The 215,309-nt window shown below is 42.5% G+C and overlaps 4 protein-coding genes and 2 long non-coding RNA genes across 13 annotated transcripts; 1 reads left to right on the top strand and 5 right to left on the bottom strand.

Annotated features, from left to right (window-relative positions):
* Window positions 1–22,912: 22,912 nt before the first annotated feature.
* Window positions 22,913–69,639, top strand: LOC122174581 (CD276 antigen homolog). Of its 7 annotated transcripts, XM_065578390.1 has the most exons (9): window positions 22,913–23,048; window positions 49,521–49,662; window positions 53,347–53,439; window positions 57,633–57,719; window positions 58,064–58,116; window positions 58,565–58,716; window positions 60,186–60,530; window positions 61,377–61,412; window positions 65,496–69,639. In XM_065578390.1, exons 6-9 carry the CDS (start codon window positions 58,695–58,697, stop codon window positions 65,597–65,599), a joined length of 507 nt encoding a protein of 168 aa, XP_065434462.1. In that variant the 5' UTR covers window positions 22,913–23,048; window positions 49,521–49,662; window positions 53,347–53,439; window positions 57,633–57,719; window positions 58,064–58,116; window positions 58,565–58,694; the 3' UTR covers window positions 65,600–69,639. The 7 variants fall into 7 exon arrangements, with proteins under 7 accessions (XP_065434462.1, XP_065434446.1, XP_065434441.1 ...); XM_065578374.1 differs by lacking the exon at window positions 58,565–58,716 and having other exon boundaries at window positions 49,521–49,634; XM_065578369.1 differs by lacking the exon at window positions 58,565–58,716.
* On the bottom strand, window positions 45,033–56,079 carry LOC135977431 (uncharacterized). The gene is made up of 3 exons (XR_010594923.1): window positions 55,445–56,079; window positions 47,635–47,718; window positions 45,033–45,394 (listed from the first exon to the last, which is right to left on the bottom strand). It is a non-coding gene; the product is annotated as an uncharacterized LOC135977431 (long non-coding RNA).
* A 4,577-nt stretch (window positions 69,640–74,216) lies between the features above and the next one.
* Window positions 74,217–88,506, bottom strand: GATD3 (glutamine amidotransferase class 1 domain containing 3). Its single transcript, XM_065578361.1, has 6 exons — window positions 88,306–88,506; window positions 83,727–83,779; window positions 82,508–82,621; window positions 82,016–82,135; window positions 78,204–78,296; window positions 74,217–77,805 (listed from the first exon to the last, which is right to left on the bottom strand). The coding sequence occupies exons 1-6, from the start codon at window positions 88,396–88,398 to the stop codon at window positions 77,622–77,624; spliced, it is 657 nt and encodes a 218-aa protein (XP_065434433.1). The 5' UTR covers window positions 88,399–88,506; the 3' UTR covers window positions 74,217–77,621.
* Window positions 88,507–91,866: 3,360 nt separating this feature from the next.
* On the bottom strand, window positions 91,867–119,264 carry PWP2 (PWP2 small subunit processome component). The gene is made up of 21 exons (XM_008176460.4): window positions 119,103–119,264; window positions 118,267–118,379; window positions 116,514–116,608; window positions 116,067–116,166; window positions 115,050–115,193; window positions 114,293–114,428; window positions 113,616–113,842; window positions 112,052–112,195; window positions 109,991–110,061; window positions 108,733–108,869; window positions 107,179–107,327; window positions 105,883–106,030; window positions 104,201–104,351; window positions 102,284–102,464; window positions 100,865–101,012; window positions 99,679–99,787; window positions 98,768–98,833; window positions 97,932–98,150; window positions 95,308–95,458; window positions 93,477–93,551; window positions 91,867–93,313 (listed from the first exon to the last, which is right to left on the bottom strand). The coding sequence occupies exons 1-21, from the start codon at window positions 119,118–119,120 to the stop codon at window positions 93,163–93,165; spliced, it is 2,733 nt and encodes a 910-aa protein (XP_008174682.2). The 5' UTR covers window positions 119,121–119,264; the 3' UTR covers window positions 91,867–93,162.
* A 1,907-nt stretch (window positions 119,265–121,171) lies between these two features.
* TRAPPC10 (trafficking protein particle complex subunit 10) lies at window positions 121,172–213,201 on the bottom strand. 2 transcript variants are annotated; one of them, XM_008176459.4, is made up of 23 exons: window positions 212,950–213,200; window positions 187,569–187,650; window positions 186,737–186,872; window positions 177,512–177,708; window positions 175,112–175,307; window positions 172,913–173,024; window positions 171,449–171,696; window positions 169,786–169,932; window positions 167,709–167,823; window positions 166,262–166,338; window positions 162,729–162,820; window positions 161,217–161,357; window positions 159,962–160,074; window positions 152,919–153,433; window positions 147,647–147,788; window positions 146,389–146,547; window positions 144,233–144,462; window positions 142,923–143,023; window positions 142,310–142,436; window positions 139,347–139,517; window positions 132,625–132,802; window positions 129,274–129,468; window positions 121,172–124,557 (listed from the first exon to the last, which is right to left on the bottom strand). In XM_008176459.4, the coding sequence occupies exons 1-23, from the start codon at window positions 213,047–213,049 to the stop codon at window positions 124,319–124,321; spliced, it is 3,813 nt and encodes a 1,270-aa protein (XP_008174681.3). In that variant the 5' UTR covers window positions 213,050–213,200; the 3' UTR covers window positions 121,172–124,318. The 2 variants fall into 2 exon arrangements, with proteins under 2 accessions (XP_008174681.3, XP_065434408.1); XM_065578336.1 differs by lacking the exon at window positions 139,347–139,517 and having other exon boundaries at window positions 212,950–213,201.
* On the bottom strand, window positions 129,941–131,833 carry LOC135977427 (uncharacterized). Its single transcript, XR_010594913.1, has 2 exons — window positions 131,323–131,833; window positions 129,941–130,391 (listed from the first exon to the last, which is right to left on the bottom strand). It is a non-coding gene; the product is annotated as an uncharacterized LOC135977427 (long non-coding RNA).
* Window positions 213,202–215,309: the final 2,108 nt, after the last annotated feature.

Here is a 215,309-nt window from a genome sequence, read left to right as displayed (position 1 = left end):
ACTTTCTCCCAATTTGTGTAATAAATAACCTATATTGGGAACTTTTTATTCACACCTTCAGTCTCCACACAGGAGAGTTACAGCATAGCACTTTGGTTTGCACTGCGGGGCTGTGTAGACATGCCCCTAGTCTCCTGATTTAGGCCCCAGACCAGCACCTACTTCTGAAGAAGCAGACCCTCGTGTCTGCACAAATCCCAATTGAACTTGTAATGATGCTGGCTTTGGTGGGACCCAACTGAGAGTATCAAGTCAGGACAAATTGCTTAGAGCAGGGCAGTTACAGCCCAAGACTCGGGTTCCATTGCACACCAAGGCAAACCAAACCAGCCAAACAGAGAAGACTTCAGTTTTACCCCACTGGCTAACCATAAGTCGCACAAGCAATTCCCTTGGACACTCCAGTTTCCCAGTATCACCACCAGTGCCACTCGTTATGGGGGTGGATGCAGGGCCGGTGCAAGGAAGTTTCGCGCACTAGGCGAAACTTCCACCTTGCGTCCCCCTCCCAGCCCTGCAGCAGCTCCCCGTTCCCCCTCCCCCGCAGCAGCTCCCCACCCCAGCTCATCTCTGCTCCGCCTCCTCCCCGAGCACGCTGCTCCCGCTCTAATCCTCCTCCCTTTCCAGGCTTGTGCCGCCAAACAGCTGATTGGCACCACAAGCCTGGGAGGCGGGAGAAGTGGAGTGGTGACCGCACGCTCGGGGAGGGGGCGTAGGAATGCTGTAAAAAAAATTGGGGGCACCGCTTTTTGGCACCCCCAAATCTTGGTGCCCTAGGCAACCGCCTAGTTTGCCTTAATGGTAGCACCGTCCCTGGGTGGATGGTCATGAAAACCAATACCCCAGTAAAAGAAAAAAGGTTCTCCCGATCCCAAAGGACCAAGCCCCAGACACAGATCAATATACAAATCAGATCTTACCCACAAATCACGCTGTTGCCAATCCTTTAGAATCTAAAATCTAAAGGTTTATTCATAAAAGGAAGAAGATATAGATGAGAGCTAAAATTGGTTAAATGGAATCAATTACACACAGTAATGGCAAAGTTCTTGGTTCAGGCTTGCAGCAGTGATGGAATAAGCTGCAGGTTCAAATCAAGTCTCTGGAGTACATCCACAGCTGGGATGGGTCACTCAATCCTTTGTTCAGAGCTTCAGTTTGTAGCAAAGTCCCTCCAGAAGAAGCAGGATTGAAGACAAAATGGCGGAGTTTTCAGGACCTTTTATATCCTCTGCCTCTGTGGATCTCTGTGGAAGATCACAGCAGCAAGATGGAGTTTGGAGTCACATGGGCAAGTCACATGTAGGGTTACCATACGTCCGGATTTTCCCGGACATGTCCGGCTTTTTGGACTCCAAATCCCCGTCCGGGGGGAAATCCCAAAAAGCCGGACATGTCCGGGAAAATCGGACATCTGGCCGGGGGCTCGGGGGCCTGGCCGGCGGTGCCGGGCCGGGGGCTCGGCCGGCGGTGCTCGGGGGGGCCCGGGGCCGGGCGGCTCAGCCGGCGGCTCGGGTGCCGGGCCGGGGGCTCGGCCGGCGGTGCTGGGGGGGGGCCCGGGGCGGGCGGCTCGGCCAGCGGCTCGGGTGCCGGGTGCCGGGCCGGGGGCTCGGCCGGCGGTGCTCGGGGGGGGCCCGGGGCCGGGCGGCTCGGCCGGCGGTGCTCGGGGGGGGCCGGGGCCGGCAGCCGGGCCGGGGGCTCGGCCGGTGGTGCTCGGGGGGGGGGCCCGGGGCCGGGCGGCTCGGCCGGCGGTGCTCGGGGGGGGCCGGGGCCGGGCGGCTCGGCCGGCGGCTCGGGTGCCGGGTGCCGGGCCGGGGGCTCGGCCGGCGGTGCTCGGGGGGGGGCCCGGGGCCGGGCGGCTCGGCCGGCGGTGCTCGGGGGGGGCCGGGGCCGGGCGGCTCGGCCGGCGGCTCGGGTGCCGGGTGCCGGGCCGGGGGCTCGGCCGGCGGTGCTCGGGGGGGGGGCCCGGGGCCGGGCGGCTCGGCCGGCGGCTCGGGTGCCGGGTGCCGGGTGCCGGGCCGGGGGCTCGGCCGGCGGTGCTGGGGGGGCCCGGTGCCGGACCGGGCCGGGGGGCTCGGCCGGCGGCTCGTGTGCCGGGTGCCGGGCCGGGTGCCGGCGGTGCTCGGGGGGGCCGGGGGCCGGGCCGGGAGCTCAGCCGGCGGTGCCGGGCGGGGGACGGGCTGGGGACCTGCGGTGCCGGGGGTGGGCCGCGCCTCCCCCCCCCCACACACACACACACCCTTACCTGCTTCAGGCTTCCCGCGACTCAAATGTTCGCGGGAAGCAGGGGAGGGGGCGGAGACTTTGGGGAGGGGGCGGGGTTGGGGCGGGGCTGGGGGCGGGGCTGGGGCCCCTTTAAAGTGTCCTCCTTTTGGAGGCACTAAATATGGTAACCCTAGTCACATGTCCATTCATGACTCAGTTCTTTACAGGCCGATGCCATTGTTTACATGCTAGTTTGAACTAGCTCAGATGTGGATTGGTGTCTCCCAAAATCCATTGTCAGTTAAGTGTTTCTTGATTGGGCACTTATTGAGAATAGTCCTTTCTCAAGAAGCTGACCAAATGCTTCACTGAGGCTTCTTAGAATCAAAACACATTGAGGTACAAGTACACAGCCAATATTCATAACTTTAACTGCAAAAATGATACACACATACAGATAGCATAATCATAACCAGGAAATCATAACCTTTCCATAGACACCTTACTGGACCTCCTTTGTATAAGATTTGGTGCAACTATAGGACCTTGGTTGCAACAATGATTTATATGGTCACAGTTTATGTCAGTAACATCACACCTCCAACGCAAAATAGATGAGGAAGGGATGACACAAACATCGCTGACTGCATCCCAAGAGTTCCTCATCCTTGGTTCTGTCTCACTACAGCTAGTATTGGTGTATAACAGAAATGGTTTATTAAAGTTATGTTCAATAACACGACTGACTCTCTTTATAAACTCAAGGTAAAACTTGGTTAGAACAATATTGGATTGGATCTGCTCTTGCAGCATGGTTCCTGTATGTCTCATGTGATCTTGCCAAGAGCTAAAGAACATAGCTACTTTATCCATACAAGCTCTGGCAAATGTTTGGAATCCAATTAACATTAAGTCAATGTAGATATTAATGTTGTTCATAGTATAGAAATCTTGGCCTTCAGCTGTGAAAGCAATATGGTAGTGTGCCTCAGTTTCCCTTTTCATACAGCACATGAGGTCTGGAATGTCCTTTCCCCTGTGAAAAGTTCCAATACTGTTTACAGGCCTTAACTGTGAAACATCAGCATTAAAAGGCCTTTTAACATAAAGTGTGTTCTTATGTATCAGTTTTAACATATTCAAGGGATTTTCCAAAAGGCTAGGCACATTGTACATTTTTACAGTTCTTGGTAATAGCAACACATTAGTTACAAAAATTACCATCAGCAATAATAACAAATTCATTACAAGTGTACATTTGCAATCATTTTTGTTATGCCACACTTTTGGCTCAATATCATTGGGGTTTGGGCCTTTTAGGGTTAACCTGTGGCTTTCCTTTGCAAAATTAAGTTTTCTTTTTCCTCCTTGTCCTGAAGGACCAAACTCTGATTTCTCTTGCTTAACAAAATTCACTGGCTGATTGGGTGTGCTTTCTTTGCTAACAGCTATTAACAAAAAGAACGAGGAGTACTTGTGGCACCTTAGACACTAACAAATTTATTTAAGCATAAGTTTTCGAGGGCTAAAACCTACTTCATCGGATGCATGCAGTGGAAAATACTACCTTGGCAGTTATCCCCTTATTTGTGTGATGAATTAATAAAGAATGCATGAATGTGAAACAACAATGACTTTATTGCCTCTGCAAGTGGTGATCGAAGGGGGAAGGAGAGGGCAGGATGGTTGGCTTACAGGGAAGTAGAGTGAACCAAGGCGGCGGGGGGAGGGGGCAGGGCCGGCTCTGGCTTTTTGGCCGTCCCAATAAAAAAAAAAACAAAAAAAACCAGGGCGGCCACAATGGCAAAGCAAAAAAAAAAAAAAAAACCAACCTGCGGCGCGGCCGGAGCGCAGGTGCAGGGAGACCGGCTGCGGGGGGGATGGAGCAGGCGGGAGAGAAAGAGAAGGGGGCGGCCAGGGCTACAGCAGGGGCGCTGCCACGCGGCCCCTCCTGCTGTGCCGCCGCCTGCCGCAAGGGCTCCACTCCGGTCAGTGGGGAGGGAAGGAAGAGGACTGCCCTGCAGGGCGCTCTGGTTCTCCACGCCGCCGCCCACTACAGAGCGGCCGGAGCGGAACAAGACCAAAAGAAAAAAAAAAGCCGCCCTAGGATTGGGCAGAATGCCGCCTCCAACAATCTGCCGCCCCAAGCACCAGCTTGCTCAGCTGGTGCCTGGAGCCGGCCCTGGGAGGGGGGGAGTTCATCAAGGAAAAACAAACAGAACTTTCACACTGTAGCCTGGCCAGTCATGAAACTGGTTTTCAAAGCTTCTCTGATGCGCACCGCGCCCTCCTGTACTCTGCTAACCACCCTGGTGTCTGGCTGCACGTAATCAGCGGCCAGGTGATTTGCCTCAACCTCCCACCCCGCCATAAACGTCTTCCCCTTACTCTCACAGATATTGTGGAGCGCACAGCAAGCAGTAATAACAATGGGAATATTGGTTTTGCTGAGGTCTATCCGAGTCAGTAAACTGTGCCAGCGCGCTTTTAAACATCCAAATGCACATTCCACCACCATTCTGCACTTGCTCAGCCTATAGTTGAAGAGCTCCTGACTACTGTCCAGGATGCCTGTGTATGGCTTCATGAGCCATGGCATTAAGGGGTAGGCTGGGTCCCTAAGGATAACTATAGGCATTTCAACATCCCCAATGGTTATTTTCTGGTCTGGGAAGAAAGTCCCTTGCTGCAGCTTTTGAAACAGACCAGAGTTCCTGAAGTTGTGAGCATCATGTACCTTTCCCGGCCATCCCACGTTGATGTTGGTGAAACGTCCCTTGTGATCCACAAGTGCTTGCGGCACCATTGAAAAGTACCTTTTGGTTTATGTACTCGCTGCCTTAGTGCTCCGGTGCCAAGATAGGGATATGGGTTCCGTCTATCGCCCCACCACAGTTAGGGAATCCCATTGCAGCAAAGCCATCCACTATGACCTGCACATTTCCCAGAGTCACTACCCTTGATATCAGCAGCTCTTTGATTGCGTTGGCTACTTGCATCACAGCAGCCCACTCCAAATTGATGCCTGACTGACTGGTAGCTGTCTGGCATTGCAAGCTTCCACAGGGCTACCGCCCCTCGCTTGTGAACTGTGAGCTGCTCTCATCTTGGTATTCTTGTGCTTCAGGGCAGGGAAAGCAAGTCACAAAGTTCCATGAAAGTGCCCTTACACATGTGAAAGTTTCGCAGCCACTGGGAATCGTCCCAGACATGCAACACTGTGCGGTCCCACCAGCCTGTGCTTGTTTCCCCGGCCCAGAATCGGCGTTCCACGGCATGAACCTGCCCCATTAACACCATGATGTCCACATTGCCAGGACCCGAACTTAAGAGAAGTCTGTGTCTATGTCCTTATCACTCTCATCACCACACTGCCATTGCCTCCTTGCCTGGTTTTGCTTTTGCAGGTTCTGGTTCTGCATATACTGCAGGATAATGCACATGGTGTTTACAGTGCTCATAATCGTGGAGGTGATCTGAGCGGGCTCCGTGCTTGCCGTGCTATGGCATCTGCACTGAAAAAAGGCACAAAATGATTGTCTGCTGTTGCTCTGATGGAGGGAAGGGTGAGGTCTGCCAGGAGCACCCATGTCTGCCCAGGCGCCCCTGACCAACCTCACCAAGGTCGGCTAAAAGAGCACCCAGGAGACGACGACGACAGCTACCAGTCGTAATGCACCATCTGCTGCCAAAAGGCAATGAGCTGCTGCTGTGCAGCAATGCAGTGCCACCTCTGCCAGCACCCAGGAGATGTATGGTGACGGTGAGCTGAGCGGGCTCCATGCTTGCCGTGGTATGGCATCTGCACGGGTAACCCAGGAAATAAGACTTGAAACGATTGTCTGCCATTGCTTTCACGGGGGGGGGGGGGGGGCTGACGACATGTACCCAGAACCACCTGCAACAATGGTTTTCACCCATCAGGCATTGGGAGCTCAACCCAGAATTCCAGTGGGCGGCGGAGACTGCGGGAACTGTGGGATAGCTACCACAGTGCAAAACTGCAGAAGTCGACGCTAGCCTCGGTACTGTGGACACACTCTGCCGTGTTAATGGTCTTGAGTGGGGACACACACAATCGACTGTATAAAATCGATTTCTAAAAAATCAACTTCTATAAATTCGACCTAATTTCGTAGTGTAGACATACCCTAAGACACTAACTGGTTGCAACCTAGTTACTGTGCCATTCTTCCTAGCAGACACAAACTTAGGACCATTCCCTTCCTGGGCTTTAGTTGAATCCAGAAGAAACTTTGAGACAACTGCCTTATTCTCAACCATCACAGGCTAAAAGACACTTTCTGTCTGCTTTACAGACAAAGAAGAGCTGGAGAAACCTTTCCCTTTAACAGACACACAGCTTGGGATATCCTTTCCCTTAACCAGCACACCGGGCTGTTCACAGACAACTGCTTGGAGGCTCGGGTAGCTCCCTCCATAGGCAAGTCATTACCCCAACAGACACAGGCACATTTCCTTCATTGTCACAATTCTCCACACAAGTAACAGGTAAGGTATAGGGACACTTATTTTCCACTCTCCTGGTCTTCCCAAACTGCTGATTAGACAAAGCCATCAGCTCACAAGGCTGCCGAGGCTCATCCAAATTTTCCTTACCAGGCACATTGCCACTCCCAACAGATTAAACTGTTGCTCTTCTCACTATACTGAGCTACTTCCAGCAAATCACAGTTACCCCTTTCAGGTTCACTTTTATAAGCTGCACTAGCCAACAATCCATCACCCATCCAAAATCTACCTTTCCTTCCTCAGTTAGGGCTTTAACCTGACCATCCACTTTAATCTGCAAGAAACATTTTCTTGACCAATGAGATCTTTCTGCTCTTGATCTAATTCCAGATTCACTTCTGAGACATTAGACAGACATTCAGAAACTTCATTCACAGACAAACAGCTATTTGCCACCTTTCCCTGGTTAGAGTCACCCGCTTCCTGGCCATAGCAAAACTGGTTAGACACAGAGAACTGCTCAGAGTAATACAACATACCAACATTGTTATAAACTGGACTTTCAAGAGGATACAGTTTCTGCTGTTCTTCCATTGTTTTTTTGACTTGGAGCTGAAGTCTGGCAGTTTCTTGTTGCATTTGGCGAACCCTCTCCTCAGCAGCGAGCAGCTCAATACGCTCCCTACAAGCCCTTCCTCTCTCTCAGCAGCCTCTTTTTCCAATTCAGCCATTCTTTCTTTAGCTTTTCTCTGTCTTTCAGCAGCTTCCTTCTCCAGCTGGGCCAAGGCTTGCTTCTCTCACATTCAAATTTCTGCCAGTTTTTGTTCAGGTCCAAACTGCAGGCTGTCTCTCAGGGCTTGCAGTTTCATTACTTCTGCTGATGCTTTCTGGCTCATGGTCACTAATCTTTAACCATCAAAACCTCTCAATACCAAAATTCAAATTTGGATAGCGTGGGGTTTTGAGCCAAAACTTAAATGACCTGGTTCTGTGGACGACTACGCCACTGTAACGATGCTGCCTTTGGTGGGACCCAACTGAGAGTATCAATTCAGGACAAATTGTTTAGAGCAGGGCAGTTACAGCACAAGGTTGGGGTTACTTTGCACACCATGGCAAACCAAACTAGCCAAACAGAGAGGACTTCGGTCTCACCCCACTGGCTAACCATAAGTCATACAAGCAATTCCCTTGGACACTCCAGTTTCCCAGTATCACCACCAGTGCCACTCATTATGGGGGCAGATGGTTATAAAAACCTATACCCCAGTAAAAGAAAATGAGTTCTCCCAATCCCAAAGGACTAAGCCCCAGACACAGATCAATATACAAATCAGATCTTACCCACAAATCACGCTGTTGCCAATCCTTTAGAATCTAAAATCTAAAGGTTTATTCATAAAAGGAAGAAGATATAGATGAGAGCTAAAATTGGTTAAATGGAATCAATTACACACAGTAATGGCAAAGTTCTTGGTTCAGGCTTGTAGCAGTGATGGAATAAGCTGCAGGTTCAAATCAAGTCTCTGGAGTACATCCACAGCTGGGATGGGTCACTCAATCCTTTGTTCAGAGCTTCAGTTTGTAGCAAAGTCCCTCCAGAAGAAGCAGGATTGAAGACAAAATGGCGGAGTTTTCAGGACCTTTTATATCCTCTGCCTCTGTGGATCTCTGTGGAAGATCACAGCAGCAAGATGGAGTTTGGAGTCACATGGGCAAGTCACATGTCCATGCATGACTCAGTTCTTTACAGGCCGATGCCATTGTTTACATGCTAGTTTGAACTAGCTCAGATGTGGATTGGTGTCTCCCAAAGTCCATTGTCAGTTAAGTGTTTCTTGATTGGGCACTTATTGAGAATAGTCCTTTCTCAAGAAGCTGACCAAATGCTTCACTGAGGCTTCTTAGAATCAAAACACATTGAGGTACAAGTACATAGCCAATATTCACAACTACAATACATTTAACTACAAAAATGATACACACATATAGATAGCATAATCACAACCAGCAAATCATAACCTTTCCATAGACACTTTACTGGACCTCCTTTGTATAAGATTTGCTGCAACTATAAGACCTTGGTTGCAACAGTTTATGTCAGTAACATTACAGAACTCCACTGGTATTTATTAATATAATAATAATAATAATATATAATACATGGAGATATACCTAATCTCATAGAACTGGAAGGTACCCCGAAAGGTCATCTTAAGCTATGGCTACACTACAGAGCTTACAGCAGCACATGTATTTAATCTGCCTGTAAGGTAGGTAAGTGCTTCTACTCCCATTTTAAAGCTGGAAAACTGAGGCACACTGAGATATTTAGGCTCCTAACGTCCACTGATTTCAAATTAGGAGCCTAAATACCTTTGTGGATCTGGGCCAGAGAGACTACATGAGTTGCCCAATGTCACAAAGGAAATCTGTGGTAGAGCAGAGAGTTAAACCCAGGTCTCCAAAGTCAAAAGCTAGTGCCCTAACCACTGGCCCATCCTTCCGCTCCATCTAGATCAGCAAGTCTTCTATTTCCAGTGTTTTCTTCACTCACCAGAAACCACAAGTCAACACAGGATTGCCAAGCTAGCCAATATTTTTTTAAAAAAACATGCGTTTTGTTATAGGCTGCCAACAGAACTATGCTTCCATCTTTGCGTTGTACTAAACATTGTTTGGTAAAAGAAGATTCAGACAGTGGTTTAACCTTAGTGCACGTTTGTTCTCAGTCTTAAAGTCATATTCAGAGTTTAAGGCCAGCAAGGACCATGAGATCATCCAGGCTGACCTCCTGTATATCACCACTTCATGCCATTATCTAGTTACCTCTGTACTGAGCCCAGTCACTTGTGTTTGGCTAAAGCATACCTTCCAGAAAGGCATCTAGTCTGGATCTGAAGACATCCAAACACGGAGAATCCACCATTTCCCTTGATAAGTTTGTTCCAACTGTTGAACACCGTTACACTTAAGAATTTGCGCTTAATTTCTCATTTTAAATTTTTCTGGCTTCAGCTTCCAGACATCGGTTCTTGTTCTGCCTTTGTCTGCTAGATTAAAGAGTCCGTGAGAACTCAGTATTCTCTCCCCATGAAGGCACTTGTAACTGTAATCAAGTTCTTCTTGATCTTTTGGATAAGACAAACACATTAAGCTCTTTATGTCCCTTACTAAAAGGCTTTGTCTCCAGCCCTCAAATCATTTTTGTGACTGTCCAATTTTTCTGCTATCTTTTTAAAATGTAGACACCAGAACTGTATACAATATTTCAGTATTGGCGTCACCAGCGCCATATACAGAGATAAAATCACTTCTCTCCTCGTACTCACAACTCCTCTGTTTATACACCCAAGGATCATATTTGCTTTTTTGCCACGACACTGGGAGCTCATGTTCAGTTGGTTGTCTGCTATGACCCCAAACCCTTTTCAGTCACTGTTTTCCAGGTTGCTGTCCCCTATTCTATGGGTATGACCTGAATTTCTTGTTCCCAGACGTATAACTTTGCATTTGGTTGTGTTATACGTCATTTTGTTTGACTGGGCCCAGCTTACCAAACAATCTGGATTGCTCTGTATGACTGTCTGTCAACATCATTTACCACTCCGCCAATCGTTGTCATCTACAAATTTTATCAGAAGTGATTTTACAGTTACTTCCAGATCATTGATGAAAATTCTTCACTGTGTTGGGCCTAGTACCAATCCCCGCAGAACCCTCCATTCAATGATGACTACCCATTGACAACTATTTTTTGGGATCTGTCAAATAGCCAATTCTTAACCCATTTAATGTATGTTTCACTGATATTGAATAGTGTCAATTCTTTCACTGGAATGTTGTGCAGTACTAAATCAAATAACCTTACAAAAGTCTAAGCATATTCTATCTATGCAGTTATTTTTATCAACCAAACTTGTAATTTCACCAAAGAATGAAATCAGCTTTGCGTGACAAGACCTACTTTCATAAAATCCTGTTGACTGGCATTAGTTATATTCCTATCCTTTAATTGTTTATCACTTGAATCCTCTATCAGCATTTTCATTATTTTGCCCTGGTTCCAAAACATGTCAAAATATGCCACTTCTTAAAAGTATAGTCAAAAAAAGGAAGACATCAGGCCAGGACATCACAGTGTAAATATCTGTATCATTCCAACATCTTTACAATAACTACAAAATGTCAGACCAACCACAAGGCAGCTGGAACCTTCTTATCAGAAATCTCATTGTAAACTGGCTTCTCAGGCTGGTTTGATAAAATGCCAGTGAATTTTAGGTCATTCGGTGGTGAAAGTACACACAACATGTCTTTTAAAATAACTTATTATGTGTTTTTTATTTTTAATGTCTGCAGTAGACAGGAGTTTCCCTATAACTTGTAATCACTGCTCTACAGCCAAAATGCTTCTGAAATAAATGTAGTCAAACGTTACTAATTCTGGGTCACTGAGAACGAAAATGATGCTTAAAATTGTTGATTGGCTCTAGTTTTCAAGATATGCTATTGGGTCAGTATATACGACCCTTGACTTGGGAATGGCGGAGGATAAGTGAGTTATAAAGGGAAGGGATCTCAATTTAAACCAGAAATGACTAAAATACATCTTTGACTGGATCTATGAATAAATCTATGACTGGGTTTGGACAGTACTTGCTTTTTAGGCAAAACAATGAATGATGCAATCTGAAGCTGGTATTGCATCATACATGATATGAATTGCATCATGTTATTCCTAAAAGTCATAGATGATGCAATCATAACGAAGCTTACATCACTCTGCTGAACAAATTGCCCTATATCAGCTTTAGAAATCATACAGTGTCGTGCTCTCTTATTTGTCAGTGTTTGATTTTGCAAAGGGACACATTTCTGTTTAGCCAAAGTGAGCAGAGATGCCTCGTACTTGTGTGAACAGTTCAGATAACTTCTGCTATGTTTGTGGTGAAGTGACTTTTGCATCACAAAAGCGCAGTATAACCACTATGATTAAAAAAGCCTATCACCTTTATTTTGGCTGCAAAATTGGAGATCAGGACAAGAGGTGGGCCCCACACATATGCTGCAACATGCGTGCAACAAATCTTCGCCAGTGGTTGAACAGGAAAAGGAAATCTATGCCTTTTGCAGTGCCAATGGTTTGGAGAGAGCCAACAGATCATACCAGCTATTGTTACTTCTGCATAGTGCCTCCAGTTGGGAAAGGTGTGTCAAAGAAGAAAAAGTGGACTGTGCATTATCCAAACATTCCATCAGCTATACGCCCAGTACCCCACGGAGAAGGACTGCCGGTTCCTGATGCACCAGAATCATTCTCACTTGAGTCAGATGAGGAAGAGGATGAAACTTCTGGTCCTGAACCATCAATGTCACAGGACCCACATTTTCTCCCATCCTCCTCCTCTGAACCACAACTCATAACACAAGGTGAACTGAATGACCTTGTCAGGGAGTTGGAACTACCCAAGAGTAAGGCAGAGCTGTTGGGCTCCAGACTACAGCAGTGGAATCTCCTGGCAGGTGATGTTAGGGTTTCAATGTTCCGTGACCGTCAAAAGGATCTTGTCCCATTCTTCTTCATGGAAGGTGATCTTGTAGCCTGCAACAACGTCGATGGTGTGATGGCAGCCCTCAACATCGTTCACGATCCAGAGAGTGGAGACTGTTCATTGATTCATCGAAGACGAGTCTTAAAGCTGTTTTACTGCATAATGGCAATGTTTTGCCATCAATTCCAGTTGGTCATGCAGTCCATATGAAGGAAACCTATGATAACATGAAACAACTTTTGAGGTGCATAAACTATGACCAACATCAGTGGCAGCTTTGTGGTGATTTGAAGGTTGTTGCTTTCTTGCTTTGTCTGCAGACTGGATACACAAAGTACTGCTGTTTTCTCTGTGAATGGGACAGTCGTGCAAGAGATTTCCACTACATCAAGAAAGATTGGCCACTCCGACCGTCATTGGAGCCTGGGAGGAAAAGTGTTCAGCATCCACCACTTGTTGAATCAAGGAAGATTTTGTTACCACCCTTACACATCAAGCTGGGTCTGATGAAGAACTTTGTCAAGGCCATTGACGAAACACAAGCAGCTTTCAAGTACCTCCGTGGAAAATTTCCAAGATTAAGTGAAGCTAAGATAAAGGAAGGTGTCTTTGTTGGTCCTCAGATTCGTGAACTTCTTTGAGATGATGCATTTGACCATGCACTGCGTGGCAAGGAACAGACGGCATGGAAAGCTTTCCAGTTAGTGGCAATAAATTTTCTCGGAAACAACAAGGCAGACAACTACAGGTTGTTGGTGGAAAATCTCCTCAAGGCATACAAAAGCCTTGGTTGCAACATGTCACTAAAGATACATTTTTTGCACTCTCATCTAGATTTTTTTCCACTGAACTGCGGAGCAGTGAGCGATGAGCATGGCGAGAGATTTCACCAGGACATTGCAACAATGGAGAAACGCTATCAGGGCAAATGGAGCCCATCAATGCTTGCAGACAACACTTAAAGTTGTATGAGCATTTCCATTAGAAACCCCCTATCTATTTTTAATCCTTCTTAACTTTCAAAAACTTTCACCTTTCAGGATGAAATTCTGCATGCTTAACTTTTCCCTGAGGACAATATTTGTTTGTAAAGTTTGGGATTAGCAGCCAAGAATAATGGACATGGGGAGAATAAAAACAAACACTTTTCCCCATTGTGAAAAAGAGGGCTTGCAGAGTTTGTTCTGAACAGCTCTAGCACTGTGTCAGAGTAGCACTCTATCGCTGGGTGTTTGAAAGTGAATTTGGCATGAAAAAAAGGCCTTAGGGAAGAAGAGTACTTTTTTATTTCCCAGTGAATGTCTGTCTTGAATTGGCTGGAGTTACCCATCTTTGAACAGCAAACCTTATTTACGTACAGTAGGATGTGGTGTACACTGCGAGCAGTTTTTACAATTGTTGACAAATTGTACTTAGGCCTCAATGAGACAAGCCCACTCTACAAGTTCCACTTCATGAAAATTGCTCCAAAGCATGTCTGAACTGATTGCTAAATTTTCTCAGAAACTCGAGAAAAGACAAAAGGTATTGTTGTTATTCTCAACAATTCCACAGAATTCAAATTTCACACAATTCAAATCCAGTCTAGGGCATAAGGTCAGAAAGTCCTGAGTTCCAGACTCAACTCTTCCACTGACTGGTCTTCAATCTGGTGTTCTTCTTAGACCTCCAGTTCCTCAAATCCTGGGATCGGGTAGGACTCTCAGTTTTTATTTTAAAACATTTCGAGTCCGTTTCTGCTTGAATGGCAAAACTGCCAGTGACTTCTATGCAAACAATCCTTCCTATTTCATTTACAGACCTTCTATTTTTCTGAAAAAAGCATTTTGTTTGGGTCCCTCCCCCACCATAAAGAACTGGACACATCAACAGAATAGTTTGTAGTTTACTCTCAAGAAAATGCTATTTGCCCTTTTCTTCTGAGATGCCAAGTGTATGCATGTGGGTGGAATACCGGAAACATACACAATGCAGCTGGAGACGGTATTTGGGGTCTGAACGTTTATAGAAGCAAGATTGTGTTTTCTTATGTAAGTAAACTGAAATTGGTCCTTTGGGGTTTTCCAAGCTCAGTTTCTAGTTTCCCAGTGCTGGCCCTGCTTTTGAAGTCCACGCACCCCTTACAAATAAAGCATCATCTTGAATGAGTGCCACCAACTTTTGCAGAATCTAAACTTTCATTTATGGTTGCTAACAAACTCAGACAGAGACTGAGTTTAAACAAGTGCAGTGATGTCCTCCTTGGACTACACAGACAGCGCTTCAGTGCCTCTGCTGATGCTCTGAGCTTTGCCAAGCTATCGCACAGTGAAGGAGTTTGGTCTGCTCTCACTGCTTCAAAGACATGTACCAGAGCTCCTTACTGAAGAGGAAAGGATTCAAAAAATGCAAACAGGGGGGTGGGTGGAGGCGGGAGGATAGAGTAGTAGAGACCTCAATCACAGCAGCCAGGAGGCTGAGGGAGGGATGCAGTACTAAGATCCCCAACACCCATCCTCAGACCAGCCAGGCATCTTTGGAGTAGGAAGAACACAGCGAGACAATGTGACTTCCCCATCCAGAGTCAGAGAAGGTTCTGAGTGGAGGTGTCACAGAGTCACCAGGCGAGGCTCTGGAACTACTCCATACGAAGCCAGTAAGGATTCTGAGGGAACATTCCTCCTCTCTGTGAACATACTGTCTCCAGGGCAAGAAGCTTACACAGCTTCGACCTTCCTGGGCCTGACCTCAGAGCATTCAGCATCCCTTTTTCACACTGTGCGCTTCCCACAGCGAGTCTGCACAGGTGGGGTTCCTGGGGAAGCCAGAGGGCCCTGCACCCCAACTCCACAGTCAGATGGGACTCTCAGCCAGCCAGTAAAACAGAAGGTTTATTAGATGACAGGAACACGGTCTAAAACAGAACTTGTAGGTACAGAGAACAGGACCCCTCAGTCGGGTCCATCGTGGGGGGGGGGTTAGGGAGCCCAGAACCCAGTTCTGGGCCTCCCTCCATTTCCCCAGCCGGCTCTAAACTGAAACTCCCTCCAGCCCCTCCTCTGGCCTTTGTCTATTTCCTGGGCCAGGAGGCCACCTTATCTCTTTGTTCTCCAACACCTTCAGTTGGCACTTTGCAGAGGAGAAGGGGCCCAGGCAGGGCTGGATTACCCAATAGGCAGACTAAGCATGTGCTTAGGGCACCAGCAAAGCAGGGGGCACCAAAAAAAAAAAGAGATTTTTTTTTTTGAAAAAATTTGATATAATTGATACACTTGAAGCTCATATGAAGAGGAGAGGTGAAGTGTATAAAGTATCAAGTAGATTTTCTTTTCTAAATGATATGGACTTATCTGATGAACAATATTCATAAGGTTCCCAAAAGCTAGTTGACTCATACCCTGTTGACTTGAACATGAATCTCCGTGGAGAAGTATGGCAGTTCCACTGTTATATGCGTGCAAAGTTTAATGAAACAGGAAAAATAAAATTCAGTCACATTGATCTTCATAACACAATATTGAAAGACGGAATACAATGTGTATTTCCAAACGTAGAGATCGCACTACGTATTTTTCTAACATTGATGATTACTAACTGCTCTGCAGAACACTCTTTTTCTCAGCTGAAAAGAATAAAAAACCCTCAGAGAACAACAATGTGTCAGGACAGACTTGATTCACTTTCCCTAATGTGTATGGAAGAGGACATGCTTCGTTGAGTCAGCTTCGATGAACTTGTCCAGAATTTTGCAATCAGAAAATCTAGAAAGAAGCTATTTTAATTTCAGCATATATGTAAGTTTTGTGTCATTTTGAAAAATAAAATTTTATTTTACGATATAGTATTGTTTTTATTTTGAATTACCTATGGGAGGGAACCATAATCTTTTCAGTGCCGAGAGCCTCTAAAGGTCTTAATCTGGCCCTGGGTCCAGGCCATCAGTTGCTAGGAGACAGGGTGTCGGCCATTCTCTGTGCAGAGGGCATCACGCCTGCCCTCTAGGGCTCTGCAACAATCGCGCACCCTTATCCCACCACCTAAATACTTAAGAAAGGCATAGGGGAAACTGGGGCACCCACACAGTATTCAGAGAAAACATTAAGAACATTCCTACTTCATCACGGGGGAAAACAGAGGAGCAAATCCTCAGCTGGTGTAAATTGTCATAATTCCATCCGAGTCTATGGAGCTGTGGCGATTTGCTGCTGAGTCTCTGCCTCGGTATCCAGAAACAGCACCCTGTTAAGAGTACCACCAATCACCTCTGTCCCAAGAGCTAGGGAGGCCAGTGTTCACTTTCCATTTATGAGAAGGGGCAGGTGAGGGAGTGTAGGGAAGAGGTGTGTGTGTGGATGTATGAGGGGACTCAGACAGGAGGGATCGCAAGAGGGATTGCTGAGAGACTTTAGAAAAGAGAAGTACCGTGCTGCGTAATACTGGGGATATAAATGAAAGGAGTGAAAGAAAGCATAGAAGACACACATATAGAGGTAGAGGAAGGCAGAAGATGTGAAAGAAGAGAGGAAAAAGACACTGAAGACACAACCAGGAAGAGATGCACAATGATCTCTATTCAAGAGAAAAGAGAAGGGGTAAATGAAAGCAAAGCCAGGAATGGTGAAAAGTTCTAACACAAACAAGGGAGAAACAACATGAGTAATACATTTTTTTTAAAAAAAAGCATTGGCCATAAAGTTGCTTGCGTGGCTGCACTAAATTATAAAATATTGACAAATGATACGTAGCTGCTCCATTCCTTTCAATTGCAATAGTGTAGTTTGCAGAGGCCATGGCAGCACAGCCAGGTACAACTTCTTTAAGCCCTGGCCTAGGATTTGGCTGGGAACCACACACTATGCCTTTAGAAAAGCAAGACTTTCCTCCCCGCCCTTCTCTGAGCATCCCTGACAGCACCGCATTCTGTCCAGTCAGGCCCATGTTTTCAAAAGTGGTCTCTGATTTTGCATATCCAATTTAAGACATTTGAGGTCCTCATTTATGGGTTACTGGGCACTCACAGGTCCCATCAACTTCCCAGTCGGGCCTGCTCAGCATCTCTGAACACCAGGCCTCTTGGTGTCGAAAGCTGGGCAGCTGAAAGCTGAAGCATCCCAAATTAGGTCCCTTTTGAAAGTTTTGGCCTTATGGAACTAGAATGATCCCTGCTTGTTTTGCCAATTTCTTTCCCATGAAATACTACTCTGGAGTTTTTGCTGCTATTTTCCCTTACATCTTTAGGTCATTAGGCCTTAGCCATGTGGATGGGGGTTCCCTGCCAATCAACTCCCATTGCCAATTTTTAGCAGTAATTTTCTATTGAGGAAAATGTTGCTGTTGACCATTGCCCCCCTATTGTGTTGTGTGAAGAAGCTTGCCCTGACTGCCTATACCTTGACCTGCATAACAATGGACTTTGTTAGTATACAGGTGTGTGGTGGTTGCCATCTTCTTGTTGTTTTACATGCTCTGAACCTTTCCCCCTCCTTATTCTTCTTCTAGCTCAATGGAAAGTGCAACTTGTGCCATCACGGAAGTAGAAGTGAAAGGGGTGAATTGCAACTGGTCATAGTCCCAATATGCTAGAGCTACCTAAGGTTGCGGTGAAAGCTGGGTTCTGATGCAGACAAGTTGGCAGCTATATTAAGCAGAGAAGCGCTCATAGTGTCAACATGCTGAGATAAATAACCTTTCTATCCTTATCCAGACTGAGGCATAACTAGCTTTACCAAAAGCAAACCATTTCAGAGAAGTTAAGTATGGCAAGTCAAGTGGTAGACCTATAGATTTGGTAAGGCCATTCCTTCACACAGCCTTATGAAGTAGGATTGTTTCTTTCCCCATATAAAGAACCGGATTGTTTTGGTTCACCTATCTGTAAGTCTTAAAAGGGAGGGGGAGAAAGAGGTGCAATCTATAATAATTCCATATTCTTTTTGGCAATTTTCACCCTACTCAGAAGTCACAAAGGTACAGTCATATTTCTAGATCTTTATTGGTCATAGTGTGTAATCAAAATTCTAATGAGTCCATCTGGAAAGCTCTGCCCACACGTTTGATAGAGTGGTTTCCCAACATATATGAAAAGCAACACACTGATTCTGAGGTCACTCTGGTCTTTGCACTATATCCTTTAAGGACTGGATCTTCTACCATCCTGTCACTCCCACTAACTCCAAAGGAAGTGTGAGGTGGAAAAGGGGTGCAAAATTCACCCCAGTGCAGAAGGTCCTCACAGATCTAAGCACCACTTCAACCCCACTTACATCCTCAGAATTTAATGAGCTTAGGCTTGTGCTGGCCCTCTGGCTGGGGAAGAATTTCACCTAGAATGCAGGATCTGGCCTCACACATGATTCGCTTTGATGCAGGATCCTGCTGCAATGTCAAAGGGACCCATTATGTCCAGCACAGAACTGATTTTGATGGATTAGGGAGGAGGAGGAGAATACCAGCTGCAGCTAAAGTGCTCTTAAATTCTGTCTGCCTGATAGAAGAGATGTGTCCTTGGTTAGATAATGTCTCGGCATCATTGCTGGGATTCCATGAATAGGGCACAGAGGGGAGGAGAAAGGGCACAATCTTGACGTGTTCCCCTTTCCAGTTAGAAAGTCAGACATACGACTATCGGATATCACTGCTGAAAGTGGGGAAACATACTGGATTTCTATCCACCTTAAGGGTGTGTCTTTACCCTGGAGCTGGCAGCTGTAAATTCCAGCTCAAGGAGACATACCTATGCTAGCTCTCATAGCACTAGTGCGCTAAAAATAGAAGCGTAGCCACAGTGACATGAGGGGCTGCACCAATTTCAACCCCATACGTATGTACTTGGGGAAGCTAGTTCCTCCCGCCACTCATGCTGCTGCAGCGACACTTCTGTTTTTTAGCACACTAGCTAGTGCGGGTATGTCTCCTCGAGCTGGAATTTACAGCTGCCAGCTCCAGTGTAGACAAACCCTTTGAAGCAATATTCAGTCACATCCATTTTTTTAAAATACATTGTTGTAATAATAGAGCAACTTGATTATCTAGATGATCTTCCCACCCTCCCCCGGCCAAAGAGAGGCTTGTGTTATCTTTAGAAAATAGTAAGCTTCCATTATTTGGAGTAGCTTTGTGTGGGTCTCCAAGAGTTTTTTAATTTCTGGAATCAAGGCATTTAAGAAACAGCTGGAGAGATCATAATTTATACTCTTCCAACTTCAGTGTAAACTGGGAAAGAGGCCAATATGAACTTGTAAAGCATATTGGAACTGTAGAAGAAGTAATAAACAGAAGGATTTAAAAGCTGTAAACTATTTTTGGGGACCAAGCCAAGCCTTTGGAGTTCTAACTAAAGAAAGCAACAAAATTATAGCAGAGCCCCTTTCTGGGCAGCCTTGCATGACTTCTCCAAGAACGAGTAACCAGACTGCATGGCCATTTGCAGGAGGATGTAGGCAACCAGCTGAATGTTAGGACTCAGAGTTTCCTAAATACCTTCTACAATGATGTAAGTATCATTTCTTTAAAAGTGTGGCAGGAAGCCAAGCAGAAGGAAAATGAGGGAGATTTTGAGGCAGAAGTCTACAGTGAAGCTCAGAGGCAGAGAAAATTGTAGGGATAATTCTGTTTTATTTAGTCGAATAATAGTTGTGCAGATTTAGAAAAAATCTACTCTGATTCTTTACCCTTGCCACGTGCCATTCCCCTCCAAAAGGAGGATCTCCATCCTCACAGGTTACCTTGATATACAGATGAACTGGCACTGGCCAGGAAATCTGACTACCAAAGAGGATAGAACATTGGTAGGAGACTAAGTGCCTGACGGTGGGAGAAGCATAGTTGCAGACCTATGCTGCAGCTGTGATGGACACTAAATTCTCTTTCCCTGTACTACAAATTCTACACAAATCTAGATGAGTGAAGCTGTTCAGAGTGGCAGGCAACTTGCTGAGTATGGGCTGCTTGCTCAGAAACCAAGGTGACAGTTTCTCACTGAACAGGATGAGCTGCCTCGGGGGTTCTCAGCTTGGGGGTCACAAACAGATGTCAAGGGCAAGAGGTCACAACAGCACTGCCCTTTCCATATTAATAAGTGTGAGGTGGGGGGATAGGGGGAAGAGGCAGGGTCTTGGCTAGATCTCATCTAGATGGGAGGGGAGTCCCAGCGGGGACCCAGTGTGGAAAAGGGGCTCATGATTGAAGCTGGTCAGAAAAAAAGGTATTATTCTCCACATGGAAAATTTCTACCTTTTATAAAAACAAGCGCATGCACACACACTCCCCTACATACCCAGAAGTGGTCAGCCAAAAGCCAATTTTTTTTTTTTTTTTTTTTTTTTGGATTTTTCAACAAAAAGTCAATATTTTTCACTGACCTTCCCCTGCCCTATTTTCCAAGATGCTCTAATTCTGAGCTCTGAAATGGTATTGGTTAATGTGAGCCTGCATTTGCAATACTCATCTGTCAACCCAAGAATTTGCTCACGGATAGGCTGGATATGAAGGAAGTGTTTCTGAGTTTTATGGAGAAGTTGAAATGGATGAAAATGGATTGTCTTTAGTGCTGCTTGTTGTCTACAAGAGCCATGCTTTTTTTAATCATGTTTTTATTGCATAAATATGCCGAGGCTTATGCTATTTCTAAACAATTAATATACAAATACATAGAATAATAAATAATGGATAAATTCACAGCTATAGTTTGTTGTGCAAGAGGAGGGGGGATCAAAGAGAGCAAGGTTAATTTAGGTGAGCTGGGAACGGGTAGCCAGGAAATGAGAGTCTGGAGAAGATTATGGGCAGGGATTGGGACACAGCATCAACTAGGGTCATTCCGCATATAGAGTGAGAGAAGGGCAAATGCTGATCTAATAGATTGAGACACTGAGAGTCCCAGTGTCAAGTAGATGTCAAGAATGCCTGCTACCACTAATGTAAGTGTGCTGGAGGGTATTGGTGGCTCATAGGAAACATGCCATTGATCTGTGGGCAATCACAGACCTCACTGAAGCTGATAGGCATGCTAGTCGCTTTTAAATCAGACTAAATGGAAGGAGCAATTAAAGTCCTTTCTAGTATAAGATAGCTGGAGACAATGGAAGCCACCACCCAAGGCACTGAGCCACATGGGAAGGCTAAGAAAGCTCAAACTCAGGGATAATAAAAGGTTTTTCCCTGGGAATGACTGAAAATGTAGGGGCTGGGGCATTGATTGGTAGAGCTGCATGTGTCAGAAGCAGAAAGGAACCCGAAAGCGAGCAGACAATGAGAGAGAGAGTATGTGAATGTGACTTTGAGAGGAAGCCAAGAGAGCTTCTTTTGGACAGAGTACTGGCCAGAAAGGCAGGCTTGGAAATTATGATAAGGAAATTGCCTCTTATATGTTTTTAATTAAACAAGACATCGTACATGCTATGTAAATAAACAGAATTGCCCTAGAGAAATACCTTCAGCATCAATTTCTCCTCCGAACAGATACCACAGACAAGATCCCATATATTAGCTCAAGTAAAGTAATTCTTTCAGAAATGTTAAAAGTAGTTCATAAATGTTTTCATGCAGTGTTTTCATGGGGAAAAGTGCTTCCTATCAGTCTGATGGTAGATTTAACAAAAAGGAATCTGATTTTATTGTAAGAAAGCATGGGTACAGTAGAACCTCAGAGTTATGAACACCAGAGTTACGAACTGACTGATCAACCACACATCTCATTTGGAACCAGAAGTACACAATTGGGCAGCAGCAGAGACCAAAAATAAAAGGCAAACACAGTACAGTACCGTGTTAAACAAACTACTAAAAATATAAAGGGAACGCTTAAAAAAAAAAGATAAAAAGATTTGACCAGGCAAGGAAATTGTTTCTGTGCTTGTTTCATTTAAATTAAGATGGTCAAAAGCAGCATTTTTCTCTGCATCATAAAGTTGCAAAGCTGTATTAAGCCAATGTTAAGTTGTAAACCTTTGAAAGAACAGCTGTAATGTTTTGTTCAGAGTTACAAACAACCTCCATTCCCGAGGTGTTCGTAACTCTGAGGTTCTACTGCATTCTAATTCTGAAAAGGACTATGATACCTGAACATTACCTGGCAATTGGCAGCTTAGGAAAGTCATTGGGACACATCATTAAATACCCCCAGTAATAGCGTGTCTCAGTCTTATCCTCATCCATTCGCTTTGTTCCACTTCCTCACTCCAACTCCCATATTTAAAAGATAATATGCTAAAAGATCAAGAAAGGCCAGTGCAATAACTAGTCTTTGCAGTTTATAGCTAACCCATGTTTTAAAAATCCTCTAAATATATTCACATAAATCCCTGTAAGATTTTGACATTTACAGCATAATGTTTGGCCAAACAGGGAGGTGATAAAGATGAAAGATCAAATGTTGCTGAGCATTTATTATTAGATGGTACTTCACCACTAACTTCAGTGAAGCAAGCTGTAGTTAGTGTGGTTATTCCTTTCATTCCACTGGTAGTCAAGACCCACTATGCTACATATCAGAGGGGTAGCCGTGTTAGTCTGAATCTGTAAAAAGCAACAGAGGGTCCTGTGGCACCTTTAAGACTAACAGAAGTATTGGGAGCATGAGCTTTTGTGGGTAAGAACCTCACTTCTTCAGATGCATCTGAAGAAGTGAGGTTCTTACCCACAAAAGCTCATGCTCCCAATACTTCTGTTAGTCTTAAAGGTGCCACAGGACCCTCTGTTGCTATGCTACATATGTGAGTCATTCCCTCAAACATCCTGCCTTGTATCAGCACTTCCTCATTTAATGCAGGGAGTTGGTTCCAGTACTGCATTCGATTTTCAGCCTGCTTAAGCAAAGTATCAAGAAAATCCAGACACGTAAGTTGGTTCTTTTCAATATGGGGGGCGGAGGGGAAACTATCGGTGCCGCATCTGAGAAATGAGCTTATATTGATCTTTTTACACCAGCTTCAGGAGTAGTGTGTGTGTAGAAAACAGGGAGTGAGACATGAAAGTTTCTGCTGTACGTGGCAATGTGCTGGGGGAGATTAAAAAGCAACAACATGCCAATCTCCAATTTCTTGTAAATGCCATTTGCTTTAGTTTTGATTTGGGGGCAGGGGGAGTGTGAAAAGTGACTGCTTAAAAACTAATCGTAGAAGAGAAAAACAAATCAAGCCACTAAAAGCATACTGGTGAGAACAAAGGTAGCTCTCACCTGAAGCTAAATGTTTCTACACAATTTGCTCAATTAAGGAAATGGCATGCACTTTGTACTCACTTTCCTTGTTCATTGTATTGAATGAGATTTTGGCATCAACTTTGCTGCAAATGTGAAGCTTAGATTAGTTTGCAGTAAGTGAATGCTGAACTCAAACATAAATACTGTACTTACACTCAACACTTGATGCTGAAAGTTATTTAGCCAGTCTGGGAAGAGAAACTGTAACAAACCAATCTATTAGTCACAACACTAAACACACTTTAAAGTGTCAGATGCAGAGTGTTCCTAATGATCTGTTTGTGACCAATTCACAGAGCAAGAGTCAACTGTTGAAATTATCCAGTAAATATTGAAAACCACATAAATTCAAGAAAATCTCAAGCTGCTGACAGACAACTGACTTACTGAATTATTATTTATTATTGCTATTGCAGTAGCATTTAAGGACCCCAATGAGAGGTTACAGGGTAGCAGCCGTGTTAGTCTGTATCCTCAAAAAGAACAGGAGTACTTGTGGCACCTTAGAGACTAACAAATTTATTAGAGCATAAGCTTTCGTGGGCTACAACCCACTTCTTCGGATGCATATAGAGTGAAACATATATTGAGGAGATATATATACACACATACAGAGAGCATGAACAGGTGGGAGTTGTCTTACCAACTCTGAGAGGCCAATTAAGTACGAGAAAAAAACTTTTGAAGTGATAATCAAGATAGCTCAGTACAGACAGTTTGATAAGAAGCAAGTGTGAGAATACTTACAAGGGGAGATAGATTCAATGTTTGTAATGGCTCAGCCATTCCCAGTCCTTATTTAAATAAGGACTGGGAATGGCTGAGCCATTGCAAACATCGATTATCTTGATTATCACTTCAAAAGTTTTTTTTCTCTTACTTAATTGGCCTCTCAGAAGAAGTGGGTTGTAGCCCACGAAAGCTTATGCTCTAATAAATTTGTTAGTCTCTAAGGTGCCACAAGTACTCCTGTTCTTAATGAGAGGTTAGGGTCCCATTATACTAAGCAAGTAACAAGGATGGCCTGTGCCCAAAATAGCTCAGGTGCAGTTGCATAAACTGTGTAAGTCACAGAGATCGAAGTAGTCACAGGTGTTTGTCATCTTAGCTAGTGGGAGTGATTCGTACACATCCAAAGGTAGGCTTTAGGAGGTATGTAAGATGATAAGTTGTTGGCATTGAGAATTTTCATGGGAGTTTGTACAGTAACTCCTCACTTAACATTGTAGTTATGTTCCTGAAAAATGCAACTTTAAGTGAAACGATGTTAAATGAATCCAATTTTCCCATAAGATTTAATGTAAATGCGGGGGGTTAGGTTCCAAGGAAATTTTTTTGGGCAGACAAAAGGCATTATATACTGTACAGTACTGTACTGTGGTTGGGAAGTGCCCCTGGCTTACCCCATACAGGCACAGCCCACTGCAGGCAAGGACACTAGGAAGCACCTTCGCAGCAGCAGTGGCAGCTTCCCCGGAGAAGAACAGGCACCGACTTTGCCCGGGATGCTCCAGGCCTGCCTTTTCCCAGCCCCGCTCCATTCCAGGCCCACCTCTTCCTACCCCGACTCCACCTCCTCTCCGGAGCACACTGCATCCCCTCTCCTTCCTCTCCCTCCCTCCCAGAAAGTCCTAAGCGCTGCCAAACAGCTGTTTGGAGGTGGTGGAAGCACTGGGAGGGAGGGGGAGGAGGCAAAGAAGAGGAACTTGTGCAATGCTCCCTTGTAAAGTCGCTGCTCTCCCACAGAATCTTACAAGCAGGCAGCCAAATGATGTTATAAGGAAGCATTCCACAACTTTAAACGAGCATGTTCCCTAATTGAGCAGCAACGTAACTTTGAAACAACGTTAAGTGGGAGGATGTTAAGTGAGGAGTTACTGTATTCAATACGGTACTTGCTACAAATTACTCATTTAGGCTACATCTACACTACAGGGGGGGTCGATTTAAGATACGCAAATTCAGCTACGCGAATAGCGTAGCTGAATTCGACGTATCGCAGCCGACTTACCCCGCTGTAGGGACGGCGGCAAAATCGACCTCTGCGGCTTCCCGTCGACAGCGCTTACTCCCACCTCCGCTGGTGGAGTAAGAGCGTCGATTCGGGGATCGATTGTCGCATCCCAACGGGACGCGATAGATCGATCCCCGAGAGGTCGATTTCTACCCACCGATTCAGGCGGGTAGTGTAGACCCAGCCTTAGTGCTACTCACAGAGGTGGTATATACCAATTATAGGTAATGGAGAAACCTGAAGCACACATATAAGTGAACTGGCATGACATTAAGAGAGCAGAATGTTTTAAAAATGTAAATATAAATAGTTACCGATCATGTCCAAAACTGTAAATAATGAACCGCCTAATTTTGGCTAAACGGCCCCCACTATTCCTCAGAGGTGAGCTTAAATCATGATCATAATCAGACCAAAGCTAGAGGAAGCTTTTCCACCAAAAAGTTCATTATCCAAAAGCTGGGAGGTTCCTAAGTCCTATTTTCAAATGTGATTGAGGCTCCCAAGTCTCATTGAAACTCTATAGGACTTAGGCTTCTAAGTCGCTTATGAGCTTTTGAAAAATTGACTTGAGATAACTTGAGATAATTTAAATGATGGAGGACTTGAGTTCCTCCATCATTTAAAAACAGTTGTCAATTCTGAAAATACAGTGAAACCACATTTAGGTCCGGTCTACACTTGGGGGGGAAATCGATCTAAGATACACAACTTCAGCTACATGAATAACGTAGCTGAAGTCGATGTATTTAGAACTACTTACCACAGTATCTTCACTGCAGTAAGTGGATGGCTGATGCTCCCCTGTCGACTCCGCCTGCACCTCTCACCCTGGTGGAGTACCGGAGTCGATGGGAGAGCACTCGGCAGTCGATTTATTGCATCTAGACTAGATGCGAAAAATCAACCCCCGCTGGATCGATCGCTACCTGTCGATCCAGCCGGTAATATAGAAAAGCCCTAACATATATCGCAATCAGTCTGAAACCCAAAGGTCTGCTGCAATTTGCAATCTGCCTCTTAGCCCCAGTCTACACTACAAATTTACATTGGTATAACTGTGTCTCTCTGGGGTGCTGGAAAATCCACACCTCTCAGCTACGGGATTAGACTGATTGAATTCCCTGGGAAGACAGTGCTATGTTGATGGGAGGGCTTCTCCCACTGACACAGCTACTGCCTCTTGGGAAGGTAGAGTACCTACATTGATGGGAGAAGCTCTCCCATTGGCGTAGGTAGTGTCTTCACTATGTGCTACAGATGGTGCACCTGCACCACTGCAGCACAGTAAGTGTAGACAAGCTTTTACTAATACAGTGTATGCAACACAAAAATGCAGGGACTGTTGCAGCTGATCCTCCTCAGGAAACCAAAGAATATTTTCAAGAAGTAACAGTTGCCTTTTTCACCTAAATTAGGTCATCGAAACGTTTTCAAAATTCAATCAGTCACCTGCAAAGATTCTCCCACTGGTTAGTGATGTTCTAATAGAACATTTCTCAAGTGGATAGTCCTCATGCAAAGTGCTCCTTCAGTCCTGCGAAAAGTCAAATGCCTACTGCTGAGTTTTCCTCTGATGGCACGAGTGTGCCCGTCTTCAAGAGAAGCCACCTTGAGAAAACTAAGTACAGGCAAGTCTCATCTTACATGGGGGTTCCGTTCCGCGGTTAGTGCGTAAAGCGAAAACGCATATAGTGAAACACTCATTGAGTTCAACGGCGGGCAGAATCGCCCGCACTACAGATGCAGTTTTTGTATTGTTGTTTTTCTTTTCTTTTTTCCCATTTTTGCCGACCGCGCAAAGCTGAATTCGCGCATGTTAAATGCGCCTAAGATGTGACTTGCCTGTAACATTCTATTCTTTAAGAGTAGGCCAGCTGGCTCCCGCTCTCACTGTGCTATGTTCACTTTGTTTATAGTTGATTTTATAGTTGCTTGTTTTTTTCCTCCTTAAATATTTGCTTCCCTCTTTTGCTCCATCACCATCTGCCCCCTCCCTATTTGATTCCCAGCCCCACATTTGCTTTAGTCGCTAAGGCGTTGGCCACACTTGCAAGTTAGAGTGCATTAAATCAGCCCTGGGCGCCCTAACTCCTGAGTTGTCCACATTGGCAAGGAACGTAGAGCACCTGGACTCTGCAGCTGGAGCGCTCCTGGTAATCCACTTCCATGAGAAGCATAGAGCTTGCTGCACCCCGGCTGAAACGCCCAGGTGTCAGTGTGGACAACGTGTTGCATTACAGTGCTGTGATTGGCCTCCGGAAACATCCCATAATCCCCTCAAGTCAAGTCACCACTCTTGGCATTGTTTTGAACTCGGCTGTAGGCATGCGGATATCCCCTTTCAAAGCTCTGTTTCTGACAGCCGGCATGCTTATCTGCTCTGGGACGAAGTAACCATTACTGTGGAATGCTGCTGCTGAGAGTGTGTGCGAGAGAGAGAGGCAGGGGGGAAGGGAGGCTCTGCTGCTGTCTGAACTTACAAGACAGCATGCTGACACGCTCTTTGCCCTCCAAAACACACTGTCTCTCCCCCAACATACACACAACACACTCCCCGTCACATAGGGTTACCATACGTCCGGATTTTCCCGGACATGTCCGGCTTTTTGGTCCTCAAATCCCCATCTGGGAGGAATTTCCAAAAAGCCAAACATGTCCGGGAAAATAGGTAGGCATGGTAAGGGGACCGCCTCCTCCCCGGGCTCCAACTTTCCCGGCTCCCGCCGCTCTCCACTGCACGCCAGGACCGAAGCAACTTCCCCAGCGCAGCAGTAGCTGGAGCCCGGGGAGGAGGTGGCTGTGCACTCAGATGCCACCCGCCGTCTCTGTGCCCCCGCAGATTGGAGGAGTTGTTAGTTTTGCTGCAGCCACTCGCACTCGGGCAAAAGACGCTCGGGGGACCCCGAGTGCGAGTGGAGTGTCTGCAGCAAAACTAACAACTCTCCCGAACTCCAGGGGCACAGAGGTGGCAGGCGGCATCCAAGCATGCAGCCGCCTCCTCCCCAGGCTCCAACTTTCCCGGCTCCCGCCGCTCTCCACCGCAGCGGGGGCCAAAGCAACTTCCCCAGCGCAGCAGCAGCCGGAGGGCGGGAGGGAGGATGTGGGGTGCTCAGGGGAGGAGGCAGAGTTGGAGCAGGGACTTTGGTGAAGGGGTGGAGTTGGGGCGGGGCCGGGGCCCCGTGAAGTGTCCTCTTTTTGCAGTATTGAAATATGGTAACCCTACTGTCACACTCCACCTCCCCCACCCTCATTTGAAAAGCACGCTGCAGCCACTTGCACACTGGGATAGCAACCACAATGCACTGCTCTTTGTGGCGTTGCAAGAGCTGCTAATGTGGCCACGCCAGTGCACTTGCAACTGACAGTGTAAACACACGGCAGCGCTTTCCCTACTGTGGTCTCCGAAGGTTGGTTTAACTCCCAGCGCTCTACATCTGCAAGTGTAGCCAAGCCCTGAGAACCAGAATCTAATACCCTTACTCATGCTAAGTATCAACTTATTGCATGAGTAGTCACAGTTAGGTCTATGGGTCTATTTTTGCTTCCCAGGGTGAGTACGGGTATGAGAATCTGGGCCTCAGGGTTTCATTAGGACTTTAGAAAGAAGCTCTGAAAACATTTTGTTCCTGGTATATAAGATTATTTGGGGGGGGGGGAAATTAACTGGTTTCTCTCCCCCTCTTTTTTTGCTGAACTTATTTCATGACATTAGCTCCCTGTAAATAGGAAATGCCTTCCCTTCCAGTCCAGTGACAGCAATCCGTGCAGGCAGCTTTCACTGTCGTTCATGGGAGTTAAAGAATCATCTTCCTACAAAAGCATGGGGAAAAGAGATCAGACAGTTGGTGACTAACATACAGATGGCAATGGAGCTATTTTGTTTGGTTTGGCAAGTTTTGGAGGACAATAAAATTGCATAAAAGTACTTAGCACTTGATTAGACATTTCATGGACATAGTGCAAGTTCAATGGTAAAGGAGCATAGTGAATTCTGATGTGTATTATTGAATTAAGTGGGAGCGAAGGTCAGCCAGTTATCAATACATCACTCCCTCCAGATTATTTCAAGGCAGATCAAAATCCCTAGAAGCCAATTACTGGTCAGGTTTTTACACTGTACCTATTAATAATGATGACAGTGCCCCTGCGTGCTTGTCCTTTATTCAATTCTGTTTATTAGTGTGTGTAATAGTCGCATAAATGTATATGTACACACACACTATGCACTTATAATATAGACACACACAGTCCTGCTAACATTTACATACAAGTAATTTTACTCATATAGATAATCCCACTGCTGCAATTAATCACATCTTTGCACGTTCTTCATTTAATTAGGCTAAATTCAAACTACAGGATTCTCATTTCTTTGTGTACATACATGTTTGCAGGATCAGGCCCCAGGAAGAGTAAGGAAAAGGAGCTAATGTGATTTATAGATTACTTACATACAGTGAAACAAATGTAAAGTAATTTAAGTCTGACACTTCCAATTTGGGGTTTGATTTTTTTTAAATCATTGTAACCACTGAACACATGACAGCCTGAGAAACAGAGATATCGTTTAGCGAGCTATTTCAATAAAGAAAGGGCAGAGGCAACTTCACTGCATATATTCTAAAAGAAACTATTCACTAGAGAAAACAGTGGGCCAAATTGTTCTCTGGTACATTCATGAAGGACAATTAACTTCAGTGGCCTGGAGCAGAATTTAGTCCACAGCCAGTATGAAGGGTAAAAATGAAAAAAACACTTTTCTAATTGCAAACTCTTAACACAGAGAGAAAAGTTTTCTAGAGAATCCTAGGTAAAGGCTAAACCAGGAATTGCTCCCACTAGCACATCTTCACTCCCTCAAGCCCTTGATATACCATCTCTGTTGCACTGAGGCAGTGAGCTGGGACACACACACACACACACACACACACACACACACAGACACAGCCCTCCAGCCAAAGCCTATGTTGTCACCGATGTTAATGGCAGGTTTGCACAATGATGAAGAGCAAAATACGGCTTGAACATCATGACTAATGGGTAGGATGTTCAGAAGTGCTCAGCACTGACCCAACCCCGTTTTACTATTAACTTTGTTTGGAGGGTGAATTAGGAACCAAGGCCACACATTTTTGAAAATTCCACCCTAAACTAGTTGTATGCAATTTTCAAAACTGCCTCAGGGCCAGATTTTTACAGGCAGTTAGATACCCAACGATGCAGCTAGGGGCTAAGTGGGATTTTTAGATACGGTGTCTAACTCCCATTGATTTTATCTTTAGGTGCGTAAATACCTTTAAAAATCTGGCCATGGGTGATTTAAGCTCCTATGTCATTTTGGTGCACTGGAAAATGTTATCCATTATCACCATTTATTATTTGTTCAATTCAGCATCATTTAGTAGAAACATACTTCTCTTTAGGACCATGGCTAATTCTATTCATTGTTTCTCTTCCTTCCCCATCATTTCATTGAGTCTCCCCTCTGTACTTCCTTTTGCATTTCTTTCTCTGCAGCATCTTCAAAATCCCACCACCATATAGATGGCATTCCCCTCTCCACCCCCGCAGTAAGGTTAATAGGAGGAAGGAAGTTCACATTTCTGAGTCATTCGTTCAGGCTGCCTGCTGATGCAAGATAAAAACACTGCATCAGTTACACTCACTCATATTTGGAACATTATTTTGCGCAACCATGAGGGCTAGAAACTTCCTTTTTTTTAATTAAATCTTAGATACTACAATCTTATAATATGCCTAGCACACTCCAAATATCATCAAGATGTATAGGCCTTTGACACACCCTCTCTATAGATTATTATGCCTGGGAGTGTTTTGGCTTCCTCTAGCCCCAAAAGTTTAAAGGCATACTGGCTAGAAGAGGCAGAGTCATCTACAAACAGCTCCAGACATGAAGGATCGGCTTCTGGTTTCATATCTATTTAACTATGCAAATACTTATAAGGAATGTGAAGATTAGTCATAGATTTGCTAAGAGCCTTCTAGATCAAAATAATTTTAGGTTTCAGAGTAGCAGCCGTGTTAGTCTGTACCCACAAAAAGAACAGGAGTACTTATGGCACCTTAGAGACTAACAAATTTCTTAAAGCATAAGTTTTCATGGGCTACAGCCCACTTCTTCGGATGCATAGAATGGAACATATATTGAGGAGATACATATACACACATACAGAGAGCATGAACAGGTGGGAGTTGTCTTACCAACTCTGAGAGGCCAATTAAGTAAGAGAAAAAAAACTTTTGAAGTGATAATCAAGATAGCCCAGTACAGACAGTTTGATAAGAAGTGTGAGAATACTTACATGGGGAGATAGATTCAATGTTTGTAATGGCTCAGCCATTCCCAGTCCTTATTCAATCCTAAACTGATTGTATCTAGTTTGCATATCAATTCCAGCTCAGCAGTCTCTCGTTGGAGTCTGTTTTTGAAGTTTTTCTGTTGTAAAATAGCCACCCGCAGGTCTGTCATTGAATGACCAGACAGGTTAAAGTGTTCTCCCACTGGTTTTTGAGTATTATGATTCTTGATGTCAGATTTGTGTCCATTAATTCTTTTGCGTAGAGACTGTTCGGTTTGGCCAATGTACATGGCAGAGGGGCATTGCTGGCACATGATGGCATATATCACATTGGTAGACATGCAGGTGAACGAGCCCCTGATGGTATGGCTGATGTGATTAGGTCTTATGATGCTGTCACTTGAATAGATATGTGGACAGATTTGGCATCGGGCTTTGTTACAAGGATAGGTTCCTGGGTCACTGTTTTTGTTCAGTGATGTGTGATGGCTGGTGAGTATTTGCTTTAGGTTGGGGGGTTGTTTGTAAGCGAGGACAGGTCTGTCTCCCAAGATCTGTGAGAGTGAGGGATCATCTTTCAGGATAGGCTGTAGATCTTTGATGATGCGCTGGAGAGGTTTTAGTTGGGGGCTGAAGGTGACAGCTAGTGGTGATGCATCCGAAGAAGTGAGGTTTTTACTCACGAAAGCTTATGCCCAAATAAATCTGTTAGCCTTTAAGGTGCCACCAGACTCCTTGTTGTTTTTGTAGATACAGACTAACACGGCTACCCCCTGATACTTGAGTGGTGTTCTGTTATTTTCTTTGTTGGGTCTGTCTTGTAGGAGGTGACTTCTGGGTACTCGTCTGGCTCTGTCAATCTGTTTTTTCACTTCAGCAGGTGGGTATTGTAGTTTTAAGAATGCTTGATAGAGATCTTGTAGGTGCTTGTCTCTGTCTGAGGGATTGGAGCAAATGCGGTTATATCTTAGAGCTTGGCTGTAGACAATGGAACATGTGGTGTGTCCTGGATGGAAGCTGGAGGCATGTAGGTAAGTGTAGCGGTCAGTAGGTTTCCGGTATAGGGTGGTATTTATGTGACCATCGCTTATTAGCACAGTAGTGTCCAGGAAATGGACCGCTTGTGTGGATTGATCTAGGCTGAGGTTGATGGTGGGATGGAAATTATTGAAATCATGGTGGAATTCCTCAAGGGCTTCTTTTCCATGGGTCCAGATGATGATGATGTCATCAATGTAGCGTAAGTAGAGTAGGGGCGTTAGGGGACGAGAGCTAAGGAAGCGTTGTTCTAATAAATTTGTTAGTCTCTAAGGTACCACAAGTACTCCTGTTCTTTTTGAAAATAATTTTAACCCCTCCCCACCGCAAAAAACATCTTTTACAGTACAGACCCTGTACACACCCCAATTTTTAACTGAGTTTGTAACAAATTAGTGGCATAGTTGGTGCTAAACATAATTTGTGTCCACACAACAAGGCTATAACTTGGTTAGTAACCATAGCAGCTAATAGTGCATCCCTCTTGTCACAGCCATAGGTTGGCACATAAGGTATGTCTACACTGCACACTCCTTTTGGCAACATGTAGAGCACATACACTACACGCCTCCCTAGCATGGGTACAAATAGCAATGTAAATGGTGAGGCATGGCTTGGGTGAGTAGTGTACACACTCCAGAACCTGGTATGTACCCTACATGGTTCTCTACATGTCCAGGTAGTCCCTCCCCCATCAACACTATTATTTTTAGCAGCGTAGTGTCCTGACTCCAGCAGAGGAAGACTCCAGTAGCTCCCCGCTTCTGCTCCTTTGCCTGCTGCCAGAGCTTTTCATTGACAAGTGTAGCTACACACTGCAGTGTGGACACAGCCTGCTTTTCACTGTGGCGTCTAGCTATACACCCTACATTCTGCCACAAATGGCATGCAGTGTAGACATAGCCTCTAGAATGGTCTTACTGTCACTGGTTCAGCATGCTGTTGGTTAAGTAAAGTATACTGTTGGTAGAGGTGGATTTGCCATGCCTCTAACCAATTTAGCTATGTAGTCCTCTGCTTTCCCAGATCTCTGTGCAGCTGGAAATCCCAGAGTGCTTCACCCCACATGCTGCTGGTGTCATTCTACATCTGTGTCCTCTGGACATGCTGCCCCCTGCTGAAGCGCTATGGGCAAGCTGCCCATGTATCATATTCATGTTCAGTGGGAACTGCATTTTGGCAGCATAGTAGATTTGCACACAAGCTTGTGACAGCAGAAAAGCTGCTATTTGGACACAAACTGAACCATGTTACGTGTAGTTGGTTAAGATGACCATGCCTCCAATGAGTTACAGAAATTGTAGTTGCACTTTCAATGTAGACTTATACTGATCCAAAGCAGACATCCACACCACTCAAGAATATGAAAATATGTGCCACCGAGCTGTGTGGAACTCAGTGGTTTCACTTTGCAGGGATTCACTTGGGCATTTTATTCAGTTTCAGTCCATGCGATTTCACACACACAGTTTCACTTTGGATTGAAACTCACAAGTCATGAGCATAACTCAATTGAAGCCACAAACCTATGTCTTTAAACAAGTTCAAAACTGAACTGTAATTTGACCTCCTTTGGTTTGAAACAGTTTGTTTGACTGAAAGGCTCATGAATCTTAGCTAATCTTGTAGTAAGTCTCATGTTCTTATTCAGGTTTGTAATGAAACCTGAAACAAGGTAAGTTGCATGAGCATGTATGTACAGGTCTTTATACCAGCATTGTTAAGTTTGGCTTACTGGGGCCAAAGATCCTCTCTATTGTTTTATTTTCTCTTACAATTCCTCATGACCGGCAGCTGGCAAGCTTCTGGATGGGCTGGAAGAGGAAGGGGAGGGGGGGTCTCAATGCACAAACACAGAAAAAGCAAGAAGTTGTTTATCTGTGGAGTCCAGATCCATTTCCCGGCTAAACATTTCTCAAAGAGGGATTATAATCTTTTGACGTACCCTGTGTGTTCAGGGTGTGGATTCTGCAAAGTCACAAGGTTTCTGCATTTCCCTCTCACTCCACTGCACCATATGATGGGACTTCTGAACCAACGTACTGCTTCTGTAAAAATGAACTTGCTCTTTGGGCACAGTTACTGACTGGATGGAGAAATTCGTTTCTGCTGTTTCTGGGATATTTTTGAGATGTGGCCGAGGAGCTTCTTGCTAGCATGTCTGACAACACTGAGTTGTTTGTCTGCTATTTTGCTTTAGGAGTAGCAGCCAGTTCTCCCACTCCACCCTGATCAACTCTTTCTGGAACCTTTCTTTTTTAGGGGTAGATTTTAGTGATCTGTTTTGTTTTCCCCCCTAGGCTAAAGATGCTCATGCATACTCTCAAATTCAGTATAGCGCTGGCAGTTGGACTATTTTACATTGTAAGAGTTCCACAAGAAAAAAGACAACATAACATTGGTATGCTCCCAAACCACAGATGCTAATCTGAAAATTGTTCTGCTTATGTTGTTCCAGTTGTGCTGAACTTCATCACCCCAAACAGTGTTGCTCTTCCCTCCTCCCCAATGTACACCATCTGAGGTGGGCTACATCCACTTGTAGCTAGGAGGGTGGGCACAGTTCAGCCCTCATCAGAGTAAGAATTAGTTTTGTGATTTTTTTTGTTTTCTAAGAATCAAGGCAGCAGAAGGGCCTTCACTGCACTGCTGTGTAAATTCCTCAGCTTGAGCAACAGTTGGAACTGCTCTCAGGATGTCATTCTAGAATATTCTTTTGCGAGCAGGTATCTGCCACTTAGTGACTTCCAAAGCGTAAAACTAGGATGCAGCATGGTGTGGTGGAGAGGGAGGCAAACTGGGTGGGTTCTATTCCCCCCTCTGCTGCCACTGAGCTGCTATGGGATCTGGGGCAAGTCACATTATCTCTCTGTGCTTCCGTTTTGGTCTTGTTTATTTAAAATGTATGCTCTTTGGGACACAGACTATCTCCACCTAATTGTTTGCGGTAGTCTTGGTCTGGACCACTGTCTAGTCTCAGCGAGGGACTCTACCATACTACAAACACAGAACAAGGAAACACTAATTCTTCAGCAGTGTCTTCATGAGCCATGGAGTCATTCCTAGCAGAAAAGCCCTAAGCAGTATCCAGAGTAGGGGGTGATGATGGGATTATTGTGCTAGAAGCCATGACACCTACCGCTCCAGGTGAAACACTGCTGTGCTTGGTCTCCAATACATTCCCACATGCCTGTTGTATAAATTTCAAAAGAATATATGTGCCAAAAGTGCTAACATCACCCAGTTGTCAGTGTCTAACATTAAACAGTGTTGAACAACGTTTGGCACACAGGGACTCAGCCTGCTTAGCACTATGACAAACACACTATTAATTTTTTTAGCCCTTTATTAAAGATACAGAAAAGAAGGAAAGACAGTTAAAGCATTTGAAATGTAAAAACTGCTAGATAAGGCTTCCATTTTAACAACACCCCTGCCTGATCCCCTTCCCTTTAGCTGGAGAGAAGCTTTAGAAAGAACCCTCCCCCATTTGTTTATCAGGCCTTGGCTACACTGGCAATTCACAGCGCTGCACTTGCTGCGCTCAGGGGTGTGAAAAAACACACACACCCCCGAGCGCAGCGAGTGCAGCGCTGTAAAGCGCCAGTGTAATCAGCGCCTGCAGTGCTGCACGCTCACTCGCAGCACTGCATGCTATTCCCCTGGGAGAGGTGGAGGACTTGCAGCGCTGCGAGAGAGCTCTCGCAGCGCTGGCGGTGCGACTACACTCGCCCTTCACAGCGCTGCCGCGGCAGCGCTGTGAATCCGCGTGTGTAGCCAAGGCCTCAGTCTTTTAGATGGTATAAAAGATGGTAATAACGGTCCTCTTTGGGAAAAAGAGAAGAAGTTAGCCCAAAGCCAGTCCATCTAACTATCATTGTTGCTATCCGATTCCATTGTTGCAAAATATGCAGTCTTGGGCAGCTAAGCTAGACTCGTATTAGAGAGATAGGAAAGAGATATGGTGGGAAAGGATCACATGCCAAATGATGTTTGGTATTTAACTGAAGCCGGTGGAGGTGGTAATGTCATTGGGTCCCTCTCTCTAGCCTGGTCTGGTCAGGACATCTCTCAGGATCAGGGTCGCAGAAGACAGTTGGTGTGGCAGCCATGATAGCGAAGCTCACTCTAGTAGCCTATTTTTCACCCCAAAATCTCTTTAATGACACAAAAAAGGAGCAATAGTGGAAAGTCCATCCCAACATTATTTTGTCCACCAATCAGACCAATTTCTGACACACCATTTTTGGTTCACTGATAGGACCCTACCAAATTCATGGTCTATTTTGGTCAATTTCACGCTCATAGGATTTTAAAAATCATAAATGTCATGATTTCAGCTATTTAAATGAGAAATTTCATCATGTTGTAATTGTAGGGGTCCTGACCCAAAAAGGAGTTGTTTGGGGCAGGGGGGGAGAGGGGGGGGTCGCAAGGTTATTGTAGTGGGGTGGTTGTGGTACTACTATCCTTACTTCTGAACTGGTAGCAGCGCTGCCTTCAGAGCTGGAGAACAGCAGCTACTGGCCAGGAGCCCAACTCTGAAGACAGAGCCACCGCCAGCAGCAGTGCAGAAGTAGGGATGGCACGACATGGCATGGCATAGTATATTGCTACCCTTACTTCTGCGCTGCTGGCTGCAGAGCTGGGCCCTCAGTCAGTAGCCGCCACTCTCCAGCCGTTCAGCTCTGAAGGCAGCATAGAAGTAAGGTTGGCAAGACAGTGAAGCTCCCCCTCCCCCAAAATAACCTTGCAACCACGTCTGCAACTCCCTTTTGGGTTAGGACCCCCAGTTTGAGAAACACTGGTCTCCCCTGTGAAATCTGTACAGTATAGGGTAAAAGCACGTAAGACCAGATTTCATGGTTCATGATGCATTTTTCATGGCTATGAATTTGGTAGGGCCCTATTCATGGATTTCCACTCCCCTTGTTTACCAGTCATAATTTTAACAGTCCTTGAAGTAGATCAATAGGCCTTTTTGGTTTAGCTAATTCAGTCCATTTCCCTTTTGCAACTTTTCCCATCAACATTTATTATGATAAGATATCACAATCTATGAATTGACACTCACTTTTTACAGTTGAGCTCACAATTAGAGTACTTTTGTAGACCCCGTTATCACAACACGCCTCTGCTCATTTTAAGAAAAAATGAATAGCTCACATGAAGAAGAGGGTTTCTGTGGAAAAGCCATTTACAAAATGCTTTGAGAATGTGTTGTGGCAGGATAAAGCAAGCCCAAAGGTCGGAGCCAGCAAACCAACCAAGGCAAGGAATTCTGTCCATACTATACTTCCGACATGAAACTAAAACATTAGGATTACTAACATATGATATGATATTTCTACTAATTCTAACAGGAGAAAATCCAGAACAAATAAGAGGTAACATTTACATTCATTACAGAAGAGATTTTTCATCCTCTCAGGAATTATACACTGGGGTCCAAATTCAGCAAAACATTTAAGACCATCTCTATTCATCAAAGCTTTTAAACCCTTGTTTAACTTTAAACACATGCTTGAGTCACATTAACATCAATGGGACAACATACGCTTAAAGCTAAGTGCAGGCTAAACCGCTTTGCTGAATGGGCACGGACTGCTGCATCAGGGCTCGAATGAGGCTTTCATATTATAAAACAAAAAAATAAAAACAAAGGCGTGTTTTAATAAACACATCGATCAGAAAACTACTGCTAGCAAATTGCAGTTGCTTGAAAGATGTGGATTTAGATCCTCTTTAGTTCAGCCATTTGGCTCCCATTTGTTTCATGTTACCCTGTGGTTAGTTTAAAATCTTTGTGGGTTTTGTGGTGATGACGGCTATGTAAGGGAAAGGAGGTGCTGTTATTCTGCATCCTGCTCCTTTAAACAGAGTCTTTCTGACTCATGAAGGGCAACTGCCCTTTTCTGTGTTTCACTTCAGATGTGGAATGTTAGAGAGAATCCGTGTTCCCTCCCTCACTCGCTCGCATACGCACGGAGGGCCAGACCCTCAGCCAATATAAATCAGTGTAGTTCTCTCCATTGGAAGAGGTCAATGAAGTGTAACCAATGGACACCAGATGAGGACCTGACTTGGATACATTAGATTGTTCTCTCTTTGTCTTAATCTGAAATAGAAGTAATCTAGATTGGGGGTGGCGGGGGGGGGGGGGGGGGACACAAACAACAACATTATTTGTTCCAATTATTCCTGCTCCATGCCTTTTTGGTAACTCACAGCAGGAATAAAGCCAGCTTAACCTGCTACCCAGGAATTCCCCCTGTGGAGGGGCAATCCCTGACTGGTATAAAACCACTTTATCAGCTCCACCCCTCATTTTGTAGCCTGGGATAAAGAAAGCATGTTGGGGAGTGGCTGGCTGAAAAAGGGGGCATGCCTGGAATGTCGTGGAACGCCAACTATTCTTGGCTTTTAGCAGCCAGGTGCAGGTTAGAGCAACCTCGGGGCTGCTCTAGTTTATACCAGTGATCAGTCCAATCCCTGGCTGGCCCCAGAATCTAGGAGGCCTCAGAGATGATACAGAAACATTTGCCCCCCTCCCAAGTTATAGCTCAGAACTGCGGTCCGTATCTTTCAACTCAGGTTCCCACTTCAGCACTATCTTAAACTGCTTATTTTGTCTCATCTTTCATCTGCCTCCGTCATTCTCCCTTGAACTTTCTTTTTTTTTTTTTTTATTTAAACACAGCTTGGAAGAGGTGAAAGAAAGGTCAGTGTACAGTAGTATTAGGTCCAGTCCTTTAAGTTGTCATGTGTCAAGCAAGACCCAAGGCCACTTGTGAAGTTGCCAGAAAGCCTTGTATCCCAGTATAACAATGTAGTAGGGAAGGATCTAAGGACCTCAGCAGCAGCAATCAGGGATGATATTGGGGAGAGGGATCCTAATTTGAACTGTATGTGAGAGCAACACAGTAGTTTTGTTTGTGGAGGAGACTTACACAATGAGGAGGGGAGCTGGTTGCCTAGTTTTGGAAGTGGTTATGTTGAGAGGTCTGTACCAGTCAACTGTTTCCTTCAGAGTCTATAGCTGTATTTTTTCTGACTGTTTTCTATAAATCTTGTTATATTGCACTTCATATCAAAGTGACCTGTCAGCCAGTGCAGGAATCACAGCACAAGTGATTAGCAATCTGCAATGTGTGTAGGCAAAGTATCTTCTGCATTGTTGGCGAATCCTGCTAATTATGTTAATCCTTTGAATTTTGTTATCTTGGGGTGGAAACTGTTTTATTGTGATCCTCAGATCTATATATATTTCCCTCTGATGTCAGTTATTAAATATTTAATCCACGTGAAAACCACCTCCTTTATTACTACACACAGTCACTTGGAATATCTATTAAAATCTTTGTTAGAAAAATGCTACGTGTTCTAACAACTAGACAGACCACTAACTTCACCCAGCAGTGATGCAAGCCTGCACCAAAATGAAAGGTGGCAGCCAGTTAATTCTCATGTAGACTTGTGCTCTGTTGAGGATGGAAAGTGAAGAATCTTATCCAGTTAATACGAGTACTGTGAGATCCTTGTATGGAAGACATTTCATCAGATCAAAGTGCTTTTCAAACTTCCACCTCTGTCAAATAGGTTGGCATAGCCTCATTGTATAGGTAGGGAAACTGAGGGACTGAAAGATTAAGTGACCTATTCATGATCACAAAGAAGATTCCCCCATCTCTTCCGATTCCCCAAATGAAACTACAAAGCAAGTTTTAAGTAGGCAGAATCTAATTACCCTATAAAATTTTCATCAAGGTCCTGGGGCTAGGAGTTCTAACTCTTGTGAAACACAACAGTGCTTTTAACTACTGGAGCAAGTCATAAACCAAGGAAACAATTTCCCAAAAACCATCATGAAGTTTTTTCAGTCATAATTTTTCATTAAAGTTTCTAATTTTGGTAATGTTCAGTCAGCTCTATTAGGCCTTGATTCAGCCAAGCACTTGGCTTAGCCTTAATTACCACAATAGTCAAGACTTCGGCTTTTCACCCTATCCAAAAGAGCTTAGTTTCAGCAGCAGCATACTAACATCCGGTTGTGTAGTTTTGAATCAGAGGTAAATGTGACTCCTAATGCCATCACCACCCTGGGTTCATGTAAGGGGGAAAGGGTGGTTTGTTTCACCACCTCGCCCCTGCCCCCAACCCATGCCCTGTGGAGACCTCGCCAATCACTAACAAGACTTCACTGAAGAGATCTGCCAACTTCGTGGCCTGGGATGGCATGGTCACATTGCTCAATCATCCCTTCTGGTTACAGTGATGCTATTGTCCTGCCAGAAGACCTCTATCCCTAAAAACATAGGGCAAGACAAAAAAAACTGCTGCTGTAGGCATGACTGGATATCACATCTTTTAGTGCTGTAAGAAGTTACACACAACATTTCAGCAGAGGATGCAGAAATACTTCCAGATGTTGCAATAAATTAAATATCTGTCAATCCACCTCTCAAAGCATCCACAGGGTCTAACCTAAGAGGCGCTGAACACCCTCTGCAAGATTCTTGCCACCTTCTACTCCCAGTGCTCAGCATCTTGCAGAAGGCAATCGGCACTTCACGGGATTTGGCCCTCTGTTCCCAATTGAAAGCAAGAGAAAGAGCAAGAAAGGAAGTTAGTCTTTACGCAAAGCAGTACAGTGGATGTAAAAAGTCGTCAGCAGCAGCAGGTACTGAGCCAGGAGGTACTTCAGAGGCAGCCAGTCAAGGAGAGGAAGGAGTTGGGGAGATACAGCCAGAATGAGGATCCCACATAAGGGCTGCTCAGAGTGGGAGGAACGGTGCTGGGGTTGCCACCACAGTCAGTGTCCCATTGACTTCAATGGAACCCTGCTCATTCTTAACGTTACAACACTTACGTAAGCACTTGCACTGGTTATGAAGACCTCAAACCTGCCTTACCTTGCAGCCCTATAAATCCCTGTAAAACTATGCAGGTTTCCCTTTAGACCAATTCAGCTATTTGAAGACTTCACTGCAGTTACCATTCACCTAGTCCAGGGAGAGGGAAAGGGAGGGGGAGAGAGAGAAAAATCAAACCAGAACCCCAGCATAAGGCCACAAAGCTAGCACCAATTAATGATCTTTTCATCCAAGATTAGGACCAGAGACTTAGGGGGAGGATAGCTCAGTGGTTTGAGCATTAGCCTGTTAAATCCAGCGTTGTGAGTTCAATCCTTGAGGGGGCTACTTAGAGGGATCCGGGGCAAAAACAGTACTTGGTCCTGCTAGTGAAGGCAGGGGCCTGGACTTGGTCCCTTCCAGTTCTATGAGATAGGCATATCTCACCAAATGCTTCCTATTCAAAGTGATGCTACACACAGTGTCAGTTGCCAATCTTCTCTGGAATTATTGTTTAATTCTGGGATATTTCGCTTGCCTAACCCTTAGAGTTTGTGCTGGTTGGAAATACAATGCAAAACTGGTGTGAAAAGGAAAATTAAATTCGATTTGGATCTACTTTCAGGGGGGTTTCCTAGAACATATACCTAGGCCAACTTGACATTTCTGTGGTTTTACTTATATTATACCATCAAACAATATCAGGCACTTTTGTGCTTCTCCTATTTCTCTGAGAGAGTCACTGCTCTTTGTCACATTAGATACTGTGGTTTTAAAATTCAATTGAATTGAATTTCTTTGTAATGCTATTTTTAATAAAACTGTCATCCCGATGTGGTCCAGGCATCCCCTGAATACGTCTACTAATGCAAGTTGAGCCTAGTATTATAATGGTGTCTGAGCTTTTCTCAGATAGAGGCTACTAACAGTGCTAAATACTGTAATGATTCTTTCAGATTAATCCTCGGTGAAATAGATTTGGTAAAGCCATTCTTGAAATCCCTACCCCATACCACCTCTTAGTTTATTTGCCTGTTAGTTCACAATGGAGTGAAATCATTAAGTTAGATGCTACTATAGTAGAAGATGGCAAAACAAGCAAACAGGGATAATTTTCATTGACTCAATACAACCTGACCATTTGCAACTATCAGTTATCCAGCTTGATTTTAGTATGTACACTTACATAGCATTTGTCATCTGAAAGTATCCCAAATTGCTTTACAAGATTAAACTAATACACTGTGCAAACTACAGGGTAGTACTGAAATGCAGGTTATGAATGACATACAGGTACTTACTATGAAACCTTCCATATAAAAGGGCAGATAGGGTTTTGCCCACAGAACTTCATAAAAACTGGTTACAGCAATTGCACTTGGACAGTTGTTTCTATGGGTCTTTTGCCTGGATAGACATGTTCAGAGAAGTGAACTCTGGAGGACATTGGTTATGGTTGAACCTCTTAGACAAGGTGGATTTAAAAAAAAAAAAAAGATTTTTAACATAAAAATCAAATTTTAAAAATTTAAATCAGATTTTTTTATTTAAAATTAAACAACCTATGTTAAGGTCTAAATTTATTATAATCTATTAAGATCATTACATTAGAAAAATCATTTAAAACATTACATGTTTGCTGCCAAAGTTTAAAACAAAGTCAAACCATTAAACTGGTGGCAGTCTTGCTAAGCTCCTGGAACCAGAGTTTGTTAAAGTGCTAAATCAGCTTTTGACAGTAGTGCCCTCTTCTGCAGATATACAGAGATTATTTCCTTCATTTCAGTTCAATGACTAGTTAATTCAAAGTTTAAAACTAAATTGGGAGTTGAAAAAGTAGGAGAGAGTTTGCTTTTGACTTCCAATCTCTGAATAAAAGGAACAATCAGTTGCATACATACAAAATGGAAATGACTGCCTAGGAAGGAGTACTGCAGAAAGGGATCTGGGGGTCATAGTGGATCACAAGCTAAATGTGAGTCAACAGTGTAACACTGTTGGGGGGTTGGGAAAAAGCAGACATCTGTCTGGGATGCATTAGCAGGAGTGTTGTAAACAAGACATGAGAAGTAATTCTTCCTCTCTAGCCTTCACTAATTAGGCCTCAACTGGAATATTGTGTCCAGTTCTGGGCACCACATTTCAGGAAAGATGTGGACAAATTGGAGACAGTCCAGAGAAGAGCGACACAAATGTTTAAAGGTCTACAAAACATGACCTATGAGGGAAGATTGAAAAAATTAGGTTTGTTTAGTCTGGAAAAGAGAACACTGAGAGGGCACATGATAACAGTTTTCAAGTACATAAAAGGTTGCTACAAGGAGGAGGGTGAAAAATCGTTCTCTTAACCTCTGAGGATAGGACAAGAAGCAACGGCAGTTTAGATTGGACATTAGGAAAAGCTTCCTAATTGTCAGAGTGGTTAAGCACTGGAATAAATTGCCTAGGGAGGTTGTGGAATCTCTGTCATTGGAGATTCTTAAGAGCAGGTTGGACAAACACCTGTCAGGGATGATTTAGATCAGTGGCTCTCAAAGCCGGTCTGCCAGTTGTTCAGGGAAAGCCCCTGGTGGGCCGGGCCGATTTGTTTGCCTGCCGCGCCCACAGGTTCAGCAGATCATGGCTCCCACTGGCTGCGGTTTGCCGCTCCAGGCCAATGGGGGCTGCAGGAAGCGGTGCGGGCCGAGGGATGTGCTGGCTGCCCTTCCACTGGTGCTGCCCACCTGTAGGCAAAGCAATGGGTCAGAAAGGAAGTGGTTTTCTTACTAGAGGGCTGAATATAGCAGGGTCTTACTAGAGTTTCTTCAAGTTGAATTGCATGTGTACAATTTGGCTATTATTCATTTTCTGTGTCCAGGGTAATAGGACTTTGTGTACATTCTGTAACTAAAATTAGGCTAGGAGAAAAGACATGGGGAATTTGTGTGACTAATTGCTCCTCAAAAAAGAAGCTATCCCACTGCAAAGCCCCCAAATTGGCTACCCACTTGGCAAAAGAAGCAACAATAATTTGTCACTGCTTTGTTTTTGCGGAAGGAAGCCCAGGATTGGAACTTTGTTGCAGTTCAAGGGAGTGAAAATCTCCAGAGGAGCATGGCACACTTCCTCCCAGCCATTATCCATTCAGTTTCATATAAAAAAAAAGCTAACAAAATATTCCATGGCCTAGACTTTGGTCAGCTTGAAAGCAGTGTGTCATGAGTTTCATAAATAAAGTTTCCCTTCCACTTCCTGGGAAATTCCCAGAGAATTTCCCTTTGACCATGTTTTTAAAAAAAAAAAAAAAAGTGTAAGATATGGATTTCAGAGTACAAGGGAGGGGTTTTTTCTCCCCCCCCCCACCCCTCTTTGTGTGTCTGGACTGGTGACATTTGTTGAGGGGATTTTGTAGTCCAGCAGCTAATTTTAGCATCAAGCCTGACTGAAAACTTACATTTGAATGAATTAAATAAACATTATTTACTAATTAACAGAAAATTTAAAGAGCCAGTCTTCAATCACGGCACCTCAAGAAATCTGCAAGCTAATTACAATAATTAGAAGCTGACAATTTGACATTTTTAAAAAGCTGAAGTTGAGTAAAAATGCTCACAATTGGGATTAATTGGTTATACAGGTATTGTGTTTAGAGGCAGCTGTTTCACTTGCTTGGGGGTTGATTCTTCTCTGTCACACTCATGTAACTCTGGAGTAATTCCATTGACTGCAGTGCAGCTACTCCAGACTTACACTGCTGTGACTGTAGATATTTATTCCTAAGTGAATAAAAGGTTTAAAAAGAAACACGATATGGGCACAAAATTTGACTCCTCCAGCTGATTTCTCTACAAGGTTTTGCAGTATCCGTGTAATTAATTCCCTTTGCAGGATGTGGTTACTTCCCCAGAACACCCCCACCCCCCAAAATAGTTCATTTTTCTTCAGTTAATTTCTTTACGCAACACACACTAATATTAGTGTCAATATAACTCAACTTTACAATAGCAAATCATTGTGCACACAAGATAAAGATACACGAGTGAGGAAAATAGTCTAATTCATAAAGTTTTAAGAAGCTGTCATCAAATGTGAGCAAAAGAGAATTTAAAAAAAAATCAGCTGTGTGCTTGTCACCTTCAGACGTACAAAGTACAGCTCTTATTATGTAAGCACTTAATCAGGTGTGTAACTGGACTCATGCAAGTAGTTCTATTCACTTCAATGGGGATATTCAGGTCAGTAAAGTATAAGGTATGTGCTGAAATGTTTATAGAATCTGGGCCTTCAATAATTTAGTGGTACAGCACTTAACTAAACCCAAGATCAAAACGCTCATGAGCTCTGAGATCCAGCTCTGAAACTGACAGCTGGCCTCTTGTTATAGGGAGCTGAGCCAACATATAAGCTTTTTGGAGACCCGACCCTTACTCTCATGCGCCTCCCCCACCTTACATGTGCGACTGAATTAAATTATTGCACACAGGAGCAGCCAACCTAGGTGACAGAAATATCACTAGGACAAACTATAGTTACTGGAAAAAACTGAGTGTCCCAGGAGACATTCAAGATTACAGCTAAGCATGTGACAACAGACAAGGATAGAGCTAAGAACCTCCAGTTCAGGCATCCTGATTCAGTTTTCATCTGTGCCAACTTGAAGAACCAGCTACTGTTAGTCATGTCACTTGTCACATGTTTTAGACAATTAAAAATGGAGCGAAATCTATGAGAGGTGTTTTTGAAATCCCTTTGGACGACCAATCTCTATATGTCTAACACAGAAATGCTAGTGGCAGGTACTGGCGAATGAAAAAGATATCAAGTGGATTTGAATCTGGGCTGGTAACTCCCTCCCTACTCCCATATGGCCTACTGTGGTTACCCCTTCCTTACAGCAGGAAAACTCATGACAGAGAAAAGAAATGCTGCAAGCACACACACTTTAAAAGGAGAAGGCCACGCTTTTCAAATATGCCTAATTTTAGGCATCCAAAAAGATGCCTGATTTTCAGAAGTGTTCGGCTCTCTGTTCCCATTGACACTGATCAGAATTGTGACAGCCCAGCATCTCTTAGAAATCAACCCAATTGTTAACTTTAGTCACCCAAATTTGAAAATCTTGGCCTAAGGGTTAAATCTCTAAGGCCTTGATCCCACAAATATGTATGTATGTGCTTACATATATAAAATTAAGTATTCCTATTGAACTCCATGGGGCTCCCAACATCCATTAAGTTAAGTACATGGATAAGTCCATATTACGTAACTGATATTTTTAAAAGAAATTCCGTACTGATTTAGACAGTGTCTTCCTAAAACAAAAACAACCTATCCAGAACATGAGATAGTCCTTAATTCCACACGACTGCCCCCTACACTGGTTTCTACATCTTGCTGCTAACTCCTAGAGACCAGCAGCTCTTTGCATTGTTTTAGAAAACTTGTTAGAACCCAGTAAATAAATTTGAAGCTGCAGCTGCTTTTGAAACCAGTCAGTCACATCGATACCAGCAATTGGCATTTGTCCCTGCTCAGATTAAGTCCTTAGAGATTTCCGGTTCAGTTTTTTAAGCCATGAGCTTTTCAGATAAAAATCAAAACCCTTTCAACGATCTTTCCTGCTATTCATTTCATTCCTCCAGCACACAAAGAAGTTTGAAAATGACAGGGCAGGGGCCGCAGAAACTTTCAGGGGAAGAAAAGGGAATCAGAAGAAAAAACAAGTTCCTTTCTGGCTGTCAGAGAGAGACCACAATAAGGAACAAAGTCTTCTTCTGACTTCCTTTAAAGTTTCACAAAAGGGCAGGAGACCATCACATGTCACTAGACTCTGGAAATAAGTCTAGTCCTACAGGCACAAAGCAACGCATGGACAGAACATACTTCTTGGGATTCTGTTTGTAGGATGGATTTTCAGGACTCTCCATGTGATATTAAGGACTCTGGGCTTTCAGAAACCCAGAATAATTGACGCCAGGAGAAATACACCAATTGTTGTGTTTAATGACACACTAACCTGTCACACAAAGGTGGTCACCAAGTCACAAGCAGTTTCTCCCTGCAGGTCTGAAGAGAAGGTGGCCCCCTTCTTGTCTTCTTTCTGCAACAGATTGGAGAAACAGGGAGTTATTTACTAAAAAGTGTAACTGCTACCTCTGGTGCACATGTGCTATGAACAGATCCCATTTTTTAAATATGGGATGTAAACATTCTGTAGAATGGAGGGCTTGTGAGAGGCATAGGATTGATTGTCCTGGAGTCTGAAGTCCAGAAGAGGTTCACCACAGGCAGCCACAGTGCAAGCTTCTTCATGTACTCTCATAACAGCGTGCCTCAAACCTTCCCTAGAGGGACCTTCACAGGAGAAGAAAGTAGTTCAGTCTCCATTCCCATTCATGCATTTGTCTCTGACCTGAGATCAGCCACACTGGTGGCGCTTGAAGTGGATTTCATGGCCCACTGAAAACTGAACTCAGACCAACCATTTCATAAAGACCACTAACCAGCCATAAGATTGTAACAGCTTGGCTGGCTTCGAACCATTTTGCGTAGTAGTGAGAAGTAGCATCCTTATTAGTTCCCTAAGCCACCTAGACCCTCTCCATTTTTCAAACCTGGCCAGAGACAATTAATAGGATGAAACCTTATTCAGAAATCAAAGAGCAAGGCCAGGAGAGTCCCTGTGAATTTGTTTCCTCCTCTCCTTTGTCTGGTGCTCCCAGACTGTGTTACTCTGAGGGCAAACTGCAAGGTTCATCTATTTTACCTAGCTTTTTAGGAGCTGTGTGTGGAGAGGTGGAATACAGGTTGTGGGGAGGGGGAAAATTTAATCTGATCGGGGAGGCTTTTTTTTTTTTTTTTTTTTTTGTTGAGGGGGGCAAATGTGAGTTCTGCACAATCCTATCAAAGTCACTCATGTGTGTAGAACAAAGCAGCTAAGGGCTTTGGAACTTCTGCAGAGTTTAACTTGTGGCTAGAATTTGTGATTTCACATCATTCCTATATCCTTTCAAAGTGATCCCTTTGTCAGTTTCAAACAGCACACTGATGTCTGAAATATTCTTCCTTATAGTGACCTTTCAGAGCCAGATTGCAGTCTGTGCTAAGAGGATTTAAAGCTGCTCTAAATGGGCAACTGGGGATTCCTACAGCATGGAGAAATCTCAGCAAGCATAGAGCCAACACCACCAACCCCCTTCCTTCCCAGTATAGGGACACATTAGGGGTGTGCTGAGGAAAGGAGCAAGCATGCCCAGAGTATGCTATATTCTGGGGATACCCAGCTGGCATGACAACCCTCTACAAGGCTATCACAAACCACAGCAATTCTGAACAGCCCTGAGATTGTTGTAGATTATGTCAGAGGCCAAACAGCCTCCAGGATTGAGGGGAGGGCAGAAAGGTGGCATACATCACCTTTACTCCTCCATCCCACAGAGGGCCCAAGCTCTGCTACAGTGTATCTGAAGACTGAGCGCACAGTCTGTGGCTGGCCTTTCACTTTGGGTGACCTAGTCACATTTGACAGCATGCAGCATGAGAAATAGCAGTGCTTCACTTTGGAAGCATCAAAGAAAATACAGCAGATAATCCTACCAGGCTCTCATTTGCGGAGAAGCTGAACTATGCCGTAGATAAAATTAATAAGCAGCAGCTGCCAAAGCCCTGGCCAAAGCCTGGAAATTCCCAGAAATTTACCTTCAGATTAGAGTTAACTTCATATGCTTCTGTGACTTAAAAAAAAAAAAAAACAATCCAAAACCAAAAACCAACAAAGTGATTTAAGATCAGAAAGACTTATACCTTTATGGATTTTGGCCAGTGTCTTTGTCGACTTGAGACACATCTGGGAAAAATCTCATTGAATGAGCCGCAGTGAATGACCTTTCATTCAATTTACAGGTTTCCCATGCTTAAGAGCAGGCTGGGAATATTGCCAAGTTTCAGTATGGAGTGCTGAATCATCAGGGCTCTCTCAGAGAAGCCAGATCTGGAGTTCTATTTGTACGTTCACCGGTGAGTGCCCTGAAAGCCAAGTACTAAGGTAAGAGGATTGTGTTGGTTAAGACAGGTGTAACCCACCTTCTGGTTGTGGTGTTCTGCCCCATCTAGTGGCACCGAGACCACTTAGAGAGAAACATTAACAAGTCTACGCTGCAGCCTTAACTAACAGTCAGTTGGCTTTAGCTCATGCAGTAGAGGCTCATGCACTAAGCTCCAGAAATTACAGGTTCAATACCACTCACCGAGGACCCAGGTCTGTTGGCATTACCCAGGCAAAGGGTGTTTGCCATGAAAAACCATAATTTTTGCAGCTTCTTTTAATGGGATAGTAGAAGTTTGGCATGTCTCTCCTAACTTTAGTGCCATGGTTTACAGGAGTAGGTCACTAAGCAAAAGAGTTTTTTTTAAGTTTGAGCAACAATGATCAGACAATTCTACTTTCTCTTAAAAGCCAAACAACTCAAGAAAATCCTGAAGGGACTAATTAATAACCCACAAATAATTGCACTAAATGATGCCCGGCAATTCCCTTCTTGGTTCTCTTAGTCCAACTACTAGGGTTTCTGGTTAACCCTTTTGAAAGTGTCAGTGTCTTATAGAGTAGAAGTTTGTTCAGTTTCACCACCACACTGCGTGGAAGAATGTCATTGTAAACCAGCATTGCTCGGCGGCGTGGCAGACTGAGGGAGCTGAGAGGAAGAGTTGGCAAAGATATCAGCCCTCTTAAGGGCAGTGTGTGCCCACTGTCCATTACTTGAGTTCAGTTTACTTTAGAGGTTCTATTAGAGCCACAGCTGACTGTAGATCAGGACTTTGTAACCAGGGAGGCACAACACAAAGATGGCTCATGACAGGGCCACCCTTCCCAGGTCCACCCCACCCCAGCATCCTACCAGTATGCAACAAGCCCCACCAACTGAACCCACCCAGTACCCCCAAGCCAACTCTCATTTCTCACCCAGACCCTAACCCCCACCCCCAATCATCTGCAGCCAAAGCATTTGGGTGTATTGCTGCAAAAAGCCACAGCTAGATTTTGGGTTCTGGGTGAAAAACCATTGTTTAAGATGATAAGGTATCAAATGTGACCAAAACTGATACATCATACTAGGAGCACACTATACCAGCTCTCTATGATCTGCTGACCCACCATCCAATGGCTGCTTATTGATTTCTGGGTCAAACATGGCCTGGAACATATCTACCTAAAGAATTATTTTTCTTCCTGTTACTCTGACAGTTCTAATCAGCAAAAGTTCTCAGGGGAGTTCCCCTGGGTTAACTGAAGGGAAGGTTGCTGACGGGCTGTTCTTGTATCCATGTCAGATTAGGAAAATAGATTGTATGTTTTAAAAGAAATTATTTTCCTATTGTCAACATGGGGCATGAAGAGCCCACACAGCTTTGGAATTTGCACACACACCACCCCACCCCCGCCACAGTATGAAATAATCTGAATCTATCGATCTCCAGGCCATGATACAAGGCCCACGTGTTTTTTCAGGCATTTGGGAAAGCTGTGGGTATTTGTTTGCATGTTTAATTGTCAAGCTGTCTGACTCAGTTTTATTGCTGGGTTAGGCTAATTTAATTAGCTTCTAGAATTGCAATTTTTATATGGTGCAATATTTTAATTGCTGTAAAAGTTGCCTAGGGCTGCTGGAAAATACTTTTCCATGTTTTAAATTAAAATAAACAGTTTCCCTTCAGAAGTTTAGGGTTAGTAACAAGACCTGACTGGCCTTTATAACTGTTTTGCAAATTACTCTTCACTGAAAACCCCACCACATTTTGGTAGTTTTTCAAATGCAGGTTAAAAAACAAAACACAACACTTTATAAGACTGAAATGAAGGAAGTGTTGCTCCATCTTACACTGTTAAAAAACATCTATCAAAAAGAAGAGAAGGAGTAAGGGGCTTAATACCATAAGCTAGTTAGTGTCATCTTACAACCCTTAGATGTGACAGAGTAACTGGAAATCATTCATTGTAAATCCTACTTTATTACATATATCCATAGCGCCTAGGAACCCGGGTCATGGACCAGGGCCGCATTGTGCTAGGCATTGTACAAAGAGAGCAAAAAGACAGTCCCTGCCCCTAGAGGTTTACACTCTAACAAGTTCCCTATCTGAAATGCCCTCTTAGGCTTGATTTAAACAAGAACATCGCACTGGTTTAACTAACGGTATTATTTTAATACAATTTAGTGAAGCAGTTGCAAACCCCTGTGTGGACATTTATGTTGGTTTAAGAACGTTTCCACTGTTTTAACTAAATCAGCTTAAAAATCAATCCTACAGTTAAACCAGTGAAACTTTCTCATGTAGACAAAGCGGTCAAGACCTTGCTTCTCTTTACACAAAGCTTGAGCTTCAGAAGAAAACTAACAGGAGCACAGTGAAATTAGACTAGCTATTCAAGTGATGGATGATTTACCCATGCTTAAGATACAGATGGCTTGCATTACCAGGCTCCTTGTTTTCTAGCTTTTTATATTCATATCTATGAGAAAGAAGTCCTATGGGGCTTTTAAGTGGAAGCAAATCAACTAGAGCTGCAACAACTCAGAAGAATAAGCAGGCTTGGTTTAAGTAAAAGCCTCCCCATTTATTGGGTTCTTTAGCCTGCACCTATGTTACTCAAGGAAATGACATTTGAAAGGTCACTAAGGGTCTGTTCTAAAACCCACTGAAGTCAGTGGGGGGGTTTCCATTGACTTCAGCGAGTTTGGGGGAAATCAGGCCCTAAGCAAGATGCTGCACTGAAAAAAGAGCCAGGCCTCAGAACTGTTGCAAGCAGGTGCGGACTGATTGACTTCAGTAGAGTTACATGCCCTTCCAGCAGTTTTAATTTCCCCCAAAGAGCCTATTCTCCTTGCTGCTACAGCCCCTGTACACAGAGGTGGAACACCCAGCCAACAGCAAGTCCCTCCTGTGCAAGTGGAATATTTAGGCGGGGGGACGGGACACTGCAGCAGTTCCTGTGAAAGCATCCTTCTTCCTCTGGTATGAGTAGAGAAAAACGGGCATGGCCATGGTATCTGTACATGGGACTACAGGCAGTCAGGTTTCACTAGGGCTGAACTGGCCCCTGCATGAGGAAGCAGCAAAGGTGACATAAAAGGCACCTTCCCTCTTGGGGTCCTGGGCTAAGCACAGCTCAGCCAGACTTGGGTCACAAGAGTTTTACATTCACAGTTTTTAACCTAGTGCTACCAATGGTCTATACAACCATGTGTCAGACGGAGGGCATCTACTGTAGGGTCTTAGAGGCAACTCACATAAGTCAGAGGCACACTACTTGTGACCAATAGACGGCAGCACTGCTGGACTGCAGAGAGCAGGCTGGTCAGCTGGAACCGGCTTCCAGTTGCTAAGATTCATTTATTGAGAGGAGGGGGGGAAAAAAAAGCCAAGTTTTCGTAATATTTTGTCACACAAGGAAGTGCTGTAGCAATTACTAATGGGAGGGGAGGCAGCCACAAAGACAAACTCATTATTAACATGTGGTGCATACTACTAAGAAGTCTGAGACAAGCCCTGTGCCAAGTAGATAGCTAAAACAACAGGACAGGTGCAGGGAAGGAATTAATTCAGAAAACTCTCAGCCACACCCACGATCCACTTATCCTCCCCATAAGGCAACAAGAAAACACACCATCATCATGGGACAGTGGGCAAGACGAATTTTTTTTTTTTTTTTTTTTTTTTTTTTTTTAAGGCCCAGCTAACCTTCTTTGAAAAGAAGAGTGACAAAACTGCCTCACCCTGTAGAGGTTTTCTGAGATCTCCAGCATGAAGGAAGGGCCCTCAGGTGAGTCTAATCAGGCCATCATCACCCAGCTTTAACTCTTAATAGACTGGTTCCTCTTGAGATATTCTGCAGCAAAGAATGGCCAGTCCCCTGTCATTCAGGATGGTCTGCAGGAGATGCTATGCTAGGAAGCAGCGACAATCTATGACTAGAATAGAAGCAGCTGAGTCAAGGCTCCGGGATGGAGCAAGTCCAACCCTACGGCCTCCAGGCTGAAAACCCCTCTCTTCCCCTGCTGCTGACGCCTGCCTTAGTCAGCTCACTCTGAGAAACAATAGGAGGCTCAGGCTAGGAGCACAGCAGAATTAGCACAAAGGTCAGGGCACCTCTATGCTTAAACTGCCTGCCAGCTGAAGAAAGGAGAGCAGAGACTAGCAACCCCCTCTTTCAGCCTTTGACATACAGTCCTGGTCCTCAACCAGGGGTACATCAACTCATCTAGATAAGTGTTTCTCAACACGGGGGTTGTGACCCCTGGGAGGGTCACAGGACAAGTTTGGGAGTGGGTCACAAGTGCAGGGCTGGCATTAGGGGGTGGCAAGCAGAGCAACTGCCTGGGGCCCCATGCAGCTAAGTTACATGCTTCAACCCCGCCAGCTGGGGCTCTGACTTCAGACAAGGCTCACGAGTGAAAAACAGGCACAAATACTGCACTGAAATACAAGTACAATATTTATATTCCAATCAATGTATTTTATAATGATATGGTAAAAATAAGAAAGTAAGCAATTTGTCAGTACTAGTGTGCTGTGACACTTTTGTATTTTATGTCTGATTTATGTCAAATTAGCCTCCTGAAAGGGGTACAGTAGTCTGGAATGGTTGAGAGCCACTGGTATGGAGGACAGGGGAAGCAGGAAGGGTAACTTTAAAGAAATGAACTGTAGCTGTGGGTGGGACAGAGGAGAAGAGAGATAAGTAAAATAAGTCTACTCCTACAACTCAACATTGAGGTGTAAGTATGAGACCACTAATCCTTCCCCCCCACCCCCATGCTAGTTCTTGAGGGGTTTACTTTAAGGCTTTGTCTAAACTGGTGCAGCGGCAGCAGCGGGGGGGGGGGGGGGGGGGGGGGGGGGGGGGGGGGGGGAGACAATTCACCAGGTGACAGAGGGTAGATAGTAAAAACTCCTGAGTCCTATCATATCACTGACATGGTAGTAAAAGATTCAGAGCCCTGTCTACGCTACCATTTCCACCATTGCTGCCGCCAGTGGAGTTGCATTAGTGAAGAACCACGTGTCTCATTTTTGCCACCACAGATATTCATAAGGGCTTAAGGAGGAAGAGAGAGTATTGTTTTCTTTGTTGGGGTTGTGATAATGTTAAGCAAAAGGAACATATCTAAACTAACCCCTTCCACAAAGACCCAGTAAAAAAGGCTCCTATTCTGGTTTAAGCCTTATTTGTCTGATTGGAACTGGGTGGTTTCTGTGGCTGTGCAGTTAGCTTAGCGCTTGGGAAGACGTGTGGAGCAGTTTTAGGAGCACATGAAATGTACAGCAGCAGCAAATATTCACAGGTGTCACCTTGATCTCTGACCCTAGGTGCGCATCTGCAAGTGGTTCCACTCACCACTGTAGCATCTCTTGGCATTAGGTCATGGTATTGCAGGGATCTACATGGCTAGCACCTCGGGGTGACCACTTCTTAGGCCACACAGTGGCCTCTCTCCCTCTCTATCTATCTTCAGGAGCCTAGCCCTGCAGCCAGGTCACATTTAAGTTCAGTCCTCTTCCCACATAAGGAGAGGCCAACTAACAAACTTAAACAAACAGCAAAACAAATGACCCTCCTGCCCCTCAGGCCATACTGAAGTTCCCTGCTCCCAGGCAGCATTCCACTTTTGCTCTTTTGACTGAGCCCTGCATCCCAGGGCTTTTCCCCAGGGGCCCTTCTTAGCAGCTTTCTTCATTATCTTCCCTCCTTAGGCACGGACAGCTTCTGCCAAGGATCTCCCGGCTTCACACAGCTTTCACCTCAGGATCACCCCCAGGAGCCTCACCTGCTCTCTGCAGTTCTCTCCAGCCTGACTTCACCAGGCCCTATTTCCTCCCCCTGGAGTACTCCTATCTGCTGAGTCATCTTCTCTTGAATGAGCTCTCCTCTCTCTGTAGTGCACCCTGACCCTTCCACAGCCCAGGGCACTAATGTTAATTAAGCCACCCACTGCAGGATCAGCTGGGGACTAACTGCTGGCTCACAGGCAAGGCTGAGTGTGACTGCCCTTAAAGGGCCAGCAAGCCGGTGATAGTGTCTATAATACTAGCCTCACTTGGGACACTAAAAGATCCAAATAGGGTTGCCAGGCACCCAGTTTTCGATCGGAATGCCCGGTCGAAAAGGGACCCTGGCGGCTCCAGTCAGCACCGCTGACCGGGTCGTTAAAAGTCCGGTCGACAGCACAGCAGGGCTAAGGCAGGCTCCCTGCCTGCCCTGGCTTTGTGCAGCTCCCCAGAAGTGGCCGCCAGGTCAGGGAAGTTCCACGCGCTGCCCCAAGCACCGGCTCCGCAGCTCCATTGACCGGGAACCACGGCCAATGGGAACTGCAGGGGCGGTGCCTGCAGGCGGGGACATGCCGGCCGCTCCCGGGAGCCACAGGGAGCCTGCCTTAGCCTCCTGCACCGCCGCCCGAGGTAAACGCTGACCGGCCAGAGCCCGTACCCCAATCCCCCTCCTGCACCTCAAACCCCTGCCCCAGGTCAGAACCCCCTCCGGCACTCAAACTCCCTCCCAGAGCCCGCACCCCTTCCTGCACTCCAACCCCCTGCCCCAGTCCTGAGCCTCCTCCAACACCTGGAACCCCTCATCCCCAGCCCCACCCCAGAGCCCACAACCCCAGCTGCAGCCCTCACCCCTCCCGCACCCAACCCAATGCCCAAGCGCAGTGAAAGTGAGTGAAGGTGGGTGGGGGAGAATGAGTGACGGAGGGAAGGGGGCTGGAGTGAGTGGGGGGCAGGGCCTCAGAAGGGGCGGGGCAAGGGTGTTCGGTTTTGTGCAATTAGAAAGTTGGCAACCCTAGATCCAAGGCTGGTCCTGAAGGGAGTTGTGGAATTTCATCCACCCCACACCCTGCTGAAAATGAAATCCTTCATTTTACATATGTTTAATATTGTGAACTAATGAACAGATAGAATAGATTGAACCACAGCAATAGTGAGTGGATGTAATAGAAAACTTATTCCCTTCATCCTCCTTTGGATAAATTAGGGTTACCATACGTCCTCTTTTTCCCGGACATGTCCGGCTTTTCGGCACTCAAACCCCCGTCTGGGGGGAATTGCCAAAAAGCCGAACATGTCCGGGAAAATGGCAGCTCTGCTCCTCCCCGACTCTTCGGCTCTGTTTAAGAGCTGGGCTGCCCGAGAGCTACCAGCTTCGGGCAGCCCCTATGCCTCCAGACCCTGCGCCCCCAGCCGGGCACTTCCCCGCCCGGGCTCCGGCGGCGCAGGGTCTGGAGGCACGGGGGCTGCCCGAAGCCGGTAGCACTCGGGCAGCCTGGCTCTTAAACAGAGCCAAAGAGGAGCAGAGCCTCCCGGCGCGGTGGCTCTGTGTAACTGACACGGTGTCAGTTACACAGAGCCCAAGAGGAGCAGAACCTCCAGCCGCAGCGGCTCTGCTCCTCTTCGGCTCTGTGTAACTGACACACAGTGTCAGTTACACAGAGCCACCGCGCCGGGAGGCTCTGCTCCTCTTCGGCTCTGTTTAAGAGCCGGGCTGCCCGAGCGCTACCGGCTTTGGGCAGCCCCCGTGCCTCCACACCCTGTGCCGCCGGAGCCCGGGAGGGGAAGTGCCCGGCTGGGGGCGCAGGTCCGGAGGCATAGGGGCTGCCCAAAGCCCGAGCGCTACCGGCTTCACGGTTTGCTGGGCAGCCTCCAGACCTTGCGCCCCCGGCTGGGCGCTTCCCCTCCCGGGCTCCAGCTGCGCTGGGGAAGCGCCGGCTGGGGGCGCAGGGTCTGGGGGCTGCCCAGTAAACCCTGAAGCCGGTAGCACTGGGGCAGCCCTTTCCCCCTGGCTGGGAGTGGAAGGGAGGAGGGGGCGGAGTTAGGGTGGGGAAGGGGCGGAGTTGGGGCGGGGCCAGGGCCCGTGGAGGGTCCTCTTTTTTTATTTTTGAGATATGGTAATCCTAGATAAATTCCCCTGGACAACAGAAATCATTCCCCATTCCCTCTGTGTCTTTGTTCTCTGTACAGGGAAAACCACCCCAGCTAATGGAGTGCATGGTGGCATTAATGGAGTGAAGGGATTCACAGTGACTGGGACACTGCAAAAATGAACAGGTAAACTATGTCTATGTACACAATGGCTAACTTCCTTCAATGAACATACCCCAGAAGGGCCTGAATAGGAACACCAGATCCAAAATCACCTCAAACTGTGGGGAAGTTCAGATCTGAAGCCAAAAGTCACGGCTGACACCCATCACTAAAAGATGATTCCAACTGAGAGTCTAACCTGGGTATCAATTTGAATCTGGATAAAAACATTATGGCCTGGGATGATTTATGGGACATAACAAAAATGTAATGTTTGCTATGCTAACTAAGCAACAATCCTGGAGTATCAGAGCCAAGATTATTCCCATATCAGAATTCTACTTTTCTCTGTTTTTCTTACTATCTAGGGAATATGTCCTCTGGATACTCTCCTACTCACTGCTGTGCTTTTTCCCTGGTGGTAAGTATAATACAGTATGCATCCACTAGTCAGTGAAGAGGCTTGCATGTGTTCATCAAACTGCAGATTAGTGTAAGAATCTAATAATCTATAGATGGAGACTCCTAATGTACATTTCATAATATTAAAAATAATGTTTTCTCACTCTTTATAATCACTCAGTCTACACCTGTTTGCTTATTGAAATTGTTCTCCTTCATTGAACATGCCCTGCCATGTTAGTGTAGGTTGGGTTGGGTTGTTGAGGAGTGCTTGGTATTAAGCTGTTTAGAAAGCCGGCATTACACATGCAAGGGGTCTGACACCAAAGAGGAAATATAGGAAAACTATATATTATGATCAAGGTAAAATAATGAGTCCTGGGAGTTTTCTGTTAAAGACCTTGAGTCCCAAATCTTTGCCCACTTGGGGTCAAGCCTTCTAAAAGTTTGCTCCATTATTTTCAAAGGCACTGTAACAGAAGAGCAGGATAAGACTACAGCGTATGGCTAAATCTTTGGCTCCATTGCAAAAAGCACTATTCTCATTATATTTAGTGGAATTTACATATATGACTCTCCATGTAGCAAGAAGAAAATATGATTCCTGCCATCCAAATGGGTACGAGTTCAATGGAAGAATGTGTTGTCAAACTTGTCAACCTTTAAGACCCTTCCCTGGTTAATGAAATCTTTGGCTCACCTTTCTTTTTAAAATGGGGAAGTACACATTCAATCCTTCTGAATGAGCCACTGGGACAGCTCTGCCACACATCCTCTTTGGTATTTAAGATTAACACGTGTTTGTAGGGAAGTATGAGGTTATTAAGCCACAGCATCACGGTTTTCAGCTTAATCTTTATAAGTGCCCAGATTGATAAGGGAAGAACTTCATTATTGCACTGTTTCTAATAGAGGAGTGGATTTCTGCTTTGCTGCAGGCATATTTGTTTAACAATACCAAGGGTTAGTTATAGACCTATACTATCTCAGAACCTATTGAACCAGAAACGGATAGTCATTTGCTTCACTGTTCTGGAACCTTCTCCCAAGGTGCCTACTACAACATCTCTGCCTGTCTCCTACTAGATTTTTTCCCAAAATGTTGATAAAACCCATATTTTGAGCCTAAATTCCCTGACAGTCTCTCTTTAAAAGCATTGAGATTTGTTTGTTAAGTCTTATTTCTAAAACTTCATTACTTTTTATAAGCTACATTGTAGTATGTTTTCCACTATATTATGAAGTAGTTAAACAAATTAGTAGTAAGTTTGTCAAAATAAATAAAGTACATTTTGGGACAAGTTCTTTGATTATTTTTTAAATGTTTGTTTGCTTACTCGCTAATTTACAAAATTTGTTAATACAGCATGGGTCTCCTAGTTGTTAGAGAGTTAGCAAGGTTCTGCTCAAAGAGGAAATGATATGGGAAATATAGTCAGTCACAAATTACTCCAGTTTACAATGCTGAGAGACATTTTGACAAGTTCTATATAAGTCACAAACACAAAATATACCCAGAGATCAACTTTTGCTATGATTTAGGCACTAGTTTGGGACTTGGGATACCTAGGCCCAACTTACTGCTCCGCCACATATTTCCTATCTGACCTTGAGCAGGTGAGTTGGACCCAGATCTACAACGGTATGTAGGCTCCTAAACTTCAATTGATTTAAATGGAAGTTAGGAGCCTAAATGTCTTTGTGGATCTGGGCCTTAGTCTCTCGATGCCTGACTTTCCATCTAGGAAGTGGGTATAACATTTTCCTAACTCACAGGGGTGTTGTGAGGATAAATGCATTAAAGATTGAGGCTCTCAGATACTGTTGGTAATGTGGATCATATAAGTGCCATAGATTAATAGCTTTACAGAAGATCCAACAATGCTCACGGCTATTAATAGCTGCTGTTTTCAAGATATCAGTAAGGCATAGGTGTTGGTACATTTGTCTCTCCATTACAGTTATTGACAAATTTAGAGCCAAATTCTGAGAGGTGCTGACCAATGGGCGTTGCGGGTGCTCAGCACAATTTATCCCTTGACAATATCAATTTTATCTTTTCACACTCAGCATTTTTTTATTTTACAGCTATTCCCCAAGCAACCTTGTGCCACGCAGTCAGCGGAGACACCGTTATTTTGCCCTGTGCCATTAAGACTTCTGAAAAGCTGAACATTTCCAATTATTCTATATACTGGCAGATAAATACATCAGTGGTAGTGCATTTGTTTTACCATGGGGAGGACTTGTTGAAAGACCAGTCCAGAAGATACCACAACAGAACCAGGCTCTTTTTGGATCAGCTGGAGCGTGGTAACTTTTCTCTAATGCTCTCTGGAGTTCAGCCTGCTGATGAAGATGTGTATACCTGCATCGCTAGAAACAAAGTGACCAAAACTAAGGACACGTATAAAGTTAAACTCAACGTCTCACGTAAGCCCTTTAGAAGTTGATTTCAAAGGGAGGGCGTGCAGGTGGGAGATCCTCCACTGAGTTTATTGTACCTGGTGGAGACTCACATTGCTGACACTAGGCACGATAAATTTAAAAAATGGTAAAGTTCCACTGATTTTCACCACTCCACTTCCTCGTTTAAGTATAACAAGGAGATGGGTGAAGGGGAGGAATGAGAATCTTTGGGAATCTTCAAGACTCGAATATCAGCAGCGGATCCAAGACCCGAGAAGCCAAACCCCTCTGACATTCCCCTCTTTAAATGGAACATATCTTAGGGAGAGTGCCTCACAAGTTTTTAAGCATTTGGTCATTTATGTTTACATATTCTGCTGGGTGCATCCTTTCCCTACACCTACACTAACAGAAGGTGTGGGAGACTCCAGTCCATTACCCCATGCATCAATAGCTTAACCCATACGAGTTCATTCCAAAGCCCAAGGAAGTCAAAGGAAAGACTTTCAGTAATTTTAATGGGCTCAGGAGCAGGCTCTATAACCTTTCAGAGCAAAGACACAAAATTAACCACCTTTGCACCTGTGACTTGTCCTTGAGTGCTGAGATGCAAAGAGAAAATCTGTTGTACAAAGAGCTGAATGAGGTCCGACTTACCTTGTAACTCCTGGGATGCAGAGACTAGAATATGCAATAAAAGTCTCTTTTTTTCCTCCTATGTGAAAATAAGTGATACCATAACAAATGACGGAATAATGGTGACTGCTTAGTCTGCACAAGGTTTTAAACTATCCAATAGTACATGTTTTTTTTCTTTTTAAATATAAATGAATAATTTTTTTATTTTGTTTTTGTTTTTTCCAACTCCAGATAATCCATTAATTGAAAGAAATGTTTCCCCTTTTGGTAAGTGAACAATCCGGAACTTGCCTTGAATTAGGGTAGATCATTAGCAGGGTTAGTTTGTTTTATTCTCTAATTAGTATGACTCGTTATAGCACCGGAAAATAGAAGAAAGTCCTATAGATTTTTGGCTTTTGCTGTCCCTGCAAACTACAGAAGAAAGGAGTATGTACCTCAGTGTCAGAAAGGACTCCCACTTAAATCCTTGATAGGACTGTTTTAGTGGTAGATTTGTTCTTACCTCACAGTAAGAAGAGCTACAATGCCAGCAGTCTCTGGCCCTTAATAGTGGTTAATATTTTACCATATTGGCACCCTGCAAAAAATCATTCAACTTGGAAGCCATAAGTAAGGCTAAGATTTTGTCACAGTTATTTTTAGTAAAAATCAGGGACAGGTCACGGGCAATAAACAAAAATTCATGGAAGCCTGTGACCTGTCCCTGACTTTTACTAAAAATAACTTACAAAATGGGGAGTGGGGGGGGGTCCAGCACCCACTGTTGTTGCAGCTCCAGAGTCCATCCCCCCAGTGGCTGGGAGCTGCGGGGGTCCCCCACCACCTGTGGGGCTGAGAGCTCAGAGCCAGCCGCTGGGAGCTGACTGCCGCCTGCAGCAGCTGAGAGCTGCAAGGTCCCCCATGCCCATCGTGGCTGGGAGCGGCAGGGGACCCCACCATCTGTGGCAGCTGAGAGCTTTGGGGCCCTTGCTGGTTGACAGCTCCAGCCCTGCAGCCCCATTGCTGAAGCAGAAAATGTGAAGGAGGTCTCTGGAAGTCACAGATTCTGTGACATAATCGTAGCATTAGCCATAAGGCTCTTAGGGTTAAGAAGAGTTTCTTCTGTAAGTTCTCTTGGTATAGATGAATAGTCAGATCAAAAGATCTGAGAAGGCACTTGGATAACAGAGTAATAGGTGACCTAGAAATACATAAGGTAGATGGATTTGCATAAACCCTTACAAAGAAGATTCAAATGGCTCTTGCCCCAGTGCAGTTCTGCAAGTAAAATGCAGCTGTTGAATTCTAAACATATTCACATCATATAATTAACCCCACCGAGGTCACTTGTAGAGACTTCTGGGCTCAGTGAATTATGAGCAATGAATGTGAGCTATGCAGAGAAATTGTTATTACAAGAGGATAACGTGTGTGTGTGTGTGTGTGTGTGTGTGTCTCTCTCTCTCTCTCTCTCTCTCTCTCTCTCTCCAAGGACCACTTCCTAAAACCTCAAAGCTAAGGAAGGATCTCAGGCTCTGGAGTTAGGGAGAGGTTGTGGGGTAAATAATATAGTACAATAGATTATTTGGATTCAGATGTGTGACTATTACCTAAATGTCATACCAATCTGATTGATTATTTGCCCCTCATTGGTTAATTCTCTATTTCCAGTCCTGATGATAGCCTAAATTAGCTTTCCAGAGCTCTAATTTGCATTATCAAAGCCCTTACACTTTGTGTATGCTGTACAACATTCTTAATGACTCATTTTACATACTTTAGATCAAAGACACAGTGGATTCCAGAATAATTAACCCTGAACAAATTAACCCCCCACAACGTGACTTTTCTGTAGGGTCTGAAAAAGAGGCAGCACTAAACTCTGTCCAACAACCACAAGGAAAGAAAAATATTTTGTGAATTTAAGTTATGGAGTTTGCAGTAGATGTTTTTACTTTTTAGCAGTAGACGTTCTCAGCATTGTACATTAGTTGTAAGAAAGAGCTTTAGAATTACAAGAAATCTTCCCCACCTACTTTTAAAAGTTCCAAATGGCGCAAAATGCAGCAGCCTGCCTCCTCAGCAACTCCAGCCCGACACACAGGCCTTTCAAAGAACACTGGATTAGTTTCAAAACAGTAGTTTTCATCTTTAAGGCCATTTATGACAATGGATTAAGTCTCCCCCAAAAAAGACCTAAGGCAGCTAAGACTTCTCTTGCCAGTTACATTCCAAAGGAATGATCAAATGATCAGGCATCAACCCTGTGAAAACTGGGGGGGGGGGGGGCAGAGTTTTCATGGCGACAGTAAGGCCTTATCTACACTACAGACTTTTGTCAACACAAGTTATGCTGACATACAGCCCCACTTTAATTAAAACCGCTGTTGCATGTCCACACTAGATTCTTGGGTCAACAGAGTGCATCCATACTAGCAGCTCTTGCATCAGCGCAGAGAGCAGTGCACTGTGGGTAGCTATCCCACTGTTCAACTGGGCGCAGGGTGCTTTGGGAAGGGTTTGCAATGACTCATGTTTCTCAATCCCACCATTCAGTGTAGACACTGTGTTCTACATGGATGCTTTGTCACTCTAACTTTCCCACAAAAAGCTCTATGACTCTCGTCTAGGTGGTTTTATTTTGTTGGCAAAACAGGAGAGTTTTGCCGCCAAAAGTAGCAATACAGTGGGTACATCTCCACTGGTTTGTCAACAAAAGCTACTTTTTGCTGACAAAACCGTATAGAGTAAGTAGACAATGCCTAAGATTACAGAAAATAGGAGAAGGGAGGGAAGAGTTGGCGTTCACCCTCAGTCACCTACATTTGAAGGAGTAATATATATATTACTCAAATTTTCTGACAACTTTTTTTAATTAAAATGGTTTTTCAACTGAACAAATTTTGATTAAAAAATTCAAATTTTGTAAAAATGGTGTAGGTTTTCATAAAATACTCTCACCTTTTGGTTGCAACAAACCTGAAATTTCAAAGAAAAAATAGACAAATGAAAAATATTTGCTTTTGTAAAAAATTTTCATGGGGAAACTATTTCCTCAATGGCTCTAATAGTTATATCTCCAGCAACCACCGAAGGAAGAGGGAGGAACAGTCAATTTATTGGACATTGTTTTCTATTAGTTCTCTCTTTGGAATGCACTCAGATAAGAGCTGAGAGATCGAGCACAAGCTCGGTTAAATGTCTACCTTTTGGTTTAGCTATTAAACCATTTCAGCTGCTATTTGCTGTTTCGTATATAAACAAATACTTTTTTCACTTTTTCTTTTTTAAAACCTCAGAGACTCTCTTTATCCTGGAGGTGGTTGTACTAGCATATTGGGGCTCAAAGGGAGAACTCTTCTGGGCCAACAGCAGTAAACCTCAAGCTGGTCCTGGGACAGAAAACCCTTATATCTTCTTCTACCTCAAGGATTTATTGAGGACCACCAGAGGTTAAAAAGTTGTTTACCTGATAGAACACAATTCTCCTTCTGGGGAGAGGATGAGAGAAAGAACAAACCACATGGTGACAGCTGTTAGTCGTGTTGCTTAATACACTGCTGGAAAGCACCCAGCTATTACAGTGATCAGGGCAGTAGAACCTACACCAAGTACAATCAAATAGAACCTGGTCTTCGCAGAGGAGGACTCTGGCCCAAATAGTGGTTGGGGAAATGTCTCCATAGGCTGAACTGTTTAATAATTACTGCAGTTTAAGGAGTGTAATTAGAAGATCCTGGCCTGGGACCCTAGGAGGTCTCTGGTGTATATTCTTTTGTTATTGTGGTTTTGCCAAGGGTCTAAACAATATCACCACCACAGCAGTAGAGAGTCTCTCATTATTTGTTGTTTGGTGTCCAGTGTGTCTCCTGTGAAGGGAAATACTTCAGATCCGTTACAATCCCCTACACTATCTCTTTACTGGGGTTAACTCAGAAACCTGAAAGAAATGTTTCAAATAATTCAAAATGCAGAAGATAAGAGTGTAAGTGATTTAAAAAGAAATCCTATAATACATTGATATCAAACATAGTTGTACAACTCAATGGAAATTTGAAGTTCATTCACTGCCACGGTTCAACAAAGGTGTTATTAACATTTGTTTACATTTTAGGGGAGAAACTACCCTTCATTTTCAAAAATGACTTGCTCTGTCTAGAATGACTGAAGCCATAACTAGTAGACTGCCAGAAGCTGGGTAGGAATAGGAAAGGGTAGTTGACTTCAGTTCATTTTTGAGGTGATACAGAAATATGAGATACCGAAAACGGAAGGGAAAAGATAGGAAATACCTGTAATGGGCAACATTGGGAAGGTGATGGAGGTAGGTGATTGCTAATTGTTTACAGATGTTTTCTCCTCTTTCAGGTCAAACTCAGGGTGTAACAAATTGTCCTGGGGATGCAAACACCCTGGATATGCTTATTCTCTGTTCTCACTTCCTGATGGTGTTGGTGGTTTGGATCTTGTAACTGTGAAATCAGGGCTTTTGTCTGCAAATTTCTCCTGGCAAGTGACTCTTGCAGCACAACACCCATCTGTAAGGGTTGCACAACTACTATTCCAGAAGCCACAAACAACAAGGCATCACCACTTGAAAACTGGCCTTACATTAAGCACCTATAACCATAGTTTGGTGCTCAAACAAGCAACCTTATTTTTCAGAGGCACTGGCCATCTGCAGGTCCAAGTGGCTTCAGTCAGAGGTAATGAGCCTGATTTTCCATCCATCTTCAAGAGCCTAGCGTTAGGCCTCCACATTTGAAAATTCTAACCCTACAATTTGTGTGGTTTTTTTATGACAATTTTGAATCCAAGTTCCAACTGAGGTTCACAATGTTATTATAATTGTCCTTAATGTGATCTTTCACATGAAAGATTGCATGTGCTTTACAAAAAGGGGAAGTAAAAGAAGGAGAAAGCGTAGCTGTATTATACGTCAGAGAAAAACTGGAAGTTGTGGTGGTGGCTGCCTTTGCGAAAATCAAGGGTGGAAACATTGTGACAGGAAACTCGAGGCTGTGAACTATGCCTGTGCCTCTTTTCATTCTGATGCATCCATTACATCATCAGTACAAAGAAATCCATTCAATCGGCCAAAGGAGAAGTTGTTGTCAGAGGACGTTAAAAAAAGCAAACAATTCCAGAGGAAGAGTGCTGCATACTACAAATAAGCCAAAGACTTTGTTAGTTTCAGTCTTATACTCTTCCCCAAAGAAAGTTAGATGCAGCCAACTGAAAGGTACAGAACTGCTGTGCTACTTGGGTTAGGGTATGAGCGATTCTGCAACCTGTGATGCGGAGTCACTACATTTATATAGGTTGTGTTTATCACTCTGCATTCCATTTTTTGTTTAAAATGTCCATGGTTTAAGGAACTAAAACTATCATCTGTGTCTATCGGGATTGCATTGCCTTACTCCTTAAAATGCAAAATGCAGATATAACTGAAGATGTCTTGCCATTGTTAAAGTTGAAAGTAGCTTCTGACTGATAATATAAAGAAAGTACAGTATTTCTTTGATAGCCCAGTGCCATTGCAACTGCACTATTGTGTAGCTGTGAACAGGCTAAAGAATCTCTCACCCAGATTGGAAGGGAGAGTGTGAAAGTGCCATTCAGGATATGTCTACACAGCAATGTAAGCGTTGGCTCCTGGTTCAAGCCTAACCCCCATTGTGTCCACATACTAATGCTGTTAACCCAGTGCTCAAACCTAGGGTCCCAGAAGTCTGCAGGGCTGGAGGGTCTGAGCCAGTGTTAAGCAGGGACCTAAGGTCGAGCCCTATTGCTTTCCTGTGTGTACGTGACCCCAGCTTGACTTGGGTCCTGGAAGTCCTCTGGATGTATCCCAGAGTTTCTTGGGGCAACTTCCTTAGTCATCTCTATGCCAACAATATGTGGTGCAGTCTATTTCAAACAGATGTCATGCTTCCCTTTGCAAAGGGCAGCAGGTCAGATCAGCGTTAACCTATCATCGTCTGAACACTGGTCTTCAAGCACACTATCAGAGACCCTGCAACATAGGTGCTGACTATGGGAGTGCAGTGGGGCTCAAGCACACGCACACCCCAATATGGGGTGCCCAGCACCCGCAGAGACGGATTAATCTTTTGTGGGCCCTGACACCTGAACCAAGGCTCTGCCCTGAGGCTCCCTCCCCTCAGCCTCTTCCCTTTAAGGTCCCGCCCATACTCCACCCCAAAGCCCCAGAGAGGGCAGGCAGGCAGGGGGTTCGGGAGCAAGGGCCAGAGAGCGGAACAGGCACTAAGCAGCTGTCCTGCATGGAGGGCGAGCGGCAGAGCTCCCAGCTCAGCATGGCCCAGGGAGGGATGACCCCTAACACTCTGGCCGCTCCCCCTCCCTGCTGCACAACCGTTTAGTCCCTGCTCTACTCTGTGGTTCCCGCTGCCCGGACAGCGTGCACTGTCAGGGGGGTGAGTGGAAGCCAGCCCCAAAACCTCCATGCAGAGTCCTGCAGCGGTGGCTTCAGCTCTTCCTCAATGTTGCATAGAGCTTGCCCAGAGCGGGAGCAAAGCTGAGAGGCAGGAGTTGGCACCCAGCTGCCAGGATGTTGGGGGGTCATCCCTCCCCTGGCCGTGCTGAGCCGGGAGCTCTGGTGCTTTCCCACCCTGCAGCGCAGCCCCATGCTACCAGGCCCCTCCTGCCCTCCTTGGAGCTGTGCACTGTGAGGGTGGTGAGTGGGAGCCAGCCTCCAAACCTCCCCACAGGCTCCTGGGCATCTCTTATCCCTGCCACCAAAGGTGCAGCAGGAGCAGGGATAAGGTAGCCTCGGGGCCGGTGCTAGAGCACAATGCACCGCAAGCCCTGGGGATGCACGTCATTGCTCGGCTGCCAGGCTGGGTGTGTGTGTGTGTGTTTTTTTCTTCTGAAACCTACATTTTATGTCAAAATTCAAATACACTCTCACTGAACATGCCAATTTAAAAAATTAAGAATTGCAAAGTTTCATTTCAATAGTTTGACAGCCCTGAGGACTGATGTCCTGATTATCCTCAGAACCGGTGCACATGGGCATTTCCCTGCCATGTGACTCAGCCTAGAAGTGGAGAGCCCCGTTCTCAGATCAATGTATAAAGCCTCCTCACACTGCAGTCATTCTACTGAGACAGCCACAGAGGAGCTACTTTTGCAGTTTCTGTACTCCTGTGCTCTTTATGGGCATCTGAGTCCCATCAATAGCACCCTCACAGTTGGAAACAGGATTGGCAGTTTCCACAGTGCAACACATTCATCGGGCTAGAGTGTCAACATAAGGCAGGAGAGAGGGGAGGGATGCTAGACTCTCTGGGATAGGATTACTTTCAGGGCCGGCTCCAGGCACCAGCGTAGGAAGCAGGTGCTTGGGGCGGCCAATTCAAAAAGGCGGCACTCCGTCTGGTATTGGGGCAGCACATCTGGGTCTTTGGCGGCAGGTCCCTCATTCCCTCTCTTCCTCTTTGAGCTGCCACCGAAGAGGAAGAGAGGGAGGACCCTCCGCTGAACTCCCGCCGAAGAAGCGGCGCGATTTAGCTGCCACCGAAGTGCTGCCGCTCGTCTTTTTTTTTTTTTTTTTTTTTTTTGCCACTTGGGGTGGCAGAAAAGCTGGATCCAGCCCTGATTAGTTTGACTCAGATCTGTGCACTGAAGTGTGGATACCAGAGCCTAGGTTTGAGCACAGGTCAGAAAATCCTTAACCTAAGGTTAAAACGGAGTGTAGATGCTCAAGCCCAGCATTCTCTGATATGGGTCCAATGACTCAAGTCCCACTAACCCTAGGCTTACAGTGCTGTGTAGATATACAGTAACTTTTCAGCATTGCTGAAGTAGGGGGAAGTGGCTTATAAGTGGCAAGATGTTTTAAGTACACCTCTACCTCAATATAATGCTGTCCTCGGGAGCCAAAAAATCTTACCGCGTTATAGGTGAAACCGCGTTATATCAAACTTGCTTTGATCCACCGGAGTGCGCAGCCCCGCCCCCCTGGAGCACTGCTTTACCGCGTTATATCCAAATTCATGTTATATCAGGTCGCATTATATCGAGGTAGAGGTGTATACACAAGTATTTTTTGCTAGAGCTGAAGTCACTCCACTCTCCTTCATAAATAAGGCACCCAACTTGTTGTATTTGCTGGGAAGGAAATGGAATAAAATAGGAAGCCTGGAGCTCAATCCTGCATCCACTGAAAGGAATGAGACCACTGACTTCAGTGAGTGAAAGGTCAGACCCCTGCTGTAGGGAAAAGCAGATGAAACTCCAGGCATTCTGAGTCACTGCTAAGGTTGGGTTGAGCCCGTATTTATACCCAACTGGTTGAAAAGCAGATAGCTATAGCTGACATATGTATTTAACAACAACAAGTATTCATTATATAAGTGTATGTATTTTGATTGTCTGCTTCTATTCCAGTCTTCTTCTTACTTGACATCTAAGATTGTAAACTCTTCAAAACAAAGCCTTGCACATTGTAGGAAAGGCTGAAATACAAATAAACCATCACTCAATCACATGCCGTACTCACACTTCTCTGCTGCCCCCTGTCCCCTTCTGCAGAAGTGAAGCTTTTTGAAGTTTCTGGCTGTGAACAAAAACTTCAAAAAAATGGAACTAACACAGGAATATCTTCACAAGTTTGGTTAGCTACACTAGCCATCGCTCTGAGAGGTGAGCAGCCTCCCTTCATCGCAACGGAATGTTAATTCTTAAATCCCATGACAATTAAAAGACCAAATTTTAAAAGAAGCAGGCCATATATGCAAAAAATATACATTTTTAAGTGCAAGTAGCGTGATTTTACATATACATGAGTTATTTGGGCAAGCAAAGGAGCAGACCAAAATAGCTGTTTACCTATGAAAACTAGCCTGCAATCACAATAGCTTCACAAGCAAAAGCAGGCATAAACTGCAAGAGCATTTTGGATGCTTAAATGGACCCTTTTCTTTATTCAACTTTCCCCCAAATATCAACACTGTTAAATTGCTTATCTAATGGTAATATGCCATTAACAGACAGCTGTTTTGTTGGAGAAGTTTGGGAATATATATAGGTAGAAACTGAGTAGAGCACCATCCTGCCTCATCATCTGGCCCCATGGTGAGCTACTTGTACTCTCAGAACACGTGTAATGACAGTGAACAGGCCATTCTGTGCCTCAAGCCTTCCAAACCTTTGACAAGAACTAAAGAGAGAGAGAGAGAGAGAGCTTTTAAAACTCTAAAATGGACTGAAACAATTTATCCATTTAAAAACTCAGTATCTTAATTTTGCTTACTTGAAGTTCACCAGTGGCACGCACCCCCATCTGATACTGGGAGACCAGGCTCGGATAAATCAACCTGTCAGATTAAGTAAATCTCCAGGCAACCACTGTGAATTTCTCTTATAAGTAGTTGCACCGAGGCAGGAGTGCAGTTTTTATGCTTCCTGCTATTAATTTGAGTTGTAGTAAGATACAAGTAAACAGAGCAGTAGTTTTATTGGAACAAATTGTTCATTTTTTCAGCTTGTGTATTATTAAAATTTAAAGACCCCCCTCTTGTAACTAACTGATTACCATGCTTTCAGACAGTTCATATAGTCTTATCTTGATATGCGAGGAGTGACACTTGCCACCAGCACCAAAGGGATGCCATTATACAGCAATGCGTGAGAATTTCACCAGTATCAGAGATCCAGAGCATAGACAGTGTTCCCCCTTTTTCAGGCACCAGTCAAACCAAGCAAGTTGACAACGACTAAAAATGGACAAAAGATTTTTATAAACAAATTCAAGAAGCAGAGCAATGTGCAGCAAAAGCATATTCTCTAAATCTACCCTCATTCCATTTGCTTTTGTTTGTGGGGTGTCCTAAGGCTGTCTCCATTTCTTCCTACTTCACACCTCCTCCACTCCCTGAGGTTCTTTTAAAAAGAACAGGAGTACTTGTGGCACCTTAGAGACTAACAAATTTATTAGAGCATAAGCTTTCGTGGACTACAGCCCACTTCTTCGGATGCAAGTGGGCTGTAGTCCACGAAAGCTTATGCTCTAATAAATTTGTTAGTCTCTAAGGTGCCACAAGTACTCCTGTTCTTTTTGCGGATACAGACTAACACGGCTGCTACTCTGAAACCAGAGATTCTTTTAACAGACCACACCCTTTTAGAAAAAGAGGACTAAATGTAACTTCCTTAGTTCTTCAGAGAATTGACATTGACCTACAAAAGACAAGACCTTCTCCTCAGTTGCTACAAGCCCGGGAAGAGGGAACGGGAGAGAGGCGAAGAATCAAATGAAAGACCCCGTCCAACCTCATTAAAAACAAAACCCTACAACAGTGATACTCAGAGGCTCGAGTGCTGCAAGTGGCTCTTGAATGTGTCTCCAGCTGCTCTTTACAGCACATGATACTTAAACAATGTGTGATTTAATTATTAACCAAGCTAGGTTATTAACCAATCAGGATGCTTTCGGTATGTTATTAACCAACTGTAGTTGATAAAATAATAATACTTGGTCAGTCAAAAACTAAATATTTCCCATCATACTGTTTAATATGAATATATAGTACTATAGTAAAGGAAACAATGCATTCGCACTACTGTGGCTCTTTTGAGTAACGTGGATTGCTAATTGGCTCCTCGTATCACTGCCCTACAACTAGGCTGCAAATGCATTTTTTAAGGAGGAATCAGGCTTAAATTTGTTTTTTTTTTAACTAAGTGGAAAGCAATGTTTATTATTTTACCTTATTGTTTCAGTGCCCCAAATGTCAATATACAAATAAAAGCATTTTAAGGGAAAGCAACAGCTAGATTACAGCAGCTTTTCAGTTGAAGGAAACCTCTGTCCTGTAAGACTGTTCAGAAGGTGCCCCCTGCTGGCAGCTAACATGTTTGAAGATTGTTTTTATACTTCATAAAAACTAGCGGGAAAGCAATGAGACAAAGCCTCCGTCCTTACCCATAATTTCATTCTTCAAAATAAGCAGTTTACAGCTGTTGAGAGTGAGAAAGGCCAAAGCTTCAAACTGCAGAGAAATTGGTATCACAAGCTCAGACCAGAGTGGATTTTTTTAACGACAGAACATGATAATACATGTTCACATGGAACACTTTGCAACCCAGGCCTTGCTGTACCTGCACAACAGTGAATAATGTAGCACATCCTCCCCCAGCCCACTCTCCCAAAAAATGTAACAGAAGTGTGTGGCAAGAGGATCTGTTAACCATATTCCATATCCACCAAACATATTTAGATATGTGAACTGCTGGAGGAGCAATGCTAACATTGGACTAAACTGTTCATTTCAGTCATATAAATCAGCTCTCAAAACATTTTGGCTGCAGACTGAAAACATTGTCTGTGGACAAATTATTTTGTGTATAAATGTGTGCCTGCCAGAAGAGGAGGGGGGAGACTGGGGAAGACTGAACATATGAACACACCTCTGAGTTCTGACGATAGTCACGTGCTCAATTGTACTTACCATGGACCTTTGATCACCTCAGCTGCACTGTGCCCCCCCTTACAGAAATAAGAAGCTTCTAGGCATCTTCAAACAGCCACCATTTCGCAGAGAGAGGGGAAAAAACCAATCCTGCCAGAGAGGTCTTTCCTTCTTCCTATTAATCCCCCACACACAACACATGGACTTTCCCTCCAAAATTACACTTGGGTAAAAGCCAGGTTGGGTAATATTAAAGTCCTGCAATAGCCTCACCTCACAACAAGAACCAGAAAGGGTTTTGTACTGTACTCATCACTGTGCAATCTGAGTGCCTCACAAGTAAATGAAAGATTCATTCTTTCGTGTTTGGTTCTTTCTCCCTTACCTCTCCTTGGTGCTGAAGGGATGTTTTAAAATGCATTTCTTGCTGAGGGCAAGCACAGTGACAAGTCTTGTCTTTGTGAAGGCAGTGTAGCTCATGTTCCTCCTGATCTCCCCAATTAATGCACTTCCACAACTGTGCGCCAGCCCTGAAAAAAGCTGTGTCCCCAGCACTCGCGATTCCCTCTTTTTGTGGGTGGCTTCCTTATTCATAAGGGGCACAGCTGCCTTAAAAGGTCTTGTTGACTGACAGCTGGGTTCCCAAGTAAGAGTCCCAAGCTCATGAAAACTTAGAAAATTAGGACTGTGACCTTGATCCATTATTAAATGGGCTGCAGTACAGAAACCAGAACTCCAGGGTGATGTGTTCTCTTCCACCGCTGCTGCTTACTAGGTGCACTGTTGCATTCTATGCTAGTTGGAGTTTTAAGGGCTTGTACGTTTATTCCCAAGCATAGGGCATTGCAGCAATCCAACCTGGAGGTCACAAAACCATAGATCACCATGGCCAGGATTGCAAGTGTCCAAAGAGGGCACAGTTGAAAGAAAGTATTTCTGGATGTCACTCTTATTTGGGTAGCTACATTCAGTGAATTAACCAGATTGAAGAGCTGTGCATTGTCTTGATCTGTGACCTAGTTCTGCAACGACTGGTAGTGATATAGGGCTAGCTACTTCTTCAAAATGTCTCCCTTTCTCAAAAAGATCACCTCTGTCTAGCCCAGAGAAAAGGAAACTTTATTCCAACAGAAAGGGAAGATTCCTGAATCTGCACTACAGCTACCTCCAATGGAGCTGCATTCACTGGGAATTGCAGGTATGAAAAATCTTAACATGCAATAGCCTTATTGTGGTAAGATGAAAAGCTAAAGAGAAACCTCCACCCAGACCCTGGGAGATGTAGTGCCATAGAAGAGGTACACACACAGCCCTGTAGAGGATAGAACAACAGCTATCACAGACTGTAGGAGTTCTCACTAATCCTAGGAGTTCACTACCATCGACAGGCAAAGTACTGTACGTTTTGCAGTGCTCTTTATATACTATTCCTTTTTAATTCCTGCACATGTAAGGCAGGCACACATTTAAGAACGGTGCTTAAAAAATTCCTTGTATACAGCCCCTTCTTCTAGAGCTTTCCCACTGACTCAACATTTAAAGATAGTTAGAACATTTCATACCCTCAATAAAGTTCAAACCCTGCCTTCTCCCCACTAAGATAACCCTATATCTGAAAAAATAAGTTGATTAATAAATAAATGTACAAGCGAAACATATGGAAGCAGCCTTTATTTGTAGTCAGCTACATGAAAACAATGTCTTACACTTCTATTCTTGCTCCTCTGATAGCTGACAATTTCTGCACACATAAACCCAGCCTTGTAACAAATCATGAGCAACATGAAGTTTACTAACTTCCACCCAAACAAACTTAATATAATTTGTATGTAGCTCTTGTTTTTAGCTTCCTGAGAATCTCCACAAGAGAGGATACTATTGAAGCTCACAGTTTTGACTATTAAGGTAATCAACGTGAAGTGCATATGCTTGTGGTGCAATTTCAAAACCTCAGCTCACGCTGGACATGTACTAGACAAAAATGTTTCGTATTTTTAAAAAAATGCTCTAATAGAGAAAAAATCTCTTCCATAAGAGTACTTTTCTTTTCACATGAGCATTGATTAAACCATTTTTCAAATGGAACCATCTTTTTTACAACGGAAAAGCATCTTCTTAAATCCCCACTGCTTTCCAGTCAAGGGCATAGATAGTATTTATGATACCTCAATGCGATATCACACAATCAGACCACATCAGAATCTAAATGAAGCTCATTAGTTTAAAATTGACAAGAACCACCTTTAACTGAAACACCCACTATGATATATATATTCCCTGGAACATATCTCATACATGACATTTTTGTTAACTTTATGTACAGTGTTTTACTGTAGTATTAACACCACACACAGAAAATTTCTGTAGCCACATCAAAATTAGTTTAGTTTTCTTAACAGTGACAGCAGGCCTAAAGTCTGGATAATAAAAGCACCAATAAGCAGAACAATGTATATTCATATCATTACATCACAGAGTAAACAAATTAGCAGACTATGTGCTGGCAAAAACATCCTCAAAATCCACGTTGTAACCTTTTAAGATCATCATCATCATAATAGGAACAAAAGAATTGGGACTCTTGAAAAACAACTTCATGTACATGTCTTAAAATTCCTGTTGATTAAAAAACACAGGGCAAATGTATTTGGAACATGGTACTTGTATGTGAAAAGCTGGTGCCCATGGGGCACAAAGCTCTGTTATGTCGACATTATTTTTCTGTGACTAGAGAGAAAGACAGACAACTTGGAGCTGAAAGAGAATACAAGGAACAGAATGCTATGCCGGCCTATAAAGAAAAAAGTTAATGAGGCAGGAAGAGAAATAAAAATAAGTGAATAGACAACATTTAGGAAAGAGATGGAAATGCTGAAGGTTGTTGGACTCTATGAATCACTAAAGGCTCCTTCAAATGCAAATATTCTATGATTAAAAGAGAGATGCAGGGAAAAGGGAAAAGAAAATAACTGGACAACATTTAATTAATTTATACCTCATTCTTCTTACATTTGATTGTATTTCTATGGAAGGAGCGCTGTTAGTCTGGAAAGGGGAAGGTGGTAATAGCACTGGAGTCAGCCTGCTGCCCATTGCTAGGCAAGTAACTATGTTCATGTGGAAGATATCTTTAAAATGTACAAGGCACTGTCGCTGATACGTTTTCCTTGTTTCAAGCCCTCTTTTAGATATAAAAGGCTTATTGTGCAGTTAAATTAGGAGAGATTCTTCAAAATGCTAGGGCATTTACAATAAGGTGTGTCCTGCTGCTGACACACAGATGTATTCATATTTGGATAAAGCACACCTTTTAAAACAGAAAAAAAGCCATGAAAAGAATATGGAAAGGCGGGCCATGCAACACAATGTTTTAATTAATGTTGCGTTAACCATGGGGCATAGAAATGACTGTTTCCATTGGCTACATCAAAGCTGATCCTGACTTTTACCTCATGGACGTAAGAAATGACTGCATACCCAGCAAATCATTGCAGCCTTGCTTGAAACACACAGGTAAGTGTGTCCCTATGGTTCAGTTCTCTTAAATTTCTCTGTCCCCGGATCCCAGCACTCTCTCAATGCCAAAGTTCAGACTGACACACCCAGAGAACTCAATACAATAGCTGTTTCAATGGAAGGCAGCTAGACTAGCCAGGGATGCATTTTAACATAGCTTTCCTCAGAACGAACAGCAGTCAGCAGTAACGTCACTCCCCACCTCTGAATGGCAGTCAGTCCTACAGCAGCTGTATCTACTCCTTGCAACAGCAATGTAACTGGTGCATTTCAACCACACTATGCAGCCTCTGAAACAGAACTGTGAAATCTACAAAGCAATCCAGCCCTATGCTCAGTCCACTGCACCAGGCTGCTGCTCCAGATATTCTGATTCCACAGTATTCATGTCATTCCGTTTTCATGTGTCCCTAGTATTTTTCGAAGGAATGGAGGGTTTTTTTGTTGTTGGAATAGTATGCTGGCTGGTCTCAGAACATTCTCACACAACCCTCACCAACTGTCCAAGTCCAAAAAATTATTAAGGTTACAGGATGCATTACCTTTACTCAAAGAGCCAGTCAGCAGACGCTTTAGTGAGGATGTGCTTGGAAATCAATGCATTTATGTAGCAAACATTTTTGCAATATCTGAACACAGCTGGGAATCAGACTGTCAACTTTGTGTCTGGGTTTATAAAAGTGCTAAAGGGGCAAGCAGGGGAAATACGTTTCCATCGATGCATGATATTTCTGGTATTGTACGCTTAATTTCCTAAAACTTACTATTATTATTACAGATAGCCACTTCATTTGCCTGTTAATTTCAGGACACCCTTTACCATGGCCCCAATACCATCAAAGATGTGATGTAATTCCGTTTCACACATAAATGCTGGGGTAGTAACCATCTTGTTGTTCACGTCTACATGAGCTTCGTGGAAGAGAGTTAAGGAAACCACAGCCAACCTAGTATTTGCAGATGCTGTCTGTAGAATGAAACATCACCACCTACATCTTCAAAAAATATCTTCCCCAGCCCCCAAGTCATGTAAAAGTGGCCATAGTTGTAGCCTCGGAATGGAGATGTTCTACTTATTTTGTCAGAAATACCAGTATTGCATCAATGGGGAAAAGAGCATTAAAGATTACATGAAAAGATAGGAAACTCCTTGCTTAGAAGTTAATGCTTCAGGATAAAGATGTCTTGGTCACTGCTTTAGACTTTTGGAAAAAGGAAGAAATGAATTTCAAACAAAACTGACTAGTTATGGGGTCCTTTCCCATGGATAGTTTGTACTTGTAGGCCATTATGTATAGCACTTTTGACGTAACCGCGGTACTGGTTGTGCCAAAGGAATTTTCAGGCAACAACTGAGCACCACGTGTAAGGATTCAGCCACACAATTAATTTGATAAATCAATGGGAATAATGTTGCCTAATCCACATGTATCATACTACAGTATAATCCTACCAGACTATCAACAGTTAAGCATCGACTCTGTATATTTTTGCAACTGTGCTGACTTATACATTAAGAATAGCAGTGTCCCTCAACACGTGGTCACTGATTATTAATTGGAAAGGATATAGTTACTTCTTTTACACAGTGTTTTCCTCCCAATGCTTTAATGGCTCCTGCAGTTCCGGCATACGGCCATTTCCCACCTTCCTCTTCTTCATGTCCCACAGTAACTTCAGCACCAGAGAGTACTTTTGCAGCCAACACTGGTGAAATGCAGCACAGGCTGCAAGAAAAATAGAAAAGGTTACTCCAATGAGACTACTACTTAAAAGGATTAATTATAATTATGAAGATTCAAATGCATACATGTATTTAAAGATCATAATGTCAAACATGAAAAGGTAATTTCTTTCATCATCATGCTTTTCCTGGGAAGCAAGGTAAACATTTTCTTAGCTGGACTTCTCTTTCTTTGTACCATCTTGAAAGAAGATTATTTTTTTTAATTAACCAGTAATAAATGCAAGGCTGAATACATTTTTTCTAGCTCAAAGACTAACATCCACCAACTTATCTAGAATTTGCTTTATCTCTGCTCTGATATAAATTATCAACTAGACAACAGTACTTTTAATTGCTCCTCTAAATATACCATACCCAATGCACCTAAAATGTACATACCCAATGGGTTTCCCAGCTTTGTGGAACTCCTTCAGGACACGTTCAACCTCTCCATTCACTTTGCAATCCTTCCCATCCACAGCAAAGGTGGAACTGCCACAACAAGACGCTTTCATTAACACCTCAATATAATGCTATGACTTTATACGTGCACGCTCAGAGCAGCTCTCAATGGACATCAAAAATGGAAAGTGGATACAAACTCTTCACCGTGTCAAGTAAAAAATTATAAACCACAAATCTAAGTACTAAGCGTTACCAAATCAGGCTTCTAACATTTTGCAGAAACAGTACAGCAATGCTATCAGATTTTCAGATCATTACCAGAACAGAAAAAATAATTTCTTATGACGACACATCAAGGAACATCCTAGAAGAAGCCATTTCATAGAATCACAGAACCACAGGGTTAGAAGGGACCACAAGGGTCATCTCGTCTAACCCTCTGCCATGATGCAGGATTTGTTACGACTAACCCATCCAAGACAGATGGTTAAAAAAAAAAAAAAAAACACTCAAAATTTCTCAAAAGAATCAAAGAGGTCAAGAAGACTAACTGGTCACAAGACACATGGAGTTTCACTAGGCTAATCCATGAACTTTTTGAAAGGAAATTATTTAGTGATTAGTTTAATACTATCCCAACACTTTCTATATAGACTCAGGCAGAAAGAAATAAGAGCAAGATACTGGAGATGATCTAAAATTAAAAGTTTTATAATCTTCACATCCCTCCAACATGCCCCAAAAATCACCACCACAGAGAAAGGAAAGGGTTTTTTTTTATGTGGTGTGTAAGCACAAGAACTGCTGCCTAGTTTTGGTGGGAAATTTTTCAGTGTGGAATTTGCAGATTACAAAATGCCACTCTAAGAATAATAAGAATCTCGTAGGGAAACCCCCGCCCACCCATCCATGTGCAGCACTGAAAATGTTATCCCATGGGAATCCCCAAACAATTTGAAAGAAGCCTTCCTTAACTCCAAAGGCTCTCAACCTTTCCCAACTACTGTACCTCTTTCAGGAGTCCGATTTGTCTTGCGTACCTTCAAGTTTCTCCTCACTTAAAAACTACTTGCTTACAAAATCAGATATAAAAATACAAAAATGTCGCAGCACACTACTACTGACAAATTGCTTACTTTCTCCTTTTTACCATATAATTATGACTAGGGCTGTCAAGTGATTAAAAAATTAATCGGGATTAAGCGCACTGTTAAATAATAATAGAATACCATGTATTTAAATATTTTTGGATGTTTTCTACATTTCAAATATATTGATTTCAATTACAACACAGAGTACAAAGTGTACAGTGCTCACTTTATATTAGTATTTTTGATGACAAATATTTGCACTGTAAAAACAAAATATAGTATTTTTCAATTCACCTAATACTAGTACTGTAGTGCAATCTCTTTATCATGAAAGTTGAACTTACAAATGTAGAATTATGTACAAAAAAACTGCATTCAAAAATAAAAATGTAAAATTTTAGAGCCTGCAAGTCCACTCAGTCCTACTTGTCATTCAGCCAATCGTTCAGACAAACAAGTTTGTTTACATGTGCAGAAGATAATGTTGCCGGCTTCTTGTTTACAATATCACCTGAAAATGAGAACAGGCGTTCAAATGGCACTGTTGTAGCTGGCATCGCAAGATATTTATGTGCCAGATGCGCTAAAGATTCATATGTTTCTTCGTGCTTCAAATCACCATTCCAGAGGACATGCGTCCATGCGGATCACGATTTCTGCTCGATAACAATCCAAAGCAGTGCGGACCGATGCATGTTCATTTTCATTATCTGAGTCAGATAGCACCAGCAGCAGGTTGATTTTCTTTTTTGGTGGTTTGGGTTCTATAGTTTCCGCATCGGAGTGTTGCTCTTTTAAGACTTCTGAAAGCATGTTCCACACCTCGTCCCTCTCAGATCTTGGAAGGCACTTCAGATTCTTAAACCTTGGGTCAAGTGCTGTAGCTATCTTTAGAAATCTCACATCGGTACCTTCTTTGCGTTTTGTAAAATCTGCATTGAAAGTGTTCTTAAAATGGACAACACGTGCTGGGTCATTATCCGAGACTGCTATAACATGAAATATATGGCAGAACGCAGGTAAAACAGAGCAGGGGACATACAATTTTCCCCCAAGGAGTTCAGTTACAAATTTAATTAACGCATTATTTTTTTAACGAGCTTCATCAGCATGGAAGCATGTCCTCTGGAAAGGTGGCCAGAGCATGAAGGGGTATACGAATGTTTAGCATATCTGTCACGTAAATACCTTGCAATGGCAGCTACAAAAGTGCCATGTAAACGCCTGTTCTCACTTTCTGGTGACACTGTAAATAAGAAGAGGGCAGCATTATCTCCTGCAAATGTAAACAAACTTGTTTGTCTTAGTGTTTGGCTGAACAAGAAGTAGGACTGAGTGGACTTGTAGGCTCTGAAGTTTTACATTGTTTTGTTTTTGAGTGCAGTTATGTAACAAAAGAAAATTTACATTTCTAAATTGCACTTTCACGACAAAGAGATTGCACTACAGTACTTGTACGAGGTGAATTGAAAAATATGATTTCTTTTGTTTATCATTTTCACAGTGCAAATATTTGTAATAAAAATAATATACACTTTGATTTCATTTACAATATAGAATACAATATATATGAAAATGTACTGTGATAGACCCAGACCAGTTGGGAACAGCAGAGTAGCAGAAGGGAGATATACTGGCCACTGGATAAGTAGTTTTCTGTTCCCTGAGTGACCAGAGCAGAGGCTGCTCCAGGCTAATAGACCACCTGACTCCAATTAACCTGCTAAGAGTCAGGTGAGGCAGTTAAGCACCTGACTCTAATTAAGGCCCCTTTGATGCTATAAAAGGGCTCACTCCAGTCAAGCCAGGAGGAGCCAGAGGAGAGGAAGTGTGTGTGAGGAACTGGGAGCAAGAAGCTGAGAGTGAGTAGGCGTACTGCTGGAGGACGGAGAAGTACAAGCGTTATCAGACATCAGGAGGAAAGTCCGGTGGTGAGGACAAAGAAGGTGTTGGGAGGAGGCCAGGGGGAAGTAGCCCAGGGAGTTGTAGGTGTCGTGCAACTGTACCAGGAGGCACTATAGACAGCTGCAGTCCACAGGGCCCTGGGCTGGAACCCGGAGTAGAGGGCGGGCCCGGGTTCCCCCCAAACCTCCCAACTCCTGATCAAACACAGGAGGAATTGACCTGGACTATAGCTTCTACCAGAGGGGAAGGTCTCTGGACTGTTTCCTGACCCACAGGGTGAATCTGTGAAGGGAGCAAATCCACCAATAAGTGCAGGACCCACCAAGATAGAGGAGGAACTTTGTCACAGTACATAAACATCCAAAATATTTAATAAATTTCAATTGTTATTCTATTTAACAGTGTGATTAAAACTGCGATTAATTGTGATTAATTTTGTTAATTGCGATTAATTTTGAGTTAATTGCGTGAGTTATCTGCGATTAATTGACAGCACTAATTATAACACGAATCAATTGGAATATAAATATTGTACTTTCATTTCAGTGTATAGTATATAGAGCAGTATAAATAAGTCATTGTCTGTAGGAAATTTTAGTTTGTACTGACTTCACTAGTGTGTTTTATGTAGTCTGTTGTAAAACTAGGCAAATTTCTAGATTAGTTGATGTACCCCATGGAAGACCTCCGCATACCCCTTGTTGAGAACCCCTGGGGTATACTATGTAAACTAACATATTTTGTAAAAAGGTCACTGTCTGAATTATGAATAAAGGATTTCTGTACCACTTTACTTAGCTTGGCACTCACAGGTTTTTAGCAGCTCCGAATCCACCAGGAAATATCACAGCATCATGGTCCTTTGTACTAAGTTTAGCCAGGTCTGCGATTTTACCACGAGCAATCCTTGCTGATTCCACTAAAACGTTTCTTGAAGAACAAGAAATGAAGCAATAAGAGTAATGAAGCCAGTGCATGCACAAGTGTGGTGAAACTGTGTAAGAGATGGGTGTTATTTTTGAAGAGTCAAAAATAATGACCCTGAATAACTACAGCTACAGCTGCTTCTGAAATAGAACTGTACCCATGAGCAAGGAGTGGGATAAGGTTTTAAGTGGCAGCCACAAGACAAAGAATCTAAGTTTTTCTCACATACAAAATATTAGTAGGCATAAAGTTAAATACTTTGGGAAAATTGCTACTAGTAAATATTTAGCATAGGGCATAACTTCTGCAGCACATCCCTGTGGCACAAGCTCAAGAAGCTGGAGTCATCTTGTGCAAATTAAATGTAGCTCTTACCTTGATTCAGCCTCAGCTGGTTGTCCTTTGCTGTGGTCAATAACATGCATCTGAGGAATATCTGGGGCATACATCTGAACTTCAGCTCCCCCACGACTCAGGTGAACCAAAATGCTACAAAATAGGTAAAAATATGATGAAAGCCTTAGAAGAGAGGGAGTCTTTAAGGAACCAATTAGAGCAGGTTTTTATCTGGCTCTGTGTCCTACCAGAAATATATTACGTGTTTTGGAAAACAGTACTGACAACGTAGCATACAAAATGACCACAAAGTGTCAGTTTTTAGAGAATGTATAGGTTAGTGCTCCCCAAACTATGGGGTGCGCCCCCCCCCCCCCCCAGGGGTGTGTGGAGGAACATTCAGGGGGATGCATGCAGCAGGACCTGGGCCAATGCCCACGGGGAGTGGGAGGGAGCACTATCTAGCCCAGCTCCTCCTCTAGCCACAGCTCCTCCCCCATCTCCCCCTTCAGCACACGTGTTCCTCTGCTGAGCCAACTGTGCAGTAATGGGGGGGAGGCATAGACAGAGTCCATTACTGGTAAGGGGTGGGGCGCGACAGGAAAAGCTTCAGCACCACTCTATAGGGCATTTATTATAGACTGTCAAGGGGGGAAAGTGAGATGGAAGACTAGAGGAGCTGCAGATGTTACTTAAACCCCTTTGATTGCTGTGTTATTTACTCCTGTTACAGAAACCAGTACATTCTTCCTTCAGAACTGTAAGAAGAGTCCAAAAGTCTCACGAAAGGATATTAAGATCAATGTCCCATTATCTGGTGTACAGTGCGAAGGGTCTAACTCAATATGAACATTAACCATCCTGGCACTGGAACTTGGCCCAGGAAGGTGATTAGGAAACAAGTGAAGTCTACGGTCATGCTTCCTGAGCTGGAAATGTTAGAGCAGCAGCTAGCTCTTGGGAGAGGATTGTCTACCAATAGCTTATCGCTCTGGCTTAGCGTGTGGTGGTGATGGAGTCTGCCCACTCCTCCTCAGCCGGAAGCATGCAATATGAGAACTTAAGGAGGACCATAAAGCTGAGACAAAGTGGTGGATTTTCATGGGGTATGGAAAGAACCAACCCTGGGAGAAAACCACACACCATCCAGGGTAGTACCGACAACCCTGGGAAACTGGAAATTAATTAAATAGAATAAAATGCTCTAATCATGTGAAGAATACAGTTCTGGACTCTGCAATAATGCAAAGCTGCTTACGCTGAGGCCTCATGGATTTCCGTACCATCATACACACCACATCCAGACAAGACCTGCAAAGAGAAAATCAACACAACATTTCAGACAAAATATTTATTTTCCAGACTGTCTTTAGGGGTCTTGCACAAGCATTTGGGGATAAAGCAATTGCAGCTGCACCCTTATCAAACAAAACAGATAGTGGCCTCAGTACTGATGGGTTACATAAGAACTGGCATGTCCTATTTATAGTAGCTTGTTCCGATTCAGGCAAATGGCTCAGTAGTTACTACTGATTTGAAAAGCAAAAAGTATTTTGCATTTTTCTCAGACTTGAAAAACTGACACATTGTTTTAAAATGTGATGGCAGTCACAAAAGTGGCTAAAAATAATATTATGAGCTTTCATGCTCCTAAGATATGTAAAGAGGGTGATCTTACATATAATGGAATATATTCAGACCTTGATGCATACATAAACTTTTCATTCAAACAGAAGGGAGTTAAAAAGCACACCTCAAAAGTCAGAATTTATGACACTCTATTTTACCTGTTACATTACTCTTATTCTTAGGATCCATATCAGAGATTACTAGCTAAGTCATTTTTTAAAATCTAAGTACACTAAATAGCTCAACTGAATTTCCCTTTTTAGCCATGGGAACAGTGCTTTCAAATAACCCCAAACTGTTAGCTAAGTGTGTCCTCCCATGTCTGAATCTATCCTGGCTATTACTGAAGAACAGTGGAACTTAAGGAGATTAGAGAAAATAATGTTCCCCAATTTCTGCAGTTTGTTTACTTTGTGCATTTGACACACTGGGCGTATAGTCAGTTTTCCCTGTTTGTGTGGTTCTTCTAGACAGCAACAAAAAAAGAGAGAGAAAGATTTTAAAAATAGGGAAATTGTGACTGTAAAGACACAAAAAATTCCAAGGGCATTTGTACTTCCTGAAACTATTTTAAATTTGTGCTTTAAACAGTGACTAGGTTTCCAATTGGCAGTGTCCCTTTAACAACTCTACTTTCTTAACCCAAGCTCTCCCCTCATTTTTAAGCAGCTTAGTGAGTGCATTATCAGTTATCCATTGCATGCATATTTTATATATATTTAAAACTTCTTGTTATTTAAGATGCTCTGTGCAATTTACCTCTTTAGATTTTATTTTTACAACCTGTCAAGTTTCATCTTTCCCAGTTTCTTTTGTAATTTTAATGCCCTCTGGTTCCCTTTTATGCGGTTCTGTATTTCCCCACACCAGCACACTGCTTTTGGTTGCCCACTTAGCATTTAAGGCATTATTGGAATGCGTATTGCCCATAGCTTTCCCAACTGTACCTCAAATACTTACCACTGGTGATTTTCCCATTTGGGACTGAATTCCAGCCTATTTTAATTCCCAGTTCCTTCGTACTCTGCTTTTCTGATTATTATTTCTGCTACAGACATCATTTCAACCCTCTTAATATTTAGGTAGCTAGCTCCTAGATGTTCTCCAATTTTAACTTTATTTATCATGGCTTCCTTTCAATTATGAAGTACCAAATAGCTTTTGACCTTATTCACTTCATTAGAGTCTTTACCACCTCTACTAATTTATCTTTCCTTAGGCCCTATGAAATTAGACTGCAGGAGTGAATGCAATGTACAGTTTGGTCTGAAGTGTGTGTACATAAAGTCAAACTATGTCATGGACCAGATTAAATAAAATAAAGTTTCAGCTCAGGCAGAGAGTACTGTAAAGTGACATATATATATTAACTAACTGTTGGTATCAGTTTAATAGCCTACACATCCTCTCTCAGGAGACTCTCTTCCGCTTGTCTCTAAACTGCCAAGTCAAGTGCAAAAGTATAATTAGGCAGGCCAGGAAAGGATTTGAAGAACAACTAGCTAAAGACACAAAAACAAACAGCCAAAAAATTGTTATGTACATCAGACACAGGAAGCCTGACAAAAGTCAGTGGGGCCACTGGACAATCGAGGTGCTAAAGGAGCACTCTTGGAACACAAGGCTGTTGCAGAGAAGCTAAATGAATTCTCTGCATCCGTCTTCACTGCAGAAGATGTGAGGGAGATCTCCACACCTATCCATTCTTTTCAGGTGATAAATCTGAGAAAGTTGCCCAAACTGAGATGTCAATACAGGAGATTTTGGAACAAACCGATAAATTAAACAGTAATAAGTCACTGGGACCAGATGGTAGTCAACCAAGAGTTCTGTAGAAACTCAGATATGAAATTGAAGAACTATTAACTGTGGTATGTAATCTATAGCTTCAAGCTGTACAAGATGACTGGAGGGTAGCTAATGTAATGCCCATTTTTAAAAAAGGCTCCAGAGGTAATCCTGGCAATTAGAGGCTGATAAACCTAACTTCAGTACCAAGCAAATTGCTTGAAACTACAATAAAGAACAGAATTATCAGACACATGGATAAACACAATATGTTGGGGAAGTGGCTTTTGTAAAAAGAAGTCATGCATCACCAATCTATTAGAATTTTTTGAGGGTGTCAATAAGCATATGGACAAAGGAGAGCCGATCAATAGGGGGAGTAAACTTTCAGAAAGCCTTTGACAAGGTCATCACCAAAGGCTCTTAAGCAAACTAAGCAGTCATGGGATAAGAGGGAAGGCCCTCTCATGGCAGTAACTGGCTAAAAGATAGAAAACAAAGTGTAGGAATAAATGGTTGGTTTTCACAATGGAGAGAGGGAACTCAAAGGGACCCCCAGAATCTGTACTGTGACCAGTGCAGTTCAATATATTCATAAATGATCTAAGAAAAGGGCAGCGAACAGTGTGGTGGCAAAATGTGGAGATGATACAAAATTAACTATCTTGGCCCAAGATTCTTGGGTAAGTTCAAAGCTGACTGCAAAGATTACAAAGGGATCTGACAAAACTGGGCGACCAGGCAAGAAAATAGCAGATGAAATTCAGTGTTGAAAAGTGCTAAGTAACACATACTGGGAAAAACAATCACAACTATACATACAGAACAATGGGGTCTAAATTAGCTGTTACCACTCAAGAAAGAGATCTTAGGGTACGTCTATACTTACCTCCGGGTCCGGCGGTAAGCAGTCGATCTTCTGGGATCGATTTATTGCGTCTTGTCTAGACGCGATAAATCGATCCCGGAAGTGCTCGCCGTCGACGCCGGTACTCCTGCTCCACGAGAGGAGTACACTGAGTCAACGGGGGAGCCTGCCTGCCGCGTGTGGACCCGCGGTAAGTTCGAACTAAGATAGTTCGACTTCAGCTACGTGAATAACGTATCTTAGTTCGAAGTGGGGGGTTAGTGTGGACCAGTCCCTAGACTCATCATGGCTAGTTCTCTGAAAATTTTCACTCAATGTGCAGCGGCAGTTAAATAAGCTAACAATATTAGATATCACTAGGAAAGGTGTAGACAAAAAAACAGAATATCATATAGCCACTATATAAATCCATGGTATGCTCACACCCTGAATACTGCATGCTATTATGGTAACACAATCTCAAAAAAGATGTATTAGAATTGGAAAAGGTGCAGAGAAGGGCAACAAAGATGACTAGGGGTATGCAACAGCTTCCATATGAGGAGAGATTAAAAAGAGTGGAACTGTTCATCTTAGAAAAGAGATGACTAATGAGGGATATGATAGAGGTCTATAAAATGAATGGTGTGGAAAAAGTGAATAGAAAAGTATTACCTACTCCTTCACTTAACACAAGAACTAGGGACCCAATTAAATTAATAGGAAGCAGTTTAAAAACAAACACAACGAAGTTCTTTTTAACACAACAAACAGTCAACCTGTGCAAATCATTGCCCAGGATGCTGAGAAGGCTAAAAGTATAACTGAATTTAAAAAAGAATTAGATCTACTGTATTCATGGAGGATAGGTCCATCAATGGCTACTAGCCAAGATGGTCAAGGATGCAACCCCATGCTCTTGAGACCCCTAAACGTCCAACTACCAGAAGCTGGGACTGGATGACGGGATGGATCACTTAAAATTGCCCAGCTCTGTTCATTCCCTCTGAAGCACCTGGCATTGGCCTGGGCCAGAAGACAGGATGCTGGGCTAAATGGACCATTGGTCTGCCCCAGTATGGCTGTTATTATACTCTTAAGCATTAAGCCCTGTGTTAATACAGCAGTACCTGGAGTGAGTATCCTAACAGGGGAGCGGCAGAACACTTCAGCTCCAGGACTGTGTTTGGTGGGTGGCCAGTCTCCTTCAACTAGCATTACCCTTTCCACTGTCTTAAAAACCAAATCATCTCTACTAATCTCAAAGATTCCAGCTGGGTCACCAGCTGCAGAGCAAGATCTAAGGAGGCAACTAACCCCGCGCTCAGCACACGCCACAGCCCAGGCCAAGCAGAGGACACAGGTACAGAAGCAGGCAGTGAGAGTGTTTCACTTTGGAGTTATAACCCGCCCAGGGGGGGCTCTGCGCAGTTCCCTGGAGCTCCCCACGTGGAAAACGCCTCCCCCCGCATGGACTGCGGTCCCCAGCCGGCCCCCCGCCTGTTTGCAACTGGCGCTAAGCCCTGCTACGGGGCCCAGCGCTGCCTAAGCCCCCGGGCCGGGCTGTACTCACCACGGCCACGCGGGCCCCGCGCAGGCGGCGGGCGGAGCTGTGGAGGGAGGCGAGCCCGCTCGGGGCCGCCCACAGCAGCCGCGCCGCCAGCATGGCCGGGCTCAGGGGAGCGGGTCGGGGAGGCGCGGGCTGGACTCGCCGCAGGGGCCCGGGCGCCTGGCTGGTGCAGCAGCGAGCCCCGGGACGCGGCAGGCCGGGCCTTGCAGCCGCACAGCGCCGGCTAGAGGCGGGAGGTCCCTGCTGCTCGGCCGGCGCTGGGGCTGCCGGGCTTCGTCCTCTGCCTGCTGCGTGGTGTCTCCGCTAGGGCCCAGCCGGTAGCCTTCCTACCACCTACAGTACTGCTAGCTCAGCCCGGGTAGCAGCAAGTGCTATATGCCCAGTGTTTGCAGGATCAGATCCCGAGATCACTGACCGTCCAGACCTGCCTTTGCAAAAAGTGCTGTGTGAATGTTACTAATTATTCACATTGAAACTTGGTGCTAACTACCCCTCCTTAAAAAGTGCCCACAACCAAGACAGTTTCATGGGGTTTACGATTAAGCTCAAGTTTGTGTTGCCAGGTTTCATAGTTGCTGTTTTCCTGGAAGCTGCAGCTCCTGAAATCATGTACTTCCAGAACCCCAGCTTTTTGTTTTTGTTTTTTTTAACAGAGGTTTCTTGCCCTCTTGGTTGCAGAGAAAAGCTTGAAAACGTTAGCTGAATGTTCCTGCATTGCTCAAAGATTAGAAGACAAAGCAAAATCCAAAGATACATTCTTTTTTAAATCTCACAATTTTTGAACTCAGGGTTTGGTAAAATTGTTAGTTCATTATTACAGCTAAAATAAACCCTGGTATCACAAACTCATCAGCAGGGTAAATGTGGCACAAAATGATATGCAGCAAGAGGCAAAGATCACACAGACCAGAGATGTTGGGCCAAATATGTTCAACACCCTCCTCCTCTCAGCCCTTCATGCAGAGGCTCAGGACCTCCTTCACGGCAGCGCCTCTTATATGAAACATTTTTTCCCCTCAAACCACGAGAATGTCTGTACATTTTGGGGAAAGTCCCTTAAAAATATTCCATGGATATTTTGTTTCTTATGCAGAGAGAGGAAACTCCACAGAGATGCTGCCAAAACCCCTGCAGCTCTTTTTCTCAATTCCTGCTTCTTGAAGTCCAACCTACTGGCTTAAAGATAATACTACTGTACTTATATTTTCCATAACATGTCTCATCATGAGTTTCAAAACACTTTACATACGAGATCAGAAGAGGAAAGTGGGAAGAAAAAACAAACTTGCACCAGTTTAACTAAAGGTATTTTAGACACTTAAATTAGTTTAAACATTTTATTTCAGTTTAAGCATATATGGGTTTAGCTTAAATCTTTTTTTCAGGATTAAGATAAAATATACACTCAGAATTAAATAAGCACGTCTACAAAGAAACGTGCATGGATCGAATTAAATTGGGTTAAAAATACATCTTTAAATTGATGCAAGTGTGCGTAGATAAGGTCTGACCCTGCAAAATGTAGCCAAGTGGGTAGCCACATACGCTAGTCTTCACAGGTTCAAGCCCTAAATCCTTTATAGCAGTGGTTCTCAAACTAGGGCCGCCACTTGTTCAGGGAAAGCCCCTGGCAGGCCGGGCCAGTTTGTTTACCTGTCGCGTCTGCAGGTTCGCCCGATCCTGGCTGTAGTTCACCGCTCCAGGCCAATGCGGGTTGTGGCCAGCACGTCCGTCGGCCCGTGCTGCTTTCCGCAGCCCCAATTGGCCTGGAGCGGCGAACCGCGGCCAGTAGGAGCCGCGATCGGCCAAACCTGCGGACACGGCAGGTAAACAAACCGGCCTGGCCCGCTAGGGGCTTTCCCTGAACAAGCGGCAGCCCTAGTTTGAGAGCCACTGCTTTATAGTTGACTGCCCACATTCAAAATTACATAAACTGGGCTAAACCAGAGGAAATATTAGGCCTAATGTGGGGCTTACCAGATTCATTCTGTTCAGGTTTCAGTATCACTCTCATCACCATGCTATATGAGCACTTCACAAAATGTTACTAGACAACTTGGGCGGGACAAAAGTTTATTTTGATAGCTCTGTCTTAGCTCAATTGAGGAATAAGGGAGTGGATGGCTGCACCAGCCCCTATGCAGGAGTGGTTGGTGCAGGAGCCGGCTTTACGCCCGATAAAAGTACTCCCGGCACTTCCACAGAGAAATCTGATTTCATGGTGCTGCCTGCGCTGTATTGTTGCACAAAAATACTGCATTTATAAGTGTAAATGTTTCTGACATGGGTAATACAAAAGCATAGCTCTGCCTCCGCAGATGTAATCCTTTGATTTACCTTTATGGGCCAAACTTTCAAAACTAGCTTCCAAGAACTGCAGGCACCCAAATTTAGGGGCAAGATCAAGGCTAGCTTAATAACAATGTGGCTAATATTATATATACACATTTATTAGATACTATTGAGATAACCGAGGTGGCCTTCCAGTGCTAAGATCCATTCTAGTAGGTGCTGTGCAAACTCATAGTGAGACAGTGCCTGAAGAGCGCACAATCTAGAGATGAGACACACACAAGAAACCATAAGCAATGGGGCAGCAATTATGGGGTAATGTCAGCCTATGTAACCATATGCTGATACTGCTACCATGTAGAACAGGGGTGGCCAACCTGAGCCTGAGAAGGAGCCAGAATTTACCTATGTACGTTGCCAAAGAGCCACAGTAATCCGTCAGCAGCCCCACATCCGCTCCCAGTGCCTCCCACCCACCAGCAGCCCCACCTACCAGTGCCTCCCTCTCCCTCCCCACACCTCCTGATCAGCTGTTTTGTGGCCTGCAGGAGGCTCAGGGGAAGGGGCGGGGAAGAAGCGAGGGCACAGTAGCTCAGGGGAGGGGGCGGGAATGGGGGCAGGGCCTGTGGCAGAGCCGGGGTTGAGCAGTGAGCACCCCCCTGCACACTGGAAAGTTGGCGCCTGTAGCTCCAGCCCCGAAGTCAGTGCCTATACAAGGAGCCGCATATTAACTTCTGAAAAGCTGCATGTGGCTCCGGAGCCACAGGTTGGTCACCCCGATGTAGAACTTTATTCTCAATTATGTAAGATTTCATGATTTTAACAGTCCCTATCCACCTATAATCCTTTTGGCTCTCCTAACATTTGCTCTTTCCTCGTTTATTTGATTTCTCCCTTCTATGCAGCCTGTTCTCAACACCAGGGGAGAGGCCCGTAAAACCAGTGTTTGCACTTGATAAAATAAGAGGTTTTTTTTAAAAGAAGAAACAATCCAGAGTGCCATCACTGATGTGTGTCCCCAGCTCTTTCACTCTTTTAATACCTTTTATCTTTTTTTGACATCTTGCAATACAGGCAAGACATGGGGACTCCAAAAAAAAAAAAAAAAAGGCAGCAACGGTGAAAAGATTTGCATTTTTTTATGATAAACAATCATGTAGGAAGAATGTAAAACACTACCCACCGTGGCCAGTGAAGTGAATAGAAATGACTTGTGTCCTGGATAACAGTGGAAGGAAGCAGTCATTCGCAAGAATAAGCATGGAAAAACAGTTTTACACTGGTATATTTATTTACTTCGATCACCAGAGTATACAGTAATATTTATTTTATACAGTTGAGTCATACAAACTGATTTTTTTTCTACGTCTAAACATTTTTATGCACATTTTCTCTGTAACAGTTTTCAGTAACCTTTTTGCCAAGTGTTGCCACCAAAACAGAATTCAATAGAAGATCACTTGTGATTGATCCCCATCCGTAATCTGTGAGATATTCTTCACTAATAGAGATCTGTTAATGTATTGCATAAGAGACGTGCATGTTTTTTCCATACCCAGAATCTCAAAAAAGTAATTAACTGGTGCTCATGTTGACTCACATTTAAAGCAACCGAGAGACCCAAACCTGCAGAATCTAACATCCTAATGAACCCTGGTTGTACTGTTAAAAAAACAAAACAAAACAAAAAAACAGCTGTCATGTTAAAACGAAAAAAAGAAAAGAGAAACAAACATTCAGATATTTAATATTCTTCTGATTTGGTTACATAGTGGTATAAGTTGCATTCAACAGGCTGGAAATTTCTGGACATAAATCTTTACTGCAATACCCTTGATCATTAACCAATTAAATTCCTTGCAGATGCTATCCTGCACAGAATCTTTGCTCACATATTTGTTCACACTATAGTATGACATTTATTCCAAATATTTTTCCTTTTTTTGGGTAATATTCAGCTTAAAGTTTGGATAATTTTAGAATTTATAAAATTATTATTTTATTAAATGCAACTAGGATAACATTTCAAAATGGAGTTGAGGTCAATATGCAACCCTCCAAATGTTTAATGAAAAGTGACACACACACAAATGACTAAAAAAAGAGTTTAATTCAGGGGCACAGAAATATTGTGACAGCAAAGACTTTAGAGAGTGACTTGCAATGCCTAAAATGCCTGTATATGTATATACATTTTATCAAAAATAAATGCACCAAACAATAATTTTACTTGCGCTTTTATCTTTTTTGACAGATGAACACAAGTATCTTCTTGTTTGAGTTCAGATACAAATCTAGCTGATCAGCTTCGTCCTCGCTCCCTCAGTTACGGGAAGAGGGAGGACATAAGCCATGTTTTAGGGACTGTATGGACTACACTTTAGCTATCCTAAATCGAACCAGCTTCTGTATCTTTGCAGATTACTCCAAGCCTATATCACAACATATACAAAATAAGCCACTATGAGGGCCACTTAATCTCAGTGAATACCACTGGCGCAAGTGATTGCTTCTGTAGGTCCCCAAAAAACAAAAAGAAATAGGAAAATTAAGGGAAAATAAGTTGTCCTATGAATGCGTGGTTGCTTCTTCCATAAGATAATCGCTGTTAGAATCCTCCAACTCCTCTTCACTCACTGATGTTTCTGCAGGACGTTTCATGCCCCGTTGTTGGGAAATGGCCAAAGCATATTTAATATTATAGCGATTCCACTCACAGCTGTAAAAACAAGTCACCAGAAGAAAAAAAACGTTAAATGTTAGGTTCTGCTTCATCTAAGTACATCACACAAATTTTCCCTCCCAACATTCAATAGCCTTAAGCTTTTGTACAAGACTTATGTTTTAAGTTTGAAAAAGATTTAAAGGACAGCAATACGTACAGTTTAGAAACATCTTCAAAGTGACGCTGGATGCTCTTCTGAAGGAACTGAATCATGGGCAGCAGCTTCCCTGACCTATAAAGGAGAAAGCAAGCAATTAACTGTGTAGCCTGTATTTACACATGGATTTCTAGAATCCCTTTTCAACATTATTCTTCAAAATTAAAAAAAGCCTGTTATATTGTTAGCTTGTTTTTACATATCTATGTTCTAAATCTAAAATATCACTGAATAAAAGCAAGTGACCTTGTAACTTTGTGCTGTGTCCACCAATAAACCTGTGTACAATTTTAGCTCAGTACAACATATGTATGCAATTTATCACTCATGTTGCTTCAGCTGAGCTAGTCAAATGCTTCTCCCTCCCAGCACCAATGTAAAAGTCAGCCCCAGAAACCGTTCCATTCTGAGGTCAAATGGCAACTTTTCCGAGTTGATTCTCTTTGCTATCATGATAATGAAGTTGACTCAAGGTATAAATTCCAGAAAAGCAAAGCAGGAATTTGGACTTCACAAACTATCCACTGCTACTTTGTAACAAAACAAAAGAAAGAATCAGTCTTCCTTGCCATTTTGAATTCATTAAATGATGGCATGATGTGTGAATAACTACTCATTCTTCACCCCACAGCAGCAAGGAAAGGAATACATAATCGCTTCTTCCTCAGGTCTACGGTGACTCCCAAATAGTAGTTGAGAAGAGCTGTCAGATTTTTAATTTGCCCAGTGTCCTCATTCCAATTGCCCAAACACTCTAAAAGAAAGCTGGGCTGAATGTAACACTCATATCTTGTCTAATTGCCTGAAAGGAACTAGGCAGGAATGCAGAATACAGAAATCATTACACTGCTTTCCAAAAAACTAGGGCTGTCAAGTGATTAAAAAAATTAATCTCTATTAAGCATGAGATTAAAAAAATTTAACTCCATTAGTCGACGTTTTAATCGCACAATTAAACAATAATAGAATACCATTTATTTAAAGATTTTTGTAGGTTTTCTATATTTTCAAATATAGGCTAGGGCAGGGGTTCTGAAACTGGGGGTCAGGACCCCTCAGGGGATTCTGAGGTTATTACATGGGGGGTCAGGAGTTGTCAGCCTCCACCCCAAACCCCGCTTTGCCTCCAGCATTTCTAATGGTGTTAAATATATTAAAAAGTGTTTTTAATTTATTAGAGGGGGTCGCACTCAGAGGCTTGCTATGTGAAAGGGGTCACCAGTACAAAAGTTTGAGAACCACTGGACTAGGGGCTCTGGGCTTCAGTCTTCAGCGCCTCTCGGGGTGCAGGGTTCCATCCCGGCTCAGGGCCTCAGGCCCCCAATGCCTCCCTCCCCACCCAGAGGTATGCGAGTAATATGTTAATTTTGTTTTCAGTTAATCGCAGGCGTTAACTGTGATTAATTGACAGAGTACAAAAAACATAAGCAATGTCAGCATGCTTAGGTATGAAACACTGCCCAACTCAATGTCAATCGCATCAAATGTAAATAATTGTTTAAGAACAGTGTTCCCACAAGTCTTCTTACAGCTCTTTATAGCTTTACGCATTTATTAACTAAAGCTAGAAGTTCAAACAAAGTTCTACCTACAATCTAGGAGAGCCTCCTCTACAACTTTACTGCAGGAATCATGTTATGTCTCCCAAATACTCACATTTCAACCTATACTGGGGTCAATGGGAAGTCATAATAATCAAGTATTTGGGTTGTATGTTTCAATACAGAATCTGAAAGATAGTTGCTGGAAGCCTCTTAATTGTCTCACAAATATTTTAAACTTTAGCTTAAAATGTCCAATTTTCTGTGTTTTGATTTTCAAGTCCACTCACCTTGTTTTTAACTTCTGTCCGTGTAGCATCAGTAACCGCTGAGCCCAAGTAAGATAGAATTCCAAGTGATGAGATGTCTCCAAGGCAGAGGCTAGAAACTCCAGCACCTTTTTCACATACAGCTCTGGGAGCGATGAGCAGACAACATCAACTGTTTAAAAAAACAACAACAACCCATCAAGCTGTCAACTGGAATAACGGGGTGGGAGGAAAGGGAAGGAAAATTGAGGAGATGCCCTTTCAGAGACTATCCCAGTTCTACTATTCCGCGTCACCTGACAGGAGGTAACCTGCCAGTATTGTGAACATCACTTGCCAGCCCTTCAGGAAGTAAGTTACTCCTCTCTGAATTTTCCAACCTCCACAGCACTTAAAAGCAAGATATTTCTATCTGCTCTTAAAACAGGGTCTGCCATAACATTTATTTTCTATTAAAACTTCAACTACCTTCACCTTTTCTCCATCATCTTTCACTCCACGCTTTCCCTCTCTCTGCACATCCAGGCTCTGGCAAAATCTTGCTGCTTCTCACTTTATAGGAACTGCCACAGCAGATCAGACCAGTACTTCATCTCATTCAGTGTTTCTGTTCCCAACATTGGCCAGTATAGGATGCTTCAGAGGAAGGCATTAGAATAACCTGCCCACAAAAGAAGCTTTTTCCTAACCTCTGTTTGGTAGTAGATGACAATGCCCTGAAGCATGAGGATTTACAACTAAGGCTATGCTTCTGTCATGGAGGTTACGGCTTCCATGACTTTAAGAGATGTCAGAGTTCTTCGGCTTCAGCCCTGGGCAGCAAGGCTCGGGCTTTGTTACTGGATTACTGTGTCTCCATTTCCGGGATTCATTGTTTATTTCCGGCGTCCTGTCCATGACTTCAATAAAAAGACCCATGCCAAAATCATAGCCTGATTTATAACCCTTCCAAATAAAAGTCCAATCTAATGTAATTCTGAATTTTCTCATCATCCTTGTAAATGGATAATCCCTTTTTTGAATCGCCACAAGCCCTTGAACTCTCTGCAATGAGTTCCATGGCTTAAGTATAACAATTCTAAAATCCTCCCATTCCTTTCTGTCCCTATTGCAGGGGTGGCCAACTTGTGGTTCCGGAGCCACATGTGGCTCTTCAGAAGTTAATATGGGGCTCCTTATATAGGCACCGACTCCGGGGCGGGAGCTACAGGCACCAACTTTCCAATGTGCAGGGGGGTGCTCACTGCTCAACCCCTGGCTCAGCCACAAGCCCTTGCCCCCACTCCACCCCTTCCCCCCCTCCCCTGAGCCTGGCATTCCCTCGCTCCTCCCCCCCCTTCCCGATCCAGAGCCTCCTACACGCCACAAAACAGCTGGTCAGGAGGTGCGGGAAGGGAGCGGGAGGTGCAGATTGGCGGGGCTGCCGGTGGGCGGGAGGCGCTGGGAACGGGGGGAGGTGGCAGCTGATAGGGGGCTGTTGACGTATTACTTTGGCTCTTTGGCAATGTACATTGGTAAATTCTGGCTCCTCCTCAGGCTCAGGTTGGCCACCCCTGCCCTATTGCCAAAACCCTGGTTCACGGCATAGCTCTCCCCAACCTAGATTGGATTCTCTCCAGCCTTCCTGACTCTCCCCTCAATCCAACATAAAACAGCTAAAATAGCCTTCCTCTTCTACCACCACCACATTCCTCCCCTACTACTTGCTTCCCTGAATTCCTTTCCTATCCCACGTATCTTTCTGTCTGAAATTCCAACTCCTCATCCTCAGCCCTTGCCTCCTGCCTCCATTTCTGATCACTACCCATCCCAACCCCACACCCTGCTCACTCTTGTCACTTCCTCCCCTTCTTGCCTTTTTCTATGCTGCTCCCCACACCCCGGAACAGTATCACTTTCCTGGTGTGCCAAGCAGCCTCTCTCCTACACCAACGCAAAAAATCTGCATCTTCTGACCATTGACTTCTGCACTCTATATTCTTCCTTCCTTGCCACATAAAAATATCAGCGCATAAGATTTATCTACTTTATGACATTTTTATTTGAACACGTTCAGTCTCCTGTTCCTATGTTTGTGAAGTTACATTTTAAGCTCTTTGGTTCAGGAAAATTATGTCCCCAAATAAGTGATGATTAATTAGCAGCATGTATGCACTGTAATGTATAATAGTAAAATGTGCCTTTTTTATTATATACAATAAGAACAATGACATCTATAGCCATTTCTATTCAAACATCTGAAAGTACTTTGTGATTCAGGAATTAAGCCACACATGAGCCCTGTGAGGTGAACATTATCCCCATTTTACAGATATAAACCTGAGGAACAGAGGGGAGGTTAAGTGACTTGTGCAAAGTCAAAAAGGAGAGTGGCAGAGAGGAAATAGAAATTAGATTTCTTGACTTTCAGCTGCAAGACTCTCTCCCCCTTCCTCTTTAGACATATCAGTACTGAGGTAGAAAGGACTAGTGTCCTGAATTAACACAACATTCCATAAACATGCAGTAGGCTTGCTGTAATATAAAATGTTTGGTAATAAAAGGAAGTTTAAGGGCTACACTCTGCCCTCAGACTTCAGCTCAAAGGGGGTTACACATCTGGATCTCAAATTAGCTTAATTAAACTTTAGGGAAGCCCTGATTACCTTCATTACACGGTATAGTCTCTATGACCTCCTGAATTAATTTCTTTTCATTCAGTCGGAAGGCCATGACGATGGCCATGGTGTACTCCTTCTGACTCAGCACTTTGCGCACACTGCTAGGTGTGATGTCAATGTCCAACTCAAATGGATCAAAGATTAGTCCGGAGTCTAGTGAGTAGATGAGAAGGCCTTCTGTGGTGGTCGCTGCCCAGCTTCGTCCTAAAAGAGAAATGGCAGTTGATATTTAAACACAACACAGTTGTTTTTTTCTGGGGAGCGGTGATGAACAATGAAGACTGTTTCCCATGCTTGCTTAAAGTGATTTGGGAAGAGGAGGTGTCTCAATACTATAGATGGTTTTATTGATCAAACACTGTCTGTGAAAGGTGCCAGCTTGACAGCACTATGAACTTAAATCTTCTGGTTATCCAGATCATAGGAACAACGCAGGCAACAATATGCCCAATACACACCACTGTAACATGTTCTGGAGGGATCACCGTTATGGACAAGAAATCATCCCCTCTGCAGAGAATGCCAATAAGGGGGCCAATAAGTGACAATATCAGCAACAGTGGTTTCTGCGAGGTGTTTTCTGTGACTGGACTGAGGCCACCAACTCATTTCACATAAGCCTCTGGAGAGCCACCAGAGGCATGAGAGTGTCTTTATATCACCCTAAATCTGGGGTGAATTTGAATTAATGACTCAAAAATTTGCGGCTCACATCTATCAGTTCTCATCCACTGCTCAGTCCTTCTGCATGGGGGTGGGGGGGCGGCCCCCGCGGGAGACTCAACATTACTGATAAACTACATTTACTGTTAAACACCCACCAGTAGGAGAGAAACGGAGGCATGTCACTCTTATCTCTGGTTTAAAGTGCCGAGAACTCAAGTCACCTGAAACAAGAAATGAGAAGCAAGTCATCAACACATCCAACTAAATATTCACACTGTGAATAGGAACCCTCACCCTGGAGTTACTGTCGCTGAATCAGCAGAAACACATCTGACAAAGGAACGCTGAACCATTGTGTGACAGGTTCAGAACTGGTGGTATGGCGAGCATGATAGATATTGGTAAGGTGACAGATACCAACAGATCACTTAAAAAAATCCTGAGGTATCAGATTTCCTTTCGGCTCATAGGTTACTTTGCTATTTTCCTTATCATCCTGTTATTCTGATCTCAAACATGAGCAATACCAATGTGCCATGTACTACTTTGGACACGATGTTCATCAAACACTCAAATGTAATCAGTCATCTTGTATTACAATAGCCTCCAGAGGCCTCAACTGAGAACGGGGTCCCATTGTGCTAGGCGCTCCACGGAGAGAGAGAGAGACAGTCCCTGCCCCGAAGAGCTTCCAGTCACAAGACAGAAAGTGTAGGAGGAGAAACAGAGGGAAGAAAATGACTTGCCCAAAGTCATAAAGCAGGTCACTGGCAGAGCCAGGCACTGAACTCCAGTCTGAGTGCCAGCCTTATGCTCTACTCACTAGGCCACAGTGCATCTGTTTCCTATTACCTCTGTGAGAAAGTATTCAACAACAGGTCACCGATTATTACATCTGCACAATGTTTTCAAACTAGCTTTAACAATTTTGGTGGGGCGGTGGACATGTCTAATAGCATCACCCCTTGTCCATCCCACACTGACCCAGAGTTGAAGGTTTTTTTATCCCATGGAGCCAAGGGCAAAAAGCAGTGTTACTACCAGTGGGATTAAGAACTGAACTTACCTCTCTTTACACCTGGAAGAGCAATGGCAACACCATCCTCATCCCCAGCCCCATCATCAATCAGCGCCATGCTGCCAAATTCAGTCATTTTCCTACGATCCAAGTACTCCTGAAAAATATTCATATTCCATTTGCTACAATACTTCTCTCCAACATAACATGCTTCCCTGTATCTGAAGAATACATGTATAGCAGAGGTCCCCAAACTGTGGGGCGTTCTCCCCTAGGGAGGGCGCAGAGGAATGTTCAGGGGGCACGGCTACGCCCCGCCTCGGGGGGAGGGGAGGGAACATGGGTAAGGAGGGGGAGCGCGATGTAAAAAGTTTGGGAACCTCTGATATATATAGAGAGAGTTCTGAACAGGATTAACTGAGTAATTCACAAACATTTAACGGGCTAGCCCAGTCGCCTAATGGTTATTGCTTTGTACTTTCATCCAAGAGTCTCCTCCAACTCCTGGAAGAAACTGAAGCTTGCAGTACTGTGGGATCAATGCTCAGCCATTGGCGAGGGAGGGAATGCCCCTCAGCTTACCTTACAACAACCTCTACTTGATTTAGGAGTGTTCATTAATGGGTTTCAAAGAAAGCCCAGGTCAGCCCTCCTCAGAGAGTGGCCATGACAATTCAAGGTAAGGAGAATGAGAAGTGGAGATCTAAGAGCTCCTAGCAAGAAGGGAAGAGTGATGGAAGATATTGCAATACTGTAGTTACTTTTAAATTAACTGAAAATGTTTGCATTTGACAATACTGTCAGATTACGTTAATAATTCTAACTTTTGTGCCTGCCCCCCCCGCGCTGAATCCATTCTTTGGCACAAATATGTTGTTCACAAAGAAAATTATTCAGTACAAGATTGTCATTAATTTTAAAATCTCACACTCTTGAAATGCAATGTAATTGCAAATTTACTTTACTATCATTCATTGTCAAGAAAACTGCACTTTCAAGACCAAGCACTTTGGCTGCTTTTGGGTTTCTTGTAGTCCAGTAGTTAAGCTATTTTATTCTCTCTTTTGGTGTTTTCACCTGTGACTGTCTCCTACTCAGTACCAACAAAAAGAACTCCCACTTAAGTAATAAAATATTCCTAAGGCAAACCTCATTTATCAGACACTATACCAAAAACAAACACAGTCTTAAAAACAAAACAAACAAACAAACAAAAACTGAGATAGTCAATTACCTCCATTGCATCTAAGGAAAGATTACATGAGATTTCAAATTTCTTCATAAGAATCTGTTCCTTCACATGATAAATACAGACAAACTTTGATAATCCTCCTGCCAGAATAGATTGGCCATCAGCTGAATAACACAGAGTAGTGAAAGATCTGAAAAAATATACAATGCATAATTTCACCCCTACTTCTGAGCTTTGAGCAAACATCCAACATCAATACAATGGAAAGACAATGAACCAAAGTTGCTATTGAATAAAAGAAAACCTTTCCTAGTTTAATCTTCCACAGTCATTAATTTAATGTGTTTAATGTACAGAATTGTTTTGCCATGACTGAATACTTCTCAAATTCTTTATTGTGAATTATCACAATGCGGAATTCAACAGATTTGTTGGTGTACTTCCCTACCTCACAGGGTGTTGTGAGGATTATTTAATGTTTGTACTACTCCACTTGTAATACAGCCATGTCACGTCAACAGCAAAACAATTCTCCCGGGCTTTTCCATCAAGCACACTTTTCTTTCCTCTCAGACATGCAATTTTGCAATCCCTCTGGGCTTGAACCTCCCTTAGAGGGAAAACAAACCAGCCTCTGCTCAACACCCCATCTGTACCATACACTCCTGCAATTAGGATTATGGGATGGGTTTGCATCAACATAAGTGAGCAGTAAACCATGTATGAGACAAATATCCACTACAAAAGATTTAGTTTCTTCCCCAAGTCTTCATACCTGTCTTATCTGCAATTAAAATGATTCAGAAGAGCCAGAAAAAAAATTACTATTAAATGATTAGCTCTATTTCAAAGACAGCAGCTGACTGGTGTTCACAACTGAAAGTTATATATTTTTCAAAGAGTTATTGCCTCATTTTTTTGGGGTGAGGGGATGAGAGGAAAGATTTCTTATCAAAGGCATTCAAATACCAGGCGTGCTCATTGTTTGTGAGATTTTTTTTAAAGTTGATTGTTATTAATACACTGAAAAAAAATGTATACTGCCTGAATAATAAAACCAGCAGGATATCTCAGATTACATCTTCTGAAATGAATCACCTACATACCAGCTACTCACAAAACTATAACTGTGTATGCCTTTTACTGTCACTTCTAAATGATGCACAGCATGACATGAAAGATTTCATATGATATAAATGAATCAAGTTTAGGAGAAAGAACAGATGCTCAGGATTTGATGTATGAGTGACTCTGACCTATGATGAAGGTACCAGGGGAAAAAAAGGTCTAGAATGAATGGACAGCACACTGAGTCAGAAGATATTTAAGTTATTAAAACTGAATCTCAGAATCAAGATATTCAGATGTCAGCTAAACTCTGAAACCCTCACATAAAGGTAAGAAGCAAGAGTATTGAGCACAGTCAATTTCTTGTCATTGCTACAGGAATATTTTACATACTTTGCCTTAGCAGATTGTTTGGCTGTTATTTTGTCCAACTCTTTTCTTCCCATCTGAAGGTCGTGTCTTCCTTCAATTGATCCGGTCTGCACTGCATTTTCATGATCCCAGAAAGTTATCTGTCCATCCAGGGCAGCAACCGCAAGCTCATTGCCATCAGGGCGGAAAGCAACAACAAGAACTGCAGAGAATTTGGTTGATGAATAAAAATGTACTTCAGTCTTAACACATTTTTTCTGGACTCTACTAAGCGAGATTTAGAATAAGAGGGCACACATTCACATTTTTATAACAAAACACAATGCTACGCTGACTAAAAACCCAGGTAGCTAGCACCAAAGGCTTTTTGAGCTATTGACTGTTTCCAAATAATGTGAAACAGCAGCAATGAAAACTACAGTCTGAGATTGGCAAATAAAATGCTTACTCCTGAGGGAACTCTGCTCCAAATTTTTTTTTTTTTAAATCTGCTCACAATATTTTAAAATGCTGAAAATTTTATTTGTCAATAAATAAATGTGGAGGCTCCAGCGTGGCAGTGGGGAGCGCAGGCCACTGGCTGCACAAAGGTGGGAGATCACCTTGCAGCCTCTCCCCTCTCCCTCCCCAGGACACAGACTCGGCGGTGAGGCTGCACCTGACCCTGACAGAGCGCAAGGGCCAGGCCTGCCCCAGAGGTCTATGTCTGGTGGGGAGGGGTCAGGCTGCAGGGTGATCTTCCACCTTTGTGCAGCCAGTGGCCTATGCTCCACACTGCCAGGCTGGAGTCTCCACATTTATTTGACAAATAAAATTTGCAACATTTTAAAACATTGTGAGCAGAATTTTTAATTTTTTGGTGCAGAATTCCCTCAGGAGTAGCAGGTGAAGCAACTCACCAAGGCTAGCAACCAGGTGTGGGCAGGCAGGCTCAACCCAGCAGAATCCAAGTGTGGAGGGACTTAGTGTAGGGGGGCAATCTGGGTGCAGGGAATCCAGATGCACAGGGGCTCATTGGGGGGTTCTGGGTACAGGGACAATGGGACTCTGCAGGGAGGTCCAGGCGAAATTGGTTGGGGCTCAGCGGGGGGTCTGGGTGCTAGGGGAAAGGAACTTTCAGTACAGCTGGTTGGGGCTCGTAAGGATGGGGGTTCAAGTGCATGGGGAAGTCTGGGTGCAGGGTGGTGGGGCTCGACTGGGGGTGGTCTGGATACAGGGGTGAGGCTCGGTGGAGGGGTCTGGGTATGGGGGTACTGGTGCACGTGGGTTGGGTGGACGTGGGAGCAGCTCCCCATACAGTGACCCCTCCCTACACAGCTGAGGAGCGATGGGGGCAAGAAGCAGGGGGGAGGGTGTGCAGAGCCGGAGGTTTCTCGGGGTGTCTGACCCAGCCGCTCCATGCAAGGGAAGTGTGCACCTCCCCCACCCTAGCCAGGACTAGCAGCTGAGCCCAGCTCAGGGTAGGAGCCATGGGCCAGGTGCCAGGGCTCAACAGGGGGCTCTGGGTGCAGGGGGTGAGGATCAGTGTGGGGGGTCTGGGCCTGGGGGTGTCCAGATGCAGGGGGATTGGACGGATGGGGGGTGGACTGACCTGGCACCCGCTCGGGTGTCCCCACCCCCCGCAGTGATTTACCTCTCTGCTGGCTGCTCCAGGCACCCAAAACAACGCACCCATGCTGCTGGGGAGGGGTGCGTGACCGATCTTGCATCTTCCCTTTGCTTCCCCATCAGAAAGTCATTTTTCTACGGGGAAGCAAAGAAATCTGCACGGGACATGAATTCTGCATGTGCGCAGTGGCACAGAATTTCCCCAGGAATAAATGTTGACTGATTGACCTCACCAACTACAGATATTCTCAATATATTTTTGATGGAATAACACAGATCATACGTAACTGCCTCTATGTGACAGGTTAGATAGAATGAAATGAAATTTACCATCTGAGTTCAGTGTTAGTGTCTCCTTGGTTCTCCAGCTATCAAACATATCCCAGAGTCTGACCGTTTTATCCCAAGAGGCACTACCTAAGATACTCTTCATTGGGTTAAAACACAGACTACTGATGGGACCTTCATGACCTGATAAGACCTAATGGAGTAAGAAAAAAATAATATGGAATAATTAAATGAAACTGAGTTCAACATATAATCATGTGGCAAAAACTGTGATTATGTCTACAGGCTGTGGACACCCTTACTACATATGTTTAGGAGCATATTTTTTTTCAATACAAGGGATGTTATGCAGGTACATTCCTGTGTACAGAGATGGGAAAAGACTTCCTTTGGATCTTAAAGAACAGGAAATAGAAATTAGGTAACAGAATTCCGTAGTACTCGCTATTTTGTTTCCTCTGGTAAGACGATCAACTTAGAATTCAGGAATATAACGGATTTTTTTTTAAATGTATAACTAACTAGCCAGAGGAATTGATAAGTAGATAATTTCTCCAGAGATTAAGGCTGGCCTACTGCTGAAACCATTTCACAATTTGCTGTTTTCCGAATCAAAGTCCCTGTTGCAATTATGATTAAAAGGTAATAATAAAAAAAAAAAAATACTCTACGAGCACATCTGTGGTTTCACATTTACATTCATTCCAATTAGGAAAGGAAATTCATTTCACTTTCTTTTTTTAAACCCCCAACTGCAGAAACAGATGTTTGAAAAAGAGGCAATACTGGAGTACAGGACTTCCACACTTCTCCCCCAACAAAATTCATCTGCTATCCTTACTGACCCCCTGCGCTCAGTCAGCTATTCCGCGGTCAGTCAACCGGGTTTTTTCACCTAGTTTGCTTTCGCATTAGTGTGGATGTCTAAGGCGTGGCCATACCCTTGTCCAGTATGCAAGTGGAAGCCATGGAGGTGGTGAACATGGCCCTTCAGAGTCATGTCTTTCCTTAAGTAACAAACCTCTGAGAAAAATCCAGAATTCTTAAGCCACAGTGCGGAATTGAACCCCAAACTTTTTCATGAAAACCACAAGCTCTTCATTTCTATTGCTCCCAGCCTGCCATGAGCAGAGTATGGTCCAGCTCTGCACTGTAACAAGAACATCCTCAGGCTGTGTTCTAGTCTTAAGATTCTTCCTACAATGTCTACGTCATAATGAAGTGGACAACACAGGCTGAGTTCTTGTCCCAAGAGGTGATAGTGGGCATGGAGAGGAGAGGGTTTCCCAACTGCTAGTGTTGTGTTCAGTCTAACCCTCTGCAAGGTACCACACTTTAATGTAGTCAGTCTATACTCTTTCTGGCTGTATACATCTTCCCTCTTTCCCTTCAATAAGAAGTCATTTATGCACTAGCTGTGTTCACTCAGCAGCCAGAAAGGACCAGTAGACCTTTCCTAGGTTGCTCTTAGTCAGCCACTCAAGAATGCTGAAAACTAACCCGTTCCCCACAGACACAAATGTAGCATAGTCCAGAGATACCAAATTATAGATTGCCGGGGGGGAGGGGGGAGAAGGCGGCTAATGTGAGTTTATACATATAGCTGCATCTCCTCCACAACACATAACCCTCAGACAGGGTTAACTAACCTAAAAGATACTTAACATAAGCACAGTGCTTTCTATGTTAATAGTGAGTGTTCTAGAACAATCTCAGATCCTTACATCTAACAGTCTGCCACTCTGCATTGACCAGACAAATATGTCAAACGAGTCCTGGGAACCAGCTGAAATAATCTCACCACTGGAGTCCACTGCTAAGCAAGAGAACTGGGCTGGTCGTGGAGAAGTGAAGGTACGGAAATTGCGATATCTGTTGTAAACAATATGCAAACATGATTTTAAAAATATATATATGTATATGTCTAAACAATTAAAAAGCATTAAGAATAGATTACAAAAATTAAAGTATTTCACATTTTAATATTTTATATATTTTTAAAAATAGCATTTTAAACCAAGAAGTATAAGAATTTAAATCTGGAGTACACTTTGCAAAGCTACTACATACAGAAATTAAAATAGACATCCAAAAAAAAGACATTTTTGCTCAGCCAGTGGAGTTACGTATGACTTGCTCAATAGGAATGAGTTCAAGACTGACTCAGGGACTCCTGTCCAGCAGAAGCTGGACAATTTGTGAAGATGCTATTTTTTAATCTCCAAAAAATATTCATGTTCATCTTTGAAGATGCTTGTTCTTTTTTTAAATATACTTATGTCTATTATGTGAATGATGGAGTAGCTCACATGTGTCCCTATACACACCCTCTGCTGAATGATCGGCAACAGCTATGCCCATATGTTTTATTAGTTTCCTTTACTGAGTGAGCTAGTGGAGATGTTCCTTTAGACACATGCCTTTATCAGTTAACTGACTTTTGAAGCCAGAGATCATGGCTTCTCTTACTGAACTGTCAGCCTCTAGGTAACAATTGTGGTGGCCAAATCACTGCACCTAGATCCAGTCTCAGACAGAGTCTCCTATGCACAGAAGGCTATTTGAGGCACAAGGATAAAGGAACAACAGCCCATAATTGTGTAGTGTTGACACAGCCTATGGAAATACTTGTTTTCTTTGTATTCAAAGATGCTTGATGATGCAAAAAATACAGACGAATCAAGCTTTAAAAAAACCCACCAGAAATGATACATTCCAGATGCAGAATGAGGATCTAAAACAATTCAATATTTCATCTCTCCATCAACAACCAGGCAAGCTGGCTAGCCAATTCAGACTCCCTACCCTACTGCTTCACAATAACTGTTTTCACTTATTAGCCAAAATCTGATTAACTCACTTTAAACCTATAAAACAGCACTAAGATTTGAAGAGTGAGAAGGTTTTATGACTGCTGGGGACTGTGGTTGGCAGTATTTAGAGACTAGGAATGAAAACACAAGATCCTGATAACCTTTGGACAAAACTGGGTGATGCACTGAGGCTTAAAGAGGATTTACCTGTGAAGATCAAAGGCTCGCACTGTTCCATCCAGGGAAGCACTCAGAATGACATAACCGGTGGAGGTAAAAGTTACAGCAGAGATGCTGCTGGTATGCTCCGTAAAAGTGACAAAGCAGAAGCTGCTACTGGTGTTCCAAACTTTCACCTGCAAAAGAAGTAAGAAAAGCCCTCTAAGAACTCCTGTATCATAAACGAACATCCCAACGCTCCAGCATAGCTTCATTATTTCTTCTAATTGAAAGCACAATTCTGCATGCCTTACTCACTCAGACAGCACTCCCAATTCAGCCAGTGGGTGTTCTGTTTGGGAGCGAGGAATGCAAGATCAGGCCTTTTATTTGTAAAATCTCAGTGAAACACACATGCAAGGTGAAAGTCTGATTAAAGCTGTTTGAGAATTTTCCATTGGAATGATTTTCGGACACAGAATTCATTTTACACAAAAACTAATTTTTCCACAGATTTCAATTTTGCAGGAAAATTTCAAATTTCTGTTGGAAAAATGTTCACAGCTCCATGGCTTCCCTGTTCTCCAACCGGGGGGAGAGTTCCCTGGCCTAGGAGCCTCAGCTCCAGGGTAAGCCCAGGCTGCAGGCAGTGTAAGAAAAGATCAAATCAAATTGTCGTTTTGACTTTTTCTAAACAAAATTTCAGAACTCCCATTCTGTGGGAAATTTGATTTTTCGTTATGTTTCAGAATTAATTTTCTCATTTTTCAAGTTTCGTAATTTCCCATAGTACATGAATTCCCATTTACAGTCAGCTCTAAATTTGATTGGCAGCGGTGGGGCTATTTTTCTTTCCCAGCCCCAAATTTCAGAGTGGGAGAAAATGTATCTATTTCAGATATATAAACTGTTAAGTCTCCAGACCATAATTAGAAAAGACAAATGGCCCATTTCAAAATCCAAAACCTGGCTCTCTCTCTAATCTACAGCTTCAATACAAGTCTCAACTAAGAGACACTTCCATTTTTCTTTTAAACAGAAACTATTTGCAATGGTACATTTGAAAATTTTTTGTTTAGGAATCACATCTAATTATAAAACTCATTTTGGATTTATTCTGAGACTGGTACACCCCGACTGTTAGAATGGCTTAGTGGGTGTTTCAGAATTTTGGATAATTGAGGGTCATCTGTACTGGTACACCATTAATCCACCATCTATGCTTGCGTGTTAATGTGGATAGGTATTAGGGACACTACTGTCAAGCCCACAATTTGGCCACGCTTTTTCTTTATGCTGCATTGTATCTGCAACTGTTCCAAATCAAATTCTTAACTGCTAGAAACTGTAAGTAATACAAGCAGCAGAGCCCACAAGAACATCCCTATAATAACAAACCAGAATGTAGAGGCAGCGGGAAAGAAAATTGCTTCCTAGCTTCCAAAACACACTTATAGGCATTGTGGCCAAAAACATGAATTTTAAAATGATGAAAAAAATGATTTGTCAGTTACAGTAACAATGCTCTCTATAGTGTATTCAGACTTGTACCGCTCACTACACTTTTGCAAGCCAAGAGTTTTAAATAACTGACTGACTTACTTTCCCATCATCCCCGCCAGTAACTAAGTATTGTCCATCTGGAGAATATGCCAATGAGACCATACTGTTGAAATGGCCCTGCTGCTTCAGCACGTAAGACTCACTTTGCCATTCCCACACCAGCAGCTGACCCAGACCTGTAAACATAATGGAGGAGAGGATACATATGTAATTCCGATTCACTGACGTATACAGGCTACATACAATACTTGCATACAACATCCTTCCCATTTATAAAAAATCATGTGCATACAGATAACCTGTGTTATGTATACATCCACCATAATAGAATGCAAGGTGTCTGATTATTTCAAAGTCAAAGCGACAGACTTTCTGTAAACATCAGCAGTTGTTACTTGACTTAGCATTCTTATTGCTATGCCAAGCCAATACTACTGCTGCTGTCATTGGCAGAAGACAGATGTGTCCTGATGAGCAGCCAAAAAAAGATGGAGGAAAACCATTAAAAAAAAATCACTAGAAAGAGAATAAAATAAAATAAAAATAAAACACACACAAGCTTGAAATTGGTCTTTCATGTGAAATATTTTTTTTAATCTTGCCTTTTTAAGTGAATCCAAACTATATCTCAACATTAATGAAACACAGGAGATCTAATGTCTACCAAAAGCAGCCGATCTAATGTTTCTATTGGTCTGGCCAAGGGGTTACTGCATGGAATATCGAATGGCTTTCACTCAATCCCATGGGCTCGAGAAGGGTTCTAAGTGAGATACATCTGTTTAGAGAGGGGAAGGGTTCAGCTTGCATGGCAGTTGGTTATGGACTAGATTTGCAGCTCAGAGTTGGAGGAGGTTGGCTGGTGCATCCATCCAGCCATAACTTATAGCGAAGGAAGAATTTATATCAGTAAAGAGAGATGCACGCAGGAAAAAAGGTAACCCAGAATGAAGGTAAACTATAACCTATGTTCAGGCTCGTGCCATAGTGTACTCCTGTTAGAAGGAGGATGGTCTTATCAGTCAGGAACTGGACTGGGAATCAAGAGATTTAGGTTCTATTCCAAGATCTGCCACAGACTTCATGACTTCAGGCAAACCACTTAATCTACGTACTTCAGTTTTCTCATCTGTGAAATATTATTTCAACTACATCAGAGGGATTTTATAAGGACAAAATCATGGGCCTATAAAACAACAAATAAAACTTTAAAATGTGGGGGTCAGGCAGAACAAAGAACTCACACCTGCAGACTTGCAACATATTGCCTTAGAAAGGCACCCCTTGAACTACAAACCTGAACATCCAAAAGCAATCCAGTCACCAGTGCAGTTGATAGAAACAGTGGCAATCCTCTGGTCTGAAATACTAAGTGAAAAATGCCAAGAAATACGTAAGTTGAGGATACAGAATAAACGAACAATGTAATTTGAGAAACTGTGTTTTGATTTCCTCTATTCAAACAAGTTCTTTGATTTTCACATTCCTATGAAATCAGAAATAATTAACACATCATATCCTCTAATAAAGTAAAGGAAACCAGCAAAAATACACTGCTTAGACAGCACTGGCATAAGTTAGGCCAGCCCAGGGTTTTGGATCAAGAACATATGGAGTCACTTTCACAGCAATGCAAAAGGTGCAATGAGAGTTTCATATTTAATTCTATGTTAAACTGAAAATGCATCACGTATTTGGATCACGAGAGCCAACGTTCCCATTAGCACAAGAGGACAAATTCCATTGTAGTCACTGGAGTTGGGTCTGCGTATACTAGTGGCAAATTTGATCCTAAGAGTCAAGGAAGCAGTTGCTAAAAGTGTTCTCTGACCCCACTCAATATACAGGACACAGCCAACTATGTCCCAATACATGCCCATCACTGTGGTAATTGAGTGTATCAGAGAGCCATAGGTATCGTAGTCCCAGTAATACAAATCCAGGGACTGGGCTAGCAGAAACATACAGTATTTCTTCCTTCCCAATATTTGTGCACATTACTCTCATCTGTCAACTCTTTCCCATTTAATGTCTGCACAACATTCTGAAGATGTAAAATGCTGTACAAGTGTTAAGTATTATTTAAAGCCTAGGAGTGTAAATATATTTTAATACAAAATGACCTGTAATTGAATCAATACACTCTCCCTAACCCCATCCAATTTTATTTTTTTAAACGAGTGTGGATTTGAAGTAATTTGTACAGAAATTTTGTATGTGGTTTTTAAAATGTGTTAAATATATTTCACCACAGACAAAAAACACTGCCACGGTGCTTAAATGCAAATCAGTTTTACAAATTTCCACAATTTCAATTCTAGAAACTTCAATTAATCAAAGGATAGATAGCCCTGAGCTAACTGTGGGAAGCTGTAATTTCTTCAGATACTTTTCAGACTTCTTATGGGATAGAAGGAACAAAAATATAGTCCAGGGTAAAGAGTATAAATTTGTATTTAAAAAAAAAAAAGCAACTATGAACTCCAGCAAGGCGCTACTTAGCGGGACAAGATTAAAATTTGCCATATTCTAGAAAGATCTACTGTGTTGTAAATGGAAATTGTGCATTCATTCTTTACACATCCTCTTTTTAAGTTTAACACACCACGCTACATAGCAACCATCAAAATATAATAATAATATTCATCTGGTATATATCTTTTTTTGTCTTGAAAGCACTTTACAAACGCTATTTATTAATACCCTTGTGGGGTAAGTAATTAAGTAGTATTCTCATTTTCTACAAACAGAAATTGACACAGCAGTTCAGTGGCCTGGTCCCCACTTAGTCCGGACTTCGGACTAAGGTACGCAAATTCGTAGCTTATAACGTAGCTGAATTCGAAGTACCTTAGTCCGAACTTACCGCGGTCCAGACGCGGCCGGAAGTCTCCCCCCGTCGACGCCGTGTACTCCTCTCGGCGAGCTGGAGTACCGGCGCCGACTGTGAGCACTTCCGGGATCGATCCGGGATTGATTTATCATGTCTTAACCAGACGCGATAAATCGATCCCAGAACATCGATGGCGTGCCGCCGGACCAGCCGGTAAGTGAAGACTAGGCCAGTGACTTGCTCAAAACCATAAAGAGGGTCTGCAAGGCTGGGATTAGAACTCAGGAGTTCCTGGTTCAAATCATGCCCCTCTTTAATAAAGCAATGAAGTGGAATTAAATGGTTTTAGTTAATCTGTCTGAGATTAATGCTCCTATTCAAATCAGTGTGGCTTCAGAATTCCAATTCATGACTGAAATGCCAATTACAATACCCAGTGAACTGTTCAAGACTTTCACGCCATGACATTCATCCTTCAGTATTAGACACAATGACCCGCTCTAGGGCTTGTACAATTAAACTAACCTTAAGGAATGGATAAGGTTGAACTCTGGAAGCTCATGTAGGTGAAAAATTCCAGAAGCAAAACCAGTGACCAGAAGGTGCATTTTCTTGTGATAAGCTGCAGATGTCAGGTTATTAAAATCTCCTTCTTTGTTGAAAAAGTACCTATATGCCAAAGAAAATACACCAAAAAAGCAATGTGAAGATGAATGACAGGTGTACTTTCACAATGACAATTCAACATAAGGCAAGTATTTTGATGGTGGTACCACAACAAACTAAAACACAGCAGTTCTCCAAACTGCTTATGATTTACATTTTGCCTTATTCCGCTAGCTGACCCACTCCTCCTACAATGGACACTAATTTACAGCTGTTATACTAACATACATAATTTAACAGAAGTTGCATACGACTATACATAATGAAAGACACTTAAGGTTAAGCTAAGAGGAATTAAACTGTGTATTTTCCTTTGGTCACCTAACGCCAACATCTGTGGTTTCTATAAATTAAGTGGTTATCCCTGTATTCTTTAAGATGATTCTAAATGAGTAATTGAAGCACTGGAATCATAAACTGTGTACTCTTGGTACTGAGGTTTATATTTCTGTAGCTGTAGCTCTTACGGTGTTGTATTTGATGGCATTCTCAGGGTCAAATAAATGTCTGTTTGAATGGTATCCAACAACTGCATATTCCATTTAAAGTTTCTTTATACTCGAAGGTTTGGTCTACACTAAACCCCCAAATCGAACTAAGGTACGCAACTTCAGCTACGTGAATAACGTAGCTGAAGTTCGAAGTACCTTAGTTCGAACTTACCTCGGTCCACACGCGGCAGGCAGGCTCCCCCGTCGACTCCGCGGTATTCCTCTCGCCGAGCTGGAGTACCGCAGTCGACAGCGAGCACTTCCGGGTTCGACTTATCGCGTCCAGACAAGACGCGATAAGTCGAACCCAGAAGTTCGATTGCCAGCCGCCGAACTAGCGGCTGGGTATAGACGTACCCTAGGACTATGTACTCCGGATTGTGTTTCACAAGTCTCATTTGAAAATGTGGCCCTCCTTCAGAAAGGTAACCCAAACTGCTGATGTCATCTTAAAGATACCTATCTTCTACAGAGACTAATGTCACTGAGCCAAAATTCAGTATTTTGATGTCAACCCATCTTTCCCTCACAGAAATATAGCTCCACAGTAGCAGAAACTAAACGGCTATCAGTGCCACTGCAAGATGGCGTACACTGGACCTCATTACATTTCCGATATTTTTAACTTTAAACTATTAATTTTGAAGGTAATCTTTTGTGTCATCATAAAACAAGAACACTGATTTAATCCTTGAAGGAAAATCTTCTATTTACTCACCAATTGCATAAATCACTATTCACATGCTCAGGGTATGATAGAAATGGGTTTTATTGAAGGCAACTATAATAGAGTTTAATGACTGAAAGCTGGGTAGGGATGTCCACTAGCTTCAAGTAACACAGTATATTAATGTAAAGTGAATAGCAATGAATCCCAGCTATGTCTGTTATATCTATCTATATATCCCTGTTATCGTTGGAAGATCACCTACTTTGCAGCACGTGAATATTTCACTTTATCTCTCCTTTCTTTTTCATTTGTAGTGGCTTTTCCATGAATCTCCTCACCCTTGGGCTCTTCAATAAACTCTTCACCCAGGTCTTCTATTGATTCATTCTTATCTTCTGCTCTGTCTTTGGGCGGCCTGGGCTTCAGACCATCCAAGTCTGTATCACATTGCCACACACACAGGGCCCCATCCTGGCTAATTGTGTACAGCTGGAGTATAAACACACATACATATATTATGAACATCATACAGCCCTAGGGTTCCATAATCTGCTGAATTAAACAGCATATCAACCCACCAAAAAACTGGATTAGGGAGTGGCAATACTTACTCGATAATTAAGGTTATAACCATCTTCCACTATCAAGAATTATTTTAGTGACCCTATACATTTGTCTTAGAAAATTCATTTATCATGAAAATTATAAGATTTACTCTGAAGACAGAGAAAAACGTTTTGGAAAAGTCTAAAGACAATTTGGCAAATCATCTTTGAATTACAGGACATTAAATAACAGGTATTTTCCATCGGTGATTTCTATGAATACTTCATTGGAATACCAGTGCAATAGAAATTCGGTATGGTTATCTACAGATGGAAAAATGCTGGGTCAATTTTAATATGAACATTCAAATAAGCAGTGTGCTTTTTTACATACATCTAGACTATTCTCTTCAAAAAAGCAGGCTACGATTGCATCTTTATGCCCTCCCAGAGAGTAATAGATCAGGTTAACCCATCGCTCAGCTCCAAACACCCATGTGGACATATCCTTGCTACCGATTGCAAAACACCTACAAAAGAAAATAAAGGGGAAGTCAGATCAGAGCATGGGTTCACAAACTTTTCCACTCTGTGGACCCCATTTTAACAGAGAGGTACAGACATTCAACATGTGATTCATACTGGACAGATGTTCCCACTACAACTGGTAGTCTTAGCAGGGATGTCAAGGACTGAATAGGCAGAGAGAGTCAACTACACTCACTCCATAAGAGTCATTCCCTCCATGGGGAGATGGAGACACATTTTAAGGGATGGTTGTACCCTACTGCTGCCCAAGATGTACTATATTCTATGGATATGTACTCAGGCAGCTTTTTAAAAAAAAAACCGCACATTAATTGTGCATAAATTTAAGAACAGACTGAGAAATTGAGAAATCAAAGGGAGCTTTCAAAGCCAATGAAAGACTTGAGAATTTGGAGACTGGACTACAGCACACATACACAAATGAAATTTTTATTGGAGCAAATTTTCTGGATCCAACATATACACTATCCTTAATAATAATAATGAACACCAAATTAACAATAAAGTGGGATTTGAAAGAGCATCTTGCAATAAAGAGCAATAAAGTGGGATTTGCAAGGGAGCAAGGAGCACAAGTCCCATGGACTTTTGTAACTACTTACTTGGAATCATCAGTCCAGTCAATGCATGTTGTTTCATCGTATGGACCATAGTAAGTTTTGTCCAGAACAAAGGCATTAAATTCTCGTTTCTTCCCAGGGGCATGGTACATAAGAGCAACATTGTCCTTTGTGATCACGAATTTCCTATCACACAGAAAATGGAGAGCAAAATTATACACAAAACTGCAGGAGCAACCAGTCCTTCCGTGCCAGAAACAAGAATAATACAACAAAACAAAATAATATTAGAAAGGGATATTTCTTGTGTGATGAAAGGCTATATATGTACTATTGCTACGCTGGTAGAGTAAAAACAAAATCCTGGCATGTAAAATACATCACCTGCGTATACAGTACCCTCCACTCCATCAAATGTGTGTATATGTATAAATACCGTTTGTGTGTTACTCCCAGAAAGAAAAGTTTTCATTAAAATCAATTAAGATTTCTCAAGAAAAACAAACTCTTAAAAGCAAGGCAATGTCCATAGTCAAGATATCCTTTTTCAACAAACCTTAACCCCCACCTTTTGACCACTTTCATGGACATGTATAGAGAGAGGCAGAGTAAGTCCCATATACCTCCAACATCACTCAAGATCCTACAATGCAAAACCTTGACTTCAACCTCCGCAGCATCAACATGTGCATCTCTTAGGCACCTGTACACCAATGAACTTGAATTTTCCAATGGGGAAGTGCATTATGAAGTCAGAGTAAAGTTTCTGAAATAGTCCCCTACCACAGGGAATGAATATCCTGGAAAAGGGTAAGGGTGGGAAGCTTGACTACCTCCCTCCCTCGCTCCTCCTTCACCCCAGCCCCCACACTCCAGTCTACAGAAACTGATCCTGTTCAAATATTCATTGATTACTCCCCCCCCCCCCACCCCCCCCCCCCCCCCCCCCCCCCCCGCTTCCAACATCATGGATTAAGAAATTGTATTCCTTGGCTGGTCTGTTTTTAATCAATTCATTACCTACACTTTAAAGTTGTTGTTTTTTAAGTTCCTGTTTACCTGCCATCTGGGGAAAAGCAGACACAGTGCACTGGCTTCTGAAAATGGAACTGATGTATCACAGATTTACCAATCAAACTGACAAGCAAGGCAGCTCCCTCTGGAAGGAAGGAAGGAAAAGGATCACTGAAACAGTTTGACACTCTGAAGAAACTATAGGTACATAGATTTTTTTTTTAAGCCAGACATCTTTTTCGGGGGTGGGGCTTTTCAATGTAACACCATTTTAAAATATTAACATAGTAAATCTGAACAAAATTAAAGAAGCCACATTCTGGTTCAACAACAACTTTGAAAATTCTGAGGAAGAAATATACGTTTTCAGAATTTAGGTTTAGTCAAATGTGGCTAGTTATGGGTAAATATTATCATATTTAATAGAATGGATTGTCTTCTGCAAACTGTAGTTCTCTGACACACCTTTAAGAACAAAAAAACCCCAAATACCTTCATCAACTAATATGGCAAGACTTCCATCTGGAGAGAGCCCCACACATGTGATATTGTGCCGTGTTGCCAATGGTAATGTTTCTGACTTATTACTGGAGGAAAAGAAAACCAATAAAACAACATTAACCACAATGGTGTAAGAGTGGTCTAATGACTTTGTAATATACTAATGCTTTTCATTTTCAGAGGAGTAGGGCTTGATTTCTAGTGCAGGGTCAGCATGGACTGGGAGTGGTGTGGAAACAGGGTGCATAACCCCTGAGATTACTTCATGATGCTCAACATCTGCCCTGTAGATGAATAAGAAGTGGTGCTGAATGGAATACTGCCTAGTAGCCAGCAGCATGATGGCCACAATGCAGACCTTTAAAGATAGGAAGGTTAAAAATAGATCAGGAACACCAAGACTCCCACTTCCCACAGAGTAAAATAAACAAAAAACCACACAACAGAACTGCACGGGGTACCATACCATATCAAATGCATACTGATACTATTGATCTTCTTTACTCAATGTTTTAAAATACTTTCATTTGTACAACTACTCTTCTCATTGATCCATGCATATGAATAGAGCCCTGCAAATATCCGCATCCGGGGACCATGTTTGCAGATGGATGTGGATCCAAATTTTACAATAGAGCCCTGCAAATCTGCAGATATCCACTTTATATCCACAGATCATGTTTGTGGATCGGATGCAGATACAAATTTTGTATCAGTGTAGAGCTTTACACATGAAATATGCATTCTCTGATATCTCCTGTCACCCTATTATATAGGCTTCACTTTTTTTTTTTTTTACTTTTGAAACTACTGTAAGAGAGTGGTAGTGTTTGAGAATGCTAGTCATTTTTTATTCCAGACACCTCTGTATCAGGAAGATTATTCCCGTCTCTCACCTAGATACTTTTTATTTGAGAAGAGTACTATACACACTTTTATTCTGGACGCCTGCAGTGCCTGTACACGAAGCAAAATCTTTTGCCTCCTTCTCAGTGATTAACTTGCCACACACTAATTCTGTTCTATTCAGTTCTCATACTATCATCTATTGAGCTCCTTATATAGCCCTCATCTGTGTGCCTCCCAGTCTTTAATGGATTTTAAAACACCACAAGGAAATAGGGAAAACTCCTATTTTACAGAGGCACAGATTGATTTAGTGAAGGGGTGGGCAACCTTTCAGAAGTGGTGTGCCGACTCTTCATTTATTCACTCTAATTTAAGGTTTCACGTGCCAGTCATACATTTTAACGTTTTTAGAAGGTCTCTTTCTATAAGTCTATAATATATAACTGAACTATTGTTGTGTGTAAAGTAAATAAGGCTTTTAAAATGTTTAAGAAGCTTTATTTAAAATTAAATTAAAATGACCAGTGGCCAGGACCCCAGCAGCGTGAGTGCCACTGAAAATCAGCTTGCACCATACACCTGCCATAGGTTGCCTACCCGACTTAGTGACTTGCTCAAAGCAGCAGATCAGTGGTTGAGCCAAGAATTGAACCTAGGTCCCCCAAATCTTAGTACAGTATCCTACTCTGACCACTAGACTAGAACAGCTTTCCTACCATTTATCCCATTCCCATCACTATGGTCGTATCCAAACACTTCACTATCCAGCATCTCCAGCCCCAGTTAAGTGCCAGCCTTTCAGGAGCTAAAATGAAGATATGTGGTTTATACATAGTCCAACTGGACTATCACACCAGTTAGCAGAAAAGGCACTGTGCAAGCCCAGGTCACTTACTTTTTCAGGTCAAAGACGGTGATTCTGTTCCCGACGGGGCTGATGACGCAATTACCATCTGGAGTGAAATGTAGGTTCCCACGCCGATAAACAGTGCCCAGCAAGTTAGAGAACTTGGGAGAGAAAGGAGAGGTGCTCTTACTGGGGGCTTAACAGGAAGGAGCATCCCAGGGAAGGGATGCTGAAGGGTCAAGGTGGGGTGGTGACAATCCCCTAGGGGGAGCTCAATGTGCTGGAGGGGGCAGGCAGGGGTTCAGAGAGGTAAAGACGGAACAGTTATTAAGTGCTCAGAGCAGCGTGTGTGGGGAGCCTTGGGGCAGTCCAGGCAGAATGTATGGGGGGAGGGGGACACAGTGTAGAGAGATCCATGCAACAAGGGATGGGTTGTTCCCGGGGACTCCAGGGGCGTCGGGGGGGGGGGGGGGGAGGGAAGGGGACTCTGCAGGGGACACTGGGTAGGTGGTGTATGGGGGGGCAATATAGGGAGAATTCATGGGAGGATACCACGGATTCAGGATATTTGAGGGGGCAGTCTTGTGGCTCTGCAGGGAGCACAGGGTGGGATGTGTATGGGGGCCAGTGAATGGGGGGATCCCAGGGACTCAGGGTGTGTGTGTCGGGGCGGTCCTTGGGGCTCTGCAGGGGGCACAGGGTGGGATGCGCAGGGGGAGCAGGGCGGGGGACCCATGGGGGGTTCCCAGGAACTCAGGGCAGGATGTGGGGGGAGGACTCTGGGGCAGGGTCCCAGGCGGCGGGGGGGGGGAGGCGGCACAGAGAAGAACGCCCGGGGGGGCGGGGCGCGGGCTGTGCCGGTGGCACGCGCGCCACCCCCTTACCCTGTAAGCGAACTTCATCCCCGCGACGGGGCTCGCGCTGGCTCCTGCTGATCCGCGTCTCCCTGCACATGGAAAGCGCGTGCGGCCCCGTTGTCTCCTCGCGCCGCGGACTCCCTCACTTCCGGGTCACTCACGGAGGCGGCCAGCCCCACAAGCGCTCCCTGGCGTCCGGGAGGGAAAAGGCACCACAGATCCGGGGAGCAGCCCTACGCATGCGCTTTCGGGCGTGCGCGCAGGGGGGGGCTGGTTTCTGCTCGTTTTAGGGACTGGAAGGCGCCTGCGCGTTTCTTGTTAAGGCGCTGGCAAGGGGGCCGTAGCACTTGCGCGTGCATGGGGGTTGCTCTGTAGGGACCAGGCGCTACTATGCACCCCGCGTTGGGGAGGGGGGGAGGGGTGAGAATAGAGGGAGGGAAGAGACAGACAAAACAGGTTAAAGAAGACTAAGTTAAGTTAAACATAGGCAAGGCAGCAGGGCACGAGGAAATGCATGCTAGGAAAGAGCTGAAGCAATCTCAGACCCCTTAGCAATTATTTTAGAGAACTCATGGGAGGAGAGGGAGGTCTCAGGGTTGGAGAAGGGCATAGTACTTAATTTAAAAAAGGAAAAAAGAGGATCTGGGCAATTAATAGACTAGCCAACTTAACTCTGATAGCTGGAAAAATACTGCAACATATCAGTTTAACACAAAGGTTAACAGGGCTATAAGTAGCCAGCTCTGACAGATCAGGAACATTTTAAATCATACCAACACATCCTAATTTCTTTTAACATGGTCACTGGGCTAGAAGATTTGTATGTGCAGTTATGCTCCATCAGTGGCACAGATCAGTCTACGGTGGGGGACACGTCAATCCCACTCTCTGTTCCATGAGAGGGGTTTGCTCAGCATGCCACAAGGCCATATCTATACTAGGAAAATAAGTCAACTTTAAAAGTATGTTAACACATTGATCATATCTAGACTAGGAAATGTCTTAAAAGACAAAACTAAGGCAGTGCTACCACCTGAGAGTTCAAATTATGCAACAGAAAAGACAATAGACATCAAAGCACCAAGGAAAAGAGTAAGATACTTTCCCTGACAATCTACTCACTATGTTCATGGTAAGGAAACCCAGTGTGGGGATTATCCCTTGACATGAATGACCTTGGCATGGAGATCTTGTTCTCCAAAGCCCATCTGCCCAAATCCATGACAGAACACCAGCACCTTAGTGGAAATGAAGTCACCTCAGCCAACACACTGGCTCTCAGTACTCTTGCATCCCACTTGTGGCACTAATGGCAAGAGACTGCATTCTCCTCCCCCACCCCCCGGGTTTAAAGTGATTTGAAGTAAAAAGTTAACATGTTCAAAATTATGGTAGAGACCTTCACCATACCAAAGGTGAGATCCCTTTCTGTTGACTGACCATGGTACCTCCAGGCAAAACAGAGATGGCCCTATCTCACCATATGAAAAAACTGCTGGCTCAGGAGATCTACCAGTATTCCTAACACAGGATTAAAGCAATATGGAGATTGCCTGATCCCTCCTACATCACTGTGCTCTCTCCTCCGAGTCTGTACCTTATCCACCCCTCCCACAGAGGACAGGTTACCAGGCCACTGGGCAGTTGGGAGAGAGGCTGCATCTTTTAGTCTTCTCCCTTTCCTTAGATGATGGTGAAGTCCCATGGAGCAGATGGCATCAGGCCTGTTCTGCAGTGACTACACACTGCAGTAAAAGGGGCTCTAACGGAGCTACTAGCAGTTGAGTTACCTGAAATAGTGAGGAGCAGCAGCCCAGATTCCAGACTTGGGTTGCCTCCTTGCAAAAGCAATTACTGATTGGAGTCCAATCATGTATGGAGAAGCCTATTCTCCAGTGCTTTGTTTCTGTAACAGTTATGCTTCAAATACCTCCCATTTAAATTTAACTAAGACCTCCTTAAGGGGAAAATATTCATCTATTTTAGCCCAGAGGAAGGAAAGTATACATTTTGAATAGAAATAGTAGTAAATGGATTTATAATTACTTTGCTATTTAAAGTGCAAAAGTGTGAGAAATCACAACAGAGAATCTGGATTTCTTTTTAAAACATGTATATTTTTAGAATTATAATGCTTACATTTTCATTAAACAATCTTAATACAATTTGTGTTTAGTCTAACAATATATATATTACAGAACAATGTGAAAAATGATTTTTAATAGTAAACCAAGAAAATGGAATTAATCATAATACCCGCAGTGTCAAAGTCACTAACTTGTCACCTTTTCCAGTCAAAGAATCCCAGCAGCCATCCATACTAAATGATGCTTTGGGTTTTATCTGGATTAAAATCGTCTAAGTATAAATTCCACAAAGAAAGGGCATTCCTTCACAGAAAGAAGATGGAATAAAGATAAGGGCTTTGTACTAGCACATCTAATTATATTTTAGCAATCTTGGTCTAAGTAAAATATTAGATTAATACAAGATGTTTACTCATTCTCCATTTCTTTTCCATTCCCTTCCAAAGAGGATGGTTTTATTTCTTTACTTACTTTCACATAACCTGAGTTTAAAAACAAAAGAAAAAATGAGGAAGAGTTTATCAGGAGATCCTATCCTCATAATTTCTCTTTTATATGTTTATTTTTATTGACAAATATTTAGTATGGGATATTTTCCTGTGTACAGTGCCTTGACAATGGGACTTTATACAACTGCAGGTAGAAAGTCACAATCTCACGTTAAGTGCAACAATTTCCATATTAACAGGAGAAAACAACAAGGAGAGTTATAATCTTTCCAGTCACACACAAAACTGTGACATTCACAAAAATTATACCTCTTTTTTTTTACGTTTGATAGTATTTACAACGTTTGACAGATAAAGAATTTAGCTATATATACTTATCTTCAGTTACACACACTTTAACTTTGCTTCACAATTATTCTACATCTGCAAATTTTCCTAAATAGAAAACCAACCTACTTCATCCATCCTATATGCAGAAGTCTTGCCTCTAAGTAGTAATAATTAGACTAAGCCTTTGTGGTAGTTTTTGTGATGAAAGTGATTGTTTAGATGTCACATTTATACTGAAACATTTTCCTGTTTTAAAACCAGGGCAGAGAAAATACAAACCACTTAAATGCAAATAAAGTTTTTGTTTTAATCTGGGAACTCAATTAGAAACCAAGTAGTTTACATTATCTGAATGCATTTTTGAACTCCAACAGTCACTCTTGCTTCAGTAGAGGTCAGTGCAGGATGGCAACTCACAACTTAGGTGATTTTGTAGTGTAGGGGAGATTCCAGTGTATACAGATTGTATAACCTATTTTCCCTCAGTGTGAAGCAAAAATTAGCACAGCTGACTGTTCTCGGGTTGTTTTCATTGGTCCCTCCTCTTCCATGTGTTTTTGATTCTTAAATATGCAATAGACTGTAGCTACTCAGAAAACTACAAACGAAGTTCATGATGCTAAAGAAAGGAAAAATCAGCAGAGCAACTACCACTTTAAGGTTGTAGTTCAGGTAGCAAACTGAATGAGTTTATTAATTTAAATTCAGTACATTGTAGATCAAATATTTTTGGAAGATTTATGGAAAACCTTTAAGTTACTTACCTTTTCCTAGCTAAAAAACAAAAAATAATAAACTGATGATTGCATCATTCAAGTCTGAGTGAATTTCAAAGCATAAGAAAAGGAGTCATGAACAAGTAAAAAAACCCTGAACACTGCAAGATAAAAAAAATCAGACTGAAGATAGTTTACCTATTTGGATTTTTCTTTGTTCCATGTTCCTCTATACTTAGAAATATTAAGAACCTACGGAAACAACTGCAGAGGCTTCCTTTAAGATTCGCATTGTACAGGTTTTTCACTAAGAGGCCACGTATCTGCTGGAATCATGTATCAGTTCACACTGATTTTTTTTCCTCCCAAAGACTTTACCAGTGAATTTCGGTGAAATACATATATACAAAAATACAGAGCTTTTGAGAACTGGAAAAGGTTTAAAACACTACACTTATTTACAAGCTGTGACTTTCACACCAATAAAAACACACATTTATTTTCTCCTTGATTTTTGGTGCAACTTATACACAGACATATCAGTTAGTTTGGACTTTTTTTTTTAAATAATCAACCATATATACAATAAAATTTACAACTGAAAAATAATCAGTTGGTATGGTATGACTGCAGTTTGCTGGACCAGAAGAGGTTCAATTCTAGGACCTTAATTCTTCCCCTTAATGAGAATGGAAAGAATAAAGTAATCTTTAAGTGACATTTACTTTTGGAAAACTAGGATTAAGGTGCAAAAATATATATAGCTCCAGAGTCCATAACAGTAAACACTAATTAGGGCCACGGAGTCAGAAGGAACAGACTTTGGTTTTTAAAAAATGAGCTAGTATTTAATAAAAAGTTACCTATCTGATCTGATGCTACTTGCTTCTCATTAATTAAATCTCTCTGGGGGAAAATGATGATCCCATGAACATTTATTCCTAACTTAACCACTTACATGCCATGCTATTGTTCAGATCAAGGGCCATGCCTTTTAAAAGGTCTGACTTAAATGAATGTCTTGGTATGATTCAAAAGGGCTTATATGGGTAAATAATTCATATGTCCCAAGGCACAGAAGAGGTTAAGCAAGTCTTCAGGAAAAAATATATATATAATTTTTAAACCCTTCTAGATGCTGTGGGATTCAGAATCACTCACCCTATTCTTTAGGCATCTGGAAAGCTACCCTGGTCCAGGAAACCAGACAGTCGTGTGACTAGAAAGGCACACATTTGAGTCATTAACAGCCACATTGAAAGGCTTACTGTATGTCAACCTGAAACATTTGTGTGAACAGAAATCTGACTACTTTAAAAGAAAACAGCAGATCTGGAGGGTGCTCCAGTAACACAAACAACAGACCAACTGCAGCAAGCATCTTGACTTTACCAGCAGGATGTGACTGAAGGGAAAAACAGAAAATCATTTTACACAAAACATACTAAAGTAGCAATATAAACTAGTTGACACAACCTCCACTGTACATTTAAATTGATAAAATTGTCTGATGCTTCCATGGCCAGTCAGCGTTGAGTTGCCATAGGTCTGGTTTAAATCAGAATGTTACAATGGAGAATAATCAGGTTATGATCTATTAAAGTGCATTCATATCAAGTCTCTAATGGTTTTTGTTTTCCTTGTTTATTTATATTTAGTTATCATGTGATATTGACTTCCAGAACATGGTCATCCTTGCTGGGAATGACAAGGATTTGCATGCTCGTGCTGGAGTTGAAGACCTGACCAGGTGAAAAGGATTGTAGACGGGGCATTGGCAGACCTTTATGTTCCCCGCTGGCTGCTGAATGTAAACTGCCTCTACTCTTTATGCTACTGTTGTCAGCCTGATCATCCATATTCTTGTCCACAGATAGGTTATCATTTTCAATCCAACTGTCTGTTAAAAAAAAAAAAACACAATCATTCTATGAAATGAATTAATAAAATAGCTTTAAATTAAAACATTGTAGTTTGACTGCACTGCAGCACTGGAGTTACTACTCATTGGTGAGGACAAAACAAAGACTTCACCATCCTAGCAACAATCATGACCATTTGCCACCCTCTCTGGCCATATAGGCTATATACATTTTATTTTAAGTTTTCCACTATTGCCATCACAGGTGCAGATTCACTATTGTGAAAAAAAATGGTGGAAGTGCTAGATTACAGAAGGCCCTGGTGTTTTAACTAGAAAGTTCTACACCTGCTCAGAGCTCGTCTATATGCCAGGGACCACCAGTAACTTGTCTACTCTAATACTTTGCCCACTGGGAGAATTTTTGGAAAAAGGCTAATTCAGATAAGAGAGTGAATGTAAGTAAGTGTTTTCCATGTGCCTGTAGTCTGCTTGCAAGCCAACATCCTAGGATTTCAACATTCAAGTACTATTATAGAATCATAGGACTGGAAGGGACCTCGATAAGTCATCTAGTCCAGTCCCCTGCACTTATGGCAGGATTAAGTATTATCTAGACAAATAATACTCTGACAGGTGTTCATCTAACCTGCTCTTAAAAATCTCCAATGATTGAGATCCAACAACCTCACTAGGCAATTTATTCCAGTGCACTCTGACAGTTACGAAGTTTTCCCTAATGTCCAACCTAAACCGCCCTTGCTGCAATTTAAGGCCATTGCTTCTTGTCATATCCTCAGAGGTTAAGGAGAACAATTTTTCTCCCTCCTCCTTGTAACAACCTTTTATGCACTTGAAAACTTATGTCCTCTCTCAGTCTTCTCTTCTCCAGACTAAAGAAACCTAATTTTCTCCATCTTCCCTCATATGTCATGTTTTCTAGACCTTTAATCGTTTTTGTTGCTCTCCTCTGGACTTTCTTCAATTTATCCACATTTTTCCTGAAATGTGGCGCCCAGAACTGGATACAATACTCCTTTTGAGACCTAATCAGCATGGGTAGAGCGGAAGAATTACTTCTCATGTCTTGCTTACAACACTCCTGCTAATATATCCCAGAATGATATTTGCTTGTTTTGCAATAGTGTTGCACTGTTGACTCATATTTAGCTTGTGATCCACTATGACCCATAGATACCTTTCTGCAGTACTACATCCTAGGGAGTCATTTACCATTTTGTATGTGTGCAACTGATTGTTCCTTCCTAGAGTGGAGTACTTTGCATTTATCCTTATTGAATTTCATCCTATTTACTTCAGACTAGGGCTGTCGATTATTCAGTTAACTTATGCAATTAACTAAAAAAAATGAATCGTGATTTAAAAAATTAATCACAGTTTTAATCACAGTGTTAAACAATAGAATACCAATTGAAATGTATTAAATATTTTGGATGTTTTTCTACATTATCGATTATATTGATTTCAATTACAACACAGAATACAAAGTGTACAGTGCTCACTTTTTTTACAGTGCAAATATTTGTAATAAAAATAAGAAATAATATTTTTCAGTTCACCTCATACAAATACGGAAGTGCAACCTCTTTGTTGTGAAAGTGTAATTTACAAAAGTAGATTTTTTTTGTTACATAACTGCACTCAAAAACAAAACAGTGTAAAGCTTTAAAGCCTATAATAACTTTTGAGACTACAAGTCCACTCAGTCCTACTTCTTGTTCAGCCAATCACTTATTTACAATATCAACTGAAAGTGAACACAGGTATTTGCATGGCACTTTTGTAGCTGGCACTGCAAGATATTTACATGCCAGATATGCTAAACATTCATATGCCCCTTCGGCCACCATTTCAGAGGACATGCATCCCTGCTAACGACGCTCGTTACAAAAAAAAAAAAAAAGCGTTAATTAAATTTGTGACAACTCCTTGGGGGAGAATTGTATGTCTCCTGCTCTGTGATTTTACCCACATTTTGCCATATATTTCATGTTATAGCAGTGTCGGACAATGACCCAGCACATGTTGTTCATTTTAATAACACTTTCACTGAAGATGTGACAAAATGCAAAGAAGGTACCAATGTGAGATTTCTAAAGATAGCTACAGCACTCGACCCAAGGTTTAAGAATCTGAAATGCCTTCCAAAATCTGAGAGGGATAAGGTGTGGAGCATGCTTTCAGAAGTCTTAAAAGAGCAACACTCCGATGCGGAAACTACAGAACCCAAACCACCAAAAAATAAAATCAACCTTCTGCTGGTGGCATCTGACTCGGCTGATGAAAATGAACATGCGTTGGTCCGCACTGCTTTGGATTGTTATCAAGCAGAACTTATCATGGACGCACATCCTCTGGAATGGTGGTTGAAGTATGAAGGGACATATGAATCGTTAGCGCATCTGGAATGTAAATATCTTCTGACACCGGCTAGAACAGTGCCATGACATAAACAAGAAGTGGGCAGCATTATCTCTGGTAAATGTAAACAAACTTGTTTGTCTGAGTGATTGGCTGAACAAGAAGTAGGACTGAGTGGACTTGTAGGCTCTAAAATTTTATATTGTTTTATTTTTGAATGCAGGGTTTTTTTTACATAATTCTATATTTGATAGTTCAACTTTCATGATAAAGAGAAAGTACTTGTATTAGGTGAACTGAAAAAATACCATTTCGTTTTTTACAGTGCAAATACTTGTAATAAAAAATATAAAGTGAGCACTGTACACTTTGTATTCTGTGTTGTAATCTAAATCCTATTTGAAAAATCAAAAAACATCCAAAAATCTTTAAATAAATGGTATTCTATTATTGTTTAACAGCAGGATTAATTGTGATTATTTTCTTTTAATAGCTTGACAGCCCAACTTCTGGACAAACTGGAGAAATGGTCTGATCATTTTGAATTTAATCCTATCCTTCAAAGCACTTGTAACCCCTCCTAGCTTGGTATTGTCCACAAATTTTATAAGCGTACTCTCTATTCCATTATCTAAATCTTTGATGAAGATATTGAACAGAACCGGACCCAGAACTGATCCCTCCAGGCCCAACTCGACATGCCCTTCCAACTTGACTGTCAACCACTGATAACTACTTTCTGGGAACGGTTTTCCAACTAGTTATGCATCCACCTTATAGTAGCTCCATATAGGTTGTATTTCCCTCATTTCTTTATGAGAAGGTCATGTGAGACAGTATCAAAAGCCTTATTAAAGTCAAGATATACCATGTCTACTGCTTCCCCCCCTTTCCACAAGGCTTGTTACCCTGTCAAAAAAAGCTATTAGGTTGGTTTGACACACTTTGTTCTTAACAAATCCATGCTGACTGTTACTTATCACCTTATCTTCTAGGTGTTTGCAAATTGATTGCTTAAAGTTATTTGCTCCATTATTTTCCTGGGGATTGAAGTTACACTGACTGGTCTGTAATTCCCGGGTTGTCCTTATTTCCCCCTTTTATAGATGGGCACTATATTTGTCCTTTTCCAGTCCTCTGGAATCTCTCCTGTCTCATGATTTTTCAAAGATGATTGCTAATGGCTCAGATATCTCCTCAGTCAGCTCCTTGAGTATTCTATGATGCATTTCATCAGGTCCTGGTGACCTGAAGACATCTAACTTATCTAAGTAATTCTTAACTTATTCTTTCCCTATTTTAGGCTCTGATCATTTCACTGGCATTCACTATGTTAGACATAAGAACGGCCATACTGGGTCAGACCAAAGGTCCATTTAGCCCAATACCCTGTCTTCCGAAAGTGGCCAATGTCAGGTGCTTCAGAGGGAATGAACAGGTAATCATCAAGTGATCCATCCCCATTGCCCATTCCCAGCTTCTGGGAAACAGAGACTAGGGACGTCCAATCACTATTAACCTTTTTGGTGAAAACCGAAACAAAAAAGTCATTTAGCACTTCTGCCATTTCCACACGTTCTGTTATTCCCCCACCCTGCATTGAGTAACAGGCCTAGCCTGTCTTTGGTCTTCCTCTTGCTTCTAATGTTTTTGTAGAATTTTTTCTTGTTACCCTTTAGGTCTCTAGCTGGTTTAATCTCATTTTGTGCGTTGGCCTGTCTAATTTTGTCCCTACATACTTGTGTTACTTGTTTATATTCATCCTTTGAAATTTGACCTAGTTTCCACTTTTTGTGGGACTTTCTTTTGAATTTCAGATCATTAAAGATCTCCTGGTTAAGCCAGTGGTTTCTTGCCATACTTCCTATCTTTCCTACGCAGTGGGATAGTTTGCTCTTGTGCCCTTAATAATGTGTCTCTGAAAAACTGCCAACTTTCTTGAGCTGTTTTTCTTCTTAGACTTGCTTCCCATGGGATTTTACCTACTAACTCAGAGTTTGCTAATTTGTAATGATGCATTTTAACTCCATGATTGTTCAATATTTTAGGCATTAACGATCTTAAAGGTTACATCAATTTTTTTTTTTAAAAAGTCTTTTCTGGTTAGTGTTCCTTGTTACAGACTAAAGCTAGACACAGAATTTCAAGTTTAAAATTGAGAGATTTCATTCTCATGAAAGCAGTGCCCTGTTTTGAAAATTACAAACAGCTGTCAATGAAAAGTAACAAAACCAATTAATCTGGAACAGAATTACACCAAGAATGGATTTCATTACTTTGAGCTTTGTTTTTCTTTAAAAACAGGAAAACCAAGAGAGTGCCATTTCTATAAACCAGATTTTCTATGTGGTCACATATTCAAGACAGCCTTACCAGCATCAAGTTGCATGGAGTGAGCAGAATGATGAGGGAGGTATTTAAATAGTTTGACATCAGGAAAGGGGAGGTATCCAGCAAAAAGTGGCATCACTTCCATGTGCACTTTGTGAGTTGCTTGAGCTGCTACAGGCATAGATATTACTCCTGAGCTTTTTCCACAGACTGCCCAGTTACTACTGTTGTCAACAACTGAAAGAGAGTAGAGAAAATGCGATGAAATGAAAAAATTTCTGAAAATAAAAAATAGCTATGCTTCTTCATACATTTAAAGTATTTTTTGTTTTGCAACAGTGCCAAGAGACCCCATGGCCCTATTGTGCCAATGACTATACTGAGTAAGATGGTCCTATCCCACACAGCTTGCAATTTAAATTTAGACCAGACAGACACAGGTAGAGGAAAGGGATCTCTTATAAAAGCAAAGTGATTATTCACCAGAGTCATATTAGTTCTATGATTTTTGCTTTTGTTTCAGGTTCTCTCCTGCCCCTCCCCCCCCCCCCCCCCGCCCCGTCCCTCCCTAAACAGGGTAGAGATTTTCCATGGTTTACTTTATTTTTATTTACATTAAACGTATTATAGATATGGATAAGATTTTGTCATGGTGAAATCAGGCACCATGAACAGTCATGGCAAAAACAAACAAAACTATGGTATGGTCATAACAAAAATGTGTAATATTTAATAATAAAGTATTACAGTGTAACATTTACATGAGAAGCAACATCGATGCAATAGTTTTCACTTGCTTGACAAAAACTCTTGAGATTATATATACATATTGTGAAATCATTTTTCGAAGAACGAAAAACTATAGAACAAAAATAACATTCTTTTTAAAGACCCTATTTCACACTGTTGCAATTTGAATATAAAAAAATAACCATCTGTCTATGTATAACTTGTTATGCAGCGTCTGTTGTCCCCAAGCACATTTTTATACGATGAGACGGCGTGTTGGGGGTCTATGCTGTTGCCCTGTGATGCTTAGCAGTACCAGTCAACTACTGACAGAGCTGGAAATCTGGCCATCGTGCTTCTCCTTAACTGGAAAACGTCCTCATTCCTCAATTCTTGAACTGCTCCACAGTAAGCCCAATATTCTCTCTGTGCTGGAATGTTGTCGTCAAACAATGGTATATTTTCAAATACTGTGGTCTCACAAATGTCAACATGTTGTGTTTGATTTGGCTCAGATATATGGCATATACTGAAGAAAATGGCAGCAGACTGTCAAAAGTTGGAGGTTGAGTCAGTGTCCAATTATGACCTTTTGAGATTTCCAAGAGTGCTGTTTTTTGCTGTTGGTTGTCAGCAAGTTTCAGAACAGCTCTCTGCCCACATCACAAGCTCACACGCGTCATTTGTGACTTGATGAGAATGAACTGTGGGCTCTTCATAGCTGTAAGCCTGTTCATGATTCAGGGTGCAAACTCTTTTACAGCCTGGAGTTCTTCAGTAACTGCTGTGGATAGGCAAAGATCCACAATCTCTTTAACACTTCAACGACTGCTACAACCATTCTCCTCAGTAAAAAATGAAACAATCCTCAGTGTGTTTCATGTGATAAACAGCTGCATTGAACCAGCTGTTCCATCTGTTTATTACCAAGGTTGGTGGGACGGAAGGACTTTTCCCTATTTCCATTAGGCATATATGGAACCAGGCTTTTCTGGCAGGGCAGGCAGTAAAAGCATATTTTATAGCCACAGCTAAATAATTTACTTTCAAAAGTATCTTCCTCCATAGATCACCCACAAGGTTAAGCAAACGTGCCATGCACATAAGGTGTATAGCATTTAAAAACAAAGGCTTCAAACCTTGATCCCAAGCTTCCCCAATTTATGTGGCATTATCTGTTACAAACACAGTGATGCGATCAAATGGTATTGCAAAATTTTCAGTTCCCCATATTGCATTGCTGATGGTTTTAGAATGGACTGCTTCCAAAACTTCAGACGCAGGATATATTTTTCTTAATGTGAAGTGCCTGCATTTTCACTGCTTGTTGGGATGGGGACAGCAAGAATGTTAAATACATACCTGTGTTCAGCATCAGTAGTTTTATCTGCTCAACGACAATTCCTTTACAGGTGTGCAACTTTTCCTTTAATTCTTCAATGTGACAGTCAAACACTTTGGGTAGGTAAAACTTTCTAAGTTGATCTGCACATGGTTTTTAGAGAGCAAAGTAGGTGTTATGCCATCAGTTTTTGATTGTCAAGAGCATGCAGGGGGATATTTGCAGCAGAGAAGTCTTCTGTTAATTTGAAATTTTCATTTCTCCCATAAAGCCACTTCTCATTCTTGGTATTAAAAAGTAGTGTAACAGTTTTCTGTTTTTTAAAAATGTCTGTCTTCATCCATTTTTAATGCCTCATTTGTGCTGACGAGTTGTACTTTCAAGATGCTTATCACAGTTACCGTCTCATAAAATCAACAGGTACACCGCATGATGTACAAAACATCTTTCCTCCATTTTCATGGAAGGTTTTAGGGTTCTGTTCTGCTCAGCACTTACTCTTAATTTTGCCACTTTGCTGCTGTTCTCTTACTTCAAATAAACAAAAAAAAAAAGAACAAAGTGCTGTAACCCCTTTCTTTAGGAGGTGTGTGACTTGTGTCAAATTCCATGTTACTCAGGGCCCTGGTTAGACTCCCTGGGCCAAGCAGAAACTAAGGAGTGGGCTTGCAGTGAAGGCAGATGTGGCAGAGCCATCGCTAGGCAGGAAGGCCTTGAGACTCATTGACCTACATGATGGATAGAGAGCTGCAGGCCCCCCTGTGCTGGCTGAGAGCTGTCCCCATGGCCCCCCCCACAGCAGCTGAGAGCTGCGGGCTCCACTCCCAGCAGTGCCTGAGAGCTGCGGGGGGGGGGGCCCCCATTACCCCAGGGCTGAAGCTGAAGAGAATAATGTCCCAGAGGTCTCTGAAAGTCACAGAATCTGTGATCTCAGTGACAAAAAACTTATCCTTAATTACAGGTCAGGGAAGGAAGGAAAGCAAAAGTGCATGGGGACAGATGGAGTGAGACTGAAGTGACGAGATTGCACTAGGAGAGCTTTAAATATCTATTCCCTGGGTTGTTGCCTACTGAAGGCTCAAGCAAATATCTACCCATACTGAAACAATTTTTGAAAAGTAAATTATGTTCTAACCTGTTTTTATGTTAGTCTTTATTTTAAGACAGACACAATTTTTTAATATCCAACCTTGTCTACAAGACTGCATTATGATCATTAGAAAGTTTGGCAGATATTAGTATCAAGACAGACACAAAACCAATAATGAAAATTGCATTAATTTCTCAAAAATTACAGGAGAAAAAATAGTCATTATCCCTACCTTCATACATAAGTTTCGTCGTGCAGTACCCATCTGATTCTGTTAATGCTTCATCTTTATCCACATCTAAGAGGTCAGAGAGTCGGGTGATTGACACCTCCAAAGAGCAGAGTGAGCCTGTTTTACAATACTCCGCCCCCAATGGTGGAAAAATCTGAGTTTTCACATTATACAATGTCTGGGAAGAGGAAAAAATAATGATCTGTAAGTACTGAATCAATTATACAATTTTTTTTTAATATAGAAATTCGAACTGACCACATGACACTATAGAAGTTACAAGCTCATACTTAACTTCCATGCCATACTACAACCCGTATTACGAGACTGAGGAGTTGTCTTCACATATAACCCTACAGCAGCCGCTGTAGCACTTTAATGAATACACTACTATGGCAACAGGAGACCTTCTGTTGTTGGTGTAGTTAATCCATCTCCTCGGGAGGCGGTAGTTATGTCTGTGGGAGAAGCTCTCCTGTCGACATAGCACTGTCTACACAGGGATGGAAGGGTCCGGGGGAAGGAGGGGGGAGTTTGATCGGTATAACTGTCGCTCGGGGGTGTTCGGCTTCAGGATTTTTCACACCCCTGAGCAACGTAGTTATACCGATATAGGCCCGTATTGTAAACCTGGCCTTAATTACAAGTAGTGTCATTTATTATGCTACTAATTTTAGACACAATCTATAAAGAAAAAAAGGAATTTCACCATTCTTGCTGTCAAGATCTTCTAATAGTCTAAATGTATTCAAAGAGGCAAGTATAAGTTAATTACTACAAAACTAATGGTGCCAAAAAGTTTAATGGAAATATACTGTTATGGTCATTACTAATTTTTAGGGAACAGAAAGTAACAGAGGAGGGTTGGGCTGATCCAAGAGACCAGTCAAGTATAGTTACATCTGAAAGTGAGTAGGCAACACACACTCCCCTAAAGTTTTGCTTAAAGCCAGTTTACAGAAGCAGGTAAAGATCTAATGTAACATTCAGCCAGAGTCAGAAATGCCTACTTCACTGGTTAAAACCCAAGAAAGGTTCAAATGGAGGACTGTGTGTCAGTTTTGCTCACTGGGCAAGGAGAGGCCAACACATGGACTGCTGCCAATACTATTTAATTTCGAGTTATATCCAGTCAAGCTTTCTAATTGATGAAGAAGGCAATGAATTTGTACTGTGAAGAGAAAGATGAAGCATTTAAGATAAAGACCAAAAGAAACCCAAACTATTACATCAGACAAGCTCACAAACTAAGTCACAAGAAAGGTGAGATTTTTCCAACATCTTTCTTTAAACAGCAAGCCAAAAATAATTTTTAACAATGGCATTTTGATTGATGAAGGCCTCATCAAGCTAGCAGGAAGAAAGCTGTTCAGTACCGTCTTCTCAGTCGAATACCCTTGGTGACATGAAGCCATTGCACAGGGCAGGAGGGAAGGAGAAACAAAAAGTCAAATTCTTCAGAAAAGATGTTACTGATAGCTAAATGATCTCATTTTTCATCTTTGTGGCTCATCATCATCTCTAGTCTTCTCGAGCTGTGAAATGGATGCTGACATCATTTGTGCGTCTTTTAAAAAGAAGTAACAGAAAAAATGGTTCCTTACCTGTTCTGTAACTGTTGTCCTTTGATATACGTTGCACACATCCATTCCATTTCAGGTGTGTGCACAACCAGTGCATTAAAGCCAGATATTCTTTCCCCCACAGCACTACCCATTGGGGCAGCACACAGCCCACTGCATGCGTGTGCTGACAGCCAATGGTATAACGGGCAGAGCCACTCTGACCATCCCTCAAGTTCTTTCACACCAGAATCCAGTATGCTTAGACTCCAGTGTAGAGGGGAAGAAGGGTGAGTCGTGGAATGGAAACATGCAACACATCTCAGTTACAGAACAAGTTAGTAACAGTATTTTCTTCAAGTGATTGCATGTGTCCATTCCTTTTCAAGTGACAGAAGCAGTTCAGAATGGAGAAGGATTTTGGAGCCTACCTGAACAAGGATTGCAGCATAACTTTCCCAACTCTATCATGATCTCTTGAGGCTTGGGAGAAAGCATAAAGCTCAGTTAAAGTGTGTACCAATGACCAAGTTGCATCCCTGCACGCGTCACTGATGGGCATCTGACACAGGAATGCAGCTAAGCTAATGCTGCTTGTGCTCTTGGAGCTGAAACTCTCAGGTGGAGAAACCTCGGTAATGTCATAGCAGTATGCAGGATGAGATCCAGAAGATATTCTCTGCATAGAGAAAGGTTGCCCCTTCATTGTATCAGCAAAGGAAATGAACAGCTACAGGGACATTACTACTTTAGTCCTGCCCAGGTAACAGGCGAACACCCTGTGGTGGTCCAAAGCTTTTTCTTCATCCTTATGAGACTGAGGCTTCAGAAAAAACAGTTAAGTGGATAGGAGATGTAAAATATGAACAAGCAGCCCTAGGTTCAAAAGGTGGACCCATTAATGCTGACAAAACTACATTTAGATCTTATGGGGGCATGGGGTCTCATAGGTGGAAAGAGTCTGTCTAATTTCTTTAAAAAAAAATCAGAGTTATTGAGTTGAAAAACACAGATTTAATCCTCTATAGGAGGATGGAATGCCACCAAGAGAACTCTCAGGGAGCTGATGGAAGATCCATTTTTCCTTTAGAGAAAGTATTTCAGAATAAGCTGAGGAGAGGACTTTGTAGGAGTACCACCCTGCTGCTGGGACCACAGAGAGAAACATCTCCATTTCATCATGTAAATGTATCTGGTGGATGGCTTTCTGCTGTTTAGAGAATGTTCTGAACCTCTAGGGAACATGCAGTTTCCTCAAGTGTTAGCTACTGAGCATTCAACTGGTCGTATGAAGACTGCGAAGACTGGGAAGCAGCATCTGGCCGTGGTCCTGTAAAATATTGCTGTCTTGAGGGAGAGTCATGGGATCCTGGCTGTAAAGAATCAGTAGGTTGAGAAACAATGCTGTCAAGGCTGAGGCTATCAGGATCAGAGTATTGTGATCCTGTGTGAGCTTGAATACCACCTTTGGAATCAGAAGAATAGGGAAGACATGTAAACAGCAGCATGTCCTTCCACAACAAAAAGAAAGCAGAGGGCTACATCTACACAACGAGCTAGGGGCGAGAGTCCCCTGCTCAGGTACACATAGCAATGCGAGTTAAACAGTGATGTAGCCATGGTAGCACCGGGAGTGGCAACGGAGGCAAGACTTAGCTGCATTTTCACTGCTATTTATAGTCAAGCTAGCTCAATGAGCACTAGCATGACTGCGTACGCAAGCAGGGGAATCACACCCCTACTTTGTACTGTAGACATAGCTTGAGATAGAGCCTGGGCTGTGACCTGCTCTAGAAGGTAACAGGTAACACTTCCTCTTCAGTTACATAGTGATCAGATCTTTCTCTGACTTTTCCCAAGCTTGAAAAATGGATTTTGCAATGTGTGTTCTGAGGGACCATTTGTAATTCCTGTTAATTGTTCTGTTGAGATGATCTGCCACATGGTTCTGAACACCTTGGAAGTGTGAAGAATTGAGTATGACAACATTTTTGATGCAAAGATCCCAGATATCTACAGCCTCTTGGCAAAGGCAATCTGACTTGGCACCTGTTGCCTATTCAAGCAGAACATAGCAGCAGCAGCATTTTCCATGAGCTTGCACAGTGCATCCTTTGATTTGTAGAAGGAAAACAACAAACCAGGTGAATTGTTTGCATTTCTCACACGTTTATGTGTCGAGAGAATTCCTGATCTGACCAAAGCCCCCGAGTCTGGAAGTCCCCCAAGTGAAGGATAAAGCATCCATGACCATAGTCCTGGAGTGCAGAGTCAGGGGAAAAGAGACCCCTTTGCATACACTGGCAGAGTCCATCCACCTGTATCTGAGTCAATATGTCCAGCAGGGGATGAGACCGATGGTATAGACTTCAAACACGCCCACATGCTTCTGAGCTGAAGGATGGCACGCTGTTGTACAAGGATGGACCTTGAGGTCCTTGCACAGGTCCAGTATTGCCTGAACTCTGGCTTGGTGACTTGGAATCAAGACCTGCTCCTATAAACTTGATCCTCTACACCAGGGGACTACAGCCCACGGGACAGATCCGGACCCTCAGGGTTTTGGATCCGGCCCGCGGGATTGACACCCCCATGGCACCCACTCCGCTCCAGAAAGCAGCTGGTACCACGTCCCTGCGGCCCCTGGGGAAGGGAAGGCAGAGGGCTGAGCGCGCTGCCCTTGCCTGTGGGTACCTCTCCCAAAGCTCCCATTGGCTGGAAACGGGGAACCTTGGCCAATGGGAGCTTTGGGGGAGGTACCCACAGGCAAGGGCAGCGCGCTCAGCCCTCTGCCCCCCTTCCCCCAGGGGCCGCAGGAACATGGTGCCAGCCGCTTCCCGGAGTGGCACAGGGCCAGGGCAGGCAGGCAGCCTGCCCTGGCCCCAGTGTATGCAGCTGCCATCCCAGAGCTGCTCCAGGTAAGTGGCAGCGGGCCGGAGCCCGCACCCCAAATCCCTGCCCTGAGCCTCCTGCCTGCACCCCAACCCTCTGCCACACCCCACCTGCACCCCAACCATACCCCGCACCCCTCCTGCACCCCAACCCCCTGTCCTGAATCCTCTCCCTGCAACACTGCCCTGAGCCCCCTCCCACACTGTGCACCCCCTCCTGCACCCCAATCCCCTTCCCTGAGCCCCCTTGTACACCTGCACCCCTCCTCTGCCCCAACCCCTTGCCCTGAGCCCCTTTCTACACACCGCATCCCCTCCCACACCCCAACCCCTGCCCCAGCCCTACATTCATGGCCCTGCATGCAATTTCCCCACCCAGATGTGGCCCTTGGGCCAAAAAGTTTGCCCACCTCTGGTCTACATGGAGAGCAACACTGACTTGCCTTCGTTGATCAACAGGCCTAAGCAATTAAAGGAGGACTGGATCTTCTCGATGATAACCTCTACCTGTTTGCCTGGATCTTTCCTGAATCAGTCTTCTAGGTATGGAAACACTTGCCACCTGCCCTCCTGAAATGTTTCACCACCACTTCCCTATATGTTGTGAAGACTTGAGAGGCTGAAGACCGACCGAAGGGGACGACAGAATTGATAATGAACTTTTTCCACAACAAACCCTTAAAAACCTCTTGTGGTTATGGTGAATGGCCACATGAAAGTAAGTGTCCTTTAAGGGCTTGTCTATACAAAGGATGAGTTTGCGGTAAGCTGGGATGTGGGCACTAGCCTGCTGCAGACTAATTATGCGGATTCCGCTGACATGCAAACATTAGTGTAAACAAGCCCTAAATCATGGGCAACACATCAATCGTCAGGATCTAGGTATGGGATAATACAGGCTAGTAACCATGCAAAACTTTCATTATTATGTATTTGTTTAGGTTCTGCAAAACTAGATTAGGTCTGTGGCCTCCCTTGGATTTTGGGAGAACGAAGTATTGAGAATAGAATCTCTTCCCTGATGTTGAGGAGGGTGGAACTTCTATGGCCGCTGGCTATAAAAAAATATTACATTTTTTGAACAAGAACAGTCTTGTGCGATTGGTCCCTGAAGAGAGATGAGGGAGGAGGACCAGGAGGTCAGAGAGAAACTGCAGGCATATCCCAGTTCTATGGTGCTTAGCGACCAGTTATCGGTTACCAGTTAGCAACCAAGCAGCTAGGAAGTCAGATAGTCTGCTGCGAAAGGGAGGACAGGAGATATTAGACACTGACAAGGTGGTACTTTGCCTTGACTTTGGAGTCAAATAAGACTGTTTAGATAGCACAGGTTGTCTCAATAAAGCAAAAGGAGGTCATCTTCTTCTTTGGAACTTATGGTGTGTTCATTTGCTCAGGCTGCCTTGTTGGATAGAAAAAGAGGTCTGTGCTGAGTCTGAAATGGTTTCCTCTTAGGATCTGGGATAAAAGTCACCAGAAACCTAAGGGTAGAGCCCTAATGTCTTTTAGGGAACACAGAATTTTGTACATCTTCCCAGAAAACAAGTTACAGTCCTCAAAAGGAAGATCCTCAGTCATCTACTGGACTTCTGTTGATATCCCAGATGACTGCAGCTAGGAAAAGTGATGCACTGTGACGGAATGCCATCACTCGTCACAATCTGCACCAGCCAAGGCCACCTGAAGTGAGGTTCTGGCTACCAAATTCAGTAATCATTGCCTGATCCTGACTAGGCCAAGTAAAAGTAAGTCTGTACACAAAAATTTAGCCATACGGCCCCATACTAGTCAGATTTATTACAGCCAGAGCAGTGCTTAAATCCCAGGGACTTAGGCATGCCCTGGTCCTGAGGCAAAGCAGAAGTCCAAACAGCAATAAAAAAGAAAAAAAACAAGAACCATTAACTATACAAACTATTTACAAAAAGTTTAGAAAAGTTTTTTGCGAGAAAAGGAAAAGTTGTATGATGAGACACACACTGGCTGACCATAGGTAGTGAGAAGGAACTGAGGGAATGGTAGGAGCAGCTCTGCCCTTTATGCCATCAGCTAGTAGTATGTGGAGGTTGCATGCACCTACCAGTGTGGGTAAAAATTCTCCAGCTTCAGTGCACTGGGCACACACACCCCAGAAGTGGAATGGACGTGTGCAATCACTCAAAGAAATTACAGTTAACAGAGACCTATCCCTGGACTTCCCATCACCCAAATAGATTCTTCCTTCCCCCTTTAAGTCTAAGATACACTATATGTAGATAAAAATACTTACAAAATAATTTTCCACTTGGAATTCGTAAGTGTACGGCTTCAAGAAGAATGACTGCTCTTCAGAGGTATCTGGACAAAAGCTAACCGAAAACTGGCACTGCAAAGAGGGGGGAAGTTCTTTTGTCCACTTCAATTCCCACACAAAGAATACTGACTGCTTACTGTATATGTGCTGAAAGAAAATTATTCATCCATAGTATGAACTCGTGTCTTAATACCAGGAGCTTTCTATACTGCTATTCTAATGAAGGGGAATTCTTACCCATAGTCTTGTTATATACATGACCTCCAGAACTTTTATTATATTATTTATACATTCATCAAACCATGAAACTATAACCATTTAACAGTTCTCACAATCTAAAATCCCCAGACATGTACTGGCTCAGATTGTTACAATGAGGAGGGAAAAGTTTCATTGCCAGAATCAGTATTCCAGGCATGATAACTTTTTTCCTGAAGAGTAAATATAAAAAAGTTAAAAATAAATAAATAAAAATTAAGTTTGCTGCTCAGGAAAATACACAAAACATGACTGTCTTAAAACCAGGCACAAAGCAGATTGATACCTATTACAGAGCACTGTTTTGTCATTGCATCTCAATTCTAGTGTGCAGCTCCTGAGCTACTCCACTTTTTAGCCATTCTTGACCACAGAATGGCCAAAACCACCAAACTATGTGGTAGCTTTTTTGCAAGAGGAACAAGAAGGGATTAGGAGACCAACGAGAAGGTTGTTCACCCTGTGCAGTAACTGTGGTTCTTTGAGAACTGAGGTTCTTCGGGTGCTCCACAATAGGTGCGGCAGCACACCATGCGCCTGGGATCGGAGATCTTCATTAGCAGTTTCCATTGGACTGCACACATGCACCTCCCGGTCTCGCACTATGAGCATCATGTATATATAAGTGCTGTGCTATCCAACCACCACCCAGTTCCTTCTCTACCGCAGAACTCATCTTTCAGCTCTGAAGCAGAGGGGTGGAGGGCGGGTAGTAGAGCACCCAAAGGGACACTCATCTCAAAGAATTTCAGTTACTGCACAGGGCGGATTAACCATCTCTTCTTCTTCAAGTGATGTCCCTATGGATGCCTCCACTGTAGGGACTATAAAGTAGTGCCCCTAGTTGGAAGGCTGGGGCTTTGGAGTGGCATTTAATGCGGATGATAGGACAGCGTGTCTTAGTACAGTATCAGATGCTGAGTCATGCATAATAGAAGATGCCGATGTGGCTACTTTGCAAATGTCAGCAATCGGGACACTGTTGAGAAAGGTAATCGAGGTGCAGAGAGGGAGGGTGGAATGTGCTTTACTTCCAGGAGGAAGTCATCAATTGTATAGTTGGTAGGACAGGTGTACACACTGCAAGATCCAGTTGGAAAAGCGTTGCTTAGACATGTCCACACCTTTCCTTTAGTTCTGTCCAGGTCAAAGGCTAATGCTCATCTGATGTCCAAGGGTGTGTAATGCCGCTTCTTGCTGGTTGCTGTGTTTAACATATCGGTGCTGAGGGAGAGGTGCATTCTCTTGAGCAGGCAGCAGAGTTCTTGCTTGGTGCCAAGGGTTTGCTCAAAGCCGAAGGTATAGTCAGTGCCGAGAGCTTGGCTGGTGCCAAAATGGACATCACCAATGCAGATGGTTTAATTGATGTCGTGGTGCCCAAAGTTGATCTGGTCAGGGCAGTGGGCACCATTTTTGATGGTCTCATATCACAGTCTCCAGTGCCGAGACAGTGCCAACGTCTGAAGGTCTGCCCATGTAGGGTCTTTAGACCTCTGTTTAGCTGTGGTACTGGAGGTACTCTGATGGCCCTAAATCTATGTCTCATCCCCGAAGATGTCGAGGCTATTGACCTTGCAGAGGATGGAGGCGGTGGTGTCTCAAAGGGTGATGGAGAAGCCCATTCCTTCCAATCAGCATGAGAAAGGGAAGATTTTCTCTTAGGACATGGAGATTGAGGGTAGGAGAATGACCTAGCGGAGCATGAGACCCGCGCGGGGGAAGTGTCCAGGCCAGGGTCTGATGCTGGACGCAACGATCTCACCATGAGAAGTTGCAGCCAGACGTCCCAGTCTTTTCTGGCCCTGGCAGTCAGGTTATGGCAATGGATAGACTTCTGCAGGACATGTCCCTCTCCCAGGCAGCGGCTGCACTGTAGATAACCATGGTTATTGGAAAGTTGTCCCACAGGTAACTCATCTCTTAAACCAGAGAGATCTGGGCATAAGGGTGAGAGATAGTTTTCCTGCTCCCTGTTCTTCTCGACTGGAAAGCTATGTCCTAAGCTACGAGCTTAACAGGGAGGATAAGAGGAAGGAATTTATCTTTTTACGGGAGAGGACAAGGAAGGAAAGAACTAACTACTAACAGGTAAGGCACTATTTAATAGGTCAAAGGACAGGCAGGCACCTCTGCAGATTCCATTCCAGACCAAAGGTGGCTAAGAAAGAACTCAGGGGTGGCTGGACCGCAAAGTGCTATATATACAGGTCGCTCACGGCATGAGATGGGGCGGGGGGGGGGGGGGGGAGAGGGGGTTGTGTGTGTGTGTGTGTGTGTGTGTGTGTGTGTGTTTCAATACGCACAGCTAATGAGGATCTCCGATCCCAGGTACATACAGTGCAGCATCCATAGAGACATCGTTCAAAGAAAAAACTAATAATTTGACCTGGGTTAGGATTTTATCTTGAGTCTGCAGATGTGAAAGTCTATTGCAGTGAGTGACCTAGCTCCCAAAATACCCTTGAGTGGAAGGTCACCCTGATCTGCTTTTCAGAGATTGCAAAGATCTGAATATTTGCATTTGGGTGTGTCAGTCATGTTATATTATCTCTGACGAAAGCCATTCACTCAGATACTAAGCATTTCAGCAATACAAGTGTCAATTTTTTCATTTGTGCCTTGGTACATTCATCTTATTCTGCATACCTAAAAGGTAATGAACCACCAAGGAGAATCTTTACCTGTTGGGATTCTGGCTTCAGAGGTACCAGCTGTAGATCTATGCAGTTACCAAAATTTTTTAGGTTATTGTCAGACAGCTGGAAACAGAGTTCTGACAAATTCTGTACACAAACCTGTACGTATTTCCTGAAAATTAAGCATATTGAACGTACAATTATATACAATGTATATAACAACAACATTTAATCCTTGCTATAGAGTTTCTCTAATTGTGACACTCAGGCAAGAACAGTAAAAATGACAGGCATATTTCTTTTCCTCTCTGCTTAATTACTAATCTGAAAGTCTGCAGAAGTAGGTCTATAGTACAGTTATTTTTTATATGTAGTTTTGCTTTTACTGAGTTCTAACATGGAAACCAAAAGATGGAGAAAATTAGCCTATCACTATGTGATTAAAATATACCACCAATAATGTATTTGTTGTTCTGCTGGGGGAGTGTGAAAGGGAGAATAATGGGTGAATCCAAGAATGAGCATTTCGTAAGTGGCAAAACTCACCACCCACTTACAAAAAATAAAAGCTTACGTGGAAAGATTACATACAGAACATCAACTTCTACAAACATTTTCTAAGAGGAAAGAGACTATAAATATTTAAAGACTACATTACCGTTTGCCAGCTGACAGTAAGGAATGCTTGGCATTAAAAGGTACACTGAACGTTAATGCAATAATGGTGGAGTAAATTGACCATGGACAATCAATGGTTACCTGGAGAAAAGAAACAGAATTCTTATTCATGGTATACATTTGCATAATGGCTTTATTTTCCAATTCCAAATACTCAAACATTTCCCAGAAACTTGGTCTTGACCAGTTAAACCTAATGCACCCAAAAGGGAGAAAAAAAATTGATTTATCAAACAACTAAACTTGGTAAGGTGGGAAGAGGATTGCATGCATGCGTGTGTGCACACGCACTTACAGCTTGGTGTGTCTGACCTCAACCCCTAAGCTGACTTATCCATGGAATCTGCCTTTTCAGAGTACTTTCTTCAAGGGCTGGCAAATGTCAAGCGAGAACAATCCTGTCGCCAGTGGCATCTTATTGCAATAACCACATAGTAATTTTATTTGAGATTGACAAAATCTAAGGGAACAAACCTATTAACTTCATAACGTAAGGGATGATGGATCTGCATTGTGAACTTCAGCACAGAGCTTCAAAAAAAGTTCCTCCTGAACTGAATGCAGATTTTCCCTTAATGTGTACACACACTAAGTGTACACACACTAAGTGAAATAACTTTTTTCATATATGTTCATATTCTTTATGAACACCAAATGCCCCCCACCACTAGTTTCCAAAACCAACCTGTAGTTTCTTTTAACAAGAGTTAAGCATGTGAGAAGTAAGAGTGCCAGTACATTGTGCAGACAATTTCAAACACAGGGCAATAAAATCAGTAACATGGGATAGAGCTCTCAAATTAAGTCCCAGCAATATAAGGAAGTGGTGTTACTGGTTTAATCCGAACATTCTTTTCTCTTAATACTGAAGCAGTGTACCAGAATGGTGCAGGGATATTATATAGATAGAAATTACATCTTTCTGATGGATCAGAAGAGAGGCTTTGATCACTGGAGTCATTAAAGATCCCATAGTACTTAAAACTAAAGTAAGGGTGATAACTATGGCCTGTTGGCCAAATTCCAACTTGTGTTATTGGCACAGAATCTCAAAACCTCAGAGAAGGCTAGTATTTGGTGAAGGGAGACTCATCCACCTATAAAGCACTGTATATTTTTGTATATACTTTAAATATTCTGTACATGTATATTTGCATCTATTTCATACAGTCTGAAGTGATTTCATATCCTTTAAGCTAGAAGGTGTTCTGTACAAGTAGGTTATTCTCACCCATATTTTGGTCAATTTAAGCACTTGTGGTCAAACATTAACTTTTTTTGTCATCTTACTTTTTGGTCAACTGTAGCCATGCAGTTGTCCATTTTCTGCTTCTCTTTGCTTTTCCTGTGCAGTTCTTTATTTATCAGATTTTCACTTTCCACTGAAGCTGTTGGGGTTGATGGCAAATAGATAACTTCTAGGTCAAATTCAATCACGTGATATGCAGGAGCCACTGGCAGGGTGATGCTTGTGATCTTTTCAGAAGACTGGATCAGTAATGATGATTCTGAGACTTTTTCTACAATTGTGTAGAATATGAAGTAATTTTAGAAATATTCCTCCCTTTCACAACCTCCATTTTTCATCTCTAGTTATCAAGTCACGAGATCATTTACTGAAAGGCTAGAAATGCCTTCTTCCATCAAGAAGGAGCCCTAAAGGCTTGGTACCTATAGTGTCTATAACCCACACCTCCCTGTCAGCGAGGACTGCAGCCATAGGACTCATTGTAGAACTCCAAGAACTCCACACTGGCTTCCTTGATGAAGTCTCTGGCTACAAATACATTATGAAGCTTAGGCTGGCAGAGCCCCGCAATGTAGAGACAACCTTCATTGACAGAACTAGCTTTTCTGTCCATGTAGGAACACCACCTCCCCGAATGATGTTAGCTACATCAACAGAAACATTCTTCCATCAACATGGCTGTGTCTATGCCTGGTGTTTGTCAGCATAGCCATGTTGGTCAGGCATGTGGGTTTTTTCACATCCCTGACCAATGTAGCTATGCCAACATAACCTTCAAGTGTAGATCAAGTCAAAGACCCCACATCATGAATAACCTTCCCCTTCATTATTTCTACTAGTGTTTCCCTAATTCTTCTTGAAGGGCTACTGGCTACCTTCCTTGGTAGTCCATTTCAATATTCAAGAAAATTCTTGACAGAGCAATTTAATGATGAGTCTGAATCTTATCAATGTTCCTTCAGTCCTCACCTGCCCCATTACCCAATCCTTTTTTCACCACTAGTCCTTGCGACTCCTCACATCCTATTACTTCATTCCTTTAATCTTACACAAGCTTCATTACTGATAACACGAGACTATGTACTGATAATGAGGATTTAACCAGCATTAGTGATGTACCTTAAAGAATTTCATACAGGATGCCTACATTTATCCTATTTTTAATCTCTCTTTATTCAACTACTGAGTCTTTGCTTCTTGCTTTTACATATAAACTGAAGGAAAGGGGTGAGATGCACTAGCAGAGCTTTGGGAGAAGCTGGGATATGACCTGCTTAAATGAAACACTGGCTAGAGAAAGGCAAATAATTCTTCACTTTCCTGAGCACTAACCATTGCTTTATAAAAACATCCTAGCTGCTTAATAATTATGACATAATTTTTGCTATGGTACAAAGCCTCTGTACAGGTAAGGTCTCACAATGGCAACACAAAATAGTCTAATTCACTCAAATCCTCTAATAATCCTCAACTATTCCTTCCTCCCTACACTGACCTCTATCCATAAAAAGCAGTATTGCCAGGACTAATCTGGTTGACTGAAAGTTCATACTTCTTTCCTGAGGCAAGTGATTGCCTCAATAATTAGACCAAATGCAATGAGAACTCAACCATGAATTCATGTATGCAGGAGGCCTAAGTAGTCAACTCTGTTTTATACAAAATATGCAAATTCAAAGCTAGACAGGGTGGTACAGCGAACCCTGTAGCTGGATTTCATTCCAGGTCCTAGAAGGTGTTCCCATGATCTCCTTCCCTGCCATAGGTGAAAGTGTTACTAAGGTTTCCTCTGTTGTGTGGTGCCACTTGCAAATATACTACATTTAAAAGTTGCTTAAGAGGCAAGTTAAATTTCCTAGTGAAGGGCCCACAGACAGTAAATTAATCTTTTCCAGAATGTATCTATTCTGTTATTATTGAGATAAGACCTATACCTGAAGTAGCGAAGACTAACTGGTCACATGTACACAGTTTCCAAAACAGTTGTAGAAAAAGGCCAGGACTTCCAGAAGCTTTTGTGCTCTGAAATGCTGAGTTGCCAGTTCCTAATTGATGGTTACTGACAACAATGTTGTCAAATGTTCTAACATCTTATAGACCACTTTGCTGCCATGCAATAATATTTACATCATGCTTATAGGATTTCTGCATTTTCACAGTCTGGTAAGAGATAATTGATTTTGGCTATGCTGCTTACCCTTGGTATTGGAATAGATCAATGCTTTGCTCTCTGGATGGTACAGGAAAGGCATGGCATCGGCGTTACTGAGCTGCAGAGTATCTCCACTCTTCATGGTATAATGGCCAGTAGTCACTGTGAACTTCACCCTCTGAGGAATACCAGCCAAAAGGCTGTCTGAAGAAAAAGAAAGCAAACAGTGCCAGTGTATTCCAGCACTCTAGTTATTAAATGGTTACAATTAGCTGCTAATGTTTGCTAGGAGTTTACAAATAAACATTCACAGCTCATTTTTCACACAAGTACATCTTAACATCAACTGGAAAATTTTACTTTTTGGTGCTCAATTATGGAGTGGGTTTCTAAGAAATTGTCCAAGAAATAGGGAGAGTTTCAGCCACTCAATTTTGGGCAATTTTCACTGTTTCCCTTCACCTGAAGTCAAAGCATTCTCAATCAATGAGGTGCAGCTGTGGAACAAGCTTCCAGAGGCAGTCAGACTAATTCAAAGTGTGACCACCTCTTTGAGACAGCTTTCCCATATTAAACAGAATGATATAGAATATGTGAAGATATAGGAAGAAGGGGGAAAATGTGTGTTAGAGATACAGCCCGAGCAGAGCCTCTTCTACTAAGGAAGGGGGGGGGGAGGGGGGGGAGTAGAAGACTTCATGAAGCCTAGGGGACCTCACTGGTAAAATCTAATTTACCAGGAATGTTCTTAAACATGGTGACGGGTTCTATAGAAAGCTCTTAGATTGAATTCAGTGGAAAGCGAATCACTAAAGGAAAGACTCCTGTTCATTTTAAAGGGAGTTAGATCAAAGCCTCTTTGGTAGGTGAGTGTGCAAGGTAAAGGGATTTCGCTAAATTACCAAAGCCAATACAGTGTCACAAAACTAGTAAGAAATTCACAATGGTGCAGTCAAATCACTATCTATTCTCCCCATCAACATGTCCAGTGATGCAAGATCAAACCCCACTTGATCCTTCAAAAGGATACAGACATATATATGCACTCCAACTAAGCCAGATTCTGAAATTCGCAATCAAATACTAGTTGTCATGTCACCTGACAAGTGGGACTGATAGTGTTCAGACTCACTAAAGCCTAAAGACTCATATGTTCTCAATAGAAGTAGTTTTAAAAGGAAGCTGCAAAAGACAACAGAGCAAAGTAACTTGTTTTAGATGAAATGAGAAGTAAGAAACATGTCATGTAGTGAGAAAGTAACACGAACAATCAACACATTCTTAGTGTTACAAGTTTACCTACCAGTCAATGGCTCCACTTTTAGCTGGGGCTCCTGAGAGTACACATCATACTGCACAACTGGGTAAATGTGAGGAAGGACAAAGTGCACTTTACCCACTGACGTGCACAGCTGCCTGAGAGTATATGTCCCAGGTTCTTTGGCCTTTGAAAAATAAAAAGTGAAACTGAAGAGCGGATTTTCAACCTAGCAATTATTTTTACATTTCTCAAGAAAACCCTTTGTTTTCTCCACTGAACTTCTGACAAATGAAGGACAAATACATGTCTCAGCCCATTTCTAACTTGTATGCTTTTATCTGAACAACTAGGTGAATAAAAAGAACTAAGAAAAAAAAATTCATGAAATTGCTCAAGTGCTCCAAATGCAATTTTAATAACTGCAAAGGACCACACCTAATAATGGGCAGGGGGGTCAGGAATGTTGTCCATTTGAAGAATAAAGTCAAGTGCTGTCAATTGAAATACTCTGTTACCCAAAGTACCTAGCATAGCAACCCACTCTGCTGATTATTTATATCTCATACATATATATATTTGAAGTGAGGGCTACATACATTAAAATATAATGAATATGATCATCTATGATATTATGGACTTTACCAGGTCACAAGCAGCGGAGTGCTTATTTGGCTAGCATTCATAAAACCCCACACTGTGCAAGGCACAGACTTCAATCAGTATAAGCCTATGATGTTTTCACACTTTCTTCCACATTGTGTGGACACCTATTAATGAATATATTTTAATCTCAAACTCTCCACCAACTCTACCTTAAGGTGGCTAGTTATGATAGGATAGCACCATTATAAAAAAATAATAAAATGGTACACCTGTAGGTGTGCTTCCAGAAGATGCATCAGTTCTATCCCTGGTGAAGGATAATGTGTTAGTCACTGCTGATAAACAAGATTTGAGGTTTGGAAGTGGTTTCTCCCCCACCCCTTTGTCACTTCTTACTGCACAGCATTGAAAGTGCTACAAATCTTTGTTAATGTCATAGGCTGCTCTCACAGCAGAATTAGAATTTTTTGGGCACTGGAATGAACTTTAGTTTTAATCAAACTAGCAGTTATAGTCAATTGAACAAAAAACTGAAATGATACAGCTATTTATCCTGTCAAAAGCACTGAGGGCATATGAACACCCAAACAGAAGGAAAATGCTGGCCTCTCAAATCTATAGTATTTTGAATTTTTCACATAGAGCAGGTTTTCTAAAAAATCCTCCTATTTTCTTGAGCATAATGTACAGATTTGTGTTGTGCGCGCCATATCACATCACATCTGATGTGGAATTAACCCATAATACACAAACCTTATGCGGCCTGAAGCAATTGTTTTTTGTCTGACAGTGAACAATCAAATTCAAAATGTTTCAGTTGTAAGTTAGTGGTACTGCACCTGCCCCCAAATTACAATCCTACAAGCCTTACCATCTGAGTGTTTTCTCAAAACTTTTTCCCATCTTGTAAATAGACAAAAGCATTAGTGCATATTATGTGCTAATGTCATGGGAGATTTCATGTAATGTAAACCTAAGCAATTTTTAGGAGTCATAGGAGAGGGGAATACAGACCCAAAGAACCCAGAAAACATCTTCTGACCTGCTATAAAACTTTAGAATGAATACATTTAAAGAGGGTCAGTTTGGAGTATGGCTAAGAGACTGCTGCACATTTAGCATGAAGCAAGTTCTATGCTCGGTCTAAAAACCTACAAACAAAGCAGAGTGCACATACATCCCATATGGAGGGGGGCATTTTCTTTTCCCTTTATTGTTCCCTCAATGCAATTGTTAGGCTGGCCTACACTTAAAATTTTGATCGGCATAGCTATGTTGCTTCCCAACTGACATAACTGGGCTGAACTAAGCACCAGTGTAGACGCAGCTCAGTAGACAGAAGAATGCTTCCATCAACCTAGCTACCACAGCTCAAAGAGATGGATTACCGACAACAATGGAAAGTGCCATAGGAAGTGTCTACACTATGGCACTACAGCAGTACAGCTATGCTTGGCGTAGACATGGCCTTCATCCTACACAAGTGAGAGAAGTTTCTATAATCCCATTTTTTAATCTCTTGACCTGTTAGATAATGTAACAAATATTAAGCCATCATCCTACAGTAGGTGCACTCAATTTTTTTTAAATAAACATACCACCTCTAATATATTTTTAAGAAAAGTATCACCAAGTGATATCTAAGTTACTTGATACTGTCAAAGTTCTAGAAATTAAAACTCTGTTCTTAGCAGAAGAGGATAAATGCTGGATGCAACACTCAGCATGAAGGAATCTAACAACACAATTTCCCCTCTTGCTGTTCCTTCACTACAGGAAGAGATTTGAAAACAGGAGAATTAGGAAGTTAACCCTCCCTCCTTCAGTATTGGCCACCAGAAATGTACATAGTATGAGATATAAAAAATAGTTCAAGTAGTAAATTGTATCTTCATTTATATTCCATCTTTCTGCTTCCAGAGTTTAGTAGATTGCTTCCTCACTCATGAAGCCAAAAACACTGCACACACTAATCCCCTACAGCCTTCTCCCAGTCAGGTTCTTCAGACTTAGATCCAATTTTATATGAAACTGCATCTGCAGCCACGTGGCCCTCTGAAATCTCCAAATCGCATTGCACTGCCTCTATTACTAGATATGGGTTGTCTGAGTGGTATGTAACAGCCACTGACTCACAGGAGGTATTCAAAAACCTAAAAATTAGACCAGTAGGTAGTGCACAGATCACACGGTTGCCAGCTCTCAGTTCAAGCACCTGCTGCACCAATGTGAACTTACATCTCCAGCAGATAAGTGCTACCCATACAGGCTCACAGTGTCAGCCTGCCCCTGTATGAGCACCTCTCTCTTTAGTAAAAAGCAACAGAGGGTCCTGTGGCACCTTTGAGACTAACAGAAGTACTGGGAGCATAAGCTTTCGTGGGTCAGAACCTCATTTCTTCAGATGCAAGAAGAATGCAGCCTCTTGCAAAAAAGCACTCTTTAGTGCTTGCCGTCTTAATACTGCAGACTGAAAAACGAAAGCATAGACTGCACTTAGCCTGTAGGCTAAATAGAAAAGTTAGATGTTGAGATGGTGACAGACAATGAAAGAAGGGGATGGAAAAAAAGATTAATTTGAGTCTCAGGAGAAGTGGGGTAAAACACACAGGTCATTATGAGAACATTGGAAAAAATTCAGTGACCAGCACTGTTAAAACCTCCAATTTTTAAAATAATCTATAGTTCTGCTTTTGTTCAGTTCTGTATAAGGTTGCAAAGTTAACTACTAAAACATTAGGAAATGTCAAAATTAATTCAGTGTATTATGAGGCAGTGTATAATTACAAAATCACATACGGTTTTATTCAAGGACCATTGCCTCACTCAGTATACAGGACAGGCAGAGCTCAGGAAATGAGGCAAAAATTCAATATTTGTTTTTATACTCAATGCATTGCTTTACTTACTGCACACCATCTAGACACTGTATTGAATACAGAATTATTCATTTCCTCGTGGTTTATCTACAGTTTGCTCATCACTGTAGTATCCAAGTTTAATGCACACCCCTCTCTGGAGGTCTGAAGACTTTTTTTTAATATACAGACAGGGAACTGAAGCACATGATTAAGGCAAAAATTTTTTGCAAGAGGCTGCATTCTGAAATACCTATTTTTCAGAATATTTTAAAATGCTATATAGACATACCAAATTATTCCTCACAATACCCTGTCAGGCTAGTCAGTAACTATTATCCCCATTTTACAAGTGGGGACACCAAAAAAGTCAAAGTGATTTGCCTAAAGCCACACAGCAAATGAGTAGCAGAGCCAGGATTAGAACTCAGGATCTCCTAACTCCCAACCCCATACACTCATTCCTCCAGTCCATACTGCCTTACTGCTAGAGGTACGAAGCGTAATAGCTCTCAGGTTGTGTCGGGCTCAGGCTAAGGGGCTGTTTAATTGCAGTGTACATGCAAATAAATAGCCCCACAAGCCCGAGTCAGCTGGCACGGGCCAGCTGCCGTTTTTTAATGGCAGTGTACATACCCTCAGTGATTTCAGCTGCAACTGAGTACTTAGCACTTCTGAAAATCAGGCCCCAGAGATCTCAGGTTGGGCACCCAGAAAATAAAGCACACACAAGTAGTGACCATCTTTAAGAATTTTGGTTTAAAGTTACTTGCCCAGCATCATATATATAAAAAAAAAAAATCTGTGGCAGAGGCAGGAACACAACCAGTTTTCCTGGCAGCATTCAATTGGCTTAATTAGTGCCATCCCTTGGGTAGGGTGAATCGGGGCGACTGCTCTGGGCCCCGTGCTTTGGGGGACCCCATGGGCTGGTGGATTGGCCAGTGCAGTCAGTCCCGAAGAGACGAATCAGTCACTTCTGCCCTGGGCCCCGAACCCCCTTAGGGACGGCCCTGAGCTTAACTGTATATACACATTTCTCTCTTCTTGCAGCTCTCTCCTTCAATCACTACACACCTTCTATCTTCTGCAATGAATGAGACTGAGGTCCTTTGGGGAAGAGTATTGGTAACATAGCTGAAGACTGTCATACTCACAGGGAAGAATTAAAAAGTTACACAAGCAACCTTAATTCTGACATTTCCTAAGAGCAAGTGGTTGACTTTGCAATCTTAATATTCTTATTTTTTTTGTATGCAATGATTACTATAGCTGCTATCACACCATACTCTGGAAATGAGCAACCACCAACATGATTATGTATTGCTACAGCTAAAACTGGCTGATACTGACTCTGGAAAAAAGATTACCTGTAATAGAACGCAATAAGAAAAACACCTCCCCGCCTGGAACCTTTTATGCATTACTTCGAGCAAGTCTGACTATGGAACAAAAGAATCTTACCTTTTCTAGAACACGATGGACAATGAACATCGCAGTTTGTGACAGATGTAATACTCATCTGAATTCTAGTTGTTAGATAAGTTTTATTTTTATTAAAGTGATAACTGGATAAATAAAAATGACTTAATGAGTTTGGTGGGATCATTCTAGTCTCCCATTTCTGCACATCAGAGAACCAACCACACAATTTAGCAGAGTTAGCAGCCTCTCTTCACAATAGGCCAAGGTCTGCAACAAGGGCGAGCCAGGAAGAGGTTAAGCTGCATTGGCAAAGCTGTGGCAGGGGAGCAACACTGGATACCACTTGCCAGCACTACGCCCTTCTCTAATCAGTGCTTTTAGATCTTCTCTTTCATGAGTGCTATGCTCACTCAATTGTAAAAACATACCTGAGTTCTGAATGTTATTGTATTGACCCCTGGTTCCAGTATAAAGTTGCTACATCTTAACATGTGAGCCCCATCCTCTAGAGTCACCCCTGAGGGCATTTCCAGAGAAGAGCTGCTCTCCTGCCTTCGCAGTAGCATGTGCACATTTTTGCAGATTATTCCCGTCGTGTTCAAAGAGTTATCCGAAGGGCTCCTTTCGTACATTTCATATAACTCCAGTGCTGGCAAGTTATTTCTTGAGAAAGGGAAGCCTGCAACCTCATTTGGGAAGCTGATAATACCGTTGGAAGTTTTGTGTTTAGTGAGCCATTCAGCTGTTTTCCGGTAATTACTTTTCTCAATGCTGAAGTGGACATTGACGGCAATCTGATCCACTTCGACTGGGACGGGCATTTGGCTCAGCAAAGTCAGCTCAATAGACAACATTCCACCCACATGGATAACAGCATTTGGAGGGTCAAAATGTAGAGTTTTCAGCTGTGCAAAGGAATGCATAGACAGTATAACCTTTTGACCTGGAAGTACAGACAAGAACAAGGTATTTTACTCCACTCTGCTTTTGGTAATGCAAGGTTAGCCTTTACAGCAATCCATTTTTTAAAAAGTTTAGAAATTTTAAAAACTATGTCCCCGCCCATTCCAAAGTGACAAAAAACATCACCTTCTTCTTAAGCTAAACGGAATAAAAAGTTTAAATTCTAGATGCCTAAAATGAAATATATTTTAAAGTTACAACTTTAGTTCTGCCTCAAATACAATTATTGTAGTGAGAAAATCTGACAAAAGAACTGTTCGTGTCAATAGCTTTTAAGCTACATAGTACACCTACACCGCAAAAAAAAAAACCCCCAAAAAACACACGCCACACTCATGGCAACGAGTACATGTCTCAACTGACTCGGGCTTGCTATACAGGACTAAAAATAGCAGTGTAGACATTCCCACTTGGGCTGGAGCCCAGGCTCTGGAACCCAAAGAGGGGAGCGGATCTCAGAGCACCTTTTTTGCAGGGGCAAGGGGGCAGTGTAGATGTACCCATAGCAAGATCTGTTATTCATTGAACCTCTTCAGAATCACTTACTAGTGTAGCACAGTATCATAAGACTAATGCTGGGCTATTATTCTTTATGCTTCTGTACACCTGAACAGTTAATTTAATATGACAGAAAAAAATATTCCAGAGGACATACCACCGGAGCAAATGCAAACTCATGATAGTTGTGATCAGAGTGGTGCCTGGAACCATTATCTACACCAGGTCAGGTTCCCCTCACTCTTACATCATTGCTAGATGCCAGAAAACAACAGTGACAGACACTTAAAAAAAAATTTCAACTAGGAAGCAGGTCTAGCATGACACATCAATGGTATTTCCAAGGTGTCTTCACTGTTGTAATCTAAGCAGAACATCAAGAAATATGCACATAAAGATGAGCAGTATATCTTCAGAAAAAATTGCGGCGAAGTGTGCTCGGAGTTTAAATCATAGTAAATGCTTCTGAGGACAAAGTATAGGCTGGAGTAGAGGAGAAAATCAAATATTTATCAAGGCAGTCAGAAGAAAAGCCATTAGCCAGAGGGGAGCACAAGGCTGACACTAGAGAAGGCAGGACAACAGTCTGCAGAGCATGATTTCAGAGCTACAGGGAATGGGATCCAGAGGCAGAAAGGTAAATCAGGGAGTGTAAGATGGTCAGAGATGAACTGTGGGCTGCCTTGGTAGAGGCAACAGGGAAGTAGAAAGGTGAGGAAAAACAGAAAAACTAAAGAACCTTTCTGGTACTCAAACTGAACATGTTAATTAGTGCATCATCCACTATTGCCAATAATGCATGAACTAAGAAGGGCTTCCAAAAGTCTCTCTCGGCCTAATACCATTACAAAAAGTGGACAGACCAGAATTTAGATAGAGAGTTATTATGGGTTATAAAATGAAACAGAATTATGCATTATAGTAAAGAATCCACTGCATGACAGTACAACAAACCTGCAAAAGCCTTCAGGAAATTCAGAGTTACAGATCCTATCAGGCCCTATCCTCTACTCACAGAGCTGCACCTAATTCCATAGAAGCAGAAACTGAGGGCTCAAAATTTGGCTCTCTTAAAACAGTTATAAAATCCCAAAGAATTGGGAACCATCTTGTTTATTATAACATTTCTCTATACAAGTAACATCTCCAGTGACTCCAGATCACAAACCCTTTGGGTTTGTCTATACTACAGTTACAACATGGTTCCAATTTGTGGTACAGACAGAACCCCTCTCTGATGGACCGCAACCTTGTCATGGTGGAGAGGCTTGCATGGGCTAAAGACCCTCAGAGCTATGTCATCCGGAGCTTTTATACTCCTGGTAGGGTACCCCTTGGCGAGCAGGTCTGAGATGAGGCTCATGACTAACCATGGTCCAAACTTCAAAAAGACCCCCACAGTGGATCGTGTGCATAGAGAGGACCTTCTAGTACTCTGCAGCTGTGAAGGCGGATGAGGGCTGCATCCCTCAAGGAGAGAGGCCCCTAGTTGTCTTGGATCTCCTTGCCACTGGGTCAGGGTTTTCCTCCTGTCAAGTTTCGTGTGGTTACTGCCTGCACACCAGTTTCCCCACGTTAAAAGATTTCACGCACAGGCCTCTGCCAAAGGGTTCACACCAGCACAAAGTCCTGCAGTGATGGACGAGCGGCAGGGAAGGACAGAGCAGTGATCTCTGGGAGTCTTTAGTCACAAATCTGCATGCAGGCGGCAGCCATGTTATGGTTGTTTTGTCCTTGGTTGAGACAGAAGTGCATTTCGGCAGCAGCGGCTGTTACTGACCAGGCCTTTTCAGGATCCCCTCTGATCACCCCAAATGGGGAGGGGGCTAGAAAAGGTGCCCCAAACATAGGCGGTCTCACACTGTTCCGACTGGATGGCCGTATCCAGTGGGATCACTCAACTCTGCGGCTGAAACAAGAGATACAAAACAATGAATTTTGCCACCTGGAATGTCCACACCCTTATGGGCTCTCAGCGCAGCAAATGCCCAGAAAGAAGAACTGCCATAATTGCCAGAGAACTGGCAAGACTCAACACTGATATTGCAGCTCTGAGAGACCTACCGAGCCGATGAGGGCCAATTAAAAGAGGATGGAGGTGGCTACACCTTCTTTTGGAAAGGAAAGCCACCTGAAAAGACAGACATTCACACGATTGGCTTTGCCATCAAAAATAAGATCGCCAGTCAGCTTTTGGAGCTTCCCGTGGGGATCAATGAGCGTCTCATGGCTCTTTGGCTCAAGCTTAGTAACAACCAATATGCCACAGTCATCAGCACATACGCCCCAACACTCTATGATGAGGAAGACAATAAGAAGCAGTTTTATAGAATTCCCGATGCAGTCCTCAAAACCAACCTAAGGCCAACAAACTCATCCTCCTGGGAGATTTCAATTCCAGAGTCGGACGGGATTCCCAGCTCTAGAGAGGCACAATATGCAAAGAAGGGGTGGGAAATGTAAACCCCAATGGTATTCTCTTTCTCAGCAAATGTGTGGAGCATGACCCGCTCATCACAAATACCATCTTTAGGCAGAGTAACAAATTTAAGACCACCTGGAAACATCCTCAGTCCAAAACACTGGCACCTCCTTGACTAGGTTATAGTCAGACCCTGAGACTATACCAACGTCCGTATAACACGAGCTATGAGAGGTGCCGATCACTGTTGGACAGACCATCGATTAATAAGATCAGTCATGTACCCGCAGCTCGCTCCACCACACCACAAACACCCAAAGACTAAACGAAAGCGGTACAACGTCAAAGCACTTCAAGACCAAGCCAGCCGCGAGACGTTCCAGCAACATCTGAGAAACTCTCTAACCTGCCTGACATCACTGACATTCAAGAGCACTGGGATCAACTTAAAAACACCATTCACAATGCATGTGCTGAAACCATAGAATATTCCACTCATCAGCACCAAGACTGGTTTGATGAAAAAGAGGAAATCCTAGGATTAATTCAACAGAAAAGAAATGCATTTTGTAACTGGCAAAATGATTCCTCTAACAAACGAAAACATGAGGACTATCATCTGCTTAAAGCCAAAGTAGGCTATGTGACATCAAAAACAAGTGGTGGCAAGAGAAGGCCTCTGAGATCCAGGATTTTGTAGACCACGATGACATGAGAAGCTTCTTTCAAGCAAAAGCTATATATGGGCCAAGCTCCAAAGGCCCAACCCCCTTACGTTCTCAGGATGGCTCCACCCTCCTTAAGGACAATGCAGTTATTAAACGACACTGGAAGGAGCACTTTGAGAGCCTACTAATCCACAGGCCAACCGTCTCTGAAGACACCATCAAGTTTATTCCACAATGCCCAGCAATGGAACATCTTCCTGATCCTCTATCTTTTGACAAAGTCTGGGATTCCATCACTCAAACAAACAAAACAAAAACAAAAAAAATCAAGTCACCAGGCCCAGATGGCATCCCAGCTGAGGTTTTTAAAGCTGGTGGAACAATGCTCCAGCACAAACTTTGCCAACTCCTCGACAAAATCTGGACCTGCAAAGAAATTCCACCTGACTAAGAATGCCAATATTGTTACAATATTCCAGAAAGGGGACAAAACTTGGTGTGGGAACTACAAAGGTATTGCTTTCCTCTCCATCACAGGAAAGATTCTTGCCCAGATCCTACTAAACTGTCTCCTCCCCTCTCCCGAGGAACTCCTCCCCGAATCACAGTGTGGCTTCAGGCCATCCCGAGGCATAATTGACATGACCTTCGTGGCACAACAGATTCAGGAGAAGTGCGGAGAGCAACACCAGTTCATGCAGAGAGCAACACCAGCAATGTTCATGGCATTCATCGACCTAACCAAGGTCTTTGACTATCAATCATGATGCCCTATGGAAGGTGCTATGTAGGTCTGGCTGTCCACAGAAATTCATTTCCATCATCAGACTACTCCATGATGGGATGACTGCCACCATTTTGTGCAACGGCTCAGAGACCGAACCATTCACCATTTGCACCGGTGTCAAGCAGGGCTGTGTCATTGCTCCAACACTCTACTCCATTTACCTTGCTGTGATCCCGATTCTCATTCACGGCTGCCGTCCTGATGGAATCAGGATTGAGTATCGTATTGACCAACTCCTCAATCTTCAATGTCGCCAAACAAAAAGATCACGAGAATTGGCATCACTGACCTACCGTATGCAGATTGCATCATTCTTGCACACCCAGAGGCCGACCTGCAAAGCACCCTAAATCTTTCTCCAGATGCTTATCCCAGCCTGGGTCTCTCTCTCTCTCTCAACATCAGGAAAACCAAGGTACTTTATCAGCCCTCACCTGCACAAACTACTCTTCGGACTCCACAAATTACCATCAGCGGAGAACCCCTGGAAAATGTGGACCATTTTCTGTACCTTGGCAGCCACCTCTAACAAACAGCCAGCATTGACACAGAAATTGAATACAGGATCCGTTGTGTCAGCGCAACTTTTGGAAGATTACTCAAACAAGTCTTCAATGATAGGGATCTACAAACAGGTACCAAGATCTTGGTTTAAAGACAGTTGTCATCCCCACACTTCTCTATGGGTGTGAGACCTGTGTAACCTACAGATGTCATCTCAAGCGGATGGAGTGGTTCCAGCAGCGCTGCCTCAGGAGGATTCTCAGGATCAGCTGGTAAGACCGATGCACTAACATCAGCGTTCTCTCTGCAGCCAATGTCAGTAGTATAGAAGCGCAGGTCATGAAACACCAACTCCACTGGGCTGGCCGCTGTGTACGTATGCCTAACACTTGCCTTCTGAAACAAAGTACTCTTCTCTCAGTTAAGTCAGGGAAGAAGGGCTCGCCGAGGGTAGCAGAAGCATTTCAAATACATACTGAAAGTACATCTTAAAAAGGAGGCATCAGCCCAACAAACTGGGAGGACTTAGTGCGTAACAGAACACAGTGACGCCACACCATACAGCAAGCCACAGCTCATTTTGAGGAGAACAGACGTGCTCATGAGACAGAGAAGCGACAAAGGAGGGAAGAAAGGGCACAACCCTCCAGCCAACAGCTATGTCTCCCCCAAGATTACACCTGTCACTTCTGTGGGAAAATCTGCAGGGCAAGAATTGGCTCCTCAGCCACTTAAAAACTCACCAATGAACCCCCTTGGTAGACATCAGCCTCGTATTGAGGGATAGCCAAAGAAGACGACCAACAGAACCTAACTATGTTGCAACCAAACAAAGGCCACTGGGCATTAGCAGAGTTAAAGAACACTTAGGTCACATCTACATGCAACTATTGATTAAAGCAACTGGGACCATGTTGCTACCAGTTTCATGTTGTTTTCTGCCCTTCTGGGGGCAAACTTGTGCAGGAGCACATGTGACTACTGAAACAAGCTGAAACTAAGGGGATGAGAAGGTGAACAAGAAACAACAATATGCAGGAAAAGGATATATCAATAGACCACAAAAGGTAGGAAACATTTGAAAAAACAAAGACCTTACCACATGAGCAAACTTCATAGCTATAATTCAGTACTGGTGGAGCTTCACTAGCTGAAGCAGTGCTGGGAGTTGTAGCGAAGAGGGGGGCAGACAACACTGTGGTAAAAATGCCCGTGCCCTGTCTACATTACATCTTACACCACTAACACCAATGCTCCAGCAGCAAATTATAGATACAAGATATGCTAGTGTAGATGCAGCCATAGGGGAAAAAAAAACAAAAACAAAAACAGGACTACTATAGTAGAACTGGAGGAAAAAAATTCACTCAAAAGAACCCCCCAAAAACACACACACCCCTAAAAACTTGAGGGGCTTTATGTGAGAGAGGTGGAAAAAAGATCCCGATTTGTCAGATAAAAGTGAAATTAAATCAAATAAATAATTGAATACATGTGGGGTTGTGGTCCAGAAGTTAAACACAGAGCAGTGAGCTCTGATCAGAAAGACTTGCTATCTCCCTTTGAAAAGAAAGGTTAAAGATCCGATCAGCTGAAATATTACAGTCAAATATTTAAATCTAGTCTCACCTTTGCCCTCTGTTTGCTGGTTGGCAAAATTTAAAATTTCTTGGCAGAAGTGCTGGCGCTCATCTTTTGTTAAGTGATCATCACTGGCTAAAAGACTGCTTGTTTGAAGATAGCTGACACACCACGTTAAGGAACTGAGGGGAAAGGACTACAATCCATTTCAGAAACACTTTGGTGGGGGGGGGGGGGGGAAGAAATGTGATTCATTTTTGTGTTACTGTTTTTCTATCCTCCAGATACTGGATAAGCTGCTTTAGCATCAACAAAAATTCCCCATTAGAAAATAAAGCAATGGGAGGGTTCACTATCACTAAAGCCCATTACAGAAGCATCTTTTTATTTTACTGCAGATTATCTAATAAAAAGTTATCCAAAATGTAGTGACTGTCTCAAACATATTACTGACTGGAGGAAAATTCACTTGCTCTTTACTAACCACAGATAAATGAATTGCAGGGCCAAAATATTGATGCATTACATTACACTGTGATAAAAATTAAATAAGCTCTAGCATTTGATTAAATTCTAGTTTATTGGTGTACACCATACATTTAGTGCACAGAACTCCACTCTGGGAATCTGCCAAATGTGATAGCAGCACTTACCATAACTAATCGTAAGAAAGGAATTTATATTCTCTTGGAGTACAAGGACTTGCTGCTGTACAGTATTCATTAAGACTACATCATCATTAGCTCAACGGCATTTTTTGTAAGAGCACATTTTGAAACATACAGAATAAAATTTTCAAAAGTGCCCATATGACTTGGGAGCCTAGGGTCCATTATTAGAGGAGACTTAGATTTAGGATCCTAACTGCCTAACTGAAAATCAGTTGGACTTAGCCTCCACTATGTTAACGTGTAGGCAGAATCTCTGTACAGTGTGATTTTTATTGGACCAAAAATAAGTAACATCATACAAACTTTAGGGCCAACATACCCTTTTCTACGGGTGCCAACAGAAAATGTGTACACTAGATTTGTTAGTCTAATATAATGCATCACATGATCTATGCTTTGTCAGCTCTGTCACAAGGACTCAGATGTTGAAATACCAAACAGGCAAACATAAGAACAACCTGTATAAAGAGATCAAAGACATCAAATGGACTGTAGAAAAATCAACAGACTAATCTCATTGGCTACTGACTGGACTCTCTCCAGCCTCACATCCAACATATTTAGGTAAGAAAATATGCATGTCAACGGTATGCCAATCTGAATTTTCCAGGTTTTTTTATTTTAGAAGATACTTTTCAATTTGCCCAAGGTGTTTCTGACATTCTGCTAACTGCTTTCTTGTATGTGTGATAAGCAATGCCCAGCCCTCAGCAAGGTAAGTTTTTAGTGCTCCTTGAAGATAGACCTCTGCCTTCTGTGGACCCTTCTTCCTCCTGGAAAATAAAGAATAAATAATTTGCAACTGATCTAGGTATAACAGAATGCCATGGACACAAAACTTCTCTACATATACCCCAAGCCCCAAAGTTCTAGAAAGTAAACAAAACTGAAAAAGCAGCCACTTTTGAGATATACGCATTGAATATGCACTTGACAAAGTATTGTAATGGATGATCATGCTATTAATTTTGCCAACACTGTATATCGGGGGATTGCTTTTGCATTTCACCCAAAGCCAAAAGTTAATTTTTAGTTAGAAATACTACAGTGACTACACAAAGCATTCAAACACAAATCTGTCTCGGAAAACATAGGAACCAAAGTCAAGGTTCTCCCCCTGCCAGCCCATTGGGGTCATTAGTGTGATGCAGCTGTCTCATTTTTATAATTAAAAACACGCTTATTCAACAAGTTCTAAGTATACTAAAACTGAAAAGAAAAAAAAAAGAGGAGATAGACCATTTAATTACAAAATAGCTCTATACAATCCCCATCTCATGTCCTTCAGGTCAAAACCTGAGTGAATTCATGACCCTCATACTATGGCTGGAAGGTCTGATTAGCTATGATGGATCAGCAAGAGAAAAGTTCCAGTATAACAGGACCCAAACCAAAACACTGCCCTACTCTGAAACTACCTGAAACGTAAAACTGGGAAGCATTAATGAAATCTCTTCAGAAGAGCTTAACTGCACATTGGTTTACCTTCCAGTGTAATTTAATGTTGAGCATATTGCAATTAATAATAAAAACTCATTAACACATACAGTATGTGTTGGAAATCACATTAGAAAACATGCCTGAAAGCTTTTTAGCCTAGAGTACGTGCAAGTATCATCAGTCAGTTAATAAAAACTGAAAGGACGGACGGCTCAGGGCCAAAAATTCACTACTAACTGCTTACTCAGCACATCTGGATAGTTATCTTTATTATTCCCCCACTCCACCCCAAAAAGGGAGGTGGCTGTAAATTGTTGCATCCATTTTCTGTGCAGAGTTCTTAACTGTGGAACTCATTGTCCTCCTGGGCACAGCAGAGCCTAGGGTGATTTTTCCCAGGCTAGTGAGGAGGTGACCAGTTGAAGAATATAGGATGGCTAGCGGTCGGATTGCCTGATTATTATTTTGGGTATCGCAGTTTGGCATGACAGATTATTAGTGTATCTCGTTAATTTTTTGTATTATGTATTTTATTACTGAAAGAAAACCTATTTAGAATACTTGTATTAAGAGTAACTGGACTATTAAAAAAATTCTATTGTTAAATGCACCTTTCAGAATACAGTTAATTTCTCTTACAGACTGTGTCCAAGTTTTTCAACACTATGGTATTTTTAGAAGACATTTTTTAAAAATTCATTTACATATAAAACTCTGCTAAGTCCTTTCCAACAAGTTTAGCCGAGCGAATTCTTCCAATATTTGTGTACATTTCAATGGTGGCATGGGACAGATCCTGTTTAAAAGTAAAGAAACAAGAATGTAACAAGTGCAAAACATGGAACAGAAAAGAATTCACAAACCAAAAAACCCAATGAACAGCTCAAAGTGAACATAATTATATGCTGATTTTTGTATAAGATTTTGTTTAGCAATTGTACACATAAGATACTTCACAAGGGAAATGCCACACAATTATGCTAGTTTATTTGAAGGTACAATCATCATCTTAAAATAAAAATGTCTTGAAACAAGTTATCAATTACTACAACAACTGAAAGAAACTGGAAAAAGATTTTTTGGGGGGAGGAGGGGGCCACGCAGGGGCGCAGATTTTCTACACCTGGTAACACTGCATCTAAGTAGCCATCACTGTTTCCCCTGTATAATCAGTAACCCTCTATGTCAGTATTACACACAGCAATAGAGGAAAGAAAAACATCTTTTGAAATAGGACAATGAGATTTTAATACCACAAAAACTGACAGGGATTAAGGGCAGATGTAGTACTTGAAACTACTTCTAACTCATTTTTAAAGTGACTACATTTCTAGGTGACAGTATTCTGTTACCCTCTAGGCTAGATTTTTGTGCATCCTGTTCACATTTATCAGATCATTAAAAGTTTGTACAAGAGCCTTGTCATTTGGGTTTCTAATCAAACATTATGCAGCACTACTTGGAAATGTGTGCATGTACTGCTGGAGTGAAAGATCATGTAACTGGTCCTATTCTGAAATAAATTTAATCTGAATGTAAGAGGAACCTCAATCAACAGGTACAAATCCCAAACAAAGAACTAAGAGTTAAAGTTGTACATAGATATATTTTAAAACATTTATACAGTTAAATAAATAGTTTGAGGTGCTCTGCTGGAAGACAAGCAACCCAGAGTTAAGGTTCCACAACCAACCTTGAGCCCCATTCCCTACACATCCACAACCTGCTGTTCAGTCTCCTTAACCCCCCCCACCCTTCCCCCAGCTAAATTTCTAATATGGCTACAGACCTCTCTCCCCCGAAAACCACCAAATAGATCACACGTTGGCAACCCCAACTCCTTCAGTCTCCTCATCCACTCTGGGCCACAGATACCAACATTTTGTATCATTCTATCCATATACAGGTTAGAAACACAACCCTCCCTTTCTGCTATGTTCTGCAAGATTTCACCTCCCACATAGCCTAAAGACAGTCTTTCCCATTCAACGTTTCACAATTAAGATCTTCCCTGTCGAGTCTCTATATACAGACTAAAACCCCGTCTTTCTCTCATTAACATCTCATAATGGTTTTAGACCACCCTACAGATGGGGTTCTCAAGTTTCATTCCACGACCCCCTTCTGACAACAAAAATTACTACACAATCTCAGCAGGGAGGTACAATGCCTGAGCCCAACCAAACCCCGCTGCCTTGGGCAGGAGAGGAGTGGGGAGGAGAGGATCTGAAGCCCAGCCTGTAACCCCAGACAGTGGGGCTTGGGCTTTGGCCCTGGGATCCAGCATGTCTAATGCCAGCTCTGGCGACTCCATTAAAACAGTTTGAGACCCGCTGAGATAGATCAAACAAATTCCTACCTTGTCAACTGTAGACATACTGGCTATAGACACCTCAGTTACATACACACAAGATAGGAGCCAACATGTGTGTAGTAGAATTTACACTTGATATGAAAAAGTTTCTAAAATTGTTGTGACTTGTTAATCTTTGTTAATTAGGACACTACAGAATCAGGGAAAGTAGTTCGTGGAGTTGTAGCTCAGCATTTTCTGACTTTCAAAATTAAAAAGCCCTCCAACACTACTTAAAGTGTATATGAATATTTCAAAATTTTTCAACATCCAGAATTCTTAGTTTTAGTTGAAAATTTCTTTACTTTTCTAATTGATTAAATTGATATTATCTTGATATTGTGTTGTCAGTAACTAGAAACGTCTCGTTATAAAAATATGAATGTGCTTTAATTTCCGATTATATTTATTGATGCAACTGAGGTTGGAAGTATATACACTTTTACAGTGTGCACTAATTACTTGTATGCATTAGAAATTCAAATAAGTTCTGTGTAGCCAGAAGCACAAAGGAATTTCACTAATGTAACTTCCAAGCTCTGCAGGCATTTATTTAGCTTACAATTTCTTAAATTCTGCAAGATCTCAGAGATTACTAGAGACCTTTACAAAGCTCTCAGAAGTTCAATTCAAATTTTTGCATTGTCATTCCAAAAATTTACCAGTTTACCAATTTGCATTAGTTCTTACTGAGAAATAATGTAGAACATCAAATTTGAAGTGTTTAGACCGAACCCTTTTTGAGATACTTTCACAAAACTGAAAAAGGGCCCAATTTTCAAAGTCCCATATTTTAAAAGTTACTTGTTCAATTTCCCTTAACCTCTTCCATACCAAATGTCACTGGCCTAACAGTATGTACAAGTTTCAGGCACAAGGAAGCTTTTTCATAAAGAAAAAAATTGGGTGACATGAAAAGTCTGACTTAATACTAAGTAGCTTACAAATATAACTACAGAATTATTACCGTGGCTCCATAAGAGAGAAAAGGAGATACCACATTACAAACAAACAAATTATGATTCTTTAACATACAACTAAGGTCTTGATCATTCAACAAGATATGCTATCTCCAACCCTTACACCTATGCTGAGTGTCATCAGCTTCAATAGGACTAACATTATACTCAGGAAAAAAATCCCATTGAAGAGCAAAGCGTAAGAAAATTTCCCCAAAAGCTGGATGCAAATATCAGCCTGTTTCCTGAACAGATCTAATTTATCCATCATATAATCTAAGCTCAGAATAATATATAGTTTCTGAAAGTATGGGCAATTTTTTTTAGAACAAGTTACAAATCCATTTACATTCCCATAGTAATAGGTATTCAAGTTAAACCAAAAATTTCAAAACCTCGTGCCTAATGTTAGGCTCCCAACTCCATATTGTGACAGTAACTAAAGGATAGTGCGCACATTTGAATGTCAGGGTGTGTCTTCACTACCGGCCGGATTGGCGGGCAGCGATCGATCCAGCGGGGGATCAATTTATCGCATCTAGTCTAGACACAATAAATCGACCCCCCGAGCGCTCTCCTATCAACTCCTGTACTCCAGCTCGGCGAGAGGTGCAAGCAGAATCGACAGGGGAGTGGCAGCAGTCGACTCACCGCGGTGAAGACACCACGGTAAGTAGATCTAAGTACGTCGACTTCAGCTATGTTATTCACATAGCTGAAGTTGCGTAACTTAGATCGATCCTGCCCTCCAGTGTAGACCAGGCCTCAGACTGCATAAATGCTGGAATTCAGATTTGAGACCTTAACATTAGGTACCCAAGGTTTGAAAATGATGGCCTTAACCATTCCATGAATATGCATAATATGTTCACCATTTTCTGTATGTATATTTACTACAGTGTAAATTCTTTTATGCCATACTTACTAAGTAGTGTTTTTCAAAAGCTTCTACAGATGATAAGGCCTCCTTGAGTTTCTTATAAGGACTTTGTGCGGTGTTGGCTTCAAAAGAAAGTGAACAAGATACTGACTTACAAACAGATTTTTGTTTTAACATGCAATAATCAAATGTAGAGAGAGAACATTATTTTTACGTTATGTGCTACAGTTAAAGATAGTCCAAACTATTTAGGTAACTTAATCTTGTTTTTTCAAATTCTAAATTAAAATGTCTAGTTAACAGGATTTATTTTACTGACCACTACATGTGCTGCTACAGTCAAAATTCAAGTGACATTACAGCAGCTAAGAAAACTTCCCTACACTGTTTTAAAAATACTGTTCTATATCACATTCACCAAAATATGTCAGAACATAAAATTATATTTAGATACTCCCCTGTATCTTAACAAGGTTAATACTTCTCATACTTACCCATTTTAGGATTTATAAAAAACAGTATGAGAAGCTTCTGTACTTTATATTAGAGAGACAAAATAGGTGATGTAATGTCTTCTATTGGACCAACTTCTGTTGGTGAAAGAGCCAAGTTTTTGATCTTACAGAGAGCTCTTCTTCAGGTCTGTACTTTATATGGTATTTTAGTCTCTCAAATGACTTTAAACTGTTGCATTCTACTAGAAAAGTCTGCAATACTGGAACTTAAAAAAAGTTGTTTGGTTTAACGTCTTTATGTCACTCCAAACACTTGGTGAGGAAAAAAAACTACCAACTGCAGCAAGTCAAAAATTATAAAAGGGAAAACTCGCTTTTAATGGAATTGCAGTAGACTGCATATTGCTGGATTCCCTTTCACTCATTATCCCACCTGCAAAAGTAGAATTACATCTCAGCATTTGGCAAACAGTACAAATACACTAATTGTACTAGTAGATATTTAACATATGGAATGTTTTTCATTAATTGTTTAGAGATTCAGACTAATACAGAAACAGAAAGCCAACTAAATCTATGTGGTTCTGACTAATACAGTACAATTATGTCACTTTATAGCCCTAGTTACATACAGGGTATACAATATCAGATAAGGATTCTTCTGTTTCATTCTCAAACTGAATTTTAATTGTAAGGCTTGTAGTAGGAGCAGTAATAAAAGTATAATTCAGAACCAAGAGTGATCAGAGATGTCTGCTGTCGCACCTCATAATGTTGATAAATTGAATATATACTGGGAAATCCACACTCCGCATTAAAGGGTTATAATTAAAAAAAATAATGAAATACACACTATACCACTCAAAGAACATATGCTCCCCCTTTTTCCTTCACCCCCACAGTATCACGTGTACATTTATCCACTTACAGAAGTGAACTTAATTCTCCCATCGAAAGATCTAATATAAGAGGGAAGCCACCACATATTTAAACAGATAGCAAGGGATTACATAAAGTATGTACATTTTTGGTAGTACCTGTTTCAGGGCGCTCTGCTCCCAAGCCTGCTAACAGATCAACTGTTCTGTTAAGATCTTCTGAATTAGGTCCCTTTTCTGACACAAGTCCACACAGGTAACCAAGGGATTTTAGCTATGGAAATAAATACAAGCCATAAATAGGTTTCAAAAGTTGCGAATATCCATACAAAAAGCCTTGCTAACAAATGTCTTCCACATCATGACTCCCAACAGATCAGTACAGGATGTTTTGATAATAAATACTATTGTCATATTACTACACTTATAAAACCTTTATTAAAATTGTCTCCTCAAGGGACAGACAGGAGAGCCTTCTAAAAGTGGCTGAGCATTTTACTTGGAAAGCTGAAAGGAATCTTATTTAAGACTACATTATATTTACGAGTCAATAACTTTTGGTATTAAAGACATTAAAAATGTAAACACTCCGTACTTTTTATAAAACATCTGAAATATCGATACTTATTAAACCCAAGGGTTTGGGTTTTTTGTTTGTTTGTTTTTTAATGTATAGAGAACAACTTTGATCTGTCTGGCAGTTACTAACAGACAGGTGCATTTAAAATACCAGGTTTAGAATATTTAATTAGCGTTGTGTTTCAGTAAAAAAAATTAAACTACACAACTGTATGAAGTCCAGAGCCTCCAATGTACGGATTGGATGGATATACAGGTTGAAAACTCGTAACACATATAATTATTTATATAATGCTGTATGTGATGTGAAACATTTCTTCTTGAACAGAGTGCCATTAAAGATGTAGGTGAATAGTTACCAATCATCATGGGACTGAATTGGGGGTAATTTGCTAAATTGTGTGTCAAAGGATACTATCTGACTGAAGGTCAACCCTGGTGATTATTTTCTGATGTGAAGAATTAGATTGTCATTTTAGCATAATAGAGGTTACTGATCAACAAGTTATCCAATCTATTTTATAATAGGGTCTCATTACTTGTCTTGCCCCTCGAAGTAGTAAATTTCACACTGTGTGGACTAATATTTTCTTTTAATGGTTCTAAATGGACTTTTTGTAATCCCACCTCATTTGCTGTTTTGCCATTGGTTCTGGTGCTCTTCACTCCATGCCTCTAACACTGCAATCCTTCTACAGACTAACCTCTCCCTGCCCATTATGTTTCTCAACATTCTCCCTCCTCATTTATCCACTCCACCAATTATCTCCTCAACCCTATTTCAAAGCCAAGGGCATCCCCAGAAGTTTTAATATAATCAGTTATACATTGTAATAATGACTTGTAAGTAGCCTGATGTACCCATCACCTCCTTAACTATTTTGCTTGTATGTTTTTCCATTTTATCCTTTAGCCTTGCCTTTTTAGGATATAAGCTCTTCTGGGTGTGGACTGTCTTCCTATGTTTATACAGCACCTAGAACAATGGATCCCTAATCCTGATGGGGGATTTTAGGAGGTACCATATTATAAACAGAGTAAAAATAGTAATTAATAAAAAGAAAATGTGAGAAAGTTCCCAGCAACTTGGGAGAGTAGCAGATAAGTGGGCTGTTGACGCTAACATTGTCAGTGAGAGTCAATTATTTCTACTGTAATTATACAACAGCCATGATTTCTATATTGTAACCAGATTTCTACAAAATCCATAATATGCTGGAAGTCTGGGGAAAAATCAAAATATAAATAAAAAGTTTGGAGGGGTGGAGGCTCTCATTCAGCGCAGGGTTTGTCCTTTTGCAACATTCACAGCAACCTCCTCCTTTCAACTGACAGACTTCGTAGGTTCATTTCAAAGCTAATTAGCACCACTACTGATTAGCTAGAGCAGTCACTGCTTAGCAACATGAAGCACTTCTTTTCCCCTCCTTACATCAAAGAGCTGAGCATGTGCTTAAGTATTCCCAGCCCTTGCCTCCCAATGAAGAAATAGAAAAAATGTAAACCTGATTATGTCAGGTAGCACGACAGAGTACTACCAGGCTAGTCTACAGATCAGTGTATTAAAGAACTTCTAGATTCACAATAAAACATGTCCCAGTTTGACACAGAGCCAGGGCACATTTCAAGTGATGTCTCCGTAACTGAGCTTGCTTACCTTTTCAGTGGCATAGGTCCATAAGCCAACTGTGTGGGAAACATTGGCATCTACTTGTGCTCGGTCACAGCAGCCTTCTATTCTTTGTAGGACCTCTAAACAGCTCAAAAATACCCAGCAATCCAAAGCTCCAGGAGGAACAGAGACCTGAAGATGAACAGTAAAGGTCATTGAGAAATGAATAATTGCTTGATCATATTAGGACATAGCTTGAGAGACTGGGGGAGAGGTGCACTGCATGGGAAGTAGCTTCCATTTAAGGAGATTTAGAAGACTGAGGGCTAGTGTACACTACCGCTACATCAGCGCCGCTGTAGCATGTCTGAAGACACACTATGCCAATGGAAGAGTGCTCTCCTATCCGCATAATTACCCCACCTCAACTAGAGGTGGAAACTATGTCAGCAAGAGAGCATCTCCTGCCAATATAGCGCTATGCAGACACCGCTTTAAGTTGATGAAACTTACGTCACTCCGAGGGGGTGGGAGTTCACACCGGAGTGACATAAGTTACATCAACTTAAATGGTAGTGTAGACAAGCCCTAGGATTGCTCAATTTGGAAAGGAGTATGAAAAATCTGATAAAAGCATATTAAACAACAAATGGTATAAATACATCGGGAACTCCTACTTACTCTGTGTTGGGATACATGAGCAATGTGACAATCAAATTCTAAGGCACCGAATTTAAGGTAGAGAAGAGGAAGTGTTTTTTAGTGCAACTAATAATTATCTCATGGAGTTTTCACTACCATGGTATCTTAGAAACAATCAGAAGGATTAACTTTGACTAAGAATAGTATCTGCAGTTACAATAGCAAGGATAAGACTAATAAGGAATTAATCACAAGCTTGAGTCAGGAAGACATTTTCCCATAATGACTTAGTACTGTTCCTGAAAACGGATATATGATCAGCATACTAATACTTAACTTTGGTCATCTTGTATACAATGGGGATGATCAAAATTTGTCCCCCCAGCATACCTGATAAAGCCACGGTATAACACTAAGATACAGTAGTAACACACACAGTTCTGAAGTGAGCTGCTGGCCCACATATCAAGAAGATAGCCTTCCTACCCTATTCCCCACACAACTATACATTTGTTACCACATAGAAGTTAATTATTGGCTATAGATCAGACATTGGTAATGAATTCAGGAAAGAAGCATATGAATGACTATCAGCTTCATAGTACATTTATATTAGTTTTTCAGATAAGGCTCAGAACATTTTAACACTACAAGACAATCATAATGCTACCTCCAAAAAAACAAACCTTTATGCAGTCTCCATCCGTATGGCTACACATCAAAGAAAACCCCATGGCTGCCCCATGTCAGCTGACTCGGGCTCGCAGGGCTCAGGCTGCAGGACTGTTTCACTGCTGTGAAAATGTTTGGATTCTGGCTGGAGTCCCTGCTCTGAGACTCTCCCACTGCACAGGTCATGATCCTCACAGGTAAATATTTATTTTAAAACATATAGTAATATATATGTAATATTGTAGCATTATTACAATTAGAAATTTTTACACCATTATGTTGATAGTACACTAGCAGTGCTAAATGTGTCAGCGGCGAGTGACAACTGGACAGAAACCTCTGTTATTAAACAAGAGATGTTATTTACATAATGAATTATATTACACTAACTCACTTCTAGTAGCTTAAGCTCCTGCACGCAGTTGTGAAGAAGCTCTAGTGCTCGCTGGGACACTTCCCACGGTCTCTGTAGGAAGATCAGCAACGTGCACTGGCGAGAAAACAGGTAACTGCGCAAGTCTAATAGAGTGGCTTCTTGATTCTGAATCAGCTCTCGTTTCTCCATATCTATTGGTTTACGGAGAATCAACCCATTCCAGCTCCGCACTGGTTGGCAGAAAAATGTCAACCAATTTGCTCCATCTAAGTAAACAAATATACAGTTAACATCCAAACCCATTATTTTAAAGTAAGGTGTTTTTTTTTTTTACCCCACAAACAACGCAAGGGCCAATACCTATATAAGCAGCCTTATTTTCAAAAGTGGCACCCACACCTCCCATTACTGACTCTAAATACTTAAAATTAGGCACCCAATTTTCAAAATGTTGACCTAAATGTCTTACAGCTTATAGCTGTCAGGTAATTGGTTTACAATGCATTTCTGGATGATTAAAGTAAATCTCAAGTGAAATTACAGAAAGCTGAGCAACTTTATCTGCCTGAGCACCCATTAATTACACCTCACCATGATAGGTGTGTCCCTTATTTTAGTCAGATCTGCCTTTATCCCACTAATTCACTATAAGTTATTTGTCAAGTGTTCCATACATCTTTGTATTTTTACATCTACACTTAGTGGTATCTGAACACCTCATGTTGTATTATGAACTATCATAACATCTTATTTATACAAAATAATTGATTTCACATTACTTGACACATCTCAAAAGGTATGTATCCCATGTTATTGCCAAACTGAAATGAACGCAAGTCTCATACTGCTTGTAGAAAACAATTTATATTAAATATACAAGGAAAGAATTGTATACATATGCATTAACTGGGCATGGCATAACTCTACAGTATCTAGAATTCCTTAATGTATCTAATTTGAAAACCACTTTTTAGCCAATGTCTAAGGTAGCCTGTAATCATGCATGTTGTTTAAAAAAATCGTATTAGATTCAATGGGAAGCCTTCAAAATAGCATACAGGAAGATTTGATTTTTAATGACTCAATAGCAAGCTTTGGGAACAAGCAGCAGCACCAGGGCCAGATCAAGACATAGGTACTTTAGACCCATGGCTAGGACCCCAATTCTTGGACTCACATGAGACCAGAATCTCAGCTTTCATGATGTTTCTAGACCTCACGGATGCAAAGAAGAGCTTGAACACACGACCAGAGTATAACTGTTGCCTGTCAATCTGGAGAGAGCATGAAACAATAGCTCTAAATATCAGGAAGTGTCTCATTCATCTTAATTGAAATCTGCTGCCACCCCAGGAAAGGGTGTGGCAGAACCATACAGGCTGTGCCTAGGGCCCTGTTTTACTCTAATTTGGTCCAGAGCAGAACAGGGAGTGGAACTACTAATCTGCTGCACACATTCACTTGTTGATTTAAAGCACTTACCACCAGCACCAAAGTTAACAACATATTGAGAGAACAAGGCATCAAGTTCATCATACTGCACCAAGGCATCTTCAAACTGCTGCAGCATTTCAAAGACAAAGGCCAGCTCTTCCTTTTAGCACACAGACAAAGAAAGGTACAAGTTATCAAAATGTGTTGCAGTCAATATTGTGGATTTTAAAAGTTAACTGAAAAGGACTCACTAACCCAAAAGGACTTCTCCAAACTTGTCTCTGAGGGTTTGAATACCCAGGACAGTGTAATGTTACAATTAATTATACTGCTATAACTCCCCTGATGGACACCCTAATTCCAGAATAAGAGTGCCTTTTTCCAGGTTAACCTATACTGCTTCCAAAGCTAAATGGGAAAAAAACTACAGTAAGCCTGTCCACATGGAAAAAGTTATAGTGGTATAATTATACTGGTAATTTTTTCCTGTACAGACAAGCCCTTACTCACTATAATAAAATATTTAGAACAAGCCTCAACTCTCAGGAAGCTCATAAAACTCACCTCTTCCAGAAAACACTGTTGATGTACTTATAATTTATTCATTCTATTTGTATTATGGAGACACTAGTTGCAGCTCCACAATCAGGGGTGGCTCTATGTTTTTTGCTGCCCCAAGCACAGCAGTCAGGCGGCCTTCGGCGACGTTTCTGCAGGTGATCTGCCGGTCCCGCACCTTCGGCGTACCCGCCGCCGAATTGCCGCCGAACCCACGGGACCGGCGGACCTCCTGCAGGCATGCCGGCAAAGGCTGCCTGACTGCCGCCCTCATCTCACAGCGACTGGCACGCCGCCCCCCACGGCTAGTCGCCCCAGGCATGCACTTGCTGCGCTGGTGCCTGGAGCCACCCCTGTCCATAATTAAAGTTCAGCTTTACACTTAAAGCAGGGATTCAACATATGTTATGTATGAAAAATTCCACCTATTCTCCCCCAAACAACAGCGTTTACTCCATAGAATAAACTTTTTGGGAATTTACAAGTAAATCTGTTAATGAGTTTAACTAATTTTAACTCCTAAACAGGTCCTTTAAGAAATTTAGCACTTGGTGTCACCTTTCTTTCCATCTTGAATAGGGTTAACAGAATAATGCAAAAGCTTTGAACTTCAGCCTATGCCCCTACATGACTACAAATTAGGTATTTAGTATTTGTGGTTTCAGATAACACTGAATTTTAAGACAGTTGTTTTTCTTCTCTTCCCCACTTCTCATCCCCACTGTCATCATAAGCAGAGTTAAGGCTTAAGCATGTTTATTTATTTATTTTTTTTAAACCTTAACTGATAATTTACTGTGTTCAACACACTTAGGTTTGGGATAATTGCAACATCCACGTAATATGTATTTTATCCTAAATTACTGATCTGTACACACCCTCAACTCCACCTTAATGAGACTTCTGTCCAACCACCTGGTTTTGTGTTATATAATGAGCTGGGGGGGGGGGGGGGCTTGGCGGGGAGGCGAGAAGTCTCAAGAGGTGGTGGGACCGATCTTACATAATGCAAAAACTCAAAACTATATGGCATCACACATGGGAAATACCTTCTAGTCTACATTTTAAGAGAAATATTCTAATCAAATCAATCCCTAATGTTGTAATTTGAATGTGCAGTTTTTTCTGTAAGTGTTTAAATGTTTACAAATCAGATACATTTAGGAGTCATGCAGATCGGGAAATTCAAAACATCTGAAAACAGAATTCTCTCCAGAGAATTACATGATTCCATTTAAAAAAAAAACTTTAAGGTCATTTATACTCTGATAACATTCTAAGCAAAAGAAAGTTTAGTAATATGTAGAGCACATTGGTATAATACTTTAACTAGAAGGGTTCATTTGCACAGCCATAATATATTTTAATTTTTAAAAGACTTACACAAAGGCAATGGAACAACTAATAAAATGTTTATTAAAAAAATATCTGTGCTCACAACTAATCCATAGCCTTTCTGCTACCCAAGGTCCTAAGACACACAGAAGCCTGAACAGATCTTGCAGGTGAACACAGCACCACAAAAACATTGCAGGCAAGAATAGCGACAAGTTTTGCCATAATACTAGCCTCCATCTCTTAAAAAGGAGAGTGATCTTAAAAAAAAAAAAAAAAAAAAAGGCCAAAAAGAATGCTTTCAACAAAACAAAGGACTAAAAACATTTAAAAATTTCTTCTTTAAGTCTGTACCTGGACCATGAAATACTCGCAAAAACTCCACCCTGGCTCAGTCCTCTTCTCCCTCAAAGTTCTCATGTCATCTTCAAACTTGCCTAGATTTTTGGTAAAAGACATGAGAAGCAGCGTCCTGAGTTTTGTCAGGAAGGCGTTCCAGGATTCCTGAGAACGGGAAGAGTCTTTCAAGGGGTCAGACAGTACCACACATCTGTAAAGATATTGATGGAAATTACTTTGTGGGAATAAAAAGTAACATCCAGACAAACTTATAATAGCCCCTGCAATTAACTACTGTAAACAATGTCAAATCGAAACAGCAAGGAAACTCAGATTTCCATTCCACATCAATTCAAGACTTTTATTAGTAAATGGTATGAACTAAGGACAGACAGTCAATGGAGGTAACAAATAATAGCGTTAAAATGATAACGTATATTGAACAGCCTTGTACTGTAGATAGAAAGGAAGCATTCGTTGGTAGGCGGGAGGGTCCTGACACCTGTCAGGAATGGTCTAATTATTGCTTAGTCCTGCCTTGGCAGGGGAGTGCAATAGACGATGTATCGAGGTCTCTTCCAGTCCTACACTTTATGATAGGTTTAGAAAGAAATTTAAATCTGTGTTCCACAAGACAGGAGAGATTACAAAATGAGTATTCTATATTTTCAAAATCAATAAAAATATGTTTTAGAAATCCAAAAAACACAAAAAAAGCTCTGCTGTGTCGGTTCCTGGTGTAAGGCTTTATGAGCCACGGGAGCAAGAGGTAGCTGGTGTTTCCACTATGGGCATTTGCATATTCTCTGGTGGAATGTTCTGGTCTGGAAAGAAAATCCCAGCGTGCAGCTTTCTATACAGTCTAGTGTTCCGAAAGATGCGTGCATCATGCACCTTCCCTGACCACCCTGCACTGATGTCAGTCAAATGGCCCCGGTGATCCACCAGCGCCTGCAAGACCATGGAGAAGTAGCCCTTTTGGGTTGATATACTCTGTCACGAAATGGTCTGTGGCCAAAATTGGGATACGAGTTCTCCCCTGCAATTAGGGAATCTCATTGCCTTGAAGTCATCAATTATTTCTCCTGGACATTACTGAGAGTCACTGTCCTTCAAAGCAGAAGGTGATTAATGGCCCTGCACACTTGCATCACCGCAGCCAACTTTACAATTCCAAACTGGTTTACAACTGACTGGTAGCAGTCTGGAGTTGCCAGCTTCCACACAGCGATCGCCACTCACTTTTCCAGTGAGGGCAATTCTCATTCTGGTGTCTCTGCACTGCAGTGTTGGGACACGTTCCACACACAGTTCCAGCAAGGTGGCTTGGTGCATACAGAAGTTCTGCAGCCACTGCTCGTCATCTCATACATTCATCATGATGCGATCCCACCACGCAGTGCTTGTTTCTCGAGCCCAGTACCAACAGTCCACCATGGCAAGCTGGCCCATGAACGCCTGCAGCAATTTTGAATTATTTGTTTCCATGGCAGACAGCAGGGCAGGCATCACTCTGTCACAGCTCATGAAATACTGCAAGACCAGCCACACTGTGTTCATAATGCTCAGCACCAGACTGATCAGCAGCTCAGGAATTATGCTGTCAGACAGAGGTGGCAGGCATACGGTTTACACGGACTGTTGAAAAACAGCACAAAACGAAGTAGGAAGCCCATGGAATGATGGGACAAAAAAAAAAAAAGCATCATGTGATAGCGAGCATGTCCCCATGGTGCATCGTGATCGGTTACCGGAGCTCCCAGCGGCAGAGGGTGGAGAGTTGCACAGTGAGATAGCTACCCTGATACAACAACGCTGTCGATGAAAAAGCAACGACTGTGGATACGCTCAGCTGACACAAGGAATGTTGTGTGGACATGCTCCACTGATGTTATTAAAGCGACTTATGATCGTCAACAAAACTTAAATCAAATAGTGTAGACATGGCCTAAGACTTTACTCTTGTACTTTTCCTCTGGCTCACTGGTGATGGGTTTATATAAACCTTGAAAAAACCAAGGATCTGAAGTTCTGAAAGTTGATTTTGGTTACTTCATTCATTCTGAATCAGTGTCTACAAAAATATAGCTTCAGTATGTTTAAAGCCTTTTATCTTTTCTGGAAGAGGTGAACATCCAGAATTTAACTGTAGCCCTACAGAACTACTTTTTTCTTCTCTCTCTCTCTTTTAAATTTTTATTCCACCACTACTAATTCAGGAAAAGATGCAGCAAACTTTTTCCTCCATTGGTTCATATTTTGGGACAGATGGACATACATCTTACCAATGCCATTTGCTTAATGTTAGGCATCAGGGAAGTTACTATTCTTTTAAGTGAAAAACTGGACCTATTAAATGATTAGCCAGAAAACTAGTTTTACAATTATAAACAATATTTTTGAAAAAGTCCTTACCTGTCACTTTGCTTGTTACAGAAGTCATTTCTTATTTTATCTACTATAGATGTTCGGGGAAGGATGTTGGTTTTGTTCTTTTTTTTTGCATCGCTCTCAACTACCACAATTAACCAATCCACAGAGCTGTGCACTTTCAGAACATTCTGCCACTTGGTGATGTCATCCTTTACTGTAGCTTTGTACACTTCTGTATCCTAGGATTATAAGTAATGAATTAGCAAATCAAATTGACAATCTGGACAAATTTGAAAGATTTATTTTGTTAAAACAGGAAAAAAAATATTTCAAATTATACCAAACGGAATTAGTGACACAGATTATTGAGAAGTTAAACAAGGACAATGTCAAGGTAAGGTTTTATTCTTTCGATTGATTACTTTATTATTACTACTTTAGACTATTGCAAATGAAAGATTTTTAAAAATCAAATTCACCCTGAACAACTCATTGAAATTTGGAACTTGATTCAACTAAGACAACGAAACTAGACTGATTAATTTCATTTTCTGGTTCTAATACACCAACAGTGCAGTGGCATTTGGACTTACAAACAACTTGAAAATTTCCAGCAATGTTCGAATCTTCAATGACAAATTTAAACAATTGAAGTAACTCATTTTCTGTAACTTTTGTCTTTTTATAGATCAACTATGAACATGTTGCTATGAATATTCACGATGCAAAGTTGTTTTGGTTAGTTGTGATTGGTCAAGTCAGATGGTTAGTGTCTTTTTTTTGATTGTATGAGAATTTCTCCTATAATGAGGATAACTCCTGGTGAATGAAACATTGCAAGTAAGATTAGGGAGTATTAAATTTTTCCATTTTTGGATCACGAATCTTATCTAAACCATGATTCTTTTAACAGATTAAATTCTGATTTACTGACTGTGTGAACTATCTCCCATTTTCATACTGGGACAGTGCATGTATGCATTGTGTTGCTGCCAAGGATGTGGTCAGATCCTTGTATAGTTTAGTTTCCACTGTGCCAGGGCTCTCGGAAAGGGTTTTGGAAAACCTGTACTCCTGCTGCGTCAAGCAGTGTCACTATAAAAAAAACCAGTTACTTGCCGTCTCGTAACTGTTGTTCTTCGAGATGTGTTGTTCATGTTGATTCCAATCAGGTGTGTGCGTGCACATGTGCACGATGGCCGGAAGATTTTTCCCTTAGCAGCATCCATCGGGTCAGCCTGGGCAACCCCTGGAGTCACACCCTCATTGCGCCTAATATATAGTGCTGCCGACCCGCCACCTCTTCAGTTCCTTCTTGCTGGCTACTCCGACAGAGGGGTAGGAGGGTGGGTATTGGAATGGACATGAACAACATCTCGAAGAACAGTTACGAGAAGGTTTTTTCTTCAAGTGCTTGTTCATGTCAATTCCAATCAGGTGACTCCCAAGCAAATTTAGGAGGGGGCAGGTCGGAGCTGTCCACTGACTGGAGTACTGCTCTACCAAAAGGCCGCATCATCTCTGACCTGCCTAGTAATTGCATAGTGTGCGGCGAAAACATGTATCTATGACCACGTCGCTGCCCTGCAAGTTTCCTGGGCGAGGACTTGAGCCAGGAAAGCTGTTGATGAAGCTTGCGCCCTTATAGAGTGCGCCATTATTAGGGGCGCTGTGATCCTTGCTAAATTGTAGCACTCAGTAATGCAGGCCACAATCTATGATGAAAAGCGCTGTGTCGAAACAGGCTGGCCCTTCATCCTGTCCGCTACTGCGACAAAGAGCTGTACCGACTTCCTGAACGGTTTCGACCTTTCAATGTAAAAGGCCAGCGCTCTGCGGATGTCGAGAGTATGGAGCCTCTGTTCCCTGCTAGTCGCATGAGGCTTGGGGTAGAAAACTGGGAGGAAAAACTTGGGGTAACTGCGATACCACCTTTGGGAGGAAGGCGTGATGGGGCCCGAGCTGAACCTTGTCCTTAAAAAACACTGTGTAGGGAGGCTCGGACGTTAGAGCCCTGAGCTCAGACACCCTCCAGGCTGAAGTTATTGCCACCAGGAATGCGACCTTGTAGGAGAGGTAGAACTGGGAACATGTTGCTAAAGACTCAAAGGGATGCCCCATGAGCCTAGAGAGGACCAAGTTAAGGTCCCAAGCAGGAACCAATTGGCGGACATGCGAGTACAACCTGTCGAGGACCTTCAGGAAGTGACTGACCAGAGGGTTAGCGAAAATCAAGCGGCTCCGTATCCCCGGGTGGAAAGCAGAGATGGCAGCTAGATGTACTCTTATGGAAGACAAGGAGAGACAGTCTTGCTTTAGGAGGAAAAGGTAATTCAAAATCTGGGGCACTGAGGCCAGCGTCAGGAAAAAGTTGCACTGAGCTGACCAGACTGAAATTCTCTTCCACTTCGCCAGGTACGTGGCCCTAGTGGAGGGTTTCCTACTACCCAAGAGAACCTGTCTGACTTGCTCTGAACAGGAAAGCTCGAAAGTATTGAGCCATGGAGCCTCCAGGCTTTGAGATGCAGCGACTGCAGGTTCGGGTGCTGGAGCCGCCCATGATCCTGCATGAGAAGGTCCGGGAAGAGCAGCAGGGTAATCGGGGCTTCGACTGATATGTCTAGGAGAGACATGTACCAATGCTGGCGGGGCCAGGCTGGTGCTATGAGAATGACCCGAGCCTGGTCTCTGCGGATCTTGAGCAGGACCTTGGGGACGAGCGGTAGGGGTGGGAAGGCATATAGAAGCGGTCCCCCTGCAAATGGAGGAGGGATGCGTCCAATGTGGAGCCTGGACTGTGATTCTGGAAGGAGTAGAACTGCTGACACTTCCTGTTGCGTCGCGTGGCAAAGAGGTTGATCAGGGAACAGCCCCACCTCTGGAAGAGCGAAGATGCGATTTCCGGGCGGAAGGGACCACTCATGGCTGTGAAGAGATCTGCTGAGGTGGTTCACCAGCTAGTTCTGGACCCCTGGAAGGTACGATGCCTTTAGATCGACTGAGTGCTCTATACAAAAGTCCCATAACTTGCGGGCTTCCTGGCACAGGGGAGAGGAGCATGCACCTCCATTTGTTGATACAGAACAGCGCGGTCGTATTGTCCGTCAGGACCGATACACATTGGCCTGCTAGATATGGGCAGAATGACTGACACGCTAGGAGTACCGCTCTGGGCTCCCTGACATTGATATGAAGATGGAGATTTGTCTGTGACCAGAGGCCTTGAGTCCTATGGTCCCCCAGATGAGATCCCCACCCCAAGTCTGACACGTCCGTCACTAGCATTAGGGATGGTTGTGGGGCAGGGAAGGGGACTCCTGAGCATACCTGCTGAGCGTCTGTGTACCACAGGAGCGAGTCGAGGATAGGGCTAGGCAGGGTCACAGTCCTGTCCAAGATGTCCCTGGCAGGAATGTACACTGACGCAAGCCACGACTGAAGCAGCCGAAGCATGAGTCTGGTGTGCCAAACCACTTACGTACATGCCACCACGTGGCTGAGAAGTTTGAGACAATTTCTCGCGGTGGTAGTAGGGAACTGCCGAGTCCCTGGATCATAGCATTGAGGGCCTGGAATCTTGCCCGTGGGAGGAATGCTCTAGCTTGGGTTGAGTTCAGAATGGCCCCTATGAACTCTATCCTCTGGACTGGGGCAGAGTCGATTTCGTTTAGTAGGAGGCCCAGATTCTTGAAGGTGGCTCTGATGAATGCCACCTGAGCTTCCACCTGAGCCCTGGATCGGCCTTTGATCAGTCATCAAGGTATGGGAACACCTGTATCTGATGTTTCCACAGAAAGGCAGCGATGACTGCCATGCACTTGGTGAAGACTCGAGGTGCCAGTGACAGGCCGAAAGGGAGGATAGTAAATTGGTAATGGGAACCGTTGGCCATAAACCTGAGGAACTTTCTGTGGTTGTGCGCAATCGCTATGTGAAAATACATGTCCTTCAAGTCGAGGGCGGCATACCAGTCTGCTGGATCCAGTGAAGGGATAATGGAGGTCAGGGAGACCATGCAGAACCTCAGTTTCCGGAACCTGTTGAGGTCGCGCAGGTCCAGGATAGGCCTTAGGACGCCTTTGGCCTTCTGTATTAGGAAGTAGCGGGAATAGAAACCCTCGCCCTGTGTTGCAGTGGAACCTCCTCCACCGCCCCTAGTGCTAGGAGTGATTGCACCTCCTGAATGAGAAGTTGCTCGTGAGAAGGGTCCCTGAAGAGGGGCGGGGAAAAGGGGGGCGGGGAAAAGGGGGGCGGGGAAAAGGGGGGCGGGAGGGCACAGAATTGGGTGGAGTATCCCCTCTCTACTGTGCAAAGCACCCAGCGGTCTGAAGTTATATGGGACCATGCATAGTAGAAAGGAGATAGTCGGGAGGAAAAGGTAAGGCAAGGTGAATCCAGTCTCTGGTCTGGTATGCCGTCCTCGACTGCACCTTTAAAAGGCCAGTTTAAGGCCAGAGCGTGGTTTGGTCTGGCCTTGATTAGCGGAGGGATGTTGCCTTCTCCTACCACTCCGGTTCTTCCTCCTAGAACTATCCTGGTGGTTCTGCTGCTGGAACCTTTGAGGAGGTTGTGGGCGGAAGTGTCTCCGCTGTGTAGCAGGGGTATGCAAGCCCAAGGATCTGAGGGGGGCTCAGGAATCTTTTAGGCTGTGGAGCCATTTGTCAGTCTTCTCTGAAAACTGAGTCTCACCCTCAAACGGGAGGTCCTGAATTGTTTGTTGGACTTTGGGCAGCCCTGCGGAGCAACTGCTGTAGAACTCTGTCCTCTAACGCAGGAGCTATGGACGTCCCTGCCAACGCTTCGTCTGGCAACGAGGAGGAGGAAGTGTGTGCCGGTGGTGGAAGCTCCCTGCCATCTGCCCCGGACGGGTCACGTGACCCCCGGGGCAGCATTGGAGGAGGTGCCGCCAATGTCGGTGCCAGGGCCGTAGTCAACGTCGGCAGTAGTCTCACAGGAGGGAGCTGCATTGGCACACTCACAGGAGCCACCGGGGTCGGGGAGGAAGGTGCCGACATCGGCACCTGGTCTGTAGGTGCCTGGATCGAGGTAGATGTTGACAACAGTGCAGGCGTGGGAGACGGGTGTGTCACCGTCACGAAGGTCGGTTCCGAAGTCAGAGCACAGCACAGTGCCGGAATCAATGATGGTGCTGTAGGGAAAGGCGTTGGGACTGTAGGCGCCGGGTGCGTATGCACAGTGGAAGGCGGCACAAAAGTGGCGGAAGCGACTAAAGACATCGCTGAGCGTGGGCCCTAGGTTCCTCCCTGGCCCTGGTGATAAGCCCAGCGAGTCCAGAAGGGCCACTGAGGCAGGTTCTGCCACTGCGGAGGCCACGCACGCCTGATGCTCCCTTCCGTCTCTGCTGACCTCGTTCTATGGGTTTCTGCTCCTATTTGAGCGATAGGAGTCGGGCTCCGAGGTCTCAGACACTGAAGACCACGGAGCAGCCGATCCTCAGTGCCTCAAACGTCGAAGGCTCAGGGAGCGGGAAGGCTCTCTGTCTGAGCATGTAGGTGCCGATGGACAAGGCAAAGGGGAGCGCCTTTACATCATAGCCGACTTTCCCTTAGAGTGCACTGGAGGACGGGGCTCCGTCAGCGCTGAGGGTTCCTCCCTGGCAGGCGAGGAGATCTCTGGAGGCCTGGTACGCTTCTGGTGTGGATGGGAGCTGAAGCTGCTGTGTAGGCGCCGGAGATCGAGGTGGGGACAGACTCAACTGCCTCACCAGGACAGGAGTCGATACGGCCCCAGAAGGAGACACCGAGGAGTGGCCCGCCTGGGGTCGCACTTCGAGGCTTAGCCAGAGGAGAACGGTCGTCCGGCTTTTTCTTCTTTTAAGGCACCGGCGAGTGGGAGCAGTGCCTATCATCAGATTGGCCCTGTGAGGAGCTGTGTCAGTGCCGAGTGTCCCTGGAGGAGTCCTTCCTCGGCGCCAACGTCTCTCGAGCCCGGGTCAGGACGGGGCGCAAGGCTTTCTCCATGAGGATCACCTTCAGCCGCTGTTCCCGTTCTTTAAGTGTTCTTGGGCAGAACTCGCAGCAGACCTTGCAATGATCTTTTTGATGGGTCTCCCCCAGGCACCTAAGACACGACAAGTGCGGATGACTCTTATGCATGTGCCAAGCACATGCCTCACAGTTCTTAAATCCCGGTGACCGTGGCATACCACAGTGCCAGGGCCAGATTGGGAGGGGGGAACCCTCCTCCCCCCCCCCCCGCCCCAACTACTATACTAAACTTTAACTGGAGTACTACCAACAGCTAACTAACTATATACATGGAATAATAAAGAAACTTGCTGAGCAAGAGCCAAGGAAAGTTCGAGCCACTGTCACTGGCGGTAAGAAGGAACTGAAGGGGTGGCGGGTTGCCAGGGCCATATATTAGGCACCATGAAGGTACAACTCCAGGGGGTGCCCAGGCTGACCCGACGGATGCTGCTAAGGGAAAAATCTTCCGGCCATTGTGCACATGCGCACACACACACCTGATTGGAATCGACATGAACAAGCACTCTAAGAAGAATATAAGGAGGATGTGGAAAAAGTCCAGCAGAGGGCAACAAAAATGATTAGGGGGCTGAAGCACATGACTTATGAGGAGAGGCTGAGGGAACTGGGATGGTTTAGTCTGCAGAAGAGAAGAATGAGGGGGGATTTGATAGCTGCTTTCAACTACCTGAAAGGGGGTTCCAAAGAGGATGGATCTAGACTGTTCTCAGTGGTACCAGATGACAGAACAAGGAGTAATGGTCTCAAGTTGCAGTGGGGGAGGTTTAGGTTGGCTATGAGGAAAAACTTTTTCACTAGGAGGGTGGTGAAGCACTGGAATGGGTTACCTAGGGAGGTGGCGGTGGAATCTCCTTCCTTAGAGGTTTTTAAGGTCAGGCTTGACAAAGCCCTGGCTGGGATGATTTAGTTGGGAATTGGTCCTGCTTTGAGCAGGGGGTTGGACTGGATGACCTCCTAAGGTCCCTTCCAACCCTGATATTCTATGATTCTAAGTTACAGCTCAAATGCTCAAGAGGGCAAGTTTAAAATTTACTTTTTATGAAAACTTATGCAAGAAAGACTTGATTGCCTTCCATGATCATTTGAACAAACAAAAGAAGTTGTGTACCGGGACAGCAGAAAAGTCAAAAAGTTCATTTTTAAATTATAGTGAATACTTGCAGGGTTTTTTGGTGTTATTAACCCACCTCTAGTGTTTATTAAACAAACAATGTCACTAAGTGTCACCAAGTCATTGGCTACTATCTCCTTCAAACCAATATACTAATACAGGGGTCGGCAACCTTTCAGAAGTGGTGTGCAGAGTCTTCATTTATTCACTCTAATTTAAGGTTTTGCGTGCCGGTAATACATTTTAACGTTTTTAGAAGGTCTCTTTCTATAAATCTATATTATATAACTAAACTATTGTATGTAAAGTAAACAAGGTTTTCAAAGTGTTTAAGAAGCGTCATTTAAAATTAAATTAAAATGCTGATCTTATGCCACCAGCCTGCTCAGCTCGCTGCCAGCCTGGGGTTCTATTCACCTAGGCCGGCAGCGGGCTGATCAGGGCCTGCGGCCGGGACCCCAAACCTGGGGGAGGGGTGTTTCAGGGGTTCAGGGCAGAGGGCTGGGGTGTGTGGGGGGGGGGTTCAGAGAGCAGGGCAGAAGGCTGGGTGTGTGTTGGGGTGCAGGGCAGAAGGCTGGGTGTGTGTTGGGATGTGGGGGGTTCAGGGCAGAAGGCTGGGGATGTGTTGTGGTGGGGGGTGCAGGGCAGAAGGCTGGGGTGCTCGGATCATGGGGGTGCTCCCAGCCCCCTGCCCTGAGCAGCTCACGGAAGGGGGCGGGAAGGGATATGCCCTGTTCCACCCCCTTCCCCCAGGCTCCATCCTACCTCTCTCTGCGTCCTCTACAGAGCTGTGTGCATGCTGCTGCTCTTTCCCCGCCCCCTCACTAGGGCCATCAGCTGATTGGCGCAGGGAGAGGGAGGAGGAGGGGCAGGAAAGCATCACGCTGGAGGAAGGAGCGGGGGAGGGGGGAAGCTTGGCTGCCGCAGAACCAAGCTTCTGCCTCCTGCCCCCGCAGGGGAGAGCAGTGGGCGCAGGGGCTGAGTGGGGCTGGGGACCGGGACCGCGGCAGGGAGCTGCATGCCACTCAAAATCGGCTCGCATGCCGTAGGTTGCCGACCCCTGTACTAATACAATTGTTCCCAAAACAGACTTCCATGGTGCCCCACATTAAACTATGCAGTCATACATGTTGCCATGCACTATGACTTATCTGGTACTTGATTAGTTTTTAATCCATAACATATTGACCACGTTTTATTACTTTTCTTTACATTCTTGTGGTTACCTTTATTATTTTGTTAACTTTTCAAATAACTCTAGATGGTTAGAGCAGGATTTTTCCTTCATTTAGTTCACCATCAATACTTTAAAAAGCATTTATAATACCATCCTTACATTCCATCCATTTCCCCACTATCAGGAGGCATAATTTCCAGATCTCCTGTAATGTCTTAATTTATCAAAGACAGATTTGCACATTAGTGATTTCCTAATTTAATGGGCAGCAGGTTTAAAACAAATAAAAGGAAGTTCTTCTTCACACAGCGCACAGTCAACCTGTGGAACTCCTTGCCTGAGGAGGCTGTGAAGGCTAGGATTATAACAGGGTTTAAAAGAGAACTAGATAAATTAATGCAGGTTAAGTCCATTAATGGCTATTAGCCAGGATGGGTAAGGAATGGTGTCCCTAGCCTGTTTGTCAAAGGGTGTAGATGGGTGGCAGGAGAGAGATCACTTGATCATTACCCGTTAGGTTCATGCCCTCTGGGACACCTGGCATTGGCCACTGTCGGTAGACAGGATATTGGGCTGGATGGACGGACCTTTGGTCTGACCCAGTACGGCCGTTCTTATGTTCTAATCTGCTAGTTTTAGTATATTGCATACCTCACCTTCCATCAGAAACCACAACAGATTACCTTGGTGATTTAATGCACTTAAGAAACTCAAGGTCTCCAAAGCTTCAGTCTTCTCAAGTGCCATCTGATAACATCAAACTTGTCTCATATTAGGACAATGCAACTCCCTCACCCATTAGTGACCCTGGTAGTAACAAATGTAACCAATTGGAATAAGGAACAGAGTGTAGAACCAGCACATCCCATTTACCAAACTGGGACAGGGCAGAGCTTATTTTACCTTCAGTTCCACTCTCATACCTTATTATGTGCATGGTTCACACTTAATATTTTCCTAATACTTACACAACATTCTGTCCAATAAATATGAAGGAAGGGAAAAGTCAGGAGAGCCTTGTTTCCTTCTTTGGGTAACAACTCCTCTTTAAATTGAACAAAATTAGATTCAAGATGAATCATCTTAGGAGCACGTCCATAAGACCTATGCAGAATTTTAAAAGAATTACCATTAGTAATTGAGAAGTAAGCAGCAAAACTAAAAGCAGAACAGAAATGACAGGGCAAACATTTACTACAAATTTAGCTTTTTTTAAAAAAAACTCACAAAACTTAACTGTGCTCTCTATGGTTTGATTTGTGTAGCATCGATTCAAAAATTCATCTCTTTTCTCTGAAAATAAGACACATATATATTCTCTTTGCAAGGAAAAGGGCTGGAAACTTCCACCTTTCATGTTAAAAAGCTTCTCCTTTACATGTTCTCGTGTTCCTCCAAAATTAGAGGTGGCCTTTGACTGTGGACGTCACAGGGTCCAAAGCCCAATTCTGTTTTTAAGTCTTCCCCATATGCCCATTAAAGCAGGAACCAGGCTTATCTTCAAAGCATGGTTGCCCAAAGTGCAACCTGGAGATACCAGTAAAACTAATCTTTAGTGCCGCTAATCTCTTTATGATTTTAAATTCAGCCTGGGTTAAATGTGGGAACAAACATATCAAAGGGCCCAACATCCGGAATTCAGGGAAAATTGGCTCTGAAAACCAGAAATCTTTCCTCCTGTTCAGCTTCCAAACCAACACAATTCACTGCACAGTGTCACATTATTAGTAACATTTTCCTAAATCCAACAACGTGCATGAAAATAGAACAATGGGGGGCAGAGGGGCGGAAATACTCTACCTTCTCCATTCCATAGGTTCTTTTGGAAGCTGCTGAGAAAGCATGGGATATACAGAAGTGAATAAATTCTGATCTCCAGCACCTAAAATTAAAGAGACCCATATTTTAAAAAGTTTACTCTTGAATCTTGTCCATATATATTTTAAAAGGGAACTATACCATAGTTACATTTTTAAGAGACTCATTTTCATACTGAATGCATGGAGAACACTGCTGTATAGAAAAATGCTTTAAAACAACATCTTGTTATTGAATCTCTATGAAACACCATTCCTATAGCTGTCCCAAAATTCCATAGAAGCCGTGAGAAAGAAACTCAGCTACAGCTAGCAGTCCAATGTTGTACATCATCACAAAAACCAAACAGCCGCCAAAAACTTCCATCAGCTTACACAAGCCACCCTAGGTACTAATACCACTGTACTATGAAGCAAGATAAATAGAACAAAATGTACAATCCAGCACAGAAAACAGTAACTGATTTTCAGCAATATAACAGTATCCAGCTGACATTTACATCCTTGGCAACAAGACATAATAGGATGTTGCCCAAACCCATTTAGTCTCTCCCCCCACCCCATCGACCCCCAAAAAAGATCAAGTAGATCAGGGAAAAAAAATCTTCGTTTTAGAACTGTTTTATTATGTATTACATAAAATTAGAAAATAGTAAAGATTACATCCCTCATTTCAATACTCCTTAAGTTACATTTTAAAAAAAAGTTATTCATAATATAAACTTAGACCCTCAAGAACTTTACACTTTCCCAAGGGATTTTATCATCTAATTGCTACACATCAATTTTTGCCCAATTTTAAAATAGAGCATGAGTCAGCCATTGATTTTTTTTTCATTCAGTACATTGTTCTTCCCATCATTTGAGCACCACCTCTCCATTAAAATGACATCAGTAACTAATGTTGCAGCTCAGAGTAGATTCAAATTGTATATTTGATCTAGGAAACTAAATTTATCAATAAACCATTTGGAGAATAGTGCTCGCCAGATTAAAATTTTAAGTGTGTCAAATTTTAGACCTATAAAAACAAACGTTATCCAAAACCTAGAAAACAATGAATTCACACAATCAAAAACAAAAATCCTGATGTAGTTAAGATTGGGGGTAATGTCATCCCAAGGCATTTAAGGTAAATTAACAAAGGAATAGACTTGTAAGAAGCGTAGGAGGTTTTCTGCCTTTCAACTTGAATTGTCACCGAGTGTATATAACAACCTCATCCTGTGATAGTGTGAACCGAGAAGAAAGAAAACTCCAACACTTACAGATCCAGCCTTTCCTTAGCCTGCCTTATAACACCTTGGAATGGGAGAATAATTCAGCTTTTAAATTTGGTTCATAATCAAATTTTGGATTGGTAGCATAGCTCAGCACACTTATTGCATAGTTTCGTTTTTAGTAAAAAGAAAGGAATCATCACTAACACCTAAAGTACCAAAAGGAGAAGTAATTCCTGCGTTCTGCATCTAAATAGGTGATTTGGATATTTTTAGCTCCTTAAAAAAAATATGCAACTACAAGTGTGATCTCGAAAAACATTGAACAAAAATCATATTAAGGCACTAGATTTCATATTTTTTTTTTAAACAATTGTTGCTTAGCATGAAGATCTCTCAACTAGCATTAACTCATCTTTATAAATGCACAGATATGTTGGATGTTTAGCCATATTTAGTTTAAATCACGTGAAATCTGAAATATTTTAACACCAAAAGTTTGGTTCCAAGATCCCAGCTATCTTTAATACAAGAATGACAGACAGAGTTTATATCCTGCTTCTGAGCTCCCTGTTGGCAGCATCACAAAACAGTGATTTTCAACCTCTTCATTTGCAGACCCCTAAAAATTTCAAATTGAGGTGTGGACCCCTTTGGAAATCTTAGGCAGTCTAAGTGTATTAATAAAATTTGCCGATGACACAAAGTTGGGAGGTATTGCCAATACAGAGGAAGTCCGGAATATCTTACAAGATGATCTGGGACAACATTGTAAACTGGAGTAATAGAAATGGGATGAAATTTAATAGCGCAAAATACAAGGTCATGCATCTAGGGACTAACAAGAATTTTTCCTGTAAGCTGGGGACGTATCAGTTGTAAGTGAGAGAGGAGGAGAAAGACCTGGGTTTATTGGTTGACCACAGGATGACTGAGTCATCAATGTGATGCAGATGTGAAAAAGACTAATGCAGACCTAGGATGCATCAGGCAAGCTATTTCCAATAGATATAGGGAAGTTAGTACCATTATGCACTGGTGAGACCTCATCTGGAATATGGTGTACAATTCTGGTCTCCCATATTTAATAAAGATGTATTCAAACAGGAACAGGTGCAGACAAGGGCTACTAGGATGATCCGAGGAATGGAAAGCCTACCTTACGAGAGGAGACTCAAATAGCTTGGCTTGTTTAGCCTAAGCTAAAGAAGGCTATGGGGAGATATGATTTCTCTTTATAAATACATAAGAGGGATAAATACCAGGGAGGGGGAGGAGTTATCTAAGTTAAGCAGCAATGTTGACGCAAATGGATATAAACTGGCCATCAACAAATTTAGGCTTGAAATTGGATGAAGATTTCTAACCATCAAAGGAGTGATGTTCTGGAACAGCCTTCCAAGGGGAGCAGTGGGGACAAAAACCTAACTGGCTTCAAAACTGAGCTTGAAAAGTTTATGACGGGGATGGTATTATGAGACTGCCTACGACGGCATGCAGCTGATATGCGACTGCTAGCAGCAAATACCTCCAAAGGCTGGTGATGGGACACTAGATGGGGAGGGCTCTGAATTACTACTGAATTCTTTCCCAGGTGTCTGGCTGGTGGATCTTGCCCACATGCTCAGAGTCTAACTGATCACCATATTTGAGGTCAGGAAGGAATTTTTCCCTGGGTCAGATTGGCAGAGACCCTGGGGGGTTTTCACCTAACTCTGCAGCATGGGGCACAGGGTCACTTGCAGGTTTAAACTAGTGTAAATGGTCGGTTCTCTGTAACTAAGTATTTTAACCATGATTTGAGGACTTCAGTAACTCAGAGGTTAGGGGTCTATTACAGGAGTGGGTGGGTGAGGTTCCATGACCTGCAATATGCAGACGTCAGACTAGATCATGATGGTCCCTTCTAAAATTGAAGTCTTTGAGTCTATGAACCACAGGCTGAAAACTTGTCAGAATGATTTCAAGTCATCAGAAAACCTTCCACTGTGTGGCCTTGCAAGTGATATGTACTGAAAGAGCAAAGCAGGTTTTCCTTCCAACAATCTTTGCAAGAAACTAAAAAGGTATTGACAACAGTAATACCTTGTATTTGGAGGGAATAGATATTGAACAATAAGGAAGGTAATTTCGGATCCCTTCATATTTCATTTAGGCCATAGCTCCCCATCAAACTGAGTGAGACATTCAAAAACAGGTTGTGTAAGGAGGAAATTTTTTTTTTTTTATATCAAGCAACAAGGATCTCACTTTTTCCTCAGATAGGTTTTTCTGGCAAGAGCAGCAAGCTTTTCAGCTGAGCGCAACATGTGTGATTTTCACAGCTGATGACAATGGCCAACAGGTCTTTGGAAAAGTTTTAAACAACTCTCCATGCAAGGTTTCTGGTGGCCTCCAGCTGTTAAAGCAGAGGTCCTCAAACTATGGGGTATGCGCCCCTAAGGGGCATGGAGGAATGTTTGGGGAGTGCGGGGGGGGTAGGGTTGCCACCTTTCTAACTGCTGGTAACTGGACCACTGAGGCCCTGACCCACCACTTCCCCCAAGGTCCCAGCCCGCTCTGCCTCCCCTATCACATGCTCCTCTCCCCCACATCTCCCCATCATCACTTGCTCTAACATCTTCTTCCCCCTCCCGCCCCCCCGCTGGGCAGCTTAGGCTGAGCAGGGGCTAACATGGGTTAATGACCAGGCACCTCCCCGTGCCGTGCGGTAACTGGACTTTTGGTGTCCGGTCAGTACATCTGACTGGGCACTGTCAGGTCCCCTTTTCGACCTGACTTCCCAGTTGAAAACCGGGCAAACCCTAGGACTCGGCCAGCTCCGCTCCTAGCTCTCCACTGGAGTGGGAGGCGGGGGGTGCAAACCTGTAAAGTTTGGAGACCACTGTTCTAAAGCATCACATATGCATTCTGGAAGACTTGAAGTTCTCCTCCTCAAAGGAGGAGGGGGGAAAAATGGAGAAAAAGAAAACTCAAAAAACTGGCTAAAACAAGACCCTGCTTTAAATCAGCCACAAGTCTCATTAGACAGCGATTCCCAGTGCTACTGGAAAGCATGGGAGAGGATGCAAGCACACTATTCAGATCAGGAATAGGGACTAAAGCAGTGAGCCTCACTTCAACTGCTAACTGTGCTGAGGAATTGGCAACAGGAATTCCCCTGTTCCTCTAAGTGGTTCTCAACCAAGAGTACACATACTCCTAGGGGTATGCAGAGGTCTTTCAGGGGGGTACATCAACTCATCTAGATATTTGCCTAGTTTTACAACATGCTACATAAAAAACACCAGTGAAGTTAGTACAAACTAAAATTTCATAGACAATGAATTGTTTATATCGTGCTATATACTATATACTGAAATGTAAGCACAATATTTATATTCAAATTTATTTTATAATTATATGGTTAAAATGAGAAAATAAGCAATTTTTCAATAGTGCACGGTGACATGTCTGTATTTTTAGGTCTGATTTTGTAAGCAAGCAGGTTTTAACTGACATGAAACTTGGGAAGTACGCTAGATAAATCAGACTCCTGAAAGGGGTACAAGTAGTCTGGAAAGACTGAGCGCAACTGCTCTAAAACACTGGCAAAAGACCCTTAGCCTATCAAAACTCCTGTTAGCTGGAACAGGAAGGAAAGAAAGGTGAACAATTCTGGCTGGAAAGAAAGGCCCACAGAGAGCCTCAAAGAACGGCCTCCTGTCCTCCTCCCACACACACTTCTTCCTTCCAGAGAGACATAAGCATGGTCCCCCAATGTGGCTATTGTACCTTTGGCGTGCCAGTAAGTGGAACTGGCTTTCAGCTTGGGTGATCACATGAGGAACCTTGCATCAAACTCTAAGCAAGGAAAAGGCAGGAAACCTAATGTACAGACAATGAATATGCATACAAGAGAAAAATGTGACCAGAACCACAAAACTTCTGTATTTCTAGCACTTGACAGCAATATCACAGTAAAGGAAGAGTACTGTATGCATGCACAAGTCAGTATTAAGTGCTTGCATGGGAATCTGAACATGAATTACATCAGGGGTTCTCAAACTGGGGGTCAGGACCCCTCAGGGGGTCGCGAGATTATTACATGGGGAGTCTCAAGCTGTCAGCCTCCGTCCAAAACCCCGCTTTGCATCCAGCATTTATAATGGTGTTAAATATATAAAGAAGTGTTTTTATTTTATAAGGGGAGGGGTCACACTCAGAGGCTTGCTATTTGAAAGGGGTCAGCAGTACAGAAGTTTGAGAACCACTGAATTACGTTATCCCATAATCATACTGCTCTGTACTCATCTCACAGCTGTTTATGACGTTGCAGTTAACTTTGCTAGGGAGGGAAGATTAACATGCTGCAGAACAGCAACATTTGAGGTTAAAAGATATTGCCACTTCTAGAATTGTAATTTCAGAATTTAAAGAAAATTATGGGATTGTTAATTTGTTTATTATTAGGTTTCAGTGTATTTTTTAACAGTATTTCCCTTCCCCCTAATATTCAGCTTTCAGTGATTGCATTAGATTATTAGAAATAGAAAATACTTTTCAAAAATTTTAAAGCTAAGGTAATGACTGTGCAATACAGACAAGCACAGGTACATGAAAACTTCGTGAAATTTTACAGATATCAGTATCTTCTTATAAGATTTATGCCTCAGTGACAAAAATAGAACTGAATGAAGTTTCTGAAGATTTAACATTTTAACAATATGGCAAAGAGGATAATGTTGCTAGAAATCACCCTGCTCAAAGTGTAATAAGTAGTTTAGCATAATATATGCAACTGCATCACACTTTCCTGTAAACATTTTGCATAATATGTATAAAACATACTGCAAACACAAGATAGTAATACAGAATGAATTAGGGTGGACACAATTGACATTGGCTCTTTGTGTAACACTGTTCATGAATAATTAGAGTATTCACAATGGACTATTATCTTCTATTCATCAAAAATGAATTCCCATATCATCTCAGAATAAATGAAAAATTAGTTTTCGGTTCCCCCATATGCAATCTCTCACACAGCAAAAGCCATAAGTAATTGCCCAACTTAGAATTTAAAATCTCTTTCCAGGCTTCATTTTTAAAGATCACTCATTGTGCAAGTTAGAGATTGTCTACAATTAGGCGTGCAGCAATTCTCCATTTTTGGAGTGTAGTGTTCCCACCCTATACACATGACCATATATAATTTGAAAGCTTATTTTCTGTACATGTAGATGGAGGTATGATGCGGAGCTGTCAAGTGGTGCACAAGCCTGTAGGTGAGGTAAAACAATGGTACCTAAAATGAGAACACCTCACTTCTGGCAGTTCCAAAAACACAGCAACATGATTATGACTACAATTTTTACTGTTTAAGTTAATCTCAATATCTTAATGTGGTGCTTATTGGTTAAAGCTACCAAATAATATATTAAAAAAGACTTATTGGTTTTGCACGGGGAAATTTTTTTTTAGCATGTGGCAAAAACGGCAAGTAACTTTTGCAATATACAAACATGAAATGTTTTCACATTGCATATTCTTAATTGTCAAAGTATCTCACAAATTATAATAGTTTTCTGTATTTTCAATTTAAATTTTCTGACCAGATAAGTTTTATACTGAAGGTTGTACACCAGTAGCAGCAGATTGCATGCCCAGTTTGTACTGCATAGTGGGTTGATATAAATGTATGTGAATTCTTAATGTAATGCTTCTCCATTTGTAAGCTATTGTACTTACAGCAAAGTCTGCCTGCTAGAAGGTTTTAATTTGTAACCGCCTATGCATGCAGTACCAGCCTTTGAAATATCCTAGAAACTAGCTTAATTCAGTGACACTTATGCACAGTATTCGTGTTAAAGATGACAATATACAGCTTCATATTGGGCTTCAATCAAAGTAAGTGCTCATTAAACAAAAAAGAGGCAATTACTAATATATATCTAATTTAGCATGAGTCTGTATATTTGTGAAAAACTGGTAGTGGTGATGCTAATGCTAACAATACATTTTGGGAATTTTACTTCTACAGGGAAGTTACAGTATATGAAGACAGAGGATACAAGCCCCTTAAATCTTACATCAAAAAGAAACTCTCCACAAACTTTGAAAAATGTGCTTTGTCAATAAAATCAAAAGAATGCATAAAACTGTCAAAAACTACCAGTGCTGGACAGAATTCTGTGATGCTGGCAGCAGAAGCCAGAAGAGATGAATTGGTGGCTACTGGATGAGTTTTATAGTTTTAGATGATGGGCCACCAATATGCTATCACAGGGATTGCTCACAGAAATACACAAGCAAGTCGACTTTGGCACAAGTCAGAGTCTGTATTGAACCCAGGAAAGAAAACAGACTCTCAATCTGTTCACAGATCATGTTCACCTGCTTCTGTAACCACCAGAGCGAGTACATCTTCCAGCAATCAGACCTGTTGCACTGTTTTTTTGCTTGACCTGATTGCTAAGGATGCAGTTTATCCCTCAACATGTCTTTCTTCCTAATGGAGTAAAATGAATCAAAGCAAAATCATCTAGTTATGCTGCAACACCACAATCACCTTGTCACACCACATTTTATCAGTTGATTGAAGAGAATGATTATATGTACAAGGCTCCTCTCCCACATCCAGGCTGTTACAAAGATATAATGCCCTACTTCCCTCAGATGGAGAAACTGCAAGCTATTCCAGTAGAAAGTCACAGGCAAAATTAAAAACAGTATGGTTCTGCAATTTAATTCTATGCGCAGCATGGATAAGGCAAGTCTACCATTGTTCTATGCAGTGCAACAGTAGCTGATGCTATCCAAGCTACTAGTAATCTGAAGCAGGAACTTAAGTCATTCAAATATTTTTTGGGTGTTCTTCTGATGAGTGAGCCTGATGTTCATTTGAAAGCTGTTCAAGTGGTTTGTATTATGTCTCTTTAGTCACTCAGTCTGAAATAGCCAAAATGAAAGCCTCATAATGTAATCCAAAGCCATGTGATTGTAGTTAAGAGATCAGCTACTTTTGTGCCCCAACTGGTGCAGGAGTTTGTCCTTTGGTTGATAAAGAGGCATATATTCAGCCAGCAATGAGCATCATCCTTTAGACGACATTCAAAGAAGGCACCTCTCAATTGCAGAGTTCCAAAATTATCACACTACCGCACGTAAGTCTTGCAGCACAACTATCCCATGAACTCTGCATCAATTATGGTGAGCTGAGGGTTCATCAATTGGGCTGCAAAAATTGAAGCAGAAAGATTCCAAGGAGGCACGTTCATTCCAAATGGAATTGTACCACTTCAGGAGGGTGGAAATCTCATTCATGAAGGAGACAATATAGACACCAACATACAGACCATTGCTGGAAAGAATACATCCCATTTAATGACTAGAGGGATATTCTTTGAAAACACAAAGAAGATTTATAAAGGAAGCAATAAACTACAGTTTTGGTTGCCCCAGAAAGATAGGCGTGAAGCCTGGTCTTCACAATCCCTTAAGCAATAAATTCCAACAGAATAAATCCTAAACAAAAACATCCCAAAACTATGCTGTGTCACAATGGATAACCTTGGTCTGAATTAGGTAGCTGATGGTGATATCTGTCCTTGCAGCTCAGGTTCGTTGGATCCTGGACCTACAACTGACCACGCAGCCTGGTTATGGCAGGAGGAACACTGGACCATCCACATACAGGAACCAGGAAACAGCAACGCTGGAACCAGGATCAGGTAGGTTGTCTCAGGTGTTAGATGACGTTGATTTAGGTGTAAGATGTCATCCAGATCGATGGGGTAGATCTTGATCCATAGAGGCGACCCTTGAAGCCCATGCAAACAAGACTGATACCGGGTGCCTCTCAGATGAACAGGCTGTTGGTTAGGGTGCGCAGTCCTTTTATATATTCTATGGCGCAAACATTCCAGGTTTGAACTGGTCTGAACTGGACCCCTAGTGGCTGTTGCTCTTTCCGCCACAAGTGACAAGAAGAAGGGCGACAGATATGGAGTCACAGTTGTTAATTGTCCAGACTCCATTTTGAATCACTGGGTCCATTAGCCACATTACCTTAATTAACAGTTCCTTATAACTATATGTTTAAAACACATTAAATTCAGTATAGACATCAACATGAACATAACTGAGCATTTATATAGGGAACCTTCCCTACAACATGATTCTTGAAACCCCATGAAGCCTGTTAAAATGAAATCATTCTGACCCATTACATAGCAAACTGGAGAAAAGATTTTAATATGGTGCCATAGGAGCACAACAGTGTTGTCAGCAAAATATTCATTTCTTGTGACACAGTTAATATATATTATTCACTTAGTACAGTTTCTTACAGGGTGAATTGATTTAAATCAAGGCTATTTAAATTCATTTTAATCAACTTTTCTATTTGTACTTCAGTTACTTTCTAGAGAAAGGTGCATTTGCACTGGTTAATAGAACCATTAAAATCTGTGGTTTACAACTAAATAGAGCCTTTATACTAGATTTGGAACATTTGTGCTACCTAGGTGGGTAGACTAAAACTATATATATTTATTTAAGCAATCATATAGCTTAATATTTTCAGATTCTAATTAACTGTACACTTGCAGTATGCTAGAATAATCTGTTTCAGAGTAGCAGCCGTGTTAGTCTGTATCCGCAAAAAGAAGAACAGGAGGACTTGTGGCACCTTAGAGACTAACAAATTTATTAGCTTATGCTCTAATAAATTTGTTAGTCTCTAAGGTGCCACAAGTCCTCCTGTTCTTTTTTCTAGAATAATCTATTATTATTAGATTATTGTGTCAAGTGATATTAGGATGGTAACTGGTATTTAAACAAACACAAAACAGCATATAAAGTTATTAAACAAAACAAGCCCTTACACAGTACCACTTATTAGTGTCATGTATATAAAACTTTGACCTCAAAAGTGAAATCATTTTTCCCCTCATTCTTTCTTTAGATAGAAAAGCAGCCTTTAACTTTTGATAGAGGCTCATGGATTCAGCATATTTATTTTTAAATGTTTTAAGAGATAATGTGTAGGGCTTCATAAATTTAATACAAAAATTAGATTTAATTTTAAACCGTTTATTTTTAAAAAGAAAACACATTAAATAAAATAAAAATAATCCAATTTAAATATTTTTTTAAATCATCCATTTTCATCCACTCTGGTTTCTCAAGATAGTCTGAAATAGAACTGTACAGTCAATGATCTCCAGATGCCTGTACTGTACCACAGAAATTCTGCTACTCAGTCTTCACCATAGTACTCTTCCTGCATTGCAATCCAGCAGCTTTACACCAGACCTTACAACTGATTTAAGGTTACACTTTGTGAAATTTACTGTAAATTTAACATTGAAACAAATTTAATCCCCATTATCGCTGATTTTGTGTTAACAGCAAGTTATAGTAGCTGGAGAAGCCAAGCCACAGAGGACAGCTACTGATTTTCAAGTCACAGCAGTTTGTACAAAATGAACTACACCTTAATGGTCTAGTAACGGCTCGGTGGCACATAGATGGGAAATGACAGTTCTGATCCAAGGGCTATCAAAGGCTAAAAAGAAAAAATCCCAACATTTATTGTTGGAGAGTGAATGTAATGAAATGGAACAATTCACATTGCTCCCCAGAGACCCTGCTAGTAGATACTCCCGAAGACTTCAGCATTTAGACTCTTGAGCCAAAAGGATCAACACTATAACAGAATCCCTCAGGGTAAGGGCAGGGTGAAAAGAGCTGGAGAGATGAAAGCTTAGATGATCCCTAGTCAAAAAAGTAATAACATTAACAGACTGATCATAACTTCCACATCTCAGGAAGACTAAATAGGAGATCTATCGCTGCAAACTGATAAAGCACTCTACTATATACTGTACACAGAGACTATTATTTTAAGTGATAAAAGAAGCTATTTGGAAAACAACCTAACCTTAAATGAACAACCTTGTTGCACCAATACTTTTCCAAATAGCAAAAGTCCCAGGATTTTTAATTATAAGTATGTAGCATTTCACATGACCTACAGTTATACCAGATTAAATAGCACCCCGTGAGCAAAGAACCAGAGGTATTGAGTTAGATGTAGTAATGTATGCATCCCATTCATGCAGACTAAAAAAAGCAATGCTAGATGGATCAGAGAGTCAGTTTTGTTGGCTCTATACATATTCCTCCACCTCTTAAAGTAATTTTATTTTTGTTATATATTTACAATATTTCAGACTTTTAATGCTGAAAACCCTAGAATATAACTAGGGCCCTACCAAATTCACGGTAATGAAAAATGAATCACGGATTGTGAAATCTGATCTCCCCCGTGAAATCTGTCTAGTGTAGGAGAGAAGCAGGGCTGGGGGTTCTTACTGTGTGCTGGTCTCCAAATGCTAATCCCGGCTGGGATGGGAAGTGACTGGACTTCCTCTTCCCCTGCAGGGGCCACTGGGGCCGGGTCAGACCCACCTCCAGGAACCTCCTCCAGCTGCAGATAGCTCCAACACTGCTGGCCAGGAGCCTAGCTCTGAAGGTAGCACTGCCATCAGCAGCAGCTCAGAAGTAAGGGGGGGCAATACTGCAACCCCCCAACAATAGCCTTGGGATCCCTCTACTGCCCCCTTTCAGGTTGGGACCCCCAGAGATTCAAAACTGAAATTTCAGATTTAAATACCTGAACTTTACAATTTTTTTAATCCTATGACTGAAATGGACCAAAATGGACCATGAATTTGGTAGGGCCCTAAATATAACTAAAGCTACCACACCAAGTTTAAAAAGTCTGGTTCATCTTAACTCAAACGGAGACGCATACTTCTGATTAGTAAAAATGTTTCCATCACTTTAAGAGATGAGGCAAAGATATTTACAAGGGAATAACAGCACATATATTGTTCCTTACGGGAGCATGCAGGAAGGCATCTAGAGTAGAGCAGCAAAATCGCAGAGTCATAAACCACCTTCTATCTGCAAATGGTTTATGTCTGGAACTTACAGTAAGTACTTTTATTTTTTCCTTCAATTACTCACTGTTGACCCATCAATTTCATCAGGAGTTTGGAAGATGCAAGAAGGGCCATACAACAATGTGAAATATATCTGGCATTTGCACACTGTCTTTCTTCAGAGGGTCTCAAAGCACTTTGCAAAGAGAGGGTCTGGATCTAGCACTGGTGATCTATAAGAGTCTTTCATTGGACTTCGATGGGTGCTGAATTAGGCCCTAAACCAATTAACTCTGTAATACAGGCATTATGTCCATTTTACTGGAAAGGGAACCAGGCACAATTTTTTCAAGAGTAGCTGTGGCAGTCTGTACCCTTATGTCTACCCCTCTTATAAGGCTACAAAATTTTGTACAAACTATGCCTTATGAGATATCATTTGAAAACTCACAATTTGCTGATCATTATTGTCCTGGTAAAATGGTGTGGCAACATTGTATATAAAGTTAAGATTCTACTATATAATACTTCTGAGACATGTTCCAAGTTTACAAGAACAACCACGAACTAGTTCCTCAGAAACAAAAGGTAAACCAATGCCTCAGCCAGGTGTCAACAATATCAAATGGACTATCAGCTGGTCAAGTGGCTATTATTTGGCAGGAAAAGGTGTGAGCGAGAAATTTATATCTTGGCAAAAGAACAGCTGGGGGTTCCTGTCTCCATAGGTGGCATCAACAACACCTGAAGGACAAGGGAACTAACACTGAACTGGAGGTGTCCTGTCCGAAAGGAATCCGGCCAGTATGACTGCTGAAGCATGTGGTGAGAGACCTTTTTGTTGAATTCATTTAGCTTAAGTTACATATTAGCTGCATTTTACCTTTTTTCTTGTAACTAATTACTTTTATGCCTCATTACTTGGAATTGCTTAAAATCTTTGTCATTAATAAACTTGTTTTATTGGACTGAAGTGTTTGAGAAACTCCATTTGAGATAACAGGATTTATGCATATCATTTTCTATTAATGAACTTTATATGACCATTTATTGTCCAGGAGAGGGCTGGGCAGTATAAGATGTACTTTTCTGGAGGAAAGTCTGGGACTGGAAGTTGGCTGGTGATGCTCTGCAGTGTACTTCAAGAGTGGCTGGCAATAGCACTCATACAGTATAGGTGGGAGTAGGGTGACCAGATGCCCTGATTTTATAGGGACAGTCCCAATATTCCAGGCTGTGCCTTATATACGTGTCTATTACCCTCCACACCATGTCCCAATATTTCACACTTGTTAGCTGGACACCCTAGGTGAAAGTAATTTACATGCTGGAGGCTGTGAGAGCGCAGACCAGGAGTGGTTGCTCTCACAGCAAAACAGGGTAAAACGCACCCCAGATTGGAGAATTGAGGGGGGGGGGGGGGGGGGACCGCTGTTCAACAGTCTAAATTGTACCCTGGGTAATGTCACAGTAGCTTATAATTCTGGGTACCTAACTTTCTACATATTTGGGAGGGAAATGGTTTGTGGTTAAGGCACTGTACACGGAGATTCAGAAGACTAGTGTTCAACTCTTAGTGCTGCTACAGATTTATAGCATCGTACACTCACCTTGCACTGGTGTTTAACATTCAGGCAAGGTGTTAGTCCACAGTGCCTTTAATCTGCTAGTCTCGGATTCAATCCAATGTGCACTGGTATGCAATTCAAAACCATTCCTATTTTATGGCTGTTTGGTGACCTACCAATGTAGGCAAGATTTTAACCGCAGGCCAAAATATACAATACATTCTATGTCCCACAACCAAGCCCTCAAGCTACCTAATCTCCTCAGAAGAGTTCATTCTTATGAATATTAACGTTGGTAAAAAAAAGTACAGTATTTAGTGGTATACTCAGTTTAAATATAGTATTTAAATAGCTTAAATCAGATGGCACCATTTCAAGTTACTGTAATAAATATGAAAGGCCTTTAGATTTAGGTACTATTGAAACAAATCATGAAATCTATAATTCTAGAGCAGGGGTGTCAAACTCAATTGCACAGGGGGCCAAAACTCAAAACTCGCGGGCCGAACAGTATAACCATTTATTTAACAGACTAAATATTTATGTTTTTTAACCATTAATATGAACCAAAATACAGGATATCATTCCAAAATAAATACATTTCAACTTAAAATATTTTGCTCTTCATAAAAAAATATCCTGTCAATACAATACATTCAAAATCTGTACATGCTGGAATATTAAAAAATCTGAAAATATAAATAAAAAATTGAATTTAAAGCAAAAGTATAATCATAACAAATCATAACATTCCATTTTCTTGTCCTATTTAGTCAGAGCCTGATACTTGGAGTCTTTTCTTTGCAACAAGTTCGTTTATGTTTGGGGTTAGGTTCTGTGTTGTGAAGATTCTCAGGATCGATTGCAGGTGTTCATCAGTGAGGCGACTCCTGTGTGACGTTTTGTTAATTTTCATCACAGAGAACAGCTGCTCGCACAGATATGTGCTGCCAAACATGGACAGGATTCGAGCCGCATGTTGGCGGAGCTGCGGCATCGCTTCAGGAATGAAGCGAGTGAACTGTGCTGGCCCCGCAGTGTCGTACTTTGCCTTCAGTGTCCCGTTACATTGCAGTTCTATCAGCAACATCTGCATTTCTACAGGTGCGGTTTCCACATCGACTGCAAATGGGTTGCGAAGCAGCTCGAAGTTACTTTTCTGTGCCTCAAAGTCACTGAAGCGCCGTGCGAACTCAGTGCGCAGCGCGCTGAGTTTTTCAGCAAAGGTGGCATTTGGGAAAACTGTGGCACTTTCTTGGTTCCGTATTACTTGGCAACAGGGAAAGTGAGACAAGTTGCATTGGTGCATTTGTGTCTCCCATAAGCGCAGCTTCACTTGAAATGCCTTCACTGCATCATGCATATCGGTTATTATGTGCTCCCGTCCCTGGAGTTGAAGGTTTAAAGCGCTAAGATGCGACGTTATGTCAGCCAGGAACGCCAACTCACATTTCCACTTTTCATCCCGCAGAACTGTGCAGTCTTTCCCCTTACTGTCCATGAACTGGCAGATTTCCTCTCGCAGCTCAAAGTGTCTTTTGAGAACTTTTCCCCGACTTAGCCACCGGACCTCCGTATGATATGGCATATCGCCAAACTCGCTATCTATTTCCCGCAGAAAAGACTGGAATTGGCGGTGATTTAAACCGTGGGCTCTGATAAAGTTGACGGTTTGTGTTACAGTGTTCATCACATGATCCATTTTTAGGACTTTAGCACTCAGCGATTCCTGGTGTATGATGCAGTGATACACTGTCAACTCACCGGCACAGTTCTCCTCCCGCATCTTTGAGCACATCCTTCCCACCAGTCCATTTTTTTCACCACACATAGCAGGTGCGCCATCTGTTGTAAGTCCAACGAGTTTTTCCCACGGCAGTTTCATGTCGGTTACACTTTGAAATACATTTCCAAAGATGTCTTCTACTTTCGTTGTCCCGTGTATCGATTTAATGTCCAGTATTTCCTCTGTTACGCACAAATTGGAATCCACACCACGGATAAATATCGCCAGCTGTGCAGTGTCAGTCGCGTCAGTAGTTTCATCCACGGCAAGGGAGTATGCAACAAAATCTTTTGCTCTTTCAATCAACTGTGTTTTCAAATCAGTCGCCATCTCACAAACCCGATTAGCAACAGTGTTTCTGCTGAGGCTTACATTTGCAAACGCTCGCGTTTTATCTGGACAAAGGACGTCGCACACTTTCATCACACAATTCTTTACGAATTCCCCCTCGGTAAACGGCCGTCCTGATTTGGCGATCTCTTCGGCCACAATGAAACTTGCTTTCACAGCAGCTTCACTTTGTGATTTTGCTTTGGTGAAAAACGTCTGCTGGGATGTCAAATTCTTCTTCAACTCCTCTACCTTTTGTAGCTTCTGTCCTGCGCTCAGGTTTTTGAATTTGTTCTCATGTTTCGTCTCGTAGTGCCGTCTTAGGTTATACTCCTTCATTACAGCGATATTACTCCCGCAAAGGAGACACACTGGTTTACCTGCAATTTCAGTAAACATATACTCATTCTCCCACCGGCTTTGAAAGCCTCGGTTTTCAGAATCAATTTTTCTCTTGGCCATTGTTGGGGTCTAGCTTTGATTTGATATTAGCGTTGTATACATCAACAGACCGCGAACTTGAACCGCGGCTTGCCGTTGGCGGCAATTGCACTGCATCATGGGATTTGTAGTGTGTGTTATTGGGGCGTCATATCACAGGGCCATTAAAAACAGATATATAAAACGATTTCGCGGGCCGGATATAATTGTATGGCGGGCCGGATGTGGCCCGCGGGCCTTGAGTTTGACACATGTGTTCTAGAGAATATCTAATGAAACTGAAGGACTTTGGTCCTTTCCTTGTCTGGAAAGAAACCAAGGCCCTAAAAATCAAATTTACAAAGATAAATAATGTGAACAATAGTGCTACTTATCATAATTTTTTTAAGCAAATACCAGAAATTGTCAGTGGGTTTTATGATCTGGGCAGAAGGAGTCGGAGGATGAATAGGGGGGAAAAGCATCTTTTTTCCTGGTGATATCAACGGTCTCAAAAATGGAACAAATGCAATTACCAAATACTACAATCACCAAAAGGAGTATAAACATTTCTGAGATTGTCTAGTGGGGGATACAGAAAATCAGCAAATTTCGCTTAACTTATTAGTAGCACTTAAGGTTATTCTATGCAAACATCACCTACAGAATACTGGCATACAGGGTCAGAGATGTTGTAGGTAAACAAGACAAGTACCTAGACTATTTATAACAGAGTGTAATATTAAAAGATGATACTCAGGATAGGACAAAGGCCAGACACTTATCAATTAAGTAGTTAGTGTGCTTTCCGCTGCTAAAGCGAGAAGACTCATGAGATTATTTAGACAAACAAATCTAGAAGTGCAAGTCCAGAACAGCAGAAGGAAATATCCCGTAACTAATTCTGCTCCTTTGAAGGCTATGTCAGACAAGATTCCCACTCTTGGGTCTCAACTTTCTAGCACAAGCTATGCTGGAAGTCCCCTCTAGCTCTGTGATTTTTGGCTGTCAGGCATCAGTAGTTGGATCATGCGCTTATACCCTCATGCTCCATTCAAATGCCACTACCTCAAGCCCCCTCTAGAACCTACTTAGAGTGAGTTCTTAAAAGTCACAAGAGGAGCTCCCACACAAACTTCAGTTGCACACAAATACAAACAGTCTCACAAAAAGGAACATGTTTCAAGGATGTCAATAAACCAACTCTTGAAATATAAAAGTGAAGGAGAATCCCAAAGTGACGGAAATCCTGTGTGACGATAACTTCAAAGCAGCAGAATTGCAGGTAATTTCTGTCTTCAGAAAGATACCAAACAGAGACAGGATGTATAGGCCCCATCCTTCAACTGGCAGGCAAACAGTAAATTCCCTTTTCATTGGATGGGATACAGCCATCTGCCTTCACTATAAGAATACTCAGAGGGCACAAATCAGCTGTGGAGAAGGAAAGTACCTCCAACCCATAGTATAGGAAAGGATGTGGGAGGGAGGTGAAAGGGTGTGCATAAATGGGAAATAAACAATTTTGGAACCTTCCACAGGTTTGAAGCCAGGCTGTTTCCTGGGAAGAGAAAATATTTGTTCTTTTGGAATTGGCTGAGGTAAACCTTGGATTTCCCTGTAGACATAAAAATTATGAAGATGCACTACTAGAAGGAGGAATCCTTTGTTGTTGTATCCCTTAAATTTGGCTAATGTAAACCAGCCCTCATCTGGAAGGGGGCAGGGGGAGAATTCTCTCTCAACTAAGTATAGAATGGCAAAGTGTTGGCTGGATAGTAATAATGGGCTACAGAGATTTAATTATGTTTGGGGGCAAGAGACACATTCACAGCTTAAAGATACCTGTAGCACAACCCTAGGTAATATGAATCACTTTAACTACCAAAAAACACCACTAACAAAAAAATTAAAAAGACTATTCACTCCCACACATTTTTCTGATTTGGGTTGCACATTGCACTTGTTTCTGTAGATCTTTCTATTCTTTCTTTCTTCACTTCCTTCTTGTTGGGTTTTTTGGGGGGGGGAAGGAGGGGGCTGAGATAAGGATTATCTCCTCCCATCCCTCAGTGACCTCTTTAAAACTTCTCTCCCTGAAAGGCTCTGCAATGACAGCATACATTTCTCTGGCAACAACAAGCTAGACTCAACTCCCTCTACAGACCACAAATGCTTCTCCTTCAAGGAGACAGTTGCTTAGAAGAACAATGAAAGGCACTCTGCATAGCACTTCTAGAACCTCTTGGGCCAAAAATGGGCACTTACTATCTGAGCACTTTAGAAACATTAATGAATTTATCCTCAACCTCTCTGTGAGATAAAGTATTTAGTCCTGTTTTACACAAAAGGAACTGAGATATAGCATAACTGTCCAAGTGACTTGTCCAAGGTCACAAAGGTTGTGATACAGGAGTTGGTTATGAACAAGAACTCTCCAGCCCAAGTCCAGGATCTTATCTACAAGACCATTATTCCTCCCAAACTGCAACAGTTCTCTTCCTATTTTTTTCCTGTCTCCTCTTTCTCCATTTGTGTGCATCTCTTCCCTGGATCATCCCTCCCCTTGTTTCTCTTAACTTGTACTGTTGACTTCTCCCCTAGCTTCTGCATATACAGCTTTCATCCCCAGAACTGCACCAGTAGCAGTTTTGCTGCTAGCCCTGCATTACAGTGTTTCTGCAGCAGCAATGACAGGGATAAAATGCAAATGATGAAACCCTATTTAGCTTTTTCTTTTTCTTCTGCTGAGAAAGTGTTACGTGCAATTCTCTACTTCTTTGGGACCAATACTCATTTAGTGAGAATATAACAAAATAATGGGCTTAAGCTACAGTAGGGAAAATTAAAAACTTGCATAACTACAAGAACAACTACAAAAGAAGCAGCTGCTGAGGAGATTGCAAAAACACAAGCATCTGAGGTATTGCTTTATTAGGGATAGTTCAGCGAAAATGTAGTCAATCTGCAGGAGACGGACTAGAGAAGACTCACTGACAGATCCCTGCCAAATGGTATCATTCTATGATTAAAAATGGAGAATATGGATAGTAACAACAATTTAATAGCAAGTCAGTTAAAGGAAACCAGGCTATAATATCAGAACACTGGTCTATATATATTTGTAAGAACATTCTGACATGCTAGTACATGAATATCCTGGGAATTACTATTCAGAGCATCTAAAATCCTGTAGAATTTGTTTATTCTTCAAAGTGTATGGATGATGGTATTAAGCATTTTAGAACAAATGTGAAATTTCAAACCTCACATTTCAAATCTTTCAAAAAGTAACTTAAGATACCAAGGAATGCAGTCTGTACTGTTTTAAGGTGTTAGTGAGATCAGTTAATTCAAAGGGAAACAAAGACCCGAGTTCAAGACTTGTCAGTTTTCCCCTTCAGTTACCTAACTTTCAAATACTGCCCGTTCACATTAAAGAACATTCGTTAATTAATAAATTTGCAGCACAGTAATACTTCTGCAGCAGCATTGGCTCCAAAAGCTTGAAACTTACTTGAACCACTTAATCTGACTAGTCATCTTCCAGACTCCAGCTGTTGCGTGAAGATACTACAATGGAAAGCTAAAGTATATTCCTGTTCAGTAATTATCTTCCTATGCTTCCAGAATAAACATGAATCAGAAAAAGAAACTAGAAATCAGGGCTATGCTGGCAATGTACCCATAGTCCAACACAGCCATGCACAAAGTGTGTTGGATTCCGGCTTAACCCCCTGGTTTGCAACCCAGCAGAAACTGGCCGTGATGAAATAGCTACTCATACCATTATACACAACCCCAATGGCTATTTCAGGAGAAATAGCCAGACCTCCATGGCAATGATAATTTCTTCACTTTGTACATCCTAGGTTTCTAATTTTTTTTTGTTTTTCAAGTAACTACCACATTAATGTTGGGATTTTTATTGCTTAAATTACTGTTGGTCCTAAATTATATGTATTCTCAACCTTAAGGATTTTTTTCCTGGGGATATAAGTGAATAAGAACTATATTAGTCTGTCAAGTTTAAAAATATTTATATTTTGCCAGCCTATATGCCAACTGCCAAAAATGGCCAACTGCATTCTCTTACCTAAATTCCTCTTGCAATTTCAATTTCACAAAGCAGTCTTGAGTTCCTGTCCTAAACTGCTTTGCAGTGATGCTTTGAAAAAGATGTTACCTTTCGACCCCTCCTTAACAGTCACATTTCTGTTGGGGGGTGAATAATTTTACAGATATGAAATAGAAGGTGTTCAGACACCTAGACAATTTGTATAGTATAAGCACCTAAATAGAACAGAAACTACTTACAGGGTTCTGAATAGCGATCATTAAACTGACTTGTCTATCAGTTTCACTCTGCTACCACCAAAAGGTGTAGAAGCTTCCATTTCAGAAATCCAAGCTTGAATTCTGAAAAGATATTGACCATTTGAGGACTAGTCACCACTGGCGAGTAAAAAAGATTTTAAGCCAGGTATATTTCCATGTTAAGTAAAAACTACTTTCCAAGGTACACTTATGACAATCACTGATAGGACTTCACAAGATGGGTTGTATCAAACTAGATTACTACTTTTTTATACTGTATTTAAACATAATAATCCCACTATAAAGCAGCAAACACAGATAAAGCTGGAATTCTTGATCTTGCCATGAATTATTTTGACAGAGCAGAACTACTCACAGGCATGAGGTTACATTTTGCTTTAGAAAAAAGTAGCACTTTTTCCAAAGCAATTTCCAGGCTTCCTATGATTTCCTATGGCAGCAACTATTTTTTATTTTAAAATACAGCTTGTTGAAAAGGATTGTGTTCAAAATGAGTTTCAGCTCAGAAAGGGCTGGGTCCCTCCAACTTTTTTTTATTATTATTATTTAGAACAGCTGTACAAGTTTCTTAGATTCACAGAAATATTTCTAAAAGGAGGACTATTTCACAATATAAGCGTTTACTAGACGCTGAACAGTGAAGAAGGATCCAATCGTGGTTGTAACAGAAAAGATATTTTTAGAGTATAAAAAAACAGTTTATTCAATGTTCATCCTTAATTCATATAATCAGAAACTGATTGGCATTATTTCTTTGTATCTCACTTCCTCAACATCAAATTTTTATACATTTAATCAGACATAAAGAGCCTACTGACAACTGTAGGCAAATATTACTCCTAGTCATAGGTACCTGAAGATTGTACATCACAAAACCTTTTTAAATACAAGAGAATATTCACATTATTTTAAAAAAGAACAGCAGTATACAAAGTAAGCGGTATTATTATGTGTTGAATTACTTCTAACATCATAACCCGGCTACCAATAAAGTACTTATGTTAAATTATTTTCTGTACTAGCCACATGAATATTTTGTACTGTGTAAGATTTAAAGCATTTTCTCTCAGGTGATATCAAGTACAGAAAAGATCGCAGGAAATTGGCAAGGTATAGAAAACAACTCAGAATTCTGATGAGGTAACAAACCATTCAAGCTTTACTGTCATGGCTACTATGAACTCGCCAGATTTAGGTATGTAGTCTTTAAGCCCCTTTGTTTTCAGTTTAAACCGATTTTTACCAAAAAAATTCCCAGGTTTTACATAAAGTACATTTTTTTTTTCTGATTTCCACCCTACTTTTGTATCAATCATTCAAATATATAAATAACTTGTTTTATTAGGATATACAATACATTGCATGAGATGTATGTATTTTGATAATACATTAATACGTGTATACTATGTATTAATCTAGAAGATGCACACAATAAAGAGGCACACAAGCTCTGAAGTGCGTGAGCATCTGAACATACTGATGAATCTCACACACACATTTCAAGCTGTTAGCAGGTAACAGTTTAAAGATCTGACACACTAAAATGGGAAGAAAATGAAAATCTGTATCAGAGTACCTTTCAGAACACAAGGAAGTATTCAAAAGTTTTTAAAAAACAAACAGGAGAAAAGGATGAAGTTGAGTGTATGCACTGCAAATGGTGTGGCCCAATTATATGTAAATATTCATAGGCTAATAGTTTTAAGTCTACAATAGAAAACTGTTTATTCAAACGAAAATTTTATTTGGGGATTAGAGATGTATTGTTTTCTTAAACTCAGAGAAGCGTGTTTTGAGTTTGGTTTTAGTTTCTGCAGCAAACCACATTGATGAACGGAATTCAAAGCACTAATCTACTGAATACTCCCCACACACACACACACACACACCTTTCTGTCCACCAAAATAAACCCTGAGATTTACCCACAAAAATTATTAATTTTTTTGCACTGATTTTCACCTGTTTTTGTTGTTGTGGTAATAAACACTGATAAATTCCTGGGGAAAATTAAACAAAATAAAAACCAAATAAGAAGAGCCCTAGTAGTCTTATAGCTCATATCTAGATTCACATATAGATCTGTAGAAGTACTTCCACAGAGCCCTGAAAAATCCTCAGCTATGCACATCCACAATGCATACCTCATCTCCCACAAGCTGGGTCTACCACATCTATGTTGTGTATAGGTGATTTCAGTCTTTGGGGCTGTCCTCCCAACACTTTTCACAAGCACTAAATTCACTTACAGTTTGTAAAAACACAAATGTATTTTTAATTCCAAAGTGACTGGTGCTAAATGAGAATGGAATTCTAAGTGTGGCATTTTGAAAAGTTTTAAGGTGTATGAGTGCAGTTACTCAAAGAATTTTTGTTGTATTTTTCAGTTCAAAAACAACTCGATTGAGTTTCATCAGAATTGACAGATTAATAACAGACCTTGATATGAAGCACAAAATATTTCAGTCTGAAGTCACATTTGGCAAGGGTGGGTAACAGTTAAAAATAGTGAGTCTATGAATGCCCTCCTCCTTAGCCCTATAATATTAATGTAATACTGTAATAAGGAAAGCATGACGACATTTTTAAAGTTTCATTCATGTGTATTTTTCTTAATGCAAGTTTGGAGTGAAACTAATTTGAAAGGTTCTTGGAGTAGGTGGAAATAGAAGGAAGGTTCTACATATCATTAAATTTAGCTTACAAGCAGTATCAATGAAGAAACAAACAGGCACAGGTACTCGTATTAAAAAAGACCACATATTTTTAAGTACTTTGCAAGATGTGAAAACATCATTCCAGACTGCATAAGTAAATCCTACTAAGTTTATAGTTAGGAGTCTTTTCCATGTACCAAATCAGTCTAGAAAACCAGACAGATTTTACAGAACTCAGACACAAAAATGTAACATTGTTAAAGTAAGAAGATGCACTGTATACCCAATGGGTTTGGGTTTATTTTATAGATAGCTTGGAAGTGAGCACAGCACATAGCACTAAACTATTCAGTGTGCTCAACTGACAGAACTTCCTGAATAGGCTATTTCTCGATAACTCTGGCCCAACAGACACTATGAACAAGCAGTTAACAGTTCCATTTTGTTAAACGGGGGAAGAAGTTGCTAATTTCAATTAAGTTTAACTGTTTCTCTGGACTTTTCATACAACAATTAAGAGCCTCTGATGTTTTTACAGGGACCACCACTCACTGTTATAACTGGAAGTGCCTGTAAGTCTATAAATACATAGATAAAATACTGAAGATTTTTTCCTGATATAATTCCAAGTTAACTGCTGCTTTTGGCGTGTACCAAGTCAGTCCATACCAGTATGAAGCTGATATGATTATGTATTCTGAGACAGCACTACAGTATTAAACTGTTACACTGTTATTCAACTAAACTCTAATCTGCTAATTGTGTTTGATCTGATCCCATCCCTCCCTAGACTTTATCCTTCTCCAAGCCTCAGGTTTGCTGCCCAATCACCAATGCCCTCTAAAATTAACTTCTGTCCTGCCTCTCCCTCAGCTTCTTCCAAAAGCAGTTCATCACAGCATAACTATACATTTGATCAGGTGGTTTTTTTTTTTTTGAAGTGTTAACATGTATTCCAAAAATAATTCTTATAAGAACTGTACAACTGCCAGTAGATACCCCATAAAACTGGACAGATGGATTGAGTAGGACTTGCAGATAAGCACCAATATTTTAAGTGACAGATGGGACAGAGTAGCATTCTTATGCCTTTCCCTCTTCCCACAATCATACCTGAATGGAATTGACTGCTGCAATTTGAAGGATGAAAACATTTGCTAGGATTGGGCCATACCTGAATGAATTCCTTGTTGCTAGCAACTGATATGCCTACAAATGAATCTCAAATTCTGGTGCCAAGAGTTAAAACATAGCAAAGTTTGAAAACTCTCTCGCATGTTCCACTATGTCAGTTGTGAAGACATGTTCCCATACTCTTAAAGGAAATTTTTGTTTTTAATGAGAACTTTTGGTTCTGTAAAAACACAGAAATAGTCATAATGGCTCATCCCCAAAACCCATCTAGTCCTGTATTCTGTCTCTGACAGTAGCCAGCACCAGACAGTTAAAAAAAAATTGTGTAGTAGGCAGCCATAGGGAAGGAAACTTGCGCCAAACATTAGCTCTAATCCTAATCTCCAACACTGATTGGTTTACAATATGAAGCATGAACATCTCTTCTAAAATCTGTTAGAATTAACTACTATTTCTGTAGATAAGACTATCCAGAGTAACATCAAAGCCAAGCTTTTTACAAAACCTAAACATCAATAAACGTTTACTACTTTTTTTTAAAATCCACATAAACGTTTAGTGTTAGCGAAACGTAGGTGCCCCTGCACGGGCTGTAAACCCAACAACAGTGCAGTGTCATAAGCCTGAAAAATCACACTGGCTATTAATCATCATCCTCACTGGCGCTCCAAAAAACTAGGGAAGAAAAGAAAAGGAACCAGCGTACGGAGCGGCGCCCCGGCTTCCTAGAGCCGCCACTTTCTCTCTCCTGAGAGATTAGAAACTGGGAGATTTGAAATGTCCCCGGACGTGCCCCTTCCCAGAGCGCCCGGGCTCCCCGCCCTGACCCCCACTAGCCTCGGGGCTGCCCGCGGGGCCAGTCCGGCAGGCCGGGCCCGGTCACCTCCGCCGGGCGGACTCGCCACCACCCGCCCTCCACGAAACCCGCTGGACCCGGGAGCCCCCGGCCCGAGCCGCGGCAGGCGGCGCCCGGGTCACTCACAGGTCACGATGGGCTTGTTCTCCATGGTGTAGATCACCGGGGGCTGCTGCGGCTGCGGCTTCTCCTCCTCCTCGGCGGCCGCCGCCGCGGCGGGGTCCATGGGCGGGCGGGGTCCTCAGCCCCGGCTCCGGCTCCGCGCCATGGAACCAGCGCTGCTGCCGCCGCCGCCTTCCTCCCCCTGCCCCGCGCCGGGGGCCGGGATGGGCCGCTCCGTGCTGGGATCCCCCTCCCCCCGCCGCACGCGCTGCCCCCGCGGCCCTGCTCCAGAGTGAGGAGAGTCTCGAGCTCCCCCACTTCCCGTGTGGCTGGCGGAGCATTACCGCTTCCGGGGGGAGGGGCGGGGTTAAAGGGAAGAGGGCGGCGCGCTGCCGACACAAAATACGTTTTAAGGGGGGGGCGGGGACAGGAGAACGGTTACGCAGGGGGCGGGGCGGGGGCGAGCTGAAGAGACGAGCCCGGGCGGGCGGGGCGGACAGATGGACAAGGGGCGGGTGGGGGAAGGGACAGACCGGCTAGCGAGGGCGCGGCGGGAGACCCCGGGGAGCCGCGCGCGGGCCGGGGCGGGGCCTCGGCTGAGCCCCGCCCCCTGCTCCCCCGCGAGCTGCCCCGGAGACGGGCGCTGTCAGGACCGTCTTGCGTGGGGCAGGGCCCGGCAGATGCCAGGCTGAGTTCGTGCCTTGGCTCTCCCGGCCCCGGCTGCTCCTCGCGGGGGCATCCTGGCAGCCCCCTCCGGTCCCCAGTTCACTTCCCTGAGTTCTTCGCTACCTGGCACCCTCCCGTCTGGTGCCTCTCGCCCCAAGCAGCAAACCCGCCCGCCCCCTCCCATCAGTTCTCTTCGGGGCACGCTCCAGGCAGGTTGCACCCCGGAGCTGGGGGAGGGAGAGTAAGCACAAGGTTAATAGCAAAGTCTCGTGTTCAAAGGTGAACTAGTGAAGAGAAGCAAACGGGTGCAAGTTACACAGACACAAAACATAAAGATGCAACCTCAGGTTTTACACTTAGGAAGTTAAAAATCCCTTTTCTAACCTAATACAGCTATTGCTGAGTTCCTGGCTGGCATAGCCTCTGGCCTATCCCCGGGCTCCAGGGTTGCACACACAGCAGACCGCCTAGATGCTGGCCCTCATTACTTCAATCCCCTTTTCTTTTAACAGGGATTGCAAATTGCAGGGGAGTTTTCCTTTTTGCCAACCTATGGTGATTCATGGTAGGGGAATTTCCCTCCTTGTTTGGTTTTGCAAGACTGGCGGTTTTCTTTTCAATATCAAGTTGGTTCCATGTTTTCCCATGAATTTTAATGGGTCTCCTCATCTTTTTTCTGGGTTGTACAATGCTAGGTGATTGGAGCGAGGCTCATGTGGGTAGGGAGGCAGACTGTCCCTGCCTTGCTGACCACCTGTGGTGAGATGGAGCTGAATGTTGCAGCACAAATACATAAACTCATAACTGAAGTCTGTATCCATATCTGATAATGACCATCAAGTTTAGAACATTACAAGCTTTCATAAAAGACCTCACTCAACATGTTTTTTACACAGTAACGTGGTATATAAGGAGTTGATTCAATTGCTTTTTCTTTGGGGTTCAGTCACCCTGTTCTCCCATTGAATGTCTGGACCTTGATTGTCACAGACCCCAGAGCCACTGGCTACAGTGAGGGGCAGGGAGTGGGTTTTGGTTTTTGCCTCAGTCTGGGAGGAGCTAGCTGGAGCAAGCTGGTGAAGCTCAGGCCAGTTTCCAGCATAGCACGCCACTCAAAGCTGCTGGGCCAGGGCATGGGTGGCCAGTCCCTTCCCTGGAGGTGAGAGGTAACTGGGCCTAGGCATCTCAGAGTTCATGCTGCTCACACCGCAGCAGGGACGCTGACCCAGCCTGTGCCTGGATTCTTACAGGTGCTGGTGGACCAAGCCCACAATCATGTATCTGACAAAGTTGTAAATAAAGAGATAAAGTAGGTGAGGTCATAACTTTTACTGGATCAACTTTACCTCACTTAACCCTACCTTGTCTCTCTCATCTCCTGGGACCAACACAGCTACAACTAGGGTGACAGATGTCCTGTTTTTAAAGGGACAGTCCCATTTTTGGGGACTTTTTCTTATATAGGCACCTATTACTCCCCACCCCCGTCCCATTTTTTAACAGTTGCTATCTGGTATCCCTAGCTACAACAATACTGCAAATAAAAGTTGTAAATAGTTCAGCAGCATTCATTTATGCCCAAGTTTAGGGACGGATAGAGGCAGTGGATTACAATAGAGCACAGCTTCACTTGAGGGAGAAATTTAGCAAACAGACCATTAGTTTAATTAGTCCCTTGACTCTTCTATAGGAGCGAGGGTAATCACTAATGTAGAGGC

The sequence above is a fragment of the Chrysemys picta genome, chromosome 1 (assembly GCF_011386835.1).
Source record: "Chrysemys picta bellii isolate R12L10 chromosome 1, ASM1138683v2, whole genome shotgun sequence".
Lineage (NCBI taxonomy): Eukaryota > Metazoa > Chordata > Testudines > Emydidae > Chrysemys > Chrysemys picta.
The sequence above is the reverse complement of the archived record's forward strand: the minus strand, read 5'-3'. Positions and strand labels throughout refer to the sequence as shown.

What these genes read in the sequence shown, in the direction of transcription:
- LOC122174581 (XM_065578377.1), top strand. An exon ending in GCTGTGCTTTTTCCCTGGTG is followed by an intron (nt 58,117 to 60,185) that starts GTAAGTATAATA and finishes TTTATTTTACAG; the next exon opens with CTATTCCCCAAGCAACCTTG. An exon ending in AGTTAAACTCAACGTCTCAC is followed by an intron (nt 60,531 to 61,376) that starts GTAAGCCCTTTA and finishes TTCCAACTCCAG; the next exon opens with ATAATCCATTAATTGAAAGA.
- GATD3 (XM_065578361.1), bottom strand. Translation starts at nt 88,398, where the DNA reads ATGCTGGCGGCGCGGCTGCTGTGGGCGGCCCCGAGCGGGCTCGCCTCC. An exon ending in GAAATCCATGAGGCCTCAGC is followed by an intron (nt 82,622 to 83,726) that starts GTAAGCAGCTTT and finishes CCTATTTTGTAG; the next exon opens with CATTTTGGTTCACCTGAGTC. An exon ending in CCAGCTGAGGCTGAATCAAG is followed by an intron (nt 82,136 to 82,507) that starts GTAAGAGCTACA and finishes TTGTTCTTCAAG; the next exon opens with AAACGTTTTAGTGGAATCAG.
- PWP2 (XM_008176460.4), bottom strand. An exon ending in TGCCATATTAGTTGATGAAG is followed by an intron (nt 116,167 to 116,513) that starts GTATTTGGGGTT and finishes CCTTCCTTCCAG; the next exon opens with AGGGAGCTGCCTTGCTTGTC. An exon ending in AGAGTGGCAGACTGTTAGAT is followed by an intron (nt 104,352 to 105,882) that starts GTAAGGATCTGA and finishes TTACTCCATTAG; the next exon opens with GTCTTATCAGGTCATGAAGG.
- TRAPPC10 (XM_008176459.4), bottom strand. Translation starts at nt 213,049, where the DNA reads ATGGACCCCGCCGCGGCGGCGGCCGCCGAGGAGGAGGAGAAGCCGCAG. An exon ending in GCGAGTATTTCATGGTCCAG is followed by an intron (nt 173,025 to 175,111) that starts GTACAGACTTAA and finishes GTGTGCTAAAAG; the next exon opens with GAAGAGCTGGCCTTTGTCTT. An exon ending in TTACTGTCAGCTGGCAAACG is followed by an intron (nt 142,437 to 142,922) that starts GTAATGTAGTCT and finishes CTTAATTTTCAG; the next exon opens with GAAATACGTACAGGTTTGTG.